Genomic DNA, 248,948 nt, shown 5'->3' on the forward strand with positions numbered 1-248,948 from the left:
TTGTTGAGACAAAACAAGCCAGAAGGAAAAAAACAACAACAATGGTATGGTTACCTTTAGAAAATGCTTATAAGAAAACAGGGACCTAGATTGTAAGCTTTTAGAGTAGACACATTAAGTTCAGAGTAGTGATTACTATGTCTGAATTTTGAGAGGCTGTTACATATATATAACCTGATATTTAGAGATAAGAATGAAGCCAAACAGGTTGGGGTTGAACTAATTTAGAACATAGGGGTAAGGAAGACAGTGTCTATATTTTAGAACAACACATACTCTTTGAGACCAATGGAAGAAAGGTTTATCTGATCTGGAACTGAAATTTTCTGTAGTGCATAATTCAACTATCGGTATAGCTCATTTGAACAACTGGAACACAGAAAGCCCAGAATAAGAAAGAGGTCCTTTAATCCTGTATAGATTATTTTAATGCCTGGAAACATCCTAGCATATATTAAGCAGATAATCAGAAAGTATTGGCAAAGTCCCCTGAGGGAGGGGTGAAAGACAATGGAACTATTAAACCTTACCATCAAGGAATCCCCTGATACTGTGTCAAATCTTAGGGACACCTTAATCAATAAGCCATGCCCTCTATCATGAAGCTTACTCTTGTGAAGCTTATGTAGGTAGCAGAGAAGCTTAGACTACCTATAGGCATGCCTAAGAGTTACTGCTGGAAGACCTCTCTTGTTGCTCAGATGTAGCCTCAGTCTCTCTAAGCCCAATTCTGCAAGTGAAATCATTGCCGTCCCCCCTACTTGGGATATGACATCCAGGAGTGAAAGTCTCCCTGGTGATGTGTGAGAGGACTCCCAGGGATGAATTCAGAACTGGCACTGTGGGATCAACAATTACATCCTGACCAAAATGGTGAAAAGAAGTGTAATTAATAAAGTATCAGTGGCAGAGAGAATTCAAATACAGTAGAGAGGCTACTCTGGAGATCGCTCTTATGCAAGCTTCAGGTAGACCTTGCTACCTATCATAACCTGCCAACCCCCAACCAGGACCATTCCAGCCAATCCTAAAGAACATCTAGGGCAATATATAAGATTGCACAAGGGTTCCAGGCACTAGAATAACTTTCCAGAAATCTACAACCTCCAGATGGGTCCCTGGTCCAGATATGCCTAGCCTCTGCAGAACATCAGATAGTACCATCTCCCTACCCCATATTAGTGACAGACCCCTCCAATATAAATAATTAAAAATTGCCATAGCCCAAACAACCCCAAAGAGAGGTATGGAAAGATCAAATATGATGGTGGAATTATATGTAGAAGGTAGGATTTAATTGAATATGAATGCTGAATCATTAAATTGCTACCACTTTTAGTCTTCAGTATTTTAGAGCAACTGGAAGCAACAACCTAAAATTGTGACATTGTCAATCCAAAATTGACAATCAAAGTCTGAATTATGTTCTACAACTAATTGTGGTGCTATGCTTGGAAATTTATAGCTTTTTTGTATATATGTTATTTTTCACACAAAAAAGAAGGACAACAAAGTCAATTGTGACGATAAAAAAGTATTTAAGCCCTCTAGCCTCCTATATTCTGGAACAGCTAGAAGGAAAAATATGACAGCATCGTATGGTAGCCCATGACAAACTCTGGGATCTAACCTGTAACCACTTTTTGAAGAGTGCTTTGAAAACTATTGCTTTTTAATTTCTTTACTTTGTATGTATGTTATACTATACAATACAAATTTTTTTTTAAAAAAGGAATGTTTCACTATGTAGTGAATTATGGAAAAATAGTGTTGTATTGTATGTCCACCCAGAAAATTCTGTTAGAGTTTTAAATGCGAAGTCCTTGGAAAACATACAGTTAAACATTTCATGGTAATGTTTTCCCTACAGAAAGTTGAAATTAAAAAAAACCCAAATCTTGGTTTTTCAATCAAGTAGAAATGCATAGTTAATTTTATATATGGTTTATAAAAAGAGCTTAGAATTAAATTAGCAAAGTAGTTGTGCAAAGGTAGACATTTCAGTGAGTAATTGAATTGTTTTGTTAATACTGCCAGAAATGGAATGGCTTTTATAAATGGAATTTATTAATTTGCAAATTCACAGTTCTAAGGCCCACTCAAACAGAGTTGAGAGGTTATCTTGGAGGTTACTCTTATGCATTATGCATCAAGTAGATATTATCTTGCTATTCAAGATGTTATGGAGAGGCTGGAGGGAACTGCCTGAAAATGTAGAGCTGTGCTCCAGTAGCCATGTTTCTTGAGGATGATTGAATAATGATACAGGTGTCACAATGTGACCGTGTGATTGTGAAAACCTTGTGTCTGATGCCCCTTTTATCTACCTTGTCAACAAAGGAGTAGAACATATAGAATAAAAATAAATAATAGGGGGAACAAATGCTAAAATAAATTTAGTTTAAATGCTAGTGATCAATGACAGCAAGGGGTAAGGGATATGGTATGTATAACTTTTTCTCCTCTGTTATCCTTTTATTTCCCACTCAAGTGGGAAGGAAGGAAAGAGCTTTAGATGCCATCCTCTTCCAGGCTATCCTCTATCCCCACTTAGGATATTTGGAAAATTGCCTGAACAAGGGTTCCTACATTTCAGTAATTCTTGTCTCACCTTCATGTTTTTTGTCAAATATTTTTCCTTTAAATAGGTTATTTTTATTTGCATCCATTTACTTAAAAAGAAAATGTTTTTGTCTATTTATTTATTTATTAAAAAAAGAAACAAAATAAAACAACATACATAATCGGTAATTCACAATATCATCACTTAGTTGCATATTCATCATTTCTTAGAACATTTGCATTGATTTAGAAAAAGAAATAAAAAGATAACAGAAAAAGAAATAAAAGGATAACAGAGAAAAAAAAGTTATACATACCATATCCCTTACCCCTCGCTGTCATTGATCACTAGCATTTAAACTAAATTTATTTTAGCATTTGTTCCCCCTATTATTTATTTTTATTCTATATGTTCTACTCCTTTGTTGACAAGGTAGATAAAAGGGGCATCAGACACAAGGTTTTCACAATCACACGGTCACATTGTGACACCTGTATCATTATTCAATCATCCTCAAGAAACATGGCTACTGGAACACAGCTCTACATTTTCAGGCAGTTCCCTCCAGCCTCTCCATAACATCTTGAATAACAAGATAATATCTACTTGATGCATAAGAGTAACCTCCAAGATAACCTCTCAACTCTGTTTGGAATCTCTCAGCCATTGACACTTTGTCTCATTTCCCTCTTCCCCCTTTTGGGGAAGAAGGTTTTCTCAATCCCTTGATGCTAAGTCTCAGCTCATTCTAGGGTTTTTCTCAATCCCTTGATGCTGAGTCTCCGTCCATTCCAAGATCTCTGTCCCACATTGCCAGGAAGGTCCACACCCCTGGGAATAAAAAGAAAATGTTTTAACATCATTCCCATAAATTGAAAAAAAACAAACAGTTTCTATTATAAGTACAATATAGCTAAGAAAATAAATATAACAAAAAGAAAAGCTTTCCATTAAATTCAAACTCGATATACTTGTCTGTGGAAGTATCCTTTTCCAATACCCTCTCCCTCTATTTGCTATTAAACATATAAGTGCTAAGTGACACTCACATAGTAATTATCATAGGGATTCTGGGACATTATCTGTATACAACTGAAGTTATGTAGTAACCAAAGGCATTTGAATAGGATACCCCCCCCCCAGTTCAGCTTGCCAATGTCTTTTCAGAAATCACCTTCTTATCTCTTGAACTCCTACCACTTGATTTAAAAGACAACTTAATTAAATTTAATATCTGTGTGCTGGTTTGGAGGTGTTATGTACCTCATAAAACATGTCCTTTTTCCTGATCAAATACTGTGGGAGCAGCCATGATTTGGGGAGGTGGTGGGGGTGGGTGGGGACGTGCACAGGCAGTGGATATCGAACCCAGGTCTCCGGCATGGCAGGTGAGAACTCTGCAAGCTGAGCCACCATGGCCTGCTCTGACCATGTTTCTTTTAATCCTGATTCAATGTTGTGGGGTGGAAACTTTGATTGGATTGCTTCCATGGAGATGTGACACACCCAATTGTGGGGTGACCTTTTGGTTAGATGGAGATGTGACTCTGCCCATTCAAGGTGGGTCTTGATTAGTTTACCAGTGTCCTTTAAAAGAGAAGTGTTTTGAAGAGAGTTTAGAGCTGACAGCACCAAACAGGAGACCCAGAAATTTGGAGATGCAGAAAGAAAATGTCCCTGGGGAGGTTGTTTGAAACCAGAAGCCAAAGGTCACAGACACCAGCCATGTGCCTTCTCAGCTGACGGCAGAATTCTGGACTCATTGGCCTTTCTTGAGTCAAGGTATATTTCTCTGGATGTCTTAGAGAAAGACTGGTTGTTGGTGGACCAGCGTATCATGAGAAAAGCAGAGACTGAAGTGACAAAAAACATGAAGGTGAGACAAGAATTACTGAAATGTAGGAACCCTTGTTCAGGCAATTTTCCAAATACCCTAAGTGGGGATAGAGGATAGACTGGAAGAGGATGGCATCTAAAGCTCTTTCCTTCCTTCCCACTCACATACAAACACCCATTCCCCTGAGGTAGAACTGAATAAAATGGTACACTATGTCAAACCAGAGAACCTCAGATTTCCAGCAGAATTTAAATGGAAAACACTTCAGTCTCTGCTTTTCTCATGATACACTGGTCCACCAACAACCACCAAGTAGCTCTGCACTTGGGTCTAGCAGATTCCTCTAAATTCAAAGGTCTTGGCATGTCCAGAACCTGGACTCTGTGCAGAACAGCCATTGGCTGTTCATGGTATTAATGCTGGAAGGACTTAAATGAATATCCTTGAATTTACTTGTTCAATTAGCATTTAAAAGCAAACAGAAACATCAGATGGTGTTTGATTTTTGGATTTTTTATTTCCTTTAATGAAACTTTTCTAGGCATCAAATTCAGATAAAAAAGATAAAGCTGGGAGAGAGGTTTCATCAATAGTAAACTTTTGTTTTTATTAAAATAAATGCCATGGTAACATTTTATCTTCTATAGATATAAAACTGACAGCATGACAGGACATTCAATCAAATGATTTGGAAACATTGTAGATTTTATCTTGGATCAAAATTTGAGTAAGTGCTGTTTCCCAAAACATCAACTTTGTCAGGCTAGCTTCCACAGCATTAATCAATCCAGTATTTTTGCTTCTACCATGTACTCAAGTCACTTAGATACTGAAGAGCATGCAAATAATTATATGTAACTCATGGAATCTTCTCTTCATTCATTTATGATCCAACTAGGAAGGCTATACTCACTAACCATATAAAATAATTAGCCAATAATAAATCAAGTAAATACTTGGATGCTAAGTCAGATGATAAAGATTTTGTATGTAAAAGGAGTTATATAAGGAAGGAAAAGATATCTCTAGGTTATGACAGCCCAAGGAGATTTCATGTAACACTCTATTTTCTCTTTGAAAGATAGGTCACCTTTGAAGAGAAAACAGGAAAGTGAGTGTGTTCTATGATTAAGACCAGGATTAGAGCAAGACTTGGCATGATGTCAGAGATGGGTGTGGGGGAAATGTATAGGGCTGTTGTGACCAGTTGAATGGAGCATGGAGTTTGTGAGAAGTATTGTTGAGAGAAAATTCTGGATAAGTGGGGTAAAACCAAACTGTGAAAGACCTTGAAAACTAGTGTCAAGAGGATTAGCTCAATGAGAGGTAGAGAGACCATTCTCATAGGGTTGTTGTGATGATTAACTGAGATAATGTATGTGAATGGAAATGGTGTTTTAGGGATATTCGTCAAGAAGTAATAGGCAAGGTAGATTAAATGAGGTGGCCAGATAGAAAGCTATTGCTTATACCCTAGACATGAGGTCATTTGTAGGCATATGGCATCAGGGATAAAGAAGAGAGGATTAAAAATAAGAATCTAGTCATTCATAATTTGATTCATTTTTCATTCAACATTTATTGAGGAACTCCTCTGTGCTAGGTACTGAACCAGGCAACATGTAGAATTGATAGAACTCAGTGAGACATCCCATTCACACACATTATATCATTTAATACTCGCAACAATCTTGCTGATATAGGTACATAAGAAACTCCTGAAAGGAAGTTGTCAAAGATCTCTGAAGTAGGATATTAGAATAAAGGTGGTGCCTTAGAGACAGAGACAAGGAAGTTGAGAAGGGAGCAGATTTTGTGGGGAAAGATAATCAGCACCAATTTGGATATTTGAAGTTTGAAGAGAAAATGGGTTGGTATTACCACTTATTGTGCTAAATATTGGGCTAGATGTTGAAGCTACAAGGAGGTGTAAGACAAAGGGCTTATACTTCGACCAAAGAGAGAAGAAATATTAATAAAATAGTAGATGACAATACACAGTGACATATGCTGTCAGATAAGTTGTACAGACAATAAATACTACAGAGGTTCAGAAGAGGAAGGTGACACTCTAGTTGGAGTAGGCTGAATAGGTTTTGTGGAAGATGTAATATTTTTGCTGAACATGGAAGATTGGGTAAAAATAATAAATGGAATAACTATTACCTGTTAACAGTTTACCTAATGCTTATTGTTTTAATTTCCTGTCTGCTAAAGTAAATACCATGCAGTGGGTTGGTTTGAACAACAGGAATTTATTGGCTCACGGTTTTGAGACTAGAAGAGGAAAAAATCAAGGCATCCTCAAGCTGATGCTTTCTCAAGACTGTGGCATTCTGGGCGGGCTGCTAGAAATTGCTGATCCTTGGCTTTTCTGTCACATGGCAATTCACATGACAGTGTGTTCTTTTTCTTCTGGGATTTATTGACTTGCACCTTCTGGCTGCTCACTCTGTGACTTTCTCTCTCTGTGTGGCTGTTCTAGTTTGCTAGCTGCCAGAATGCAATATGCCAGAAATGGAATGGCTTTTAAAAAGGGGAATTTAATAAGTTGCTAGTTTACAGTTCTAAGGCCAAGAAAATATCCCAAATAAAACAAGTCTATAGAAATGTCCAATCTAAGGCATCCAGGGAAAGATGTCTTGGTTCAAAAGGCCGATGAAGTTCACGGTTTCTCTCTCAAGTGGAAGGGCACATGGAAAACACAGTCAGAGTTTCTCTCTCATCTGGAGAGGCACATGGTGAATATAGTCAGGGTTCCTTTCTCATCTGGAAGGGCACGTGGTGAACATGACGTCATCTGCTTGCTCCTTCTCCTGGCTCCCTGTTTCATGAAGCTCCCCAGGAGTCATTTTCCTTCTTCATCTCCAAAGGTCGCTGGCTGGTGGACTTTGCTTCTCATGGCTATGTCATTCTGCTCTGCTGTCTCTGAATCTCTCATTCTCCAGGTTTCCTCTTTTATAGGACTTCAGAAACTAATCAAGATTAGAATCCCAAATAGGTGGAGGCATGTTGTCACCTAATCCAGTTTAACAACCACTCTTGGTTAAATCACATCTCCAGGGAGATGATCTAATTACAGTTTAAAACATACGGTATTGAATAAGAATTATTCTGCTTTATGAAATGGGATTTTGATTAAAACATGGCTTTTCTAGGGTACATACATCCTTTCAAACCAGCACAGTGGCCTTCTCTAAAAGGCCTTCAATAAAAAGGATTAAGACCCATCCTGATTCAGTTGGGCACATCTTAATTGAAGTAACCTCATCAGAATATCTGATTTACAATGAGTTTACACTGACAGAAATGGACTAAGTTTAAGGACATGTTTTTCTGAGATGCATAGCTCCAAGTTACCACACTTAGATCATCCCATTCACATACATTTCATCATTTAATACTTACAACAATCCTGCTGATATAGATACAGATAAGGAGGCGATATTGAGGCTAGGAGAGATAAGGATCTCACATTTGGTCATATAATTGCTAAGAGGTGGGACCAAAATACCAACCTAGGATTTACTCAAAATCACTGGTCTATGGGGAGGAGAGAGAAGCTGTAGAACTTGAGAATAAGGAATGAATTTAAGGAATATGTAAGTGAAGATGTACTAAGAGCAGATTTAAAAAATTGATCTAGAGGACAATAATAATGGTTAATACATAGTAGTTACTATGTGTTCTAGTTTGTTAGGCTGCCCAAAGCAGATACCATAAAATGGGTTGGCTTTTAGTAATGGGAATTTATTAACTTATAAGCTTACAGTTCTAAGACCATGAAATATCCAAATCAAGGCATCATCAAGAAGACACCTTCTTCCAAAAGTCTGGCTGTTAGCAATCCTGGACTCCTCTGTCATATGGCAAGGCACATGGTGGCATGGGCTGGTCTCTCCCTTCTCTTTCAGGTTTCATTCCTTCTAGCTTCTTGCTTACATGGCTTTCTCTCTCTTTCTGTCTGAATTTCATTCTCTTGTAAAGGATCCAGTAAGAGGATTAAGACCCACACTGAATGAGGTGGGTCATAATTTAAGATCCTACTCACCAAAAGATTCTGCTTACAATGGGTCCACACACAGGAATGGATTAACTTTAAGAACTTTAGTTTTCTGGGGGTATATTCAGCTTCAAACCATCACACTATGTATCAGGCATTATTCTATGTGTATTTCTTAATCCTATTAATCCTCCAACAATCCAATGAAATAAGAATTATTATTATCCCTATTTTACAGATGCTAATAACTGGCAGAGCCAGATTCAAATTCAGACATTCTGACACCAGAATCCATGCTCTTAACCTGCATCTTATCTTGCCTTTTGAATTAAGCACAAGGTAAAGCTTAAGTCTTAGAATTAGGAGGAACATGTATGGAGAAATATGAAGGCATAAAAATGAGCAAGAGAACAAATATAAAGCCAGGCCAAGAACACAGCTTTAGGGGTACACACAACTGGGAACAAAAAGACAAAGAAGTGCTGACAAAGGAAATAGAGTGTTGGATCACCAAAGGACACTAAGAAGAGGCCCTTCTATCAGTGAGTGTGGTCAGCAGAACGTATGTTGCTGAGAAGAGAATATGAACTAAATAAAACTGACTAAAAGAAGAATAATATCAGTTATCTTAGGTAAAGCAGACTGAGCAACGCAAGTCAAACTTCAAGAAGTTAAGGAAAGAATGGGAAGGTAGGAAGTTGGGGCAGCGAATATGGATTACATAGTTCAAGAGATTGTTAGTGAAAGGAGAGAGAGAAATGGCATGAGCTAATAGGGTTAGCAAATTTAAGTAAAGCCAGTTTTCTTAGTTCTCTTTCTGCTCTGAGAGATTTGGCCATAGAAAGATATTCTACTCCTTCCAACAATAATTTGAGTCCTAGATAATAATAATTTAATAATAAATCTTTTAATAATAAGTCAAAGGGAGATGATGCTTTAGTAGAGAGAACAAACAGGACCTCACTGAGCTCTTGTGAATCCTTTCCAGGGCAAGTCTATTTTGCATTACTCAATCTAACCCTTATTATAGATACATAGATATTACTATAAGTAGGCTGTTTTATGCCTCTGAGCTTAACCACTTGGGGATCTCCATGTTCTCCAAAGCTCAGTTCAAATTCCACCTTCTCTGAGGCCTTCTTTAACCCCAGTCTGAGTGAAAGCCTCTGCTCTGTGTCCCATAGAACCTTGTTCCCAAGCTATTTTAGTACCTACTGTGCTTTACTATAACAGTTAGCTTTCTTTTTTGGTCTCCTCACATAGTAACAAGCTCTTGAAGGAAGAGACAAGGCTTTTATCACTGGCTTCCCAATGCCAAACACAGTGTCTGACAAAGAATAAGTATGTGTAAATGTTTACTGAATAGAGTAGTTAATAAAGGAAAGTGGAATCATAAGCTCAAGGCAGTACTTTGTTTATCTATTCAGTCTATCAGTCATCTGTAAAGACAATCTCAGTACCGAGTTTTGAATAGGTACTTAGACTTTAAAGTGGCATATCACAGCAAGTTCCTCACTCATGGATAAATTCTTCCTAGTTTCCAGAAACTGGAAGCAAGGATTTTAAAAACTTGTAACCTTTTCAACATATGCCTCTCAAACAGAAGTGGGAATGGAAATAAGCATTCATATTTCTTTTTACAGACAGAAGAATAAGGCAGAAAGAAGTGTATTGTATAGAAGCTCATCTCTTAATTTTGGGATCTCAAGGTCTCTCAAGAATTGGAAGGCTTGCTCAGTCTGTGCTGTTTCTAGGTAGAGACTGTTCTGTGACTCTTTCTATTAGTCTTTCATTGGCTTTGTACAGATACTCACACATCCCATAACTGACTTTCACTCCCACAATCCAATAAATCTGCTCTGAGACAAAACTGTCCCTATACCAAATACATTGTTACTAGCAAAAGCATCAACCAAACACTATCACAGATCTTCCTGTTAGCCTGGGTCCCTTGCCAAATAGGTCCATTATCACTCCACAGCTCAGAACTGGAACTACAAAAGGCTGGTCCTTGTTTTATAGAACCTGGCACCATAGGGCACAGGATTTGAGGGATGACGATGTACCATTTGGTTATCTTGTGTGTATATAGTTTATTTTCATTAATTCATGTGCGAAGAGCTCAAAGAATTGTTCACCTGGTCTGCCCCTGATGCTTGAGCACTTAACTATCGCAGACAAATGATACACTATAAAATTCCAGCTCTGACCCTTTGTAAACCCAGTGGCAAAGTCAGTTTTCCCAGATAAGTGGACTTATGCTGATTCATCACTTTTGAGGCAGTTGGGTATCTGGCTCCACTTGGTGCTGATATGTCTTAGTGCAGGCTGGCTAGTGCTGCACAGTCATAGAAATCAAGAACAGGGTAAATGTCAGTCCATTTTTCTGTTTAAGACAGATATGTGGCAGTTATGAGGAGATTAAGTTCAAATCCTCTTGTGCTTTTGCTGAAAACAGTAAAAATCAGGGGCCAAAGATGTGAGGCCAAAGCCACAGCAAGGGAAAGAGGCAAGACTCCAGCCACTAAATGGTAAATCAGTTTGGGTTACTTGTTTGTATTCTTTGCTTTCTAGATAGTGTTGCAGACCCTTTTTTCTTTTCTTTTCTTTCTTTTTTTAAACTTTTTTATTGTAACATATATAGAAAGCTAAGAAAGAAAAAAGCAATAATTTTCAAAGCACTCTTCAACAAGTATTACAGGACAGATTCCAGAGTTTGTCATGGGTTACCATATGATCCTCTCAGATTTTTCCTTCTAGCTGCTTCAGAATTTAGGAGGCTAGAAGGAATTTTTTTTTTTATCATCACAATCGAATGATTTTTTCACACAATTTTTTGTGTGTATGTGAAAAATAACATGTAGACAAAAAAGCAATAAATTTCAAAACACAGCACCACAATTAGTTGTAGAACAGATTTCAGAGTTTGGCATGGGTTACAATTCCATAATTTTAGCGTTTTACTTCTAGCTGCTCTAAGATACTGGAGACTAAAGAGATATCAATTTAATGATTCAGCAATCATGTTCATTTGTTAAATCCTAACTTCTCTGTATAACTCCACCATCACCTTTGATCTTTCTATCCCTCTCTTTAGGGGTTTGGGCTATGACCATTCTAACTTATTCATGTTGGAAGGGCTGTCAATAAAATGGGGTAGGGATATGGAACTATCTGATGTTCCTCTAAGTTTCAGGATTTACCTGGTCCAGGGACCCATCTGAAGGTTGTAGGCTTCTGGAAAGTTACTCTCATGCATGGAACCCTTCTGGAATCTTATATTTTGCCCTAAGTGTTCTTTAAGATTAGCTGGAATGGTTCTGGTTGGGGGTTGGCGAGTTATGATATGTAACAATGTCTAACTGAAGCTTGCATATGGGCAACTTCCAGAGTTGCTTCTCGATTCTTTTGAACTCTCTCTGCTACTGATAGTTTATTAATTACACTTCTTTTCACCCTTTTGGTCAGGATGGAATTGATGCCCTGGTGCCAGGGCTGGACTCATCCCTGGGTGTCATCTCCCATGCTGCCAGGGAGATTTTCACCCCTGGATGTCATGTTTCACTAGCGGGGAGGGGCAATGATTTCACTTGCAAAGTTGGGCTTTTTGTTTTGAGCAACAAAAGAGGTCCTCAAGAAGTAACTCTTAGGCATACCTATAGGTAGGCTAAGCTTCTTCAAGCAGACCCTTTTAAAATCAACTATCTTAATACTACTGTAAGACTTTGCATGGAGAAGGGAAGAGGGCCTAGAGTGAAGTTGAAATAAGAAGCCGTAAGTTTTTATTAATACCAATTATTTAGCCAAAATTTTGAATCTACTATACAAAAAATATGTTGATAAATTCCTTGGTTATTTTAGGTTTGCTAAACTATAGAAAGGGCTCTTCTAATAAACATACCTAAAATATTAATGGTGCACTATCTTGTATTTCTTTGAAACACTGCACCATGAAACACATACCAGTCTCTATGCATCGAGAATTGGGTCAAGTCAAACAATGAAATGTGTGGTAGACAAGGAGACATTTGACAGAAAAAGAGAAAGAAATGAGGAAACAGGCCATAAAAACAGAGAAAACAAACCACTTCTCTATAGATTTTGATTTTTAGTCCACTCTTTCCTTTCCTGGCTCCTATATAAGTTTACTCTGTAGTTACACTGTATGCATTCGCTTAAGTTTCAGATTCCAGCTTAATTTGTGAAAATCATTCCACAGTTCATATTTCCTTCTTTAGCTTCAGTTTCCAGAAATAAGAATATAGTTTCATTCTCCTCAAAGGCAGGTACTAAGTCTTGTACTTCCTGGGTAGGGTTTGTAGCATATATTCTTTGTATGTAACAGATAACCCATTCATCTCACTGACTGATGAACAACATTGCTCAGAGCAAACCACTAGACTTTACAACTTCATTTGTTTTAATATGACAGTTTATGTTGGTTTAGGAAACATATTGCCTGGCTTTTGAGAAAACATAATTTGATTTTGACGTACTTTTATTTTAATAGGGACAAAGCTTTCATTTCATGTCTGAAAGACAGAGGGGTCATGCTTATTACCATTATAATCCTTGGGTTTTCTGAATGAAAAGAGTTATAGAAATGAGATTGCATCTGAGTAAATACATTAATCCAGTTATAGGCTGGATTAAGTTTTGGCAAGTTGAATTTCCATTGTTCATTGTTCTTCTTTGAATGGGCCTCTCTATATAACGATAAAAGCATTTTTTTAATAATCATTGCCAAATGATTAAAAGGATAGGGTTCAGTGCCCTTGTGCTATAGTACAGAGATGATCATAATATAATATGACATATATAAAAAACTATGTAATTAATAAGGTACTTTTTTATCTTTTGACACAACGCATTTAACCTTATGATTCCATGCAGTAAATGTTATTACTATTATTATAATTTTACAAATGAGTAAACTAAGACTTGGAGAGATTGGGTAACTTACCTAAGACCATCAAATAAAGCAAAAAAGCAAGCTCCATTCAGTTGGGTCTCATTCCCTTTCCCTTCTGTGTGTATTTCCTATGCCTGACCTTTCAGTGTAATTTGGAACAATCATAATTTTTAAATGATAGGATAAGGAAAGAAGAATATTAAAATGTCAGCTGATGAAGAAAATAATATGCATTTAACAAAAAGATAGGCTCCTGGATGACAATGTCTGCATGTACCATGATATGTATGGTACCAAAAGAAAGGATGTACTAAAAAAAAGGAAGGTGGAAGGGATGGAACCATATCAAAAGGGCACACAAAGAAGCTAATCTGAAAGAGTGTCTAATGGTCAAAACTGGAACGATTTGAACAAAATTAATGATAGTATTATAACCCAAAGAATATAATAAATATCCATGAATCCATACTGATATAAATAAATGATTGAAAATAAATTAATGGGAGAGAAAGGACAATTGTCCCTTACAGAATAATTCTAATTCAAAATGTAGAAGGAATGAGGGAATAGAAAAGCACCATTAGAACACCAGAGCAATAACTGCTGCAGGTAAGAGCAATTGAATGCTAAAATGAGTGCATAAAATGTTTAAGACATTACCTAATTTAACTCATATGGTCAGTTTAGTTGAACACCGTAAGTACATGGAATCTTGAATAGGGCATGTGGTCTTATGGTTTGTCCAGGTTAATGTGATGCCCACATACATCCCAGAGCAATATGGGCAGTGAATAAAGAAGTATTTGCAAAGTCTTTGGGGACTGGGGAGAAAGGAGGAGATATTCAACTTCTCCTTTTGGAGAATTTCTCATATTCTTGCAAGTAGTGGAGCCAACCAAGTCAACAGGCTGAGCCCTCAATCTTGGGGTTTACCCCTATGAAAACGTTTTCCTGCAAAGGATAGGCTAAGCCTACTAAAAATTATGCCTGAGTCACCCCTAGAGAATATTTTTTGTTCCTCAGATATGGCCTCCCTCTCCAAGCCAACTCGGCAGGTGAACTCACTGTCCCTTCCCCCCCCCCCACCCCCGCTATGTGGGATATGACTCCCAGGGGTGTTAATCTCCCTGGCAACATAGGACAGAACTCCTGGCATGAGTCAGGACCCAGCATCATGGGATTGAGAAAGCCTTCTTGACCAAAAGGGGGAAGAGAGAAATGAGACAAAATCAAGTTTCAGGAGGGGTGGGGCCAAGATGGTGACTTAGTAAGGTGTGGGATTTAGTTCATTCTCCAGAGCAGCTAGTAAAAAACCAGGAACATTACAGAACTCCTGGGGACAAGTCAGTGACCGGACACACAGCGTACTCCAGTCTGGACAAGCTGGACTGGCTGTGAGCCCACCCAGAACTGTTCCCCAAGCTGAAATGGCTGGTACCCCCAACCCCCACAGGCTGCTTCCCAGAGTGGAAAGGAAAGAGACTTTACCAGCAGCAGGGGCTAAGCACAACCAAGCTCCAATTGTGGAATTAATTAATAAATTCTGACTACTGAAAATAGTCACCGAGCTCAGCTGAACCTGTAGTAAAAGCTGAGGTTGCTGGTTTTTGCCCTGCTGCAGAGGGGGCAGGGCTGATGGAAAAAGAAAAAGGGGGGAAAAAAACCCCAGAGGTTTTTCAGATCAGATAGCACACAATAATTGAAAGGTTCTGGGCCCTGAAGGAAAGGGTTAGGGGTACACAGGACTTGGAGATATGCAAAGCAACATACCAACTTAAGCTCTTGATTGTCAAACCTGAGGACTGGGGGTCCTGCTCTGAAAAGGATTTTTCTTTTTCTTTTTTGCAGCTGTGTTTCTATGGCTTGACTACTCTTTGGATACAGTGGCAAGGCTTCTCAGGCTCCAACTGCCCCAAGCATAGGCAGAATTAAGCTTGTTTGAGTGTTTATCAGGAGCCTGTGCCATTCCCAACAGAGGGGTGGGGCCCAGCTCAGGTGGAATCCCTCCCTCAAAGAATTCAGACCCCAGGGTCTGAAAAAGCAAAGTGATTAAAGCCAGCCTACAACCTCTCCTCTGTCTCAATCACACTCCGAGCAGAGAGAGTCTGCTGAAATTAAAGTTACCACATCACCTTATACTGATGGGACCCACAAGCAGAAAAGTGCTACATACTGGGCAGGATAGGAAAAACACAGAGTCCAGAGGCTTCATAGGAAAGCCTATCAACCTTCTGGGTCTCACCCTCAGGGGAAACTGATGCAGGTGACTCTTTCCTTCTGAGAGGAGGTCAGTTTGATCTGGGAAAATCTGGCTGGGGTCTATAATACCTAAGTAGACACTCCTAAGGGGGTGGGGGAAGCACCATACAGGCAGGGCAAGAAATAAGAAAACAAGAACTGAAAAATTTTGATCTATTATACAAAACTAAGCTACAGGTCTAGAATATGTTAAACTGAATATCAAAGAACAGATAGACAACAAAGTCATCCAGCAAGAAAGTCCTAGGTAAAAAAAAAGTGAAAACAGTCTCCAGAATAAACTAATTAAGGTAATTAAATGCCTAGGAACTAGCAAAAAATAACAAATCATACTAGGAAAAGTGAAGATATGGCCCTGTCAAAGGAACAAACCAACGATCAAAATGAGATACAAGAGTTGAAACAATTAACTCAGAATTTTTGAACAGATGTGGAAAACCTCATCAGAAATCAAATCAGTCAATTGAGGGAGGATATAAAGAAGGCAAGGAAAGAACAAAAAGAAGAAATTGAAAGTCTGAAAAAGCCAATCACAGAACTTATGGGAATGAAGGCACAATAGAAGAGATGAAAAAACAATGGAAACCTACAATGTCAGATTTCAAGAGGCAGAAGATAAGATTAGCAAACTGGATGATGGGACATCTGAAATCCAACAAGCAGAAGAAAATATAGGGAAAAGAATGGAAAAATATGAGCAGGAACTCAGGGAATTGAATGACAACATGAAGCACACAAATATATGCATTGTGGGTGCCCCAGAAGGAGAAGAGAAGGGAAAAGGAGGAGAAAAACTAACAGAGGAAATTATAACTGAAAAATTTCCAACTCTTATGAAACACCTAAAATTATAGATCCAAGAAGTTCAGTGTACTTCAAACAGAATAGAACCAAATAGATGCACTCCAAGACACTAATCAGAATGTCAGAGGTCAAAGAGAAAGAGAGAATCTTGAAAGCAGCAAGAGAAAAGCAATCAATCACAAAAAAGGGAAGCCCAATAATACTATGCATAGATTTCTCAGCAGAAACCATGGAGGCGAGAAGACAATGAGATGATATATTTGAGACACTAAAAGAGAAGAACTGCCAACCAAGAATTCTATATCTAGCAAAATTGTGCTTCAAAAATGAGGGGGGGGGGCGGGCCGCGGTGGCTCAGCGGACAAGAGTGCTTGCCTGCCGTGCCGGAGGACCCCGGTTCGATTCCCGGCCCCAGCCCATGTAAAAAACAAGCAAACAAACAAAATATAATAAAACAAGAAAATGTTTAAAAATGTTTCCCGTTCTTCCTCCCTTCCTTCCTTCTATCCTTCCTTCCTTCTCTGTCTTTCCTTCCTTTCCTCCCTCTCTCTTTAAAAAAAAAAAAAAAAATGAGGGGGAAATTAAAACATTTTCAGACAAAAAATTGCTGAGAGAATTTGTGACCAAGAGACTGGCTCTGCAAGAAATACTAAAGGGAGCACTAGAAACAGATAGGAAAAGACAGGAGAGAGAGGTGTGGAGAAGAGTGTAGAAATGAAGACTATCAACAAAGGTAAAAAGGAGAAAAATTAGATATGACATATAAAATCCAAAAGGTAAAATGGTAGAAGAAAGTACTGCCCTTACAGTAATAACACTAAATGTTAATGGATTAAACTAACCAATCAAAAAACATAGACTGGCAGAATGGATTTAAAAAAAGGATCCATCTATATGCTGTCTACAGGAAACGAATCTCAGACCCAAGGATAAACATAGGTTGAAAATGAAAGGTCGGGAAAAGATATTCCATGCAAATAACAATCAGAAAAGAGCAGGAGTAGCTATACTAATAGCCAACAAATTGGACTTCAAATGTAAAACAGTTAAAAGAGACAAAGAAGGACACTATGTATTAATAAAAGGAACAATTCAACAAGAAAACATAACAATAATAAATATTTATGCCCAAGCCAGAATGCTCCAAAATACTGAGGGAAACACTGAAAAGAGAAATACACACACCCACCAAAATAGTTGAAGAATTCAATTCCCCACTCTCGTCAATGGACAGAATATCTAGATAGAGGATCAATAAAGAAACAGAGAATTTGAATAATACAATAAATGAGCTAGACTTAACAGACATTTATAGAACATTACACCCCACAACAGCAGGATACACCTTTTTCTCAAGTGCTCATGGATCATTCTTGAGGATAGACCATATGCTGGGTCAAAAATCAAGTCTTAATAAATTTAAAAACATTGAAATCATACAAAACACTTTCTCAGATCATAAAGGAATGAAGTTGGAAATCAAGAATAGGCAGAGGGTCAGAAAATTCACAAATATATGGAGGCTCAACAAACACACTGTTAAATAACCAGTGGGTCAAAGAGAAATTACAAGAGAAATCAGTAAATATCTCGAGGCAAGTGAAAATGAAAACGAAAACACAACATACCAAAATCTATGGGATGCGGTAAAGGCAGTGCTAAGAGGGAAATTTATTGCCCTAAATGCCTATATCAAAAAAGAAGAAACAACAAAAATTGAGGAATTAACTGTCCACCTTGAAGAACTAGAGAAAGAACAGCAAACTAACCCCAAAGCAAGCAAAAGGAAAGAAATAATGAAGAAGAGAGGAGAAATAAACGAAATTGAGAACATGAAAACAATTGAGGAAATCAACAAACCAGAAGTTGGTTCTATTAGAAAATCAATAAGATTGATGGACCCTTAACAAGGTTGACAAAAAGAAAAAGAGAGAGGATGCAAGTAAATGAAATCAGAAATGGAAGAGGAGACATAACCATTGACTCTGCAGAAATAAAGGAGGTAATGAGAGGAGACTATGAACAACTTTATGTTAATAAACTAGACAACGCAGATGAAATGGACAACTTCCTAGAGAGTCATGAACAACCAGCATTGACTCAAGAAGCAATAGACAACCTCAATAAACCAATCACAACTAAAGAAATTGAATTACTCATTAAGAAGTTCCCCAAAAGGAAAATCCAGGACCAGATGGATTCACTTGTAAATTCTACCAAATATTCAAGAAAGAATTACTACCAATACTGCTCAAACTTTTCAAAAAAATTGAAGAGGAGGGAAAGCTACCTAACCCATTCTATGAAGCCAACATCACCCTCATACCAAAGCCAGGCAAAGATATTGCAAGAAAAGAAAATTACAGACCATTCTCTCCAATGAAGAGAGATGCAAATATCCTCAATAAAATTTTTGCAAATTGAATCCAGAAGTACATTAAAAGAATTATCCACTATGACTAAGTAGGATTCATCCCAGATATGCAAGGATGGTTCAATATAAGAAAATCAATGAATGTAATACACCATATCAAAAAATCAAAGCAGAAAAACCACATGATCATCTTGATTGATGCAGAAAAGGCATTTGTAAAAATTCAACATTCTTTCCTGTTGAAAACACTTCAAAGGATAGGAATAAAAGGGAACTTCCTCAACATGATACAGGGAATATATGAAAAACCCACACGTAACATCATCCTCAATGCGGAAAAACTGAAAACTTTTCCCCAAAGATCAGGAACAAGACAAGGATGTTCACTATCACCATTGTTATTCAACATTGTGTTGGAAGTTCTAGCCAGAGCAATTAGACAAGAAAAAGAAATACAAGGCATCAAAATTGGAAAGGAAGAAGTAAAACTCTCACTATTTGCAGATGATATAATACTATATGTTGAAAGCCCTGAAAAATCCACAGCAAAACTACTAGAGCTAATAAATGAGTACAGCAAAGTGGTAGTTTACAAGATCAATGCTCAAAAATCTGTAGTGTTTCTACACACTAGTAATGAGCAATCTGAGGGGGAAATCAAGAAAAAAATTCCATTTACAATTGCAACCAAAAGAATAAAATATTTAGGAACAAATTTAACTAAAGATACAAAAGACCTTTACAAAGAAAACTACAGAAATTGTTAAAAGAAATCACAGAAGACCTAAATAAATGGAAGGGCATAGCACATTCCTGGATTGGAAGACTAAATATAGTTAAGATGTCAATTCTACCTAAATTGATTTACAGATTCAATGCAATACCAATTAAAATCCCAAAAACTTACTTTTCAGAAATAGAAAAACCAATAACCAAATTGATCTGGAAGGGCAAGATGCCCTGAATAGCTAAAAATATCTTGAGAAAGAAAAATGAAGTAGGAGGTCTCACGCTACTTGATTATAAGGTGTATTTTGAAGCTACAGCGTGGCACTGGCATAAAGATAGATATACTGACCAATGGAATCCAATAGAGTGTTCAGATATAGACCCTCTCATCTATGGACAATTGATCTTTGATAAAGAAGTCAAGCCAATTCACCTGGGACAGAATAGTCTCTTCAATAAATGGTGCCTAGAGAACTGGATATCCACATGCAAAAGGATGAAAGAGGATCCATGTCTAACTCTATACAAAAATTAACTCAAAATAGATCAAAGACCTAAACATTAGATCTAAGATCATAAAACTTTTAGAAGAAAATGTAGGGAAATATCTTATAAATCTTATAATAGTAGGAGGCGGTTTCCTAGACCTTACACCCAAAGCATGAGCACTGAAATAAGAAATAAATAAATGGGAACTCCTCAAAATTGAACACTTTTGTGCATCAAAGAACTTTGTCAAAAATGTAAAAAGCCTACACAATGGGAGACAATATTTGGAAACAATATATCAGATCAAGGTCTAATATCCAGAATATATAAAGAGATTGTTTAAATTTTAAAATGAAAAAAAAAGAGATTGTTCAACTGAACCACAAAAAGACAACTCAATCACAAAATAGACAAAAGACTTAAACAGACACTTCTCATAAGAGGAAATACAAGTGGCCAAAAGGCTCATGAAAAGAAGCCTAACTTCTCTGGCTATTAGGGAAATGAAAATCAAAACCACAACAAGATATCTTCTCACACCCACCAGAATGGCTATTATCAATAAAACAGAAAGCAACAAGTGCTGGAGAGGATGTGGAGAAAGAGGCACACTTATTCACTGTTGGTGGGAAGGTAAAATGGTACAACCACTGTGGAAGGCATTTTCATGTTCCTCAGGAAGCTAAGTATAGAATTGCCATATGTTCCGATAATACCATTGCTAGGCATCTACTCAGAGGACATGAAGGCAAGAACGCAAATGGACACTTGCACACTGTTCTAGTTTGCTAGCTGCTGGAATGCAGTATACCAGAAATGGAATGGCTTTTAAAAAGGGAATTTAGTAAGTTGCTATTTTACAGTTCTAAGGCTGATAAAATGTCCCAATTAAAACAAATCTATAGAAATGTCCAATTTAAGGCATCCAGGGAGAGAGATACCTTGGTTCAAGAAGGTCGATGACGTTCAACATTTCTCTCCCAGCTGGAAGGGCACATGGTGAACATGGTGGCATCTGCTGGCTTTCTCGTGGCTCTACCAACAGGGGACTGTCTCCAAAATGGTTCCTCTTTTAAAGGATTCCAGCAAGCAACTCCACCTTCAGTGGGTGGAGACACACCTCCATGGAAATCATCTAATCAAAGTTACCACCCACAGTTGGGTGGGTCACATCTCCATGGGAACAATCAAAATGCTCTCACCCAGCAATATTGAATGAGGATCAAAGGGCATGGCTTTTCTGGGCTCCACCACAGATTCAGACCGGCACACATACCAATGTTTATAGCAGCATTGTCTACAATTACCAAGAGATGGAAACAACCCAAATGTCCATCAACAGATGAGTGGTTAAAAAAAGCTGTGGTATATACATGCGATGGAATATTATGCAGCTGTAAAACAGAATAAAGTTATGAAGTATGTAACAACATGGATGGACCTTAAGGACATTATGCTGAGTGAGATTAACCAGAAACAAAAGGACAAATACTGTATGGTCTCACTGATATGAACTAACATTAATGAAGGAACTTGGAGAATTTCAGTTGGTAACAGAGATGATCAGGACACAGAAATAGGGTACATATTGGGTAATTGGACCTGAAGGGATACAGATTGTACAATGGCACTGATTGTAAAAATTCAGAAATGGATAGCACAATACTACCTGATTGTAGCACAATAATGTCAGAACACTGAATGAAACTGAATGTGAGAACGATAGAGGGAGGTGGCCTGGGGGCACAAATGGAAACAGAAGGAAAGATATACGCTAAAGACTGAGATGGTACAATCTAGGAATGTTTAGAGTGTATAATGATAGTGACTAAATGTACAAATTTAAAAATGTTTTTGCATGAGGAAGAACAAAGGAATGTCAATACTGCAGGGTGTTGAAAATAGATGGTAACTCATTTTTAAAATGTAACTTATGTGTGAGACTAAACAAAAAATGTTTATTTGGTACAAAATTTATATTTTGACTAGTGCATTTCATAATATAACTTATGTGGACAGCTTAATTGAACACCATTAGTACACAGAACCTTAAGTAGGTCATGAGATTTTGTAGGTTTGTCCAGAGTGATGCCCTGATAAATCCCAGAGTGATTTGAACAGTGAATAAAAGGTATTTGCAAAGTCCCCTTGGGGAATGGCGAGAAAGGGGAAAATCTCAACTTCCCCAAGTGGAGAATTCTTGATATTCTCATAAGCAGTGGGGACAACCAAAGCAATAGGCGGAGCCCTCAATCTCGGGGTTTGTTCATATGAAACTTAACCCTGCAAAGGATAGGCTAAGCCTCCTTAAAATTAGGCCTAAGAGTCACTCCCAGAAAACCGCTTTTGTTGCTCAGATATGGCCTATCTCTCTTCCAACCAACAAAACAAGCAAACTCACTGCTCTCCCCATCTCTACGTGGGACATGACTTCCAGGGGTGTGGACCTTCCTGGCAACGTGGGACAGAAATCCTAGAATGAGCTGGGACTCAGCATCAAGGGATTGAGAAAACCTTCTCGACCAAAAGGGGGAAGAGCAAAATGAGACAAAATAATGTGTCAATGGCTGAGAGATTTCAGAGTCGAGAGGTTATCCTGGAGGTTATTCTTATGAATTATATAGATATCACCTTTTTAGTTAAGGTGTAATGGAGAGGCTGGAGGGAAGTGCCTAAAACTGTAGAGTTGTGTTCCAGTAGCCATGTTTCTTTAAGATAGTTGTATAATGATACAGCTTTCGCAATGTGATTGTGTGATTGTGAAAACCTTGTGTCTGATGCTCCTTTTATCTACCTTATCGACAGACGAGTAAAACATATGAATTAAAAATAAATAAATAATAGGGGGAACAAATGTTGAAATAAATTTAGTAGATTGAAATGCTAGTGATCAATGAAAGGAAGGGTTAAAGGGTATGGTATTTATGAATTTTTTCTGTTTTCTTTTTATTTCTTTTTCTGAATTGATGCAAATATTCTAAGAAATGATCAAGATGATGAATATACAACTATGTGATGATATTGTGAGTTATTGTTTATATATCAAGAATGGAATGATCATATGGTAAGAATGTTTGTGTTTGTATGTTGTTTTGTTGAATTAAAAAAAAATCAAGTTTCAGGGATTGAGAGATTTCAGTCAAGAGGTTATCCTAGAGGTTATTCTTTTGCATTGCATAAATATCCCTTTTTAGTTTCTGGTGTATTGGAGTGGCTAGAGGGAAGTACCTGATTTTTCTGTGTTGTCTTCCAGTATCCTTGATTCTTGAAGACGGTTGTATAATGATATAGCTTTTACAGTGTGCTTGTGATTGTGAAAACCTCGTGTCTGTTGCTCCTTTTATCCAGGGTATGGACAGATGAATTAAAAAAAATGGATAAAAATAAATAATAGGGAGAATAAGGGGTAAAATAAGTTGGGTAGTGAAATACTAGTGGTCAATGACAGGGAGGGCTAAGGGGTATGAGATGTATGTTTTTTCTTTTTTCTTTTTATCTCTTTTTTCTGGATGAAAATATTCTAAAAATGATCGTGGTGATGAATACACAACTATGTGATGATATTGTGAGCCATTTATTTTACACCATGTATGGATTGTATGTGTGTGAAGATTTGTCAATAAAAATATATTTTTTAAAAAGTTTAAGAACAAACAGGATATTTACGTAGTCCCAAAATATTTCCCCCTAAGTACTGATTAATTACAAAAGGAATAAATAGAAATCTTACTGTGGAGTAACCTGGCAAATATCACCTTAACCAAATGATCAAAGTTAACACCAGCAATGATGAGACATGTTAATATCATGAGTCACCTGACATGATGCACGGAGAAGGGCACATTGTCTCTCTGAGATTCTTCCCCCAAATACAAAACCTCCATCTAATCATTAGCGCAAATTGAGAGATATTCTACAAAATACCTGACCATTAGTTTTCAAAAGTGTCACAGTCATGGAAGACAAAGCAAGACTGAAGAACTGTCAGAAATTGTAAGAAACAAAGAAAACATAGCTAAATACAACGTGGGATCCTGGACCAGATCCTGGAACAGAAAAAGGACTTTAGTGGGAAAACTGGCACTATTGAAAGCAAGTCTGTAATTCAGTTAATAGTATTATGCCAACATAAATCTTTTAGTTTTGATAAATGTACCATGTTTTGGCAAGATGCTCACATTAGATAGAGGAAGCCAGGTGTAAGGTATATGGAAACTCTTGGTACTACTTTTGCAACTCTTCTGTAAGTCTAAAATTATTTCAAAATTAAAAAAATTTAAATAATAAAAAATATGTGTAAATGATACACAAATTAGGTCTCTTCTGCTTATATGGCTGAACTGTGCCTTATGGAAACTCCTGTTTGGTACTTTGCACATAGTACATCTTAAACAAACACCATTCCTATGTTTGAAATCTACTCAGAAAGACAAATAACTTCAGACTTATGCTCTTTGAGACCACGGACCATTTCATATTCTTCTCTGTATCCCTCATGCTTGGCATATAAAAAGTACTTAATGAATACCTATTGAACTGAACTATGCTCTGGGTGTGTGTACACACATACATAGAGAGAGAGTAAAAGTAAAACACTGCAACATAAAGACATGAGTTTCTGAAATAGAAGACTCAAATAGAAAAATGAAACATCTCATGAATTCAATTAGCATGTTGTATAAGCTTATATGCTATAAACCCTTCAGGTTTTCTTCTCATCATGATGGGCTTTTGTGCCTTGCACAGAACACATTTGCCTTTGCCACCTGGTGACAGGATTGCAGTTATAGCAGTGGCTGACAGACTCTTCATTTTTCTCCTGTGAGACAACTTCCAAAAAGTGTTCAATGAGAGTTCCCAGAGTATCCACAAAAGAGCACCACTGTGATGGCTCCTGTGAGCTGAAAGAAGCCATAGAGTCCCTAAAAAGGGAAGCAGTGCAGCAGGAAATAACAGTCTGCTTCTTTACACACCCACTTTGTCTTCAACCCAGCATGAATAAGGGAATAGGCACTAAAGAGGGATGTTAACACAAGGCTGAGAATCTTGTCCAGTTTTGCAGAGTGATGGATAGGAAAAGACAGATGGTAGATGGATGACATGGGAGCTATTTTCATCTTTTCTTTTTCTAGAGCCTTTTCTTTTCTTGTGTATCTGAATTTGTTTGTGTGTGGAAGAAATAAAGAAAAAGAGAGAGAAAGACTGGAATCCATTTCTGAATGTGTTACAGACAGACAGTTAGAGGTGTAGATAGAATTAGATATAAAACTGCCTGCTTGCCAATTTTTCTAAGTGAATACATTCACAGATTTCATAGCATTAATGAGCTGCAAAATAATCACACCTTGATGCTGGATGCAGCTCATCTTTACAAATTTGAGATGATTTTAAGTGAATATTAAACCAATAATATAAATTATGCCAAGTTCTCAAAGGTACTTAATCAACATGCATATGGGAAGAGCACATGGTTTGGATGTTGCCAGTTAGATTCACCAGTGTTCATTGCAACTTTGTAATTTATACATGATATGTGTTTTGAGAGTTAAAAATGTGTTTTGGGGGTATGGTAAAAAGAAAATAAGGAAAATTTTTAATTGGCCTACAGGCTAGTACAACTGTTTAAAGTTAAAAAGATGAGGCACAATCTATAGTTGGAATAAGTGGATAATGATGCTCTGAGCTCATTATCTGTAGCTTTGACAAATTTCTGAACTGGGCTAAAAACATTTATCAAATAGTGCCAACATACCTGTACAGTGCTGAATTTTAACAATTCAGCCACAAGCCTGACTTTTTATTGCATTGAGCATTACTGTTTATTGCATTGAGCATAACAGAATTCATTCTCCATTTGCTTTATAATTAATACTAGAGTAGAAGAAAATGATAGCTAAAAATGTATATGATAACAATTGTTATACCAATATAGAAAAGTTTTCAGTAACTGAGAAGCTACTAAATAAATTAAAATTAGTTTTAAAAAAAGCAGTGGTTTATATTTAATCCTAGCCTTCTATATTATGGAGCAGCTAGAAGGAAAAATCTGAGAGGATGGTATGGTAGCCCATGACAAACTCTGAGATCTGTCCTGTAAACTACTTGTTGAAGAGTGCTCTGAATATTATTGCTTTTTTCTTCCTTGCTTTGTATATACGTTATATTATACAATTAAAAAGTTTTTTAAAAAGCGATGGTTTAAAATTTCATATATATACATATATGCATTTTTTTAAATCTGGAAGGAAAACAAAAGAAGAGAAAAAAGTAATGAAAATGTCTGAAAGTATTTATAAGAAGTTGTTAGTGATGATTATCTCTGGGTAGATGGAGTACAGGATTCATTCGTCTTTTTTTTTTTATTTTTCTATAATAAACTTGAATTCCTCTTGTTAAGAGATTTTTTTTAAATCCCACAATGGTTTCCCATTTTAAGCTTCTGAGGGTATCAAAAGTTAAAAATAATAACATTAAGGTTTGTGAGATTGAGCTAAACCTGCAACACTGCTGATATCTATGTGATGCCTATATGTCTTTTGAAAATCAATTTGGCAGTATGCTTCATAACTTGGGAAGATGTTTATGCTCTTTGAAGTACTTACCCTAATCATGAAAATTTAAAAGAAATCTCTGTGTGCAAGTACATATGTTTTGCTAGAAAGAAAAATGTAAGTAAACAAAATGTCTCTTGATATGGAGATGGTTAAAGCGTTATGGGCATCTCCATTTCATGTCATGTGGTTATCAAAAAATTATGAAAACTAAGTAACACATGAAAAACATTTGTAACATAAAATTTATAAACAAAAATTTTACAAGTACCCCCCAAATCCTCCAGGTCAGATAACATGAAAGTTGCTTTCATTATGCAAAAACTTCTAAGATCTCAGACACGCTTTTGTTCCCAGTCACCTGGAAAGGGGATAGGAAAACATGCTGGGCAAGCCAACAAGAAGCAGGGGTAGGGACTACGCTTACACGTTCCTTCTCTATGCTAAGCACATTCACAAAAGTTCATCCTAAGGAAGATATTTTTATCCCCATTTCACAACTGATGAATTTAGAGAAGTTAAGTAATTTCTGCTCATAAAAATGACTGTCTCATGGATTGTTTATTTTGGACATTATCCATGATGCACAATGGATGGAGGTGGCCGAAGGTGCATTGACTGAGAAGCAGAAAGGCGAACTGTGGAGTATAAATATGATGGAATATTGTGTGGCTATTGAAAGGAACAAAGTCGTGAGGCATGCACAAAAACAGTATGGTCTCTTTTAGAAAAAAACATAAGAAAATTGGGGCCTGGATTGTAGGTTCAAACAGTAGTCACATTTAGACTGGAACTGTATTATGGCTAGATTCTGAGATGCTGTGCTATATATGTATAATCTGGTATTTCCCTGGAACTTTGTGTACCTGTGTGACACCTAAGACAGAGAGAGGGAGTTCTGCAGCTCCGAAAATCAGCATTGCTACATACAACTGTTAAAGAAAGCAAAAGAGAGATCTAATTTCAATTAGAGGTAAGAATGAAGACAATCTGATTAGGACTAAGGAATATCAGAAAACAGAATAAAGGATGATAGTATTTGTATTTTAGAACTTCACCTACTGTATGAGACCAGTGGAAAAGATGTTCATTTTGTCCAAAACCTAAATTTTCTGTAGCACACAATCAAACTCAACCTGCTTGATTAGCTCATTTTAGCAACTCATAAACAAGGAGTTCAATGAGAACGAGGGCTTGTAATTCTGTATAGCTTAATGTAGTGCCTGGATATATCCCAGAGTATGTTGGGCAGATAATGAAAAAGTACTGGCAAACACAGACTTCCCTTTGCCTTGACAAGATGGCGGAATATGACTCGTTTACTCGCATCATGCACTTTTGGGATCAGCATCTAGTCTTTCCACTGCTTGAGTTTCTCTCCATAAAGGAGACCTATAATAAAAAAGAATTACTACAAGGGAAACTGGATCTTCTTAGTGGTACTAACATGCTAGACTTTGCTATATATTTATAAAAATAGAACTTTATTCTGATGATATTCCTCATGCCTTGAGAGAAAAAAGAACTAAAGTTGTTGCATAGCCAAAACAGCTCCAGGCAGAAACATAACCAATTATAAAGATGTTTGAAGATCCAGAAATTACAAGGCAAAAGCAGTCAACCAGGCATGGTCAGATGCTATTGACTACCTGGTGGACAAGCTTGTTTTTAGGCAGGAACATTCAGACATACTTTACAGGTGTGCTGGTTTGAAGCTATTATGTGCCCCAGAAAAGCCATGTCCTTTAATCCTCATTCAATTTTCCTGGGTGGGATATTTTTTATTTCCATGGAGATGTGACCCACTCAACTGTGGGTGGTAACTTTTGATTAGATGGTTTCCATGGAGCTGTGTCTCCACTATTCAAGGTCCGGTTGCTTACTGGAGCCCTTGAAGATGGAACCAATCTGGAAAGAGCCAACAAACCAACAGAACCCACATAGCCAGAAACCTTTGGGGATGTGGAAGGTAGGTGCCCTTTGCGGAAGCCCTATGAAATAAGGAGAAAAAGCTAGCAGACATTGCTGTATGCTTTCCAAGTTGAGCGAGAGAAACCTTGAACTTCATTGGCTTTTTTTTGGAGTTAAAGGTTCTTTCTCTGGATGCCTTAATTTGGACATTTTCATGGACTTAGAACAGTAAACAACTTAATAAATTCTCTTTTTAAAAGCCATTCTGTTTCTGGTATATTGCATTCCAGAAGCTTTTACCAACTGAAACGATAGGTATGCAACATTCCAATATGAATGTGGGAATTAATTACTCAGGAGCAGCACAGTCTCTTTACTTTTTTGGAGTGTTGGTTCCAGCAACAGATAGAAATGTTTTGAGCTCACTCTGGGGAAAATTGGTCTCTGAAATCTTAATAAAGAATTGGGATGCAGCCAACTTACACACTTAAAAGAGACCATAGATCAGATGCAGCTTCATTCAGCGTTCCAACATAATTACATTACAATTAGGCAGTATTGTGCTGACCAATTTTTTTTTCTCATATATTTTTGTACTTTTTATTTTTATTTTTGTTTTCTCTCTGTGTTATTCTTTTTCTGTTGTCTTGCTATTTCTTTCTCTAAATCGATGCATATGTACTGAGAAATGATGACCATACACCTATGTGATGATATTAAGAATTACTGATTGCATATGTAGAATGGAATGATTTCTAAATGTTGTGTTAGTTAATTTTTTTTAATTAATAAAAAAAATATATAGGAAATAACTCATTTTAGCAGTAATGGCATCTGAAGAAAGTAAATATATGTCTCACACTGTATATACTTTACATAATTAATATTTTAAAAATATAAAATTGTCAAGTACAGTAAAAAAAAAAAAAAGAGAGACCATAGATAATAATCTATAAGTTCTCCATTCCAGTCTTTTCAGCAGCAAACACGGCTCATTTGCTGTCTCTGTTTGTTTTTTTCAACCACCCCAAAGGCTGTGATAATTTTACTTATCTCTTTCTTTCTCAGCCACACTAACACAATGCAATCCAGACAATGTGTCCTCATATTCTCCACTACCTGCCTACAGCCGTCATAACAAACAAAGATGTTCGAAAACACCGACAGGTGCTAAAATATCTAGTCAGTTATTCAGCAGGAATCTTACACATATAAAGATCCAATTACAGGATTTGTTGAATGCTTATATGTTAACTTTGACTTTGATGGAGCTCAGAAAAAGCTAAGAGAGTGTCAATTGGTTCTTGTGAATGGCTTCTTGGTGGCTTGTCTTGAGGATTTCATTGAAAATGTTCACCTCTCTCTCTATATATATATATATTTTTTTGGGGGGGGGGGGCGGTGCATGGTCTGGGAATCGAACCTGGGTCTCACACATGAAAGGTAAGCATTCTACCATTGATCACTTCTTTATATTTGAGACTAATGTACATCCACCATTGTATTAGCTTTAAAATGTTGGCAGATAAACTGAACCTGACTCCAGAAGGTGCTGAAAGGTGAATTGTGAATTTGATCAGAAATGCAAGACTGGATACCAAAATTGATTCTAAATTAGGTCACTTGGTTATGGGCAACAATGCAGTCTCACCCTATCAACAAGTGATTGAAAAGACCGAAAGCCTTTCCTTTAGAAACCAGATGTTGGCCATGAATATTGAGAAGAAACTTAATCAGAATAGTAGACCAGAGGTCCCTAACTGGGTAATCCAGGACTCTGGCTTCTACTGAAGAACTGTAACAAAAAAGAAAGAAAAAGAAAAGAAAAAACTGTAAGAGAAAGATGAAATAATAAAACCATTATATAAAGTATGACATACATTTTAGAAAGTTAGCATATTGAATATAAATTTTGGAGAATCTGAATAAAATTGATCTTCATTAAAAAAAAAGTATTGGCAAAGTCCCTTGAGAGATTGGAGAAAAAGCACATGGTCATCTCAACTGATGCAAAAAAGGCTTTGACAAAACCCAGCAACTTTTCTAGGTAAAAACACGCAGAAAACTAGCAATTTGTTAGAAAGGAACTTCTTTAACATGAAAAATGGCATATATGAAAAACCCACAGCTAAAGTCATACTCAGTAGTGAAAGAGTAAAGCTTTCTCCCAAAGGTCAGGAACAAGAAATATGGCTACTGTCATTGCTGCTGTCCAACATTGTACTGGAAGTTCTGGCCAGAGCTATTAGGTAAGAAAAAGAAACAACAGGCATCCAAATTGGAAAGGAAGAATTAAAACTATTTCTATTTGTAGATAATATATTTATATTCTATATTTAGAGAAGTCCAAGAACCCACATGAAAGCTACTAGAGTTAATAAATGAAATCAGCAAAGGTGTGGGGTACATGAACAACACTAAAAAATCAGTGGTGTTTCTCTACACCAAAAATAAACAATCTGAAGAGGAAATCAAGAAAGAAATTCCATTTATGCTAGCATCTAGAAGAATAAAATATCTAGGAAGAAGTTTCACCAAAGAGGTGAAAGACTTGCACACTGAAAACTATAAAGCATTGTTGAAAGAAATAAAAGAAACCTAAATAAATGGAATGACATCTCATGTTCATGGATTAGAAGACTTCATATAGTTAAGATGTCACACCTACCCAAAGTGATTTATAGATTCAACACAATCTCAATAAATATTCCAACAGAATTTTTTTTTTTGCAGAAAGGGAAATGCCAATTATCAAATTCATATAGAATGGCAAGGGATCCTAAATAGCCAAAATCATCCTGAAAAAGAACAAATTGGAGGACATACACTTCTCAATTTGAAAACTTTCTTCAAAACTACAGTAATCAAAATAGTGTGGTGCTGATATAAAGATAGACAAATAGACAAATGGTATAGAATTTAGAGTTCAGAAATAAACCTAAGCATTCCTTTGGGTAAGGGAGCCAAGTCCACTCAATGAGAAAATAATAATCTCTTCAATACTCCATCCTGGGAAAATTGGATGTCCATATGCAAAATAATTACATTGAATCCCTACCTCATACCATACACAAAAATTAACTCAAAGTGGATCAACAACCTAAATACAAGAGCTAAAACTATAAAAGTTTTAGGAGAAATACAGGGGAATCTTCAAGCTCTTGTATTAGGTAACGGGTTCTTAGATATGGCACTAAAATCATAAGCAACAAAAGAAAAAAAAGCAAATATCTTATGAGTGGGAAAAGAAACTTGAGCCTTAACTCACACCATATTGAAAAATCAATTTCAGGCAGATTATAGATCTAAATTTCAAAGACAAAAAAAAAGTTTCAAGAGGATAATACAGAACATTTGTATGATTTTTTTTTTTGTTGTTGTTGGTTTCATAAGTTTGGGGATTTTATTTTGGATATTTATTTATTTATTTATTTTTTATTTATTTATTTTTATTAATGGAAAGAAAAAAAAAGAAATTAACACAACATTTAGAAATCATACCGTTCTACATATGCACTCAGTAATTCTTAACATCATCACATAGATGCATGATCATTGTTTCTTAGTACATTTGCATCGGTTTAGAGGAACTAGCAACACAACAGAAAAAGATATAAAATGTTAATATAAAGAAAAGAAATAAAAGTAGTAATAATAATAAAAACAACAACAACAAACAAACAAACAAGCAAACAAAAACAAAAAAAACCCTATAGCTCAGATGCAGCTTCATTCAGTGTTTTAACATGATTACTTTACAATTAGGTATTATTGTGCTGTCCATTTTTGAGTTTTTGTATCTAGTCCTGTTGCACAGTCTGTATCCCTTCAGCTTCAGTTACCCATTGTCTTACCCTGTTTCTAACTCCTGCTGAACTCTGTTACCAATGACATATTTCAAGTTTATTCTCGAATGTCCGTTCACATCAGTGGGACCATACAGTATTTGTCCTTTAGTTTTTGGCTGGATTCACTCAGCATAATATTCTCTAGGTCCATCCATGTTATTACATGCTTCATAAGTTTATCTTGTCTTAAAGCTGCATAATATTCCATCGTATGTATATACCACAGTTTGTTTAGCCACTCTTCTGTTGATGGACATTTTGGCTGTTTCCATCTCTTTGCAATTGTAAATAACGCTGCTATAAACATTGGTGTGCAAATGTCCGTTTGTGTCTTTGCCCTTAAGTCCTTTGAGTAGATACCTAGCAATGGTATTGCTGGGTCGTATGGCAATTCTATATTCAGCTTTTTGAGGAACCGCCAAACTGCCTTCCACAGTGGTTGCACCCTTTGACATTCCCACCAACAGTGGATAAGTGTGCCTCTTTCTCCACATCCTCTCCAGCACTTGTCATTTTCTGTTTTGTTGATAATGGCCATTCTGGTGGGTGTGAGATGATATCTCATTGTGGTTTTGATTTGCATTTCTCTAATGGCCAGGGACATTGAGCATCTCTTCATGTGCCTCTTGGCCATTTGTATTTCCTCTTCTGGGAGGTGTCTGTTCAAGTCTTTTTCCCATTTTGTAATTGGGTTGGCTGTCTTTTTGTTGTTGAGTTGAACAATCTCTTTATAAATTCTGGATACTAGACCTTTATCTGATATGTCGTTTCCAAATATTGTCTCCCATTGTGTAGGCTGTCTTTCTACTTTCTTGATGAAGTTCTTTGATGCACAAAAGTGTTTAATTTTGAGGAGCTCCCATTTATTTATTTCTTTCTTCAGTGCTCTTGCTTTAGGTTTAAGGTCCATAAAACCGCCTCCAGTTGTAAGATTCGTGAGATATCTCCCTACATTTTCCTCTAACAGGACACATATATTTAAAAGTCAATAATTAGTCTCTGTAAAAATTAAGAGTTTCTGTTCATCAAAAGACACTATTAAGAAAATGAGAGGACCAGCCACAAAAAGGAGAAGAAATTTATCACACATATAACTGAGAAAGGATCAATCTCTAGTATATACAAGGACCTACTAGAAATCAACAAGAAAAAGATAAATTACCCAACTGAAAAATAGGCAAGAGAGTTGAATAGGCTTTTCCCAAAAGAGGATATCTATTAGCTTATAAACATATGAAAATTGTCCAACCAAAGAAGAGTAATCAGGGAAATGCAAACTAAAACCACAATTGGATAACACTATCTATGTACACAAATAGCTAAAATTAAATAGACTAACAATACATCTGCTGGCAAGAATATAACACACTGGGAATAGTGCAGGAAAGAATAGTACAACCACAATTTGGCTTCAAAGACTCATAAATCCCATCACCAGCAACTCCACCCCAGCTACCCAATAGAAATGTGTGATATATAGACACTTAAAAAAATGTTCAAAGAAATATTATTTGTTATCTCCCCAAACTGGAAACACCCCAAATAAGCATCAACAGTTGAATGGATAAGTATGTAATGTGATATATTCATTTTCACATTACATGATAAGTATGTAATGTGATATGTTCATTTTCATTGCTATACACATGAATGTATAGCAATGAAAATGAACAAATTATGTCTACATATAATTTGATGGATAAATCTCACAAATATAATGTTGAGTAAAATATGCTAGATACAAAAGAATACATAATGTATTATTCCACTTTTAAAAAGTTTAGAAAAATAAGCAAAATGATACTGTAGTGCTTAGAAAAGTCAGGATAGTGGTTATCTTTGAGAGAACAAAAGTTAGTGATTGAGACAGGATTGCTGGTAATGCTCTCTTTTTTTGAGCTAAGTAGTATTTGTATAGGTGTTTGCTCTGTGGTAATTGATTGAGCTATCCGTTTTGAATTGTGCATTTTTCTGATTGAGAGTTGTATTTCAGCTTTGCCACATCTACTACAAGAATGAAGACCATTCCCATCAGCCAGACTGTCAACATTCCAGAAAATGTCAACATCATGCTAAAGGGATGCACAATTATTGTAAAGGATCCCAGAGGAATCTTGCACAGGGATTTCAACTATATCAAGGTAGAAATCAGTCCCTTTGGGGAAAAAAAATAAGAAGAGGCTTTAGATTGACAAATGGGGAAATAGATACTGGTTACAGTTCACAGTATCCATCGTCGTGTATAGAACATGATCAAGGGTGTTACATGAACTTCCATTACAAAATGGGTTTGTGTATACTCACTTCCCCATCAATGGTTTTATTCAGGAGAATGGATCTCTTTTTGAAATTCAGAATTTCCTGGATAAAAAATATATCTGCAGGGTTCAGATGAGACCAGGTGTTGCTTGTTTAGCATTTCCAGCCCAGAAAGATGAGTTAATTCCTGAAGGAAATGACATTGAACATGCATCAAATTCAGCTGCTTTGATTCCACAAGCCACAATAGTTAAAAAATATGTTATCAGAGAATTTGGGGATGTTATCTATGTCCCTGACAAAGGAACAGTTCAGCAGGCTTAAGAATAAGATTTAAGAGTTGTCCGGCTATGGAAACAACAAGATACCAGACCTATTTGTGATATTTTAAAGATGAAATAAAATTAATCTCTCAAAAAAAAAGTTGTATTTCAAAAGAAATGTTAAAAAAAGAAAAAAGGGCAAAATGATTTTTTTCCCATTCAATTCTACTATGGGGAAAAAAAGTATTGAATATTTATGTGTTAAGCTTGGTGCTCCCTTTCTGATGTCAAGGAAAAAATGTAATACAAAGATGGATGTTATGGTTTCTGTCCTCAAGAAGCTTACACCCTTACGAGGATGAGAGTTATACAAACAAAGTATTACAAAGTAGAATTTAAAAAGCAAAAAATAAGGGTACTGTTGTGTTATTTATCCTAGTTGGAAACCTCAACATTACCTGAAAATTGCATTCTAAAAGCCATTGTTTCAACAGGAAGAATGGAGATATAACAAAGAAAAACAATAAAATTACTTTTCTTCAGTAATTTCAGCAAAAATGAGATGTTTTGTTACTGTAGCCTCAGAATAATAGATTGGTTGATCAAAACAGACAAACACAAGATTGAACCTTTCTGATGGCTCTTTAACTCACACACTTGAGAGCATTTGCATTTATGCTATCATTTTGGTCCTGAAGTTTTCCAAACACTTTTGTTCTGGAAAGATAATTTTATAAATTTTATTAACACTGACATTAACAATATGAAATCTAACAGCTCTAACGTGTTTTCAAAGAATTTTCCTTTGACTTTTGCACATGATGACCTTTATTTTCCTAGCTCTACATAGTACTATCAATAACCCCAGCATTCTTACACACTATTCTCATTTTATTACTCATTGTAATGATAGATATCAAACACAAGTGAAATATGATGTAAAATAAATTCCAGCTCAGTTCCCAAACACCAAGCATGAACAAAAGACTGGTTGAGCTGCCAACCACTCATTGTCTTCTTTTCACATTGCAACAAGAAAGCAGCAGTTTCCTAATATGGAAGTGTTATAGAACCTGTAGCCAGTCTAGCCACTGCTCTTCACATTTCCTATGTATTTAATTATATACAGTTTGCAATATGAAAACCTACTCTAGGTTGCTATGGAAAGATAAGAGAGAGATGTTTAAGTCTTTCTTGGAGGGGCCAGGGGATTGAAGTTCAGAAAAGTTTTCACATTTGATACGGATTTTGGTAAAGGAGAATATCTGAAGGTGTTAGGAGAGGGGCAAACCCCCTCCAATAGAGGATGCAGCAGAAGTAAAGGCAGGAAATAGTGCCATGACAATTCAGAGAATGAAAGTTAAACTGTCATGGCTGAAACATAGGGTTTTTTGAAAGCCAGTTTTAAAAAACTTTTTAAAATAATGCAAATACATATCCATCTCATATAGAACTGGTGTATATTATTTCCTGAGAATAGATACTGCTAGCTTCTCAGTCACTTCTCAAGCTGCATATGTATTTAAATGATTTCACTCCTGTTAAGCTACATTCATTTTCTTCCCATTAGCCATTTTTCCTTCTTTAAAAGAATAACTGTAATTTACAATAGGCACTGGCAGTCTCTGATAAAGGCTAAGCTCTCTAGGCTTCAGTACTTATCTGGTCCAGGAATCGATCTGGAGGTTGTAGGTTTCTGGAAAGTTACTCTAGTGCATGAAACCTTTGTAGAATCTTACATATTGTCCTAGGTGTTCTTTAGGATTGGCTGGAATGGTCCTGGTTAGGGGCTGGCAAGTTATGACAGGTACCAATGTCTAACTGAAGTTTGTGTAAGAGCAACTTCCAGAGTAGCCTCTTGACTCCATTTGAACTCTCTCTGCTACTGACACTTTATTAGTCACACTTCCTTTCCCCCTTTTGGTCAGGATGGAATTATTGATTCCATGGTTTCAGGACTGGACTCATCCCTGGGAGTCATCTCCTACCCGCCAGGGAGACTTTCATCCCTGGATGCCATGTTCCATGTAGAGGGGAGGGCAATGATTTCACTTGCAGAGTTGGGCTTAGAGAGAGAAAATGATGCTGTTTTGGGGGGTAGGGTGGGGGGGAAATGCAGTCTGGGAATCGAACCCAGGTCTCCTGCATTGCAGGCAAGAATTCTACCACTGAGCTGCCCTTGAACCCCTCACTATATATTTTAAATAAGCATACCATGGAAATGGTATGTCTTGGGAAAACACGAATCTAGGATATATAACCAAACTTTAAAAGTCCTAAGAATGAGGTGGAAGTTGTAATTCTCAGAAAGTGTTTTGGGGGAAGAGTTCAATGGATTTAGGTGAGATGGATCAGGTCCTCTATTTTAACCAGAGTTATAGACAACTAATACTGTAGCTTAGATATATATTCTAACAAGCAATGTTTCAAGTCAATAAACTCTTAGACTTAATTCACTCCCACCCCAAAATTATTCCCCAGTGGAAGAGGAAATGGATGAAAAGGTAGTGGAGAGAGGTCCCCTGCTTTAAGCATGCTCAGGACAGTTGACCATCAGTCTTACTAGAATAGACCCTTCTTTGGGATTAAAAGGCAGCTCTGGGTGCAAAGAGCATGTGGCATGATGAACTTCTCCAGGCCAAGGAAATTGTTTGTGTCCTTTTACAAAGCTGGATGACTAAACATCAGGAATCCATCTTTTCCAGCACCAGTAGCCATCCTAATATTTTCTAGAAATGAACAACTGTCTGGAGAGATAACCATTACTCCAATACAACTTCCAAAAACCAAAAAATTATGGGGAAGTGGGCACAGGACTGGATCACACTTTGTGAACTGATTATCAACAAAAAACTTTAGTATTATTTCTTACTTCTCTCGCACATATGGCAGGAGGTGATGAAAAGCATGCCATTTGGTCAAGAAAATTGACTTTATTATGACAGGGTTAAAGCCAGAGGGGTAAAAGTCAGTTGCACAGCTTAAGATTCAAGACAACTACATTCCCACACAACTCACGTATAGAACTTGAGAGAGCAGAAAGATCTGTGTCAGTTGAAGATCTTCAAGGACTTAGTGAAGTGATGTGCAACTTTTCACTTCAACTGGAAAAGCTTTTGTAGTTATAGAGATAGCTGTAAGTTCATTGACAAAGAAACTTTGGATCAGTTCTCCAAGGTTCCCTATTTCAGTGGATGGCCCTAGCATTGATCCAGTTGTCCAAGTTAGAAACCTAGGCAGCTTCCTTGACTCACACGAACTACTGCAATGGTTTCCTAACTAGCCTTCCTGCCATCTACAGACTTTCAGGCACAATCACACTTAGCTAAAAAAGTCTTTCCAAATCATAAATCTGATTATGTCACTCTCTTCTTAAAACTTTTTAGTGGCTTCCTGTTACTCTTGGGCATATGCATGGCCTGGTTCTCACTTACTTCATCATCCTCATCTCTTATCACATTTTCTCTAGTCTCTACACCAGGAGTTGCAAAGAGGAATGTACAAATTCATGCACTGGGTGTGGGGTGAAAATATTCGAACTTCTACTGAAGTAGACAGAAATAGGGACAGAAACTGAAAGAATGTTATATGTAGGAGCATGCCAAGCTAAAGCTACACGCAACTAAGTGGAAGTTAAATGGAAGCAAAAACTTTGAGGAAGACATGGAGAAAGATAGAAGAAAGAGTAGCTAGTTTCTAGAGCTTGTTTCTTGATGGATAGACTCGGTTTTTGATGGATGGTTCCAGTCTGCATGTAGCCTTATAAATACACCCTTCTTTTCCTTGAGGCAATATGAATGGGTCTTCTTTTATTTTCTGAAGTATCTTGAGTGGTGGTTAGGGAGGTGTCTTTCTTCATGCAACCATAAGAATCTAGGTAAAACACTTAATGTCTGTCTATGGAAGATTGGTTAAATAAAGTACTGTACACATTCCTTTGCATTTACTAAAAGGGAATATGTAATGCAAAATTTTGACATGGAAAGTTGTCTACGAGATACAAAGTGGAAAACAGGTCACAAAATGGTAATGCATCACATGCTATTTTTGTTTATATTGTGTGTGTGCATGAATGTATACCTGTAGGTAGAAAAAATCTGGAAAGATTTATAATAAAATATTAGCAGTGTTTATACCTGGGACAAGGGAGTCATGGGTAATTTCACTTTTTGTTTTTCGTTTCTGATTATCTGATGTATTTTTTTTTTTGCTATAAGCATGCATTACTTTTTTTTTGCATGCATTACTTTAATAAGCGTTAAAAACTATGGAATTATTTCCATTTCTAAAAAACAGGAACAATTCAGAATCTCAGACTTTTCCTTATATTTGGTAAGAGAGCTATGAATGACCCAAGAACCACCTAGGGGAAATTAGTGATTTTCATTCGTTTATCAAATATATTATATGCCAGCCCCTGTGCTAGATGATGGACAGATAAATGGGACAAGTCCTTGTCTTTAAGGATCTCACAATCTACCAGGGTAATAAATATGTAAACGAATAGTATAATACAGGTATATTAAGTAAAAGAAAACATATGTAAATCAGGCACAGCAGACACACAAAGAAGAAACTGTTCAAGAAGAGACACTGAAATAATATCTTAAAGGACTTGAAGAATGAGAAGGAAGTATATTCTAGGTAAGAGGAACAGAGTATACTAAGGCTTGGAAGCATGGAATACCACAATATTATACAGTGAATCTAGTCATATATCTTTTGATTTTCTTTAAAATACCAGTAATTTTTATTGTGGATTTTAAATAATCTGAACAGTGTCCAGATGCCAAAAGAAAGAACATTCCGTAGAGCAATATAATGTTAATAAGAAAGTGCTCACAGACATATTTCAAACACATTGATATTTCAAAGTTACTTTACCACCCTGCTATAAAATGTGATCTTTTGTATATTCTGGCTTCTGTTCTGTCTTGGGATGCAAAGTGCTGCTTCTTCAGGATACTGACAAATTACAACATAGAACCTGAACAGGAGTAGTGAAGTGAGTTCAATTCATCATTATGTTTACTTGATATATAACAGGAGATTGTGATATATATCACACACACAAAAAAACCCAACAAAAACAACATGCTGAAATGAACAGATTTAGTGAAAAACTATGTAGGTTAAAAAAAGCTTTTAGCTTCCACTAAAAGCTCAGACAATGGATAAACCAGGATTTACTTAAAGGGCACTATATGACACAAGTAGCTCTGCTCATAGCTGTGTTTTCTGTCTGAAAGTCAGTGCAGGTGGATTTATTGTGATGCAGCAGTTATACTGTACCAGGGAACCAAAAAAAAAGTTCGGAAAATTACAGGATCATCATTTGAAACCAGCCCTACATAAAGTCCCACAAATGGGGCCACATTTAATTGGGTCACTACAGAAGGATGTCTAGCAGAGAAAGTCACCAAGAGCTAGAAGATTAGATGAACTGCACTGCAGACAACAAAAATTAGGGCAGAAGTCTTGGGTTTTCTGCCAAATCCTGAAAAATACATTTCAGCAGACTGTGCAGAGGCATGACCATCTTTTCACCGGTTGCCAAGAGTCTAAATCTAGTTTTTAAAATTTGCAAAGGAAATAGAAGCAAAATGCTAAGAAGCAAGAGCCACCTTGTTTTGGAAAGATAGGCGAGAGTGGTGATAAATCAGTCAAAATATATTTGAGTACCTACTATGCTCCCCTAATATGAATCTTCCTATTATCTCCAAGCTACTATGCTACCTACTAGGAAAAAAGTAAATAAATGTGACAAAACCTGTACCTTTCTATAGTTTACAGCTAACTGAAGAGTCAAGACACACCAAATGTGAAAGAGTCGAATAACAATGCAAGGTAGAATTCCACTCTATAACAAATACTAAAATGAGGTAGTCTGTGGACAATAAGTGCAAGTTCAAAAGAGGAAGATGTGAACTGGGCTGGACCTAGGAGAAAGTCTCAGAGAGGGAGGATTTATGCAGCATCTTGAAGAAAGCTTGCTTTTTGATCCTAAGTCTATCTTTAGCTGTTAGAACTGAAAAATTTCAAGCAAGTCATGTTCTCTGGATTTTCATCTTCATTTACAAAATGGAAGCTTTTAGACTAGTAATTTCTAATCCTTCCCTGTTCCCCAAATTCCATAATTTAAGGATATAAATAAAAAAACAATTAAGGGTGAAATAGTTAAGGGACTATTCAAAATGTGTTTCAGGCATGTCCAGAGAACCTGGAAATGAAAGAAGTGAGCAGTCACTGAAGAAGGGGAAGTAAGCCATATGATATGTTGTCAAAACAAAATCACAGCCTACTTGAATACTATCTGGTAATGTGGTCCAGCAGAAATAACATCTACTAAAAGGCTAGTAGCAGGCAAATGTGTCACAGCAAAATAAATTGCTATGATAGAAATCTAGAGGGCATAATGGGGATACAATAAGATAATCGGCAGTTCTACTTGGGAGCAGCAGGGGATGGGAGATACTAAAAATGTTTTCAAGGAGGTAAAATGAGTAGTTCCCTGGCTGGGCATTGGTAAAGGAGAAGACTGGAAGTTTCAGGAGGACCTTTATGACTGATGCATCCTCTAAACTTCTTCCTACTACAAGACTATCTGGAACACAGCGGATGCTCAATAAATATCTGATTAATTAATTTATTAATGTGAGCTCCATGAAATAAAGCCTTGAACAAAATAGGTTCCAATAACACAATGCCATGATGATAAATTTTTAAAAAATTCATACTTACTTTTATCTTCTCAATCAACTCTTATAAAACAATGTTAATTGTGATCATGTGGGTATCTGAGAAATTTGCATTATTATTAATAATACTGAATAAATGGTAGTAAAAGAAGGAAAGAAGTTGGGTGTGCCAGTTTGAAAGGAAGTATGTACCCTAGAAAAGTCATGTTTTAATCCTAATCCCATTTTGTAAAGGCAGCCGTTTCTTCTAATCCCTATTCCATACTGTATGTTTGAAACTGTAATTAGATCATCTCCCTGGAGATGTGACCCAATCAAGAGTGGTTTAGCCTGGATTAGGTGGAGACATATCTTCACCCATTTGGGCGGGTCTTGATTAGTTTACTGGAATCCTATAAAAAAGGAAACATTTTGGAGAAAGGGGGAGATTCAGAGAGAGCAGAGAAGAATGACAGAGCCGTGAGAAAACCACAAGAGAGAATGCCAGAGAACCACAAAGCAGAGAGTCCACCAGCCAGCGACCTTTGGAGAAGAAGAAGGAAAATGCTTCCCAGACAGCTGGAGAGGAAGCTAGCAGATGATGCTGTGTTTAACAAGTGCCTTTTCACTTGAGAGAGAAACCCTGAACTTCATTGGACATCTTGAATCAAGGTATCTTTCCTTGGATATCTTAGATTGGACATTTCTATCGACTTGCTTTAATTGGGACATTTCCACGGCCTAAAAACTGTTAATTTGCAACTTATTAAATTCCCCTTTTAAAAAGCCATTCTGTTTCTGGTATATTGCTTTCTGGTAGCTAGCAAACTAGAACACTGGGGAAGCATTTCAGTAAAGGGAATAGTTAAACAAAGGTTCAGAGACATGATACAGCCCAGGAAAAGGATATCCTTAGAAGCTGGGGCATAGGAGGTTTAAGGAAAATATAAAGCTGGAGAGTCTGGCAGGGATTAAGTCACAGTCCTACTTAAAATGTGGCTATATAGGCTAGAGATTACCAATCTTTTGACTATGAGAATTTCTTTTTTAATATTAAAAAACTGTACAGATACCAACATGATAGTTATACTTTTAGTGTACATTGAGTAAGAAATTATATAATGAAAAAAAATGGTTACTAGAAAGTTAGTAATTTTAAATAAAATTGTTATTCATCACAATAAATAACAGCTCAGGCTTTTTTTTTTTTTTTTAGTGGGATTTTGTAGACCTTATTTATTCAAAATACGGACAAAGGTTAGTGAACACACAGCTTTATTGATCCCTTTTAACTCCATGCCCTCCCCACAAATTGAGAATTAGTGCTTTTGTGATGGTATTAGCAGCAACAGCTAACACTACTGAATACATGCTAAGTATCAGGTATTGCTCTAAGGACTGTACATATATTAACTCATTTAATTAACACAAGCACATGAGAAAGACACTACTATTATTCTCATTTGTGGTGGAGATTGCTATTTGTCTCCTCATACTTTTATTTTCCTAACAAGTCTGAATTTCCAACTGGGGACATTGTTGCCTTACCATAAATCTGTAATTCCCTGACTCCTTATCTCTGGGGTTGACCATGTGACTTAAGTACAGATCAATGAGAAGCAAATGAAAATGCATGTTCGGGGAAGTCCCTCTAAAAGTTGGAAGAGGGGTGTCTTCCTTCCTGCTTCCAGGATCAAAAATGTGAGAGAGAAAATCCCATCTTGTTGAAGCTAATTTTTATTTTCCCATCATGTATAGCCAAATTTAATTCTGACAGATTTGCCATTTTAGAAAAGAGAAACTGGGATACTGAGGTTAAGTATCTTGCCCAATTGACAACATTAAGTGGCAGAGCTTAACTCAGGTCTTCTTATTGCAGAGCCCACATACTCCAGAACTTCTTGCAAGGAAGCTGTAAGAAATGGGTTTGGCATAGGGAAATAAGTTAAAATGTGTTCTCTTGACCAGTATTGGATGTGTCTGGCTAGGGGAAGGGGGTGGGGTGGGGCAAGCACATTTCTTTGGGTGAGGCAGCTCTTTTTGGCAATTCTGAAGTGGGTTGACAGTTGAGGGTTGTCTACCAGCAGCACTCCCAGTAACTGGGGGAACAAATCCTTCATCCCTAAAAGGATGCTGGGGCCATATTTTCTGCCTACTAAAAAAAGGACCATCTGAAGTATGAGCAAATAAACCCAAGCAGAGGGGAGAGAGAAGAAAAGTCAGAGTCCTGGAATAATCAATTCCTCTGGAGGTACCCGTTTCTACTGCTCCAATAGTACTGTGAACTATCCTAGTATCCTAATAGTTTTTTTTTTTTTTTTTAAACTAGTTTAGGTTGGATTTTGTGACGGAAAGAATCTTGCCTAATGCATGTGTACTTTGTATTTCTATGAGCTGCAGCCTTCCCTAACCTAGTACTATTCAATGACCTAAATACTGAGGAATAAGGTATAAAATAATTCACCCCTCTGCCCAACTCCAGTGTGCTGAACTTTTCGTGAATCAACATATATTGAAGATGATATAGTATGTCTAATAGAGTTTGGGGCTTGGGAAAGGGTCAAAAGGATCATAAAAGAGAAATAAGTAACATGACCTTTGTCTTTTTTTTTTTTTTCCTACATGGGCAGGCACCGGAAATCGAACCCCCGATCTCCCGCATGGCAGGTGAGAACTCTGCCACTGAGCCACCATGGTCCACTTGACTTCTGTCTTTAAAGAGACAAAATTCCTATGGTACAACCTCATTTGCCATTCTATAATAGATGCTATTCCCTAATTAAATCTTTAACATTATTTACTTGCTACTAAACTGTTTCCAGTTATGATTATATTTGTACCTATGCTAAAATGAGCAATTCTCACAAAAAATAGGAATTGACTTTTTAAAATAAAATTTTCTTTTTAGAATAATCTTAAATCTACAGAAAACCTGTGATGATAGGAGGGAATTCCTATATACCCCTACCTGGTCTCCCCCATTAACATCCTATTATTAGTATGTTAGATTTGTCACATTATTATTAGTAGTACTCTATCTACATTTCCTTAGTTTTTATCCAATTTTCTTTTTCTATTCCGGGATTGCATTCAGGATACTAATTACATTCACTCGTAATGTATCTGTAGGCTTCTTTTGGCTGTCAACACTTTTCAGATTTTCCTTGTTTTTGATGACCTTGACATTTTTGAGGTATATTGGTCGTGGTATTTGGTTGGCTACCCCTCTATTGGAATTTGTCAGCTGCTTTTCTCTTGATTAGGCTGGGGTTTGCATCCTAGGAAGGAAGACCACAGAGTGCTATTCTCATCACATCATATCAAGGATACACACTATCAACATGACTTATCACTGTTGATGTTAACCTTGATCACTTGGCTTAAGGAATTGGTTTTTATCTAAATTTGTTTAATACCTAACCAAGAACCACTTACAGGAGAGACCTGATGACAACTGGATTGACCTCATTAGTAGGAGTAGATAGCTTGATGAGTTACCCATCAAAATGGAAAAATATATTTTTTTCCCTGGGTGAAGAGAGGCCTTCAAGGTTCAGCCCAGCATTTCTGAGATGCATGACTTCTTCACTTCTGCATTTGTACAATGGAATAACAGTATCAAATGGCTCTTTTAAGAATCTAACAAGAAAATGTACATGGATGTTTTGTACAACATACTTTTAGATCTGCCAGAATCCCACATGAAAATGAAAACATCCTTGGGAAAAAATTTCTGAGTCAATTACTATTACTTTATAGATTAATTTTCAACTGTTAGTTAAGCAGAGTGAGGCCAATACAAAGCTGAGGAAAGGAGAGGTGGGAAGCCTCCTTATGTTTAATTATTTTCTATTTTTGCACTTGCTCCCTTTTGCCAAACTTTGTCATCTGAAAGTGATGGGAATTTTCTAGACCTTATGAAGCCAGAGCAAAGGCTCATATTTGACATGAACTAAATATTAATCTTTTTGGCAGTATTTATTTCCTGTACAGTATCTATGAGAGGATCTTCGCTCTTTGAAGGTCCAATAATTCTTCCAGGATACTCTAGGACTATGAAGCAAGTAACTATTTTTTAAATGAAAAGGAAGCTTAGAACAATGGTTCAAAGATGACAGTCTTCCTGCCTCAAAAATCATACCACTCTGACATGAATCGAAATACCAATGTTTTTCTTTTGAGGTTTTGTGCTCATGGAAGTTTTGGAACCTGAGGTCTGAAAAAAAATAAGCCAACTACATTCTCTACTTACGCAGATGAGAACCAATAATTTCATTTTTATGTTAGGTCAAAGGAAATATTCAGAGAAGACAAGAGTTGGGGGATTTCTCTGCATCACTATAGTTAAGCTGAATACACAGCAACATTTGGCCTGATGTAACTCAAGGGGCAATGGTGTTAGAGTCCAATGACCTGGATTCGCCTGTCTCAAATAAGACATGGAACTTTACGAAAGTTTCCGAACGTCTTACTGTCTTGAATTCCCCAGGTGTAAAACTGTGTTGAGAGGATGAGACCAGGCTTTCAAAAACAATTTTTAAGACAGTTATTATTTCTAACCCAGAATACGCTTGCTTTCCGTAACAGTGCACTAGTTATCACTCATCGAGGGCACCTTCTGGAAACTCAGCTCGAGGCAAAATCAGCACCGCGTTTGAACCGGAGTTTACCACATTCTGAGGTTCTGTCCATTCATGAAAGCGGTAACCTTGGAAACCTGGCTGTCACCACCCCTTTCAATCATAAAGCTTGATTTCTCCTTTTCTCCGTGTTGTTTTAGATATGTTTGAAAAAACACTATTTTATGCTCTTTTTTTTCCATATCGTTAGCACAAACAAGAAAATTCCCTACTGCGGCAAACACAAAATCTTTCTAGTCGCTCCTTCTAGCCGCTGCTCACCTACTGTTTCCCCTATGAAGTGTTTGCAGCTCCAGATGTCCTAGAATACAAAGCTCTTACCACGGCGAAAGCAGGACAAGAACTCCCAAATCTCAGAACCAGTAGTTCAAGGGAGATAACAAAAATACTCCAAACCAAGTATAAGAGCTACAAAAAACACCAGAAGGGAGAGAATCCTCGCGAGATACAGCCAAAGGGGGCGAGAGGAAGCCTTATTCTCGCGAGAAGAGAGGACATCGGCGGAAACTAGGAAATGGCCCCCTAGGCGACCCGGACTCAGTTAGTGGGCGGGGCCAGAGATAAATCCGCCCCCTTCCGGCTCCTGTCTCCGGCCCACAACCCTGAGGGCTCCGGGTGCGGATAGTTCAGTTCTCCCTGTTCCACCTGGCGGTTGTGAGGCCGGCTTCAAAGCCTCCGAGACGCGCTTTAGCCGGATTTGAGGAGGGGGGGCGGGGAAGGCCCTACAGCTTGCGGCCCCGCCCCCTTCTCCAGCTTGTTCGCGGGCGTAACAGCCCGCCTCCTTCACTAACCGGTCCTGGGGCTGCGTCCCCTGGGCAGCTCAGCAGCCAAGGCCTGCAGGTGTCGGCGGCGAGGCCCCGGGGCACAGCTGGGTTCGATCCCATGGTGGGGTTCGGGGCCAACCGGCGGGCGGGTCGCCTGCCCTCCCTAGTGCTGGTGATGCTGCTGGTGGTGATTGCCGTCCTCGCCTTCAATTATTGGAGCATCTCCTCTCGCCATGTCCTGCTTCAGGAGGAGGTGGCCGAGCTGCAGGGCCAGGTCCAGCGCACCGAGGTAGCCCGTGGGCGCCTGGAGAAGCGCAATTCGGACCTCCTGCTCTTGGTGGATTCGCACAAGAAGCAGATCGACCAGAAGGAGGCCGACTACGGTCGTCTCAGCAGCAGACTGCAGGCCAGGGAGGGCCTGGGGAAGAGATGCGAAGATGACAAGGTAAAGACGAGCCTTTTCCCCTTGGCCTCCATAACGAGCTAGTTTCTTTCTTTCTTTCTTTCTTTTTTCCAGCTCTGGGGATGAGGTGGCGGTCTGTTAGCCGAACCGCGGTTGCCTTATCCCTTCCAGAATTGCAACCCTGGAAGCTTCCCTTTCCCTCAGCAACCTTGTTTCTGCCATACTTTTTCCGGTTTATCACTGCCACCTTTTCCTTCATTCTCCAATCCTTGCAAGAAGAAACTGGTTGTAAGTTCTGGTTCTCAAGAGTGGATTGTGTATGGATGCCTTCTTTTCTCCAAGCTCAGCTGCTGAGCTGGCAGTAGTAATCATCTGACCTGTGTGGTGGCCTTACGTTCACAAACACAAATCTGGAGACTGGCAGGCTTGGTGTGGGAATCCTTTTTCCTTGCACACTGATCAGTATTAAGCATTAAAGAATGGAGTCTCTAACTAGTATACTCATAGTGGTCACCATTTATCTTCCTAAGCAATATGGCTTTTCTTAAATCTTTGTAAGACGATGTATTAAGTAATTAAGACGCAGATATTACTTCTTTTTTGTGATCAAAATATTATGATAGATGGGCCCTGGAGTCATATATAGCCCAATACAATTAATCCATTATTAGATACTCAATATTAATTGTTAATAAAAGCAGCTAAAAAGATAGGATCTAAAAATATGTTCTAAGCCATAGACTCTCATGTCCATGTCTTTGTTGCTTTCAAAATGAAGATTTTATTTTGCAGGAGGTTTTATTTTGAAAGAAAATAAAAATGAAAATCTGGCTCCTTAAATAGCTACTAGGTTAGGTGTTTTAGGCAGATGGAAAGGTATGTAGTTTTAAATTTATAAGCAGATCTGTGGATGAATAGCTTTTGTTTTCAACAGCCTATTTGGAGATATATTACTGGTTTATGATTTCTGCAACTTCTGTTGATACAGCAGTTGTGAACATTTCTGAGCTGGATAGTAGTTGCCTTTCTGTCTGGATTCCTCTTTGGTACTTTTCACGTTTGTGTGTGTGTGTTTTTATTATAATTACAAGTTTTTACTTGGTCAACTACATCATAATCATTTATAATAATCATTATAAGTTAAAATCTCCATGAATTTCCAACTTTGTATTATCATCAGCCTCTGCCTTCTTATTTCATGAAGATTGATACTTGAGGTAAGTGCTTCCCTATAACCCCCTCCTGTTGACGGTAACAGAGACGTCCTTGGAAAGGGGCAGAATAGCTGCAAATTTATGCACATATTACACACTGAACCTTGAAGACTGAACAACTCTCTTGGATGAAAGTAGGGAGAAATCCATGAAATTTGGAGTATTAAAATGAGGTCTTCGGGGCGGTGCAACAGTGGCTCAGTGGCAAGAATTCCCACCTGCCCAGCCGGAGACCCAGGGTTCGATTCCAGGAGCCTGCCCATGTCAAAAAAAACAGAACAAAAACCAAAAACCAATGAGGTCTTCATATTTGGAGTAGTATTCAAGGGAAAGATACATCTTGATTAGTAATTCATACTCTGGATTCCATTTCTTCCATCCATTGGACTGTTACCAGTTTCTTTCAAAAGTTTTTCACTTTTGCCAACTGTTCTAGTTTACTAGCTGCTGGAATGCAATATACCAGAAATGGAATGGCTTTTAACAAGGGGAATTTAATGAGTTGCTAGTATACAGTTCTAAGGCCAAGAAAATGTCCCAATTAAAACAAGTCTGTAGAAATGTCCAATCAAGGACATCCAGGGAAAGATACCTTGGTTCAAGAAGGCTGATGAAGTTCAGGATTTCTCTCTCAAGTGAGAAGGCACATGGCAAACACAATCAGGGCTTCTCTCTCAGCTGAAGGGGCACATGGCAAATACGGCCATATGGTGGCAGCCAGTCTCTCCCCAAGCCAACTTCTCTCCTGGCTTCTGGTTTCATGAAGCTCCCTGGGAGGCATTTTCCTTCTTCATCTCCAAAGGTCACTGGCTGGTGGACTCTCTGCTTGGTGGTGCTGCAGCATTCTCTGCTCTCTCTGAATCTCTCATTCTCCAAAATATTTCCTCTTTTATAGGACTCCAATAAACAATCAAGATCCACCCAAATGGGTGGAGACATGTCATCCCTTAATCCAGTTTAACAACCACTCTTGACTAAACCACATCATCCAGGGAGATGATCTGATTACAGTTTTAAACATACAGTATTGAATAGGGATTATTCTACCTTTATGAAATGGGATTTATATTAAAACATGGCTTTTTGTAGGGGACATACTTCCTTTCAAACCAGCACACCAACTATTTATAGGTGTTCCCAATTTTAAAAGTGGTTATTCCTTTACATATTCCCCTCTCCCAATCATCCAATTTCTATTTTATTTTCACTGCCAACTCCAGGTATTGGTGGTCTATAAGTGCTCCATCAACTTTCTGTTTTTTTGTCCTTGTCTTAATGCTTTTTTAAAATTGTGATATCTATATAACATAAAATTTGTCATTTTAACTATTTTAAGTGTACAATTACATGGCATTAATTACATTTATAATGTTGTGCTACTATCAACACCATCCATACCAAAGCTTTTTCATTACCCCAGAGAGAAACACGGAAACCATTAAACAATAACTCCTCCTTTCCTCTTCTCCTAGGCCCTGCTAACCTCGAATTTACTTTCTATCTCTATGACTTTACTTATTCTAGATATTTCAACTAAGTGGAATTATACAATATTTGTCCTTTTGTGACTGGTTTCACTCAACAATGTTTTCAAGAGTCATCCATGTCATAGTATGTATCAGCATTTCATTCCTTTTTATGGCTAAATAGTATTCCACCTCATGTATACACCACATTTTGTTTATCCATTCATCTGTGGGTGTACACTTGGGCTGTTTCTACCATTTGGCTATTGTGAGTAATTCTGCTGTGAAAATTGGTGCTCAGATATCCATTTGTGTCCCTGTTTTCAGTTCTTTGGGCTATATATATGTGTGTGTGTGTGTGTGTGTGTATATATATATATACACGCCTAAGTTTATATATATTTAACAAAATTTGCCATTTTAACTATTCTAAGTATACAATTACATGGCATTAATTACATTTATAATGTTGTGCTACCATCAACACCATCCATACCAAAGCTTTTTCATTACCCCACAGAGAAACACGGAATCCGTTAAACAATATATATATATATATACACACCAAGTTTATATATATATATTATATATATACACACACACACCAAGAAATGGGATTTCTGAGTCATATGGTAATTCTATTTTCAACTTTCTGAGGAACTGCCAAACTTATTTCCACAATGGCTGCACCATTCTACAGTGCCACCAGCAGTGGCTTCCTATTTTCTCTGCATCTTTGGTAACACTATTTTCTGTTTTTTTAATAAGTGCCATCCTAGAGAGGTATGAAGTGGTATCTTATTGTGGTTATGATTTTCATTTCCCTGATGCCCAGTAATGTTGAGCATCTTTACATCTGCTTATCGGCCATTTGTATATCTTTAGAGAAATGACTACTCAAATCCTTGGCCCAGTTTCAAATCAGATTATTTGTCTTAGTTGTTGAGTTGTAGTAGTTCTTTATATAGTCTGGATATTAAACCCTTATCAGATATATGATTTCTGAATATTTTCTCCCATTTTGTAAGTTGTCTTTTAACTTTCTTGATTATGTTCTTTGATGCACAAAAATTTTAAATTTTGATTAAGTCTGGTTTATCTGTGTTAGCTTCTGTTGCTCATGCTTTTGGTGTCATATCTAATAATCCATTGCCAAATAGAAGATCCTGAAGATTTCCCCGTCTGTGTTTTTTTCTAAGAGTTTTATGATTTTAGCTATTATCATTTGGTCATTAATCCATTTTTGAGTTATTTTTTGCATATGGTGTGAGGTACTACTCTTTTTTTTATTCATCTTCCATTCTTCATTCCTTCCTTTTTCTGAAGATACTCTCTTGAAGTTCACATGTGGCAGTTTTTGTAGTCAGATCCAAAGAAGGGATTCTATTCTCAGTCTTCTGATCGCTCTGTAGTTTGATCTTGTTGATTGTCTTTAGCTTTTTGAAATTTGTCTCCTTTCTTGCTTCTATGGTATTGAATCCTCTGAATTCTCTTCCTATCTTCTTCACTATCTACTGTTGGATTTTTTTTTCCTCTAGCTGCTAATGGACTCTATACTTAGGCTTTTGCTTTCCCCTTAAAACAGTATTTCTTTTTTTTTTTTTTTAATCTAAAAGTAGTATCACATTATTCTAATTCAAATTTCTATAACTACAAGTCATGTTGGGCTTTAGGATTTTTTTGTTGTTGTTTCTTCTCGATGGCCATTTTAAGTTTATTTGAATATTTAAATCAAATTTATTTTTGATTAGCTGACATAGAGTTAAATGAACCCAATTTATATGTATAGTTCAGTGGTTTTTGACAAATGTATATACCCATGCAACTACCACTCAAACATTTTTATTATCCTAAGAAGTTCCCTGGTACGATAAATGACCCCTACTCCTAGTACTGGGTAACTACTACCTGATTGCAGCCATTATGTATTAGTTTTGCCTGTATCCAAATTTCATAAAAATAGAATCATACACTGTATTAGTTAAAATTCTCCAGAGAAATAGAATCAACAAGAAATATTCATAAATATAAAATTTATAAAAGTGTCTCACATAACTGTGGAAACATAGAATCCAAAATCAGTAGAGCAAGCTGTGAAGCTGACGATTCCGATGGAGGATCTGGACAAACTCCACAGGAGAGGCTTGCTGGCCGAAGCAGAAAGAGAGCCTGTCTTTTCTGAATCCTCCTTAAAAGGCTTCCAGTAATTAGATTAAGCATCACTCATTAAAGAAGGCACTCCCCTTGGCTGATGGAATCAGCTGTGGATATAGCATGCGATCATGATTTAATTCTATGAAATGTCTTCATAGCAACAGACAGGGCAGCACTTGCCCAACCAGACGAACAGGTACTACCACCTGGCCAAGTTGACACATGGTCAGCATATACTATGACATACAGCATATACTCTTTTGTGTCAAGGGCCTTTCACTCTACATAAATTAAAGCAGTGTTACTTGAGCATTGTTAAACGGAATACTGTTCTATGAAATGTTCATAGGTGGTCAGGAGAGAAAAGGAAAACTGTTTTGGAGGAGAATGTTAAGTAGTAAATCCTGCTCTTGAAGTTCATAATGCCTGCTAGTATATAAAAGCTCTAAGCCTTTATGTAAAGGAGCCCATTTAATTTTGTTTATATAAATCCTTCTCAATTTATTTGAACACAGATCACTATCTTTATGGTTTACCTATTATTGCAGTACAGAAGAGTGTGGCAAACACACTGATTTGGGAATGCTTTTCTAGATATCTTAATATATAGCATTTGGCTAATAGTCTTTGCAGCTGTCTCAAAAATTTCTCTTACTTGCATGCCAATTCCAGATTTTGAGCTAGCAGTAACATCTTTTTTTTGAGGTGCTTGTGAATGGCTAAAATTGGAGTCAATGAGGAGGGTCTGAGCCTCTTAATAGAAAGGGTGATCTTTCTATGGATGAAATTTCTCTCAGAGGTGTTTCCTTTATTGCCCCCACTTCTTTGATATTTGGCGAAGTATATGGTAGATTAAAAAACATTTCAAGCTTTGAAGGCTGCAAATAAAGGTATAGAATTCTAGCCTGTTTTCCATTTGTGATTTTTGGGAGCAAGATTTTTAACCATTTGAGCCCATTTATCCATTGGTAAAATGGGTATCATAGTACTTACCTCATAGTATTGTTGTGTACATCTGAGATCACATATATTTAGAAGTATTAAGCTTGGCACATTACAAATCAGATTGTGGAAAAAGACAAACCCTGAAGCTTCCTTGTTTTCTATAGCTGATCTAAAATCCCTTTTTTTTTTCCTTGTCTCTCTGGGTCGTGTTGGGTTGTGATTATATTTGGAAGAAGAAGTAAATGTGACAATTGAATGTCTCTGTCATTTTAAATGTGTAAAGGCTCTGGTCTTCAGGATTTTCTTCTGTAGCAGACACTGGTGGTGCTTAATAAAAGATAGTGAACATTGGAGGTACAAGTTTAATTGTTGAGGCTCCCTAACTCCCAACCTTAAGTCAGGCTACTTGGAAATGAGCCTGTGGCCCTGTTGCTGTTCCCTTGTCTACCCAGTGGGCCATCCACACTCCCTTCATCTTTACTGACAAGCCCTGTTTTGTTTGATGTGTATGCTTCACCCTTGTGACTGAGGGGTGAGTTCTGATTGGTCTAAGCCAATTATGGTTATTCCATTATTCTTCCCAATGATTAGTTTAGGAAGAGGCTTATGATCTACTTAGTGAGTTGTGAGGGGAAGTCTGCCAGGAGACTTCTGAGAAAATATTCCTTGTTCCTTTAATCTAAAATCCTCAGCCTAATCATGAGAAAGCATCAGACAAACTTATATTGAGGGATATACTACAAAATATCTTTTAGAAGATTCATACTTGAAGTGCTAGTCTTCTTTTCTGTATCTTATGCATTCGTTGCATTTGCATGTGATACCTGAAATCAGGGTAGCCACAAGGGCCAGGAGAGTTAGTTAATGAGCAGTCGAGGCACAGAAGATGACAGAGTAGAATATTGGCAGTAGAGTATTGTTACTCGTTATGTGGGATAAAAAATTTTTCCTTATTGTTTAAGCCAGTTATGTTAGAATTTCCTTAGTTGCAGCCTGAGGTGTCCTAACATCCCCATTGCCAAAGTGGTATCTACTATAGGTTAAATCTTATATACCTCCAAGGAAATAAATCTTGTCTCTGGTTTTGGGGGTCTTCAATGGCCTTTATTGTCTTTATCTTAAAGTACCAATAATGGTTTTTGGATATCTGGCTAGGTACCTCCTTCACAGCCTCTTACAGATCAGGGTCTTATGGAGGCATGACCGTCACCCTTCCCACCCCACCACACCTCTAATAGATGTTGTACTCAAAGATCCCTTTGCCTTGCTGACCTGCATTAGATAGAATATGGGATGTGTGTGTGAGGGTGCTGGCAAGCTTCTCCTTGCTCAGCTTTTTGTTTTTGAATAAACCTTCAAATTTTATAATAGTTTTAGATCTACAGAATTATTGTGAAGATAGTATAGAGAATTCCTGTATATCCCATATCCATTTTCCCCTATTATTAAAAACTTACATTGGTATCATATATTTGTCACAATTAATGAACCAGTATTGATGCATTATTATTAATGAAAGTCCATATACTTTATTCATGTTTCCTTGATTTTTCTCTGGTGTCATTTTTCTGTTCCAGTATCTCATCCAGAATACCACATTACATTTAGTTGTCATGTCTACTTAGTCTATTCTTGGTTATGACAGTTTTTCAGATTTCATTTTTTTTAATGATCTTGACAGTTTTGAGAAGTGTTGGTCAAGTATTTTGTAGATTATTCCCTCAGTTAGAATTTGTCTGATGCTTTCTCAGGCTTGTAGTTATGGGTGTTGGGGAGGAAGACCACAGACGTAAAGTATCATTCTCATTATTTCATATCAAGGGTACATTTTCTCAATGTGCTTTATTATGTATTGATTTTAACCATGATTACCTGGCTTAAGGTAATATTTATCAAATTTTTCCACTCTGAAGTTACTTTTTTTCTCCCTTTTCATACTGTACTCTTTGGAAGAAAATAGCTATGTGCAGTCCACACTTAATGGAATGATGGGTTATGCTGCGCATCATTAAGGATAGAATGTCTTACATGAACTATCTGGAATTCTTCTAAATTCTTCTAAAATGGATTTGTCCTTCTCCCCAAGTTATTATTTTATTCAGTCATTTATTTATGTCAGTGTAGACTTATGGATATTTATTTTATACTTTGTGTTAAAATCTAATGCTACTTTATTTTGTTGAAGTCTGAATTCAAGGGGTCAGCAGAGTCATGCACCCACTGAAATCCGTAAGGGAGACTCCTTCCTTGCCTCTTCTAGCTTGTGGTGTTTGTGAACAATTTTTGGTGTTCTTTGGTTTGTAGATACATCACTCCAATCTTTGCCTCTGTTTTCACATGGCCTTCTCCCACGTATTCTGTGTTTCTTTGTCTCTCACAAGGACATGAGTCATAGTGGATGTAGGGCCCACCCTAATACAGTGTGGCTGCACCTTACCTAATCATATCTGCAAAAGACTCTATTTCTATATTAGGTCACATTCCTAGGTACCAGGGATTAGGACTTCAAGATATCTTTTTGAAGGGAACACAGTTCAACCCACAACAGACACTTTCTTACTTTTTGGCACTGCAAGATACTCCAGATTCATCTTATATATTTCCTGCCTTAGTCCTAGAATCAGCCATTTCTTCATGGAAGCCTGGCTCTTTTTAATTGGAGAATGGTATTAGAAACCAAAATCTAAGTGCTAGGGTGCTGAACAATAAATGACCTCTCATTGTGTGTGTGCGCGCATAGTACTCATAAACATACAAAATGTGTGTAAAAATCCTGTCACATAGTAGACATTTATTAAATGTTATTTAGACTATGGATTCAAATTCTGGATCTGCAATTAGTATGTGCATAACCTTGGGCAAATTCTCTGTTCCTCAGTTTCCTCATTGTAAATGAGACAATAATAGTAATCTCCCTCACACATTCTTGTGGCTTTAAATGAATACATTCATTAAAGTGCTTAGAGTAGTGTCTGATACATAGTTAAAAACAAGTTTAATCAATGTTAGCTTTTATTTTTCTATATCTACTTCCTTATTTCTTCTCAGTGATCTTTCTAGGATGGAGCTCCTGCCCAAGATCCGGTCCCGACTCTAGCCTTCCTGCCTTACACTTTGCTCTTACATATATGATTTTTTTTCTTTAACATTTCCTGGTCCCTTTCTAGTTAAACTTAGCTTGCCCCTCCCATAATTGCCTTGGCAGACTCCTCGGAGTCTGCTTTGTTCCTCTGTAATTTGAGAATCCATCTTGTACAATTCTAATATGCTGCACATAATAATTCCTACCTTTACCTCTGCCTTACCAGCCGCAATGTAACTGAGTTCTAGCTGTAATTTAATTGCTACTTCATATTATTAATAAACTATTCAAAACTCATACTCCCTCACCAAACTCCCTCCCTTTCCTACCTTCTTATTCCCTATAAATGATGCTAACACAACCATTATTTAAGATTGAGTCTGGAAATATTGGTATCTTTGGTTCCTTCAGAATTTCATATTCAGTGACTCAACATACCTGGATTATTATTGTAGCTTCCTAACTAGTCTCTTTACCCTGTTCTGTATTCCTTTGTCAGTTCTGTCCCTCAAAGTAAACCTTCTCTTCCTACAGTCTTGCTCTCAGAGTTATTCTCTGTTGTTTACTGCATCAAATCAGAATCCTGGTAAGATTGTCTATAGAGAGACTCCAGCTAACTTTATCTCCCACAACCTCTTGATCCAAACTGTTCCAGACAGGCTGTTTGACTTACTTTTGTCTCCCTATTTACCTTTGTATGTTATGCTAATTTGTGTTTCTATGCCTTTCTACTTGTTTTTAGCCTTTTAGCCTCCATTATCCTCAACTCTTTTCTAACTATCTGTTCTACCAGTCTTTTTTCTAGTTTCTGATGCATGTCCACCATAAAGCCCTCTGGGATTAATGACCTAGAGTATGTTTTTCCTATTCTGTACTCAATTTACATTTATTATCTTGATGCCACTAATTTATTTTGTTCTTTTACTGTAGTTTCTTTTTTAATTTTTATTGATATATATTATATATTCACATACCATGTAATCATCCAAAGTGTTAATAGTGTCTTATGTGTTAACCTTGTCTTCTCAACAACATTTTAAGTTCTTTAACCATGTTTTAAATTTTTTGATGTGAATTCCTGATAACCCCTTCCATTAGTGTTGATACATAGTGCACACCCAAAAGTAGGACTTTTGGAGCCAGACAGTTTTGGTTAAGAATTCTGTTATTATCTACCTTATCTTACTTATCTTAAGCCTCTTTACTACAAAATGAGGAGGATAAATGAAATAAAATATGTAAGGTCTTGGCAAGTACAGACCTTGGCATTTAATAATGTTAATTCCTTTCTTTCCTGGGTTCCTTAGTGTAGTTAATCTTAAAGAAAATTGATCTTGTATTATTCTTTTGAAACCCAAATATATTAGTTAAAGTGACAAAAAGTCATATTGAGTACCTGCTGTATTCTGTACTGAATAGCCTTAGAAATATGTTTCAACTTTTTTGTATCCCTTTCTTTTTGCATATTTCTCCATTATCTCTTGCCCCTTTCATAAGGAATAGAGTCATCCCAGAAGGCTCCATGGAGATCATAAAACTTAAGCTGGTTCTTGAAAACTGATGGCAAGGACATTTTTATCCGTAGGTAAAAGGACATTTAAGGAGTTCCCCTCAATCTATTCCATAGAGGTAAAGAAACAATTCTTAAAAAAAAAAAAAAGGCAGTTCTTACAGGTTGAGATTTAGTATTAATTCCCTGAAGTGATAGGAAGTGCTGGTTGAACTGTGACTTCATTAAGTATGAGGAACTACTCTTCCTTCTATTTTGTTGGATGAAGACCTATGATACCCTGTATTAGCTTCTTCCTTAGAAGAGAATTCTTTTGATTAGAAGTCCAGGCTTCCCTTTAGGCACAGGGTGGGTATGCACTGGTTTCTGTATCTCACTGAAATCTTTCTTGGTGCGGACTAACTTTAGCTAACTTTCTTTTCACTCTTTTTTTCTGACAGGGGAGATCCTTTTATATACAGTGTTGACTCACAACTTGCCCAGTTACCTTCATTGTCTGATTCTTCCTGTTTGCCAAACCAGATCCTAAAGTTGACTTAAGAACTTATCTTCAGGAAGTCTTTTCTATTTAATATAAATTATTTACTTTCCTTTTACAATTTCAACTCCACATCTAATTTAAATTCAACTTGTGACAAAATATTTTCTCATTTGACAAAGGCCAAATCAACAAACATGTTTTGCTCTTAAACTTGATTCTATAGCACTTTGTACTGTTGATCTTTCCAGCCTTCTTGAAACTTTTTCCCTTTGGTTTCATTTGATAACACTCATTTCTCCTGGTTTTCCAATCCCTCTCCCATTCAATGTTTGTATACTCTGCACTTCTATCCTTAACCCTATTTTCATTTATTTATTCATGAAATATGTTTGAGCTTCTGTTTGGGTCAATATCTGTGCTAAGCGTTATGGATTTAGCAATGAACAATGGACCTTGCAATTGAGCAAGGAACATGAGTAGAAGACCTAATCTAGTCTGTGGGTTTAGGGAAAACATTCTTGAGAAAGAAAATTTTAAAAAGTTTAGGTCTTAGTGAAGTAACGAATGAGTAAGAGGTTGGGGAGGACTAAGGTTGGAGGGAGATGAGAAGAGGGTTCTAGTTGTAAAATATTGTATATTTCAAAGCACAGAACAGGGGAAAGCATAGAGAGTTCGAAGATGTGAAAGATTGGTATGTGGAGTGGAAGAACTAGAGGAATAATTATAATAATTGATGCTGGACTGGAAGGCTGAAGTCTGATTGTGAAAAGATTTGTGAGCTATGTTAAAGGCAACAGGAAGCCATTGATTGGTTCCCTTCACCCTCTTTTTTGTGTGTTTTCATTTTTATTTTATAATACTCCTTGAGGTATAATTTATGTACAATGAACTGCACCCATTTAAAGTGTGCAATTTGATTAGTCTTGACAGATTTATATACCTCTGTAAACACTACCACGATCAAGATTCAATACATTTTCACCACCCTCTCAGAGTTTCCTTCTGTCCCTTTGCCATCCCTCCTTTTACCCCTGACTCCAGGCAACATCTCTTCTGCTGTCTGCCATTATAGATGAGTTTGTATTTTCTAGAATGCTATATAAATGGAATCATACAGTGTGCACTTTTTTGTGTCAGGCTTCTTTCATTCAGCTATTGTGTCCCACTGAACAAGTGGCAGGACTTTCCCTGAAAGACAAAACAGGGAAAGACCCAACTGGACCTACCCCAAACCACCCCCACTACGTGTCCTGTTGAGATCCCTAAGGAAAAGGTAGTGAATTCCAGGGCGATCAGTCCAAAAGCCTTTTTTAGGGGAACTTATATACAGAGAGCTGCAGCTACCTTGTAACTGACAGCAAAGTTGGCAAGAAGTTCACTTGAGTGTGTCCTTATCTGTGGCACCTTCTCTACAGGTTATATATAGTTGAGGGACAAACCAGTGGCTTGTTTTTAAGTTTTGGGAAGTCATCTTTGTATATATTCTTTTCTCAAAACAAGATGTGCTTGGGGTAGGCAGCATTCAAGGTTATAGCAGCCAAAGCTTGGTGTGCTTCCAGGGAGTTATGGGGAGGGATGCCTTGGGTGAAGAGTCAGGGGTGAGGTCAAACCTCAGTCAGGTAGAAGATGCTCTATGTATCATACAGTCCACCTCCCTGACTGGGCCTCGCCGCCTTCTGCAAGAATCCCTGGGCCATGGGAGGGTGGGGGAGTATAGCTTGTAAAACTATTTTTCCCATTTTTAAGGAGCATTAGAGACAGAACCCATACTAGCAGTATATACAAGTGTGTAGAATAAGTCCAATTGTCACAATACCCAGAAGACTTATCAACAGTGTTTTCCACCAGCTGTTGCAGCCTATAAATCAAGCCTTTATTTAAGATACCATGAATCATCACCCATATGAGTACTTTTTGCAAGTGAGCCAATCTGCTTAAACTTTTTTATCTGAAATATAGACATAACATTCAGCTTTTAATAAGGAACATGTTCCCCCTTGTGCTGTGGTGAGACTGCCCAGGTCCATGCAGTTTTGTAGCACCACTTTATACATAGCATAGTCATAATTTCTTAATTTTGTTTGGAGAGGATGTGCTCAATGTCATTGAGGGCCATTGTTACTTCTGTTACTTTCAGAAGACTTCTCTCTTGAGTATGATATCACTGTCACCTCCTTGGGGAACAAAAACAGAGATCAAGTAATCCCACCAAGAGGATACATACCTGCTCCACCTCCCTCTCCAAATAGCTTCATTTAAGGGAGCTGGGATTGTGTCTGATATAGACTGCATCCAGGAGAAGCTAAGGGTACATCTCTCTATCCATCTGGGAGGAGGTCACGGCCACATGTTTGTGCCAGTTAACCACTGTGTGCCATTAGGGGAAATCAAATAGTTACTGGGGCATTGGCTGTGAGTTGGTAGCAAGTCAGTTATTGCTAGTTAGGACAATGGTTATGGGATTGTTTTCAGGAGAAACATAGCCAGATATCTAGTGTTAATTGGTTCATGGTCTTTTGTGTGGTGTCTCTGTTCCCAAGACAGCGCAGCAGGTCATGATAGTATGTGTACCTGTGGTAGGAGTTAGCCAGCTAAACCCATCCCATAACTGAACACAGGACCTCCACCAGCAGAAGATTGTATTCTTTGGGGCATTGCAGGCTTCTCTTAATGAAGATTTTCTGAAAAAGGTTAGATTATGCCCTAGTGTGTTTAGCTCTAACCCCCATAAATTAACATTTCCTTCAGCTGTTCTTGGATCCAGTGTTAGACAGCCATCACGAAGCAGATCAATCCTCCAGGAGACACTCCATGGTTGTTGGAGGGCATAAGGCCACAAACCCAGCATTCAGATTGGTTAAATGTGTCTGCTATGTTGTGGGCCCAGGCTAAAAACATATTTTCGGTGGTGCTCCAAGCATTAGCATAAACATAAAAGCAAAAAGGTAAGAACTTGTTAGGAGCACAGATTAGGCTATCTCGCCCTTTTGTTACTATGAAACTGGTGTTGGTTCTTTGTTTGGCAATGACCTCTGCCACAGCAGGGACTCACCCTGGCTGACTATACTATACCCTTGGTTCCACCAAAGGAGGGGCTGCCACTTCTGTGTTAACAGTTTTAACAGTAATCCAATGCTCCATTGCCACAGCCATGCTCTTTGTGATGGGACGCTCACCTGGCCATTGGCACTGTGTCTCCTTAGGTCTTCTATTAGCAGTGTTTGGCTTAGCTCTAGGGTGGCAGGGGTCTTCTGCCTTATTGGCAAGAAGATCTCCATCTATCTGTTGAATATTATTCGCTCTAGACCCCCAAGGTATTTTTCTAGAATCTACGGTGATAGGGAGAGCAATCTATAGTGTTATCCCATCTCTGGTGTCAATTATCTTAGGGTAGCTCCAGGCTTCCTCCGTCCATTCACATACTTGTATATTTTTATATTTTTTATAGGTTTGTACAAGAGCTGGTGCTGCATGGATCTTATCAAAAGCTGACTTACGTCCTTTGGTGGGTGCTTCATTAAGATTTTTGAGGGCCTCTGGTAGGACTACTCATCCCTTAAGAGATGTCCATCCTCTTTTTGAAGATGCTGCCAGACTCTCTCCATGGCTTTCTGTAAAAGACTTGAGTCTACAGAGACTAGCAAAATAGCATCTGTATAATGTTCTACGTGTATTCCTGGAAGTGGACCCAAGGTGGCCTTGTCTCTGGCTATTAATCCATGACAGAGAGTAGGAATATGTATATATCCTTAGGGAAGGACCCTCCAATGTAAAGGCAAACACATCCAGTGACTGTTTATCTACTGGTGTATTAAAGAAAGCATTGATTAAATTCGTAGCAGCATGATAGGTCCCTAGACAAGTTATTTATCTCTATTAGGTCAGCTTCTTTTGAGTTATAAGGCAAATGAAACTGCCATGTTATCACCTCCTTCTGTGCCCAGTTTTGTATTAGGGTGCCAGTAAAGTGAGACCCTTGGTAATTAGAAATGATACTGGGCATGCCATACATTGTTACACTGCAGTCAAACACCCCTATTAGGGGATGTTTGGTTGGCCCAGTTGTAGGAGAATGTTTGCATGAAACCACTAACAGTGTCTACACAGGTAAGTGCATAGTGATAGCCTTGGCACCCTGAAAGAGGCCCTTTATAATCCAACTGCCTAATGTCTAAAGCTTTATTTCTCTTATTATATGGCCAGACACCCTGGACAGAGATTTGGGTTGCATTAAAAGGGCTGGCACCATCACTTATTTTAGAAGCCTCTGTATACTGGCATAATGCTGACAGTCTATCTGTCTCCAGCAGGGTCTTGGTGTCAGCTTGCAGATGACAAAGCAGAAAGCAAAGTGATTAGGCACTCACCCCGCTCCACTGCTGCCACTGTGGAGTGGGGAGTCCTAGCCCACCCTGTGGCAGGTTGGGTATGCTGCAGTTACCATAGCCACAGCCAGCTGAAAGCACCGTGGCCAGAATGAGCCTGGAGAATGGCAGAAAGAATGAGGAGAGTCCTTACAGCAGGTCCCTCCTCCCAGAGCCCTAATGTATTTTACCTTATTCTGTTTAAACGGACAAGCTTGCAGAGATGTTTTCCCTAACTCACCCGTTGAGCTGATTACCTCCACCAACTCATCGAATGTACTTTCGCTTTTTAAAACATTCCATGTCTTTGCATCCCTGCATACTGGCAGGCTAAGGTCTTTAGCCTAGGCTCCCCTTCTACCTTCACTACCATATCAGCTACTAGCAAAGTCATGTCTTGATCCAACTATACCTTTTCCTCTACGTTGGGTATTCTGGCTTTAGCTGTTAACTGTGCTTCAGGAGCCACTCTAACTGCCCAGAGCTGGGGCCATTCTCCTTGCTGTCAGCTGCGTTGCCTCTGTTCTAGTTTGCCAGCTGCCTAGATGCAATATACCAGAAATGGAATGGCTTTTAAAAAGGGGAATTTAATAAGTTGCTAGTTTACAGTTCTAAGGCTGTGATAAATGTCCTGATTAAAGCAAGGATATAGAAATGTCCAATCTAAGGCATCCAGGGAAAGATACCTTGGTTCAAGAAGGCTGATCAAGTTTAGGGTTTCTCTGTCAACTGGAAAGGCACATGGCGAACCTGTTGACATCTTCTACCTTCCTCTCCAGACCTCTTGCTTCATGAAGCTCCCCCAGGGGCGTTCTCCTTCATCTCCAAAGGTCGCTGACTGGTGGTCTCTGTAGTTCTCATGTTTCTGCTGTTCTCATCATTTTCAAGCTTTCTCCAAAATGCTTGAAATCCTCTTTTAAAGGATTCCAGTTAAGTAATCAAGACCCACCTGTAATGAGTAGAATCATATCTCCTTCTATTCAAAAGTTAATACCCACAGTTGGGTGAGTCACATCTCCATGGAGATAACCTAATCAAGTTTCCAATCTCTAGTACTGAATAGGGATTAGAAGCAACAGTTGCCCCCACAAGGTTGATTAGGATTCAAACATGGCTTTTCTAGGGTACAAAAATTCTTTCAAACGAGCACAGCCTCCTTGCTTGCTGACTTGGAGCATCACGTGCTCCCAGGGAAGCCTGCAGTTGTCTAAGAGGCTTGTGACAAAGCTATACATAGACCCTTGTGGCCAGCCTGGGATTTCATCACTTGGTTCTTTTCTACCCTAGCCCATTTCTGCAGAATCCTGCCAACTATGCAGATTATTCTGTCCCACAGAACTAGCAGTAGGACTCTCCCCAAAAGAAGAAATAGGGGTAGGCTTAGCTGGGACTGCCCCAAACCACCCACACTGAGCTGGTTGAGAGTCCAAAGAACGAGGCAGAAAATGTCAAGATGATCAGTCCAAAAACATTTATACACAAGAGTGTTGCAGCTACCTCAAGAGGGTCAGTGAGACCAGCCAGAAGTTCATTCAAGTATTTCTGTACTTATAGCAACTGCTCTACAGGTTATGTATGGTTAAAGGATGTACGTGGCTAAATGCCCAGGGCTTGTGTGGAAGTTTGGGGAAACATCTTGGTATGTCCTTTTTTTCTGAAAACAACAAATACTTGGAGTGGTCAGCATTCAGGGGTACAACAGCCAAAGTTTGGTATGCTTCCAGAGAGCTATAGGGAGGGATCTTAACAAAATCAGGTCTTCCAATCCATAAACATCATATTTTTCTGTTTCTTTAGGTCTTCTTTAATTTGGTGCAGCAAGATTTTGTAATTTTTCAACTTTCTAGACTTGTCCATGTTTTTACATATATCCCTAAGTATTTGATGTATTTTGGTTCTATTATAAATGGAATTGCATTTTTATTCCATTTTCTACTTTTCATTGCTGGTATATAGAAATATTATCGGTTTTATTTCTGTATTGTTTTCCTGAGCTAGAACTTGTTAGTTCTCGTGGCATTTTTGTAGATTGTTTAGAATTTTCTATGTACATGATAATGTCATCTGTAAATGAAGTTTTTTTTTTATCCTGGATGCTTTCTAATACATGTGTGTTTTCTTTCTTTTTTTTTTTTTTGCCTTATTGTCTAAGACCTCCAATACAGTGTCGAAAAAAGTAGGGAGATTGGATATCCTTGGAGAAAAAGGGTTTGACAAAATTCATAGTAGAATCTCTCAGCAAGCTAGAAATTGGAGGAAACTTCCTCAAATTTTTGAAGGGATGGGACTTCTGGGGAAGATGGCAGAGTAGGGGGCTCCAGGATTCAGTCCTTCCCTGAAAACAACTATTAAACAGTTTATCTGGAGATGTCTGAAGCAACTATATGGAAACTCCAGAGGCTAGAAGAATGCTGTGTAGCATCCAGGGAAGAGCAGGAGGAATAGGCTATAAATACAGTAAAGAACTATAAATTACTCTTTCTGCATGGTAGCTAATGGTGCCTATCCCCCACTCTTGTGACTGGTTGCCATGGGGTCCAGTCCCTAGTTCCTTCTGTTGACAGAAAGGGACGTGAAAATCCTCTTCCCCAACAACAGGTGTGGGCATAGCTGAATTGGGATCGGTGGGGCCTAGCTCTGAGCACAGCTGTTGTTTCAACCTGTCCCTGACAAAGGCAGTGACAACCATTCTTTCCCACAGAGGTGGTGGTTCTAACCAAATCAGCCACTCTCTAACATCCTCCTCATTGATCAAGCTGGCCTGTAGTGACACTTCGCTTAATTAGATATGTGTCTCTGTAGTTGCCATGTTATTTGCAACAATTCCTATTCATATCAAAATCATCTCCATCATCTAATTAAAGCTGGCATCAACCACAGGTCAGTTCAAGGTTTCTCCGCCTTTTACTCCCACCTCATAGTTGTGGTTTTATTCTTTGAGAATATCAGCTATTTAAGACCCAAATTAAATAATTCTGCAGGTACTGACAAAGTGTTCTCTCTTTTTTATGTCTTTGTAACTCTACTGTTTAATCCCTTTGTAAAACCTTATATGATTGCAGCACAGAAAAAAATATTACTGATGAAAACAGAATGAAGATCCTAGTCAATTTTTAATAAATGTACCTCACATTAGCACAGAAATATGTTTCCATTTACTGATAATACACTAATTCAAAATTATCATGTATTTTATGTTCCTGATCTGAAGTAAATTTTGACTCCATCTCTAATAAACAAATCCATCCATTTTCAAAGACTCTATTAGATAGAATAATTTCCACTTAAAATTATAAATATATCAATTTTTAAAAAAAATTTAGATATTTAAACTCAGATTTTAATTAACTATTTGTCAGTGAAATAGTTCTTAACTATATCATCGATCAAATAATTAGGATTTGCTTGTATTTGCGTTTGTATCTATAAAACTGACTTTTTCATGGTAGGTAAACACTAATTTATGTGAATAAGTGAATTAATGACTAAATTATAAATTGCAAGTTATATTATAAAACATAATGGTAAGATAGGATAAAGAATTTTAATTGATCATACTTTCACGTTTATCCAGAAGGAGTTGAAAATCTGTTTTTTCTCCACACTTCTTTCCTGAATGTATGGTAGGTGACTTTCAAATATCTGACTTAACTCCATCATCTTGCTTTAAATATATTTTATCATCCTGTTTCATTTAAGTCTCAGTGATGCATTTCCAACTCCTCAGAATTCTTAATTATTAAAAGTTGCAGTGAAAAATACATTCTGACTTCTCACACCTCTGTAGTCTATTGTTTTCTTTTTATCAAAAGTTCTCAGTTGGAGGCTTTTTTTGTTATTAACTTTTTTTTGTTGTTTCAGTGGTGGTGTTGGTAGTAGTTGTAGTAGTGGTGGTGGCAGTCGTGCTGATCTTTAATTTTTATTTGGTGATATTTTGTAGAGTTTTTCATTTTTGCTGTTGTTTCCCAGGGTGGGTCATGGTGGCTCAGTGGGTGGAGTTCTTATCTGCCATCCGGAGACCCGGGTTTGGTTCCCAGTGCCTATCCCATATCCACACCCCCTTTTATATTAAATTTAATTCATATGATTGAGGCATGACAATATTTGTCTTTTTGTTCCTGACATTTCATTCAGCTTACAGCTCTTAAGGTTCATTCATGTAGTTGCTTGCCTCACACTTCATTCCTTCTTGTGGCCACTCAGTAGTCCATTGTGTGTATACACCATAGTTCTCCCTTCCATTCCTCAGTTGTACCCTTAGACCACCTCCATGCATTGTGGATCACGAACACTGCCACCAGAGACACCAGTGTGCAAATGTCCATTTGTGTCCCCACACTCAGCTCCTCCAGGTATATACTGAGCAACGGGGTTCAGGATCATATGGCAAACTTACCCTATCCTCCTGTGGAAGGAGGATACTGCCTTCCAAGGGTCTATACCTCTCATTTCCCTACCAGCAGTAAATAGGTACATCTCATTCTCCACATTTTCTCTAGCACTTGTTTCTCTCTGTTCATTTTTTTTTTTTTGCATGGGCAGGTGCCAGGAATCAAGCCCATGTCTCCAGCATGGCAGGTGAGAACTCTGCCTACTGAGCCACCATGGCCTGCCCTCTTTTCGTTTTTAAATAGTTTTATTCACACATCATACAATCCAGCCTAAGTGTATAAACATGCCTTCGCCACCATACTCTATCTGAAGCCATTTCCTTTTTTTCCACTAAGAATCCCTACCTCTTTCCCAATCCTCCCACCTGTTGACATTTAGTTTTGGCATAGTGCCTTTGTTACATTCATTGGAAACATTACAATGTTACCATTGACAATAGACCCTAACTTGCGCTGACTGTACTTTTTCCCATATACCAGGGTCAGATTAATCTTACTGCTACTTTGAGTCTGCTGTCTACTATGGTGTCTATGTCCACCTTGTCTGTGGTGATTGATTGTCACCGCATGGCTTCCTTCAACTCAGTATTCAGTCATACCTGTTGTGTTTAAGGATTCCAGCTCAGTGACAGCAGTTCCCACAGTAATATCTGATCTACAGAGAAGGATGACTACAGAGCTCTTCAGGGATGTTGGAGCTAATCTCACAAATTTATTTCTCAAGGTTCTGGTGAAAGATGTGTCCTCTGGACATTCCTAGGATGTGTGTGCAGGTCTTCCATGATAAATCTCCTCAACATTCTAATTTCTCTAAGCCTCTGGATCCCCTCATCTGCATCATACCAGGGCAGTTCTGGCATTTCAACCTCAGGTAATGTCGGCCACCTTTGGTTCCATGTTTCAGCTAACCATCCAAACTGTTAATGCCCTTTCTAACCCCTTGAGCTACAACATTGAATGCAGAATCTCTGCTTAGTGGGCCCATATTGATAAATTCAGCTTGATCCAACTTTATATTCCTTCCACCATTGTCCTTAATATCCGTTCCCACACATATTCTCTTGATTTTTGTCTATATAATTTGGAAAACTCAGTTCTTTTGGAGTATAGTGTACCTCCTCATGGGTCACACTTTGTACCTCACCTTTTGGGGCCTGTTGGGATTTTAGTGTAGTTATAGGTCTTGAAGCAAAGAGTGGTGATGGGGGTGGGTGGGCCATGAAAAAAAATAGAAATGTCTTTCAAGCCAGTTACCTCAGGGCATTCTGTTGCAGTTTCATCTGGTGAAACAGAATTAGTTGCTCCAGACAGAGGAATAAGGGTTTCCCCAGGGAAGGTGGTTACAGGGTTAGCAGTCACTGAAGGATTAATCTTGTTAGGTAGAAATTGCATGGCAGACTCCTCTGGGGAGATGGAGGTGGGGAAGCTGTTTCCTCAAGGCCGACTGGAGGTCGGGAAGCTCTTTCTTCAGGGCAGTCCGTTACAGATCTATCTAGCAAAGGCTCAGCAGATTCCAGGGACCCTGTCTGCCCATCTTCATCATTATGAAGCCATATATCATCATCCCATATTTCAGGATCCCATTCATTTCCAGTCAGAGCCCTTAATTTGGTAGCAGACACCCTGCAGGGTTGAGATTTTAGTTTACGTTTTAAATCTGCTGTGCGCATGATGAGGCTTTGTGTCTGGTTTTCATAGATCTCAGGTCTGCAATCACAGGAAATAAGATGATCTTTCAGGGCACATGTGGAAATTTTTACATCAGTATGTAATATAGATATGCTAAAGGTGCAAATTTGAAGCCTTCAGCTCATCCCTTTCCCTCATCACTGTATCCAGCATATCTGACAACAAGCAGCCAACACCATTATACCTCTTAATTCCACAAAACTCCATAAAGATGTCAAAAATATTCTCACCCAGAGCATTGCCTTGTATAAGTGTACAATTAGCAGAATCTAATGGCAATATTTTAAAAATTTAATTTGTTAAACATACCAACATACAAACACAAACAGTCTTACCATATGATCATTCCATTTTTGATATATAATCAGTAACTCACAATATCATCGCATAGTTGTATATTCATCATCATGATCATTTCTTAGAAAATTTGCATCAATTCAGAAAAGGAAATAAAAAGAAAACAGAAAAAAAAATCATACATACCATACCTTTCATTGATCACTAGTATTTCAATCTACTAAATTTATTTCAACATTTGTTCCCCCTATTATTTATTTTTAATCCATATATTTTACTTGTCTGTTGATAAGGTAGATAAAACAAGCACCAGACACAAGGTTTTCACAATCACACAATCACATTGTGAAAGCTGTATCATTATACAATCATCTTAAAGAAACATGGCTATTGGAACACAGTTCTACATTTTCAGGCAGTTCTCTCCAGCCTCTCTATTACACATTAACTAAAAAGGTGATATCTATATGATGTGTAAGAATAACCTCCAAGATAACCTCTCAACTGTGTTTGGAATCTCTCAGCCATTGACACTTAGTTTTGTCTCATTTTGCTCTTCCCTCTTTTGGTCAAGAAAGTTTTCACAATCCCTTGATGCTGACTCCCAGCTCATTTTGGGATTTCTGTCCCATTTTGCCAGGAAGGTCCACGCCCCTGTGAGTCATGTCCCACGTAGAGATGGGGAGAGCAGTGAGTTTGCCTGTTGTGTTTTCTGAGACAGAGTGGCCACATCTGAGCAACAAGAGAGATTCTCTGGAGGTGACTGTTAGGCCTAATTTTAAGGAGGCTTAACCTATCCTTTGTGGGGGCTCCGCCTATTGCTTTGGTTGTCCCAACTGCTTGTGAGAATATCAAGAATTTTCCACTTGGGGAGGTTGAGTTTCCACCCTTTCTCGCCATTTCCGCCAGGGGACTTTGCAAATACTTTTTTATTCACTGTTCAAATCACTCTGGGATTTATCAGGGCATCACTCTGGACAACCTTACAAAATCTCATGCCCTACTCAAGGTTCCATGTACTTATGGTGTTCAATTAAGCAGTCCACTTATGTTATATTAGGAAATGCACTAGTCAAAATATAAATTTTGTACCAAATAAACATTTTCTGTGCTTTAGTCTCACACATAAGTTACATTTTAAAAATGAGTTACCATCTATTTTCAATACCCTGCAGTATTGACATTCCTTTGTTCTTCCTCATGCAAAAACATTTTTAAGTTTGAACATTTAGTCACTATCATTATACACTCGAAACATTCCTAGATTGTACCATCTCAGTCTTTATCGTATAACTTTCCTTCTGTTTTCATTTGTGCCCCCAGGCCACCTCCCTCTATCATTCTCACATTCAGTTTCATTCAGTGTTCTAACATTATTGTACTACAATCAGGTAGTACTGTGCTATCCATTTCTGAATTTTTACAATCAGTGCCATTGCACATCTGTATCCCTTCAGGTCCAATTACCCAGTATCTACCCTATTTCTGTCTCCTGATCATCTCTGTTACCAACTGAAATTCTCCAAGTTCCTTCATTAATGTTAGTTCATTTCACTGAGACCATACAGTATTTATCCTTTTGTTTCTGGCTAATCTCACTCAGCATAATGTCCTTAAGGTCCATCCATGTTGTTACATGCTTCATAACTTTATTCTGTCTTAAAACTGCATAATATTCCATCGTATGTATATACCACAGCTTGTTTAGCCGCTCATCTATTGATGAACATTAGGGCTGTTACATCTCTTGGCAATTGTAAATAATGCTGCTATAAACATTGGTGTGCAAGTGTCCATTTGTATCCTTGCCCTCATTTCCTCTGAGTAGATATCTAACAATGGTATTGTCGGAACATATGGCATTTCTGTACTTAGCTTCCTGAGGAACCAGCCAAACTGCCTTCCAGAGCAGTTGTACCACTTTACATTCCCAGCAACAGTGGATAAGTGTGCCTCTTTCTCCACATCCTCTCCAGCACTTGTTGTTTTCTGTTTTATTGATAATGGCCATTCTGGTGGGTGTGAGATGATATCTCATTGTGGTTTTGATTTGCGTTTCCCTAATAACCAGGGAAGTTGAGCATCTTTTCATTTGCCTTTTGGCTCTTTGTATTTCCTCTTCTGAGAAGTGTCTGTTAAAGTCTTTTGCCCATTTTGTAATTGGGTTATTTGTCTTTTTGATGTTGAGTTAAACAATCTTTATATATTCTGGATATTAGACCTTTATCTGATATATTGTTTCCAAATACTGTCTCCCATTGTGTAGGCTGTCTTTTTCCTTTCTTGATGAAGTTCTTTGGTGCACAAAAGTTTAATTTTGAGGAGTTACCATTTATTATTTCTTTCTTCAATGCTTGTGCTTTGTGTGTAAGGTCTAGAAAACCACTTCCTATTATAAGATTTGTAAGACATTTCCCTACGTTTTCTTCTAACACTTTTATGGTCTTAGATCTAATGTTTAGGTCTTTGATCCATTTTGAGTTAATTTTTGTATAGGGTGTGAAATATGGATACTCTTTCATTTTTTTTGCATGTGAATATCCAGTTCTCTAGGCACCATTTATTGAGGAGATTTTTCTGTTCCAAGTGAGTTGGCTTGACTGCCTTATCAAAGATCAATTGTCCGTAGATGAGAGGGTCTATATCTGTCACTCTGTTTGATTTCATTGGTCAGTGTATCTGTCTTTATGCCGGTACCATTCTGTTTTGACCACTGTAGCTTCATAATACACTTTAAAGTCAGTTAGTGTGAGACCTCCAACTTCATTTTTCTTTCTCAGGGCTTTTTAGCTATTCGGAGCACCCTGCCCTTCCAGATAAATTTACTTATTGGTTTTTCTATTTCTGAAAAGTAAGTTTTTGGGATTTTAATTGGTATTGAATTGAATCTGTAAATCACTTTAGGTAGAATTGACATCTTAACTATATTTAGACTTCTAATCCATGAACACGGTATGCCCTTCCATCTATTTAGGTCATCTGTGATTTCTTTTAACAGTTTCTTGTAGTTTTCTTTGTGTAGGTCTTTTGTATCCTTAGTTAAATTTGTTCCTTAATATTTTATTCTTTTGGTTGAAATTGTAAATGGAATTTTTTTCTTGATTTCCCCCTCAGATTGCTCATTCTAGTGTATAGAAACACTACAGATTTTTAAGTGTTGATCTTGTAACCTACCACTTTGCTGTATTTTTTTATTAGCTCCAGTGGTTTTGCTGTGGATTTTTCAGTGTTTTTAACATATAGTATCATATCATCTGCAAACAGTGATAGTTTTACTTCTTCCTTTCCAATTTTGATGCCTTGTATTTCTTTTTTTGTCTTATTGCTCTGGCTAGAACTTCCAACACAATGTTGAATAACAATGGTGATAGATAGTGAACATCCTTGTCCTGTTCCTGATCTTAAGGGGAAAGTTTTCAGTTTCTCCCCATTGAGGATGATGTTAGCTATGGGTTTTTCATATATTCCCCTTATCATGTTGAGGAAGTTCCCTTTTATTCTTATCCTTTGAAGGGTTTTCAACAAGAAAGGATGTTGAATTTTGTCAAATGCCTTTTCTGCGTCAGTCGAGATGATTGAGTGGTTTTCTGCTTTGATTTGCAGATACGGTGTATTACATTAATTGATTTTCTTATATTGAACTATCCTTGCATACCTGGGATGAATCCTACTTGGTCATGGTGTATAATTCTCTTAATGTGCTGCTGGATTTGATTTGCAGTAATTTTGTTGAGGATATTTGCATCTATATTCATTAGAGAGATTGGTCTGTAATTTTCCTTTCTTGTAATATCTTTGTCTGGCTTCGGTATGAGGGTGATGTTGGCTTCATTGAATAAGTTAGGTAGACTTCCTTCCTCTCAGAAGTCACCTGTGTTCGTTTTCCCTGAGGGCAAGACCCAGCATGTTGCCAGACTTTCCTATGAAGCCTCTAGACTCTGTATTTTTCGTATCCTTCCCAGTATGTGGCCCTTGTCTGCCTGTGGGTCCCTCCAGTATAAGGTGATGTGGTACCCTTTAACTTCAGCAGACTCTTTCTGCTGGTGGTGGTGTTGAGACAGAGGAGAGGTTGTAGGCTGGCTTTAATTGCTTCAGTTTTCCAGACCCTGGTGTCTGAATTCTTTGAGAGAGAGATTCCTTCTGAGCTGGGCCCCACCCCTCTCCTGGGGAAGGCACAGCCTTCAGAGAAGCTCTCAGAGAAGCTACCCTTGCTTGGGGCAGTTGCATCCTGAGATGCCTTGCTGTTTTATCCAAAGAGCAGCCAAACCATAGAAACATAGCCACAAAAAAGAAAAGGAAGGAAGTCCTCCTTTTCAGAGCAGGACCCCTGTTCCTCAGGTTTGCCAATCAAGAGCTTAAGTTGGTAAGTTGCTCTGTATATCTCCAGGTCCTGTATGCCCCTTCCTTTCCATCAGGACCCAAACCCTTTCAAGTATTTTGTGCCATCTGTTCCAAAAGAACCTCTGTGTTTTTTATTTTATTTTTTTTCTTTTTCGGTCAGCCCTGCCCCCTCTGTCTGGGTCAAAAACCAGCAACCTCAGCTTTTAATCGAGGTTCAGCTGAGCTGGGGGCCTATTTTTAGTAGGCAGTATTTGTTAATTAATTCTACAATTGAAGCTTGGTTGACCTAAACCCCTTGCTATTAATAAAGTCTCTTTCCTTTTCCCCTCTGGGAACCAACCTATGGGGGAGGGGCACCTGTTGCTGCAGCCTGGGGGACTCACTTTTCTGGGTGGGATTGCAGCAGTCCAGCTTGTCTAGACTGGTGTACACGTGCGTCTGGTCATTGATGTGTCCCCAGTAGTTGCTCTGTTCTGTTCCTGGCTATTTACTACCTGCTCTGAAGGACGAACTAAATTCCATACTTCACTAAGCTGCCGTCTTGGCTCTTTCTCTCCTATGTGAACACTTTTAAGCCGGGGAGTTACTTGGTTATATTGAGCTTAAGAATAGTCTGACTGCGAAATAGAGAATTGATTGAAAGGTTGAAAAACTGTCACAGGGGAAAGTATAACTTTTTTTTTTTTTTTTTTTTAGTCATGCAGATAAGAGATAATGGAGGCTTCAACTAAGCACAGTAATTCTTAACCTGGCAATATCAGTCTCGGAGCATTTTTTTAATGATGGTCATAAAGTGTTATTGGCATTTAGGCATGTAGGCCGGGAATGCTCTGCATTTTAGGGAAAGGTCCTTATATTGCAAAATTGTCCTGCTCCAAATACTAGTAGAACCCTGATGAAGAAACATGGGTCATTGAGGCAAAGAAATGGAGAGAAATAGAACTACCAAGAATTTGCAGATTTGCAGATGTGTGTTGGGGAGTCATGGATGAATCCCTTGTTATGGTTTGAGCAACTCAGTTAATGGTGAGGCTATGACCTGAGAGAGTTGCCTCAGAAAAGTTGTTAGTTTTAGGTAAGTTAAGTTTGAGGAACCTATGAATGGTCAAGCACACTATTGGAACTATGGAGAAAGGACTGGCCAGGAGCAGATTTAATTCTTTTATGGTAGTTGATGTCGTAGGAAAGACCTAGATTGTATAGTGAGAAGAGAAGAGTATGTGAGACAGAGCCTTTCAACATGTAGTTATAATTGCAGGCTTTAATGAAGAAAGAGTAGCCAGAGAGAGAGGAAGAGAAAAGTAGAGTAGTGTGGTATCATTTAGGTCAAGGGAAAAGAGTTTTCAGGAAGAGTCATTAATGTTCATTGCTACTGAGAGGTCAAGCAAATAAGTAATGAGGAGTATCCATTGGATTTAGCTATATGGTGGCCAGTGGTGACTTTTGGCAAGAGCAGTTTAAGTTTAATAGTGGGAATGAAAACCAGAGCAAAAGCCTTGAGTGAACGAAAAGTGAGTCATTAAAGGCTGCAATCACTACAATCTTTTCAAGAATGGTAATAAAAGAGAGGAGTTGATAGCTGACATTGAGAATTAATTATTTAATTTTTAAGGATCAGGAGGGGAATGAGATATATATGTATATATTTAAGGTCATAGGAGGATAGGAAAAACTGATGGGTACAGAAGTAGATAGATAGGTTTATAGATTTGATGGGGTTGTTCTGTTCGGTGTCTTGTTTCCTTTGTGAAGTGGTAGATATGGTCTTCTACTAATAGTGATATGGAATGGAGTGAGAGGGATGAGTTGGAGGTAAGAAGAGAATGGTAAGATTAAAAACAGGCCTTGTGGAGAATGGTTCATATAGTAAGATTGTAGGCAGTGTTGACTCTGCCATTGAGGGTTGATGAATGTGAATTAATACTCCTACTTATCTATTGTTTTTGTGATTTTCTTCAGCTACTCTGAGCAAAGGAAGGTAATTAGTTTAATCTCTAAGAACCTTTAAGGTTCAAGTTCCTTAGTCTAACATTCAAGGTCCTTCATGATCTAAGCTCTGCTTTTATTTTCCGTCTTTTCTCTTACCATGTCTCTGTTTTGCATTCCTGCTGTCCTTAACTAATAAAGATCTTCACATGCATCTTGCTGTTTCATGCTTTCATGTCTCTGCTTTAGTTACTTTCTCTTCCTCTCTCTTTGCTTATTGGCTAAAACAAATCAAGGATCTAAATAAATGGAAGGACATTCCGTGTCATTGGATTGGGAGACTAAATATGTTTAGCATGTCAATTCTTCCCAAAGCAATTTACAGATTCAATATGATTCCAGTCAAAATTCCATCTGCCTTCTTTGCAGAAATTGAAAAGTTAGTCCTCAAATTTATATGGAAAGGTAAGGGGTCTTAAATAGCAAAAAGTATCTTTAAAAAGGGGAGCAAAGTTGGAGGGCTCACACTTCCTGAGTTTAAAACTTATTATAAAACTGCAGTAATCCAAAGAACTTGTACTGGCACAAGGACAGACATACAGATCAATGGAATTGAACTGAGTTCAGAAATAAAGCCTCTCACCTATGGCCAAGTGATTTTTGACAAGAGTGTCAAGTCCACTCAGTGAGGAAAGAATAGACTCTTCAACAAATGCAACTGGGCAAACTGGATATCCTTATACAAAATAATGAAGGTGCACCCGTATCTCACACTGCATACAAAAATTAACTAAAAATGGATCAAAGACCTAAATATAAAAAGCCAAACTATAAAATTCCTAGGAGAAAACATAGGGAAGCTTCTCAGAACCTTGTGTTAGGTAATGGTTTCTTAGACTTTACACCAAAAGCACAAGCAACATAATAAAAAAATAAAGCATTTTTGCAGTTGCCAACAGATGGAAGCACTCAAGTATCCATCAACAGATGAAAGGATGAATAAAATGAGGTATGTAGGTATGATGGAAAATTATTCAGCCATAAAAAGAAATGAAGTTCTGATATGTGTGATAATATGGATGAACCTTGAAAACATCATGTTGAGTGAAATAAGCTGAACACCAAAGGATAAATATTATATGATCTCACTGATATGAAATAATTAGAATAAGCAAATAAGTTACTAGGAGTTGGGGGAGGAGATAGGGAATGGGAAATTAATACTTAGGTGAAGAGTTTCTGTTTGAGGTGATGAAAAGGTTTTGGTAATGGATGGTGGTGATGGTAGCACAAACATTGTGAATGTAAACATCATTGAATTATATATGTGAAAATGGTTAAAAGGGGAGATTTTATGTTATATATATATATTGCTAGATTTAAATAAAAACAAGTATAAGAGTGTACAACACAGTGAACCCAATGTAAACTGTGGACTTTAGTTAATATTTTAATTATAATTAAGAAAAAGACAGAATTTTGATTTATATATATTGTAAATCAAGATCTTTTAAAAAATACTTTAAAATTCTTAAAATGTCAGTGTTTTAGGTTCATGGGTGGCTTGGTAGTAGAATGCTTCACCTGCCATGTGGGAGACCCAGGGTTGATTCCCGGCCCCCAAAAAAGAAAAAAAAAAAAAGTCAGTGCTTGGGATGGTGAAAGTGTTCTGAAATTGATTATTGTAATGGTTGCAAATTCTCAATAAGTAAGAAATCTGTTGATTCGTTCCCTTTAAGTGGTTGAATTGTATGTGAAATATCTCAATAAAGCTATCGTGAAAAAGAAAAGCTTCAATGACTTCTCATTATCCTTGAATTGGAATCCAAAATTTTAATAAGTTCTTAAAATGATCTTTGTTTATCTTCATATCTCCAAACTTTCCTTCTCCTTTGTAAGTTTCTGTGACAGTTATGCATACATGTTTTATCTTTTACTTTCTCAAATATACAATGTGGTTTTCTACCTTGGGATCTTCTTCATGGTGTTCTCTGGATGGAATGTTTCCTTTTCCCCTTGCCCTGTTTACCCTTGATGATTCCTACGTGTATTCCAGATCTCAGTTTAATCATCCATTCTTAAGGAAAGCCTTTTCATAACCTTCAGAATAGGTTAGTTTTTCCCATCATATGCTTCCATTGCAATTCCTTACCCAAAACACTGCACATTTATAATTAATTACTGGCCTTCCTTGTTGGATTTTAAGCTCTGTGAAGGCTGGGATCCTGGATCTCTTGTTTACTGCTGTATCTCTTGACACAGCATTATCTTTCACTTAGTAAGAATTAAATAAATATTTTCTTTGTGACTGATGTAATGAATGATTAAACAAACACTGTAGTTATTCTTTGTGATTCTTCTTTTTTAAAAAAATTATTTTTTTATATATGACACAAAACTTGCCATTTTTACCATTTTTAAGATACAATCCAGTGACATAATTATGTTCACAATGTTGCGCAATCATCCCCACCTTCCATTGCCAAAACTTTGTTGATTCTTAACAGAAAAGACCAAATACTTTGTATCCCAAGGCCTAGCACATAGTCCATACTAAATAAGTGCTTTATAAATGACTGTATAAGTAAATGAATGAGTGAACAAATAAACTTATTTGTGTTGATTCATCTTAGCCAACCAAGACCAAAGACTTTGCTTATTCTCTTTAAAAATTTAAGTGTGAGTATGGATTATACTAGAACTTGCTTAACGAGAGGCTTACTCTTTAATAAATCAAGTAGAAGTTGCAGGTGTGTTTGGAATATTGACTGCATGATTTGTGTGAAATGTAAGAGTAGTAAAAAAAAAGGTTAATTACCTATAAGGTCTAGTATTTGCACAGCAATTAGGAGTACAGACTCTGGACTGGGACTTCCTGGGAGAATATCTTGAATATGCTGTAGGTATATCACCTAACACTGTTTTCTCGCCTGTGAAATGGAGAAAATAATTATGCTCTTTCATAGACTAGTTGTGAGGATCAAATAAGAAAAAACATTTTGAAGCATTTATTGCAAGACTTGGTACAAAATAAGCAATTTAATACCTGTTAATTACTGTTTATGCTATTCCATTTTGATCCAGATGGTTTTAGATGCCAGCTGAAGACATACAATATAGGTGAGTGGTTGCTAAACCTGTCTATCAGAATCACTTTAGCTTTTTAAAATAAAAATTCCTGGGCCGTCCTGGGCATCAGCTGAGCAACTGAGCTGGTAACAGTTATAAAAATTAATTCAGAGAAGCCATGTAGTGGGATGGGGAAGGCATTTAAAAGAGCTTCAGAAAGAGGTGGTAGAAGCAGATTAAGTTTCAGGTATTGGAGGGAGTAAGATTAAAGGAAAATAGTTGTAGCTGGGGTTGAATAAGAAGTGCTATTGGAAAATATCAGATTATAAGATAATTCCTACCTTGAAAAAGAGATAAAGAACATATCCCTTAGAAGGAAGCCACTTAAGTCTATAGTGAAGAAGAGAAAGGGTCCTTCAGAAATGATAGTAAACACATTTTAATAAATTAATATTGAAAAGGCCAAACAGAGCAAAGATAATCAGCTTATTAAAGATGGACATCAAATCCCAGAGAAACGTGTCATTGAAAGGGAAAGTAAAGCCTAAAGCAGTGAAGGTGATCAGAGGAGATAAATGAGAGAGTTCAAAGGAAGTCTTGAATGAGAATTAAAATTATACAAATATGGATAAAGCACAACTTAAAGTAGAAGAATATGTAGTACAAACATATGAAGGATAAAATCTGGTGAGTCATTCAACAGACATTCATTGCCTATGAGTATCAGGCAGTACACCAGGTGCTGGGTCAAAGGGATGAATGAGAGACAGTTTTTGTTCTCATGAAATTCTCATTTCTGATATTCCTGGGGGGAGAGAAGAAATAAGATGACTTTTTTTAAAAAACTTTTTTTTTATTAATTAAAAAAAATTAACAAACAAAACATTAAGATATCATTCCATTCTACATATACAATCAGTAATTCTTAGTATCATCACATAGTTGCATATTCATCATTTCTTAGTACATTTGCATCAATTTAGAAAAAAATAAAGACAACAGAAAAAGAAATAAAATGATAATAGAGAAAAAAAAGATTATACATACCATACCCCTTACCCTCGCTTTCATTTACCACTAGCATTTCAAACTGAATCTATTTTAACATTTGTTCCCCCTATTATTTAATTTTTATTCCATATGTTCTACACTTCTGTTGATATAGTAGATAAAGGAGCATCAGACACAAGATTTTAACATTCACAGAGTCTCATTGTGAAAGCTATATTATTATTCAGTCATCCCCAAGAAATATGGCTACTGGAACACAGCTCTACATTTTCAGGCAGTTCCCTCCAGCCTCTCCACTACATCTTGAACAACAAGGTGATATCTACTTAATGCATAAGAATAACCTCCAGGATAACCTCTCAACTCTGTTTGGAATCTCTCAGCCATTGACACTTAGTCTCATTTCACTCTTCCCCCTTTGGTCGAGAAGGTTCTCTCAATCCCTTGATGTTAATTCTCAGCTCATTCTAGGGTTTTTCTCAGTCCTTTGATGCTGAGTCTCAGCTCATTCCAGGATCTCTGTCCCACGTTGCCAGGAAGGTCCATACCCCTGGGAGTCATGTCCCATGCAGAGAGGGGGAGGGTGGTGAGACTGCTCGTCATGTTGGCTGGAGAGAGAGGCCACATCTGAGCAACAAAAGAGGCTCTCTTGGGGGTGACTCTTAGGCCTAAATTTTAAGTAGACTTGACCTATCCTTTGTGGGGTTAAGTTTCATGTGAACAAACCCCAAGACTGGGGGCTCAGCCTATAGCTTAGGTTGTCCACACTGCTTGTGAGAATATCAAGAATTCAACGTGGGGAAGTTGAATTTCTCCTCACTCTCACCATTTTCCGAAGGGGGCTTGCAAATACTTTTCCAGTCACTGATCAAATCATTCTGGGATTCATCGGGGCATCACTCTGGACAAACCAACAAAATCTCATGTGCTACCTGAGATTCCAAGTACTTATGACATTCAATTAAACTATCTACATGAGTTATACTAGGAAATGCTCTAGTCAAAATATAAATTTTGTAATAAACATTTTTTGCTTTAGTCTAACACATAAGGTGACATTTTAAAGTATTAATTATCATCTATTTTCAGCACCCTGCAATAATGACATTCCTTTGTTCTTCCTCATGCAAAAACATTTTTAAAATTTGTACATTGTACATTTCACTATTATTATACACTCTAGGCATTCCTAGATTATACCATCTCGATCTTTAACATCTATCTTTATTTCTGATTTCATTTATGTCCCCAGCCCTCCTCCCTCTATCATTCTCACATGCAGCTTCAGTCAGTGTTTTAACATAATTACATTACAGTTAGGTAGTATTGTGCTGTCCATTTCTGAGTTTTTGTATCCAGTCCTGTTGCACAATCTGTATCCCTTCAGCTCCAATTACCCAATATCTTACCCTATTTCTATCTTCTGATGGTCTCTGTTACCAATGACATATTCCAAGTTTATTCACTAATGTCAGTTCATATCAGTGAGACCATACAGTATTTGTGCTTTTATTTCTGACTAATCACACTCAGCATAATGTCCTTAAGGTCCATTCATGTTGTTACATACTTCATAACTTTATTCTGTCTTACAGCTGCATAGTATTCCATCTTATGTAAATGTCACAGTTTGTTTAGTCAACTGTTGATGGACATTTTGGCTGTTTCCATCTCCTTGCAATTGTAAATAATGCTGCTATAAACATTGGTGTGCAAATGTCCGTTTGTGTCTTTGCCCTTAAGTCCTCTGAGTAGATCCTAGCAATGATATTGCTGGGTCATATGGCAATTCTATATTCAGCTTTTTGAGGAACCGCCAAACTGCCTTCCACAGTGGTTGCACCATTTGACATTCCCACCAACAGTGAATAAGTGTGCCTCTTTCTCCACATTCTCTCCAGCCCTTGTCATTTTCTGTTTTGTTGATAATGACCATTTTGGTGGGTGTGAGATGATATCTCATTGTGGTTTTGATTTGCATTTCTCTAATGGCCAGGGACGTTGAACATCTCTTCATGTGCCTTTTGGCCGTTTGTATTTCCTCTTCTGAGAAGTGTCTGTTCAAGTCTTTTTCCCATTTTGTAATTGGATTGGCTGTCTTTTTGTTGTTGAGTTGAACAATCTCTTTATAAATTCTGGATACTAGACCTTTATCTGATATGTCGTTTCCAAATATTGTCTCCCATTGTGTAGGCTGTCTTTTTACTTTCTTGATGAAGTTCTTTGATGCACAAAAGTGATTAATTTTGAGGAGCTCCCATTTCTTTCTTTCTTTCTTCAGTGCTCTTGCTTTAGGTGTAAGGTCTATAAAACTGCCTCCAATTATAAGATTTATAAGATATCTCCCTACATTTTCCTCTAACTGCTTTATGGTCTTAGACCTAATGTTTAGATCTTTGATCCATTTTGAGTTAACTTTTGTATAGGGTATGAGATAGGGTATTGTATAGGGTCCTCTTTCATTCTTTTGCATATGGATATCCAGTTCTCTAGGCACCATTTATTGAAGAGAGTGTTCTGTCCCAGGTGAGTTGGCTTGACTGCCTTATCAAAGATCAAATGTCCATAGATGAGAGGGTCTATATCTGAGCACTCTATTCAATTCCATTGGTCAATATATCTCTCTTTATGCCAGTACCATGCTGTTTTGACCACTGTGGCTTCATAATATGCCTTAAAGTCAGGCAGCGTGAGACTCCAGCTTCGTTTTTTTCCCTCAAGATACTTTTAGCCATTTGGGGCACCCTGCCTTTCCAGATAAATTTGCTTATTGGTTTTTCTATTTCTGAAAAGTAAGTTTTTGGGATTTTGATTGGTATTGCGTTGAATCTGTAAATCAATTTAGGTAGAATTGACATCTTAACTATATTTAGTCTTCCAGTCCATGAACATGGTTTGCCCTTCCATCTATTTAGGTCTTCTGTGATTTCTTTTAACAGTTTCTTGTAATTTTCTTTGTATAGATCTTTTGTCTCTTTAGTTAAATTTATTCCTAAGTATTTTATTCTTTTAGTTGCAATTGTAAATGAAATTCGTTTCTTGATTTCCCCCTCAGATTGTTCATTACTAGTGTATAGAAACACTGCAAATTTTTGAATGTTGATCTTGTAACCTGCCACTTTGCTGTACTCATTTATTAGCTCTAGTAGTTTTGCTGTGGATTTTTCAGGGTTTTCGACGTATAGTATCATATCATCTACAAACAGTGATAGTTTTACTTCTTCCTTTCCAATTTTGATGCCTTGTATTTCTTTTTCTTGTCTAATTGCTCTGACTAGAATTTCCAACACGATGTTGAATAACAGTGGTGAAAGTGGACATCCTTGTCTTGTTCCTGATCTTAGGGGGAAAGTTTTCAGTTTTTCCCCATTGAGGATGATATTAGCTGTGGGTTTTTCATATATTCCCTTTATCATTTTAAGGAAGTTCCCTTGTATTCCTATCCTTTGAAGTGTTTTCAACAGGAAAGGATGTTGAATCTTGTCAAATGCCTTTTCTGCATCAATCGAGATGATTATGTGGTTTTTCTGCTTTGATTTTTTGGTATGGCTTATTACATTAATTGATTTTCTTATATTGAATCAACCTTGCATACCTGGAATGAATCTTACTTGGTCATGGTGTATAATTCTTTTAATGTGCTACTGGATTTGTTTGCAGGGATTTTGTTGAGGATTTTTGCATCTCTATTCATTAGAGGGATTGGTCTGTAGTTTTCTTTTTTTTGTAATATTTTTGTCTGGCTTTGATATGAGGGTGATGTTGGCTTCATAGAATGCATTAGATAGCCTTCCCTGCTCTTCAATTTTTCTGAAGCATTTGAGCAGGATTGTACCTAATTCTTTATTCAGTATTTGGTAGAATGCACATGTGAAGCCATCTGGTCCTGGACGTTTCTTTTTTGGGAGCTTCTTAATGACTAATTCAGTTTCTGTACTTGTGATTGGTTTGTTGAGGTCATATATTTCTTCTTGAGTTCATGTTGGTTGTTCATGCCTATCTAGGAAGTTGTTCATTTCATCTACATTGTCTAGTTTATTAGCATACAGTTGTTCATGGTATCCTCTCATTACCTCCTTTGTTTCTGTGGGGTCAGTGGTTATGTCTCCTTTTCCGTTTCTGATTTTATTTATTTGTATCTGCTCTCTTCTTCTTTTGTCAACCTCACTAACTAAGGGTCCATCAATCTTATTGATTTTCTCATAGAACCAACTTCTGGCTTTGTTGATTATCTCAATTGTTTTCATGCTCTCAGTTTCATTTATTTCTGTTCTAATCTTTGTTATTTCTTTCCTTTTGCTTGCTATGGGGTTACTTTGCTGTTCCTTCTCTAGTTCTTCCAAGTGAACAGTTAATTCCTCGATTTTTGCTCTTTTTTCTTCTTATTTTTTCCTGCATGGGCAGGCACCAGGAATAGAACCTGGGTCTCTGGCATAGCAGGGAAGAACTTTGCCTGTTGAGCCACCATGGCCTGCCCTCTTTCTTCTTTTTTCATATAGGCATTAAGGGTAGTAAATTTCCCTTGTAGCACTGCCTTTGCTGCATCCTATTAATTTTGATATGTTGTATTTTCATGTTCATTTGCCTTGAGATATTTACTGATTTTTCTTGTAATTTCTTCCTTGACCCACTAGTTGTTTAAGAGTGTGTTGTTGAGCCTTCATGTATTTGTGGATTTTCTGGAACTCTGCCTATTATTAATTTTCAGCTTCATTCCTTTATGATCTGAGAAAGCTTTTTGTGTGATTTCAATCTTTTAAAATTTATTGGGACTTGCTTTGTGGCCCAGCATATAGTCTATCCTTGAGAATGATCCATGAGTGCTTGAGAAAAAGGTGTATCCTGCTATAATGTTCTTTAAATGCTTATTAAGTCTAGTTTGTTTATTGTATTATTCAAATTCTTAGATTTTTTATTGATCTTCTGTCTAGGTGTTCTGTCCATTGATGAGAGTGGGGACTTGAAGTCTCCTTCTTTTATGGTAGATGTGTCCATTTGTCTTTTCAGTATTTGCCTCATGTATTTTGGAGCACTCTGACTTAGTGCGTAGATATTAGTGATTGTTATGTCTTCTTGTTGAATTGTTCCTTTTATTAATACATAGTGTCCTTCTTTGTCTCTTTTAATTGTTTTACAACTGAAGTCTAATTTGTTGGATATTAGTATGGCTACTTCTGCTCTTTTCTGTTTGTTATTTGCATGAAATATCTTTTCCTAACCTTCCACTTTCAACCTGTGTTTATCCTTGGGTCTAAAACGTGTCTGTTGTAGACAGCATATAGATGGGTCCTCTTTATCAATCCATTCTGCCAGTCTATGTCTTTTGATTGGGGAGTTTAATCAATTAACATTTAGTGTTATTACTGTAAATCAGTACTTTCCTCTACCATTTTGTCTTTTGGATTTTATATGTCATATCTAATTTTTCTTATTTTTACCTTTACTGATAGTCTTCATTTCTACCCTCTTCTGCACACCTCTCTCTCCTGCCTTTTCCTGTCTGTCTCTGCTGTTCCCTTTAGTATTTCTTGCAGAGCCAATCTCTTGGTCACAGATTTTCTCAGCGACTTTTTGTCTGAAAATGTTTTAATCCCCCCCCCCCCCCATTTTTTTTGGCATGGATAGGCACTGGGAATCAAACCTAAGTCTCTGGCATGGCAGGCAAGAACTTTGTAGGTCACTGTGGCCTGCCCTCCCCATCATTTTTGATGGACAGTTTTGTTGGGTATAGAATTCGTGGTTGGCATTTTTTCTCTTTTAGTATCTTAGGTATATTAAACTCCTGTCTTCTTGCTGTCATCGTTTCTGTTGAGAAATCTGTGCATAGTTTTATTATGCTCCCTTGTATGTGATGAATTGATTTTCTCTTGCTGCTTTCAAAATTCTCTCTTTGTCTTTGACATCTGACATTCTGATTAGTAAGTGTTTTGGAGTACATCTATTTGGATCTATTCTGTTTGGGGTACGCTGCACTTCTTGGATTGGTAATTTTAAGTCTTTCATAAGAGTTGGGAAATTTTCAGTGATAATTTCCTCCATTAATTTTTCTGCTCCTTTTCCCTTCTCTTCTCTAACTGGGACACCCACAACAGATATGTTAGTGTCCTTCATCTTGTCATTCAACTCCCTGAGCCCCTGCTCATATTTTTCCTTTCTTTTCCCTATATTTTCTTTTGATTGTCAGAGTTCAAATGTCCCATCCTCCAGTTCACAAATCCTATCTTCTGCCTCTTGAAATCTCACATTGTTGGTTTCCATTGTTTTTTAAAATCTCTTCTACTGTGCTTTCATTGCCATAAGTTCTGTGATTTGGTTTTTCACACTTTCAGTTTCTTCATTTTGTTCATCCTTTGCCTTCTTTGTATCCTCCCTGAAATCATTGATTTGATTTTTAATGAGGTTTTCTGTCTGTTCCATCATTCTGAATGGTTTCAACTCCTGTATCTGATTTGAATTGTTGGTTTGTTCCTTTGACTGGGCCATATCTTTAATTTTCCTAGTATGATTTGTTATTTTTTGCTGGTACCTAGACATTTAATTTCCTTAATTAATTTATTCTGTAGATTGTTTTCACTTTTTTTACCTAGGATTTTCTTGCTGACTTTGTTGTCTATCTGTTCTTTGACATTCAGTTTAGCTTATTATAGACCTCTAGCTTAGGTTTTATTTAACAGATCAGAATTTTTCAGTTCTTGTTTTCTTTTTTTCTTTCCCTACCTGTATGGTACTGTTTTAGTTTGCTAGCTGCTGGAATGCAACACACCAGAAACAGATTGGCTTTTAATAAAAGGGGGTTTATTTCGTTAGTTCTTTAGAGGAAAGGCAGCTAACTTTCATCTGAGGTTCTTATGTGGGAAGGCACAGGATGGTCTCTTCTGGCCTTCTCTTCAGGCCTCTAGTTTCCAACAACTTTCTCCGGGGTGATTTCTTTCTGCATCTCCAAAGGCCTGGCTGAGCTGCAAATGCTGAGATGAGGTGTGCTGAGATGAGGTAATCTGAGTTGCTTGGGCCGTGCTGCGTGTGCTCTCTCATTTTAGCACCAACCAATGAAGTCAAACATCATCCATTGCAGCAGGCATGCCTCCTAGCCAACTGCAGATGTAATGAGCAATGGATGAGGTTCATGTACCATTGGCTTATGTCCACAGCAACAGAGCTAGGTGCCTTCACCTGGCCAAGTTGACAACTGAATCTAAGTACCACAGGTACCTTTTTTTGTTTTCCCTTAGGGGGTGTCTACTTAGGTATTACAGACCCTAGTCAGCTTTTCCCAGATGAAATTGACCTCCTTTCTGGAAGAAAGAGTCACCTGCATCTGTTTTCTCTGAGGGTGAGACCTAGCAGGTTGAAAGACTTTCCTATGAAGGCTCTAGACTGTGTTTTTCATATCCTGCCCAGTATGTGGTGCTTATCTGCCTGTGGATCCCACCAGCATAAAGTGATGCAGTGCCTTTAACTTCAGCAGACTTTGTCTGCTGGGGGTGTGGTTGAGACAGAGGAATGGTTGTAGGCTGGATTTAATTGCTTCAGTTTTCCAGACCCTGGTGTCTGAATTCCTTGAGGAAGGGATTCCACCTGAGTTGGGCCCCACCCCTCTCCTCCAGACAGCCTCCAGATAAGCTCTCAGACAAGCTTAATTCCACCCTTGACTGGGGCAGTTGGAGCCTGAGAAGCCTTGCAGTTGTTTCCAAAGAGCAGTCAAGCTGTAGAAAGAGAGCCACAGAAAAGAATAGGAAAGAAAATCCTTTCAGAGCAGGACCCCATTCCTTGGGTTTGCCAGTCAAGAGCTTAAGTTGTTGTTGTTCATTGCTCTGTGTATCTCAGGTCCTATGTACTCCCTCCTTTCCTTCAGGGCACACACCCTTTCAAGTATTTTGTGCCGTCCAATCCAGAAAAAAACTATTTTTTTTTTCTTTTTCCATCAGCCCTGCCTCCTCTGCACCAGTGCAGAAACCAGCAACCTCAGCTTTTACTCAAAGTCCAGCTGAGCTTGGAACCTATTTTTAGTAGTCAGAATTTGTTAATTAATTCTGAAATTGGAGCTTGGTTGAACTAAGCCCTTGCTGTTAGTAAAATCTCATTCCTTTCCCCTCTGGGAACCAGCCTGTGGGGAAGGGCGCTGGCCTCTGGGTCTTGGGGGTCTCCTGGTTCTAGTGGGCTTGCAGCTGGTCCCGCTTTTCCAGACTGGTGTACACTGCGTGTCTGGTTATTGATGTGGCCCCAGCAGTTGTTCTGTACTTTCCTGGCTATTTACTAGCTGCTCTGGAGGTTGAACTAAACCCCATACCTTACTAAGCCACTATCTTGGACCAAAAATTGTATATATTCTTTTCCTTCTTTCTCTTTTTATCCTTTAAATGACTCTTACTAGTACATTTAAATTCTGTACCCTCCTCCAGACCTCCCTTTTCTGTCTTTTTTTTTCAACTGGCAGAACCCTTTTAGTATTTTTTGTACTACCTGTCTCTTTTGACAAATTCTTTCAGGATTTGTTTGTCTGTGAACTTTTTAATCTCTCCCTCAGTTCCCCCAGCCCCAGCCCCCACCCTCAGTTTTCAAGGACAGTTTAGCTGGATACAGAATTCTTGGCTGGAAGTCTTTCTCTTTCTGATCTTAAATATATCATACCACTGCCTTCTTGCCTCCATAGAGCCAGTTGCGTAGCCTGAACTGTTTTATGTAGATACCCTTTTATTTAGAAGGTTGTTTTTTTTCTTGCTGCTTTCAGGATTTTCTGCTTCTTTTCAGCGTCTGGCAGACTGATTAGTATGTGTCTTGGGGAAGGCCTGTTTGGATTTTTTCTATTTGCAGTTCATTGTACTTCTTTGATTTGCATATTTATGTCCTTTAAAAGGGTTGGGAAGTTTCCCCCCTTTATATCCTCAACTATTCTTACTATCCCTTTTCTCTTCTCCTGTGGGACACCAATGATTCTTATATTTGTGTGCTTTGTTTTGTCCATCATTTCCCTGAGATCCAATTCATATTTTTCCATCTTTTTTGCCATTTGCTGTTTTGAATTTTCACAATCCTTTGTCTTGTCCTCTGGTTCACTTATTCTTTCTTCTACCTCTTCAAATCTACTGTTGTATGTCTCAAGTATATTTTTTATTTGGTCTACAGCATCTTTTTTTTCTATTTATTCTTTCAAATTCTTCTTTATGCTCTTTTAATGTCTTCCTGAGCTTCTTTATGTCATTAACCATCCCATCTATTTTATTTAGGACGGTTATATGTATATCTTTGATTAGTTGTTTCAAAGTCATTGTCTCCTCCTATGTTTTAATTTGTTCGTTAGGCAGGGCTCTATCTGGCTGCTTCATGATATGCTTAGTGATCTTCTATTGTCTTCCAGGCAAATAAATATCTTGATACGTTTACTTTGGAAGTGGATTTCCTACAGTAATCTAAAGCTTTGTATTTGTGATATGGATATGGAGCAGGATGTGGCATGCAAGACGTGCAGTAATGAGTTGCAGTATAGGTGTTGGCACAGATTGGGTACACTACACTGGTGCCTGTGATCATGGGGTGTGGTTGTGAAGTTGTGGAGGTGCAAGAACCGAAGGTATGGGGTGCAACTCAGGGAGGCCTTGGAGCACAGGAACAGGGTGCAGCACTGGGCACAGAGGGGTAGAGTGTAGTAGGAGGTGGATGGAGAGGCTGTATGGATGCATGGGGGCTGGAGTGCAGGTAGGATGTGGGTGGGCGCATGGACGTGGAGGTTGTGGGTATCAGGGTGTTGGGTAGGTGGTACAAAGTTTGGGGCATGATAAATAAAATCAGAAAGAAAGATAGATGTTAAAGATTGAAATGGTGTAATCTAGGAATGCCTAGAGTGTATAATAATAGTGACTAAATGTACACATTTTAAAAATGTTTTTGCTTGAGGAAGAACAAAGGAATGTCATTACTGCAGGGTACTGAAAATAGATGGTAATCAATATTTTAAAATCTCACCTTATGTGTGAGACTAAAGCAAAAAATGTTTATTTGGTACAAAATTTATATTTTGACTAGTGCATTTCCTAATATAACTTAGGTAGATAGTTTGATTGAACACCGTAAGTACTTGGAATCTCAGGTAGGACATGAGATTTTGTTGATTTGTCCAGAGTGATGCCCCGATGAATCCCGGAGTGATTTGATCAGTGAGTGGAAAAGTATTTGCAAAGCCCCCTTTGGGAATGGTGAGAATGGGGAGAAATTCAACTTCCTCAAGTTGAATTCTTGATATTCTCACAAACAGTGTGGACAACCAAAGCTATAGGCTGAGCCCCCAGTCTTGGGGTTTGTTCATATGAAACTTAACCCCACAAAGGATAGGTCAAGTCTACTTAAAATTTAGGCCTAAGAGTCACTCCCAAGAGAGCCTCTTTTGTTGCTCAGATGTGGCCTCTCTCTCTAGCCAACACAACAAGCGATCTCACCACCCTCCCCCTCTCTACGTGGGACATGACTCCCAGGGGTGTGGACCTTCCTGGCAACGTGGGACAGAGATCTTGGAATGAATGGAGACTCAGCATCAAGGGATTGAGAAAAACCCTAGAATGAGCTGAGACTCAGCATCAAGGGATTGAGAAAACCCTAGAATGAGCTGAGACTCAGCATCAAGGAATTGAGAAAACCTTCTCGACCAAAAGGGGGAAGAGGGAAATGAGACAAAGTGTCAATGGCTGAGAGATTTCAAACAGAGTTGAGAGGATATCCTGGAGGTTATTCTTACGCATTAAGTAGATATCACGTTGTTATTCAAGATGTAATGGAGAGGCTGGAGGGAACTGCCTGAAAATATAGAGCTGTGTTCCAGTAGCCATGTTTCTTGAGGATGATTGAATAATGATATAGCTTTCACAATGTGACTGTGTGATTGTGAAAACCTTGTGTCTGATGCTCCTTTTATCTACCTTGTCAACAAATGAGTAGAACATATGGAATAAAAATAAATAATAGGGGGAACAAATGTTAAAATAAATTTAGTTTGAGATGCTAGTGATCAATGAAAAAAAAGTTTGGGGCATGGGGGTGGAGACAGAGTGTGGGTATGTCCTTGTGCAGTGGGAGATGTCCAGAGGTCCCTTGATGTGGATGTCAGAGGATTTAGGGGTAGGCACAGGTCACCAAGGTTGTGGGACTTGGGGTGGCGTGGGGAGGCTGGCGCCAGGTGGGCAGTGGCCTGGCATCGGTGCATACGTATAGAGGGAGTTGGAGCATATATACATGCTTGGCAGGGCAGGGCCTGTGTAGCACAGCCTCGCCTGTGAGTTCCTGTCAGGTGTGGGAACAGGGTGATTGTGCTGGGGGATGAGACAAGTGTGCACTTTTGTCGGACAGGGGGTTGGGGTGCAGGGGTCAAGAAGTCAGTGTATGAATATGGGGGTGTCCATGAGCAGGGATATTGTAACTGTGGGTCTGGGGGGGCAGGGACCTTGTATGCACATGCACAGACCTCAAGGGCAGCAGGCCGGGATTGCCCCTGCATGGCATGAGGGTGGATGTGGCTTGGCTGTACAGGTCAGCGCTTGCCCAGAGCTGGGGAGTATGACTGACGGATGTGCACATGTGCATGTCTGGGAGGGCCATAAACTTATGTACAGGTGTGCAGAGCTGGGGGCGGGGGGCACAGCATGGGATTGCAGGACTGTGTGGGCTGGTGTGGGTGTAGCCTGGGTATGAAGGGATGTACTGGTGACTACTTGAAGGGATGTACTGGTGACTACTTGAAGGGCCAGGGAGGGGGAGGTGGATCTTGGGAGGGGCAGGGCAAGACTGCATTGTGCAGGAGACATGGGCTGGGCTGGGGCAGGCATGCACGCCCTTGGGGTGGGGCGTGGGGTGGGGGTGCTTGGAGCTTGGGATGTTATGGGTGGGTGACGGGGTTCAGGTGTGCAGGCTGTAAGGTGAGTCATAGGTCACAGGGCTGCTCCAGCAAGCATAGCATGTTCAAGGAATGTGGCTTGGCTTACTTCCTAGTCTCCCTCTCCCCATCCGTGCACTCCTGAGGGCTCTGGGGTCTGTTTGGGAAGGGGCGTGTTAGGCTGTTTGCACTAGCCAGAGGGTCTCCAGTTCCCTGCTTCTTAGTTATTCACCTTTTGCAATCAGGGCCTCCCTATGTGGTGTAGAAGTCCCTTCCAGGTCACTTACACCCTGGAATCGCCATCTCAGTCACCTACCCATCCCTTCTGTAGCTGTTCCTTGGAGCTGGGGTGATTTCAACCTATCCTATTCTGCCATCTTCCCCAAACTCCCCACATACTTTATAATTCCATTTACATAACATTCTCTTTTTTTTTTTTTTTTTTTACATGGGCAGGCACCGGGAATTGAACCCAGGTCCTCTGGCATGGCAGGCAAGCATTCTTGCCTGCTGAGCCACTGTGGCCCACCCTACATAACATTCTTGAAATGACAGAATTACAGAAATGTAGAAAAAATTAGTGGTTGCCAGGGGTTAGGGATGGTAGGGGCAGGATGTGACTATAAAAGTAGATCATGAGAGAGAAGTTTGTGATGAAAGAATTGTTTTGTATTTTGATTATGGTGTTGGTTACACAAATCTCCACGTGTGATAAAATGACATAGAACTATAATATACTTTATGTCAATGTCAATATTCTGTTTTTGATCTTATACTATAGTTAGATAAGATATATCACCATTGAGGGAAACTGGGTCAAGAATAGTCAGCATCTTTTAATTCTTTGTAACTTCCTGTGAATCCGTAATTGTTTCAAAATAAAAAGTTAATAAAATTGTTCATTAGAGATTGAGGTGGTATTTATTGTAATCATTTTACCACTCACTGTGCTGGTCTGATTGGCATGAATTTACCTATGTCCCTCAAGGTAAAGTGACTTTCAGAATAGGCAAGAGAACCCATTTATAGTGATACTCTACTTGCATTTTATAATTAGGTGAAACCTGTTCGAAACAAGAACTGAGACCCAATGATTCTTCGTGTATGAGGTCCTGGCTTATCCCAGACCTTACTTTAATTTTCAAATCTCAGATTTCCTTAATTTGAGTCATATTTTGGTATACTTTTAAGTTCTTAATGTATTCTTGTACTGGTTCCTGGAAGACAGTGACCATGGCTCTGATCCTGTGTGGTAACTGTTATTCTATGGGAGCTTAATCAGCGTTAATTACTTTTAAAAAATTTATTGTAGTTGCATATATAACATAAAATTTCCCACTTCAATCATTTCTTTTGTTTTGTTTAACTTTTTTTTTGTATAGTATAACATATATACAAAGCAAAGAAATAAGAAAGCAATAGTTTTCAAAGTACTCTTCAAAAGGTGGTTACAGGATAGATCCCAGAGTTTGTCATGGGCTACCATACGATCCTCTTATATTTTTCCTTCTAGCTGCTCCAGAATATAGAAGGCTAGAGGGCTTAAATACTTTCTTTGTCATCACAATTAACTTTTTTTCCTTCTTTTTTTTTTTTGTGAACAATAGGATATGTACAAAAAAGCTATAAATTTCAAAGCACAGCATGACAATTAGTTGTAGAATGTATTTCAGACTTTGATGTGGGTTACAATTTCACAATTTTAGGTTTTTACTTCTAGCTTCTCTGAAATACTGGAGACTGAAAGAGATATCAATTTAATGATTCAGCATTCATATTCATTTGTTAAGTCCTATCTTCTATGTATAATTCTACCATTACCTTTGTTCTTTCCATACCTCTCTTTGGAGTTGTTTGGGCTAGGGCAATTCTAAATTTTTGATATTGGAAGGGTCAGTCACTCATATGGGATAGGGAGATGGAACTATCTGATGTTCTGGAGAGGCTGGGCTAGGTTTCAGAATTTACCTAGACCAGGGACCCATCTGGAGATTGTAGGTTTCTGACAAGTTACTCTAGTACCTGGAACCCTTGTGGAATCTTATATATTGCCCTAGGTGTTCTTTAGGATTGGCTGGAATGGTCTTGGTTGGGGCTTGGCAGGTTATGACAGGTAGCGAGGTCTACCTGAAGCTTGCGTAAGAGCAACCTCCAGAGTAGCCTCTCAACTGTATTTGAACTCTCTCTGCCACTGATACTTTATTAATTATACTTCTTCACCCCTTTTGGTCAAAATGTAATTGTTGATCCCATGGTGCCAGATCTGGATTCATCCCTGGGAGTCTTTTCCCATGTCACCAGGGATCAATCATTTTTAAGTATAGAATTAAGTGGTATTAATTACATTTGCATGGTTGTGCTACGGTCATCACCATCTATTACCAAAACTTTTTTCATCATCCCCGATTACTTTTGATTCAGTGTTCCTAAGCATTGAATTTTTTTTCTTAATATAGAGGTAGTGAGAGGGCTTTTCTGTTGCAATTTTGAAAAAGCTTATCCTTAGGCAGTAGTCAACTCAAGCTTAAAAAGTTTGAAAGTTGTTACATTATCTATCAAGTAAAATGAAGATTCTTGTGCAAATTTAAAATGAATGTGCCTCTAATTCTTTTGAAAGAGTTGGGGTAAAAATACCTTAATTAGAGCAGGCCATGGTGGCTCAGCAGGAGTCAGAGTTCCTGCCTACCATGCCAGAGACCCGGGTTCAATTCCCGGTGCCTGCCCATGCAAAAAAAAAAAAAAATATATATATATATATATATATATATAGACCTTAATCAGACTTTTTCATTATGCAGTTATGCTCAAACTCAAAGTGAATAGGAACATAAAATAAATGTGAGAAAAAAACTACATATTCTTTGGTAAAATGAAACCTTAATTTTTTTTTTCAGGTTAAACTACAGAACAACATATCATATCAAATGGCAGACATACATCATTTAAAGGGTAAGCAACTTAATTACAGATTAAAGATATAAAAAATTGCTTAATGTTGTGTTATATATAATATATGTGAGTTAAAATTTAAGGTCTGAATCTTAATCTTATACTGTAGACAGGGTTCATGCAATGAAATGTTGTTAAAAGAATCCTCAAAGAAAAGTGAGCTGTGGCTCGGGGCCGTAAAAATCTTAGGGAAAAAATGAGGGATGATCTCTTTGTTCTGTATCCAATCTGTGAAATAACCCATTCAGGACTACGGATACTTTGGACAGGTCATCCAAACTTAATGCTTTAGTTACCTTGGGAACAGAAAGAAACTTGTCTTATACTTTCATATATAGTGACTTACAGATTTACTTAGGTGGAATGATAGGAGGTATACTAAAGCTTCAAAGAAAAAAATAGGTAAGGAGAACACGCTCTATGGTCTGTTTACACTACTTGACACCATTGCTGGCCTTTGGAGTGTGGGGTTTGAGAACCATCCCTCTTCTCACTCAGCCCTTTCATTCCAACATATTTTATTTTAAAAATTGTGCATTCACTGGCTCCAAGTTTATATATGTGGATAAGAATGATGCATGCACTCTAATTTCATACGTATCCTTTTTTTTTCTTTTCGTAAATATCCTTTTATCCCATAACATTTTAAGCCTCATTAGGTAGAATTAAATAGTCTACTTTTATCATCCTCTTGAAGAAGCCAACCTGAGCTGGTTTTGTGGTTTAGCAAAGTTGTGCCTCTCAGCTAACAAAACCATTATGATGTATTATTTGATATTATAACCCTTAAATAGAAATTAATAATTTTGTACCATCTGTGATTTAGAATAGCTTTGACTTCCTGTTGGAAATGCTGCCTGGGTATACAGATTTGTTTTTCTTGCATTTGTGTTCATGTTCTATTCTTTTTGATGCACGGAAATCTACTAGGTAGCACAAAAAATGCCACACTGTTGGTGCTGCTACTAGTTTGCAGTTTTTACAGATGATTCTACTTGTCGTCAGAGTGTATTTTTTATTAAATAATAATAGATCACTTGGATTAGAAGTCCTATGGCTTCTGCTAGTATGTCATAGAAAATGACTATCCATGCTTTTGAGTAAAAATCTTTATTTTACCCAATGTATTGAAGTATATCGTAAGATGTTTTGAAATTTTTTATGATACTCTTCAGCAGAGTAAAAGACTTTGATTTGAACTAATAACTGGATGAAGTTTTTGGTTTTGATTCATTCACTGAAGCTTGGGCTTTTTAAGATTGAATTTCATTATTGTAACTTTTGTACCTTGTGGAAGTATTTCTTTTGAAACAAATTTCATGACAAGTTGATTATAAAATCCAGATTTGACTCTTTTCATTGAAATTAATACTTCATATAATGGAATTGAAAGACACTAAGACTTTTAAAAAACCTTAGGGTGGTTAATGTTTGCTTACAAATAAAGGTAGTGAAAATTGATTTTTAATCTCTGAGATTATAAATTAGCATTCTTATTTATAGATTTATTTTGTGATTTATTTTGAATGTCTCATCTTATTTTTATGCCTATTTCTGAAAGAAAATTTGAGGTCAAATTTTTATGGAAGTAGTTTTTTTTTGCTTTAAAAATTGGTTCTTGAAATGCTAGTGATCATTGACAGGGAGAGGGTAAGGGACATGGTGTACATGAATTTTTTTCTGTTGTCTTTTTACTTCTTTTTCTGAATTGATGCAAATGTTCTAAGAAGTGACCATGATGATGAATATACAACTATGTGTTGATATTGTGAATTACTGGTTATGTATGTAGAATGGAATGATCATAAGAATGTTTGTGTTTGTTGCTATATTTTTTAAAAGTTTAAAAATTAATTTAAAAAAACCTGGTTCTATGGTGGTATGTACATATGATGGAATATTGTATGGCTACAGAAAGGAATGAAGTCATGAGGTATGTGCAATGAGGGGAATGTACCTTGCGGACATTATATGGTGCAGAATAAGCCAGAAACAAAAGAATAAATATTATATGGTGTCTTTTAGAAAATAATTATAAGGAAATTGGGGCCTAGATTTTAAGCTGCTATAGTGGTCACATTAGTGTGGAGCTGTAAATGTTATTTCTAGGTTTTGTGATGCTGTGCTATATATGTATAACTTGGTATTTCCCTAGAACTTTGGGTACATATGTGACATCTCAGACTCAGAGTTGGAGTTGTGCAGCTCAGAAAATCAGCATGCTATATACAGCAGTTGTTAAAGAAATCAAAAAAGAGATCAGGCTTCAATTAGGGATAAGAATGAAGCTGTTCTGATTGGGACTAGAGTAAATCAGAATACAGGATAAAGGATGATATTGTCTGTGTTTTAGAACCTCACCTACTGTATGAGACCAAAGAAAAAGAGATTTATTTTGTCTAAAACTTAAATTTTCTATAGAACATAGTCTAACTCAACCTGTCTAGATAGAGCATTTAAACAACCCAAATATGTGGAGCCCAGAATGAAAGTGAGGGCTTGTAATGTTGTGTAGCTTAATATAATATCCAGATACATACCAGAGTATGTTGGACAGATAATAAAAAGTACTGGCAAATTCCCTTGAAGGACTGGAGAAAAAATATGGAGCTATTAACCTTTCCCACCAAGGAGACCCCTATACTCTGTCAAACATTAGGGACTCCCAAGTCAGTAGGCCAATCTCTTGATCTTGAACTTTGCTCATTAGAAACTTATTTTTGTAGTAGGGAAGCTAAGTTACCTATCGTTATCCTTAAGAGTTACTTCCAGCAAACCTCTTTTGTTGCTTACATGTGGCCTCTCTCTCTCTAAGCCCAACTCAACTCTGCAAGGAAAATCATCTCCCTCCTACGTGGGACATGACATCCAGGGGTGAAAGTCTTCCTGGCAACGTGGAACATGACTCCCAGGGATGAGCCTGGCCCTGACACTGTGGGATCAACAACACCTTCCTGACCAAAAAAGGGGAAAGAAACATAACAAAATAAGGTTCAGTGGCTAGAAGAGTTCAAAATAGAGTCAAGAGGCTATTCTGGAGGCTACTCTTAAGCAACCTTCAGATAGATATTGCTGATTACCATGGTTTGTCAAACCCAAACCAGCACCATTCATATGAACCGTAAAGAATGCCTAGGGCTCTATCTGAGATTATACAAAAGTTGCATGCACTAAGATTACTTTCCAGAAACCTACAACCTCCAGATGGTTCCTAGACGATGTAAGTTCTGAAATCCAAAGGTGTCAGCCTCTCAAGAACATCAACTAGTTCCATCCTCCTGTCCCATATTGTCTACACCCCTTTCCAATATTAAAAAGTTAGAATGGACATAGTCCAAATATTTCTCAAGATTGGGAGAAGGATCACAGGAGAAGGAGTTAAAACAGAGAAGATTGGACTTAAATGAGTATGACTGCTGAATCATTAGACTGATACTTATTTTAGTCTCCAGTGTCTTGGAACAGCTAGAAGGAAAAATCTGAAATTGTGAAACTGTAACCCACACCAAACTTTGAAGTCTCTGTAACCCACACCAAACTTTGAAGTCTGAAATTGTGAAACTGTAACCCACACCAAACAACTTGCTGCAACATACTTTGAAATTTTTTGCTTTTTTGTATATATATTTTACAATAAAAACTTTAAAAAAATACTGATTCCAGTCAACCCATTTCTTAACTATAATCTTGTGAAAAACAACTCCACTATTCCCTAACATGCCTTAGTTCTACTATCAAAGGAAGTCCATCCTGTTCAATAACTACTGTATCTGATCTCATGTTTTTATGTTACTCTGTGGAACCTACTGTAATGACCTAGAACAGCTACACTAGACACAGAGAATCTCTGGGTTCAAATAAAGAGAATACACTGCAATCAATCACATTAAAATTGTGAAATAGGAACATTTTGTCTTTAGTTTTGCTTTCTAGTTTGCTTACTTTCCCCTTTCAAGTCTTTGTATTGACTGCTTAAGGTACCTGTTTTCTCCCTGCTTTTTAAATGTTGGGTATTCAAATGGGAAAGATTCTGATGTTTTACATCATCTAAAACTCATTTGTATGATGTTTTATTTTTCTTCATCAATTGCATTTTAAGCCTCTTTTTTTGCAACTTAGAAATAAAGGCTGTATTTCCTGATAAAAGAATTTTAAGTATTGTCAGTAGGAAAGCAGAGAGGCCATCTGAAATCTTGAAATCAATGTAATCAGATTTATTTGGAAGGTAAACTTACCTACTTCAGTTATTTAGCTCTGTAGGAAAGAGATCTGTAATCTTTCACTTCCCTTTTTCCTGAGAAGAATGAGTCCTAAAAATCACCATTTGAGGTCCATTCCCTGATTCCTGCTAAGAAGTTGCTGATATTTTTTTCAGTTGTGGTAACTTTCAGATCTAGAACCTATCCAGACTGAGCACAAGTTCATTGCACTGACCGGTTCTGTCTCTTAGTTACAAGGCTTTTTGTCACTGCCACCTGCTGAGATTTCATTGTCCCTGTAGAATCATCATCGCTGGGGTTAGAGTGTCTCCTGTCCCCAGGCTTCTGTATCTTAGAGGTTGGAACCAGGGATCAGGTAACAAGTGGAATGTGCTGATCAGGATTACTTGGCCTCAGGTCCAGTCATTACTTTTATCTGGAAAATACTAAGATCAACATGTTTACATAATAGGAAATTAATAGAGTAAAAAGAGAAATTAAAAAATGTGGCTTGAATATGTAAAAATAACATTAACTACAAGCATTTTATGTGAATCACTTTTTATACCTGATTATTATACTATGCAATAGTTATTATTGTGCATATTGTTAAAGCTTTAATTTACACACATTGTCAAATGTTTATTGTGACTTCTAAATTTATATTTGTTGTAACCACAGTTGTAATTCTACAAATAAAATTTAGAAAGTAGAGAAAAAGTAAATGCTCAGACTCCTACCACCAAACATAATTTATTTGATATATTTTGGTTCTCGTCTTTTTACACAGGTACGGATATAAAAAATAGGTTTACATCCTGCTTTTAAAAAGCTTATATCCCAAGCATTTAGTCTTTAAAGTAACAAGACTATTTCTACAAGTCTTTTGTGAAAAGTATATGTTATAGTATAGTATTTTGGTACATTATGGTTAGATATTATATTTTAGTCATAATAGCTGTTGCTTATATAGTATAGATTTCTGTTCCCATTTATAAAAATTAGGACTTTTATAATTACTACTTATGTTAATTGCTAAGGCTGTTAGCTAATTTTTAAATAATCTATCCAAAAAACTCTTCTCTGCCTACATTTATCTATAGGCTCCAATGATGAGGGAATGAAATCTAGAAAATGTGGGGCCAGTGATTATGGATTAAATGTTACAAAAAGCATCTGGCCCACGTTTTAATTTACTATCCAGCTTTGGATTTCATGTAATCCATTACAATTAGAAACTTCTTCCCTAATCCAGAAATTATAAGATTTGAAAAGGAAATTTTAGTGTATTTGGACCTACTTCAGTAGCAAAATTAGAAATGAAATAACGTGATGAGTCCCTAAATTGGGAGTCAAATGTGATTTAAAATGAAAAAGAAACCTTGTATTTTGTATCCTTAGCCATCATATCTAAAAGATATGAATTTTTTTTACTTCTATAAAGCAGATAGGTATAAAGAGAAAGGCATTTAGTATATATATTCAGAATGTGAAAAGATTAGTAATTTTTAATATTTCAGATAGCTATAAATACCACTAAAGTGATATTGTTTTAAAAATAAATTTTATTGCCCATTAATATATTATAAATGCAACTAAATTTTGTACCAATTATATAATTTAACTCCTTAAGAGTTTAAGAGAGAAAAATTGAGAAGTATGTTTATTGCCATAATTTCTCAATAGAAAGCATTAGATTGGGTAAACTATTCCTTTGGTTTTTACCTTTTGTTAATAGAGCAACTTGCTGAGCTTCGTCAGGAGTTTCTTCGGCAAGAAGACCAGCTTCAGGACTATAGGAAGAACAATACTTACCTTGTGAAGAGGTTAGAATATGAGAGGTAAGATACTTCATGCAATGAATATTTCTAAATATGAAATAGCTGTCTGACTTTTGGGCTTAATTCATTTCCTGCTTTCTGATTTCTGTTTTGCTTTCCTTCTCTTTGTTTTCTTAGAACTTAAATTTTTAAAAAGTTTTCTTTAGATGCCTCTTTGAAATACATATTCTTTTATTGTGATATGTTAACACCATGAATATATCTTAAAAGTCATGTTGTGTCTATATCTACCAATGTTGTAGGATTCATTTTGAGACAGAAAATCTTGCAAGCTTTGTTTTATTGAATTGAATGTGACAAAGACTGAAAGAAGATTCTGTGGTTCTCTTGGAAGGGCATCTAGGAGATGAAGATAGTACTGGAAGATGTACCTGGAATAGCTGAGTGTTGCTGCTTCTCCTGCTTTGCACATCAGTGCCCTTGCTTTCATTTGGTGATGAGGTTAGGGAACCTCTTAGGGTCCGTTTTTTTTTTTTTTTGTTTTTTAGTGATCACTCTTTAAAAGTCTTAATTATATATATGTATTTTTTTAATAAATCTTCACGCACATACATTCTATACATGGTATATAATCAGTGGCTCACAATATCATCATATAGTTGTGTATTCATTACCATGATCGTTTTTTTAGAACATTTGCATCACTCCAGAAAAAAATAAAAAGAAAAAAACTCATATATATCATACACCTTACCTCTCACTTTCATTGACCTGTAGTGTTTCCATCTACCAAATTTATTTTACCCTTTGTACCTGCCCATTATTTATTTAGTTTGTTAGTTATTTTTATCCATATTTTTTACTCATCATTCCATACCCTAGATATAAGGTGCACCAGACACAAGGTTTTCATAATCACACAGTCACATTGTAAATGTAGTATCTTTACTGTTTTTTTTTTTTTTTTAAATAAATGTTATATCTTTATACAATCTTTTTCAAGAATCTAGGCTCCTGGAACACAGCTCAACAGTGTTAGGTACTTCCCTCTAGGCACACCAATATACCATAAATTAAAAAGGGATATTCTATGTAATGCATAAGAATAACTTCCAGGATAACCTCTCGACTCTGTTTGAAATCTCTCAGCCACTGTATTTTATCTCATTTCTGTCTTCCCTCTTTTGGTCAAGAAGGTTTTCTCAATCTCTTTATACTGGGTCCCAGCTTATCCTGGAGTTCTCTTCCACGTTACCAGGAAGATTTACACCCTTGAGAGTCATGTCCCATGTAGAAGGGAGGAAAGTAAGTTAACCTGCTGAGCTGGCTTAGAGAAAAAGGCCACACCTGAGCAACAAAAGAGGTTTTCTGGGGGTGACTCATAGGCCTCATTTTTAAAAAAATTTATTTATTAATTAAAAAAATAAAGAAAAAATAAAACAACATACATAATCAGTAATTCACAATATCATCACTTAGTTGCATATTCATCATTTCTTAGAACATTTGCATTAATTCAGAAAAAGAAATAAAAAGACAACAGAAAAAGAAATAAAACGAAAACAGGAAAGAAAAAAAAGATTATACCTACCATACCCCTTACCCCTTGCTTTCATTGATCACTAGCATTTAAACTAAATTTATTTTAGCATTTGTTCCCCCTATTATTTATTTTTATTCCATATGTTCTACTCCTTTGTTGACAAGGTAGATAAAAGGAGCATCAGACACAAGGTTTTCACAATCACACAGTCACATTGTAACAGCTGTATCATTATTCAATCATCCTCAAGAAACATGGCTACTGGAACACAGCTCTGCATTTTCAGGCAGTTCCCTCCAGCCTCTCCTTTACATCTTGAATAACAAGATGATATCTACTTGATGCGTAAGAATAACCTCCAGGATAACCTCTATACTCTGTTTGGAATCTCTCAGCCATTGACACTTCGTCTCATTTCCCTCTTCCCCCTTTTGGTCAAGAAGGTTTTCTCAATCCCTTGATGCTGGGTCTCAGCTCATTCTAGGGTTTTTCTCAGTCCTTTGATACTGAGTCTCCGTTCATTCCAAGATCTCTGTCCCACGTTGCCAGGAAGGTCCACACCCCTGGGAGTCATGTCCCACGTAGAGAGGGGTAGGGTGGTGAGACTGTTCGATGTGTTGGCTGGAGAGAGGGGCCACATCTGCGCAACAAAAGAGGCTCTCTTGGGGGTGACTCTTAGGCCTAAGTTTTAAGTAGACTTGACCTATCCTTTGTGGGGTTAAGTTTCATATGAACAAACCCCAAGACTGGGGGCTCTGCATAGGCCTCATTTGAAGTAGGCTTTGCCTATCCTTAACAGGAATAAATTTCGTAGGGACGAACCCCAAGATTGAGGGTTCAGCCTGTTGATTTGGTTGTCCCCACTACTTGCAAGAATATTGGAAATTCTCCAAATGGAGAAGCTGAATATTTCCTCCTTTTTCCCCATTCCACCAAGGAGACTTTGCAAATACTTCTTTATTCACTGCCCAAATCACTCTGGAATTTATTGGGGTAGCAAACTAACCTGGACAAACCAACAAAATCTCATGCCCTATTCAAGATTCCATGTACTTTGGTGTTCAACTAAACTGAACATACAAGTTAGATTAAGAAATGCACCACCCAAGATATAAATTTTGTACCAAATAAACATCTCTCCCTTTACAAAAGTTGAAGTTTTAAAATGTGGTAAAAAAACTCTATTATAATCTTTAATCACTTTCATGGCAAAGGATATTTTTTAGAGCTGCACTCCGCAAATTAGAAAGAATTGCTCTGTTTTAAAGTACCATTTGTTTCTTGCTCATATATCAATGTGCTATACTTATGTATGTATGTATTTTAACTTAACAGTATCCAAACTTCTCCATCTTTCTGTAGGATTAAAAATGTAGTATATTTAGAGGCAATATATTATTCCAACATATTAAGGTATTAAAGCTTGTTTAATTCTTGCTTGTTCACTGTTAGAGTTTCCCTTTTTTTTTTTAAACTGTTATAACTATCACAGTATAAAAATCTTTATACACAAAGGGTCCATTGCCCCCTTTTGTTATTTCAGTGGTGCCTATTCTCAAACATAGAATTCCTGAAACAGATTATTTTATCGGTGTTGTTTCTCTTTGAGCATAGATGAAATATTACTTTCAGAAATCATAGTACTAATTTGTAATGTAGGTGTTTTTCATAGCCTCAATATTTTTTTTTATATTTCTAATTTAATTTTCTAGTAAAGGTATAAGGTATAACTATATATACATATACAAAGTATAATTTACATTTTTAATGCTGAAACAGCCTTTTTCTGTGTAGAATTAATCATCATTATACGTGGATTCCATGTTTGTAAATTTGCCTACTCAGTAAAATATACTTGTGGCCTCCAAATCATTTTAAATGGACTTTTGTGGTCATCTCTGGACATCTGCAGAGTGGCAAAAAATTTGAGTTGCCCAAAGCACATGTTACCTGCTGAGGTTGAACAAGGAAATGCTTTGCTTTCTTGTTTCAGCTTTCATACTGTAAACAAGTATCCTTTTTCATGGTATATATAGTACTACATTTTTTATATTTTTGCTTTTTTTATTGGTGAATTTGCTGTTTGAAATAACCCCCAAGTAGAGCGCTGAGGTGATGTCTAGTGTCCGTAAGTTCAAGAAGGTTGTGTAGTGCCTTACAGAGAAAAATACATATGTTAACAGCTTCATTCAAGCACTAGTTATAGTATTATTGGCTATGAGTTCAGTTTTAATGAATAAACTATATATTAATAAGATAACTTTAAATAGAAGCATGCATAAAACAAGATTACATATTAATCAGTTGACAAAAGTGATGACACCACAGGCACACAGAAACCTAAGCAGTGATTCAGTATTTGTTAATTCAGAGTTTGCGGTGACTTGATAGACTGTAATTACCACAAATAATGAGAATCAAAAGGACTTAATGGTTATTTTTGTCTTTTTGCATGAATGCTATATTTATAGCCTTTGACTTCTTGTCCCATGGAAAGTCATCATTTTTATTTCTTTTGTTCCTTTACATTTTCTCTTGAGGGTACCAGTCGTTTAGCTTAGACTTTTATTATTGTGCTTAAAGTGCTAAGTACTAGATGAGTCATATGCTGCCATTCCTTGCCAGATGAGTCATATGCTGCCATTCCTTGCCAGTTCTCGTGATTTTGGCTTTTCTATTCTATTACTATATATTGGTAGTCACAGATTTCTACAGTATTTTTCTCTTTTGTGGTTGAAATTGGCTCTTGCGGTTGTTTCTCTATAAATGCGAGTTGTAAAATTAATAAAAAATGAATTGTTTTAATCTTTCTAATTTCCGTTTTCTCAATTGTTAGCTTTATCAGTATTCTTTATCCTGTAATAAATGTTTAAATGTTTTTAAATTTTTGACTTCGTTCTAGTTTTATGTCTGCTCCGTCATTCCTTGTCCACTCTCCTCTGTTAACTAAAAGTTTTATCTTTAGGAAAGTATTTCAGCTTCTAGACAGTTTGAGAATCCAATCTAAGATAATATAATCTAAAAGAGTGACTCTGTAATTTAGTTTTCAGTGTGGACAACAGATAAAGAAATTAAGAACACAGCATGAAGAAAATATTAAAAAGTTAGCAGACCAGTTTTTGCAGGAACAAAAGGTAAGTTTTAATAAATATATTTAATTCAAAATATGTTCTTGTTAGAAGAATTTAATTTGGAAATTATTTTGTGAAGCATATTTTTAAGTATTAAAGCCTGCCTAGTTCCAAAATGATTTACAGTGGCTTTATTGCTGAGTAAATTGGACATAAGCAAAAATGTAATCTGAACTCTTAAAACTAATCTTGAGGTAAGATACCTTTTACCTGTTTTTTAAAACTAATTTTTGCTGTTATTATATTTTTCAGATTGTAAAATGGATATTTTACTAAAATTGGCTACTGTCTAGAATTTTATACATTTGAAAAATAGAAAAAAATTGAGACAGTTTTTCTTTATCAATCTCTGTTATTTGAACATCCTTACTTAAAATACAGAAATGAAGCACTAGCCACTATAACGAATTTTGATTAATATTGTAGGGGATGGCAATTTTTTGGATTAATTTATCCATTTAAACTTGATATGTATTATGAAGGCTTTGCTAGAAATACAGAGAATTTTTTTGAAGATTGCTAGTAGTTATTAAGGACATGATTCATTTCCTATACCCTATAATTTCATCTGGCTAGTCATGTTTTGCATTGTCTTGTTATTTAAAGTAAAAGGAGATTTAATAGTGAAAGGTGTTTTTCTTGCTCTTTGGTGGCATCTCACCTAAAGGTCTAGAAATTGGAAACCAGGTTTACCATTAGCTATTTCACTATTTGAAGCATAATAGTAAGGATATTGTTTTCTCTTTTTATTTTTTGAATCTGCAAAGTAGGATAGCTATTACCCGTCCACAGTTTATCCCTGTAGAAATGTGAGGATGAATTGGGTGAAAGAAGGTAGGCTGGAGAGAGCTCATAAAGTAGTGGGCATTGAAGGCAGTCGGACGGTACTGTGGAGACACTAGGGGGACAGAGGAGCATGGTAGGACACAAAAGGAAGGGGAACAGAAATTTGCTATGGCAAGTGTAAGTCCAAAATATAAATAATGGGGTAAATTTGCTCTTTTTTGTTCTTCTCAAGGAGAACAGATGAGAACTTTTCTTTTCTTAGTCAAATGTAGTTCCGTCTCTAAAACACTAGGCTATTTTATCACTTGACTAATGTCCTCTTCAATCCCTCTCTGCCATTATCCTGCCCTAAATGGAACAAGGCAGAACAAGAATGGAGGTTTCTAGAGAACTTCTTTCTAGAGTAAATCACTGACCCTTATCCTTGCAATCTTCCTACCCTTCAGGCTCTCTTTGAGTCTACTCCCCACCCTCCATTTTCTATTCTTCAACTCCTATGACAAATTGGTTCTGTGAAATCTGAGATGTTTTTTCATAGGAACAAATCCAATGTTAGCTATGTGAAATAAGGTTAAGTAGTGTTTAGGGATATATGTATTTTGAGACCAACCACATGCCTATCTTAGAAAGTACTGAGAAGGTATCTGCAAACTAGAGCTACAGGAAAGATCCAGCCTGTTGCTTAGTTTTGTAGTGCCCATAAGCTAAGAATGGTTTTACATATGTAAATGGTTTTAAAAATCAAAAGAACAAAAATATTTTTTGAAATGTGAAAATTATAAAAAATTCAAATTTCAATGACCATACATAAAATTTTATTTGAACTCAGCCACACTCCACTCATTGGTTTAGTGCTTTCGTGTTGCAGAGGCAGAGAAGCTGTCACAGACCAGATACTAAGGAGACTGTAGGATTAAATGCAGTGTAGTTTCTTGAAGTGGATCCTGGAACAGAAAAGGGACTTAGTGACAAAACTGGTGAAATCTGAATAAAGTCTAGAATTTAGTTAATAATAATGTACTAATGTTGGTTTCTTAGTTTTGGTAAATGTACCATGAGATGTTTGCATTGGGGAAACTGGGCAAGGGATGTAAGGAAGCTCTGTGTATTATCTTTGCAACTTTTCTGTAAATCTAAAATTATTTGAGTGTTAAAAATTTATTTAAAAAAATTAGGAGTCACCCTTATAGAATCCCTAGCATTACAAATAGAAAAATTCTTAGTGTAAGAATTTTTAATATTGTCATTTCATGTAAAGGTACCGTCATGTAAAGGTACTGTCATTAATAATGCATCAAAGGCACATCTTTGTTAATTATTTTAAATGGAAAATTATTTTTAAACAATAGCATCTGACTTTTGCTTTTTGTTTAATATCTCTTGTTTTATCCACACCTGCAAAAATACTGGATTACTACAGAAATAGTGTTATGGTATAGAATTACAGTGAGAATACAGAGATTCTAGGTGACTTCTCAGGCTGTTCCTCATGAATTTTCTCATCTTTGGCCTTCATATTGACGTGTTCACAGATTTCAGTTTATTTCACTTAACATTGATTAATCTCTCAGAACTTATTCTAGCTTACCAAATTCACAGAGAGTGTATAGTGAGGCAGTGTAACATGATTAAAAGTATGGGATTTAGAGTCATAAAGACCATGATTTGAATCCCCTTCCCACAGTTCTCTAGCTTTGTGCACTTGGACAAGCTAACTTAACTTCTTTAAGCCTCAGTTTTTTTGTTTTTATTTTTTAGTTTTTCCTCAAGCTGTTCATTTATTTCTACTCAAAGATAGATATGGAAACAGTTTGTAATCTGTAAAGCATGGTGCAGATGTTTGCTGTTTATCTGTCAGGTTCACTGAAATACTTATACCTGATTGTTAAAGCATCCCTTCCTCTCCTTTATTGTGATAAACTCTTAAGATTTGATTCTTGTTTCTCTAGATTTCTTATAGGTATTTTAGTACTATTATGTTTTTATACCATTACTAATAATTATATTACATAAGCTTTAGAGTTTACTATGTATGCGTTGAACATTAACTGGAGGGACTTATATGGCAACCAAGTTTGTGCACTTGTCTCCTTGCCTCTCCCGATTTTCCATTGAAGTGATTTGACTAATATAAGCCTATACCACCAAGAGAAATGAGTCAAGTTTAACAATATACCTGAAGATTCAAGTTTCCAGGAGATGACATGGTTAGGAGCAGATGGGAAGGAGCGCTGGCTGGTTTATTGTCCTGCCTTTCCTTGCTGTGCTTGGTTGGCCAGTGCTCCTAAGAAAAAGTGTGTCTGTTTTCCACCCTTACCCTCTCTACTTGGGGAAAAGGCTCACAGTGTCAGTAGCTATCTGCCACACTTGAGCAGGCACCCATGAGCTCATCTCCTCCTGTATGCCATCCTGCTTGATTCCAGCACATTCCTCCAGAGAATTCACCCTGTTCATAGCACCCAGGATGATGCTGAATGGTAGGACTCCATAGCAATCCACAGTACTCAGCAGACTATCTTTCTTGCAGGATCACTTCCTCAGTATAGTATAGAGAATTACCTCTACCTAATATTATAGGTCATTTACTATAATTAGAGGCTTTAAAAAGTATTAATTATTCTTTGACTTCATTATCAGGTATGAAAACAGAACAGAAATTAATATGATGTTCCAGAAATTAATATGATGTTCAAAATTTAGACCTATTGTATATGTTTTAAATGATGATCTGTTTCAGGACATTTAATTAATAGTTGTGTTAATGGTTTAGCATTTTGAACTGAAAAATATTTACTGTTACTAAATCTTTATCTATCAGCAAGAGACGCACAGGGTTCAATCAAATGATGGCAATGATTTGAGTATAAATGACCATGCAGTACCTAAAAATATTCCAAAAGTAGCTGAGAATGCTGCTGATAAGAATGAAGAGCCTTCAAGCAATCATATTCCACGTGGGAAAGGTATTATTATTTTGTTTTGTGTTAGTAGGATACTGACTTTTTCTTCCCATTTTGATGTTATAAAGAATATTGGTTTGATATTAGTTTGCTTCGATTAGGTGTCTGTATTGTTTAAATTTGAATCCTTTAATAGAGGAGAAAAACTGAGTTACATCTATGTCCATAGTAAGATATAAAGATGTTCAGTCAATGTAGTTTATTGCCTTAGGAACTGTTTGATACATTCCAAGAACACATTTTCAATTAATTTAAGGAAAAATAAAGAATTGTATCTTTTTGTTACTTGGGCAGAACAAATCAAACAAGGTGGTGATGCAGGAATGCCTGGGATAGAAGAGAATGACCTTGCAAAAGTTGAAGATCTTCCCACTTGTAAGTAATAATTAGAAAATTCAACTAAAGGGATCATGTTATTCTTCAAGTGACTCCATTTTCTTTTTTTAAATAACACTTGGGAAAATGTACAGATATTTGGATAATTGATATTTCCAGTTAATTAACTACCCATTGATTGTCAGGATTTTTTTGGATGCAATTTTTATGAACTTTTTTGCTAAAAGGTGTAAAATACTTTTTTGCTTTGATAAATTGAGTGAGTCAAACACATTTGAACATTTTCTTGATAACTCAGGGTTATTAGAATAGTTGTGCTGTGCTAGAGCCATTCATGTTTACAGAAGTACAAATGGCCTTTTTTTTTTCATTTTAAATGTTCTCAGAATGTTGTGGTGTTGGTGTACTTTAATGTGGCATAGTAATACTCTTATTTAGGAAATAAGTAATACTCTTATTTAGGAAATAAATAAGAGTAATACTCTTACTTAGAAATGATTTAGGTTTGGGGGGCTTAACTTGTCCTTTTATGAATTACCTCATGTTTTTTAATAGTTTTTTTACTTTTTCTTTTCTTCTATTATGGCAACTTCTGTTCAGGCTTATTTCTTTCTTTATTAGTGGGTTTGTTTCTTATTATCCATTTTCACTTCAAGTCTCTCAATGCTGCTGTCCTAATCCCATTCAGTTTTTCTTTTTTTCTTCATGTTTCTTCTTTGTTTGGTTTGCCATTTCTATGTTTCTTGGCTTTTATAGGTACTTCCTCCACCAAATACCAGTTCATTATGGTGGAAAAAGCAGAATTAACAGCATGTCTTTGCTTCTTCATGGTTGTTTTTATTTTGTATGTATCTCAGTGATTACTTCTACAGTTACAGCTAACATATGTGGCTGAAATTGCTGAGGGTCTAAGGTTTAAATCTATGAACTATTAATCCTTTCATTTTTTTTCTTCTTACTGGTAGTTAAATATTAATTCCCTTGTTTTCCATGTTATTTTTTGAACATTTTTTTAATTGTGGAATGTAACATATATACAAAATAGCAATACTTTACACAGTATTTGTAGCAATTAGTTATAGAATTGATTTTGAAGTGTGGTATGGGTTTACAGGTCCACAATTTCAAGTTTTTCCTTGTTGCTGCTCCAAAACACTGGAGACTAAAAGAAATATCAACCCAATGATTTAGTAGTCATACTCATTTGTTAAATCCTATCTTCTGCTTTAGCTCCTCCTTCTCCTTTGATCCTTCTCCCAATCTTTAGCGATATTTGGACTATGTCTGTTCTTATTTTTTATGTTGGAAAGGGGTATTGACAGTATGGGACAGGGGGATGGAACTAGTTGATATTCTTGGAGAGGCTGGCACCTCTTGGTTTTAAGACTTATCTGGCCTAGGAACCATTGTAGGTTCCTAGGTTGTAGGTTTCCGGAAAATAATCTTAGTGTGTGCAACTTTTGTAAATGTGTGCAACTGTTGTATAATCTCAGAGCCCTAGGCATTCTTTAGGGTTAATATGGACGGTGTTGGTTGGGGTTTGACAAATCGTGGTAATTAGTAGTATCTAGTTGAAGGTTGCTTACGAGTAGCCTCCAGAATAACCTCTTAACTCTGTTTTGAACTCTCTTAGCTACTGAACCTCATTTTGTTATTTTTCTTTTTCCTCTTTTGGTCAGGAAGGTGTTTATTTTCCTCCTTTTGGTCAGGAAGGCATTGTTGAACCCACAGTGCCTGTGTAAGGCTCATCCCTAGGAATCATATCCCAGTTTCCCAAGGAAACTTTCACCCCTGAATGTCATATCTCACATAGGGGAAGGGTAATGATTTTACTTGCGGAATTGGGCTTAGAGAGAGAGAGAGAGAGGCCGCATGTGAGCAACAATAGAGGTTTTCTGAAAGCAGCTGTTAAGCAGAAATATAGGTAGGCTTAGCATCTCTACCACAGAAATAAATTTCATAAAAGCAAGCCTCAAGATCAAGGGCTTGGCCTTTTGACATGAGAGTCCCTAATGTCTTAGAAAATATCAGTGGTTTCCCCAGTGGGAAAGTTTAATAGTTCCATATTTTTTCTCCATTCCCTCAAGGATCTTTGCCATTTCTTTTTTTTTTTTTTTTTAATTAATTAAAGAAAAAAAAAGAAATTAGCCCAGCATTTAGAAATCATTCCATTCTACATATGCAATCAGTAATTCTTAATATCATCACATAGATGCATGATCATCATTTCTTAGTACATTTGCATCGATTTAGAAGAAGAACTAGCAAAACAACAGAAAAAGATATAGAATGTTAATATAGAGAACAAAAATAAAAATAATAATAATAGTACAAAAAAAAAGACAAACAAACGAACAGACAGACAAAAAAAAAACCTATAGCTCAGATGCAGCTTCATTCAGTGTTTTAACATGATTACTTTACAATTAGGTATTATTGTGCTTTCCTTTTTTTTTATTAGTTTTTATTTATTTTATTTTTTTATTTTTTATTTTTTGATTAATGGAAAGAAAAAAAAAAGAAATTAACACAACATTTAGAAATCATACCGTTCTACATATGCACTCAATAATTCTTAACATCATCACATAGATGCATGATCATCGTATCTTAGTACATTTGCATCGGTTTAGAGGAACTAGCAACACAACAGAAAAAGATATAAAATGTTAATATAAAGAAAAGAAATAAAAGTAGTAATAATAGTAAAAAACAACAACAACAAACAAACAAACAAACAAGCAAACAAAAACAAAAAAAACCCTATAGCTCAGATGCAGCTTCATTCAGTGTTTTAACATGATTGCTTTACAATTAGGTATTATTGTGCTGTCCATTTTTGAGTTTTTGTATCTAGTCCTGTTGCACAGTCTGTATCCCTTCAGCTTCAATTACCCATTGTCTTACCCTGTTTCTAACTCCTGCTGAACTCTGTTACCAATGACATATTTCAAGTTTATTCTCGAATGTCCGTTCACATCAGTGGGACCATACAGTATTTGTCCTTTAGTTTTTGGCTGGATTCACTCAGCATAATATTCTCTAGGTCCATCCATGTTATTACATGGTTCATAAGTTTATCTTGTCTTAAAACTGCATAATATTCCATCGTATGTATATACCACAGTTTGTTTAGAGGTGCTGTCCATTTTTGAGTTTTTGTATCTAGTCCTGTTGCACAGTCTGTATACCTTCAGCTCCAATCACCCATTATCTTACCCTGTTTCTAACTCCTGCTGAACTCTGTTACCAATGACATATTCCAAGTTTATTCTCGAATGTCGGTTCACATCAGTGGGACCATACAGTATTTGTCCTTTAGTTTTTGGCTAGACTCACTCAGCATAATGTTCTCTAGGTCCATCCATGTTATTACATGCTTCATAAGTTTATTCTGTCTTAAAGCTGCATAATATTCCATCGTATGTATATACCACAGTTTGTTTAGCCACTCGTCTGTTGATGGACATTTTGGCTGTTTCCATCTCTTTGCAATTGTAAATAACGCTGCTATAAACATTGGTGTGCAAATGTCCGTTTGTGTCTTTGCCCTTAAGTCCTTTGAGTCGATTCCCAGCAATGGTATTGCTGGGTCGTATGGCAATTCTATATTCAGCTTTTTGAGGAACCGCCAAACTGCCTTCCACGCTGGTTGCACCCTTTGACATTCCCACCAACAGTGGATAAGTGTGCCTCTTTCTCCGCATCCTCTCCAGCACTTGTCATTTTCTGTTTTGTTGATAATGGCCATTCTTTCTGGTGGGTGTGAGATGATATCTCATTGTGGTTTTGATTTGCATTTCTCTAATGGCCAGGGACATTGAGCATCTCTTCATGTGCCTTTTGGCCATTTGTATTTCCTCTTCAGGAAATACAACAGATAGGTGTCTGTTCAAGTCTTTTTCCCATTTTGTAATTGGGTTGGCTGTCTTTTTGTTGTTGAGTTGAACAATCTCTCTTTATAAATTCTGGATACTAGACCTTTATCTGATATGTCGTTTCCAAATATTGTCTCCTATTGTGTAGGCTGTCTTTCTACTTTCTTGATGAAGTTCTTTGATGCACAAAAGTGTTTAATTTTGAGGAGCTCCCATTTATTTATTTCTTTCTTCAGTGCTCTTGCTTTAGGTTTAAGGTCCATAAAACCACCTCCAATTGTAAGTTTCATAAGATATCTCCCTACATTTTCCTCTAACTGCTTTATGGTCTTAGACCTAATGTTTAGATCTTTGATCCATTTTGAGTTAACTTTTGTATAGGGTGTGAGATACGGGTCTTCTTTCATTCTTTTGCATATGGATATCCAGTTCTCTAGGCACCATTTATTGAAGAGACTGTTCTGTCCTAGGTGAGTTGGCTTGACTGCCTTATCAAAGATCAAATGTCCATAGATGAGAGGGTCTATATCTGAGCACTCTATTCGATTCCATTGGTCGATATATCTATCTTTATGCCAATATCATGCTGTTTTGACCACTGTGGCTTCATAATATGCCTTAAAGTCAGGCAGCGCGAGACCTCCAGCTTCGTTTTTTTTCCTCAAGATGTATTTAGCAATTCGGGGCACCCTGCCCTTCCAGATAAATTTGCTTATTGGTTTTTCTATTTCCGAAAAATAAGTTGTTGGGATTTTGATTGATATTGCATTGAATCTGTAAATCAATTTAGGTAGGATTGACATCTTAACTATATTTAGTCTTCCAGTCCATGAACACGGTATGCCCTTCCATCTATTTAGGTCTTCTGTGATTTCTTTTAACAGTTTTTTGTAGTTTCTTTATATAGGTTTTTTGTCCCTTTAGTCAAATTTATTCTTAGGTATTTCATTCTTTTAGTTGCAATTGTAAATGGGATTCGTTTCTCGATTTCCCCCTCAGTTTGCTCATTACTAGTGTATAGAAAAGCTGCAGATTTTTGAATGTTGATCTTGTAACCTGCTACTTTGCTGTACTCATTTATTAGCTCTAGTAGTTTTGTTGTGGATTTTTCGAGTTTTCGACGTATAGTATCATATCGTCTGCAAACAGTGATAGTTTTACTTCTTCCTTTCCAATTTTGATGCCTTGTATTTCTTTTTCTTGTCTAATTGCTCTGGCTAGAACCTCCAACACAATGTTGAATAATAGTGGTGATAATGGACATCCTTGTCTTGTTCCTGATCTTAGGGGGAAAGTTTTCAATTTTTCCCCATTGAGGATGATATTAGCTGTGGGTTTTTCATATATTCCCTCTATCATTTTAAGGAAGTTCCCTTGTATTCCTATCTTTTGAAGTGTTTTCAACAGGAAAGGATGTTGAATCTTGTCAAATGCCTTCTCTGCATCAATTGAGATGATCATGTGACTTTTCTGCTTTGATTTGGTGTATTACATTAATTGATTTTCTTATGTTGAACCATCCTTGCATACCTGGGATGAATCCTACTTGGTCATGATGTATAATTCTTTTAATGTGTTGTTGGATACGATTTGCTAGAATTTTATTGAGGATTTTTGCGTCTATGTTCATTAGAGAGATTGGCCGGTAGTTTTCTTTTTTTGTAATATCTTTACCTGGTTTTGGTGTGAGGGTGATGTTGGCTTCATAGAATGAATTAGGTAGTTTTCCCTCCACTTCGATTTTTTTGAAGAGTTTGAGGAGAGTTGGTACCAATTCTTTCTGGAATGTTTGATAGAACTCACATGTGAAGCCGTCTGGTCCTGGACTTTTCTTTTTAGGAAGCTTTTGAATGACTTATTCAGTTTCTTTACTTGTGATTGGTTTGTTGAGGTCATCTATGTCTTCTTGAGTCAAAGTTGGTTGTTCATGTCTTTCCAGGAACCCGTCCATTTCATCTAAATTGTTGTATTTATTAGTGTAAAGTTGTTCATAGTATCCTGTTATTACCTCCTTTATTTCTGTGAGGTCAGTAGTTATGTCTCCTCTTCCATTTCTGATCTTATTTATTTGCATCCTCTCTCTTCTTCTTTTTGTCAATCTTGCTAAGGGCCCATCAATCTTATTGATTTTCTCATAGAACCAACTTCTGGTCTTATTGATTTTCTCTATTGTTTTCAATTTCATTTATTTCTGCTCTAATCTTTGTTATTTATTTCCTTTTGCTTACTTTGGGATTCGTTTGCTGTTCTTTCTCCAGTTCTTCAAAGTGGACAGTTAATTCCTGCATTTTTGCCTTTTCTTCTTTTCTGATATAGGCATTTAGGACAATAAATTTCCCTCTTAGCACTGCCTTTGCTGCATCCCATAAGTTTTGATATGTTGTGTTTTCATTTTCATTCGCCTCTAGGTATTTGCTAATTTCTCCTTTCACCCACTCGTTGTTTAAGAGTGTGTTGTTGAGCCTCCATGTATTTGTGAATTTTCTGGCACTCGGCCTATTATTGATTTCCAACTTCATTCCTTTATGATCCGAGAAAGTGTTGTGTATGATTTCAATCTTTTTAAATTTGTTAAGACTTGCTTTGTGACCCAGCATATGGTCTATCTTTGAGAATGATCCATGAGCCCTTGAGAAAAAGGTGTATCCTGCTGTTGTGGGATGTAATGTCTTATAAATGTCTGTTAAGTGTAGCTCATTTATAGTAATATTCAGATTCTCTATTTCTTTATTGATCCTCTGTCTAGATGTTCTGTCCATTGATGAGAGTGGTGAATTGAAGTCTCCAACTATTATGGTATATGAGTCTATTTCCGTTTTCAGTGTTTGCAGTGTATTCCTCACGTATTTTGGGGCATTCTGGTTCGGTGCGTAAATATTTATGATTGTTATGTCTTCTTGTTTAATTGTTCCTTTTATTAGTATATAGTGTCCTTCTTTGTCTCTTTTAACTGTTTTACATTTGAAGTCTAATTTGTTGGATATTAGTATAGCAACTCCTGCTCTTTTCTGGTTGTTATTTGCATGAAATATCTTTTCCCAACCTTTCACTTTCAACCTATGTTTATCTTTGGGTCTAAGATGTGTTTCCTGTAGACAGCATATAGAAGGATCCTGTTGTTTAATCCATTCTGCCAATCTATGTCTTTTGATTGGGGAATTCAGTCCATTAACATTTAGTGTTATTACTGTTTGGATAATATTTTCCTCTACCATTTTGCCTTTTGTATTATATATATCGTATCTGATTTTCCTTCTTTCTACACTCTTCTCCATACCTCTCTCTTCTGTCTTTTCGTATCTGACTCTAGTGCTCCCTTTAGTATTTCTTGCAGAGCTGGTCTCTTGGTCACAAATTCTCTCAGTGACTTTTTGTCTGAGAATGTTTTAATTTCTCCCTCATTTTTGAAGGATAATTTTGCTGGATATAGGAGTCTTGGTTGACAGTTTTTCTCTTTTAGTAATTTAAATATATCATCCCACTGTCTTCTAGCTTCCATGGTTTCTGCTGAGAAATCTACACATAGTCTTATTGGGTTTCCCTTGTATGTGATGGATTGTTTTTCTCTTGCTGCTTTCAAGATCCTCTCTTTCTCTTTGATCTCTGACATTCTAATTAGTAAGTGTCTTGGAGAACGCCTATTTGGGTCTAATCTCTTTGGGGTGCGCTGCACTTCTTGGATCTGTAATTTTAGGTCTTTCATAAGAGTTGGGAAATTTTCAGTGATAATTTCTTCCATTAGTTTTTCTCCTCCTTTTCCCTTCTCTTCTCCTTCTGGGACACCCACAGCACGTATATTTGTGCGGTTCATATTGTCCTTGAGTTCCCTGATCCCCTGTTCAAATTTTTCCATTCTTTACCCGATAGTTTCTGTTTCTTTTGGAATTCAGATGTTCCATCCTTCAAATCACTAATTCTATCTTCTGTCTCTTTAAATCTATCATTGTAGGTATCCATTGGTTTTTCCATCTTTTCTACTTTATCCTTCACTTCCATAAGTTCTGTGATTTGTTTTTTCAGTTTTTCTATTTCTTCTTTTTGTTCAACCCATGTCTTCCTCATGTCCTGCCTCAATTTATCGATTTCGTTTTTGAAGAGGTTTTCCATTTCTGTTCATATATTCAGCATTAGTTGTCTCAGCTCCTGTATCTCATTTAAACTATTGGTTTGTTCCTTTGACTGGGCCATATTTTCAATCTTCTGAGCGTGGTCCGTTATCTTCTGCTTGCGTCTGGGCATTCAGTCAGATTTCCCTGGGTGTTGGACCCAACAGTTTGGAAGATTTTTCTGTGAAATCTCTGGATTCCGTTTTTCTTGTCCTGCCCAGTAGGTGGCACTTGTGGCACACGTTTGTCTCACATGTTTGGAAGGGATCCCCCCGGTCACCGTTCTCCGCGGCCTGGGGATTTCCGCTCCAATTCTCTCTGTTGGTCTGGGGGACTGCGCGTGGTGGGGGCGCTAGCCGCCGCGGCTTGAGGGGACCCTGTGGCTCCTTTATTAATGCCCCTATTGGTGTTTGGTTGGACCCAGTCCCTGCCACTGTCGGAAATTCCCTCCTCTCCCTGGAGGGGTGCTGGTCGCCGGCCGCCGTGTTCCGGGGGACTCATCCCCAGACCAGGAAGCCGCCCGCGGGGTAGGGGCGTCGGTCGCTGGCCACCTTGGCCTGGGGAACTCGCCACCGGACTGGGAAGCCGCCCGCAGGGGAAGGGTGTCGGTCGCCGGCCGCCACGGCCTGGGCAACTTGCCACCAGACCAGGAAGCTTCCCGCGGGGTAGGGGCGTCGGTCGCTGGCCACCTTGGCCTGGGGAACTCGCCACCGGACTGGGAAGCCGCCCGCAGGGGAAGGGTGTCGGTCGCCGGCCGCCACGGCCTGGGCAACTTGCCACCAGACCAGGAAGCTTCCCGCGGGGGAGGGGCGTCGGTCACCGGCCGCCGCCGCCTGGGGAACTCGCCCCCGGACCAGGAAGCCTCCCGCGGCGGAGGGGCGTCGGTCGCCAGCCGCCGCGTCCTGGGGAACTCGCCACCGGACCAGGAAGCCGCCTGCGGGGGAGGGGCGTCGGTTGCCGACCGCCGCGGCCTGGGGAACTCACCACCGGACCAGGAAGCCACCCGCCAGGGAGGGGCGCCGTTTGCTGGCCACCATCGCTTGGGTAGCCCTCTGATCCTTGACTCGTAGCCGGTCCAGGAAGCTGCCCACAAATGAGGGGCACCGGCCGCCGCGGCCTGGGAAACTTGCCTATCCGAGACTCTCAGCTGGCCCCGGAATGTCTACTTTTGCCTATGTGCATCTTTACCAGTTCCTCGCCAATACTTTTTAATTATCTGCTCAACATGCTCTGGCATGTATCTGGACATTACATTAAACTATGCAGCAATTACTAGCCTTCATTCCCATTCTGAGCTCCATATATTTGGGTTGTTTAAATGATCTATCCAGTCAGGTTGAGTCAGAGTGTATGCTATAGGAAATTTAGGTTTTGGACAAAATAAACTCTCTTCCTTTGAACTCATAGAGTAAGTGAAGTTCTAAGATACTTTACCCTGTGTTCTGATTTACCTTAGTCCCAACCCAACCTGCTTTGTTCTTATCTCTAATTGAAGCCTGATATTTTTTTCAGTTGCTTTAACTGTTGTTGTGTGTGGCAATGCTGACTTTCAGACCTGCAGAACACCCACTCTGAGTCTTAGGTGTCACACAGGTTTCCAAAGTTTCAGGGAAATACCAGGTTATACATTTATAGCACAGAGCTTACAATCTTGGTGCTAATTTTCTTCTAAGTATTTTCTAAATGAAACCATACACTATTTGCTCTTTTATTTCGGGCTTATTTTGCATCACATAATGTCCCACAGGTTCATTCACAACATTGCATCCTTTACAACTTTGTTCCTTTTATAGCAGCGCAGTATTCTATCATATGTGTATACCACACTTCGCCATTCTGCTTCTCATTCAGTATATCCTTCAGCCATCTTCATCCATTGGGCATCATGTATAATGTCTGTATCTCACATTATCCTCACTTAGTGGTATAATCATCTACACTCTGAATTTTAAACAATTTTCATTGTTTCCAAGAGAAAAATAACTGATAAACACACCCTTACCAAATAGAAAATCCAAACCTCCCCTTAACTTTTGTCCCCACCCCCCACTTATTTACCCCTGGTGCTGTTGATGTCTTCCTGTTAAACATAGCCCATAGCATGCAGTAGCAGTTTTCCCCATACCCCGATATTATAAAATCTTTTATACAAGAGTCAAACCTTTGAAGTTGTTCATGTAAGAACTTGCTTATATTTGTAGTGTTAATTGGTGGGATACATGGCTCTATACAACCCTTTCCAATCATATTCACCTTCAATATGACAGTTTTACTTATGGACCCACTAATGAACTGCTTTCACTTCTATCCATTCCCTTACATTTAAGTTCCACCTTGTTAGCTAATCATTCACTCATCTCTAGCTTCTTTGCATTTCTGGGTCTCCTATATTCTGTATTATAAGCCTCTGAGTTTACCTTTACCAAAGTCATAAAAACGAAATCATACAGTATCTATCCTTTTGTGTCTGGTTTATTTTACTTAGCATTATGTTTTGAAGTTTCATCCAACTTGTCATGTGCTTCAGGACCTCATTTTATCTTACTACTGTGTAATATTCCATCATGTGTATATACTACATTTTGTTTATCCACTTGTCTGTTGATAGGCCTTTTATTTCTTTTTCCTGCCTGATTGTTCTAGCTAGAATGTCTAGTACAGTGTTGCATGACAGTAGTGCCAGAGGGCATCCTTGTCTAGTTCTCCCTAACTCCCATGTCCATGCACACCTACACCATGCCCCACTGTGCCCCAGCCTCTGTGCACCAAATCCCATGTCCTGATCCCCACAGCCCTGCACTCCATGCCTGCACCTGCACCCTGCCCATGCACTTGCCCCCCATGCAACCATGCCACACCCACCCACTCCCTTTACCTCTCTGTGCACCACCCCCTGCACAATGTGCACCTTCACAGTTCCCTCATTCCCATTCTAGGCTTTACTGATCTACCGCCTGCTGCTTCCTGCCTCTGGGTCCCCCATGTTGCGCTTCAAGACTGCCTGAGCTGCACCTTGAACTGCACCTTACCCCATGGCCCCTATGTTGCTTCCCCACAACCCTGCACCCTGCTCTCCATGCTCCTTGCCACCAACATAGGATCCCTGTCCTGTGACTAGTCTTGCACTCTGCCCTGCCGTCACCCCACCCCATGCCCCACATCCTACTCCATGCCTGTCTTGCAAATGCAAAACCTTAAACTACTGAGGAAAATCAATTTTCAAAGTAACACTATCAAGATATTTAAGTGCCTCAAAGCCAACAGAAAATCATGAAGCATATGAAGATGTAAACATATATGGCCCAATCTAATGACCAAATTAAAACAGTGGAGGAAACACAAACTTTGGGGTAAGTATCAAGGATATTAGTACACCTATACTAGATAAATTGAATGAATTAGCTAATGACATAAAGGAAATAAAAAAGACAGTTGAGCATAAAGAAGAATTTGAAAGAATAAGTAGAAAAATAGCAGATATCACAGACATGAAAGATACTGTAGACTAAATTAAAAAAAATACTAGAAACACACAAAAAAACAGATTTGAAGAGTCAGACGAAAGAATAAGGGAAGTAGAGGACAGGACATTTGATTTCAAATGCACAGAAGAGCAAATGGCCAAAAAGATGGGAAAATTTGAATTGCATCTTAGGGAAATAATAAACATGAAGTACACAAAGTATGAATCATTGGTGTCCCAGAAGGAGAAGAGAAGAGTGAAAGGATAGAAAGATTAGTTGAGGAGATAATGGGAGAAAAATTCCCAACCCTTATGAAAGACATGAATATGCAAATCAAAGAGGCCCAATGAACCCTGAATAGAATAAATCCAAGTAGATCGACTCCAACACATATACTAATCAGTCTATCAGATGTTGAAGAGAAGCAGAAAATCCTGAAAGCAGTAAGAGGAAAGCGATCCACTATATTCAAGGTAAATCACATAAAAGTGAGTTTGGACTACTCAATAGGCACTGTGGAGGTGAGAAGGCAGTGACAGAATATATTTAAGATCCTGAAAGAAAAAAAAAAAGATCCTGAAAGAGAAAGACTTCCAACCAAGAATTCTTTTTTTTTTAGTTTTAAAGATCAGATTTATTTGGAGAAAACAAACAATCCACAACCCAAAGGATGGGGATTTTACATTGCAAAACATTTCCCAGGTATTAAGTCTACAGATTACAAATCATTTTCAAATCTGATTGTACTAGCTAGAATTTCTAGTACAAATTTTACATGGATTTCAGTAGCTGGATATAAATCAATCTGTTTCTGTTTTAGCAGTGGGGAGGAGTGTAGGGGGATGGGAAAGCACATTTATGGATACAACTATTTAGACGAAGAGTAAACATGAAGAGGGCAAGCCCTACCTTTTCATCTTCTACAGCAAATAGTTAAAAAAACTAACGAAAACCTTTCACCCTTGGGTATCTTTCTCTAAGAGCCTACTTACCAGCTACTAACCAATCTATGCCAATAATTTAAAATTCACTCTTGAATACCTTTTATGTCTACTGGGTACATGACTCATTTTGTCCACTATTGCAACACATGTGAATCAACACCTTGTATAGCTTGGACAGCGTCTAACCTAGGACTGATGCAAGAAAGGTTTGCAAACAAAAGACCAAGGTGTCCGTTCTCTGCAAGTACCAATACTGCCCGTGGTGGCAAGGACACCATTTACCAAGCCGACCCCTATAGAAGGTGCACACAGAAGCCAAGAAGTTAAGCTATTTTGTTGCAAGAGAAACCAGGACCTTGTTAAATAGTTCTCCATCATTTATTCTCTCAAGGGAAGCTTAAAAAGAAAAAACACTGCGCATTGATCTAGGCCACATTATAAATCTAAACTGTTGGATTTCATTAGAGAGAGGAGGAAATTTGTTAAAAAATGATGTAAAAATAGATGAATCAAGGTTGGAATCAATGCTCCTGATTTAACTGTCCCTATTTGTCCACCCTTATTCACCACCTGAGACCTTTAATCCTGGAGTTTTCCGACTTGTAAAAGGAGTCAAAGAAGCAGGAGCAGGAGCAGGAATGGATGAAGGGAAGAAGAGTCAAACTTCAAAGAGCTAATTTGTTTGAGAAAAGCAGTGATTCCTCAGTTGACAGCTCTTAATGGCTGAAACATAAAATATTTAAGAGACTATATTAATAGAAATGGTTTTGTGGGAGATGATAGTGAAGAGTAGTATGAGGAACTTAAGACAATTATTAAGAGACTCAATTTTTAAAGCTTCTAGGTTTCAAATGAATGTGAGTGTATAGGATAGTGTTTACAAAGGACAAAATCAGGACATAAAAAAGACCTGAGAATTCCCACAACTTTAAGTGTTTCCTGCTCCAGGAAGTAACCTTATATGTTTTTACTGGAGGGCACACCATTTCCCTATTACCTAGTATAAAACAATTCATCACCTCCCAAAGCTTCTTTTTAAACCATGTCTTTCTCATTTATTTATTTTGGTCACAGAGCAGTCCTATTCTTTCATGCCCTGCGGACTCACTCCCAGTTAACCCCCTGGGGGGCTAAAAATGAAGTGATTATTTGTAGGCTGTTCCCAAAAACTCAAATTAAGAAGAGGGGCTGGCACCCTCCTGGAGACTAAAATGACTGCAAAAACTATTTAACCTATCTTTCTAAGGATGGAAAATTTATTTAGATAATGTTTCAGAATTCATATATGTCGCAATAAGATAGTAAGAATCAGGAGGTAGAAATCTCATATTCTTCCTTGTATCCACCCTACTGTTCAACTAGATTCCAGACATTGAATCACTGTCATTACCATCTGCTAAATGGGGGTCCCTAGGAACAAATCACGGAAGCAACTTTGCATGTTGTCATAAAAATGCACAACTTTTCCTTTAAAAGTTGTATATCTCTCTCTGGCTACAGTGGTGATCCTCCAGTTAATTCAATACTTTATAGGCTGCAGTAGCATGCAAAATAATTTCATTTATTTAAAAAAAAGACAAGAAAGGTCTCCAGGAGATGGTGTGTTTTGCTTTGTCTTGTCTGAATAGAGGTTTGATTTGCTCTTGAACGTTCCAGATGGAGTGAGACTAGGAGAAATCAGAGGATGTAGAGGTTTATTCGGTGTATTCCACCATACCATCTTGAATATGCCCGATCTCATCTAGCTAAGAAGTCTGTACCCACACAAACTGTCCTTCAGAAGTGAGGGAGAGATTAAAACTTTCACAGACAAACAGATGCTGAGAGAATTTGTCAACAAGAGACCAGTCCTACAAGAAATAACTAAACGGAGTTCTGTTGGCTGAAAAAAAAAATGTCAGGAAAGGGAGGTCTGGAGGAGGCACAGAATTGAAGAGTAGCAGTAAAGGTAACATAAAGGATAAAAAAAGAGAAAGAGGGAAAAGAATATATAGATTTGATGTAATCCAAAGAATAAGATGGTAGATTCAAGAAAGGCCTTTAGAGTAATAATTTTGAATGTTAACGGACTTAAAGATACAGGTTGGCAGAATGATGGATTAAGAAATATGATCCATCTATATGCTGTTTACAAGAGACTCATCTTAGACACAAAGATATAAATAGATTGAAAGTGAAATGATGGAAAAAGATGTTCCACGCAAGTTGTAATAAAAAAATAGCCTAAGTAGTTATCATATAAAATAGACTTTAAATGTAAAGAAATCCTAAGAGACAAAGACGGACACTACATATTAATAAAAGGGACAATTCATCAAGAAGAATTATCAATCATAAATGTTTATGCTCCCAGCAAGGAGCTCAGAAGAACATGAGGCAAACATTGGCAAAACTGAAGGGAACAATAGTCCTTTCAACAGTAGTAGTGGGTAACGTTAATATACCAGGTAGAACAACCAGATAGAGGATTAACAAGGAAATAGATAACTTAAACAGTTTTGATAGATGAATTAGACCTAACAGACATATATAGATTGTCACACCCCAAAAGACTAGGATTATACATTCTTCTCCAGAATAGATCATATACTGGGGCACAAAACAGGCCTTTATAAATTTAAAAAGATTGAAATTATTCAAAATACTTTCTTTTATCACAATGTGGAATGAAACTGAAAATCAGTAACCACCAAAAAACCAGACTTTCCACAATTATGTGGAGATTAAATAACACTCTTAAACAAGGGTGGGTCAAAGAAGAAATTGCTAGAGAAATTGGTAACTATCTGGAAATGAATGAAATGAGAATACAACATATCTGAAGTTATGGAAGGTAGCAAAGGCAGTGCTGAGAAGGAAATTTATTGCCCTAAATGCCTATTAAAAAAAAAAAGAGCAAAAAATATAACCGCTCACCTCACCTCAAAGCAAATAGAAAAAGGGAAATAACAAAGATTAAAACAGATTTAAATGAATTGGAGAACAAAAGAATAGTAGAAAAAATCAATAAAACCAAAAGTTGGTTCAGCAAATAGTTACAGAAAAATCCCAGAATTTCTAGATGCTACAAAATACTGTAGACTAGAAGGGCTATTAATATAGTGATTCAACAGCCATACTTGTTTGTTAAACCCCATTTTTTATGTTATATCATCTCCTTTTCCTTTAATTTTTCTCCCAATCTATGGAGATCTTTGGGCAGAGCTACTCAAAGTTACAGGGAAATACCAGCTGATATACATATAGCTCAGTGTCTCAGAATCCAGAAATATATGTACAACTTCAGACCAAATGTGGCTGCTATAAGAGCCCACAATCTAGGCTCTAGTTTTCTTAGAAGTATTTTTGAAGAGAGACCTTAGCATATTTTATTTGTTCTTTTGTTTCTGGCATATTTAGCACAACGCATTGTCCACAAGGTTTAAGAAACATCTCTGTTAAACAGCATATAGGATTATATTTTTAATCCATTCTGCCAATGTGTATCTTTTAATTGTTGAATTTAGTCTGTTAACATTCAAAGTTATTGCGGTAAAAGCAGTTCTTCAATCTACCATCTTATCCTTTAGTTTTTATTTGTCAGATCTATATGTTCTTTTTCCTCCCTCTCTTTTTATCCTTTAGATTACCTTACTGGTACTATTCAATTCTGTGCCCTTCTCTAGACCTCTCACTCCTCTCCTTTTTTTTTTCCCAGCTGACAGGATTCTCTTAAGTATTTCTTGTAGAGCAGGTCTCTTGTCTTAGTTCTTTTTTTTTTTGTATTTGAAGATTTTAATCTCTCCCTCACTTTTTTTTTTTTTTAATCTCTCCCTCATTTTTGAAGGACAATTTGACTGGATAAAGAATTCTTGTCTGGTATAATTTCTTGTTCAGAATCTTAAATATATCATATCACTACCTTCTTGCCTCCGTTATGCTTGTTGAGTAGTTCGAACTCAGTCTTATGTATTTTACCTTGTATGTAGTAGATCACTTTTCTTGTACTGCTTTCAGGATTTTCTGCTTCTCTTCAGCATTTGACAGACTGATTAGTATGTGTCTTAGAGTAGGCCTATTTGGATTTATTCTGTATGGAGTTCATTGGGCCTCTTTGATTTGCATATTTATATCTTTTATAAGTGTAGGGAAGTTTTACTTGATTATATCTTCAACTAACCTTCCCATTCTTTTACTTCTCTTTTCCTCTGGGACACCAGTGATTTCTGCACCTTTTGTTGTCTGCCATTTCTCTAAGATCTAGTTCCATTTTTTTCCATCTTTCTTGCCATTTTTTTCTTTTGTGTGCTCTAGTTGAGTTGTTCTGTCTCCTTTCTCACTTATCCTTCCTTCTGCTACTTTGAATCTGCTATCATGTGTCTCTAGTATATTTCTAATTTGGTCTACTATATCTTTAATGTTTGTGAGATCTACCATTTTTAAATTAATTCTTTCAGAATCTTCTTTATGTTCTGCTTGTGTCTTCCTGATATCCTTTATTTCTTTGCAAATGTCCTTGAGTAGTTGTTCTGTATTCTGTATCCCCTCTGGTGTTTTGATTTGGTTGTTTGGCTGGGCCATTTCTCCTGGATCTTTGAATGCTTTGTAATTTTTCTTTTGTGTTTGGGGTATTTAATTATCTTTATAAGGTTATTTTGCAAATTGGTTTCCTTCACTCATCAAAAGTTTTGTATTTAGTTGTTTTTGCCTTGAAGGTACCATTTTGTACTAGGTTTATCAGTAATTCCATGCCAAACTATGGCCCAGATTTCATATAGAGGGTACAGTTCTACTTGAGGGTCTATTAAAAGCTAAGCAGTGGAGGAAGAGGAGCGAAGATGGCAGTTCAGTGAGGTATGGGATTTAGTTTGTCCTCCAGAGCAGATAGTAAATAGGCAAGCACAGTACAGAACAACTGCTGGGGACACATCAGTGACCACATACAGAGCATACACCAGTCTGGACAAGCAAGACCAGCTGTGATCCCATCCAGAACCATGAGTCCCCCAATTCGTGGATGCTGGCACCCCTACCCCACAGGCTGCATCCCAGAGGGGAAAGGAAAGAGTCTTTAATAGCAGCAGGGGCTGAGGGCAACCGAGCTCCAATTGTGGAATTAATTAACAAATTCTGACTACTCAAAATAGGCCCCCAGCTCAGCTGAACCTCAAGTAAAAGCTGAGGTTGCTGCTTTTTGCCCCAGGCAGAGAGGGCAGGGCTAATGGGAAAAGACAAAAAAAAAATAGACATTTTTTGGTTTGGAAAGCACAAAATACTTGAAAGAATCTAGGCACTGAAGGAAAGGAGGGGGCACACAGGACCTGGAGATACACAGAGCAACTTACCAATTTAAGCTCTTCATTGGCAAACCCAAGGAAAGGGGGTCCTGCTCTGAAAAGGATTCTTTTTTTCTTTTCTTTTTTGTGGCTTTGTTTCTATGGCTTGACTGCACTTTGGATACAGTTGCAGGACTTCTCAGGCTCCAACTGCCCCAGACAAGGGCAGAATTAAGCTTGTTTCAGAGTTTGTTTAGAGACTGTGCCTTCCCCAGGAGAGGGGTAGGGCCCAGCTCAGGTAGAACCCCTCCCTCAAGGAATTCAGACCCCAGGGTCTGGGAAACTGAAAAGATAAAACCCAGCCTACAACTCTCCTCTGTCTCAAGTACACCCCCAGCAGGGAGTGTCTGCTGAAGTTAAGGCACCACATCACTTTATGCTGGTGGAACTGCAGGCAGACAAACACACATACCAGGCAGGATAGGAAAAACGCAGAGTCCAGAGGCTTCATAGGAAAGTCTTCTAACCTACTGGGTCTCACCCTCAGGGAAAACTGAAGCAGGTGACTCTTTCCTCTCGAGAGGAGGCCAGTTTGGTCTAGGAAAATCTGACTGGGGTCTATAATACCTAAGTGGACCCTCCTAAGGGAAGAAAATAAAAAAAGCACCATACAGGCAGGGCAAGAAACAAGAAAACAACTACTGAGAAATTCTGATCTGTTAAACAAAACCTAAGCTAGAAGTCTAGAATAAGCTGAACTCAATATCAGAAAACAAATCAACAGCAAAGTCTTCCAGCAAGAAAATCCTAGGTGAAAAAGTGAAAACAATTTCCACAGTAAACTAATTAAGGAAATTAAATGTCTAGACACCAGCAAAAAATAATGAATCATACTGGGAAAATTGAAGATATGGCCCAGTCAAAGGAACAAACCAACAATTAAAAAGATATGGCCCAGTCAAAGGAACAAACCAACAATTAAAATGTTTCAGCAGGAGTTGAAACATTTAATTCAGATTGTTCGAACAGATGTGAAAAAGCTCTACAAAAATCAAATCAGTGAATTGAGGGAGGATATAGAGAAGTCAAGGAATGAACAAAAAGAAGAAATGGAAAGTCTGAAAAAATGAATTGCAGAACTTATGGGAATGAAAGGAACAGTAGAAGAGATGAAAACAAAAAAACAGTGGAAACCTACAATGTTAGATTACAAGAGGCTGAAGATAGGATTTTAGATGTCCCATCCTCCTGTTATGGACAAGCAAAAAAATATATAGGGAAAAGAATGGAAAAATATGAGCAGGGACCAGGGAATTGAATGACAACATGAAGCACATGAATATACATGTTGTTGTGTCCCAGATGGCGAAGGGAAGGGAAAAGGAGGAGAAAAAACTAATGGAGGAAATTATCACTGAAAATTTTCCAGTTCCTTTGAAAGACTATAAATTACAGATCCAAGGAGTGCAGCATACCCCAAACAAAATAGATCCAAATAGACATACTCCAAGACACTTAGTAATCAGAATGTCACATGTCAAAGAGAAAGAAAGAATTTTAAAAACAGCAAGAGAAAAGTGATCCATCACATACAAGGGAAGCTGGATAAGACTGTGCATAGATTTCTCAGCAGAAACCATGGAGGTGAGAAGACAGTGGTATGATATATTTAAGTTACTAAAAGAGAAGAACTGCCAACCAAGAGTTCTAAATCCAGCAAAATTGTCCTTCAAAAATGAGGGGGAAATTGAAACATTTTCAGACAGAAATTCACTGGGAGAATCTGTGACCAAGGAACTGGCTCTACAAAAATATAAAGGGAGCATACAAACAAGATAGGTAAAGACAGGTGAGAGAGGTGTAGAGAAGAGTGTAGAAAGGAAGACTATCGGTAAAGTTAAAAAGAAGAAAAATTAGATATGACATATAAAATCCAAAATGCAAAATGATAGAAGAAAGTACTGCCCTTACAGTAATAACACTAAATGTTAATGGATTAAACTCACAAGTCAAAAGGCATGGACTGGCAGAATGTATTAAAAAATAGGGCTCATCTATATGTTGTCTGCAAGAGACGCACTTAGACCCAAGGATAAACGTAGATTGAAAGTGAAAGGTTAGGAAAAGATATTTCATGCAAACAACAATAAGAAAAGAGCAGGAGTAGCTATACTAAAATATCCAACAAATTAGACTTCAAATGTAAAACAATTAAAAGAGACAAAGAAGGACATTATGTATTAATAAAAGGAACAATTCAATAAGAAAACATAACAATCATGAATATTTATGCACTGAGCGAGAGTGCTCCAAAATACGTGAGGCAAACACTGGAAACACTGAAAAGAGAAATAGACACATCTACCATAATATGTATGGTATTACATTTTCAATTCCCTGCTGTCATCAGTAGACAGAACATCTAAACATAGGATCAATAAAGAAACAGAAAACTTGAATAATACAATAAATGAGCTAGAATTAACAGACATTTATAGAACATTATACCCCACAACAGCAGGATACACCTTTTTCTCAAATGCTCATGGATCATTCTCAAGGATAGACCATATGCTGGGTCACAAAGCAAGTCTCAGTTAATTTAAAAAGACTGATATCATACAAAACACTTTCTCAGATCATAAAGGAATGGAGTTGGAAATCAATAACAGGCAGAAGGTCAGAAAATTTACATATATATGGAGGCTCAGCAATGCACTCTTAAACAACCATTGTATCAAGGAAGAAATTACTAGAGAAATCAGTAAATATTTCGAGGTAAATAAAAATGAAAACACAATATATCAAAATATATGGGATGCAGTAAAGGCAGTGCTAAGAGAGAAATTTATTGTCCTAAATGCCTATATCAAAAAAGAAGAAAGAGCTAATTTGAGGAATTAACTGTACACTTGGAAGAATGAGAGAAAGACTAGCAAACTAACCCCAAAGCAAGCAAAAGGAAAGACATAACGAAGAATAGAGCAGAAATAAATGAATTTGAGAACATGAAAACAATTGAGAAAATAAAAAAAGAAGTTGGTTCTATGAGAAAATCAGTAAGATTGATGGACCCTTAGCTAATAAACTAGACAATGTAGATGAAATGGACAACTTCCTAGAAAGGCATGAACAACCAACATGAACTTGAGAATAAATAGACGACCTCAACAAACCAATCACAAGTAAAGAAATTGAATTAGTCATTAAGATCTCCCAAAAAAGAAAAATCCGGGACCAGATGGCTTCATATGTGCATTCTACCAAACATTCAAGAAAGAATTAGTACCAGTTCTACTCAAACTCTTCAAAAGAATTGAAGGCTACCTGACTCACTCTAGGAAGCCAGCATCACCCTTATGAAAAAGCCAGACAAAGATACTGCAAGAAAAGAAAATTATAGAACAATCTCTCAAATGAATAGAGATGCAAAAATCCTCAATAAAAATTCTTGCAAATCGAATCCAGCAGTACATTAAAAGAGTTATCACCATGACCAAGTAGGATTCATTCCAGGTATGCGGGGATGGCTCAATATAAGAAAATCAGTGAATGTAACACACCATGTCAATGAATCAAAGCAGAAAAACCACATGAGCATCTCGATTGATGCAGAAAAGGCGTTACAAAATTCAACATCCTTTCTTGTTGAAAACAGTTCAAAGGATAGGAATAAAAGGGAACTTCCTCAACATGATAAGGGGAATGTATGAAAAACCCACAGCTAACATCATCCTCAGTGGGGAAAAACTAAAAACTCTCCCCCTAAGGTCAGGAACAAGACAAGGATGTCCACTATCACCATTGTTATTCAACATTGTGTTGGAAGGTCTAGCCAGAGCAATTAGACAAGAAAAAGAAATACAAAGCATCAAAATTGGAAAGAAAGAAGTAAAACTCTCACTGTTGGCAGATGATATGATGCTATATGTTGAAAACCATGAAAAGTCCACAGCAAAGCTACTAGAGCTAATAAATGAGTACAGCAAGGTGGCAGATTACAAGGTCAGCACTCAAAAATCTGTAGTGTTTCTATCCACTAGTAATGAGCAATCTGAGGGGGAAATAAAAAAAAAAAATTCCATTTACAATTACAATCAAAAGAATAAAATATTTAGGAATAAATTTAACTAAGGATACAAAAGACGTATAAAAAGAAAACTACGGAGTGCACGGGTAGTTCAGTGATTAGAATGTCCGCCTTTTGTGTGGGAGACCCAGGTTCAATTGCCGGACCATGCACCACCTCTCCCCCACCCCACCCCCAAAAAAGAAAGAAAACTACAAGAAATTGCTAAAACAAATCACAGAAGACCTAAATAAATGGAAGGGCATACCGTGTTCATGGATTGAAAGACTAAATATAGTTAAGAGTCTACCTAAATTGATTTATAGATTCAATGCAATAGCAATTAAAATCCCCAAAACTTACTTTTCAGTAATAGAAAAACCAGTAACCAAATTTATCTGGAAGGGCAGGGTGCCCCAAATAGCTAAAAATATCCCAAGAAAGAAAAATGAAGTCGGAGGTCACTCACTACCTGACTTTAAGGTGTATTAAGAAGCTGCAGTGGTCAAAACAGCATGGTACTGGCATAAAGATAGATATATTGACCAATGGAATCAAATAGAGTATTCAGATATAGACCCTCTCATCTATGGACCATTGATCTTTGATAAGGCAGTCAAGCTAACTCAACTGGGACAGAACAGTCTCTTCAATAAATGGTGCCTGGAGAACTAGATATCCACAAGCAAAAGAATGGAAGAGGATCCATATTTCATACCCTATCCAAAAATTAACTCAAAATATATCAAAGCCCTAAACATTAGATGTAAGATCATAAAACTTTTAGAGGGAAATATATTACAGATCTTATAATGGGAAGCAGTTCCCTAGATCTTACACCAACAACACAAGCATCGAAGAAAAAAATAGATAAATTGGGTCTCCTCAAAATTAAACAGTTTTATGCATCAAAGAACTTTGTTAAGAAAGTAAAAAGGCAGCTTTCACAATGGGAGACAATATTTGGAAACGATATATCAGATAAGGGTCTAGTATCCAGGATATATAAAGAGATCTTTCAACTCAACAACAAAAAGACAAACAACCCACTTACAAAATGGGCAAAAGACACGAATAGATACTTTTCAGAAGAGGAAATACAAATGGCCAAAAGGTACATGAGAAAATGCTCAATTTCCCTGACTATTAGGGAAATGCAAATCAAAACCACAATGAGATATATCTAATACCCACCAGAATGGCATGAGGCAGAGCAAAGAAATGTGACTATTTCAGGTTGTTGAAAATAGATGGTAATTCATATTTTAAAAATGTAACTTATGTGTGACACTAAAGCAAAAAATGTTTATTTGGTACAAAATTTATATATATATATATTTTTTATTAATTAAAAAAAGAATTAACAAACAATTAGAAATCATTCCAATCTACATGTACAATCAGTAATTCTTAATAACATCACATAGTTGCATATTCATCATTTCTTAGTACATTTGCATCGATTTAGAAAAAGAAATAAAAAGACAACAGAATAAGAATTAAAACAATAATAGAAAGAAAAAAAACAAAAAAAACAAAAACAAAAAACCTATACCTCGGGCGGGCCGCGGTGGCTCAGCGGGCAAAGTGCTTGCCTGCTATGCCGGAGGACCTCGGTTCGATTCCCGGCCCGAGCCCATGTAACAAAAAACGGAAAAACAAAGTACAATAAAACAAGAAAAATGTTTAAAGATGTTTCCCTTTCTTCCTTCCTTCCTTCCTTCTATCCTTCCTTCCTTCTCTCTGTCTTTCCTTTAAAAAAAAAAAAAAAAAAAACCTATACCTCACATGCAGCTTCATTCAGTGTTTTAACATAATTGCATTACAATTGAGTAGTATTGTGCTGTCCATTTCTGAGTTTTTATATCCAGTCCCGTTGTACAGTCTGTATCCCTTCATCTCCAATTATCCCTTCTCTTTTTTTTCTTTTTTTAATTAACGGAAAAAAAGAAATTAACCCAACATTTAGAGATCATACCATTCTACACATGCAATCATTAATTCTTAACATCATCACATAGATGCATGATCATCATTTCTTAGTACATTTGCATTGGTTTAGAAGAACTAGCAACATAACCGAAAAAGATATAGAATGTTAATATAGAGAAAAAAATAAAAGTAATAATAGTAAAATCAAAACAAAACAAAACAAAACAAAACAAAAAACCTATAGCTCAGATGCAGCTTCATTCAGTGTTTTAACATGATTACTTTACAATTAGGTATTATTGTGCTGTCCATTTTTGAGTTTTTGTATCTAGTCCTGTTGCACAGTCTGTATCCCTTCAGCTTCAGTTACCCATTGTCTTACCCTGTTTCTAACTCCTGCTGAACTCTGTTACCAATGACATATTTCAAGTTTATTCTCGAATGTCCGTTCACATCAGTGGGACCATACAGTATTTGTCCTTTAGTTTTTGGCTGGATTCACTCAGCATAATATTCTCTAGGTCCATCCATGTTATTACATGCTTCATAAGTTTATTCTGTCTTAAAGCTGCATAATATTCCATCGTATGTATATACCACAGTTTGTTTAGCCACTCTTCTGTTGATGGAGATTTTGGCTGTTTCCATCTCCTTGCAATTGTAAATAACGCTGCTATAAACATTGGTGTGCAAATGTCCGTTTGTGTCTTTGCCCTTAAGTCCTTTGAGTAGATACCTAGCAATGGTATTGCTGGGTCGTATGGCAATTCTATATTCAGCTTTTTGAGGAACCGCCAAACTGCCTTCCACAGTGGTTGCACCATTTGACTTTCCCCCCAACAGTGGATAAGTGTGCCTCTTTCTCCGCATCCTCTCCAGCACTTGTCATTTTCTGTTTTGTTGATAATGGCCATTCTGGTGGGTGTGAGATGATATCTCATTGTGGTTTTGATTTGCATTTCTCTAATGGCCAGGGACATTGAGCATCTCTTCGTGTGCCTCTTGGCCATCCGTATTTCCTCTTCTGAGAGGTGTCTGTTCAAGTCTTTTTCCCATTTTGTAATTGGGTTGGCTGTCTTTTTGTTGTTGAGATGAACAATCTCTTTATAAATTCTGGATACTAGACCTTTATCTGATATGTCGTTTCCAAATATTGTCTCCCATTGTGAAGGCTGTCTTTCTACTTTCTTGATGAAGTTCTTTGATGCACAAAAGTGTTTAATTTTGAGGAGCTCCCATTTATTTATTTCTTTCTTCAGTGCTCTTGCTTTAGGTTTAAGGTCCATAAAACCACCTCCAATTGTAAGTTTCATAAGATATCTCCCTACATTTTCCTCTAACTGCTTTATGGTCTTAGACCTAATGTTTAGATCTTTGATCCATTTTGAGTTAACTTTTGTATAGGGTGTGAGATACGGGTCTTCTTTCATTCTTTTGCATATGGATATCCAGTTCTCTAGGCACCATTTATTGAAGAGACTGTTCTGTCCTAGGTGAGTTGGCTTGACTGCCTTATCAAAGATCAAATGTCCATAGATGAGAGGGTCTATATCTGAGCACTCTATTCGATTCCATTGGTCGATATATCTATCTTTATGCCAATACCATGCTGTTTTGACCACTGTGGCTTCATAATATGCCTTAAAGTCAGGCAGCGCGAGACCTCCAGCTTCGTTTTTTTTCCTCAAGATGTTTTTAGCAGTTCAGGGCACCCTGCCCTTCCAGATAAACTTGCTTATTGGTTTTTCTATTTCTGAAAAATAAGTTGTGATTTTGATTGGTATTGCATTGAATCTGTAAATCAATTTAGGTAGGATTGACATCTTAACTATATTTAGTCTTCCAATCCATGAACATAGTATGCCCTTCCATCTATTTAGGTCTTCTGTGATTTCTTTTAGCAGTTTTTTGTAGTTTTCTTTATATATGTTTTTTGTCTCTTTAGTTAAATTTATTCCTAGGTATTTCATTCTTTTAGTTGCAATTGTAAATGGGATTCGTTTCTTGATTTCCCCCTCCGCTTGTTCATTGCTAGTGTATAGAAATGTTACAGATTTTTGAATGTTGATCTTGTAACCTGCTACTTTGCTGTACTCATTTATTAGCTCTAGTAGTTTTGTTGTGGATTTTTCCGGGTTTTTGACGTATAGTATCATATCATCTGCAAACAGTGATAGTTTTACTTCTTCCTTTCCAATTTTGATGCCTTGTATTTCTTTTTCTTGTCTAATTGCTCTGGCTAGAACCTCCAACACGATGTTGAATAATAGTGGTGATAATGGACATCCTTGTCTTGTTCCTGATCTTAGGGGGAAAGTTTTCAATTTTTCCCCATTGAGGATGATATTAGCTGTGGGTTTTTCATATATTCCCTCTATCATTTTAAGGAAGTTCCCTTGTATTCCTATCTTTTGAAGTGTTTTCAACAGGAAAGGATGTTGAATCTTGTCAAATGCCTTTTCTGCATCAATTGAGATGATCATGTGATTTTTCTGCTTTGATTTGTTGATATGGTGTATTACATTAATTGATTTTCTTATGTTGAACCATCCTTGCATACCTGGGATTAATCCTACTTGGTTATGATGTATAATTCTTTTAATGTGTTGTTGGATACGATTTGCTAGAATTTTATTGAGGATTTTTGCGTCTATATTCATTAGAGAGATTGGCCGGTAGTTTTCTTTTTTTGTAATATCTTTACCTGGTTTTGGTATGAGGGTGATGTTGGCTTCATAGAATGAATTAGGTAGTTTTCCCTCCACTTCGATTTTTTTGAAGAGTTTGAGGAGAGTTGGTACTAATTCTTTCTGGAATGTTTGATAGAATTCACATGTGAAGCCGTCTGGTCCTGGACTTTTCTTTTTAGGAAGCTTTAGAATGACTAATTCAATTTCTTTACTTGTGATTGGTTTGTTGAGGTCATCTATGTCTTCTTGAGTCAAAGTTGGTTGTTCATGTCTTTCCAGGAACCCGTCCATTTCATCTAAATTGTTGTATTTATTAGCGTAAAGTTGTTCATAGTATCCTGTTATTACCTCCTTTATTTCTGTGAGGTCAGTAGTTATGTCTCCTCTTCCATTTCTGATCTTATTTATTTGCATCCTCTCTCTTCTCCTTTTTGTCAATCTTGCTAAGGGCCCATCAATCTTATTGATTTTCTCGTAGAACCAACTTCTGGCCTTATTGATTTTCTCTATTGTTTTCATGTTTTCAATTTCATTTATTTCTGCTCTAATCTTTGTTATTTCTTTCCTTTTACTTGCTTTGGGATTCGTTTGCTGTTCTTTCTCCAGTTCTTCAAAGTGAACAGTTAATTCTTGCATTTTTGCCGTTTCTTCTTTTCTGATATAGGCATTTAGGGCAATAAATTTCCCTCTTAGCACTGCCTTTGCTGCGTCCCATAAGTTTTGATATGTTGTGTTTTCATTTTCATTCGCCTCAAGGTATTTGCTAATTTCTCTTGCAATTTCTTCTTTGACCCAGTAGTTGTTTAGGAGTGTGTTGTTGAGCCTCCACATATTTGTGAATTTTCTGGCACTCGGCCTATTATTGATTTCCAACTTCATTCCTTTATGATCCGAGAAAGTGTTGTGTATGATTTCAATCTTTTTAAATTTGTTAAGACTTGCTTTGTGACCCAGCATATGGTCTGTCTTTGAGAATGATCCATGAGCCCTTGAGAAAAAGGTGTATCCTGCTGTTGTGGGATGTAATGTCCTATAAATGTCTGTTAAATGTAGCTCATTTATAGTAGTATTCAGATTCTCTATTTCTTTATTGATCCTCTGTCTAGATGTTCTGTCCATTGATGAGAGTGGTGAATTGAAGTCTCCAACTATTATGGTATATGAGTCTATTTCCGTTTTCAGTGTTTGCAGTGTATTCCTCACGTATTTTGGGGCATTCTGGTTCGGTGCGTAAATATTTATGATTGTTATGTCTTCTTGTTTAATTGTTCCTTTTATTAGTATATAGTGTCCTTCTTTGTCTCTTTTAACTGTTTTACATTTGAAGTCTAATTTGTTGGATATTAGTATAGCCACTCCTGCTCTTTTCTGGTTGTTATTTGCATGAAATATCTTTTCCCAACCTTTCACTTTCAACCTATGTTTATCTTTGGGTCTAAGATGTGTTTCCTGTAGACAGCATATAGAAGGATCCTGTTGTTTAATCCATTCTGCCAATCTATGTCTTTTGATTGGGGAATTCAGTCCATTAACATTTAGTGTTATTACTGTTTGGATAATATTTTCCTCTACCATTTTACCTTTTGTATTATATATATCGTATCTGATTTTCCTTCTTTCTACACTCTTCTCCATACCTCTCTCTTCTGTCTTTTCGTATCTGACTCTAGTGCTCCCTTTAGTATTTCTTGCAGAGCTGGTCTCTTGGTCACAAATTCTCTCAGTGACTTTTTGTCTGAGAATGTTTTAATTTCTCCCTCATTTTTGAAGGATAATTTTGCTGGATATAGGAGTCTTGGTTGACAGTTTTTCTCTTTTAGTAATTTAAATATATCATCCCACTGTCTTCTAGCTTCCATGGTTTCTGCTGAAAAATCTACACATAGTCTTATTGGGTTTCCCTTGTATGTGATGGATTGTTTTTCTCTTGCTGCTTTCAAGATCCTCTCTTTCTCTTTGATCTCTGACATTCTAACTAGTAAGTGTCTTGGAGAACGCCTATTTGGGTCTAATCTCTTTGGGGTGCGCTGCACTTCTTGGATCTGTAATTTTAGGTCTTTCATAAGAGTTGGGAAATTTTCAGTGATAATTTCTTCCATTAGTTTTTCTCCTCCTTTTCCCTTCTCTTCTCCTTCTGGGACACCCACAGCACGTATATTTGTGCGGTTCATATTGTCCTTGAGTTCCCTGATACCCTGTTCAAATTTTTCCATTCTTTTCCCGATAGTTTCTGTTTCTTTTTGGAATTCAGATGTTGCATCCTCCAAATCGCTAATTCTATCTTCTGTCTCTTTAAATCTATCATTTAGGTATCCATTGGTTTTTCCATCTTTTCTACTTTATCCTTCACTTCCATAAGTTCTGTGGTTTGTTTTTTCAGTTTTTCTATTTCTTCTTTTTGTTCAGCCCATGTCTTCTTCATGTCCTCCTTCAATTTATCGATTTCATTTTTGAAGAGGTTTTCCATTTCTGTTCATATATTCAGCATTAGTTGTCTCAGCTCTTGTATCTCATTTGAACTGTTGGTTTGTTCCTTTGACTGGGCCATATTCTCAATCTTCTGAGCGTGGACCGTTATCTTCTGTTGCTGGCATCTGGACATTTAGTCAGATTTCCCTGGGTGTCGGACCCAACAAGTTTGTAAGATTTTTCTGTGAAATCTCTGGGTTCTGTTTTTCTTATCCTTCCCAGTAGGTGGCGCTCGTGACACACGTTTGTCTCACGTGTTTGGAAGGGATCCCCCCAGTCACCGATCTCCGCGGCCTGGGGATTTCCGATCCAATTCTCTCAGTTGGTTCCGGGGGCCGTGCGTGGTGGGGGCGTCAGCCGCCGCGGCTTGAGGGGACCCTGTGGCTCCTTTATTAATTCCCCTATTGGTGTTTGGTTGGACCCAGTCCCTGCCACTGTCTGAACTTCCCTCCTCTCCCTGGAGGGGTGTTAGTCGCCGGCCGCAGCAGCCCGGGGAATTCGCCCCCGGACCAGCAAGCCGCCCGCGGCGGAGGGGCGTCGGTCACCAGCCGCCGCGGCCTGGGAAATTCCCTACCAGACCAGGAAGCCACCGCAGGGGAGGGCCACCGCGGCTTGGGTAGCCCTCTGATCCAGACTCGTAGCCTGTCCAGGAAGCCGCCCGCAAAAGAGGGGCGCCGGTCGCCGCGGTTTTGGAAACTTGCCTCTCCGAGACTCTCAGCCGGCCCGGGAAGGAGGGAGGGAGGAGCTCCGGCCGCCACAACTGCCGCTGCTCTGGAAATCGCGCGCCGCTCGGGGATCTCACCGCAGCCGAGTCTCGCAGTCAGACTAGCCAGTCCAGACTGGGGTACGCTGTGTGTCCATTCCCTGCTGTGGCCCCGGGAGCTGTTCTGCACTGTTTCTGTTCACCTAGTAGTTGCTCTGGAGGAGGAACTAAGACGCACGTACCTTACTAAGCCGCCATCTTGGCCCCGCCTGATGTGTGTATTTTTTCCCTGGTTCCCAATGAAGAGGACCAGGATAAAATATAGAGAGTTAGAACTCCTTTAATATCATAAATCATTATTATGATATGATTTGCAGTCTTCTCTGCCTCTAATTTTTTCCCACAGTTTTATTGTTGGGGGGCTCATAATTGCTCTTGGTTCTCTTAATTTGTTTGAGAGCTATGCATGGACATTAACCTAATGCTTCCTTATCTGAGGATTTATTCTATTATGTAGAAACAGCAGTGATCATCAGAAATTTGTTTATGAAGACTAATTGAATACCACATAGAAGTTACAGAGAGGGTTAGTTCATTAAACTCGTTATATGTATAATGTGATATGTAGTCACTGAAAATGATGATGTATTTTTTAACAGACTTCTTTTTTAGTGAAAGAAGGTTGCAAGAAAGCCAGCATTATATAAAACTGTTTTTGTGGAGGGAAAATTAAATACATGTGTGTATATAGAAAAAAGTTCAAAGAACCATATGCAAAGTTGGAGGTCAGCAGTTTTAGTTACCCTTTAAGTGCACTAGCATTTTCCTAAAACTTCATTTATCTTGATACCATTAACTGTAGCTACTACTTCTAACCCTGGGAAAACCCCTCCATCTTATCCTTGGAATGGATAAATCACCTTTCCTGATAGTTCCACGAAAATAAATCTGGAGTTTCTTAATGGGAATTTTTTTTCAAGAAAACGAAAACAGAAAGAAAATAAAAAGTCAGAATAAAGGCATAGAAACTGAAGTTCTTGCAGAACATAAGTTACTTTTTCCTAAGTAGCAAAATTCTATCTACCAGGTTAGCTTAGCTGACACATTTATGGAGCTATAAATTATGCAGATTCTTGCTGCAAGTCTTTACCCAGATCTATTTATTTAACCAAACCTATAAAATTCAGAGATTTGATTCACATTTGGAAAAATTGAATGACATAAAATATTAAATAAAATTCAGATTATAATTATAAGATAGTACATATGATATCCTAATTTTGCTTAAGGTATGTAATATAATGAACAGAAATAAAATATTAGAGTGATATTCTTCAGATGGTAACAGTGGTTATCTCTAGGTGGTAGAATTACAGTTTATTTTAATTTCTTTGTGTTTTTCCATATTTCTAAATATTGTGTTGGAACATGTATCACATTATTAAGAACACCTTTATAAACTTATAAGGACTCTGTATTGCTAGTCTGTCACAAGTATATAAGTTCTGTACTCCTCTGGGTATTTTATAAAGACACTTTTTAATCCAACTTAGTTTTACCTATGTAATCATATCTTTGCCTCTAGATAGTCAGCTTGCTCTTGAGCAGAAGGCATTGTTGTATAAAGCTAAGGGTATGAATGGCCACTTCTTGGTTAGTAATGGAAACATTCTTTTTGTCTTCTAGTTTGGGTACTGCTGGCACCAGCTAGGATCCCATAGTGATTAGCAAATTTGTAGACTGTGGCTGACTTTTCTTTTAGATTGTATCTGCCACATGATTGGTATGCTCAGAGTCTGTTAATAATTAAAAACTAGGTGTTGTAATGTGCCCCATGAAGGCAAGACATGAATAATTGGGAAAACCGTGTGCATGTGGGTATATTGGGCTTTTTGTGCAAATTTCCTGTAAACCTAAGTCTGCTCCAAAGGAAAGTTTACTCTCTCTCTCTATATATATATACATAAAACATATTGTTGAGTGAGCCCATCCATCAAAATGGCGAAGTGAGATAGTTCAAGGTCCCATCCCTTCCACTGAAGCCTTGAACAACCAAGAAAAACTGGCAGAGACTGCTTTCTCAAAGCCCATAAAACAATGAAAAGACTGTAATAACAGGGCTAGTCCTGAACTAAGAAAAGACTATTTTAAAATGGTTGGCTCTCATGACACCTGGATTGCACCTCTGACACCCCTCATCAGTTTGTCATGGAGCCAGTCTGGGGTCTCACTGCAGACACCTGAAACTGGAGGGAGTAGAGTAACCCTCATCAGGGAGCATGTATGTTTGGCATAGTCTGTCTGGTAGTGGCCTGAGGGACTCACTGCCCTTGAACTTGCCTTGCTTGTCAAAAGCAACTCTCACAGAGTGTTCCTAAAGAATGAGTTGACTAGAGAACAGGACATTTGATTTTGAACACTCAAAACAGCAATTGGCAAGAAATATGGAAAAATTTATTTGGATCTCAGGGAAATGATGGACAAAACAAAGCACAAAAATTCAAGAATCATTGCTTTCCTAGAAAGAACAGAGTAAAGGGCTAGGAAGATTAATTGAGGATATAATGGGGGAACACGCACAACCCTTATAAAGGACATAAATATGTAAATCAAAGAAGTTCAACAAACTCCAAATAGAATAAATCCATATAGGCCTTCCCCAAAACATACTAATCAGTCTGCCAAATGTTGAAGAGAAGCAGAAAATCCTGAAAGCAGCAAGAGAAAAACAATCTACTACATACAAGGGAAATCACATAAGACTGAGTTCAGACTGCTCAGCAGGCACTATGGAGGTGAGAAGGCAGTGGTATGATATATTCAAGAACCTGGAAGAGAAAGACTTCCAGCCAAGAATTCTGTACCCAGTCAAATTGTCCTTCAAAACTGAGGGAGAGATTAAAATTTTCAAAGACAAACAAATCCTGAAAGAGTTTGTGAACAAGATACCAACCCTACAAGAGATACTAAAAGGAGCTCTGCCAGCTGAAAAAATAAAAAAAAGAAAAGACAGGAGAAGGAATTTTGGAGGAGGGCACAGAATTTAAGTATATCAGTAAGGGTAATTTAAGGATTAAAAAAAAAAAGGAAAAAGAATATATATATCTCACAAATAAAACCCAAAGAATAAGATGGTGGATTCAAGAAACACCTTTTCAGTAATAACTTTGAATGTTAATGGACTAAACTTACTGATTAAAAGATACAGATTGGCAGAATGGTTTAAGAAATATAATCCAGATATATGCTGCTTAGAAGACACTGTCTTAGACCCAAGGATACAAATAGATTGAAAATGAAAGGATGGAAAAAGATGTTCCATGCAAGTTGTAACCAAAAGAAAGCAGAAATAGCTATACTAATAGCACACACAGTAGACTTTAAATGTAAAGACATCATAAGAGACAAAGAAGGACACTATATATTAATAAAAGGAACAATTCACGAAGAAGAAATAGCAGTCATAAATATTTATGCTCCCAATCAGGGAGCTCCAAAGTACATGAGACTGACATTGGCAAAACTGAAGGGTGCGATAGACATTTCAACAACAATAGGAGATTTCAATACACCACTGCCCTCTACAGATAGAACAACCAGACAGAGGATCAAGGAAATAGAGAACTTAAACAACTTGATACATGAATTAGACCTAACAGACATATATAGGTTATTACACCCCAACACATCAGGACATACATTCTTCTCTAGTGCTCATGGAACATTCTCTAGGATAGATCATATGCTGGGGTACAAAACAGGTCTTTATAAATTTAAAAATGTTGAAATGATTCAAAGCACCTCCTCTGGTCACAATGGGATGAAGCTGTGTATCGATAATCACCAAAGAATGAGAACTTTCACAAATATATGGAGGTGAAATAACACACAGTTTAACAACCAGTGGGTCAAAGAAGAAGTTGGTAGAGAAATCAGTAGCTATCTGGAGATGAATGAAACTGAGAATAGAACATATCAGAATTTATGGGATGTGGCAAAGGCTATGCTGAGAGGGAAATTTAATGCTCTAAATGACTGTATTAAAAAAGAAAAAATAGCAAAACCTGAGGACTTAACTGCTCACCTGGAGGAACTTAAGAAAGAACAGCAAACATGTCCAAAAACAAAGAGAAAAGAAGAACAGAAATTACAAAGATTAAAGCAAAGTTAAATAAATGGGAGAACAATAGAACAAATAAGTAAATAAATAAAAAAGAAAGAAAGAAAAGAAAACAGGAGCTTAAATTGTGAGTTCTTACAGCAGTCACATTTAGTCCAGAGTGGTTATCATTATTTTTGGATTTTGAGAGACTGTTTTGTATATGTATAACAAGGTATTTAGAGATAACGAACCTCATCAGGTTGGGATTAAGGTAATTCAGAACATCTCGGTAAGGAAGACTGTCTATATTTTAGAACTTTACCTACTCTTTGAGACCAAAGGAAGAAAGGTTTATTTTGCCCAGAACCTAAATTTTCTGTAGCACATAATCTAACTCAGTCTGTCTGGATAACTCATTTAAACAGTCAAGACACAGGGACCCCAGAATAAGAATTGGGGCCTTTAATATTGTATAGCTTAATATAATGCCTGAATACATCCCAGAATATATTAAGCAGATAATCAAAAAGTATTTGCAAAGTCCCTTGAGGATTAGGAGAAAACTTATGGCACTATTAAACTTTACTACCAAGGAAACCTCTGATAATGTGTCAAACATTAGGGACACCCAAATCAATAGGTGAAGCCCTTGATCTTGAGACTTGCTCTTGTGAAGCTTATCTATGTAGTGGAGAAGCTTAACCTATCTATAGGTATGCTGAAGAGTTACTTCTGGAGAACCTCTTTTGGTACTCTGATGTGGCCTCACTCTCTTCTCTAAGCCCAACTCTGCAAGTGAAATCATTGCCCTATCCCCATATTGGATATGACATCCAGGGAGGAAAGTATCCCTGGCGGCATGGGGGATGACTCCCAGTGATGAGTCTGGCCTTGGCACATTGGGATCAACAATGCCATCCTGACCAAAAGGGGGTAAAGAAGCATAACAATTAAGGTGGGGGTAAAGAAGTATAACAATTAAGGTATCAGTGTCTGAGAGAGTTCAAATAGAATTGAGAGGCTACACTGAAGGTCACTCTTAGGCAAGCTTTAATTGAACGTTGTTGTCTATCATAACTTGCTAAACCCTGATCAAAACCATTCCAGCCAATCCTAAAAAACACCTAGGGCAATATATAAGATGCTGCAAATGTTCCATGCAGTAGGATAACTTTTCAGAAACCTACAACCTCTACATGGGTCCCTGGACCAGATAAGACCTGAAATGTAGAGGGGCCAGCCTCTCTAAAACATCAGCTAATTCAATCTCCCTACCTCATATTATTGACAGCCCCTTCCAGCATGAAAAATTTAAAATGGACGTAGCCCAAACCCCCTAAAGAGTGGAATAGAAAGATCAATGGTGGAGTTATACGGAGAAGATAGGATTTAACAAATGACCAGGATTGCTGAATTACTATATTGATGTTTCTTTTAGTTTCCAGTTTCTTAGAGCTGCTTGAAGTAAAAACCTGAAACTGTCAAATTTTATCCATACTAAACTGTGTGTTTTTGTATAAATTGTTGCTCTGTGCTTTGAAATTTATGCTTTTTTTGTATATATGTTATTTTTCTAGAAAATAAAAATAAAAAATAAGTCGATTGTGATGATAAATATATATATATATTCCTTCTAACCTCCAATGTTCTGCAGTAGCTGGAAAGAAAAATCTAAAATAATGTTATGGTAGCCCATGACAAACTCTGGGGTCTGTCTCACTGAAGAGTGCTTTGAATATTATTGCTTTTTCTTTCTCTGCTTTGTAAATATATGTTATATTATACAACTAAAAAGAATGAGGAAGAATTTAAAATTAAAAATAAATGCAAACAAAGAAAAAATCCTGCTTTAATTATGGTAGTGATAGCTGTTGTAACAAATAAAAACCCAAAGCTTCAGTGTTTTAATACAATAAAAATTTATTTTAACACACACAAATGAAATAAATGGAAACAAGACAGTTTATCAACAAAAGACCTGCCCTACCAGAATTGCCCAGGGAGTTTTGCAGGTTGAAAGCAGGAGACAGTGGTTTAGAGGGGTGTGAAGAAACGAATATTATCAGTAAGGGTAACTAAATGGGTAAATGCAAAACCTGTAATCTCAATAGCACTGTATCCTCAGTATACAACTCTAATCTTTAATTCCTGTAAGAGTCGGAATACAATTATATTTCCTCATAATGGATATGCAAAATATAAAGTGGTAAAGCAGGACAAAAATAACACGAAGAGGGGAAATGGAGAGTCATGGGAGCAGAGCGCATGTGTGTTATTGGACCCAAGTTGGCATCTGTGCTGGTTTGAAATTGTTATGTGCCCCAGAAAAACCTTGTTCTTCTAACCCTGATTAAATATTGTAGGGTGGGACTCTTTGATTAGATTGTTTTCATGGAGCTATAATCCACTCAATTTTGGGTATAGCCTTTTGATTAGATGAAGATGTTTCTCTGCCCATTCATAGTGAGTCAAGGTTGGTAAAAGATATTCCCTGAAAAACAGTAACCAAAAAAGTGTTGGGGTATCTATACCAATATTGGAGAAAATAGACTTAAAGTCACAAGCTCTAATAAGAGCCAAAGATGGACACAATATTTTAACAAAAGGGGCAATCCACCAAGTAGAAATAACAATCGTAAATATTTACATACCTAACCATGGTGCCCTAAAGTATATAAGGCAAATACTGGCAAAACTTAAGGGGGAAATAGACACCTCTACAGTAATAATTGGAGTCTTCAATATACCACTTTATTCAGTAAATAGAACATATAGATAGACTATCAGTTCGGAAGCAGAGACCTTGAGTGATTTGATAAATGAACTAGATCTAACAGACATACAAAGAATACTGCATGACATAACAGCAGAATATACATTCTTCTCAAGTGCACATGATCTTTCTCCAGGATAGACCACATGTTGCATCACAAAATAAGTCTCAATAAATCTTAAAAGACAGAAATTATAAAAAGCATCTTAGCTCATCATAATGAAATGAAGCTGGAAACCAATATCAGATGGAGAACTTGAAATCCTTAAATATTTGAAAGCTAAATTATACACTCTTAAACAATCGTTAGGCAAAGAAGAAATTGCAAGGGAAATAACTATCTTGAGGCAAATGAAAATAAGAATGCAACATATGAAAACTTATAGAATGCAATGAAAGCAGTTCTAAGATGGTAATTTATATTCTTAAATGCTTATATTTAAAAAGAAGAAATAGCTAAAATCAGAGACCAAATAGCATACCTGGAGAAACTAGAAAAAGAAGAACAAACTAATTCCCAAGCAAGCAGAAGGAAAGAAATAACAAAGATTAGGGCAAAATTAAATGAAATTGAGAGGAGGGCCCAAGATGGTGACTTAGTGAGGTTTGGAATTTAGTTCGTCCTCCAGAGCAGCAAGTAAACAGTTGGGAATAGTACAGAACAACTCCTAGGGCCACATCAGTGACTGCAAACACAGCATACGCCAGTCCAGAAAAGCTGGACCAGCTGCAAGCCCACCCAGAACCGTGAGTCCCCCAAGCTGCGGAGGCTGGTGCCCCTCCCCCCACAAGCTGGTTCCAAGTGGGGAAGGGAAAGAGACTTTACTAGCAGCAAGGGGTGGAGCCCAACCAAGCTCCAGTTGTGGAATTAATTAACAAATTCTGACTACTGAAAATAGATCCCCAGTTCTGCTGAACCTCGAGTAAAAACTGAGGTTGCTGGATTTGCCCTGGCCCAGAGGGGCCAGGGTTGATGGAAAAAGAGAAAGAAGCAACAACACGTTTTTTGGATCTGACAGGACAAAATACTTGAAAGGGTTTGGGCTCTGAAGAAAAGGAGGGGGCACATAGGACCTGGAAATACATAGAGCAGCATAAAAACTTAAGCTCTTGATTGGCAAACCCAAGGTATGGGGATCCTGCTCTGAAAAGGATTTTTTTTTTTTTCTGTGTTTTTGTGGCTATGATTCTACGGCTTGACTGCTTTTTAGATACAACTGGAAGACTTCTCAGGCTCCGACTGCCCCAGTCAATGGCAGAATTAAGCTTGTCTGAGAGACTAAAAGGCTGATCAGGTGAAAGGAAGTAATTCCTTGGAAACTGTGCCTTCCCCAGGAGAGGGGTGGGGCCCAGCTCAGGTGGAATCCCTCCCTCAAGGAATTCAGACCCCAGGGTCTGGGAAACTGAAAAGATAAAACCCAGTCTACAACCTCTCCTCTGTATCAAGTACACCCCCTGCAGGGAGAGTCTGCTGAAGTTAAGGCACCGCATCACTTTATGCTGATGGGACTGCAGGCAGACAAGTGCCACATACTGGGCAGGATAGGAAAAACACAGACTCTAGAGGCATCATAGGAAAGTCTGTCAACCTGCTGGGTCTCAGGGAAAACTGATGCAGGTGATTCTTTCCTTGTGAGAGGAGGCCAGGCTGGTCTGGGAAAATCTGACTGGCGTCTATGCTATCTAGATAGATCCTCCTAAGGTTAAAAAAAAAAAAAAAGGCACCATAAAAGCAGGGCAAGAAACGAGAAAACAGGAACTGAAAAATTCTGATCTAGTAAACAAAACCTAAGCTAAAGGTCTAGAATAAGCTGAACTGAATGCCAAAGAACAGGTAGACCACAAAGTCATCCAGCAAGAAAATCTGAGCTAAAAAAATTGAAAACAATCTACAGAATAAACTAATTAAGGAAGTGAAATGTCTAGACACCAGCAAAAAATAACAAACCATACTAGGAAAATTGAAGATATGCCCAGTCAAAAAAACAAACCAACAATTCAATGAGTTACAGGAGTTGAAACAATTAATTCAGAATGTTCAAACAGATGTGGAAAACCTCATCAAAAATCTAATCAATAAATTGAGAGAGGATATTGAGAAGGCAAGGGACAAACAAAGAGAACAAATAGAAAGTCTGAAAAAAAAAATCACAGGACTTATGGGAATGAAAGCCACACTAGGAAGAGATGAAAAAAAAAGGAAACCTACAATGTTAGATTCTGAGAGGCAGAAGATAGGATTAGTGAACTGGAAGGTTGGGCATCTGAATCCAACAAGCAAAAGAAAATACAGGGAAAACATGAGCAGGGACTCAGGATATTGAATGACAGTATGAAGCACATGAATATACAAATTCTGGGTGTCTCAGAAGGAGAAGAGAAGAGAAAAGGAGGAGAAAAACTAATAGAGGAAATTATCACTGAAAATTTCCCGACTCTTATGGAAGACTTAAAATTACAGATCCAAGTTCAGTGTCCCCCAAACAGAATAGATCTAAATAGACATACTCCAAGACACTTACTAATCAGAATGCCAGATGTCAAAGAGAAAGAGAGAATTTCGAAAACAGCAAGAGAAAAACAATCCATCACATACAAGGGAAGACCAATAAGACTATATGTAGATTTCTCAGCAGAAACCATGGAGGCAAGAAGCCGTGGGGTGATGTATTTAAGGTACTAAAAGAGAAAAACTGCCAACCAAGACTTCTATGTCCAGCAAAGTTGTCCTTAAGAAATGAAGGGATAATTAAAACATTTTCAGACAAAAAAATCACTGAGGGAGTTTGTGACCAAGAGACTGGGTCTGCAAGAAATAATAAAAGGAGCAGTGGAGACAGATAGGAAAAAACAGGAGAGAGAGGTATGAAGAAGAGTGTAGAAATGAAGACTATCAATAAAGGTAAAAAAGAAGAAAAATTAGATATGACGCATAAAATGCAATAGACAAAATGGTAGAAGAAAGTACTGCCCTTACAGTAATAACAGTAAATGTTAATGGATTAAACTCCCCAATCAAAAGACATAGACTGGCAAAATAGATTTAAAAAACAGGATCCATCTATATTCTGTCTACAGGAGATGCATTTTAGACCCAAGAATAAACAGGTTGAAAGTGAAAGGTTGGGAAAAGATATTTCATGCAAACAACAATCAGAAGAGAGCAGGAGTAGCTACACTAGTAACCAACAAATTAGACTTCAAATGTAAAACAATTAACAATGACAAAGGAAGACACTATGTACTAATAAAAGGAGCAATTCAACAAGAAGACATAACAATCATAAATATTTATGCAATGAGCCAGAGTGCCCCAAAACATGAGACAGAAACTGAAAACACTGAAAAGAGAAACAGACACCTCTATGATAATAGTTGGAGACTTCAATTCACTGCTGTCATCAATGGACAGAACATCTAGACAGAGGATCAGTAAAGAAACAATTTGAATAATACAACAAACAAACTAGACTTAGTAGACATTTATAGAACATTAAACCCCGCAGCACCAGGATACACCATTTTCTCAAGTGCTCATGGGTCATTCTCAAGGACAGACCGTATGCTGGGTCACAAAGCAAGTCTCAATAAATTTAAAAAGATTGAAATCATGCAAGGCACTTTCTCAGATCATAAAGGAATGAAGTTGGAAATCAATAACAGGCAGAGGACCAGAAAATTCACAAATATATGGAGGCTCAACACACACTCTTAAACAACCAGTGGATCAAGGAAGATATTATAAAAGAAATCAGTAAATGTCTCGAGGCAAATGAAAATGAAAACACAAGGGAGAAGGCAAGGGACAAACAAAGAGAATAAATCGAAAGTCTGAAAAAAAAAATCACAGGACTTATGGGAATGAAAGCCACACTAGGAAGAGATGAAAAAAAAAAAAAGGAAACCTACAATGTTAGATTCTGAGAGGCAGAAGATAGGATTAGTGAACTGGAAGGTCGGGCATCTGAAATTTATCAAAATTTATGCTATGCAGCAAAGGCAGTGCTGAGTGAAATTTATTGTCCTAAATGTCTATATCAAAAAAGAAGAAAGAGCAAAATCGAAGAATTAACTTTTCACTTGAAAGAACTAGAGAAAGAACAGCAAATTAACCCCAAAGCAAGCAAAAGGAAAGAAATAATGAAGATTAGAGCAGAAATAAATGAAACTGAGTGCATGAAAACATTCGAGAAAACCAGCAAAACCAAAAGTTGGTTCTATGAGAAAATCAATAAGACTGATTCCCCCTTAGCAAGGTTAACAAAAAGAAGAAGAGAGAGGAAGCAAATAAATGAAATCAGAAATGGAAGAGGAGATATAACCACTGACCCCGCAGATAAAAAGGAGGCAATGAGAGGATACTATGAACAATTTTATACTAATAAGCTAGACAACATAGATGAAATGGCCAACTTCTTAGAAAAGCATGAACAACCAGTACGGACTGGAGAAGAAATAGACAACCTCAACAGATTGATCAGAAGTATAGAAATTGAATCAGTCATTAAGAAGCTCCCCAGAAAGAAAAGTCCAGGACCAGATGGCTTCACATGTGCATCCTACCAAACATTCAAGACAGAATTACTACCAATCCTACTAAATACTAAACTCTCTAATGAATACAGAAGGAAAAATTCTCAAAAAATTCTTGCAGATCGAATCCAGCAGCATATTAAAAGAATTATGCACCACGACCAAGTAAGGTTCCTCCCAGGTATGCAAGGTTGGTACAACATAAGAAAACAATTTATGCAATAAACCATATCAATAAATCAAAGCAGAAAAACTGCATGATCATCTCAATTGATGCAGAAAAGCCATTTGACAAAATTCAACGTCCTTTCTTGTTGAAAACTCTTCAAAGGATAGGAGTAGAAGGGAACTTCCTCAACATGATAAAGGGAATATATGAAAAGCCCATAGCTACCATCATCCTGAAGGGGGAAAAACTGAAAACTTTTCCCCTAAGATCAGGAACAAGACAAGGGTGTCCACTGTCACCATTGTTATTCAGCATTGTGTTGAAAGTTCTAACCAGAGCAATTAGACAAGAAAAAGAAATACACGGCATCAAAGTTGGAAAGGAAGAAGTAAAACTCTCACTGTTTGCAGATGATATGATGCTATATGTCGAAAACCCCCCAAAATCCACAACAGACTAATAGAGCTAATAAACGAGTACAGCAAAGTGGCAGGCTCCAAGATCAACACTCAAAAATCTGTAGTGTTTCTATACACTGCTAATGAGCACCCTGAGGGGCAAGTCAAGAAAAAAAATCCCATTTACAGTTGCAACCAAGAGTGTAAAACATTTAGGAATAAATTTAAGGATACAAAAGACCTGTACAAAGAATACTACAAGAAATTGCTAAAAGAAATCACAGGAGACCTAAATAAATGGAAGTGCATAGTGTGTTCATGGACTAGAAAACTAATAATAGTTAAGATGTCTATTCTACCTAAATTGATTTATAGATTCAATGCAATACCAATTAAAATCCCAAAAACTTACTTTTCAGTAATAGAAAAACCAATAACCAAATTTATCTGGAAGGGTGGAGTGCCCTGAGTAGCTAAAAATATCCTGAGAAAGAAACATGAAGTCGGTGGTCTCCCACTACCTGACTTTAAGGTGTATTATGAAGCTACAGTGGTCAAAATACCATGGTACTGGCATAAAGATAGATATACTGATCAATGGAATATTATAGAGTATTCAGATATAAACCTTCTCATTTATAGACAATTGATCTTCGATAAGGCAGTCAAGCCACCTCACCTGGGACAGAACAGTCTCTTCAGTAAATGGTGCCTGGAGAATTGGATATCCACTTGCAAAAGAATGAAAGAGTATCCATATCTCACACCCTAATACAAAAATTAACCCAAAATGGATCAAAGACCTAAATATTAGATCTAAGTCTTTAAAACTTTTAAAAGAAAAAGTAGGGAAATAGCATAAAACTTATGATAGGAGGTGGTTTCCTATATTTCACACTCAAAGCACGAGCATTGAAGAAAGAAATAGATAAATGAAAACTCCTCAAAATTAAAGAGTTTTGTGCATCAAAGAACTTTGTAAAAAATATAAAAAGACAGCCTACACAATAGGAGGCAATATTTGGAAATGATGTATCAGATAAGGATCTAGTATCCAGAATGTATAAAGAGATTGTTCAACTCAACAACAAAAAGACAAACAACCCAGTTACAAAATGGGCAAAAGATATGAACAGACACTTCTCAGAAGAGGAAATACAAATGGCCATAAGGCACATGAAAAGATGCTCAACTTCCCTGGCTATTATGGAAATGCAAGTCAAAAGCACAATGAGATATCATCTCACACTCACCAGAATGGCCATTATCAATAAAACAGAAAACGACAAGTGCTGGAGAGGATATGGAGAAACACTTATCCACTGTTGATGGGAATGTAAAATGATACAACCACTATGGAAGGCAGTTTGGCTGTTTCTCAGGAAGCTAAGTATAGAATTGCCATATGATCCAGCAACACCATTGCTAGGTATCTAATCAGAGGACATGAGGGTCAGGACATAAATGGACATTTGCACACCAATGTTTATAGCAGCATTATTTGCAATTGCTAAGAGATGGAAACAGACCAAATGTCCATCAACAGGCGAGTGGCTAAACAAGCTGTGGTATATACATATGATGGAATATTATGCAGTTGTAAGAAAGAATAAAGTCATGAAGCATGTAACAACATGAATGTACCTTGAGGACATTATGCTGAATGAGATTAGCCGGAAACAAAAGGACAAATACTGTAAGGTCTCACTGATATGAACTAACATTAATGAATGAACTTGGAGAATTTCAGTTAAGAACAGAGGTTATTAGGAGATAGAAAAAGGGTAGAGATTGGGTAATTGGAGCTGAAGGGATATAGATTGTGCAGCAGGACTCATTGTAAAAATTCAGAAATGGATCGCATAATGCTACCTGATTGTAGCACAATAATATAAATTCACTGAACAATGCTGAATGTGAGAATGATAGAGGGAGGAGGGCTGGGGGCACAAATGAAACCAGAAGGAAAGATAGATGACAAAGACTGAGATGGTATAATCTAGGATTGCCTAGAATGTACAATGATAGTGGCTAAAAGTACAAATTAAAAAATGTTTTTTGCATGAGGAAGAACAGAGAGATGTCAGTATTTCAGGGTGTTGAAAATAGATGGTTACTTGTATTTAAAAAATTCCACTTCTATGTGAGAGTAAAGAAAGAAATGTTTATTTGGTACAAAATTTATAATTTGTGTGGTTCATTTCCTATGTTAACTCATATAGGCCATTTAATTGAACACTGTAAGTGCATGGAACCTTGACTAGGGCCTGAGAGTTTGTATGTTTGACCAGAGTGATGCCCTGATAAATCCCAGAGTGATTCTAATAGTGAATAAAAAGCTATTTGCAAAGTCCCCATGGAGGAATGGTGAGAAAGGGGGAAAATTCAGCTTCCCCATTTCAAGAATTTCTGATATTTTTGGAAGCAGTGGGACAACCAAATCAATATGCCAAGCCTTCAATTTTGGATTTTTTTTTATGTGAAACTTATCCCCACAAAGGATATACTAAGCCTATTTAAAATTAGGCTGAAGAGTCACCCCCAGAGAAACCTCTTTTGTTGCTCAAATGTGGCCTATCTCTCAGCCAATACAACAAGTAAATTCACCACTGTCCTTTTCTCTACTTGGGATATGATTTCCAGGGAGGGCATAAACCTCCCTGGCAACTTGGGACAGAAATACTAGAATGAGCTGGGACTCAGCATCAAGGGATTGAGAAAACCTTCTCGACCGAATGGGCAAAGAGAGAAATGAGACAAAATAAAGTGTCAGTGGCTGAGAGATTTCAAACAGAATCAAGAGATTATCCTGGAGGTTATTCTTACACATTTTACAGATATCTCCTTTTCAGTTTGAAGTGTGTTTGAGAGGCTAGAGGGAAGTGACTAGAACTTTAGAGCTGTGTTCCAGTATACATTCTTGAGGATAAATGTATAATGATATAGCTTTCGCAGTGTGACTATGTGATTGTGAAAACCTTGTGTCTGATGCTCCTTTTATCTACGATAATAACAGATGAGTAAAAAATATGGATAAAAAATGAATAATGGGGGAACAAATATTAAAATAAATTGTGTAGATTGAAAAACTAGTGACCAATAAAAGGGAGTGGTAAGAGTTAAAGGGAAAAAAATTGGGGGAATAAAGTTTAAAATATATTCAGTAGATGGAGATACTAGTGGTCAATGAGAGGGAGGGGTAAGATGTATGGTATGTATGCGTGTTCTAGTTTGCTAGCTGCCGGAATGCAATATACCAGAAATAGAATGGTTTTTAACAAGGGGAATTTAATAAGTTGCTAGTTTAAAGTTCTAAGGCCGAGAAAATGTCCCAGTTAAAACAAGCCTATAGAAATGTCCAATCAGAGGCATCCGTCCAGGGAAAGATATACCTTGGTTCAAGAAGGCCAATGAAGTTCAAGGTTTCTCTCGCAAGTGAGAAGGCACATGGCGAACACAGTCAGGGCTTCTCTCTCAGCTGGAAGGGCATATGGCGAACACAGCATCATCTGCTAGCTTTCTCTCCTGGCTTCCTGTTTCATGAAGCTCCCCGGGAGGTGTTATCCCCATCTCTAAAGGTCTCTGGCTGGTGAACTTCTGCTTCTTGTGCCTATGTCATTCTGCTCTGCTCTTTTTGAATCTCCTTCATTCTCGGAAATGTTTCCTCTTTCATAGGACTCCAGAAGCTTATCAAGACCCACCCAAATGGGTGGAGACATGTCGTCACCTAATCCATCTTAACAACCACTCTTGATTAAATCAATCTCCAGGAAGATGATCTGATTACAGTTTTAAACATGCAGTATTGAATAGGGATTATTCTGCCTTTATGAAATGGAATTTATATTAAAACATGGGTTTTCTAGGGGACATACATACTTTCAAACCAGCACAATGAGTTTTTTCTTTTTCTTTTTATTTCCTGTTCTGCTGAGATACAAATGTTCTAAAAAATGATCATGGTGATGAATATGCTACTGTGATGATACTGTCGAGCCATTGATTGTACACCATGCATGGAATGTTTGTATGTTAAGAATGTTCATGTTTTTATGTTGTTTTGGTTTGAAAATAAAATATTAAAAAATGAAATTGGAAATTTAAGAACAATAGGGACAATTAACGAAACCAAAAATTTTTTTTTGAAGATCAATAATACTGACAAATGTTTAGGTAGACTAAGAAAAAAAGAGAAGGTACAAATAAGTAAAATTAGAGGGGAAGATACTACTCACTGCAGAGAAATAAAAGTGTTCATACGGGGCTACCATGGCAGGCAGTGCAAAATGGCAGTCCTTAGTGAGGCATGAAATTTAGTTCATCCTCTAGGGCAACTAGTAAATAGCCAGAAACTGTCTGGAGCAACCATTTGGGGGACTGCCATGACCAGACACACATCATACACCAGTCTGAAACAGGTGGAATGGTTGAGATCACAGAGCAACACTGTCTCCCAAGTTGCAGAAGGTGGTGCCCATCCCACACTGCTATAGCAGGCTGAATCTTGTCTCTCCTGGGTGGGAAACAGAAGCCCTTTATACTAGAAGCAAGGCGTAGTATCGCTCAACCAAGCTCAGTTGCAGAATTAATGATCAAATTTGGATTGCTAATTGCTAGCTCTTAGCAAAGATAAACCTGGAGTAAGCACAGAAGGAATTGGGAGTCTTTTCCTCTGCAGACAGGAAGAGGGGTTGACGGAATAAAGACAGAGTAAAGCAAAAGAAAAACAGGCTTTTGGAGTTGGATAAGCTCAGAATACTGGAATAAGGTTGGTCCCAAAGAAAGGGGGCACACAGAACTAGATACCAACTCCAACTCTTGATTGGCAAGGGCTAGTTGGGGTGGGGCTGGAGTTCAACTATGAAAATGATTTTTTTCCTCTCCATTTAAAAAGCAATTTTTTTTTACAGCTCATTATATAGAACTGTAGGCATTTCAGGGTTCAGCTCTGTCACAGGCAAGGGCAGAATTAAAGTATTTCTGAAAGGTAAAGTAACTAATCACGTTAGGAGACAATTCCCTGAAGGGCTAATCTTTAGGCAGTCTTTACTGGGAGCAGTGGAAACTATTTCAGCCAAGCCCCAGTTGTGGTTTTGCTTAACAACATGGGACTGCTAAATACAAATTCTGGGCACAGATAAACACAGAGCAAGCAGAAAAGGTATCATGAGGTCTCTATCAGTAGAAAAGAAGGGGCTGATGGGAAAAAAATAAAAATAAATATTAGGGTTCTAGAGCCAGCTGAGCTTAGATTTCTGGAAAGGGGTTGTGCCCCAATAAGGGGTTGTAGACCCTGCGTTCCAACTGTGGCTCTTCATTGGTGAACTTTAGGGGCCAGGGACTGGCTGTGAAAAGGGATCTCTCTTTTTTTTTAATTTTCATTTTTGAGATTATTGTAATATCAGGTATTTTCAGTTGTCAAAGGACCCAGGCAAGGGTGGAGTTTAGATTGGTCTGAGAGATGAAATAACCACTCAAATGCAGTAGAGAATTCCTCAGAAGGCATGACTTTCCCAGGAAAAGGGAGGGCAGCCCAAGTGGCAGCCCTCCTCCAGATAATTCAGACCCCATGGGTTGGAAACAGAAACCGCTTAAGCCTGCCTTCTTCCTTAGCCTCTGTGTCAGTCACACCTGTGGTACAAACAGGGACAGCTGAGTATTAAAGGCACTGCATCACTTTATACCTGTGGACAGCTATGTGCTGACAAGTGCCACCTTCTGAGCAGGATAGGAAAAGCACAGAGTCTAGAAGCTTCACAGGAATTTCCTACTGAGTCTCATCCTCATGGATACTTGCTACTGATTATACAATTCTGGCCTGTCTTGTCTTTGAAAATCTGATTGGGTTCAATCATATCTGGGGAGATATTCCTCAGAAAAACCTGTCATATAGACAGGACAAGAACCAGAAAAATTAGAGCTGAAAAATTCCGATCAGTTAAACAGAAGCTATGCTAGTGGTCTTGAATAAGTTCAACTCAGTGCCAAAGAATGGATAGAGAACAAAGCCAAACAAGAAAACCCTAGGTAAAAATGTGAAAATGACCTCCAGAATAAACTATTCAAGTTAATCAGATGCTAGACACCAGCAAAAAATTATGAGTCATATTAGGAAAAATGAAGATATGCCTAGGCAGAGGAACAAACTAATATTTCAAATGAGATAGAGGAGTTTGCAACACTAATTAAGGATGTTCAAACAACTATACTAAATAATGTCAAAAACCATATCAATGAGTTGAGGGAAGATATGGCAATAGAGATGAAGGATATAAAGAGGACATTGGGTGACCATAAAGGGGAACTCAAAAGCTTGAAAAACAAATAGCAAAACTTATGGAAAACTAAAGGCACAATAGAAGACATGAAAAACACAATGGAGACCTACAACAGCAGAGTTTTAGAGGCCAGAGAAAGCATTAGTGAACTAGAGGACAGGACAACTGAAATCCTACACACAAAAGATCCAGTAGGGAAAAGAATGGAAACGTATGAGCAAGATCTCTGGAAACTGAATGACAATGTAAAGCACCCCAATATACATGTTATGGGTGTGTCAGAATGAGAGGAGTAGGATAAAGGGGCAGAAAGAATAATGGAAGAAATAATCACTGATGATTTCCCATCTTTTCAATGATATTAAATTATACAGTCCAGAAGTGCAATGTAACCCAAACAGAATAGATTTGAATAGACCTACTACAAGACACTTACTAACAATTAGGTTGTCTAATGTCAAAGAGAAAGAGGGACTTCTGAAAGCAACAACAGAAAAGCTATCCATCACATACAAGGGGAGCTCAATTAGACCACATGTGGATTTATCAGTAGAAATCATGAAGCTGAGAGGGCAGTGGTATGATATATTTAAAATAGTAGAAGAGAATGACTACCAACCAAAAATTCTGTATTGGGCAGAACGGTCCTTCAAAAATGAGGGAGAGTTTAAAAATATTTTTAGACATTCAGACACTGAGAGAGTTCATTAACGAGACCTGATGTACAAGAAATACTAATGGGAACACTTCAGATAGATAGGAAAAGACAGGAGAGAGGTGTTTGGAGAAGAATTTAGAGACGAGTGTATAAATGAAAACTATCAAGAAGGAAAAAAGGAGAGAGAGAAAATAAGATATAAATATAAAATCCAAAGGACAAAATGGTTAAAGAAAGTTCTTCATTTGCAGTAAAAACTTTACATGTTAATATATTAAATTCCCCAGTAAAAAGAAAGACTGGCAGAATGAATTAAAAAATAGGACACATTTATGTGTTGTCTCAAGAGATTTGCTTTAGACCCACAGACAAAAATAGGTTGAAAATAAACAGTTGGAAAAAAGATATTTCACAGAGACCACAACCTAAATAGAACAGGGGTAGCTATGCTAATATTTAACAAATTAGACCTCAAATGTACAACAAGAGACAAAGAAGGATATTATGTACTAATAAAAGGGTCAATTCTTCAAGAAAACCTAACAGTCATAAATATTTATGCAGTGAGCAAGTGTTTTCCAAAATACATGAGGAAAACACTGACAACACTGAAGTGATAAGTAGGTACTTTTAAAATAATAGTTGGAGACTTCAATACAGTGCTCTTATCAGTGGATAAAACATCTAACAGAGGATCAATAAGAAAACAGAAATATGGAATAGTATAATAAATAAAATTAGACTGAACAGAACTTTATAGAGCATTACACCCCACAGCAGCAGAATACACATTTTCTCAAATGATTCTTAAATAATCATTGCTTATTCTCCAGGATAGACCACATGTTGGGTCACAAAGCAAGTCTTAATAAGTTTTGAAAGATTGAAATTATATAAAACACTTTCTCAGATCATAATGGAATGAAGTTGGAAATCAATAACTGTTAGAAGGCTGGAAAGTTCACAAATATATGGATGCTAAACAACACACCCTTAAACAACCAGTGGGTCAAGAAAGAAATTACAAGAGAAGCCAGTAAATATTTTGAGGCAAATGAAAATGAAAGCAAAACATATCAAAAGTTTATGGGATGCAGCAAAGGCCATACTAAGAGGGAAATTTATTGCCTTAAATGCCTATATTAAAAAAGAAGAAAGAGCAAAAATCAAGGAATTAACTTCACCTGTAGGAAGAACAAAGAACAGCAAACTAACCCTAAAGTAAACAGAAGGAAAGAAATAGCAAAGAGTAGAGTGGAAATAAATGAAATTGAGAGCATGAAAGCAATAGAGAGAATTAACAAAACTAGAAGTTGGTTCTTTAAGTAAATCAATGGACCCTTAGCTCAGCTGATTTTAAAAAAAAAGGAAGAGAGAAATGATGTAAATAAAATCAGAAATGGGAGATTTGACATAACTACTGACCCCACAGAAATAAAGGAGGTAATGAGAGAATGCTATGAGCAACAATATGCTAATAAACTAGACAATGTAAATGAAATGGACAACTTCCTAGCAAAGCATGAACAAACGACATTGACTCGAGAAGAAATAGATGATATGAGCAAAACAATCATAAGTAAAGAGATACAAGCAGTCATCAAAAACCTCCCAAAGCTCAGGACCAGATAACTTCACATGTGTATACTACACATGTGAAAGAATTAGTACCAATCCTGCTCAAACTCTTCAAAAAATTGAAGAAGAGGGAAAGCTACCTAACTTTTCTATGAAGCCAGCATCACCTATACCAAAGCCAGGCAAAGATACTAGGAGAAAAGAAAATTATGGACTAACATGTTATTGAATATAGATGCAAAAATCCTCAGCAAAATACTTACAAGTCAAACCCAGCAGCACATTAATAAAAGAATTATGCACCATGACCAAGTGAGATTTACTCCAAGAATGCAAGTCTGGTTCAACACGAGAAAGAAAATCAATTAATGTAATAAATACATCAATAAATCAAAGGGGAAAAAACCTCATGATCATCTCGATTGATGCAGATAAGGCATTTGACCAAATTCAGCATCCTTTCTTGATGAAAACACTTCAAAGGGTAGGAATAGAAAGGAACTTCCTCAACACTATTAAAAGAATATATGAAAAAACCTACAGCTAACATTATAATAGTCAATGGGGAATAGACTGAAACCTTTCCCTCTTAAATCAGGAACAAAACAAGAATGCCCACTGTCATCAGTGTTGTTCAGCATTCTGCTGAAAGTTCTAATTAGAGGAATTAGGTAAGAAAAAGAAATGAAAGGCATCCAAATTGGAAAGTAGGAAGAGAAGCTTTCACTGTTTGCAGATGACATGATAATCTATGTAGAATATCCCCCCAAAATCTACAGAAAGCTACTGGAACCAAGAAATGAATACAGCAGAGTGGCAGGGTACAAGATCTACATGCAAAAATCAGTAGTGTTTCTATGTAATAGTAGTGAGCACTGTGAGGAGGAAATTTTTAAAAAGTTCCATTTATAATAGCATCCAAAAGAATAAAATATTTAGGAATAAATTTAATCAAGGCCGCTTGTGTATAGAGGACCTATACACAGAAAATTTAAAATTGCTTAAAAAAACAAAACAAAACAAAGAAGACCTAAAGAAATGGGAGGACATTCTGTGTTCATGGATTGGAAGACTAAAGAAAAGATGTCAGTTTGACCCAAATTAATTTATAGAGTCAATGTAATATAAATTAAACCCAACAACTTATTTTGCTGAAATAGAAAAACCAGTAACCAAATTTATTTGGAAGGGTAGGGTGCCCGAATAGCAAAAAATATCTTGAGAAAGAAGAATGAAGTGGGAGGTCTCACACCACCTGACTTTAAAACATATTACGAAGTTACAGTGATCAAAACAGCATGCTACTGGCATAAGGATAGTTATATTGGCCAATGGAATCAAATTGAATGTTCAGAAATAGACCCTCCCATCTCTGGACAATGAGACTATGTATGATAAGGCAGTCAGACCACTTCAAATGGGACAGAAAAGCCTCTTCAATAAATGGTGTTTGGAAAACTGGATTGAAGATTAGAGGTGCTGCAGACCAAATTGGAAATATGCTTGAGACACACAACAGCAGATTTGAAGAGGCAGCAGAAAGAATAAGCAAACTAGAGGACAGAAAAACTGATTTAGAACACCCAGACACTCAAAACAGCAAATCAAGAAAAGGATGGAAAAATTTGAATTGGATCTCAGGGAAATGATCAACAAAACAAAGAGCACAAATATGAGAGTCATTGGTGTCCATGAGGGAGAAGAGAAGAGTAAAGGGCTCGGAAGATTAGTTGAGGGGGAAACTAATGGAGGAAAACTTCCCAACCCTTATGAAGGATATAAATATGCAAATCAGAAGAAACTCAGCAAACTCCAAATAGAATAAATCCAAATAGGCCTTCCTGAAGACACGTACTAATCAGTCTCCCAAATGTTGAAGAGAAGCAGAAAATCCCTAAAGTGGCAAGAGAAAAACAATCTACTGCATACAAGGGAAATCACATAAGACTGAGTTCAGACTGCTCAGCAGGCACTATGGAGGCGAGAAGGCAGTGGTATGATGTATTTAAGATACAGAAAGAGAAAGATTTGCAGCCAAGAATTCTGTACCCAGCCAAATTGTCCTTGATAATTGAGGAGGGGAGGGGAACTGAGGGAAAGATTAAAATGTTCATAGACAAACAAATCCTGAAAGAATTTGTCAAGAAACTGGCCCTACACGAAATACTAAAGGGAGTTCTGCCAGCTGGAAAAGAAAAAAAAAAAGAAAAGACAGGAGAGGAAAGACTGGAGGAGGATACAGAATTGAAGAGTACCAGTAAGGGTAATTTAAAAGATAAAAAGAGAAAGAAAGGGAGAAAAGAATGTATGTATATATCTGACAAATGAAACCAAAAGGATAAGGTGGTGGAACAAGAAATGCCTTTTCAGTAATAACTTTGAATGTTAATAGACTAAATTTACCAATTAAAAGATACAGATTGGCAGAATGGATTAAGAATATAATCCAGATATATGCTGCTTACAAGAGACTCATTTTAGACCCAAGGATACAAATAGGTTGAAAGTGAAAGAATGGAAAAAGATATTCCACGTAAATTGTATCAAAAGAAAGCAGGAGTAACTATACTAATATCAGACAAAATAGACTTTAAATGTAATGACATCAGAACAAATAAAGAAGGATACTATATTTTAATAAAAGGGACAATTCATGAAGAAGAAATAACAATCATAAATGTTTATGCTCCCAATCAAGAAGCTCCAAAGTACATGAGACAGACATTGGCACGACTGGAGGGAGCGATTGATGTTTCAACAATAATAATAAGAGACTTCAGTACTACCCACCACTTCCTCTATGGACAGAACAACCAGACAGACGATCAGCAAGGAAATAGAGAAGTTAAACAACTTGATAAAAAATAAAGAATAAAGTTATAAAGGATGCAACAACATGGATGAACCTTGAGGATATTATGTTGAGTGAAATTAGCCAGAAACAAAAGGACAAATACTATATGGTCTCACTAATATAAGTTAACATAAATAAATGCACTTTGAAAGTTAAAGTTGAGAACACAGATTATCAGGAGATAGAAAGAGAGTAGAGATTGGCCATCTGATCCTGAAGGGGTACAAAGTGTTCAACGAGATTGATTGTAAAGATCCAGACATGGATAGTACAGTACTACCTGATGGTAGCACTATATTCTAAGTATACTGGAAAAAAGATATGTATTAGTATGGTTGAAAGAGAAAGGTAAGGGGGCATGTATATCACCAGAAGGAAAGATAGAAAATAAAGAATGGGACTATATAACTTAGCAAAACCTAGAGTAATCAGTGATGGTGATTAAATGTACAAATATAAGACTTTTACATCAGGAAAAATGAATGAATGTCAATATTGCAACATGTTAAAAATGTGACTGGTATGGAAAAAATACAGTCAATGCAAACTAAAGTTTAAAGTTAGCAGTAACGTTGTAATGTGCTTCTAGTAAAAGTAACAAAGACAGTATACCAAAGCTAAACATCAATAAGAGGGAGATTTAAGGCAGGGGAATGGGATTCTTGTTGTTGTTATTTCTCCTTTTTATTTTTAAATATTTTTTAGTCTTCTTTTTTTTCCCTCTTCCTCTTTCTTAATGGAAAAAAATGAATTGTCCTCGTATAGATTGTGATGGTGAATGCATAATATGTGATTATACTGGAAATCCCTGATTGCTTACTTAGGATAGATTGTATGATGTATGAATAAAACTGTTTAAAAAAGAAAGTGAAAGATACAAGTGCTAGAGAAAAGATGGAGAGAGGGATGTACATATTCAGTGTTGATAGGAAAGTAGAATGGTGCAGCCCATCTGGAGGGCTGTGTCATTGTTTCACAGGAGGCTATGCACAGAGTAGTCATATGATCCCATAACCCCATCATTAAGTATGTAGTTGGAAAAACTGAAAGCAGAGACATGAATGGACATTAGCACACGGGTGTTTATGGTGGTGGTATTCATGATTTTCAGTGGATGAAGGTGGCCTAAGGGTACATCCAACTGATGAACAAAAGGACAAACCATGGTATATACATACACTGGAGTATTGACTGACTGCAATAGGAATAAAGTTGTGAAGTATACAACTAGGTGAATGGACCTTGTGGGCAATATCTTGAGTGAAATAAGCCAGAAGAAAGCATATTGCATCACTAATATGGACTGTTTATCATGTAGAAACTCTGAGAACGGCATCTGAGAGCATAGGTTATCAGGGAAGGCTTATTGTAAAGGTCCTAGACAAATATTCCTGAGTTATAACAGTTATTTCTAAATTCTGAGATGCTGAGCTCTTTGTGTATAATCTGGCTGTTCCCTAGACCTTCGGGTATCTGTGTGACATCTGAAACTCAGAGCAAGAGTTTTACAGCTATGAAAGTCTGTGTTACTCCCCATGGCAACTGTTTTAAAAAGCTGAAAAGGAGATCAGACTTCAATTAGAGATTAGAATGAAGCTTATCTGGTTAGGACTAAATCAAACTAAAGGGGAGAAGATGATATTGACTGTGTTTTAGAACTTCAAATTCTATGTGAGACCAAAGAAGTTTTGCATCAAAGTTTGTTTGGTACAAAATTTATATTTTCTGTAGCACAGTACCTTATTCAACTTGTATGGTCAGTTTACACAGACACCATAATTACACAGATCTTGAATAGGGGTGAGATCTTGTCCGTTTGTATAGGTTAGTATGATGGTCTGATACATCCCAGGGTAATTTCGGCAGAGAATAAACAGTATTTGCGAAGTCTCTTTGAGGGACCAGAGGAAATTGTGGGAATATTAATCTTCCTCACCTTGGAAATTCCTGATATTCTCACAAGATTGGGGGACTACAATTTTAATAGGCTGAGCCATTGATCTTGGGGTTTACCCTAATGAAAGTAATTCCTGCAAAGGAGAAGCTAAGCCTGCTGATAATTATGCCTAAAATTCATCCCCCGGAGTACCTCTTTTATTGCTCAGATTTGGCTTTTAAATCAACTCTACCCTCCTCCCTATATGGGACATGACTCCCAGGGATATGCATGTACCCAGCCGCATGGACATGAGAAAGCCTTCTTGATCAAAGGGGAAAGATAAATGAGATGAAATAAAGTTTAGTGGCTGAGAGATTTCAATAGCGTTGAGAGTTCATTATGGATGCATTCTTATGCATTGTATAGATATCCCTTCTTTAAGAGGTTTTAATGTATTCAAATAGCTAGAAGGAAATACATGAAACTGCTCAACTGTAACCCAGTAGCCTTGATTCTTGAAGATAGTTGTTTAATTATATAGCTTTTTTTTTCTAGGATTATTCTTTTTTTATTATGAAAAATAACATATATACAAAAAAGCAATAAATTTCAAAGCATGTGGCAACAAATAGTTGTAGAATAGATTTCAGAGTTTGGTATGGGTTACAACTCCACAATTTTAGTTTTTACTTCTAGTTGCTCCAAGACATGGAGACTATAGGAAACATCAATATAATGATTCAGAATCATACTTATTTGTCGAACCCTAAATCTTCTCTGTATAACTCCACCTTCTCCTTTGATCTTTCCCAATCTTTAGGGTTATTTGGGCTATGCCCATTTTAACTTTTTCAGATTGGAAGGGGCTGTCGATAATATGGGATGGGGGATAGAACTAGGTACTGTTCTGGAGAGGCTGGCCCCTCTCCATTTCAGGACTTATCTGGTCTAGAAACACATCTGAATGTTGTAGTCTCTGAAGAGTAATCACAGTGCATGGATCCTTTGTAGAATCTTTTTTTTTAAATTGAGCTTTTCTTTTTTGTTTTCAATTTTTTAATTTTTTAAAAAAATATAACAACAGAGACAAACACTCTTAACTTATGATCATTCCATTCTACATATATAATCACTAATTCACAATATCATCACATAGTTGCATATTCATCATCATGGTCATTTCTTAGAACATTTTCATCAATTCAGAAAAAGAAATAAAAAGACAACAGAAGAAAATTTGTACATACCATACCGCTTACCGCTCCCTTTCATTGATCACTAACATTTCAATCTAAATTTATTTTAACATTTGTTTTCCCTATTATTTATTTTTATTCAATATATTTTACTTGTCTGTTGATAAGATAGATAAAAGGAGCATCAGACACAAGGTTTTCACAATCACACAGTCACATTGTGAAAACTATATCATTATGCAATCATCTTCAAGAAACATGGTTGCTGGAACACAGCTTTATATTTTCAGGCAGTTCCCTCCAGCCTCTCCATGACACCTTGACTAACAAGGTGATATCTACTTAATGTGTAAGAATAACCTCCGGGATAACCTCTCGACTCTGTTTTGGAATCTCTCAGCCATTGACACTTTATTTTGTCTCATTTCACTCTTCCCCCTTTTGGTTGAGAGGGTTTTCTCAATCCCTTGATGCTGAGTCTCAGCTCGTTCTAGGATTTCTGTCCCATATTGCCAGGAAGGTCCACACCCCTGGGTGTCATGTCCCACATAGACAGGGGGAAGGAGTGAGTTTGCTTGTTGTGTTGGCGGGAGAGAGAGGCCACATCTGAGCTACAAAAGAGGTTCTCTCGGGGGTGACTCTTGGGCCTAATTTTAAATAGGCTTGACCTATCCTTTGTGGGGTTAAGTTTCATATGAACAAACCCCAAGATTGGAAGCTCAGCCTATTGCTTTGGTTGTCTGCACTGCTTGTGAAAATATCAAGAAGTCAACTTGGAGAAGTCGAATTTTCCCCTTCTCACCATTCCCCCAAGGGGACTTTGCAAATACTTTTTTATTCACTGTTCAGATCACTCTGGGCTTTATTGGGGCATTGCTCTGGACAAAGCAACAAAATCTCATGCCCTAACTCAAGGTTCCATGTACTTAGTGTGTTCAATTAAGCTGTCTATATAAGTTATATTAGGAAATACACTAGTCAAAATATAAATTTTGTGACAAATTAACATTTTTTGCTTTAGTGTCACACATAAGTGAAAATTTTAAAATATTAATTACTATCAATTTTCAACACCCTGCAGTAATGACATTCCTATGTTCTTCGACTTGCAAAAACATTTTTTAAATTTGTGCATTTAGTCGCTCCCATTATACACTCTAGGCAATCCTAGATTATACCATCTCAGTCTATTTTTCTTTCTGATTTCATTTGTGCCCCCAGTCCTCCTCCTTCTGTCATTCTCACATTCAGTGTTTAATATAATTGTATTACAGTTAGGTAGTATTGTGCTATCCATTTCTGAGTTTTTACAGTCAATCCTGTTGCACAATCTGTATCCCTTCAGCTCCAATTACCCAATATCTTACCCTATTTATATCTCCTGATGGTCTCTGTTACCAATAAAATTCCCCAAGTTTATTCACTAATGCCAGTTTATTCCAGTGAGACCATACAGTATTTGTCCTTTTGTTTTTGGCTAATCTCAGTATAATGTCCTTAAGGTCCATCCATGTTGTTACATGCTTCATAACTTTATTCTGTCTTATGGTTGCATAATATTCCATCGTATGTATATACCACATTAGCCACTCGTCTGTTGATGGACATTTTGGCTGTTTCCATCTCTTTGGAATTGTAAATAATGCTGCTGTGTGGGAGTTCTCTCTGCTAGGTCTCCCGCTTGGGGTCTTCCTCCCGGTGGCTAAAGGGGGAGATTGAGGCCACAATCCCCGGGGGCTCGAAGGTGTGGAGGGCGCGCGAGATAAATAACGACTCACAGGAACTAGTTGGGCTGGCGAGGCACGCACACTAGAACGTTTATTAGAGGAAGTATACCAGCTTATATAGGGTGAAGCGTCTAGGGGAGGGGTGAGCGAGAAGGGCTCAGAGCAATTTTTTGATTGGTTGGGACGGGTTTTATTGCCATAAATGGAAGGCTCAGGCAGGCGGGGGGTTTAGAGGAAGGGCTGGTTTTGCATCCTCACTTGAAGGACCAATGGGATGGTTAGAAATATGCTGTAAAGAGTTGCTAGGTAAAGAGCTGGAGGAACGGGGACCGAAGTGATATCCGGCAATTCCTCCCTTTTTCTTTATATTTTGCGGAGGAAGGGTTGGAGGGGAAATGAGGTGGAGGGGGCGCGTTGCCGGGCATAGAGCGACCAGAAAGCTAGGAGGGAAGCAGGCTCCCAGGAAGTGTCGCGAAGGGCAGTACAGACCCATACTCGCGGACTTCCCCCTGAGACCCTCGCCAGCCGGACGATTAGGTGTCAGGGCGGGCAACACTGGCTAACCAGACCTGAGCTTGGCGGCGCTCCTCCGGGCAGGCGGTGCCCCTCATTAGTTGTAGGGTAGCAAGAGCGAGTAGTTGGGTTTTTTGCCGGTCGGCGGAAACACGCCGGGCTAAACACACAATAATTAGGATGAGTAAAATTAGAAGAAGGAGTAGAATACTATAGAAAATTAGATTTGAAGGTTGAAAGAGTGAGGAGAATTTTGCTGCTAACTCGGAGAGAAGGGTGGTTGAGAGTTTAGGGACGGTGGTTTCTTGCAGGGTAAGAATTTTGGCTTGGAGCTGGTGGGTACGGTTCCAGAAGGACTCGTTATAGGCAGTAAAGATCCAATCGCGAAGGGTAAGGCGGGGTTGAGACCTATTTACAGGTATTGGGGTGATACAGAGGTGGGAGAAGGGGTAGCATCCATCACATGTGGAAGAAGCGAGTTCGTAGAGCGCTTCGATATCTAGCGCCATTAAGTCGATTTGGTGTTGCAGGTGGAAGATAGCACGGTGTTGTAGAAGGTTGATGGCGTCCTGGTTGCCGAGGGCGCGGGCGGCAGTTAGGGTGATGTTTTCGAGGACATTGGCGGTGGTGGAGGTTTGGGTAAGCGCAACAGCGGCGGTGGTGGCGGTGGCCACGGATGTGATGAAGGCAGCCGTGATGGCGGCGGTGACCCCGAAATCTCTTTTCGCTCTGCTATGTAGAGTTTCTGCAGGGACTGAAAGAGAGAGTTGCGGGGCGACCCAGATGGTGACATTGACAGGAATCCAGAGTAGGCGGGGCTGTAGGACTAGAAAGGCGTAGGGGAATGAAATGTTCCAGAAATTTGCAAGGTAGCAGGAGTATTGGAAGGGTGGGAAGGTACAGAGCAAGAAGGCGAAAGGCGGTTGAACGAAAACGTGGGTGTATATAGTAATGTTGGGGCCGGGCGTTATATTAAAGGGCGATGGTTTTGACGCTGAAGAGTCTGGTGGTTTTATGGTTGCGTTTGTTATTGTGCAGTTTTCGAGGCAAATGAGAGGTCGGAGGTTAAGGCTTGCCCAAGACCCGCATAGAAACATGTCTGAGAAGGTGGGAACGGAGGTTGCATAGGCGACTAGTCCGGCCTGAACGCCAATCATGGGGACATAAAATGCAAAGGAGGAGTTGGGTAGAAAAGGCAGGGAGGAGTTATTAACACGGTCGAAAAGGATGGGGGTGGGAAAGTGACAACTGTACCAAGTAAGATGAGTGATGGGGAGGGATTTGCGCTCACGGGTTAAAGCCGGGTGGGGGGTAGAACAAGGCCAGCTAGGGGGTGAGGCATATGGATGTTTTGGGGAGCTGTATGTGCCAGCGGGTTTGGTGCCGTTAGTGGGGGAAGAGGTTAAGTTGAGGTATGGCATAGAGCCATTTTGGCGGTAGTGCTCAGCAGAGGGCCATGAGGCGCCAAGCAGCGTTAATGAAGTCCAATTTTTGCTTTTGTCAGTGGGGCGATAGGTTTCCGAGATGTTGACAGAGGTGATATTGAGGCAGTTAATGAATGGAGGGGGGCATGAGGAAAGATTGGAGTTTTTGCCATTGATATCAGTGAAGAACAAGAGAGCGGGAGCGGGTGGAGTGAGTGAGACATTAAGGGGGGCTTGAGTAGGCAAAAGGTGGGGATTGCAAGGAAGGCCTAGAGAACAAGAAGAGTGAAGTAGAGTGGGGAAGAACGGACTGTCCGGTGTGAGGAAAAGAACTCCTGGCAGGTTTTGCACTGCAGCCCAGAGTTCGACGGCTTGACCTGTGGAGGCAAGGGCGAGCATGGCAATAAGGATTTGAATGAGGGTGGGAGGGGTTTGAGGGCAGTTTCGGCGGGCCCTCGCATATAGCTGCAGAAGCTGTTCAGGTGTGGCAATGTTGCTTTGCTGGTTTTGCTGAGGTGTGTCTCCCAGGGACATCTGGGCAGTCTGGTGAGCTAGGTTTCTCATTCTGCGGCGAAGGTGCCTGCTCGGTCGCCGTGGCAGGTCTGACGTTCCTTCCGGGGATCCAGATTGGCTGCGGCGCATTTTCTGGAAAGATACAAGCAAACCCGCGCCCTTGGGCGAGGAGAGGGGCTGGCCCTTCCCATGTGTTAGTGGCCGGGTCGCGCCAGCGAACCAGCGGGGCTGGCGTGGGCCTGTGAGAGGGTCCCCAGTGTTTATGTAGGGGAGATAGGCCCTCTTGATCGAATGTGAGGAGATTTAGATGTATGAGGGAGGCTGTGATGAGGTCACTCGGTGAGGACCGGGGGTGGTTTGTCTTCTCCTTTTGTATTTGAATTTTTAGCCCGCAGTGCACGGCCTCCACGATGGCCTGCCCTTGTGGGTTATAAGGGATGCCAAAGTGGTGAGTGATATTGTAGAGGCGCAGGAAGACTGCAAAGGAGGCGCTGCGGTAGGCAGGGCCATTGTCTGTTTTGAGGTCCCAAGGGACCCCCATAAACAGGATTCCTTGGCGCAGTGCTTTGATGCAGTGCTTGGCGGTTTCCCCTGCAAGGGAGATAGCATAGCACATGCTTGAGTAGGTGTCGATAATTACATGGACATACTTAAGGCGCCCGAAGGAAGAGAAGTGTGTGACATCCATTTGCCATCTAGCATTGGGCTTGAGGCCGCAGGGATTGACCCCTTGCGGCTGCAGGGGCCCAAGTGGCGCAAATGGTGCGCAAGTGGCGCAGCTCCGGACTAAGCGTTTGCAGGTTGCTTTTGGAAGGCCACAGAGGTGGTGTAAGGAGGTTGCCGAGAAATGAAATTTTGAGTGCAGCAATTTGGCTGTATTGATGGCCTCAGTGAATGTATTGACAGCGGAGATAGACACTGCCTGATCAGCCGCTTCATTACCAGCAGCAAGGGGCCCGGGAAGGCCAGAGTGGCTGCGGATGTGGGCAATGAACCAAGGCGCCTGCCGGCGCTCTGTGAGGCTTTTTAGGCAGGTTAAAGCGTCATCTATGGCGGTTGATTCGGGGAAAAAGGTGGCAAAGGCGATGACGCGGCAAACTTGGTGTAGAGACTGTCTGTGAAGATATTTAGTGGCTGTTCTGGGTAGTTGTGGAGTGCATGTGTGACGGTGAGGATTTCGCCGACTTGGACAGAGTGGTTATTGATCTGTGTAAAATGGTCAGGCTCATTCTTGCTAGGATGGAAAGCCAGAAGAGCAAATTTGGCTTTAGGTGCATCAGTGAATATTGTGATCGAGTTAGGAAAGGGTGAGGATGAGGGGTATGGGTGGAAAGGGCTCTGGAAAGGAAGTTGGGAAACGCCCTGAAGTAGGCGGTGGCTGGGATAATGATTATCAAAGTTGCCAGAGAACCCTTCTAGAAGAACTTGCATACTGGCATTGTCACGGATTAAAAGATCGGTTTGTTTAGCATTTAACGGCCAGACAATGGTGTTGGGCTGGACTCCGAAAATTTGGAGGGCCAGAGTAATTAAGTCTGTAGCCAGTTCGATCCACAGTTGGACGGCTGGGCAGATTTTTTTGAGCTTGCTTTTAGCAGGGTGCACCCAGAGTAAGGGGCCGTCCTGCCAGAGCAGCCCCGAAGGAGTGCCATAGGTAGGTAAGACCAACGCCAGTAAGGGCCGGTTGGAATCAAATCTATCGAGGCGGCAGTTATGGAGAGACTCGTTGATCGTTTGGATGGCCATTTTTGCCCCGGATGTGAGTCGGATGGACCGCCCAACTGCTGTGGGGGGTTTTTCTCGAATTTGTAGGAGTTGAAATAGAGGTTGGAGTTCAGCGGTGGTGATTGGTAAGGCCGAACGGACCCAGTTAATTTGCCCGCAGAGCTGTTGCAACTCCGTAAGGGAGACTCGTTCTGGAATGGCTAATTGCGGGGTGGTAGGGGCAACGTGTTTGTCAATTGTGAACCCTAAGAATGAGAACGGAGGGTTGGTTTGGACTTTATCTGGCTGGACCTTTAGGCCCAGAGCTGCTAGGTTGGTTTTCAGTAGGTCAAGTGCTAAATGAAGCTTTTCAGGCTCGTCTGAGGCTAAGAGAATATCATCCATATAATGGATAATGTGGGCTATGTCGCGGACGGGGGCCACGGCAATGTTGACATAGTTCTGGCAGATGGTTGGACTGTTGCGCATACCTTGGGGAAGTACTTTCCACTGGTAGCGCTCGGCTGCACCGGCAAGGTTAGGAACTGGGACCATGAAGGCAAATCAGGGTCGGTCCCGCTCATGCAGCAGAATAGAGAAGAAGCAGTCTTTAATGTCTATAGTGGCTATGTGTAGATGGGAAGGGATGGCCACTGGGTGCGGGAGCCCGGGCTGCGGAGAGCCCATGGGCAGAATGTGTTTGTTAATTTCCCGCAGGTCTTGTAGGAGCCTGAACTTATTTGTGGATTTTTTGTGAATGACGAACACAGGTGAGTTGTAAGGGCTGGTGGAAGGCTCGATATGACCAGCTTCCAACTGTTCTAGGACGAGGGCTTTAAGTGCAGCCAGTTTATGGGGAGGCAAAGGCCACTGCTCCACCCAGATGGGCTCCTCTGTGTCCCATTGCAGAGGGGTGGGTGTAGGAGGTGTTACGCGAGCAGTGGCGCAAACTATTGGGGGGGCTGAGTGGTGATAACTGCCCCCGCGGCTGCTAGGATGTCCCGGCCCCACAGGATTTGGTTAATAGTAGTTAGGAAGAGAGGCCGGAAGGTGCCTGAGCGGCCTTCATCATCTTCCCATTTTAAGGGGAGAGCGGCGCATAGGGAGGGGGCAGAGCCCGTGGCGCCGATGACAGAGGGTCCCTTTTCTACCGCCCATGTTGCCATTAGGTGCGCTGGAAGACATGATATTTCAGGGCCAGAGTCGACAGTGCCGGTATACCAGCGGTGGTTTATTTTAAGTGTGCGGGTGGGTTTGTTGGGCGTGATGGGAACTGTCCACATTACGGCTTGGGGCCTGGTTTGGCCCGCGCCTGCGCCTCTTGGGGGCGGGGCTGAGGCAGGCCCCTTTTGGAGTTTAAAGGCGGCTGCCGAGAGGAGGAGCGGCAGCCCCGGGCCCAGTGGTAGCCCTTGTTGCAGTGAGGGCAGGGCGTAGGAGGTTTGCGCTGGGGCCTGTGTGAAGGGGGGTTAGTATTTGGGCACTCTTTGGCAAAATGGCCGGTCTTGCCACACTTGAAACAGCCTGAGGTGAGAGACATGGTGGTGGCGATGGCCTGGGCTAGGGAGGAGGCAGCAAAGTCGACGTTATTGCACGCTAGGACCCAGTCGTGCAACCCTTTTTCTTTTACTGGGATGAGCGCCTGCTTACAGGCGGGGTTTGCTCCCTCAAAGATAAGCTCTTTAGCAAGCGCTGTCTGAGCTTGCTCGCCAGTAACTTTGCACTCACAGGTGTCAGTGACTCGTGAGACAAAGGAGGCAAAGTCCTCGTCTCGGCCCTGGGTAAGTTTAGCAAATTTTTCTGGCTTAGCAGCGGAGCATGTGCGGAAGGCTCGTAAAGCTACTTCCCTTAATTGGAGCCAGAAGCCTGCTGGGACCTGCGAGTATTGAGCGGGGAGGGTGAAGGGGCCCGTCCCAGTGTAGGCCTCTGCCGGGAGGTTAATTCCGGAGGCATGGTTGGTGATAATTTGTTTCTCTACTTCTGAGTGAAAATGGGCCTGCCAGTCAATGTATTGACCGGGGGTGAGAATGGCTCGTGCTAGCGAGATCCAGTCAAAGGGGGTGCATAACTGTTGAGATAGTTCTTCTAGGAGATGAGTAGCATATGGGCTGTTAAGACCATCCTCTTTTACCGCCTTACGAAGACGCTTAACTTCGTCGGCATTAAAGGGGTACCAAGGGAGAGGGCGCTGGGGGGTGGCTTGGACGTTCATCGGGAAGCAGGAGATCGGGTGCTGGGGAGCGGGCGGTGTGCAAGCGAAGGGGTTGGTGAGAGCAAGGGGTTTGGGGCTCATCTCCCACGCAGAGCCATGGGAGGGGTTCCAGGGATTGGCGGCACTTGCGACGGGCGCGGATGGCGGCCAAGGGGCTGGGTCAGTGGGTGAGGTGGTATCACAAAATGGCGGACAGGGCGGAGTAGAGGCGCAAGATGGCGGCTGGGAATTTCCCTCAGCTGAGGTGGGAGGGGGGCACTTCCCTTCCTCTCTTGGCGCGGAAAGGGGAAGTGGCGCGCCAGAAGGCGGGAGGGCGGGGTAAAGGCAATTCCTGTTTTTAGCTGGGGAAGAAGGAGGAAGTTCGCCATTTTTTGCCAGCCTTGAGGTTGCTTGGTTTAGGGGGACTGAGTTCAAGGGCATTGTTTAACTGTTCGACTAGAGACTCGGTGTCTGATTCGGAATCAGAATGAGTGTCTTCTGCGCTACGCGGGTGCTGCGCAGACATGGCCTCCCGTGAGGTGCTGCCGGATGGGGGCCGCGAGCCTTGAAGGCAGGAGCGGATGGTGATTAGCGTGGGCAAAAGGCCGGGGGGAAAACGTTTGCCCTCATGTTCCATGGCTAGTGTGACTCGATCGATTAGGCGATCATAGGTACCGGGGTCCCAGAGGGGGCTTGTGGTGAGCCACGGGTTAAATGGTAGTAGAAGGTCCCAATAGACCTGGAGCTGGCGGACGGAGACCTTACATTTATGAGTGTCTAGGAGGGCTGCTAACGCTCGGACTTGAGGCGCCTGGCGTGCTGTAAGTCGGTTCCCCATTTTTGGTAATGGAGGAGGGTAGGGGAATGGTGAGCAGAGTGAGGCACCCTACAGCGCACCGGAAAATTATAGTGAGCGCTGCTCTCTGCGGCACAGTCCAAGCTTGTGGGGCTATTTCCGCTAGGATTATGGCAAACACTAAGGCTAAGGAGGCAATTAAGAGAAGCCAGTAAATCATATAGTACTAGGGCTGGGGTAAATTCAGAAGTAAGACTGTCCTCAGGAGAGAGGACTTTGGGGCCGTTGAGGTCGGGGCCCTTACCTTGCGAGCGGCGGCGAACGGGGCCGGAGAGGAGACGAGAAGAGGGTGCCCCACATTGGGCGCCAACTGCGGGAGTTCTCTCTGCTAGGTCTCCCGCTTGGGGTCTTCCTCCCGGCGGCTAAAGGGGGAGATTGAGGCCACAATCCCCGGGGGCTCGAAGGTGTGGAGGGCGCGCGAGATAAATAATGACTCACGGGAACTAGTTGGGCTGCGAGGCGCACACACTAGAACGTTTATTAGAGGAAGTATACCAGCTTATATAGGGTGAAGCGTCTAGGGGAGGGGTGAGCGAGAAGGGCTCAGAGCAATTTTTTGATTGGTTGGGACAGGTTTTATTGCCATAAATGGAAGGCTCAGGCAGGCAGGGGTTTTAGAGGAAGGGCTGGTTTTGCATCCTCACTTGAAGGACCAATGGGATGGTTAGAAATATGCTGTAAAGAGTTGCTAGGTAAAGAGCTGGAGGAACGGGGACCGAAGTGATATCCGGCACTGCTGTAAACATTGGTGTGGAAATGTCCACTTGTGTCCTTGCTGTCATGTCCTCTGAGTAGATACCTAACAATGGTATTGCCGGGTCATATGGCAATTCTATATTTAGCTTCCGGAGGAACCACCAAACTGCCTTCCACAGCAGTTGTACCATTTTACATTCCCACCAACAATGGATAAGTGTGCCTCTTTCTCCATATCCTCTCCAGCACTTGTCGTTTTCTGTTTTATTGATAATGGCCATTCTGGTGGGTGTGAGATGATACCTCGTTGTGGTTCTGATTTGCATTTCCCTAATAGCCAGGGAAGTTGAGCATCTTTTCATCTGCCTTTGGCCATTTGTATTTCCTCTTCTGAGAAGTGTCTGTTCAAGTCTTTTGCCCATTTTGTAACTGGGTTGTCTGTCTTTTTGTTGTTGAGTTAAACCATCTCTTTTTATATTCTGGATACTAGAACTTTATGTTAAATATCATTTCCAAATGTTGTCTCCCATTGTGTAGGCTGTCTTTTTACTTTCTTGACAAGGTTCTTTGATGCACAAAAGTGTTTAATTTTGAGGAGTTCCCATTTATTCATTTCTTCAGTGCTCGTGCTTTGGGTGTAAGGGCTAGGGAATCGCCTCCTATTATAAGATTTATAAGATATCTCCCTACATTTTCTTCCAACAATTTCATGGTCTTAGAGCTAATGTTTAGGTCTTTGATCCATTTGGAGTTAATTTTTGTATAGGGTGTGAAATATGGATCCTCCTTCATCCTTTTGCATATAGATATCCAGTTCTCTAGGCACCATTTATTGAAGAGACTGTTCTGTCCCAGGTGAGTTGGCTTGTCTGCCTAATCAAAGATCAATTGTCCATAGATGAAAGGGTCTATATTTGAACACTCAATTTTATTCCATTGGTCAGTATATCTATCTTTATGCTGGTACCATGCTGTTTTTACCACTGTAGCTTAATAATACACCTTAAAGTCAGGTAGCATGAGACCTCTGACTTCATTTTTTTTCCTCAGGATACTTTTAGCTATTCGGGACACCCTGCCCTTCCAGATAAATTTGGTTATTGGTTTTTCTATTTCTGAAAAGTAAGTTTTTGAGATTTTAATTGGTATTGCATTGAATGTGTAAATCAGTTTAGGTAGAATTGACATCTTAACTATATTTAGTCTTCCAATCCATGAACATGGTATGCCCTTCCATTTATTTAGGTCTTCTGTGATTTCTTTTAACAACTTCTTGTAGTTTTCCTTGTATAGGTCTTTTGTCTCTTTAGTTAAATTTATTCCTAAATATTTTACTCTTTTTGTTTTAGTTGTAAATGGAATTTTTTTTTTTATTTTCCCCTATTGTTCATTGCTAGTGTATAGAAACACTACAGAATTTTGAGTGTTGATCTTGTAACCTGCCACTTTGCTGTACTCATTTATTATCTCTAGTGGTTTTGCTGTGGATTTTTGGGTTTTCGACATATAGTATCATATCATCTGCAAACAGTGAGAGTTTTACTTCTTCCTTTCCAGTTTTGATGCCTTGTATTTCTTTCTCTTGCCTAATTGCTCTGGCTAGAATTTCCAATTCAATGCTGAATATAAGTGGTGATAGTGGACATCCTTGTCTTGTTCCTGATCTTAGGGGGAAAGTTTTTCCCCATTGAGGATGATGCTAGCTGCTGGTTTTTCATATATTCCCTTTATCATTTTGAGGAAGTTCCCTTCTATTCCTATCCTTTAAAGTGTTTTCAACAGGAAACGATGTTGAATTTTGTCAAATGCCTTTTCTGCATCAATCAAGATAATCATGTGGTTTTTGTGCTTTGATTTGTTGATATGGTGTATTACATTAATTGATTTTCTTATGTTGAACCATCCTTGCATACCTGAGATGAATCCTACTTGGTCATGGTGTATAATTCTTTAAATGCTCTGCTGGATTCGATTTGCTAGAATTTTGTTGAGGATGTTTGTATCTATATTCATTAGAGAAATTTGCCTTTTTAAAAAAAATATCTTTGTCTGGCTTTGGTATGAGGGTGATGTTGGCTTCGTAGAATGAGTTAGGTAGCTTTCTCTCTGCTTCAATTTTTTTGAAGAGTTTGAGTAGGATTGGTACTAATTCTTTCTTGAATGTTTGGTAGAATTCACATGTGAAGCCATCTGGTCCTGGACTTTTCCTTTTGGGGAACTTCTTATTGACTGATTCAATTTCTTTGTGATTGGTTTGTTGAGGTCATCTGTTTCTTCTTAAGTCAAATTGGTTGTTCATGCCTTTCTAGAAGTTGTCCATTTCATTTACATTGTCGAGTTTATTAGCATAAACTTGTTCATAGCATCCTCTCATTACTTCCTTTATTTCTGTGGGGTCAGTGGTTATGTCTCCTCTTCCATTTCTGATCTTATTTATTTGCATCCTCCCTCTTCTTCTTTTTGTCAGTCTTGCTAAGGGTCCATCAATCTTATTGATTTTCTCATAGAACCAACTTCTGGTTTTCTTGATTTTCTCAATTGTTTTCATGTTCTCAATTTCATTTATTTCTGCTCTACTCTTCATTATTTCTTTTGCTTTAGGGTTAGTTTCCTGTTCTTTCCTCATTCTTCCAAGTGAACAGTTAATTCCTTGATTTTTGCCTTTTCTTCTTTTTTGATGTAGGCGTTTAGGGCAATAGATTTCTCTCTTAGCACTGCCTTTGCTGCATTGCATAAATTTTGATACATTGTGTTTTCATTTTCATTTGCCTCGAGACATTTACTGATTTCTGTTGTAATTTCTTCCTTGACCCACTGGTTGTTTAAGATTGTGTTGTTGAGCCTCCATATATTTGTGAATTTTCTGGTACTCTGCCTATTATTGATTTCCAACTTCATTCCTTTATGATCTGAGGAAGTGTTTTATATGATTTCAGTCTTTTTAAATTTATTGAGACTTGCTTTGTGACCCAGCCTATGGTCTGTCCTTGAGAATGATCCATGAGCACTTGAGAAAAATGTGTATCCTGCCTTTGTGGAGTGCAATTTTCTATAAATGTCTGTTAAGACTTGCTCATTTATTGTATTGTTCAAATTCTGTTTGTTTATTGATTTTCTGTCTAGATGTTCTGTCCATTGATGAGAGTGGGGAATTGAAGTCTCCAATTTTTATGGTAGATGTTTTTATTTTTCTTGTCAGTGTTTGCCTCATGCATTTTGGAACATTCTGGTTCGGTGCATAAATATTTATGATTGTTATGTCTTCTTGTTGAATTGTTCCTTTTATGAGTAGATAGTATCCTTCTTTGTCTCTTTTAACTGTTTTACATTTGAAGTCTAATTTGTTGGATATTAGTATGGCTACTCCTGCTCTTTTCTGATTGTTATTTGCATGAAATATCTTTTCCTAACCTTTCACTTTCAACTTATGTTTATTCTTGGGTCTAAGATGTGTTTCTTGTAGACAGCATATAGATGGGTGCTCTTTTTTAATCCATTCTGCCAGTTTCTGTCTTTTGATTGGGGAATTTAATCTATTAAGATTTAGTGTTATTACTGTATGAGTAGTACTTTCTTCTACCATTTTGCCTTTTCGATTTTATATGTCATGTCTAATTTTTTTTTCTTTTTGCCTTTACTGATAGTCTTCATTTCTACATTCTTCTCCACACCTCACTCTCCTGTCTCTCTAGTGCTCCATTTAGTATTTCTTGCAGTGCCAGTCTCTTGGTCACAAATTCTCTCAGTGATTTTTTGTCTGAGAATATTTTAATTTCTCCCTTATTTGTGAAGGACAATTTTGCTGGATATAGAATTCTTGGTTGGCAGTTTTTCTCTTTTAGTAATTTAAATATATCATCCCAATGTCTTCTCTCCTCCATGGTTTCTACTGAGAAATCTGTACACGGTCTTACTAGATTTCCCTTGTATGTGATGGATTGCTTTTCTCTTTCTCTTTGACATCTGTCATTGTGATTAGTAAGTGTTAGAGCACATCTATTTGGATCTATTTTCTTCGGGGTATGCTGCACTTCTTGGATCTGAAATTTGAGTCTTATAAGAGTTGGGAAACTTTCAATGATTATTTCCTCCCTTAGGTTTTCTCCTCCTTTTCCCTTCTCTTCTCCTTCTGGGACACCCACAACAAATATATTCATGTGCTTCATTTGTCATTCAGTTCCCTGAGTCCCTGCTCATATTTTTCCATTCTTTTCTGTATATTTACTTTTGCTTGTCAGATTTCAGATGTTCCATCCTCCAGTTCACTAATCCTATCTTCTGCCTCTTGAAATCTGACTTTGTAGGTTTCTTTTGTTTTTTTCATCTCTTCTACTGTGCCTTTCATTCCCATAAGTTCTGTGATTTGTTTTTTCAGATGTTCATTTCTTCTTTTTGTTCATTCCTTGCCTTCTTTATATCCTCCCTCAATTCATTGATTTGATTTTTGATCAGGTTTTCCACACTGTTAGAACATTCTGAATTATTTCAACTCCTGTGTCTCATTTGAATTATTAGTTTGTTCCTTTAACTAGGCCATATCTTCAGTTTTCCTAGTATGATTCGTTATTTTTTGCTTGTGTCTAGGCATTTAATTACCTTAATTAGTTCATTCTGGAGATTGTTTTCACTTCTTTTACCTGTGATTTTCTTGCTGGATGACTTTGTTGTCTATCTGTTCTTTGACACTCAGTTCAGCTCATTCTGGACCACTAGATTAGTTTTGTTTAACAGAGCAGTATTTTTCAGTTCTTGTTTTCTTGTTTCTTACCCTGCCTGCAGGGTAAGTTCTTGTTTCTTAGTGCCTTCCCCCCAGCACCCCCCCCCCCCCCCCCCGCCTTAGCAGGGTCTACTTAGGTATTATAGATCCCTGCCAGATTTTTCCAGACCAAACTGGCCTCCTGTTAGGAGCAAAGAGTCACCTGCATTAGTTTTCTGTGAGGTTGAGGATGAAAGCAGGATGAAAGACTTTCCTGTAATGTCTCTGGACTCTGTGTTTTTCCTATTCTGCCCAGTATGTGGTGCTTGTCTGCCTGCAGTTCCCACCACCATAAGGTGATGCAGTACTTTTAACTCTGGTAGACTCTTCCTGCTTGGGGTGTGGTGGGGACAGAGGAGAAGTTGTAGGCTGGCTTTAGTTGCTTCAAATATCCAAACCCTGGTATATGAATTCCTTGAGGGAGGGAATCTACCTCAACTGGGCCCCACCCCTCTCCTGGGAAAGGCACAGGATCCAGACAAACTCTCCAAAAGCTTGTTTCTGCCTATGCCTGGGACAGTTGCAGCCTGAGAAGCCTTGTAGCTGTATCCAAAGGCAGTCCAGCCTTTGTAGAAACACAGCCACACAAAAAAAAAAAAAAAAGAAAGAGAAAAAAAACATCTCAGAGCACGACCCCCTGTTCCTCAGGTTTGCAAATCAAGAGCATAAGTGGTATGTTGCTTTGTGTACCTTCAGAGCCTATGTGCCCCCTCCTTTTCTTCAGAGCCCAGACCCTTTCAAGTATTATGTGGTATGGGATCCAAAAAAACTTTGTTTCTTCTTTTCTTTTTTCTTTTTCTGTCAGCCCTGCCCCCTCTTCGCCAGGGCAGAAATCAGCAACCTCTGCTTTGACCAGGTTCAGCTGAGCTGGGGGCCTATTTTTGTAGTCAGAATTTGTGAATTAATTCCAAAGTTGAAGCTTCGTTGCGCTCAGCCCCTGCTGCTGGTAAAGTCCCTTTCCTTTCCCCTCTGGGAAGCAGCCTGTGGGGGAGGGGCGCCAGCCACCGCAGCTTGGGGAACTCAGTGTTCTGGGGGGTTCGCAGCCGGTACAGTTGGTCCAGACTGGGGTATGCTGTGTGTCCAGTCACTGATGTTGCCCCAGGAGTTGTTCTGTACTGTTCCTGGCTATTTTGTAGCTGTTCTGGAGGAAAAACTAAATCCCATGCCTTGCTTAGCCACCATCTTGGCGCTCTCTAATTATATAGCTTTTAATGTGACCATGTGCTTTCTTTATCCAATGATATGGACAGATAAGTAAAAAAATTACAATAAATAAGTAATAGCAGGAGATAAAGGGTATAGGATTTTGTATGAGTTAGGGTTCTCTAGAGAAAAAGAATCAACAGAAAATGTTCGTAAATATAAAATTTATTAAAGTGCTTCACATAACCGTGGGAATGTAGAGTCCAAAATCCATAGGTCATGCTGTGAAGCTGACGATTCCAGTGGAGGGTCTGCACAAACTCCACAGGAGAGGCTCGCCGGCCACAGCAGAAAGAGAGCCTTTCTCTTCTGAATCCTCCTTTAAAGGCCTCTAGTGATTAGATTAAAGCATTAATCATTGCAGAAGTCACTCCCCTTGGCTGATTACAAATGGAATCAGCAATAGATGCAGCTGACGTGATCATGATTTAATTTTATGACATGTCCTCATAGCAACAGACAGTCCAGCACTTGCCCAACCAAACAAACAGGTACCAGTACCTGGCCAAGCTGACACGTGAGCCTGACCATGACAGTCCACCCCTTGTCAACTTGGCAGCTATACCCGTCACCTTAAGCCATACCTAATTTCTAAAACAATAAAAGACACATTTTTTCCCCCTCACCTAAAAATACTCAAATAGCCTGCATATAACCAGAAACACATTAAATCTCCCTGGAATAGTTGCAAGTCCTTGGGTAATATTCTTTCTTTAACTTGATATCTTATAACCTATATAGTATAACACGAATGAAACAGCCTTACAGCCCTCATGTCTGTTACTGATCATGTGATCATAGTTCATATTTATCACTACCTTCTTCCACTACATGTTCCATGTTCCTTTTAACCTCAGCAAGCACTTCAGATGGCCGTGGTTCTTTGCCTGGTGGAGTGACCCAAACCTTCATTCCTGAAGTTTCAGAGACATTGGTAGTCCTGTCTGAATTGGGTTGTTGTAGTTCTCCATTGATTTTAATCACAGGACATGGTAGTACTAAAAGACGCCCTAGGGGATCACCTATATTCCAGGAAAACTCTTCATTACCTCCATTGTGTAGCTGAAGTCTTATTTCCCCCTAATAGTCAGGGTCAATCACCCCAGCCAATAATGTAATATCCTTCTTGGCTTGTTGATCCATGGGCATGAGTAACCCAAAGTGAGCAGGTGGCAGTGTTAGATTCCAGTTCAATGGAATCATTGTTGATTCTCCTGATAGAAGCACTCCCCCTTTTGAAATTAAAACCTGTAGACCCACAGAATTCAAGGTTACAGGGACAGGAAGCAAGAATTTTCCTAGTGGATCACTAGAGGTAATAATGAGTGGTGCCACTCCCATTTCCACCCCTTGGTTCCTGGTCCCATGGATCTGGCTATGGGAGAAACAGCACCATACAGTGGACGCTGATTCAGACTATACACAGCTTCCTGGAGGACATTACCCCAGCCCTTCAAGGTATTGCCACCGTAATTGAGTTTTCAAAAGGCCATTCCACCATTCTATCAATCCAGCTGCTTCTGGATGATGGGGAACATGGTAAGATCAGAGAATTCCATGAGCATGTGCCCATTCCCACACTTCATTTGCTGTGAAGTGTATTCCTTGATTAGAAGCAATGCTGTGTGGAATACCATGATGATGGAAAAGACATTCTGTACGCCCTTGGATGGTCGTTTGGGCAGAAGCATTGTGTGCAGGGAAAGCAAACCCATATCCAGAGTATGTGTCTATTCCTGTTAGAACAAATATCTGCCCCTTCCATAAGGGGAGTGGTCTAATGTACTCAACCTGTCGCCATGTAGCTGGCTGGTCACCTTGGGATATGGTGTCATATCAGGGGCAGGGTGATGGTCTCTGCTGCTGACAGACTGGGCACTCAGCAGTGGTTGTAGCCAGGTCAGCCTTGCTGAGTGGAAGTCAATGTTGCTGAGCCCATGTATAACCTCCATCACTACCACCACGACCACTTTGTTCATGAGCTCATTGGCCAGTGACAGGAGTTGCTGGGGAAAGAGGCTGACTGGTGTCCACAGAACCGGTCATCTTATCCACTTGATCATTAAAACCTTCCTCTGCTGAAGTCACCCTCTGGTGCACATTCACATGGGACACAAACATCTTCATGTTTTCAGCCCACTCAGAAAGGTCTATCCACATACCTATTTCCCAGACCTCTGTATCACCAATTTTCCAATTATGGTCTTTCCAAGTCCCTGACCATCTGGCCAAACTGTTAACAATAGTCCATGAGTCAGTATACAAACGTACCTGTGGCCAGTTTTCCTTCCAAGTACAGTGAACAACCAGGTGTACTGCTCGAAGTTCTGCTCACTGGGAGGATTTTCCCTCACCACTGTCCTTCAGGGACACCCCAGAAAGGGATGGTAGTGCTGCAACTGCCCACTTTTGGGTGGTACCTGCATATTGTGCTGAACCATCTGTAAACCAGACCCAAGTTTTCTCTTCCTCAGTGAATTCCTTGTAAGGAAAAAGTTATAGCTCTGGTCTGAGAAAGAGAAGGTAATGTGGCAGGAGTAGAGTCCATGGGCATCTGGCCACTTCCTCATGTAACTTACTTGTGCCTTCAGGACCTGCTGTGGCCCTATCTTGTGAATGCCATTTCCATTTTATGATCCAGTGATTGCTGTGCATGGCCAACATTATGACTTTGTGGGTCAGACAACACCCAGCTCATGATAGGCAACTCAGGTCCCATGGTAACTTGGTGACCCAAGGTTAAGCGTTCGTTCTCTACTAAGGGCTAGTAGAAGGTCAAAAGCTGTTCCTAAAAAGGAGAGTAGTTATCTGCAGCAGATGATAAGGCTTTGCTCCAAACTCCTAAGGGTTTGTGTTGTGATTCTCCTATTGGGGCCTGCCAAAGGCTCCAAACAGCATCTCTCTTTGCCACTGATACTTCCAGCACCATTGGATCTGCTGGATCATATGGTCAAAGTGTGGTCAGGACCTGAGCTAAAACTCCATTGATCACCTGACCTCCATAAGCCCCAAATCTTACTGGTGAACCAGAGTGACATTTTGGGTGTGGGATAGATGTCACTTCTGAACCAGGGTCTAATAACCCCCCAAATATCTGATCATTTCCTTTTCCTCATTGCACAGTTAGCCTGGTAAAAGGCCGTCAGTCTCCTTGGGGAAGGCTTGGAGGAAGATTAATAGTATAAATTTGTAGCTGTGTAACAGGGTTCTCCCCCAAAGGGACTTGGCCTCCCCTTCATTCAAGGGGCTCTGGGTCTGTACACTATCTCAAGTCTGGAAATTGATTAAGGGGCTGTGACTCTATGTTTTTGTAGTATAAGTTAGACTTCTGTTCACTTGAGTTAGAACTCTTTTGTTTATATATCTCAAACAAGAATTTAGTAGACTGCCCATCTATTGTGTATCTAGGTATTCCATGATTTACTAGTGTGCTGGTTTGAAAGGATGTATGTCCCCTAGAAAAGCCATGTTTTAATATAAATCCCATTTCATAAAGGTAGAATAATCCCTATTCAATACTGTGTATTTGAGACTATAATGAGATCATCTCCCTGGTTGATGTGATTTAGTCAAGAGTGGTTGTTAAGCTGGATTAGGTGATGACATGTCTCCACCCATTTAAGTGGGTCTTGATTAGTTTCTGAAGTCCTATAAAACAGGAAACATTTTGGAGAGGGAGATTCAGAGACAGCAGAGAATGCTGCAGCACCACCATGAAGCAGAGTCCACAAGCCAGCAACCTTTGGTGATGAAGAAGGAAAACGCCTCCTGGGGAGCTTCATGAAATCAGAAGCCAGGAGAGAAAACTAGCAGATGACGACGCCATGTTCACCATGTGCCCTTCCAGCCAAGAGAGAAGCCCTTACTGTGTTTGCCATGTGCCTTCTCATTTGAGAGAGAAACACTGAACTTCATCGGCCTTCTTGAACCAAGGTATCTTTCCCTGGATGCCTTAAATTGGACATTTCTATAGACTTGTTTTAATTGGGACATTTTCTCGGCCTTAGAACTGTAAACTAGCAACTCATTAAATTCCCCCCTTTAAAAGCCATTCCGTTTCTGGTATATTGCATTTCCGGCAGCTAGCAAACTAGAACAGTAGCCATGAGAAGCAGAGTCCACCAGTCAGCGAACTTTGGAGATGAAGAAGGAAAATGCCTCCCAGGGAGTTTCATGAAACAGGAAGCCAAGAGAAGAAGCTAACAGATGACGTCATGTTCACCATGTACCCTTCCAGATGAGAGAGGAATCCTGACTATGTTCACCATGTGCATTTCCAGATGAGAGAGAAACTCTGACTGTGTTTGCTATTTACCTTCCACTTGAGAAAGAAACCCTGAACTTCATTGGCTTTCCTGAACCAAGGTATCTTTCCATGGATGCCTTTGATTGGACATTTCTATAGACTTGTTTTAATTGGGACATTTTCTCGGCCTTAGAACTGTAAACTAGCAACTCATTAAATTCCCCCCTTTTAAAAGCCGTTCTGTTTCTGGTGTATTGTATTCTGGGAACTAGCAAACTAGAACAACTAGCCATTTGCCACAAATCTCTGCAAGTCAGGTTATTTTGACTCCTGCTTTGAGTTTGCTGTCTGATATAATAGCCATGTTCACCCAGTCTTTGGAGATTAAGTGCTGCTACTTGGTTTCTCTCAACTCAGGATCTGGTCACTCCCGCTGTGTTTAAGGATTCCAGATCAGTGACAACAGTTCCCACAGTAATATCTGACCTACGGAGAAGTGCAGCTACAGAGTTCTTCAGGGATTATGGCAGTAGTCTCACAAATTTATTTCTCACTGTTCTGGTAAAAGGTTCATCCTCCGGACATTCCCTGGGGTGTAAGAGCAGGCTTTGCTTGATAAATCCACTCTAACATTCCAATCTCTCTAAGCCCCTGGATCCCCTCTCCTACATTATAGCAAGGCAGTTCTGGCATTTCAACCTCAGGTAATGTCGGCCACCTTTTGATCCATATTTCCGCCAGCCATTCAAACTGTTAATGTCTTTTCTAACCCTTTGAGGTATAACATTGAATGCAGAATCTCTGCTTAGTGGGCCCCTATCAATAAATTCAGCCTGATCCAGCCTTATATTCCTCCCACCATTATCCCACGCCCTTAAAATCCATTGCCACACATATTCCCCCGATTTCTGTCTATATAAATTGGAAAACTCACATTTTCCTTTTGGAGTATAATGTATCTCCTCATGTGTGATACTTTGTACCTCACCTTTAGGAGCCTGTTGGAACTTTAGTCTACTTATAGGTCTGGAAGAAATGAGGGGTGGTGAGGGTGTGTCATGAAAAAAATTAGAAGGATCTTCCCAGCCATTTGCTTCAGGACATTCATTTGTAGTTTCATCGGTTGAAACAGGATTAATTACTCTAGGGTTAAGCCCTTCAGGTAGAGGTTGGGTGGCCAACTCCTCAAGACAGGCTGAAGGTGGGGTAGCTATATCCTCAGTCCAGACTATTACAGGGTTATCTAGAGAAAACTCAGCATGACCTAGGGTTTCAACCTCGCCACTGACATTATCAATCCATATGTCACCATCCCAGTTTTTAGGGTCTCACTCCTTTCTAATCAATGCCCTCACTTTAACAGCAGACACCATGGAAGATTGAGATTTCAGTTTATGTTGTAAAGTTGCTACTCTGACAATAAGATTCTGAGTCTGATTTTCAGAGCTCTCTAGTCTACAGCTACAGGAAATAAGATTTTCTTTCAGGACACTCCTAGAACCATTTACATCTGTCAGACGGCGCTTAAGCTTCTCATTTGAAGCCTTAAGCCCATCCCTTTCACTCATTAATGTATACAGTGTATCTAACAACAACCAGTCAACATCTCTATACCTCCTGTTTCCACAAAACTCTGTAAAGGTTTCAAAAACATTATCCCCAGAGCCTGGCTTTGTACAAGTGAAGCATTTGAAGAATTAAATGGTGACTATCTCTTTTGCTGACTCACCCCATGGATTGGCAGTATCATTCTGATTATGGGAATCAGTGTTCTTAGTGCCTTTGAGTCCAGTCAGAATAGAAAACCATTCATAAAAATCCATTTTTAATATTCTGTTTCTTAAGAACCATTCCTGGTACCAAGCTGTATCAGTTAGGGTTCTCTAGAGAAACAGAATCAACTAGAAATACTCATAAATATAAAATTTATAAAAGTGTCTCACATGACCGTGGGAATGTAGAGTCCAAAATTCGTAGGGCAGGCTGCGAAGCTTATGATTCCGATGGAGGGTCTGCATGAACTCCAATAGGAGAGGCTCGCTGGCTGAAGCAGCAAGAGAGCCTGTCTCTTCTGAATCCTCCTTAAAAGGCTTCCAGTGATTAGATTAAGCATCACTCATTGCAAAAGACACTCTTCTTGGCTGATTACAAACGGAATCAGCTGTGGATGCAGCCGGTATGATCATGATTTAATTCTATGACATGTCCTCATATCAACAGACAGGCCAGCAGTTGCCCAACCAGACAAATAGGTACCACCGCCTGGCCAAGTTGACACATGAATCTGACCACGACAGATATCTTGGGTGTTCCTTTTTATTTTTATTCCTATTTTCTTTTGGAGTAGTGAAAATGTTCTAAAACTGTTTGTGATGATGAATGCACAACTGTATGATGATACTGTGAACCAGTTATTGGTGTACACTTTGGATGACTATATGGTATATGAATATATCACAGTAAAATTGTATAGAAGAGAAGATACTATCTACAACCTTGTGCCAACAAATTAGACAACCTAGATGAAATGGGCAAATTCCTAGAAACACACAAACAACCTACACTGACTCTGGATGAAATTGAAGACCTCAGTTTACCAATTACAAGTAAAGATATTGAGCATTCATCAAAAATTTCCCAAGAACGGGAAACTGAGGACCAGATGGCTTTACAGGTGAATTCTACCAAATATTCCCAGACTTAATACCAATTCAGAATAACAATTCTTCCAAAATGTCACACAGGGAGACCACTACCTAATGTACTCTATGAGGCCAACATCATCTAATGCCAAAGCCAGCTAAAGATAGTACAGAAAAAGAAAATTACCAACCTGTCTCTCTTATGAATATGATGCAGAAATCCTCAACAAAATACTTGTAAACTGAATCCAACAAGACATTAAAGAAATTATACACCATGATCAAGAGGGTTTTATCTGCAGTATGTAAGGGTGATTCAATGTGAGCAAATCTATTGATGTAATATACCATATTAACAAAATGAAGGACAGAAAACCACATGATCATCTCTTTTGACGCAGAAAAGGCATTTGACAAAATCCAACATCCCTTCTTTATAAAAACACTTAGAAAAATAGGAATAGAAGAAAATTTCCTCAACATAAAAAAGAATATATATGAAAAAAAACCCCACAGTTAGTATTATACTCACTGGTGGAACGTTGAAAGCTTTCCCTCTAAAATCCAGAACAAGACACTGTTGCTCACTATCCCGCTGTTATTCAACATTGTGGTAGAAGTTCAAGCTATAGCAGTTAGGCAAGAAAAATAAAAGGCATTGAAATTGGAATGGAAGAAGTAAATTTGCAGACAACATGATCCTATACATAGAAAATCCCAGAAAATTTACATCAAAGCCAATAGAGCTAGAAATGCATTCTGCAAAGTGGCGTGGTCAAGATCAACATGGAAAAATCAGTAGTGTTTCCATAAGTAGTGATGAGCAATCTGAGGAGGAACTCAAGAAAGAATTTCCATTTACAATAGCAACTAAAAAATTAAATATCTAGCTATAAATTTAAACAAGGATGTAAAGGATTTATACACAGAAAAGTACAAAACAATTGCTAAAAGAAATCTAATAAAACCTAAATAAATGGGAGGAGATTGTATGATCACGATTGAAGACTAAATATCATTAAGATGTCAATTCTAACCGTATTGATTGACAGATGCAACACAATCCCAATCCAAGTTCCAACAGCCCATTTTGCAGAAATGGAAAAGCCCATCATCAAAGTTATTTAAAAGAGTAAGGGGCCCCTAATAGTGAAAAATATCTAGAAACAAAGAAGTTGGAGGACTCCTGCTTCCTAATTTTAAAGCATATTACAAAGTTACAGTAGTCAAAACAACATGGCATTGGCACAAGGATAGATATATATAGCAATGGAATTAAATTGAGAGTTCAGTAATAGCCCCTCACCTCTATCCCCAGTTGATTTTTGACTAGTCTGTCAAGTTCAATCCACTGGAAAAAATAATCTCTTCAACAAATGTTGCCTGAGAGAATTGGATATCCTTATCCAAAAGAATGAAAGAGGACCCCTATCACACCATATACAAAAATTAACTGAAAATGGATCAAAGACCTAAATATGAGAACCAGGACTATGAATGTTCTAGAAAAATGTAGCAAAACATCTTCAGGATCTTGTGTTAGGCAGTGCTTCTTAAAGTTTACACCCAAAGTATAAGTGACAGAAGAAAAAAAATAGATAATGGGACCTCCTCAAAATTAAAAGCTTCTGTGCATCAAAGGAGTTTGTCACCAAAGTGTAAAGGCAACCTATTCCATGGGAAAAAAGATTTAGAAATCACATACTCTATAGGGTTTAATATCCAAAATATTTGGAGAAATCCTACAACTCAAGAATAAAAGACTGACTACCCAATTAAAAAATGTGCAAAAGACTTGAGTAGACATTTCTTTAAAGAGGATAGACAAATAGTCATAAAGCACATGACAAGATGTTCACCATCACTAGCTGTTAGTGAAATGCAAATCAAAACCATAATGAGGTAACATTTCACAACCACTAGAATGGCTACTATTAAAAAAAATAGAAAGCTACAAGTGTTGGAGAAGATTTGAAAAAATAGGAACATACTCATTGCTGATGGGAATGTAAAGTAATGCAGCTGCTGTGAAAGGCAGTTTGGCGGTTCTTCAGGAAGCTAAGTATAGAACTATCATGTGATCCTGTAATCCTACTACTAGGTATATACTCAGAAGAATTGAAAGCATGGACCCAAACAGAACAGCAGCTTTTATTCATTGTTGCCAAGCGTTGGAAGCAACCCATGTGTCTGCTAACCAATGAATGGATGAACAAAATGTGGTATACATACAATAGAATGTTATTTAGCTGTAAACAGCAGTGATGTCCTGATGGACATGACAACATGGATGAACCTCGAGGACATTATACTGATTGAAATAAGCCATACAGAAAGGACAAATGTTGTATAATCTCACTGATATGAGCTAATTATAATAATCAAACTCACAGAGTTAGAATCTATTATATAGGTTACGAGGGTATAGATTGGGCTTAAAGAATGGAGTGTGGATGCTTAATTTCTATATAATTTCTATTTGGGTTAATTCTAAAGGTTTGAAAATGGATGGTGATAATGGTAGCACATTCTTGTGAGTATAATTAACAGCCCTAGATTGTATAAGTTAACATATTTTTAAAGGGGAAGGCTTAAGGGCATGTATCTTACTATAGGTTAAATTATAAAGCATAGAACTGTATAACACAGTGAACCCTATTGTAGATAATGGACTATAGTTAGTAGTACAAGTATAAGAATGTTCTTTAATGAATTATAACAAATATAGGACAATAATACAAGGTTTTACTAATAGGATGATATATAGGAAAAGTATACCTAATGTATATTATGGATGATATTTAATAGTACTATTTTAATAATCTTTCATCAGTTGTAACAAAGGTAACTATTGTAAAAAACAATGAAACTACAAAAAAAAATGCTGTCATCAATTGTAACAGATGTTCCACAAACCAATGCAAAGTGTTGGTGGTGGGGTAGTATATGGGAATCTTGTATTTTGTGTATGATTGTTCTGTAACCCTACAACTTCTCTAATAAAAATATATATATGCCATTAGTTATATTTTATAGATGTGGCTCTCTACTTTTTTCTCTTTATCTGTTTTTCTTCTCTCTAGTTTCCTTATTTGCTCTCTGCCTTTCTGTCATGTTAAACTGCCCCAGGATGTGGTGGAGTCAGTGGTAGTGAGTAAAAAAATCATCTCTTTCTCTATTGCCATCATTTCTTAAGGGAGAACAGAATCCTAGTTATAAGTATGCACATTCTTGTTTGGTAAAGTCTTTACAAAAGCTTAAAGTCTTCCTCTTCAAAAATAAAGTCTCAAGTTGTTTGTTCAAGCATCTTTAAATTTTATTTAAAATCTGAACACCTTTAGAGTAGTATATATTTTTGCGTTATCTAATCTGTAAACTCAATTTTCATATCTTCTGTGCATATAAAAAAAGGCTCACTGTTGACTAGCCCTGTAATTGAAGAGATTCATTTATTTGTTCATGAGATATTGAGGATACAGGGATAACAAAACAGAGTTTATACCATCATGAGCTTATATTCTGATCAGATTTATTGGTTACCAAAATCTTTGGAGGACAGCACAAGCTATCAGTGGAAACATAAGTGAAATAGTTCACAGACCATGTAGAAGGATTACAAAATTAGAATAAACGTCATAAGATTAGTGCAATATAAATAGATTAATGGTGGTTGGTTTGGGGGAACCATAATATCAATGGGAATAATATGGATTTTTTTTTTCTTTTAGCTTTAAAGAAGCTCCCTGTTTCAGTTTCTAAACACGAAAGTCATCAAGGAATCTCTCATCTTCCAACTGGACAACCTCTCTCTCCAAATGTGGGTCCAGGTAGGAAGTCTTATTCTTAGAATTCCATTTGAAAATCAGTTTGTTGGTTAGGTAAATAAAATCTTGTGAAGTTCTTCGTTAAAGTATGGCCTTAATTTTATGTTTTTATGCCTTAGATTCACAAATGAACCACAATCAGAATCCTGATACTTCAAAACAGATGTCTTCTAATGCTCTTCAGCATTTAGTTCCAGGCTCAAACTTGGAACGTGAACCCAGAGCTCAAACAGATATGCTAAAGCAGAATACCAGGGATAGAGTTGGTGATTTCCATAAATTGAAGCAAAGTAAGAATCAGTTGATGAATATTATGCTAAAAGAATTTCTTTAAATATATGTTTACAAGTATGAATTAAAGTATTCATTATTATAATATTGAACTAGTGAATATGTATTGAAATTATGTGTATATAACTAGAAAGTATGATGGTGATAATATTTAAAAGAAAATAATATAAATGGATAGAAACTAAGACTTCTAAAAACTCATGTTCTCTTGAATAGGGCATGAGATTCTGTAGGTTTGTCCAGAGTGATGCCCTGATAAATCCCAGAGTGATTTGAACAGTGAATAAAAAAGTATTTGCGAATTCCCCTGGGGGAATGGCAAGAAAGAGGAAAATTCAACTTCCCCAAGTAGAGAATTTCTGATATTCTCACAAGCAGTGGGGACAACCAAAGCAGTAGGCTGAGCCCTCGATCTTGGGGTGTGTTCATGTGAGAGTTAACCCCGCAAAGTATAGGCTAAGCCTCCTTAAAATTAGGCCTAAGAGTCGCCCCCAGAGAACCTCTTTTGTTGCTCAGATGTGGCCTCTCTCTCTCATCCAACATGACAAGAAAACTCACTGCCCTCCCCGCCTCTGTTGTGGGACATGACTCCCAGGGGTGTGGACCTTCCTGACAGAAATCCTAGAATGAGCTAGGACTCAGCATCAAGGGATAGAGACAACCTTCTTGACCAAAACGGGGAAGAGTGAAATGAGACAAAATAAAGTGTCAATGGCTGAGAGATTCCAAACAGATTTGAGAGGTTATCTTGGAGATTATTCTTACACATTATACTGATACCACCTTTTTAGTTAAGGTGTAATGGAGAGGCTGGAGGGAATTGCTTGAAAATGTAGAACTGTATTTCAGTAGCCATGTTTCTTGAAGATGATTTTATAATGATATAGCTTTCGCAGTGTGACTGTGTGATTGTGAAAACTTTGTGTCTGATGCTCCTTTTATCTACCTTATTGACAGAAGAGTAAAACATATGGATTAAAAATAAATAAATAATAGGGGGAACAAGTATTAAAATGAATTTATTAGATGAAAAAAAAGACTGATGTTCTCTGGTGTTAATAAATTCCAGGTGAGTCGAAAACAATATTTTTTAAATGTTGTTCGTATTTATGACTGAAAACTTCTTTGGAGAAGTAAGAAAAGATATATCTTGTTAGGCTAATGAATTAAAAATTTTATAGGAGGGAGAGAAGAGAAATAGTTTTCAAAAATGCAGCATTCTGGGAGAAACATAGACCAGAATACATTGTCATGGTGGAAGGTTCAATGTTGCTTTCTTTTCCATTCCTTCCAACTGCAGTTTGCATCAATTAAGTGGTAGGGAAGAAAGAAAGAAAAAAAAGAATGGATTCATATTGCTGTTAATTAAGTATGGCTGCTTCATCATTTCAAAAGTTTGCTTTTGATAAATAATGCCTGTTAACCTACATAGTTCTCTAATTGGTGGACTTTAGGAAATATAAAAAAAATTCTGGTAGTAAAGAGAATTGGGGGCAACTCTCTTAAATTGTTTTTCCCTGCTTGTGCTTCTAATGGTTTCTTTCCTTCTTTAACTTCTGAACAGACAATTTCTCATAGCTCCAGTTTGAATTGGCTTGCTTTTTATGATGATTTCTATGGCAGCAACTGTTCAGACCAGTGTTTAAGCAGTTATTTGTACACAGGTTGTGTAAACTGCAAAGAGTTAACATTTGGCAATTTATTCAAGTTGTTTTTGGTGGTTTTATAATACTTATTCATATTTCTGCATGTATATGAATATATAGTTTGCATACATTTAATTGATTTGCCTTCCTTTATATTTTAAAGCATAACTGTGTATCTTGCCTAAAATATATGAAAAATAGCTTTATTTATAAGAATGTTAAGTTTTAAATACAGTTTAAAATGTTTCCTTAAAATCCTGTTAGGAGATTGGCCTGTAAACTTATCAAAAGGGCGGAATGAAATATCTCAATTTGATCACTTAAGATATGCTTCTAAGCTTACAGTGTATCCCATAAAAATTTTTTTGTTACATTACCAATTTTTTAATTTTGATTTTTACCAATCCATGGATAAAATATGTCATTAGAAGATAATTGCCAGAAAATTATTACTCCCTGTGACTTATTTTCAAAGGAGCCTATTGAGTTTTAAATTCCCCTCCAAATTTTTTTCCATTTGGCATTAATGTAGAGTTAAAATCAATGAATGCATTAATTTTGTGGCTTACTTTTTGACATTATTTCTTAAATATATATTTTAATAAGGATTAAGTTGATAATTTGTGTCATATTCCTTAAATATATTTTTTAATATCAAATAGTTGCATACTTGTCATTTAAAATATATATACTTGACTAGTTTTCTCTTTCCTGGTACCTATTGTCAGATTGTTCTCTCGAAGTTTTGCAGTGCCACTGGAGATGTTTAAGTATGTTGTCTAGAAGTTTTGCAGTATCTATTTCTCAATTAAAAAAATTGATTTTTATCTTTTATAATGTATTAAGAATACTTAAAGATGTTTTAATAAACATTTACATTCTGGTGGCCTGTTTTTATGTGAAAGAAAGAATGCTGGATTTTGTCAAATGACTTTTCTTTGTCAATTGAGATTATTATGTGTTTTTTCCCTGTTAGTATATTAATGTTGAACAACCTTGCATACCTGGAATAAAACTCACTTGATCATGGTGTCTAATTCTTTTAACGTGCTCTTGGATTTGATTTGCAAGTATTTCGTTGAGGATTTTTGCATCAACATTCATTAGAGAGAATGAGCTGTAGCTTTCTTTTCTTGTAGTATCTTTATCAGGCTTTGGTATTAGGGTGATGTTGGCTTCATAGAATGAGTTAGGTAGTGTTACCTCTACAGTTTTTTGCAAGAGTTGAGCAGGATTAGTATCAATCCTTCTGGGAATGTTAGGTAAAATTCACTTGTGTAGCCATCTGGTCCTGGGCTTTTCTTTTTTTTTTGAGGTTTTTTTTTTTTTTTTTTTTTTTACCTTTTTATTATTATTATTATTTATAACATATATACAAAGCAAAGAAAAAAAAAGCAATAGTTTGTAAAGCACTCTTCAGCAAGTCATTATAGGAGTTTGTCCTGGGCTACCATAACATCATCTCAAAGTTTTCCTTCTAGATACTCCAGAACATTGAAGGCTAGACAGAATGTATATTTTTTTATCATCAGTTTTTTGTGAAAAATCATGTATATACAAAAAAGCAATAAATTGCGAAGCACAGCACAACAATTAGTTGTAGAACATATTTCAGAGTTTGGCATGGGTTACAATTCCACAATTTTAGTTTTTTTCTTCTAGCTGCTCTAAGATATTGGGGACTAAAAGAAATATCAGTTTAATGATTCAGCAATCATATTCGTTTGTTAAACCCTGCCTTCTCTGTATAACTCTACCAGTACCTTTGATCTTTCTGTCTCCCTCTTTAGGGGTATTTGGGCTATGGCCATTCTAACTTTTTCATGTTGGAAGGTAATATGGGGTGGGGAGATGGAACTAGCTGATGTTCTGGAGGGGCTGGGTCTTCTAGGTTTCAAGACTTATCTGGTCTTTTGGGGGAAGTTTTTTGATGACTGTTTCGCTGTCTTTACTTGTGATTGATGTGTTGAGGTCTTTTATATATTCTTGAGTCAGTGTAGGTTGTTTATGTGTTTGTAGATGATTGTCCATTTCATCTAAGTTGTCTAATTTTTTTGGCATTCAGTTGTTCATAGTATCTACTTATATATAGTCCTTTTTATTACAGCAGGGTTGTTGATAATATCCCCTGTCTTATTTTATTAATTATTCGCATCTTCTCTCTTTTTTTATTAGTCAGTTTGATTAAAGTTCTGTCAATTTTGTTGCTGTTTTTAAAGAACCAACTTTTGGTTTTATTGATTCACTCTATTGTTTAATTTTTGTTTTCTATTTCATTTATATTCACTCTAATCTTTCTTTCCTTCCTTCAGTCTGCTTTGGGTTAGTTTCTTCTTCATTTTCTATTTCTTCCGGTTTTGAGTTTAGGTCTCTGATTTGAAGTCTTTCTTTTTCAGTGTAAGCATTTAGGGGTAGCTATATATTTCCCACTCAGCACTGCCTTTACTGCATCTGTTAAGTTTTTCATCTGTTGTATTTTCGTTTTCATTCACCTTAAGATATTTTCTTATTTTGCTTATGATTTCCTCTTTAACCCATTGGTTGTTTAAGAGTATGTTGTTTAATTTCCACAGATTTGTGAATTTTCTCTTTCTTCCTCTTTTATTGATTTCCAGCTTTATTCTGTAGTGGTCTGAGAATGTACATTGTATGATTTCAACAATTCGTTGAGACTTCTTTGTGACCCAGCATATGGTCTGTCTTGGAAAATGATCCATTTGTACTTGAAAACGATGTCTATTCTGTTTTGTTGTATCCCTCTCCTTCCTGCCTTTCGGGGGTGCAGTGTTCTATACATGTCAGTTAGGGCTACTTGTTTTAGAGTATCATTCAAGTCTTGGAATTTCTTGTTGATATTCTGATTAGATGTTCTATCCATTGTTGAGAGTAATATATTGAAATCTCCCATTCTTATATGTTTTGGTTTGCTAATGCTGCTAGAATGCAATATCCCAGAAATGGGTTGACTTTTAAAATGGAGCTTTGTTAGTTTATGAATTGACAGTTTTAAGGCCATGGAAATGTCCCAGTTATCAACAGGATGATACCTTCTCTGAAGAAAGGCCACTGGCATCTGTCACTTGGGAAGGCACATGGCCAGCAGCTGCTGGTCCTTCTTTCTTGGGTTTTGTTGCTTTCAGGTTCTGATTTTAGTGGCTCTTTCAATTTCTGTGGGTCCTTGGGTTGCTTCTCCCAAGGCTTTTCTCTCAGCTTCTCTGGGTATTTCTTTTTCTAAATGCTCTTGGATTTTTCTTTTATCCTCTCATAAAGGACTCCATTAAAAGAACTAAGACCCACCTTGAATGGAGCAAGTCACATCTCAACCTATCACAAGGTCCCACCTACGATAGGTCTCCACCCACAGGAATGTATTACAAGAACATGGCCTTTTCTGGGATACATAACAGCTTTAAAGGAGCACACTCCACCCTCTGAACCCCAAAAAGACATGTTCCTTTCTATATGCAAAATACATTCATTCCATCATAACATCACAAAAGCCTTAAATCATTTCAGTAACAATATTAAGTTCAATGTCTCATCAAAATTAGTTACAGTTGTAGACTGTCCTAAAGCAAAATTCTCCTTAAGCTATGAACCTGTGAAACTTAGAAGTTATCTGCTTCTAATATACAAAGTAGGGACAGTCATAGGATAAAGTTCCCACTTCCATAGGTAGAAATTAGAAGGAAAAAAGGGTCACTGGACCCAAACATTTCTGAATACCTGCAGAGCATATGTCATTAAATTTAAGGTCTGAGAATCGTCTGTAGTATGACACTTTTTTTCCTTGGAGCTTGAGAGAGCAGCAGTCCTACCTTCTCTGAGGACCTATGCTGCGACTTTGCTCTTTCTGAACACTGGGATACGGGCTCTGACATCTCCAAACATTGGGAGACAGCCATATTCTCTGTTCCACCTTCAGGCATTGAAGTAGCAGCTAGACTCTGTGCATTGCCTATAGGGCAGAAGTCCTGAACTCCCTGAGCTTTTGTTTATCTGAAAATGTCTTAATCCTGTAAAATTAAGATCTGTAATCTTTCTTACAGTCCTGTAAGAAAGAAAGTCTCGTCAGATATAAAATTCTTGGCTGACAGTTGTTTTCTTTCTTTCAGCATTTTTAGTATTTCAGTCCACTGCCTGCTTGCCTCCATGGTTTCTGATGAGAAATCGGAACTCAGTCTAATCAGGACTCACATATACTTAACATGTTGCTTTTCTCTTGCTGCTTTCAGAACTGTCTCCTTATCCTGTGCATTCGATAGTGTGACCATTATTTGACGGGATATACTTTTCTTCATATTTATCCTGTTTGATGTTGTCTGGGATTCTAAGATATGGATATTCATGTTTTTTGCTAAGTTTGCTAAGTTCTTTGTCAGTATTTCTTTCAACATTCCTTCTGTCCCTTTCTTCTTCTCGAACTCTCATAAGGCATATATTGAGGCACTTAATGGTGTCCTAGAGGTGTCTTAATTATTTTTTATTGTAATATTTCTTTTTTCTTTTTACTACTTAGCCTGACTCATTTCAGTTATCTTGTCTTCAAGTTCATTGATTCTTTCTTCTGTCAGCTCCAGTGTGCTCTTGAACCTCCCCTGGGCATTCTTCATTTCAGTTAGTTCTGTTTAGTCGCTTTTTAAAGTTTCTTTCTCTTTACTAAGACTCTCATACTGCTCATTCATTGTTTTCCTGATATCCTTTAGTTCTTTCTCTGTATTTTTATTCATGTTGTAGAACATTTTTAAGATCATTTTTCAAAGACTTTCTTTGGTATCCACATTCTTCTCTTCATTGGTGTTTTCAGTTTTTTTATCCTCTTCTTTACTATGGACCATCATTTTCTGTTTCTTTTTCTTGAACTGTTGCACACTGTATATTTTCATTTTTTTTTTTTCTAACATGGGCAGGCATGGGAATCGAACTTGGGTCTCTGGCATGGCAGGCGAGAATTCTGCCACTGAGCCACCATGGGCCGCCCCATTTTAATATTTTAACTCTGAGATTTATTCCCTAACATGTATGTTACTTATCACTAGTAACCAACTAGTGATAAGACAGATTTTCTTGAGCCTCAGCCCTCCTATCAGGAAGATCTGCTCAAGATGAATACAATTGTACAGGGTTTTCCCTGTCTTTCTGGGCCTCTGTCTTTTCCTGTGCTTTTGCTTGTTAGTTATTTTGGGGTTCCCCTGTTCACAGAAGTTTGGTTGTCCCCTCTGTTTCTGCAGAGGTAGACCTCCCTCTTCCAAGTGTCTGAAGTACTCAGGCCTTTGTCCCCCGACTGTATGCTGTATATATATTTTCTACTCTTTTCATTGTCTCAAGCTGCCTCCAGTTTCTCTTCTAGACAGATAATCCACTACTTCCCTAAGTTTTTATGTTTTTCCATTTCTATTATCTTTTTAAAATATTTTGCTATTTTATCCTGATTTTGTTCTTCATTAAGGAGCATTAAGAACATTTTTTTTCTATGTGGGTTATTAATTTTATCATCTGTAATTTTATCATTCAAGGTAGGTAAAAGAGAACATTTGGAATAGCAGATGAGGGATATGACTGTTCATTAGGGAAATTAAGGGTTATAGGAACATCTAGTCATTAGTTGAATTTGAAGAATGTGATCTTGTGTTAAGTGAAATTTACCTGTTTCCAAGACTTTGTTAAATTATAGTTTGCAGAGATTGAAAACTGATAACTGTGACCATATCTACCAAACATTTGCATTTTGTCCACATAGTGTTTTCTTAAAATCTGAAATCTTTGCAAATATTTTAAAAATAGGATATTTAACATAAAATACTCAATATCTGGAATTTCTTAAATTAGAATATTTGACAACAGTCACTAGAATTGGAATTCACTTATGACTGTTTCCTTTAGAATGAGGCTTGCCTTGTCCAGTTTTCTATAGCCCCTTCCTGACATAATATATCCATGTAAGTTCCTTTTCTGATGCATTAGGCATTGGAGTTTGTGACCCCTTTCCCCAGAATATGAGAATATAGAAGAGATGTCTTGTAGTTGATTCTGTGCAGGAGCTTAGCTGTTTGGGACTCAAGGCATTATAAAAGGTAAATGAAGTTAGGCTAAGCTTGAGAGGAAAATATTAACCATGAGATTTAGCAGATAAGGAGATTGTAGACTGAGAAGAGATACTGAAAAATGATAATTGAGATGGTGGGCTTGAGAGAAGAAATAGTACATTGAAAATACCAGAGATAGAGCTATGTTTTCATAATGAGACCTTGTTGATGTATGGAAAATATAAAATAAAAATATACCAAAGGTATGTGAAAGAGATCAACTATTTCAAATGATGGTAAAAGTGTAAAAAGGTAATGAATATATAGCACTTGATTCTGAGTTAGAACTAGTTGAAAATTTTAGTGAAAATATGAAATAATTGACTTTTAAGTATCAGGGGGAAACCCTAGAATTAATACAGTGATAACCAGGAGTTTGGGCAGTTTGAGATTTAGTATTTTTGTTTTATACCTTAATGTATCATATTTATATTGATATATTTATATAGATGAGATATTTTGTAAATTTAATTTTGTATTGCCAAATCATGTAGAAATGGGTTGAATTTTTTTTTTTTTTTGCTGTGTTTTGCTATATTTGGGAGATATATTTGGATTGTTTTAAATTGTAAAGGTAGAATGTAGGCTATATGACAGCACAAAATATACTCTGTAGGATATTTTTAAATATCCAGGAAGGATGCTTCAAAGAAATAGTCAGACATCCCCATAGTACTTGAAACTGAGAATCCATTAGCAGCCCATCTGTTTGCCAGTTAAGAGGGACATACCATATATATTTAGATATCTTGAATAGAGGAAATAGTTCATTTCAAATATCAGCCCTATACTGAAAGTCATAAGGGAAGTTACTGCAGCAACAGGTAGTGATTGTTGATCTAGCTTCAGAGTAAATAGCAGCAGAGATACATTTATTTAGCAGTGGTTAACAATTCAACATTGGAGAGGCAAGCTAGTATATCATAGAGTAAAGGCTTTTATTTTATATATGCATTTTTTAGAGCGTTGTTCCAGTCTTCTCAGGCAAAAGAGACAGAGGAACCTTAAAGACAATAATATTCCTCAAACTAGAGAAAAGTCCTAAAGCGCTGTATTAACTGGGTAAATGCTGAATCAAAAAACGCCATTTCAGAAATCATAGAAGCTCCCAGTGCTTTTGCTTGCAACCTCTCCACCCTCTCCAAAATGCAGGGTGGCGCCAGCTTGTGCTCCCATTGGGGGTCCTTGGATCTGTTCCGGAGGGATCAGGGTAACCCCTATGTGCATACTGGGGTGCCTGTATCTCAGTGCTGTCTATTAGGAGGAAGTCTGAAAAACTGAACTAGGGCATTTGTCTGGCACTTGCCTTCCTAAGTTTGTCCTGAAGACAGGGAAACACATTGTAGACAGTAAAGCAGTATAAGAAAAAGTTAAGTCAAAGTACCATGGGACAAAGGATTTTCTGCCTTAATTCACATAAGACTGCACCAGGAGGGGGTGAAAGTCTATTTCAAAAGGTCTTTATTAGAACACCTGTAAATTTTAAACTGCCTAATTCCAAAGGCAATAGAAAACACAAGCCCAGGAAAGAAGCAGACCTCCCAGCTCTAGACAGGCTCAGGAAAGACCGAAAAGACCCTGGACTTTAGTCTGTCTGGGGCTGATCTTGATAAGAGGGCTAAACTCTGAAGGAGACCAAAGCAGAACCAATTTCCAAAGACAGTGGAAGGTATTTTTACTTCGATTTGTTTGTTTTGACTAGCTTCTGGCATTCAAGAAAATCTCTTTCATATTCCTAACTGGATACAAACCTAAGGAAAAGACTACTCAGGGACTGAATCCTATTGTTTATACTTTAAAATATTAAAATGTACAGTGTAGAACAAAAGATTTCAAGACAAAGAAATAGGAAATGGGGTACATGGGTGGTTCAGTGGTAGAATACTCACCTTTTATGCGAGAGACCTGGTTTCAATTCCCAGACCATGCACCCAAAAATAAAAGAAAAAAGAAATGGAAAATAATGACCCATCTTAAGGAATATGAGAAAAAAATCAAGAAATGTCAATGTAGAGGACCAGACTTTGGACTTAGTGGACAAAATTTCTTTTAAAAAATGAACCTCAGTATGCTCAAGAAGAAAAAGGAAAACATTGAGAAAGAGCTAAAGGATTGAGGATAACAATGAGTGAATAATATGGGAATCTCTTTGAGATTCTCAGTAAGAACAAACAGAAACATGGGTGTTGAAAAGCATAATAACTGAAATGAAAAATTTCCTAGAGGGTTTCAAAAGCAGATTGCAGGTGACAGAAGAAAGAACCAGTGGACAAGACTATTATACTGATGCAGGCTGAAGAGCAAGGGGAAACAAAAGAATATTAAAGAGCAAACTGAGCCTAAGACAATGGTGAGATATCATCAAGTATACCAATACATGTATGTGGGAGTCCCAGAAGAAGAAGAAAGAGAGAAAGGGGCAGAAGGAATATTCAAAAAATTAATGGCATGAATAGGGGCCCAGATGGTGGCTTATCAATGTGCACATTTTAGTTCATCCTCCAGAACAACTACTAAATAACCAGAAACAGTACAGAACAGCTCCTGGGGCCACATCAGTGACCAGACACACAGCATACCCCAGTCTGGACCAGCTGGATCAGCTGCAAGCACCCCCAGAACTGTGAGTTTCCCAAGCTGCGGTGGCCGGCACATCTCCGCCACAGGCTGCTGCCCAGAGGGGAAAGGAAAGAGACTTTAACAGCAGCAGGGGCTGAGCCCAACCAAACATCAATTGTGGCATTAATTAACAAATTCTGACTACTGAAAATAGACCCCCAGCTCAGGTGAATCTGGTCAAAGTGGAGGTTGCTCATTGGGCTGACGGTAAAAGAAAAAAAAAAAGAAAGAAAAGAAACAGAGGTTTTTGTGGGTGTGTTTCTACAAAGGCTTGACTGCCTTTGGATACAGTGGCAGGGGTTCTCAGGCTGCAACTGCCCCAGGTATAGGCAGAAACAAGCTTGTTTGAAGGCTTGTCTGGAGCCTCTGTCTTCCTCAGAGGAGAGATGAAGCCCAACTCTGGTGGAATCCCTCCCTCAAGGAATTCGGACACTAGAGCTTGGTAGTTTGAAGCCATTAAAACCAGCCTACAACCTCTCCTGTGTCTCCACCATGCCCCCAGCAGGGAGAGTCTGCCAAAGTTAAAGGTACCACATCATCTTATGCTGGTGGGACCCACAGGCAGGCAAGCACCACATACTGGGCAGGATAAGAAAAACAGAGTCCAGACTTTTCACAGGAAAGTCTTTCAACCCGCTGGGTCTCAGCCTCAGGGAAAACTGATGCAGGTGACTCTTTCCCCCTGATAGGAGGCCAGTTTGGTCTGGGAAGATCTGGCTGGGGTCTATAATTCCTGCGTAGACCCTCCTATGGGTGGGGGAGAAAAGGCACCATACTAACAGGGCAAGAAACAAGAAAACAAGAACTGAAAAATTCTCCTCTGTTAAACAAAACCTAAGCTGGAGGTCCAGAAAAAGCTGAACTGAATGTCAAAGAACAGATAGACAACAAATCCATCCAGCAAGAAAACCCTAGGTAAAAGAAGTGTAAGCAATCTCCAGAATAAACTAGTTAAGGTAATTAAATATCTAGACACCAGCAAAAAAAATAACATCATACCAGGAAAATTGAAGATATGGCCCAGTCAAAGAAACAAACCAACAATTCAAATGAGATACAGGAGCTGAAACAATTAATTCAGAATGTACGAACAGACATGGAAAACCTCATCAAAACCAAATTAGTGAATTGAGGGAGGATACAAAGAAGGCAAGGAATGAACAAAAAGAAGAAATGGAAAGTCTGAAAAACCAAATCACAGAACTTATGGGAATGAAAGGCACAGTAGAAGAGATGAAAAACAATGGAAACCTCCAGTGGTAGATTTCGAGAGGCAGAACATAGGATTAGTGAACTGGAGGGTGGAACATCTGAAATCCAACAAGAAACAGAAACTATAGGGGAAAAAATGGAAAAGTATGAGCAGGGACTCAGGGAACTGAATGACAATGTGAAGCGCACGAATATACGTGTTGTGGGTGTCCCAGAAGGAGAAGAGAAGGGAAAAGGAGGAGAAAAACTAATGGAGAAGATTATCACTGAAAATTTCCCAACTCTTATGAAAGACTTAAAATTACAGATCCAAGAAGTGCAGCATACCCCAAATAGAATAGATCCAAATAGACGTAATCCAAGACACCTAGTAATCAGAATGTCAGAGGTCAAAGAGAAAGAGAGAATCTTGAAAGCAGCAAGAGAAAAGAAATCCATCACATACAAGGGAAACCCAATAAGACTATGAGTAGATTTCTCAGCAGAAACCATGGAAGCAAGAAGACAGTGGGATGATATATTTAAATTACTAAAAGAGAAAAACTGCCAACCAAGAATTCTATATCCAGCCAAATAGTCCTTCAAAAATGAGGGTGAAATTAAAACATTTTCAGACAAAAAATCACTGAGAGAATTTGTGACCAAGAAACCAGCTCTGCAAGAAATACTAATGGGAGCACTTTTAAAAAGACAAAAGAGAGAGGTGTGGAAAAGAGTGTAGAAAGGAAGACTATCAGTATAAGTAAAAAGAAGGAAAATTAGATATGACATATAAAATCCAAAAGGCAAAATGGTAGAAGAAAGTACTATCCGTACAGTAATAACAAAAAATTAATGGCAGAATACTCCCCAAATTAGCAAAACACATGACTACATACATTCAAGAGGCCAAAGAAACCCACAGCAGAATAAATTAAAAGAGAGCCATGGCAAACACATAGCAATCAAATTGTCAAATGCGAGGGACAAGGAGAGAGCTCCAAAAGCTGCAAGAACAAGCAACCAAGTATTTACAAGGGATCCCAAAAAAGATTAAGTTTGAGTTGTTGTCAGAAATCATGAAGTCAAGCAAGCAGCGGACAAAATATTTAAAGGAAAGTATTGAAAGAAAACAATTGCCAACCAAGAATGTTATATCTGGTGAGACTCTCCTTCAAAAATAAGAGAGAGATTAAGATATTTCCTGAGAAACATAAGCTGTGTGAGTTCATTACTACTAGACCTGCCCCCACTAAAAGGAGTTCTTCAGGCTGAAAGGAAAGTACACTACATAGTAGATAAAAAAGCAGCATAAAGAAATAAAGACTTCTAGTTAAAGTAACCATATGGGTCATTATAAATGCCGGTATAAAAATGGGAAAAAGACTTGAACAGACAACTCTCAGAAGAGGAAATACAAATGGCGAAAAGGCACATGATGAGATGTTCAACGTCCCTAGCCATTAGAGAAATGCAAATCAAAACCACAATGAGATATCATCTCACACCCACCAGAATGGCCATTATCAACAAAACAGAAAATGACAAGTACTTGAGAGGTTGTGGAGAAAGAGGCACACTTATTCACTGTTGCTGGGATTGTCAAATGGTGCAACCACTGTGGAAGGCAGTTTGGCAGTTCCTCAAAAAGTGAATATAGGATTGCCACATGACCCAGCAATACCATTGCTAGGTATCTACTCAGAGGACTTAAGGGCAAAGACACAAACGGGACACTTGCACACCAATGTTTATAGCAGCATTATTTACAATTGCAAAGAGACAGAAACAGCCAAAATGTCCATCAACAGACGAGTGGCTAAACAAACTGTGGTATATACATACGATGGAATATGCAGCTTATGCAGCTTTAAGACAGAATAAACTTATGAAGTATGTAACAACATGGATGGACCTTGAGAACATTATGCTGAGTGAGGCTAGCCAAAAACTAAAGGACAAATACTGTATGGTCTCATTGATATGAACTGACATTAGTGAATAAACTTGGAATATTTTGTTCGTAACAGAGACCATCAGGAGATAGAAATAGGGTAAGATATTGGGTAATTGGAGCTGAAGAGATACAGACTGTGCAACAGGACTGGATACAAAAATTCAGAAATGGACAGCACAATACTACCTAACTGTAATACAATTATGTTAAACACTGAATGAAGCTGCATGTGAGAATGATAGAGGGAGGAGGGCTGAGGACATGAATGAAATCAGAAAGAAAGATAGATGTTAAAGATTGAGATGGCATAATCTAGGAATGCCTAGAGTGTATAATAATAGTGAAATGTACAAGGTACAATTTAAAAAATGTTTTTGCATGAGGAAGAACAAAGGAATGTCATTATTGCAGGGTACCGAAAATAGATGGTAATTAATATTTTAAAATATTACCTTCTGTGTGAGACTAAAGCAAAAAATGTTTATTTGTTACAAAATTTATATTTTGACTAGTGCATTTCCTAATATAACTTATGTAGATAGTTTGACTGAACGCCATAAGTACTTGGAATCTCAGGTACATGAGATTTTGCTGGTTTGTCCAGAGTGATGCCCCGATGAATCCCAGAGTGATTCGATCAGTGAGTGGAAAAGTATCTATCTGCAAAGCCCCCTTCGGGGAGTGGTGAGAATGGGGAGAAATTCAACTTCCCCAAGTTGAATTCTTGATATTCTCACAAGCAGTGTGGACAATCAAAGCTATAGGCAGAGCCCCCAGTCTTGGGGTTTGTTCATATGAAACCTTGTGTCTGATGCTCCTTTTATCTACCTAGTCAACAAAGGAATAGAACATATGGAATAAAAATAAATAGTAGGGGGAACAAATGCTAAAATAAATTTAGTTTAAATGCTAGTGATCAATGACAGAGAGGGGTAAGGGATATGGTATGTATAACTTTTTTTCCTGTTATCATTTTATTTCTTTTTCTGTTATCTTTTTATTTCTTTTTCTAAATCAATGCAAATGTTCTAAGAAATGATGAATATGCAACTAAGTGATGATATTGTGAATTACTGATTATGTATGTTGTTTTATTTTGTTTCTTTATTTTTTTAATTAATAAATAAATTTTTTAAAAATTCAAAAAAAAAAAGGAATGCAAAAGCGTCTACTCAAGGCAGAAGTTGTGTTATATAGAGGCTGTAGAGGTTGAAGTATATTAGCATCATCCTGGAGAAAAAGGACATTGTAAAGAGTGAGGTAGGGAAACATGATAAAAATAAATAAAGATTTACAGTGACTATAGGTATTATAAAAAAAAAATGCCGGTATAATTTTATCATATTTTTTGTTATGTAACTACACGTGTTTCAGTTTCTTTAATGTGAGTGCATTAAAAATAGTGATAAATCTATGGTTTTAGACATACAATGTACAAGATATAGTTTATAACAAATATTAAAGAAAGGTGGGGAGGACTGAGGGGTATAGGAACTGTTGTAGTTTGCTAGCTGCTGGAATGCAATATACCAGAAACGGAATGGCTTTTAAAAAGGGAAATTTAATAATTTGCTAGTTTACGGTTTTAAGGCTGAGAAAATGTCCCAATTAAAGCAAGTCTATAGAAATGTCCAATCTAAGGCATCCAGGGAAAGATACCTTGGGTCAAGAAGGCCAGTGAAGTTCAGGGTCTCTCTCTCAAGTGAGAAGGCACATGGTGAACACAGTCAGGGTTTCTTTCTCTCATCTGAAAAGGCACATGGCGAACACAGTGTAATCTGCTAGCTTTCTCTCATGGCTTCCTTTCATGAAGCTCCCCGGGAAGTGTTTTCCTTCTTCATTTCCAAAGGCTGCTGGCCGGTGGACTCTCTGCTTCTTGTGGCTATGTCGTTCTGCTCTCTCAGAATCTCCTGGCTTTCTCTCTTGTCATTCTCTTTTATAGGATTCCAGTAAACTAATCAGGACCTACCCAAATGGGTGGAGACACATCTCCACCTAATTCAGTTTAACAACCACTCTTGATTGAGTCACATCTCCAGAGATTATCTAATTATAGTTTCAGGCATACAGTACTGAATAGGGATTAGAAGAAACGGCCACCTTTACAAAATGAGATTAAGATTAAAACATAACTTTTCTAAGGTACATGCATCCTTTCAAACCAGCACAGAAACAGCGTATGTGTATGCTATTGATGTTAAGTTGGTATCAAATCAAATATGATTTTATAGGTTTAGGATGTTAAATTTTAAACCCATGGAAACCACAAAGAATATATAGGAAACAAAACAAATGGGAAGCAACTTAAAATGGTACAATAGAAAAGCAAATAACTATGAAAACAGGCATTAATGGAAGAATTGAGAGTAAAAATAAAAGGTATAAGAGTTACAAAAACAAAATAGCAAAAGGCAGAATATCCTGAATTCTTTATATGTAAATAGATCTCCACGCAGAGACTGGCAGAATGGATAAAAAGGCATAACCCAAGTACACACTGTTTACAAGAGACATTACATGAAAAAAACATAAATAGGTTGAAGGTAAAAGGATGGAAAAAATTATATAATACAGCCAATAGAGTTAGAGTGGCTATATTGATATCAAATAAAATAGACTTCAAACTAAAAACTGTTGAGAGGGGGGAAAAGGTCATTATATACTGATAAAGGGGTTATTCAACAAAAAGATATAACAATTATAAATATATATGCATGTAACAGCAGAGCCCCCAAATATATGAAGCACATATTAACAAAATGAAGGGAGAAAAAGATAGTTCTACATTAATGGTAGGATATGTCAATGCACCATTTTCAGTACTGGAGGGGACATCTAGACCAAAGATCAATAATAAAATAGAAGACTTAAAAGACACTCTAGGGTGGGCCGCAGTGAGTTCTTGCCTGTTGTGCTGGAGACCCCGGGTTCATTTCTTGGTTCCTGCCCATGTGAAAAAAAAAAAAAGGACACTTTAGCTAGACCTAACAGACATATATAGAACACTTCACCCAAACGGCAGTAGAATACACATTCTTCTCTACTGTGCATGGATCATTCTCTAGGATAGACCATGTTTTAGGTCACAAAAGAAATCTTAATAAATTAAAAAAACATTGAAATCATTCAGTGTATCTTCTCCAACCTCAATGAAATGAAGCTAGAAATCAAAAGCAGAGGGGGAAATGGAAAGTTCCCAAAATATGGAGATAAAATAACATACTCTTAAACAACTAATGTATCAAAGAAGAAATCAAAAGGGAAATTTAAAAACATCTTCAGATGAATGAAAATGAAAATACAAAATACCAAAACTTATGGAAAGTGGCAAAGGCTGTGCTGAGAGGGAAATGTATAGCTCTAAATGCTTATATTAAAAAAGATCATCTCAAATCAGAGACCTAACTTCAAAACTGGAGGATCTAGAAAAAGAACAGCAAGCTAAACTTATAACTAGGATAAAGATAAGAATAAGTTATCAAAACCTCCCATAAAAGAAAATCCCAGGACCATGTTGCTTCACAAGTGAATTTTGTCAAACATTCCAAGAGGAATTAAATCCAATCCTGTTCAAACTCTTCCAAATATTTGAGGAGGAGGGAACATGCCCAAACTCATACTATGAAGCCTTCATCACCTTCAGACCAAAGTTAAAGATATGACAAGAAAAAAAAATTATACATCAATATCCCTTATGAATATAGATACAAAAATCATCAACAGATACTTGCAAATTGAATTCAAATGCACATTGAAATAAGTTTACACCATGATCAAGTGGGATTTATCATAGGTATGCAAGGGTGGTTCAACTTAAAATCCAATTAAGGTAATACAACACATTAACAGAAGAATGGAAAAAAATCACATGATTTTACTTCAGTTGATGCAGAAAAGGCATTTGAAAAAATCCAGGACACCTTCTTAGTAAATACACTTAGAAAACAGAATAGAATGGAACTTATTCAACATGATAAAGAGCATATGAAAAACTCACAGCTAACATCATACTCAAGGGTGAAAGACTGAAAGGTTTCCCTCTACAATCAGGAAAAATTAAAATGATGTCCACTGTCACACTGTTATTCAGCATGGTAATGGAAGTTTTAGTTAGAGCAATTAGGCAAGAGAAAGAAATGAAAATCCTCTGTATTGGAAAGAAATAAGTGAAAATTTCCCTATTTGCTGATGTCATGATCCTTTATACAGAAAATTCTGAAATATCCATAACAAACCTACTCATACTAATCAGTACATTCAGCAAAAAACAGGGTATAACATCAATAGGCAAAAATCAGTAGTGTTTCTATACACTAATAATAATCTGAAGAAGAAATGAAGAAAAAAATTCCATTTACAGTAGCAACTAAATATCTAGAAATAAATTTAACCATTGAAGTAAAGGACTTGTACAAGGAAAACTACAGTACATTGCCAAAAGAAATCAGAGAAGATCTAAATATATGGAAGGGCATTCTCTGTTCATGGATCAGAAGACTAAATATTGTTATGATGTCGGTTCTACCCAAAGCAATTTATAGATTCAGTGCAATCCTACTCAAAATTCCAACACTCTTCTTTGCAGAAATGAAAAAAACAATAATTAATTTTACATGGGAGGGTAAGAGTCCCCAAATAGCAAAAAAATCAACTTGAAAAAGGAGAACAAATTTGGAGGACTTATACTTCCCTATACTAAAATTTATTACAAAGCCACAGTAATCAAAATGTCGTGGTGCTAACACAAGGAGAGATATAGAGATCAATGGAATGGAAGTGCAAGTTCAGAGATCAACTCTTAGATTTATGCCCAACTGATTTTTAACTTAGGGTACCAAGTCTGCTCGGTGAGAAAGAATAGTTTTTCCAACAAATTGTGTTGGCAGAATTGGATACCATATGCAAGTGTATGAAGGTAGACCGCTATGTCACAACTCATGCAAAAATCAACTCAACTTGGATTCAAAGACCAGAGGGCCATAAAATTCACAAATATATGGAGACTCAACAACACACTCTTAGACAACCAGTGGGTTAAGGAAGAAATTACAAGAGAAATCAGTAAATATCTCGAGGCAAATAAAAATGAAAACACAACTTATCAAAATTTGTGGGATGCAGCAAAGTCAGTGTTAAGAGGGAAATTTATTGCTCTAAATGCCTATGTCAAAAAAGAAGAAAGAGCAAAAATCAAGGAATTAATTGTTCACTTGGAAGAACTAGAGAAAGAACAGCACACTAACCCGAAAGCAACCAAAAGAAAAGAAATAGCAAAGATTAGAACAGAAATAAATGAAATTGAGAACGTGAAAACAATCGAGAAAATCAACAAAACAGAAGTTAGTTCTTTGATAAAATCAATGAAATTGATGGACGCTTAGCAAGGTTGACAAACAGAAGAGAGAAGATGCAAATAAGTAAAATTAGAAATGGGCGAGGAGACATAAGCACTGACCCTTCAGAAATAGAGGAGATAATGAAAGAATTCTATGAACAAGTTTATGCTAATAAACTAGACAATGTAGATGAAATGGACAACTTCCTGGAAAGGCATGAACAACCAACTTTGAGTCAAGAAGAAATAGAAAACCTCATCAAAGCAATCACAAGTAAAGAAATTGAATCAGTCATTAAGAAGCTCCCCAAAAAGAAAAGTCCAGGACCAGATGGCTTCACATGTGAATTCTACCAAACATTCAAGAAAGAATTAGTACCAATCCTGCTCAACTTTTCAAAGATATTGAAGAGGAGGGAAGGCTAACTAACTTATTCTATGAAGCCAGCATCACCCTTATACCAAAGCCAGACAAAGATACTACAAGAGAAGAAAATTACAAACCATTCTCTCTAATGAATATAGATGCAAAAATCCTCAACAAAATTCTTGCAAATCAAATCCAGGAACACATTAAAAGAATTATACTATGACCACATTGGATTCATCCCAGGTATGAAAGGGTGGTTCAACATAAGAAAATCAATTAATGTAATACACCATATCAATAAACAAAGCAGAAAAACCACATGATCATCTCTATTGATGCAGAAAAGGCATTTGACAAAATTCAACATCCTTTCTTGTTGAAAACACTTCAAAGGATAGGAATAAAAGGGAACTTCCTCAACATGATAAAAGGAATACATGAAAAACTCATAGCTAACATCAAACTCAGTGGGGGAAAACTGAAAGCTTTCTGCCTAAGATCAGGAACAAGACGAGGATGCCCACTGTCACCATTGTTGTTCAACATTGTGTTAGAAATTCTAGCCAGAGCAATTAGACAAGAAAAAGAAATACAAGGTATCAAAATTGGAAAGGAAGAAGTGAAGTTCTCACTGTTAGCAGATGATATGATAGTATACGTTGAAAACCCTGAAAAATCCATAGCAAAACTACTAGAGCTGATAAATGACTACAGCAAAGTGGCAGGTTCCAAGATCAGCACTCAAAAATCTGTAGTGTTACTATACACTAGTAATGAGCAACTTGAGCGGCAAGTCAAGGAAAAAATCACATTTACAATTGCAACTGAAAGAATCAAATATTTAGGAATAAACTTAACTGAAGAGACAAAAGACCTATAAAGAAAACTACAAGAAATTGCTAAAAGAAATCACAGAAGACATAAATAAATGGAAGTGCATAGAATGTTCATGGATTGGAAGACTAAATATAGTTAAGATGTCAATTCTACAAAATTGACTTATAGATTCAATCCAATACTAGTTAAAATCCCAAAAACTTACTTTGCAGAAATAGAGAAACCAATAACCAAATTTATCTGAAAGGGCAGGGTGCCCCGAATAGCTGAAAATATCCCAAGAAAGAAAAATGAAGTCAGAAGTCTCACGCTGCCTGACTTTAGGGCATATTACAAAGCTATAGTGGTCAAAACAGCATGGTACTGGCATAAAGATAGATATACTGACCAATGGAATCGAATAGAGTGTTCAGATATAGACCTCTCATCTATGGACAATTGATCTTTGTTAAGGCAGTCAAGCCAATTAATGTGGGACAGAACAGTCCCTTCAATAAATGGTGCCTAGAGAACTGGATATCCACATGCAAAAGAATGAAAGAGGATCCATATCTCACACCCTATACAAAAATTAACTCAAAATGGATCAAAGACCTAAACATTAGATCTAAGACCATAAAACTTTTAGAAGAAAATGTAGGGAAATATCTTATAAATCTTATAATAGGAGGCGGTTTCCTATATCTCGCACCCAAAGCACGAGCATTGAAGAAAGAAATAGATAAGTAGGAACTCCTCAAAATTAAACACTTTTGTGCATCAAAGAACTTTGTCAAGCAAGTAAAAAGACAGCCCACACAATGGGAGACAATATTTGGAAATGATATATCAGATAAAGGTCTAGTGTCCAGAATATATAAAGAGATTGTTCAACTCAACAATAAAAAGACAAAGAACACAATTACGAAATGGGCAAAAGACATGAACAGACACTTTTCAGAACTGAAAATACAAATGACTAAAAGGCACATGAAAAGATGCTCAACTTCCCTGGCTATTAGGGAAATGGAAATCAGAACCACATTGAGATATCATCCCACACCCACCAGAATGGCCGTTACCAATAAAACAGAAAACGACAAGTGCTGCAGAGAATGTGGAGAAAGAGCCACACTTATCCACTGTTGGTGGGAATGTCAAATGGTACAACCACTGTGGAAGGCAGTTTGGTGTTTCCTCAGGAAGCTAAGCATAGAAATGCCAAATGACCCAGCAATACCATTGCTAGTTATCTATACAGAGGACATGAGGGGAAGGACACAAATGGACATTTGTACACCAATGTTTATAGCAGCATTATTTACAATTGCCAAGAGATGAAAACAGCCCAAATGCCCATCAACAGACGAGTGGCTAAACAAGCTGTGGTATATACATGCGATGGACTATTACACAGCTATAAGACAGAATAAAGTCATGTAGCATGTAACTATGTGAATGGACCTTGAAGGCATTATGCTGAGTGAGATTAGCCAGAAACAAAAGGACAAATACTGCATGGTCTCACTGATATGAACTGATATTAATGAATGAACTTGGAGAATTTCAGTTAAGAACAGAGGTTATCAGGACTTAGAAAGAGGATAGAGATTGGGTATTTGGAGCTGAAGGGATACAGATTGTGCAACAGGATTGATTGTAAAAATTCAGAAATGGATTGCATAATACTACCTGATTGTAGCACAATAATATAAGTACACTGAACAACACTGAATGTGAGAATGATAGAGGGAGGAGGACTTGGGGCACAAATGAAACCAGAAGGAAAGATAGACAACAAAGACTGAGATGGTATAATCTAGGAATGCCTAGAATGTACAATGGTAGTGACTAAAAGTACAAATTAAAAAATGTTTTTGCATGAGGAAGATCAGAGATGTCAATATTTCAGGGTGTTGAAAATAGATGGTCACTTGTGTTTTAAAAATTCAACTTCTATGTGAGACTAAAGAAAGAAATGTTTATTTGGTCCAAAATTTAGAATTTGTGTAGTACATTTCCAAATGGACCATTTTATTGAGTACCATAAGTACACAGAACCTTGACTAGGGCATGAGATTTTGTAGGTTTGTCTAGGTTAGTGTGATGCCCCGATAAATCCCAGAGTAATTTGAACAGTGAATAAAGAAGTATTTACAAAATCCCCTTGGGGGAATGGGGAGAAAGAGGGAAAATTCAACTTTCCCATTTGGGGAGTTCCTGTTATTCCTGCAAGCAAGTGGAGACAACCAAATCAACATGCCAAGCCCTCAATCTTGGTGTTTGTTCCTATGAAACATCCCTACAAAGGTAGGCTTAGCCTACTTGAAATTAGGCCTAAGAGTCACCCCCAGAGAAGCTCTTCTGTTGCTGAGATGTGTTCTTCGCCAACATGGGAAGCAAACTCACTGCCTTCCCCCTCTCTACGTGGGACATGACTCCTAGAGGTATAATCCCTGACAATGTGGGACAGAAATCCTAGAATGAACTGGAAGTCAGCATCAAGGGATTGAGAAAACCTTCTTGACCGAAAGAATCAAGAGAGAAATAGGACAAAATAAAGAGTCAGTGGCTGAGAGATTTCAGACAGAGTTGAGAGGTTATCCAGAAGGTTATTCTTACACATTATATAGATATCCCCTTAGTTTATGGTATATTAGAATAGCTAGAGGGAAGCCCCTGAAACTGTAGAGCTGTGTTCCAGCAGCCATGTTTCTTGAAGATGATTGCATAATGATATAAATTTCACAGTGTGACTGTATTATTGTGAAAACCTTGTGTCTGATGCTCCTTTTATATACGGTATGGACAGATGAGTAAAAAATATGGATAAAAAAATAAATAATTGAGGGAAAAATTATTTAAAAGACATAAGACTATAAACGGACTATAGTTAATAGTAAAATTGTTAAAATGTTCCCATATCAATTGTCACAAATACTCAACTCTAATGCAGGGTGTTAATAATGGATGGTCCATGAGAACTCTGTATTTTATCCATGATTTTCTATTAACCTACAACTTCTCTAATAATTACAAAAAAAGAGCAATAACACTTAGCCAAAATACCCCCTGGTGGGGGGACATTAAATGAGTTGAATTCAATTGAAAAATATTAGTAGTAATAGTAGTGGTAGTAGTAATAGTAATAGTAATAGTAGTAGTAATGATAGCTAACATTTGAGTGCTTTTTATGTCAGTTGCTGTTCTAAATTATTTTGTATGTCTAAATTCATAGGAAACCCAGTGCTTAGATACTCTTACCATCCCTACTTTATAGATTGTAAACCCTAACAAAGACGTTACATAACATCTTGAAAGTTACTTAGCCGTTAAATAGCTGAGTCAGAGTTTGAACCCAAGTAATCTAGCTCCAGAGAAAAAAATAGGAGAAAAATAAAAAGACATCTAAAGAATGTAGAAGGTAGGAAGAAAATAAATACATGAGCCTTTCTAAATGAAGGGAAAAAGAAAAATCTGTTAGATGAGACAAAAAAAAATCCAAGACAAATCTCTATTAATACTAATGTTAAAATATGTATAATGGTAAAAATTGGTACTATTTGGAGCAATCACTAGTGTATAGCTACTGCGGCAGTAGAGATTTAAAGTCACAAGAAAATCCTATGAACGACTTTGACCATAATTTTGAAAACGTTGATCAGAGGGATAATTTTCTTGAAAACTATAAATTACCAAAATTGACTCAAGAAGATTTAGAAAACTTGAATAAACCAGGAACTATTGAAAAGTTATCAAAAGCCACATCCCACTCCAAAAAGAAAAAATTGCAGGAAACCGAAAAAATGTAGAAGAGAAGAAAACTAGTCATTTTTATAAATAATAAGAGAATTTAGCTAGGTTACTAATTTATATTATCATATAAAATCAGTAAGGCAATCAATATAACCAGAAATTGGATTTTTGAAAAGATTAATGACATTGGTAATACCTGTAGCACAGATCAAGACAAAAGGGGATGGTTGCATTGTTATTTTAAATAAGTTATTAATTTAATACCCAAACATTTAAAAATTTAGATGAAATGAACAGTGTCCTAGAAAAAAAGCTCTAATACTATATGGGAAATGTTCATAATTCCATATCTATTTAAGATATTGAATCTATAACTAAAGACTTGTCTTTCTAGGCCCAAATGGTTTTACCAGGGAATTCTTCCAAACATTTAAGGAAGAAATACAATCATTCTTACATGAATTCTTTATTAGAGTTGAAAAAGAAAGCATTTCCAATAACAGGCCAACATAAGTTGGATATCAAAACTTGTTACAGATATTAGGAGGAAGAAAGATTATAGAATTACTGCTTTTATTTAACATTGATGCAAAAATCCTAAACAAAGTATTAACAAGTCAAATGCAGACATACACAAAAACGATATACATGATGACCATCCCTGGTATATACTAAAGATATAAGATTGTTTCATATTTGGGAAACAGACTATGTGATTCACCATACGAAGAGAAAGTATGAGAAAAATAAAACGGTCATCTTAACATATGCAAAGAAAATATTTGAGGAGATTCAGTATCCCTTCATGATAAAACAAGGAGACAAAACGAAAACAGATGAGGATTAGAAAATAATTTCCTTAAATCTAATAAAGAGTTTCTAGAGAAATCCTATAGCAAACATCATTCTTTTTTTTTTTATTAATTAACGGAAAAAAAGAAATTAACCCAACATTTAGAAATCATACCATTATACATATGCAATCAGTAATTCTTAACATCATCACATAGATGCATGATCATCGTTTCTTAGTACATTTGCATCGGTTTAGAAGAACTAGCAACACAACCGAAAAAGATATAGAATGTTAATATAGAGAAAAAAATAAAATTAATAGTAGTAAAAACAAAACAAAACAAAACAAAACAAAAACCTATAGCTCGGATGCAGCTTCATTCAGTGTTTTAACATGATTACTTTACAATTAGGTATTATTGTGCTGTCCATTTTTGAGTTTTTGTATCTAGTCCTGTTGCACAGTCTGTATCCCTTCAGCTCCAATTACCCATTATCTTAACCCTGTTTCTAACTCCTGCTGAACTCTGTTACCAATGACATATTCCAAGTTTATTCTCGAATGTCAATTCACATCATTGGGACCATACAGTATTTGTCTTTTAGTTTTTGGCTAGACTCACTCAGCATTATGTTCTCTAGGCCTATCCATGTTATTACATGCTTCATAAGTTTATCCTGTCTTAAAGCTGCATAATATTCCATCGTATGTATATACCACAGTTTGTTTAGCCACTCTTCTGTTGATGGACATTTTGGCTGTTTCCATCTCTTTGCAATTGTAAATAACGCTGCTATAAACATTGGTGTGCAAATGTCCGTTTGAGTTTTTGCCCTTAATTCCTTTGAGTAGATTCCCAGCAATGGTATTGCTGGGTCGTATGGCAATTCTATATTCAGCTTTTTGAGGAACCGCCAAACTGCCTTCCACAGTGGTTGCACCATTTGACATTCCCACCAACAGTGGATAAGTGTGCCTCTTTCACTGCATCCTCTCCAGCACTTGTCTTTTTTTTTTTTTTTTTTTTGTGTTTCTCATATGTATTAGATTTGCCAAGATAAACAAATGAAAGATGTGCTTATTTTTTTTTTTTTTTTTTTTTTTTATTAACGGAAAGAAAAAAAAGAAATTAACACAACATTTAGAAATCATACCATTCTACATATGCACTCAGTAATTCTTAACATCATCACATAGATGCATGATCATTGTTTCTTAGTACATTTGCATCAGTTTAGAGGAACTAGCAACACAACAGAAAAAGATATAAAATGTCAATATAAAGAAAAGAAATAAAAGTAGTAGTAATAGTAAAAAACAACAACAACAAACAAACCAACAAGCAAACAAAAACAAAAAAAAACCCTATAGCTCAGATGCAGCTTCATTCAGTATTTTAACATGATTACTTTACAATTAGGTATTATTGTGCTGTCCATTTTTGAGTTTTTGTATCTAGTCCTGTTGCACAATCTGTATCCCTTCAGCTTCAATTACCCATTGTCTTACCCTGTTTCTAACTCCTGCTGAACTCTGTTACCAATGACATATTTCAAGTTTATTCTCGAATGTCCGTTCACAACAGTGGGACCATACAGTATTTGTCCTTTAGTTTTTGGCTGGATTCACTCAGCATAATATTCTCTAGGTCCATCCATGTTATTACATGGTTCACAAGTTTATCTTGTCTTAAAGCTGCATAATATTCCATCGTATGTATATACCACAGTTTGTTTAGCCACTCTTCTGTTGATGGAGATTTTGGCTGTTTCCATCTCTTTGCAATTGTAAATAACGCTGCTATAAACATTGGTGTGCAAATGTCCGTTTGTGTCTTTGCCCTTAAGTCCTTTGAGTAGATACCTAGCAATGGTATTGCTGGGTCGTATGGCAATTCTATATTCAGCTTTTTGAGGAACCGCCAAACTGCCTTCCACAGTGGTTGCACCCTTTGACATTCCCACCAACAGTGAATAAGTGTGCCTCTTTCTCCGCATCCTCTCCAGCACTTGTCATTTTCTGTTTTGTTGATAATGGCCATTCTGGTGGGTGTGAGATGATATCTCATTGTGGTTTTGATTTGCATTTCTCTAATGGCTAGGGACATTGAGCATCTCTTCATGTGCTTTTTGGCCATTTGTATTTCCTCTTCTGAGAGGTGTCTGTTCAAGTCTTTTTCCCATTTTGTAATTGGGTTGGCTGTCTTTGTGTTGTTGAGTTGAACAATCTCTTTATAAATTCTGGATACTAGACCTTTATCTGATATGTCATTTCCAAATATTGTCTCCCATTGTGTAGGCTGTCTTTCTACTTTCTTGATGAAGTTCTTTGATGCACAAAAGTGTTTAATTTTGAGGAGTTCCCATTTATTTATTTCCTTCTTCAGTGCTCTTGCTTTAGGTATAAGGTCCGTAAAACTGCCTCCAATTGTAAGATTCATAAGATATCTCCCTACATTTTCCTCTAACTGTTTTATGGTCTTAGACCTAATGTTTAGATCTTTGATCCATTTTGAGTTAACTTTTGTGTAGGGTGTGAGATATGGGTCTTCTTTCATTCTTTTGCATATGGATATCCAGTTCTCTAGGCACCATTTATTGAAGAGACTGTTCTGTCCCAGGTGAGTTGGCTTGACTGCCTTATCAAAGATCAAATGTCCATAGATGAGAGGGTCTATATCTGAGCACTCTGTTCGATTCCATTGGTCGATATATCTATCTTTATGCCAATACCATGCTGTTTTGACCACTGTGGCTTCATAATATGCCTTAAAGTCAGGCAGCGCGAGACCTCCAGCTTCGTTTTTTTTCCTCAAGATGTTTTTAGCAATTCGGGGCACCCTGCCCTTCCAGATAAATTTGCTTATTGGTTTTTCTATTTCTGAAAAATGAGTTGTTGTGATTTTGATTGGTATTGCATTGAATCTGTAAATCAATTTAGGTAGGATTGACATCTTAACTATATTTAGTCTTCCAATCCATGAACACGGTATGCCCTTCCATCTATTTAGGTCTTCTGTGATTTCTTTTAGCAGTTTTTTGTAGTTTTCTTTAAATATGTTTTTTTGTCTCTTTAGTTAAATTTATTCCTAGGTATTTCATTCTTTTAGTTGCAATTGTAAATGGGATTCGTTTCTTGATTTCCCCCTCCGCTTGTTCATTGCTAGTGTATAGAAATGCTACAGATTTTTGAATGTTGATCTTGTAACCTGCTACTTTGCTGTACTCATTTATTAGCTCTAGTAGTTTTGTTGTGGATTTTTCCGGGTTTTCGACGTATAGTATCATATCGTCTGCAAACAGTGATAGTTTTACTTCTTCCTTTCCAATTTTGATGCCTTGTATTTCTTTTTCTTGTCTAATTGCTCTGGCTAGAACCTCCAACACGATGTTGAATAATAGTGGTGATAGTGGACATCCTTGTCTTGTTCCTGATCTTAGGGGGAAAGTTTTCAATTTTTCCCCATTGAGGATGATATTAACTGTGGGTTTTTCATATATTCCCTCTATCATTTTAAGGAAGTTCCCTTGTATTCCTATCTTTTGAAGTGTTTTCAACAGGAAAGGATGTTGAATCTTGTCAAATGCCTTCTCTGCATCAATTGAGATGATCATGTGATTTTTCTGCTTTGATTTGTTGATATGGTGTATTACATTAATTGATTTTCTTATGTTGAACCATCCTTGCATACCTGGGATGAATCCTACTTGGTCATGATGTATAATTCTTTTAATGTGTTGTTGGATACGATTTGCTAGAATTTTATTGAGGATTTTTGCATCTATATTCATTAGAGAGATTGGCCAGTAGTTTTCCTTTTTTGTAATATCTTTGCCTGGTTTTGGTATGAGGGTGATGTTGGCTTCATAGAATGAATTAGGTAGTTTTCCCTCCGCTTCGATTTTTTTGAAGAGTTTGAGGAGAGTTGGTACTAATTCTTTCTGGAATGTTTGATAGAATTCACATGTGAAGCCGTCTGGTCCTGGACTTTTCTTTTTAGGAAGCTTTTGAATGACTAATTCAATTTCTTTACTTGTGATTGGTTTGTTGAGGTCATCTATGTCTTCTTTAGTCAAAGTTGGTTGTTCATGTCTTTCCAGGAACCCGTCCATTTCCTCTAAATTGTTGTATTTATTAGTGTAAAGTTGTTCATAGTATCCTGTTATTACCTCCTTTATTTCTGTGAGGTCAGTAGTTATGTCTCCTCTTCCATTTCTGATCTTATTTATTTGCATCCTCTCTCTTCTTCTTTTTGTCAATCTTGCTAAGGGCCCATCAATCTTATTGATTTTCTCATATAACCAACTTCTGACCTTGTTGATTTTCTCTATTGTTTTTATGTTTTCAATTTCATTTATTTCTGCTCTAATCTTTGTTATTTCTTTCCTTTTGCTTGCTTTGGGATTAGTTTGCTGTTCTTTCTCCCGTTCTTCCAAGTGGACAGTTAATTCCTGCATTTTTGCCTTTTCTTCTTTTCTGATATAGGCATTTAGGGCAATAAATTTCCCTCTTAGCACTGCCTTTGCTGCGTCCCATAAGTTTTGATATGTTGTGTTTTCATTTTCATTCGCCTCGAGGTATTTACTAATTTCTCTTGCAATTTCTTCTTTGACCCACTCGTTGTTTAAGAGTGTGTTGTTGAGCCTCCACGTATTTGTGAATTTTCTGGCACTCCGCCTATTATTGATTTCCAACTTCATTCCTTTATGATCCGAGAAAGTGTTGTGTATGATTTCAATCTTTTTAAATTTGTTAAGACTTGCTTTGTGACCCAGCATATGGTCTATCTTTGAGAATGACCCATGAGCACTTGAGAAAAATGTGTATCCTGCTGTTGTGGGATGTCCTATAAATTTCTGTTAAGTCTAGCTCATTTATAGTAATATTCAGATTCTCTATTTCTTTATTGATCCTCTGTCTAGATGTTCTGTCCATTGATGATAGTGGTGAATTGAAGTCTCCAACTATTATGGTATATGAGTCTATTTCCCTTTTCAGTGTTTGCAGTGTATTCCTCACGTATTTTGGGGCATTCTGGTTCGGTGCGTAAATATTTATGATTGTTATGTCTTCTTGTTTAATTGTTCCTTTTATTAGTATATAGTGTCCTTCTTTGTCTTTTTTAACTGTTTTACATTTGAAGTCTAATTTGTTGGATATTAGTATAGCCACTCCTGCTCTTTTCTGGTTGTTATTTGCATGAAATATCTTTTCCCAACCTTTCACTTTCAATCTATGTTTATCTTTGGGTCTAAGATGTGTTTCCTGTAGACAGCATATAGAAGGATCCTGTTGTTTAATCCATTCTGCCAATCTATGTCTTTTGATTGGGGAATTCAGTCCATTAACATTTAGTGTTATTACTGTTTGCATAATATTTTCCTCTAACATTTTGCCTTTTGTATTATATATATCATATCTGACTTTCCTTCTTTCTACACTTTTCTCCATGCCTCTCTCTTCTGTCTTTTTGTATCTGACTCTAGTGCTCCCTGTAGTATTTCTTGCAGAGCTGGTCTCTTGGTCACAAATTCTTTCAGTGACTTTTTGTCTGAGAATGTTTTAATTTCTCCCTCATTTTTGAAGGATAATTTTGCTGGATATAGGAGTCTTGGTTGGCAGTTTTTCTCTTTTAGTATTTTAAATATATCATCCCACTGTCTTCTAGCTTCCATGGTTTCTACTGAGAAATCTACTCATAGTCTTATTGGGTTTCCCTTGTATGTGATGGATTGTTTTTCTCTTGCTGCTTTCAAGATCCTCTCTTTCTCTTTGACCTCTGACATTCTAACTAGTAAGTGTCTTGGAGAACGCCTATTTGGGTCTAATCTCTTTGGGGTGCGCTGCACTTCTTGGATCTGTAATTTTAGGTCTTTCATAAGAGTTGGGAAGTTTTCAGTGATAATTTCTTCCATTAGTTTTTCTCCTCCTTTTCCCTTCTCTTCTCCTTCTGGGACACCCACAACACGTATACTTGTGCGGTTCATATTGTCCTTGAGTTCCCTGATAGCCTGTTCAAATTTTTCCATTCTTTTCCCGATAGAATCTGTTTCTTTTTGAAATTCAGATATTCCATCCTCCAAATCACTAATTCTATCTTCTGTCTCTTTAAATCTATCATTGTAGGTATCCATTGTTTTTTCCATCTTTTCTACTTTATCCTTCACTTCCATAAGTTCTGTGATTTGTTTTTTCAGTTTTTCTATTTCTTCTTTTTGTTCAGCCCATGTCTTCTTCATGTCCTCCCTCAATTTATCGATTTCATTTTTGAAGAGGTTTTCCCTTTCTGTTCGTATATTCAGCATTAGTTGTCTCAGCTCCTGTATCTCATTTGAACTATTGGTTTGTTCCTTTGACTGGGCCATATTCTCAATCTTCTGAGCGTGGACCATTATCTTCTGCTGGCATCTGGGCATTTAGTCAGATTTCCCTGGGTGTCGGACCCAACAAGGTTGTAAGATTTTTCTGTGAAATCTCTGGGTTCTGTTTTTCTTCTCCTGCCCAGTAGGTGGCGCTCGTGGCACACGTTTGTCTCACGTGTTTGGAAGGGATCCCCCCGTCACCGTTCTCCGCGGCCTGGGGGATTTCCAATCCAATTCTCTCAGTTGGTCCGGGGGGCCGCGCGTGGTGGGGGTGTCAGCCGCCGCGGCTTGAGGGGACCCTGTGGCCCCTTTATTAATTCCCCTATTGGTGTTTGGTTGGACCCAGTCCCTGCCACTGTCTGAAGTTTTCTCCTCTCCCTGGAGGGGTGTCGGTTGCCCACCGCTGCGGCCCGGGGAATTCGCCACCGGACCAGGAAGCCGCCCGCGGGGGAGGGGTGTCAGTCGCCGGCCGCCGCGGCCTGGGGAATTCGCCACTGGACCAGGAAGCCGGCCGCAGGGGAGGGGCACCAGTCGCTGGCCACCACGGCTTGGGTAGCCCTCTGATCCGAGACTCGTAGCCGGCCCAGGAAGTCGCCCGCAAAAGAGGGGCGCCGGCCGCCGCGGCTTGGGTAGCCTCTGATCCGAGAGTCGTAGCCGGCCCAGGAAGGTGCCCGCAAAAGAGGGGCGCCAGCCGCCGCGGCTTGGGTAGCCCTCTGATCCGAGATTCGTAGCCGGCCCAGGAAGCCGCCTGCAAAAGAGGGGTGCCGGCCTCCGCGGCTTGGGAAACTTGCCTCTCTGAGACTCTCAGCTGGCCCGGGAAGGAGGGCGGGAGGAGCTCCGGCCGCCACAGCTGCCGCGGCTCGGGGAATCGCGCGCCGCTCGGGGATCTCACCATAGCAGAGTCTCACAGTCAGACTAGCCAGTCCAGATTGGGGTACGCTGTGTGTCCATACCCTGCCGTGGCCCCGGGAGCTGTTCTGCACTGTTTCTGTTCACCTACTAGTTGCTCTGGAGGAGGAAATAAGACGCACGTACCTTACTAAGTTGCCATCTTGGCCCCCAGCGCAAACATCATTCTTAATGGTGAACTATCAAAAACTTTTCACCTGAGATTCAGAATAAAATCCCAGCAAGATGTGTGTGTGTGTGTGTGTGTATTTAGGAATCGATAAGCTGACTGTAAAATGTGTACAAAACTCACAACACTAAAAATACCCAAGAAAACCAGAGCTCAAAATCTTCCACTACCAGATATCAAGACATAAAGCTATTATTAACATAATTATGACAAGAATACACACATGGATCAGTGGTACAAAATAAAATATCTATATTACATATACGACATATATGACAAAGTTGATACCACATAAAATGGGGATAAGGATTGCCTTTTCAATAAATAGTTCCAGGTCAATTGAGCAGTCAAATGGAAAAATATTAATCTTGACCCATTTCTTCACATGATACACAGAATGAAATTCAAAATGGATTACAGATTTAAATTTTAATGCTGAACAGTAAACCTTCTTTAAGAAAACATGGGAGAATATTTTCATGACTTGGGGCACATGTAGATTTCTTAAACCAGGTACTAAAAGCAAAAATAAATACCCACCTAACTACAATGGAAAAAAGTGAAAACTTAGACACTATTAAAATTAAGAACCTCTGTTCATTAGAAGACCAAATAAGAGTGAGAACTGAGAACTAGTGTACCTCCTAACCTATAAAACAACCTCATGCATGCAATGAGGCACATACAAAAATGTTCACTGTTTTTACATTAAAAAATTAGAAGCAGCTAAAATGTTCATTAATATGAGAATGGATAAATTATAATATATATAACATTCATACAAAGGAATTGTATGTAGGAGTTGAATGAGCAAAACCTGGAAAACTCTCAGAAACAATGTAGAGGGAATAAGGCAAGTGACAGAATAGATACAGTGTGATACAGTGTTGGGGTCCCCAAGTGCAGCCCTCAAGCTCCACAATTCAACAATGCACCTCAAGGACTCAAAGGACTCCTAAGACCTGTTATACACATGGCTGATTATAGGGAACGGAAACAGGTTAAAATCAGCAAAGGGAAAAGGCACATGGAATGAAGTTCAGGAGAAACCAGCTGATGAGTCTTGAGGTAAAAATATTTCCTTAATATTGATTCAGAAATCAAGTTTGACATATAAAATTTTAATCTTTTTAAAATTGTGGTAACAAATGTATAGCATAAAACTTGCATTTTAACTGTTTCTGCATGTACAATTCTGTGGCATTAATTAGGTATACAATATTGTGCTACCATCACCACCCACCGTTACCAAAACTTTTTCATTACCCAGAACAGAAATTCTGTACTCAATAAACATTGATTCCCTTTCCTCCCATTCCAACCCCTGGTAACCTCTAATCTTCTTTCTGTTTCCATGAATTTCTTATTGTAGATCTTTCACATAAGTGGAAATTAATATTTGCCCTTTTGTGACTGGCATCCACAATTTTATTCATTAGTTACATTATGTATAGCCTTTCTATTATAAATGTTAAAGAATACTTGGATTTTGATGTTGAAGTCAAGCATGTGAATATTTATTATACATGTTATTAAATTAACCACTTTGTGAATGAGTGTGTGTAAGTGTCTTTCCAATGTTGTAGTTGCCATACATGTTTAATGTATACCTGGTATCACCTTTTCAAAAATTAACAAATTATCTCCTACCTAAGGCCCCTTCATCCTATGCTGGTGTTAAAGCTTAGTCTATTAGAATTGGTGGCGAGTAAGAGAAAAAGGAGAACAGAATTTGAACTTGAAAACAAATCTCATTATCTTCCTCTCCCTTGACCTCTAATAGACAGTGTTCAGGAAAAAAAATAACGGAGTTAGGCTGTGGATGATATAAAGTAGGGAAAGGAAGAGTTGGAAGTCTTTGCCTTGACTATCATGCTACTTTCATTTCCTCAATTCATTTTTGCCTCCCTTAAGTCTAATAAATGAATGGCTTTCTTTCTGTACCTCTATCTGCAGGCCCTACACCATGAGATACCAAATAAGTATGTTTTTTGTTGTTATTCCCTAATGTTCCTGAAATGAAATCAAAATAATTCAAAAGCCAGTCAGCAAGGCTGTTTTATATATATAAAATCTGATATTTAGAGATAAGAACAAAGCCAAACAGGTTGGGGTTAAGGTAATTCAGAACATAGGGATAAGGAAGACAGTGTCTATATTTTAGAACCACACATACTGTTTGAGACCAATGGAAGAAGGGTTTATTTGATCTGGAACTGAAATTTTCGGTAGTGCATAATCTAATTCAACCTATCTGTATAGCTCATTTGAACAATTGAAACACTGGGAGCACAGAATAGGAAAGAGGTCCTTTAATCCTGTATAGATTATTGTAATGCCTGGATACATACTAGAGTATATTAAGCAGATAATCAGAAAGTACTGGCAATGTCCCCTGAGGGAGGGGAGAAAGAATATGGAACTATTAAACCTTACTATCTGGGAATCCCCTGATACAGTGTCATACTTTAGGGACACCCAAATCAATAGGCGAAGCCCTTGATCATGAGGCTTACTTTTGGAAGCTTATGTAGGTAGCAGAGAAACTTAGACTACCAGTAGGCATGCTTAAGAGTTACTTCTGGAGGACCTCTTTTGTGTCTCAGATGTGGCCTCAGTCTCTCTAAGCCCAGCTCTGCAAGTGAAATCATTGCCCTTCCCCCTATGTGGGGCAAGACATCCAGGGGTGAAAATATCCCTGGCGACGTGGAAGATGACTCCCAGAGATGAATCCAGACCTGGCACTGTGGGATCAACAATTCCATCCTGACTAAAAGGAGGAAAAGAAGTATAATTAATAAAGTATCAGTGGCAGGAGAGTTCAAATAGAGTCGAGAGACTACTCTGGAGGTTGCTCTTACTCAAGCTTCAGTTAGACCTTGCTACCTATCATAACCTGCCAACCCACAACCGGAATCATTCCAGCCAATCCTAAAGAACACCTAGGGCAATATATAAGATTCCGCAAGGGTTCCAAGCACTAGCATAACTTTCCAGAAACTTACAACCTCCAAATGGGTCCCTGCTCCAGATAAGTCCTGAAACCTAGCCCAGCCTCTCCAGAACATCAGATAGTTCCATCTCCCTACCCCATATTAGTTGTGACGGACCTTTCCAATATAAAAAATTTATAATTGCCATAGCCCAAACACCCCTAAAGAGAGGTATGGAAAGATCAAAGGTGATGGTGGAGTTATACAGAGAAAATAGGATTTAACAAAAGAATATGAATGCTGAATCATTAAATTGATATTTCTTAGTCTCCAGTATTCTAGAGCACCTGAAATTGTGAAATTGTAATCCACGTCAAAGTCTGAAATATGTTCTACAACTAATTGTGGTGCTGTTGCTTTGAAATTTTTAGCTTTTTTTGTATATATGTTATTTTTCATTAAAAAATAAGGAAAAAAAGTCGATTGCTGTGCAGGCAACAGTGACTCAGTGTCAGAGTTCTCGACTGCCATGCCAGAGACCCGGGTTTGGCTCCTGGTACCTGCCCATGTTAAAAAAAAAAAAAAAGAAGAAAAAAAAGTCAATTGTGATGATAGAAAGATATTTAATCCCTCTAGCCTCCTATATTCTGGAGCAGCTAGGAGGAAAAATATAAGAGGATCGTGCGGTAGCCCATGACAAGCTTTGGGATTGGTCCTGTAATCTTGTTGGAGTGCTTTGAAAACTATTGCTTTTTTATTTCTTTGCATTGTATATATATTATACTATACAATAAAAAAAGTTAAAAAAAAAGGAATGGAATATGAAAAAAAGGCAAACAGATTGGTGTTAACACAATAGAGTATATAGAAAGCATTTTGACATAGAGAACAGAATTATAGCAATAAGAAAATTCAGATCATATCCAAAACAATTACTCATTAACAGAAGAGGAAGATATTGTAAAAGAATCTTGGTTTGAATAATAGTTTCAATTAATGAAAATATGTGGATCAAATCAATGCACAAGAAAAAAGGTCTTTTTTTTTCGCTGATTGTATACAAGTGTTGACATTCAAATAATATAGAACTCGCTGTTCACCAGTGCAATGATGTTATCAATGTCAAACTGTTTACTGAGGGTCATGAAATCAAAAAGGATTTAAGGTTAGGCACTGCAAAAAAAAAAGTTGTTATGCCCTAAAAAAGCTTTCATTTGAATCGTGATAGAGATTTTCACAATTTGACAGCAATCTTAAAAATCATCAACACTAATGAGTTGCAAAGTTGAAATAGATGTTTCTAAAGTATCAATAATTTTTTAAAAATATGTGATCAGTGATGTCAGAGGAAGGATTTAATTAACCTTTTATTTTCTCTATGAAAAATATTACAAAATTGCTGTCATATGAAGAGGTGATCATATGGTATCCAGGCCAAAAAAAAAAAATGTAAGTGCACTATAGAGGCACATCAGGTAGCTATTTAATAAAAATATTACCTTTTATTGCTTAAAAAAAGGCATCAATAGAGAAGTGTATTTCTTACTATTGGAAAAAGTATAAAAATAAAAAAAAAGGATAGCCAGTGAAATGATTGTAAAGTCAATCTCTGCCCCTAATCTGTCTCCCTTAAAGCAAATAATACTATATAATTTCCAAGGTTGGATTCCAGGCTAAATAAGGGCAACCTATAAGCCTTTCTAACAATAAATCGCCCATTCTTGAATTTAGTTGTAAAATTCATTTCTTTCTCTGTTCATGTATATCTTTAAGTGATTTTATGAAAAATAGGTACGTGTTGAATATTTCTGAATCATTGAATATTTGAAAAGGTTTTTCCACTTTCATATATAAAACAGAAGTTCATGGAAATTAACATTCTTTAATTACGACTGTTCCCTTCCAACTCTCTGTAGAATTTAGTATCATTGATTACTGAGATGTTAAGACCAGTCTCATTTTTACTCCTTTGATGGAAGTATGTTTCTGTTGCTTGTTGGTTTGTTCTGTTTGACTGCATAAGTAATTGCTCCTATTTTTGTGTATTTAAAAGTTGTGAGGCGGTATGGCATTAGTTTTGGGTGGTGCAATGGTGGCCGAGTGGCAGAATTCTTGCCAGCATATAAAAGTTGTGTCCATGTAAATAAAAAAAATAATAAGAAGAAGGCAGTCAGTGGTTCTCTGCATAATACTTTGGAAAGGCTGCAGTAACATTTTTGTCAGAATTTGCACACCCCGCTCTCCTAGTACTCGAAATTCTAACTAGTGTCTCAACAATTATACATCATCATTCAAGGATACATGAAATCATCAAAAGCTGTAGGTGCTAAATTGAGTAATGCCAAGAGTCAGTTGAATGTGTTAACTTCCAGATGAATGGTACAAAATGTGTATTACTAGCAGGTAAAGGCTAAGAAAGGAGGTTGCCTCCTTCAAAGAAAAACTTCCTTTTCTTTCCCCCTAAAAGTAATTATACCATGAGTAAAAAATATGGATTAAAAATAAACAAATAATAGGGGGAACAAATGTTAAAATAAATTGGGTAGAAGGAAATATTAGTGGTCAATGAGAGGGAGGAGTAAGGGGTATGGTATGTATGAGTTTTTTCCTTTTTATTTCTTTTTCTGGAGTGATGTAAATGTTCTGAGAAATGATCATGGTGATAAATATACAACTGTGTGATGATATTGTGAGCCATTGATTGCATACCAAGTATGGAATGTTCATATGTTATGAATGTTCGTATTATATGTATATTGATTGGTTTTATTAATAAAAATTTTTTTAATTCTGAAAAAAACAAACAACAAAAAAACTAATTATACCAACTTAACTTGATTCATTTTGTTTATAATAAATAGTGTTAATGTATTAAAATAATTACTCAACAAATGTCTCTTTTTAATAGAAGAGTCGAAAAATTGAAACCCATGAATGAACTTTGAGAATGAAGAAAAAACAAAGTGATTTTTCTTGGTGTTTTTCATCTGATTTATAGTACAGAACTAAAATACACTGTCTAGTGTGTCTTAACTGAAATAACCTTTTGTGTATGAGAAATGTTATAGTTATTTGTTGTTATCCTTTCATTTACTACTAGCTTTAAAATTTGTAATATAATGTTTGAGATGCTTTATTTCAATGTCCAGCATTCTATATGAATTATATTGTATTATCTAAAGTGAATTGAAAAGTATATCTAAACTTAATGCTGGTTGGTGCGATGGTGGCTCAGTGGCAAGAGTTCTTACCTGCCGTGCGGGAGACCTGGGTTCAAATCCTGATGCCTGTCCATGTCAAAAAGAAAAAGAAAAAAGAAAACCTTAATGCTTTAGGTATATGAAGTATTTGAATTTGGTCCACATCGTATCAATTAAAGGAAGAAATGTGTATGAAAAATGACCTTATACATGCCATGCATGCTAATTACATATTTGGTGGACGTCTTTAGCTAGTTTGACATAGGAGTTTAAATATTCAACACAGTCTCTTTTGATTTGTTTTTTAAACTTGATAGTGCCCAAAGACTTTAAATAGCTAGTTTTTGTGTGTTGCTTCTTATTTTGTCTGTTCCCATGCCTAAACTGTTGAAATGAAGCAATCTTTATTGCTGAAAAGTTAGTAATATTTTCAGCCAGCCAACAAGGGTGACAGTAATATTCAAGCAAAATGCCATCCTTCTTGGCTACTTAACTGAATTACTTGAACATCTAAGGGTTTCCTAAAATTAACAATCTAATTTTGCTACAACATAAGGATATTTTGGAATCCAAACCAAAATATAAATGTAATTACCACATTACTCCCGTAGTTGGGCACAGCTTTAATGTTTTGATTACTGAGGGACAGAAATGAATTAAAGATCTTAAATAAGTGAAATGCTTCAGATATTAAGTCTAGTATTTAATTCCTGTTGAAATACATCACAGATCTAATTCTGTCATATAACTTTGCACTCATTACTTTTTCCTATTCCTAAATATATTCATTCCCCAAGATGATTCCTTCGACTTACAGCTCTTTTCTATAAATATTTACTTCCTTAAATTGCCTGCACATGGTTTATTCTATCATCTTTAAATTTATGAGTCTCAAATCTACATGTCTAGCCCTCACTTGGTACATAGAGTCTAGTCCTCTATGTCCTTTGGTCTATAAATATTTTCATTTTGGATATTTACTGTACTCCCAAGCTCAGTATATCTAAGACAACATTGGCTTTCCCATACCTTCCCAGTTGTTCCATTCTGGGCATAGACATAGTTGGGGATTCAGTCATGTCATCTCATCTTCTTGTGGGTGTGAGCTCATTTGTAAATATGACCTTTGAAGGTGTTATTAGTTAACTTGTGAACCCTTTGGGAATAGGATTTTTGAAGATCCTACTTAGATGAGGTCAAATAGAGTCAGGGTGGGCCTTAGTCCATGTGACTGGAGTCCTGATAAGCAAAGGAAATTCTGATGTAGTCAGGAAGAAGAAGCCACAAACCAGAAGGAGCACTCAGAAGGAGAGATTGCCATGTGATGGAGGATTGCTGGGATGTAGTGTCCAGGAGAAAGCAAGCTCATCCAATACCTTGATACTGGACTTTGAGCCTCCAAAACTGGTACAATAAGTTCCTGTTGTTAAGCCAGCTATTGTGGTATTTGTCATAACAGCCCTAGTAAACTAAGTCAGGCACCATTATTAATTTCCAGGTTTGGAATATCGAGTCATTCTTTGAGTCTTACCATTCTATTATTCCATATACTCAGTTTGTCATTTTCAAATGTATTTGATTCAACCCTTCCTTTACATATCCTCTCATGCCAAACTTCTTTGCAACTAATTGCTTGAACATCTAAGGGTTCCTAAAGATGTGTCTATCTTGCAACCCATGCTGCTATTAAAGTTTTGCTTTTCAGATGACATTGTATCTTTTAGTTGCCTATTCCACAGGCTTTACTGAGCCATTTATTATCAGTCTGGTACTATTCTAGGTACTAGAGATGCTATGGTGCATAAGGCGAATTTGATTAGTGTTCACAATTAGCATTAAAGAAATCATGAAAACTGCCTATTGCCTCCTACATAAAGTTATAAAACTCCTCTACAAATAGAAGTGAGCTCTAGCAACTGTCTCCATGTTCAGATGTCACTCTCTAAATCATTTATTGTGTTATAATACACATAATATCACCTTCTAATTATTAATTTACGTATCTGTCTCTTTCTTCACTGAGTTACAGGAGATGGAAATGGTGCCTGGTGCTATACCTGTCACGTATCATTGTAGATATTTTAATATACTTTTCATTTGATTCTAGCAATGACCTTATGAAGTAATATAGGAGACTACTTAAAAATTTTTGCCATTAAAGGTCTTCCATAATTATTCCCATCTTGCTTGTCCAAACTTAGTCTTTCTGCTTTCTAATATAAATCCAGTGAAATTAATCCCTTTACTCTCTTTTGATCATGCTGTCTTTATTCTTCCCTGTTCTTTGAAAACTTCTTTCTTTTCCTTGGTCATGGTCTAGTATATTTGTCTCCTTGAAACCTTCTCTTTTAACTCTAAACCACACTTTCTCCTAGGTATAAGTCTTTTTGCAAATATATTGCCTAACAACTGTATAATTGAGCATTCTATTATATTGCTCAGCATTATGCATTTTTATATGTGCTTTCATGTTAATTAATGAAAAGTTTGTCTGGTCTCCCCAACCTGACTGCCATCTTTGTGTGGTTGACTCTTGTCATTACACTATTTTTCACTCCCTTGTGTTCTATCATACTGTTGGAAACATAGTAAAGATGTTTCCAGTAAATATGTCTGTCATTAGGAAATATGTATTACTCATTTATATGTTTAATATTCATTTATATTTAAACCCTCTCTGGTTCAGAATATGTGTATTATATGTAAATGAATACTATTTTAAAAACGCCTGGGAAAACAAGGTAATTAATATATGAATGAGTACTTTAAGGCATAAAAGTGTTCTAGTGATTCTTAATGCATAATTTATGTAAATGGGACAATGATTTTAAATAAATTGGTATTAAGAATAGATTAAGAGCATCCTTAAAATGGAATACCCTGTAGAGATCCCTGTCAGGATCTTTGACAAATATATTTTAAAGTTTTTCAATAAACCCTCGTGTGGTACAACTAGGTTTATATTATTTTGAACTCGATATTAAAGTTTTGCTTCTTTCTCCAAACTTGAAAATTCTGAATATATAATTGCATAGAATACTATTCAACAAAAAGCAATAAAAACGTCTATTCCTGTTTTTTATTTTTAGATTATCTCTGAGTGTTGTAATGGTATTATTAAAATTTTATGACTGAATTAAGGCTAGTCAAATTATCACTTGAACACTTTAAAAAATAAACCTTCAATTTTAAATTATTCTGCTGGAATGTTCTAATAAGTACAGATGGGCCATTTCTTTAATTATATACCATACCTTGATAATATTAGTAAATTATATTTTGTGGTAATTTCTCTAAGATTGATTTTTTTGTATTCTGTATTTCATAACTGATGAAAATGAAAAAGGTTTCTCAGAGTACTTTGAGAAATTCACTGACATGTTTATATCTTCAAAACTATACCAGCTGTTTTGTCCACAAGTAAATATTGCCTATTGAGGGAAAGAAAATATAGATTTCTACAAATCTCCCTTTTTCCTGCCTACACTTGCATCATTTATTTTATTGGTAAGGAAAGAGAGAATAATAAAAGCCAACAAAAAATTTTGTTTTGGGTTACTATCATTCGGAGACAACAGGAATTCTTTCTTACAAGTAGCCTATATATTCTTCTCTTGTTACTGTTCTTCCTTTTTCTTTTCTCATGTATATCCATTTCTCTTCTTTAACTCTGTTTTTCAACTTCTTCATTTATTTATTGTATACATTCTCACCCTTATTCTAGAATAGATTTAAGGTATTTGGGGGCCCCAATTAGGTCAGTCTCATGTTGTTCCTCCCCCCCCCCACTTTTAAAAGCTTAAGTGTGATTTGTTCTTCAGTTATGTCCCTGATTGACTTTACCCAACAATTAGAAATTGTTGACTTGATATGGTGGGCCATCTGTAGATTTGACCAATGCCTCTATAATTCTCTCTATTTGTATTTAACCTTTCTTTCTGATCAAAGGAAACTGGTAATTTTTTTGTTAATGAGTGTCTTATTGCAAAGAAAATTACAATCTAATATATCAACTTTTTATTCATTAGTATTTATAGCCAAAAAAAGTGTTAAATGCTCTTCAGTAAACTCTGAAAATTATAGACCTATCATAGAAAATGTTTATAATTTTTAAAAGTGTTAGATTCTTACCTCGTCAATAAATTGTTATTCCTTTTTTAGGGATTAGAATAAATTTATTTTATGCTAGTTAAGTTTAATGCCAAAATAGAGTTTAACTTGTTTTTGTGAGTCAGGTCTTAGTGTGCCTAACATTTTTATTTTTAATGTCTAGTTGTTGAATAGCTTTCTACAATAAGTTTTAAATCTATTGATCTTCTTGATTACTAATTTTTATAAGTACAATATAACACTATAACAGCCTCATGTAGGTCAGCTTTCTTCAGGTTTCTCTACCAGCAACATTAAAAAAAAAATCTGATTGGGGAAATCAATCAGAATTACTTGAGATGTTTTTTCAAAAACACATACCCCTAAGGGATTCTCTGATATCCTACACTCTGTGCCATCCTTCCATCGAAATTCATGGCAGTAGTGAATCGCAATTACTAAAGGAATTTGAGCTATCCCTCAGGTGCCTTAGACCAGAACAGAAAAAGAATATTGGAAAATTGTTTCCTATGTTATTATTGATAATATAATAACCAAACAATATTCTTTTAATTTCCTTTTTAGTTTGTCTTTAACCTTCAAAAAGAAACTATCCTGCATAGTACTTATTTTTAAAATAGTTATAAAAATTATTTATGGAAAGTGATTTTTCATAAAACAATAAATGATTAAATGCATTTCAGATAAATACATTATCTATTGTCTAGTAATAAAATGATTTATTCTCATAAAGTGGTAAATCAGACAGATACTTATGTCAGATAAGTCATGATTAGTAGGAAAACAATTCTGGAAATAATGCCCTTTTCTTTTAGAAAACATACCTTAAGTAGCAGGTACTGACATAAGTGTTAACACAAACAAGAATTCTTAAATGAAAATTTCTTTCAGAGTCTTCACTTTTATTAACTCTTATCTTGGATAACCTTCGCAAAATGTATCTTTTTTATAACCAATACCCCAAAATTACCAGGTTTAATTTGTCTACTTTCTGATCTGCCTTCAGTATAGGTCCCTTCTTTTCCTCCCTCTTTACTTTTGAATTAATCCTTTACCTACTTCACAGGCCGATTCTTTGATGAGAATGAATCCCCTGTTGATCCACAGCATGGATCTAAACTGGCAGATTATAATGGGGATGATGGTAACGTAGGTGAGTATGAGGCAGACAAGCAGGCTGAGCTGGCTTACAATGAGGAAGAAGATGGTGATGGTGGAGAGGAAGACGTCCAAGGTGAGCGTGGGCCTAGCCTCCATGCTGTGACCGTGAACCCACTTCTAAATTTTTTGGTTGAATTTGTGTAGAATTTTCCCCACATATTAGTAGTGGTACATCCCTAGTATTAAGGCAAAACGAAGTTCTCTGCATTTTTTCCATTTTTTAAAAATAGTTTTATAATAGTGACGTTTATAGATTTGTAAATAAATTATTTAAATTTTATTTGTTTTCTTATATATGTTACTGGCGTAGTTACAATTTGAAACTCAGAATCTTTAGATTTTTTTAAATTAAATTGCTTAAAGTGACTCTAGATTTTACCCAAGGCAAATGCTCTAAGAAAATAATTATTTTCCAATTTCTCCTCTGAAAACATTTATTACTCTAGGTACAAATATTGTCCAGACAGCCTTTTTATTATAAGGAAAGCAACAAAGGGAATGGTTTCCTCTACACTGAGGATAAGATTATTTCACCACTGAAACGCATAGGAAAGCTTTTTAAAATTTTTTCTGAAAGGTTTAAATTTTATATTTAGCAATCAGTTTGTGAAGATTTAACTGTTTTATGTTTAATACACAGATTCAACATATTTTCCTTATTAATTGTTACTTCTGAGCTTTTAACTTAGTGAAAGTTCAGAATCTACCTGTGTGCATGCAGCCCTGCCCATGCATGCACATCAGAGTATGTTGCTTTATTGTAGGCCTGTTTTCTGCCTGCTTACATCGTTTAGTAGTATTTGTGGAGCTTTTTCTCTTTTCTGTAAAAGTTGATTAAGAACTTAAAATGTGGTATATTTGATTTTCCTAATTTGATGCATGAAATTTTCTTCAATGTAACTTGTCATGATTTCTTCCTTAGCTCTTTTTAAAGTAATTAAAATTTTATTTTAGGTTGATGATTAGATTATAAAACAGGAGAAAATACAGTTCTAGAATGATATATAGTTATCGAAAAAGGGAAACTAGAGACTCTGACTTCCTCTTAAGCCTTATTTTGGTATTGATTCAAGTTTGGGAAAAATATGGTTTTGGGGGATAAAAGAGACTAATAAGTGCAAGGAGTTATATAAGGATATTTTAGTGAGAATTTCTCAATCATTTTTTGTAATATCGAATAAATAAATTATACTTACCTTTTTATATAATGGCATCCCTTTTCATAAATTTCATTATTTTTTCTCATTGCTTTAGGGATTTGTTTGGACTATATTTACTTTTTGTTTGTTTGTTTGTTTGTTTTTTGCATGGGCAGGCACCAAAATCAAACCCGGATCTCTGGCACGGCAGGTGACAACTCTGCCTGCTGAGCCACTGTGGCCCGCTGTATATTTACAGTTATTTATAATGTTTTAAAGCTTTTTCATGCCTGTACATATATTACAAATTAGATTGTAAGCTCTTGGAGGCAGGAATTTTCATTTATTTTGCTTTCTGTTTTGTTTGTATCCTTTTCTGTTTTCATGCCAAGTTCCTGCAGTACCGAGCACACATTGGGCCCTCAATAAATGCTATTGACTGATAGTTCTATACTTTTCTCATTGCGCTTTTGGGTAATAACCCTTTAACTTATGGTCTTATAAGCTTGCTTGGTTTACATTTTAAACAGTCTCTAATTTTTTTCTTAAGGGCTTCTATCTGATTTTGAGGTTTTTATTAGAACAATTAATTCCAGCCATAATTGATAGTCATTTCTTATGTTTTTGTCCAGCTTTAAGCTGATGACCTTTATCACAGAATTTCAGCTTAATAATTTTATAGTTTCTATCCACTGTAGGTATATTTATCTTCAATACCTTCTTCTCCCTTTCTTGTACCCTTCTCCTTCTCCCTTTGCAGTTCTGATTGCCAATTTCTAATTAAGGTCCCCAGTACCCTCATGCTGCCCTAACTTTCCTTCCACAAGAATTTAAACTCATTGATTCTAAGGAATATAGACAGTGACCTAAGATGGTAGCCTGAATGTAGTAGAGAAGGGGTTGTTAGATTTTTGGGTATCTACAGTTAAAAATGAATCTTATTTGAGCTAGGGTTGCCATTTAATATCTCTTATCTCATTTGGAGATACATTAGATGATAGAAGCAGGATAAGGCAGTTACAAGGTAGATTACCATATCACAAGAAACAAAAAGATGCAGGAACATCAGCTCCAGCAAATAAACAGGAATAAGTTTGGGTGGAATCTTCAAAGGAATATTGAAGAGACCCAAATTCATTTAAAAATGTTTACATAGACTCTTTAAGTACAGTATTAATGGTATGAAAAGTGGAGAAAGGGAATTATGGCCGTTCCCTAATCTATCAACAAGTTGGATTCCAACTGTTTATTATTAATTAAGAATATTTAGAATTTAGAAGCATTTCTTCATGATTCAATATAGAAATAATGGTTGTGTTCCTGGTAGTTTGCACTTGCATCCAAATCAGCCAGTGTTGTAGAGTATAAAAAACTATTACGCTCTGTGTTAGGACAAAAGCTGTACATTGCCTTTCAAGTCACTTAAACTCTCTGGGCCACAGTTTTATCATCTGTAAATATGAGCGTTGGACTAGAGTACATGGTCCTTTTCAGTTCTAAAATTTGTGGCTACATTCACAGTGGATCACATACATAACACAAGTATTATGAGAAAATGAGTTTCAGATTGCAGGATGCCTGAAACACATCTTCCCCCAAACCCAGGAAAGAAAGTGGTCTTTACTACTTCCTTGCAGCTAGAGATACCAAAAATGAAGGATGTACTTCAGAAGCACCATTAGAGTTATAACAGTAAAAGCTTTTCTCTGCTTTCTGTAGTAGCAGGAAGGAGTTCTTTCTCAAGCAGCATGGTCCTTAGGATTAAAGATTTCATCCACAGGACTGAAGTTCTGGCTTCAGCTAAGGATACTCTGGCTTTGATCTCTGAAATTCAGCATTGTGAAATGGAGGTTTTGGCATCAATATGGCAATAGGGAGCCATATTGTTTGTTTACAGTCATGGTTTATTTGATTTTTGATTCCTGGCTTTCTGAAGTGTCCTAAATGAAATATTATTGTATTTACATTGATAAGAAAAAAAATCCTGACTTCTGTTAGTCAGATATACAGAATAATTTATTTTTAATTAATTTTTTTTATGCTAAGGAGATAATGAAGGCTAACAAATCTCCTTTACTCTTATCTTTAATTTCATAGTAGTTTCAGATTTGTTTAATAAAATATGAAGTACATTAATGTATTACTAAGTGGTTCTATGGAAGGCAGCTCAAATGCTTAGATTCTGGAACCAGAGTGCCTGAATTTGAATCCTAGCTCCACTGCTTACTAGTTCTGTGAACTTGAGTGAGTTACCTAACCGCTGTACCTCAGTTTTCTCAACTGTAAGGCGGGAAAATAGTTTCCTAAGTCAGCAGGCTCATTATGTGAATTAAGTGGTTTAATATTTGTTAAGTACTTAGAATAAAACCTTTCACATTGTAAGCACTATGTGTAATGTTTATTGAACAGTCATTTTTTTTAAAGTAAAAGTAAATCTAGAATTGTTTCTCAGGATTGCCTGCTTTAGAGGATAATTGCATTTGGCCAGTGGATTAATTTGTACTTTTTATTGGGGACTTACTGGTTTATTTCCCCAAGAAGCTCTTGCTTAGTAAAGTTTGATTTTGGAGATAGTCCTTTCTTGACTTCAGAATTACTTAATAAATTATTAATGTCTTTCTAATTATGTTTCCTTTAACAATTATTTTATATTGGTGAGTTATTTACAGAGTTTGCTGTTTTGGAAAATGAGCTAAAATAATAGTCCATATCATTATATTTAATGGCTGTCTGTTAATCTATCAGATTTGGTTAATAATTTCATCATACTTTGCAGGTAAAGAAAATAAATACAGATAAATATTGATAGAGACTTGAATCCCGGGTAGACTAGCTACACTGAAAACAGACCTTAGTTAATGTACATGATAGCATGATATAAAAAAAAAATGCTCTATTCCAAAAGTCCTTTAAAATTCTGAAAAACAATGTAAAGGCACCATATTAAAACTTTGCTAAAGAGGATAAACCAATAAAACCCAAACTTCTTATGTTTATAGAAGAGTTTGCAATTAACGACTGCCTTCATACGGGTTGCTGTATTTTGGGATAGGAAAGGCAAGTTGTTTTCCTATACTACCGAGAAGTTAATTAGAGGCTCAGAGAGGTTCAATAACTGTATCAGATTTGTCAATACCTATGGTTGGACTAGAATTCGGATTTTCTTTTCCTAGACCTTTGTTCTTATCTCATTTTCTCTTTACATTTATTCATCTAAAGATATCAAAAAGTTAACATTTTACCTTTCAATAACTTTCCTATTAAATTTGGAGAAATTCTCCTTGGCACTAGGTTTTTCCACCACTCTGTGGTGATTAAGTCTTCATTTAATTACTTAAAGTCCTGAAGGATGTGTTTATAGCTTTAAGGTGAGGAACATGGATCCTAAGGAGAGCTTTCTGGAGAGGTGTCAGTAATTATTTTATTTTAAAACCAAAGATAATTTTTTTAAGTATAAAGTTATTTTATAAGAAACAGATTAGCATATTTCCCAAGTACATGTGTGAATATGGATATATTTTCAGCTTTTATACATAGATATGGGGTTATAAGAGCTAGCATATTATACTGTTAAAGATCTGAGGTCAATTTGGTTGTTAGAATATTTGTGCAAAATAGTTGCTGTACTCCTAAATGAAAATTTCTGTAAGTTTAAAAGGAAAGTTATTGAAAGGGGAAAAACTTGGTTTGATAAATATAAAGTAGAAATGAGAACACATCATTAAGGAGAATTAATATGCAGTGAATACTTCCTGCCATATTTCTTTTTTTTATTAATTAAAAAAATTTTAATACCAAAAAACACCAAACAAATGCAAACATTCTTAACTTTTGATCATTCTGTTCTACATATATAATCAATAATTCACAATATCATCACATAGTTGAATATTCATCATGATGATCATTTGCATCTATTCAGAAAAAGAAATAAAAAGAAAACCAGAAAAAAATTCATACATACCATATCCCTTACCCCTCCCTTTCATTGATCAATAGCATTTCAAGCTAAATTTATTTTAACTTTTGTTCTTGGCGTATTTCTTGAACAAAATTTTACCATAAGATATATTAGATAAACTGAAAATGAAAAAAAAAAACTATCAAAACCTGAAAGAATAGGTTTCAGAGAGTTATAGTATATATATAAATCTGGATACCAATGTATAACTGAATTATATAAAATTACATTTCCAGACAACTATTATCACAATAATACCTCATCTATTGAAAACTAAGGTTTTGAGTTTTTGTAACTATGACCTAGGAAATAAGAAAAAACATTTTTTTTAGGCTGCTGAAGAACCCAAAAAATGTTACAAAAGCCATGTACTCAAAAAGGAACCTCTCAGGCTCTGATTAAAATATTTTTCATTCTTGTTCTAATGTAATCTTAATACTCTTAGCATGCTTATTTCCAAACCTGTAGTTTGCAGCAAAACTAGAAGAGAAGGATTGCTATTGGCAGACAAACTGATAACAATGCAAAGTGACAATTGATTGTCAGGAAGGAGTCCAAATAGTCCAACTCCAAAGTTCTATTTGGGACCTTAAAGTGACTTTGAGGACTTTATAACAATGATCAGTCTGTCTGTTTGTCTTCCTGCCTCCCTTTCCCTTTCTCTTTCTCCTTTTCCCTCTCCTTCCACCTCTTTCCCCGCTCCCCCCTTTCTCCCCTTTCCCTTTCTTTCTGTTGTTCCTTTGGTCAAGAAAACATTTAATTTTGGTCAGTATACTACATTTAGGAAGACAGAAGTAAACTTTCTGCAGAGAAGTAAGGAAATTGATTAAAATGTTAAATGTTGGAATAATAAGTGACTTTTGCTTTCCTATTTTTTATTTACATGACAAGTATGGATTACTTTTCTAATTAGAAAAATCATTTTGTTTTTTAAAGGCATGAAAATGTGTTTAGAAAGGTTTCTAATATATTTCTAGAAAAGGATTAATTCCTCAATATTCATGGGTTCTTAAGTTTTGTTAGTATCTGTTTAGCCCTAATTATATCTAACTATGTATCTGTATCTATTTAATCTTCATCAAAAGATTTAACATTAAAATTAAATCAACTTCCAGAATAGACTTTTTACTTCTTAACCAAGTAACTAAGAAAAAACACTATCTGCAAAAGATGTAAAATAAGCAGAAAACTATTTTATAGCTCAGAGAAATCATTTATTGAATTTCTTCAAGTGATTTTTAAAATAATATTCTTGTTACATAATTATGTCATTTACAGATGATGAAGAGCGAGAGCTTCAAATGGATCCTGCAGACTATGGAAAACAACATTTCAATGATGTCCTTTAAGTCCTAAAGGAAAACTTCAGAAAACCTAAAATGCTATAAAATGAAATCATTTCTACTTTGTTGTTTTTCATCTTTTGTTGTAAAGGTCAGTTGTATCAGTTGTAAAGATACATAAAGATAGATGTAAGGAAAAACTTTAATGAAGGGAAGCACCCATGTACATATATGAACTTTTTCATATTGTATTATTCAAGCAGACTTTTTTGATTATGATACACATAATGTGTTGAGCCACAAAGTAAGCAAAGCTCTAATCTTTGCATTTAAAGCGAACTAATGTATATTTTAAATTTAGTTGAGCCTAATTCTTCCCACAAGTGGGCAAACAGAAAAAGATGGTTGTATAGTTTATATGTTGCATATAGCATAACCACTGTGAGACAATTATTCAGCTGGAAAATTTTTTGTATGCTAAGATATACTTGTTAGCATAATGGGTAGTCTATCTACCCCTCATCTTATACTCTTCAAGGAGTTATACCTAGAACAATTACATAAAAGGGGGGAAACTGAAAGTCAAATACTGGGCAGTGTGTGTGCAAAATCATTTCCTTACTTTTTGTTACATAAGCGCTGATTTGTTTTGGCAGGTAATCGTTTAGCTGAGGTCTGATAGAAGTTGAGATAACCTGAAAAAACATTACAATATTTATGAGTCCTACCTTATTTAGTTTGTGAAATTATGGATTGCATGACTGATGATACATTTTCAATTTTTTTCATATAAAAAATGAAATTTTAGCTAGCACTGGCTAAAATCATTTTTTTCATGATTTAAATGCCAGGTCCTGGAAAGGGCTAAATCAATTTTAAAATGAATCTGCAGTCAGTATTTCAAAGCCTCTCTGGTAGTCTTAGCGATCTTATTTGACTAGAATTCTTTTAGAAGTACTAAATAAGGAATTTTAACAGATGTTTTTATTAATGCACAGATAAGTAGAAGTGTGTGAGAGGTGCAGCCATTTCATTAAAATAGCTAGAAAAGTTTGTAATAAAGGCAAAGAAACTTGGTAATTACTTAATATGTTAGTTAAGAACCCATCAATCTCATATTTGCTAGATTTGCAAAATTATCTTAAATGCAGTTGTCTTTTTTGATACTGTTCAGTAGAACATGTAAGCTAGCTAGTTTTTATTTTCTGATTTAAAGCACTTTTAAAACTTATCCCCTCTCCCCCCAAATAAAAAGTTTTGATCACAAGAGACAATTTAAGTTTTTTTTTTCCGGAAGGGCTACTGTTAATTGCACATGAATATGAAATACTTTTCTTTTTCTGTATTCAGGTTCCAGTCAAAATTGAAACTTATGAGAAAAAAATGGGTTGTTCATTTGTTGAAGGTGCAAAAATTCTTAGACTTCAATTTGAACGCATTTAGTAACCAGGAAAAGATTCAATAATTCAATTTAAAAAGCTTTTTTCAACACATCAAAGTAAGCAGTACATGCCTTTGTTATCAGTAGGATCTAGTCTATGATGAATAGTTGGTTCACAGAATTTTTTAAATGGAGTTAAAGGAAATTGATATACATCTTTTGGTTATTAGGGTGGGGGAGAGGAATCTAAAAAAATAGTCCTAGTAATATTTTATATTTAATACTATAAAAATCTTTACAAATGAAAACCATAAAATTACTTAGCTTGCTTCTTTTGTCATAAAATCAATCACTTGGTTGTATGGTAACTATTACTCACTTGCATAGGAAAATTTCTTCAATTAGCAACCTAGATATTTTATAAACTGAGAACCTTGGACCAGTTGATACAATTTCTGACTATATTAATATTGTAGTGCTATAAAATACTATATGGATCTCTTAAAATTCTGACTACAGTCTGTATGAGACATTCTGGCTTTTTAATGTTTTACTTCTGCCTTAAGGTTTAGGATTTTAAATGTATTTTGCCCTGAATTAAGTGTTAATTTGATGGAAACTGCTTTTAAAATCACTTACTGGGTTCTAATAAATTAAAAATTAAACTTGTTTCACTGTTTTGATGATTCAGATACATACACACACATTATACTCATATGATACAAATAGTTACATTAACAATTATTGTGGTAACATATATAACATAAAATTTGCTATTTTAACAATTTTAAGTATATAATTGAATGGTATTGATTACATTCGCAGCATTTTTCTATAATTACCACCATCCATTACTAAAATATTTTCATTACTCCAAAATCTCTATACCTATTAAACAGTAACTCCCCATCCCCCCCATTCCCTAGGCTCTGGTAACCTACTTAATGTCTCGATGAATTTGCTTATTCTAAATATTTCATATAAGCAGACTCATACAATATTTGTCTTTTTGTGTTTGGCTTATTTCACTCAAGATGATGTTTCCATCTATGTTGTTGTATGTGTCAGCAGCACTTCATTCCTTTGTTTCATGGCTCAGAAATGTTCCATTGCGTTATATACCACATTTTGTTTATCCATTCGTCTTTGGGTGGATATTTGGGTTATTCCATCTTTTGGCTATTGTGAATAATGCTGCAGTGAATGTCAGTGTACAAATATCTGTTTGAGTCCATTTTTAGTTCTTTTGGGCATTAATGTAGGAGTGGAATTTTTTTAACTTTTTGAGAACCTTCCAAACTGTTTTCTACCTTGGCTGTATCATTTTACATTCCCACCAACAAGTATGAAGGTTTTAATTTCTTCAGTTCCAATTTTTTCTGCAGCCTCGCCAATAAGTTGTTTTCCATTTTTTGGTAACAGCCATCCTATTGAATGTGACGTTGTAACTCTTTGTGGTTTTGTTTTGCATTTCTCCTACAACAAATGATTCAGTACCTTGTTATGTGCTTACTGATCATTTGTTTATCTTCTTTGGAAAATGTCTCAAATAGTTACATTTTAACACTAAAATTTGAATAAAATTTAGAACTCATTTTAAATTAAGCTAACCTAGAATAGATGTTTTTTAGTTTTAACTGTAGGCTAGTTGATTCAACAAATAATGAAGGCCTACTATGTGCCCAGCATTGTTCTAGGTAATAAGGCTACCGTAATGGACAAGGTCTCTGCTTTTCTGGAGATTATATTCCAGTAGCAGGAATGGACAATATACAAGTAAATGAATAAACCAAATTTTAAATAGCAATAAGAGCTATTGAAAGTAAAACCTAGTGGTGTTTAGTGACCAGGGGAGCTATTTTGGATTGAGTTATCAGAGAAGGCCTCTCTGGGGAGACAATATTTGAGCTAAGCCTGATTGCCATGAAAATTCAGCCATTCTAAGAGCTATGCTCACTGTAGTCAAAAAGAACAGCATTACATAAGGAAGCCCTGAAACAGGGTCAAGTTTGATATGTTTGGGAAATAGGCTAAAAGACTGATGTAATGGAAATAATTCTGATCAAGGCAGAAAGTAAAATGAGATCAGTCATTCAACAAATATTTATTGGGTGCCCATTTTGTGCTAGGCACTGTTCCAAAATGCTGAGGATGTAACAGTAAATAGATCAGAGAAGTTTCTGCTCTTATGAAATTTGCATTCCAGTGGGATAGATATTACTATAAAAATAAAAGCATTTCAATTAGCAAAAACAGTATGAAGAAACTAGAACAGTGATTTCATATTAGTGACTATTTTAAACTGGATGATCAGGGACGTCTCCACTGAGAGAGTACTGGGTGATAAGAAGGAACTAGTTTCACAATGATTGGAGGACACAATGTTCCAGGCATAAGGAACAGCAGATGCAAAGTGAATGAGATTGGCCTGTGTGTCTAGATTGTAGTGATCAAGGGGGAGAATAGTGGTATGAGATAATGTTGGAGAACCAGATAGAGGCATGATTGCAGAGGGCCTCTTAGGCTTTGATAAGGGTATGATTTTATTTATTCAAAATATGATGATGTTTCTGTTTTTCCAACTCTCCAAGTTTTCAAATAATCAGATTTTCAGTAAACTGAAACATTAGCATTGTATACGGTTGTATGGCTGGAGTGTAATAGACATTGTGGAAAGAGATGAGGGCTAAGAAATAATGTGGCAGCTTGGTGTTATGCACTCCAGAAAAACATGTTCTTAATCTATTCCTGTGGGTGTGAACCCATTGTAAACAGGATATTTGGTGAGGTTACTTCTGTTAAAATGTAGTCTAACTGAATCAGTTTGGGCCTTAATCCTATTACTGAAAGCCATATGGAAAAGGCAACAGACAGAGAAGCGCTGCTAAAAGAAGATGAAAGTCAGCAGATCCCAGATGAGAAGGGAGTAAGCACCTTAATAGGCATTGCAGTGTGACGGAAAAGTCAAGGAACCCCAAAGATTGCCGATTAGCCAGAATATACTTACCCCAAATGGAAGCAAACCCTCTAGCTTCTGAAACCATGAACTAACATAATCTGTTAAGCCAACCAAAGGTATGGGTTTAACATCTAGGAAACTAAAGCAAGTATGAAGGGGCCAAGATTAGAGATAAAAGTTTTTTATTCTATTTTATTTCAGTGGAAAGCCATAGGAAGGTTCTTAGGAGGAGTGTAACGTGATCCAATTTACATTTTTAAAAGATCACTTTGGCTATTTGTGGAGAATGGATAATGGAGGAAAGAAGTAGAACAAGAATAGCCACACAGAGATTAATTAAAAGATGATGGGTTAGGGTGAACATGTTAGAGATGGAAAAAAGTGGACATATGGATTAGACATAAGATACGAGTAAAAGAACAAGGGATGACTTCTAGGTTTTTGGTTTGAGCAATTTCATGAATGGAAGTTCCATTTGCTGACATGGATAACACTGGGGAAAGAAAAGATTTTAAGGGAAAAATCAAGAGTAGTATTTTGGTCATGCTAAATTTAAGATGACTATTAGACATGCAAATGGAGGTGTCAAGTAGATAGCTAAATATAGAAAAAATAAGGGCTGAAAGTAAAAATGTGGAGAATACTGGCAAATATCATTTCATCCATTGGATTATTTTCTGAGGAAACACTATGGCCAGAGAAAAAGGCCTAGGACAAAATCCAGTGGCATGCAAACATTAGAGATCAGGTAAGGAACAGGATTGGCCAGGAAAATAGAATAATTAAGCAAATTAGTTTTAACAGGATCCACCAGAAAAATAGACTAATCAGGCAAATTGGTTTTATGGAAGCTGGGGAAAAGAATGCTTCAAGAAATTGGAGGTTTAGGCACAATAAAACAAAAATTATATCATTCCACTTATATGAAATATCCAGAATAAGCAAATTCTTATAGACAAAAAATAGATTAGAGGTTACCAGGGGTTGCTGGGAAGGGAGAATGGGGTGTTACTGCCTAATGGGTAAAGAGTTTTTGTGTTAAGTTACGAAAAATTTAGTAATAGAAGATGATAATGGTAGCTCAATGTAAAATTAATTAGTGCCACTGAATTGTACATTTAAAAATTGTTAAAATGGTAAATTGTTATACATTTGTTTAAAATTGGGAATGGGTAAGTTTTGGTCAGATATGCCATATTTAAATATGGCAACATGAGGATCACTTGGTGATCTTACAGAAGTAGTTTCAGTGGAGTGACAGGATGGAAGCTGGATTAGAGTGGGTTGGAAAGAAAATGGGAGGTGAGAAGACAGCAAGTATAGACAAGTCTTTTGAAAAGTTGTGCTGTAAATGAGGGGGAAAGAAGAGGCAATTGCTAGAAATGGACTTGGAATCAAGGGTTTTTTTAAAATGGATGAGATAGCATGTTTGAATAATATGACTGTTATGATCTAGAAGAGGTAGCAGAGTTAGATTTAGGGATAGGATCCAGAACACAAGAGGAGTGGCTTTTGATAGGAGATAGAGACATTTTATATATTTTAATAAGAGAGGAGACTGATAGTTTGGCTACAAATACAGTTTTAATGGTAGGAATATGAGGGGGTTCCTATCTGATTGCTTCCGTTTTTTTCAAACTAAGAGACAAGATCATAGTTGTGAATGAGAGCAGTAGAAAGGATATTGCAGGTTTGAGGAGAAAAAACATACTATAATCATTTTACAGTATGAGTGCCAAATTCCTGGGAAATGGAGGCTTGCTGGGCAACTCTGAGTTCCCATTTAAGATGGGTAGTCATGTGTTTAAAGTAAAACCATTTTTTAAAAATAGGCATTGGACAGATGGAATGAAGGCTTGTAGGCCATGATAAGAGTTTGGATTTGATTCATAAATGTGATAAAGTTATTGGACCTTTTTAAGTAGCGGAGTGATATGATCTAATTTATGATTTGGAAAGTTCTCCCTCTGCTGTTTAGAGAATGGATTATAGGGGGAAAAGAGAAGCTTCTTGTCCACTAGGAGGCTATTGTGGTGGTTCAGGTAAGACATGGTAGCTTGAATAGAGAGAAGCAGTAGAGAAAGGAAAAATAATAGCTATAAATATATACATACGATCAGAGATAATAGAAATATATAGATAATGGTAAATGCAATTGTAAAATTAGTCAAAAGTAAATTGTTGTATTTTTCCTCCAAGTGAAACTAGATTAATGCTGCACAATATATGATCAGGAGTTTGAGCTGAATCAGTCATGAAACTCAATATATAAATACTCAAAGTTTAGTTCACTGCTACTGACCTACAAAGAGAAAATGCAAAAATATAGAATATACATGAAAGGATGATTCCAGGGAAAATGTGAACATTTTTAAAAATCTTAAAATTCTGTACTTAATTTCTCATTTGTGTAATCATATAATAAAATGTAATAGGCAATGAGGGCAAAAAAAAAAAAAAGATGAGAAAACATACTTATGAGGAGGCAATCACATCCCCCTAACCTTGAGAACTTCAGTTCTCCCACCTGTATGGCCCTAGGGCTCCAATAAGACAATCAAGCAGTGTGACATTAATATATTCACAAAGTCTAGGTTATTAGAGTCATCATATGTGGGCCATCAACATTCAGTTCTATAATCCATTTTCTTTTTAGACACTCATCTTTAAGGGTTCCTTTTTTAAAATTTTTTAAATTAATTTTTAAATTAAAAAAATATATGATGAGAAAGAAACACATTCTTAACATATGATCATTCCGTTTAAGGGTTCCTTTTGAAGATTCAATGAACTAGCTCAGAGAAAAGGGGAATTTAATGATCCGTATGAGCAAACCATATAAAGGGTAGGAGTTTCCTGGACTTGTAGTACAATTGAAACGAGGACTTGAAGCTGCCAGGACTTTGTTTCTCCAACTCCCACTTCTGCTTCTCTCTCCTTGTTGCCTTCATTTTCTCCGATCAGCTACCTCTTCAGAACTTCTAGCAGGTCATATATATATTTTTTAGCTTAGTCACCTGAAAAGGCCTGCTTTTCTTCCCTTAGTTCTTAGCTTCTCTTCCCTTAAAAAAAAGAAGAAAAATCTGAGGGAAAGGAGATTGCTGCTTCTGCCTACATTGGAATAGCTTGACTAACCCTCTTAAACTAGTAGCAGCTATAAAGCTGGACAAGATATATAAAGCAACTGTTTTCGGGCAGTGCAAGACTGTCTTTTAGTTTCTCAGCTGCTAAATTAAATACCATACAATGAGTTGTCTTAAACAACAGGAATTTATTGTTCATGGTTTTGAGGCTAGTAGAAGTCCAAAACTGAGGCATCCACAAGGTGATGCTTTCTCCCCAAAGACTGATGTTCTGGGGCTTGTTGCCAGTGATCATTGGTCCTTGGCTTTTCAGTCAGATGGCAATGCACAGAGCAGCATTTTATTTCTCTTCTAGCTGCTTCCTTTTTTCTTTTTCTTTTCTTTTTTTTTTTTTTTTGGCTTGGGCAGGCATTGGGAATCGAACTCAGGTCTCGGGCATAGCAGGCA

General features: G+C 37.4%; 1 protein-coding gene, 1 long non-coding RNA gene and 1 pseudogene across 4 annotated transcripts; 2 read left to right on the forward strand and 1 right to left on the reverse strand.

Moving 5' to 3' along the window:
* Positions 1–27,821: 27,821 nt before the first annotated feature.
* LOC143655131 (eukaryotic translation initiation factor 3 subunit E-like) lies at positions 27,822–30,223 on the forward strand (annotated as a pseudogene).
* Positions 30,224–42,767: 12,544 nt separating this feature from the next.
* On the reverse strand, positions 42,768–47,002 carry LOC143656032 (uncharacterized). Of its 2 annotated transcripts, none has more exons than XR_013162369.1 (3): positions 46,381–47,002; positions 44,579–44,757; positions 42,768–43,391 (listed from the first exon to the last, which is right to left on the reverse strand). It is a non-coding gene; the product is annotated as an uncharacterized LOC143656032 (long non-coding RNA). The 2 variants fall into 2 exon arrangements; XR_013162368.1 differs by having other exon boundaries at positions 42,768–44,191; positions 44,586–44,757; positions 46,381–47,000.
* Positions 46,619–243,128, forward strand: GOLM2 (golgi membrane protein 2). Of its 2 annotated transcripts, XM_077127715.1 has the most exons (10): positions 46,619–47,328; positions 93,978–94,032; positions 99,970–100,072; positions 104,599–104,689; positions 108,291–108,435; positions 108,727–108,807; positions 190,893–190,991; positions 191,108–191,278; positions 234,601–234,768; positions 241,074–243,128. In XM_077127715.1, the coding sequence occupies exons 1-10, from the start codon at positions 47,002–47,004 to the stop codon at positions 241,142–241,144; spliced, it is 1,311 nt and encodes a 436-aa protein (XP_076983830.1). In that variant the 5' UTR covers positions 46,619–47,001; the 3' UTR covers positions 241,145–243,128. The 2 variants fall into 2 exon arrangements, with proteins under 2 accessions (XP_076983830.1, XP_076983831.1); XM_077127716.1 differs by lacking the exon at positions 234,601–234,768 and having other exon boundaries at positions 46,621–47,328.
* The last annotated feature ends 5,820 nt before the right edge of the window (positions 243,129–248,948 follow it).

Source organism: Tamandua tetradactyla, chromosome 14 (assembly GCF_023851605.1).
Source record: "Tamandua tetradactyla isolate mTamTet1 chromosome 14, mTamTet1.pri, whole genome shotgun sequence".
Taxonomy (NCBI): domain Eukaryota; kingdom Metazoa; phylum Chordata; class Mammalia; order Pilosa; family Myrmecophagidae; genus Tamandua; species Tamandua tetradactyla.

What these genes read in the sequence shown, in the direction of transcription:
- GOLM2 (XM_077127715.1), top strand. Translation starts at nt 47,002, where the DNA reads ATGGTGGGGTTCGGGGCCAACCGGCGGGCGGGTCGCCTGCCCTCCCTA. An exon ending in AGAGATGCGAAGATGACAAG is followed by an intron (nt 47,329 to 93,977) that starts GTAAAGACGAGC and finishes TTTTTTTTTCAG; the next exon opens with GTTAAACTACAGAACAACAT. An exon ending in TTTCCATAAATTGAAGCAAA is followed by an intron (nt 191,279 to 234,600) that starts GTAAGAATCAGT and finishes CCTACTTCACAG; the next exon opens with GCCGATTCTTTGATGAGAAT.